At 39.1% G+C, this 276,530-nt stretch overlaps 70 protein-coding genes across 70 annotated transcripts; 40 read left to right on the top strand and 30 right to left on the bottom strand.

The window, feature by feature from the left end:
* Window positions 1-1,446: 1,446 nt before the first annotated feature.
* GCK72_008738 (uncharacterized protein) lies at window positions 1,447-1,752 on the top strand (the record flags this gene model as incomplete). The annotated part of the gene is made up of 1 exon (XM_003107621.2): window positions 1,447-1,752. The coding sequence occupies one exon, from the start codon at window positions 1,447-1,449 to the stop codon at window positions 1,750-1,752; it is 306 nt and encodes a 101-aa protein (XP_003107669.2).
* A 1,784-nt stretch (window positions 1,753-3,536) lies between these two features.
* Window positions 3,537-3,866, bottom strand: GCK72_008737 (uncharacterized protein; the record flags this gene model as incomplete). The annotated part of the gene is made up of 1 exon (XM_053727008.1): window positions 3,537-3,866. One exon carries the CDS (start codon window positions 3,864-3,866, stop codon window positions 3,537-3,539), a length of 330 nt encoding a protein of 109 aa, XP_053586585.1.
* GCK72_008736 (uncharacterized protein) lies at window positions 3,693-3,998 on the top strand (the record flags this gene model as incomplete). The annotated part of the gene is made up of 1 exon (XM_003107561.2): window positions 3,693-3,998. One exon carries the CDS (start codon window positions 3,693-3,695, stop codon window positions 3,996-3,998), a length of 306 nt encoding a protein of 101 aa, XP_003107609.2.
* A 2,629-nt stretch (window positions 3,999-6,627) lies between these two features.
* Window positions 6,628-9,603, top strand: GCK72_008735 (uncharacterized protein; the record flags this gene model as incomplete). Its single annotated transcript, XM_003107492.2, has 7 exons — window positions 6,628-6,692; window positions 7,033-7,154; window positions 7,199-7,385; window positions 7,433-7,587; window positions 8,116-8,212; window positions 8,260-8,595; window positions 9,222-9,603. 7 exons carry the CDS (start codon window positions 6,628-6,630, stop codon window positions 9,601-9,603), a joined length of 1,344 nt encoding a protein of 447 aa, XP_003107540.2.
* A 108-nt stretch (window positions 9,604-9,711) lies between these two features.
* On the top strand, window positions 9,712-9,972 carry GCK72_008734 (uncharacterized protein; the record flags this gene model as incomplete). Its single annotated transcript, XM_053727007.1, has 1 exon — window positions 9,712-9,972. The coding sequence occupies one exon, from the start codon at window positions 9,712-9,714 to the stop codon at window positions 9,970-9,972; it is 261 nt and encodes an 86-aa protein (XP_053586584.1).
* A 399-nt stretch (window positions 9,973-10,371) lies between these two features.
* Window positions 10,372-11,182, top strand: GCK72_008733 (uncharacterized protein; the record flags this gene model as incomplete). The annotated part of the gene is made up of 2 exons (XM_053727006.1): window positions 10,372-10,393; window positions 10,452-11,182. 2 exons carry the CDS (start codon window positions 10,372-10,374, stop codon window positions 11,180-11,182), a joined length of 753 nt encoding a protein of 250 aa, XP_053586583.1.
* A 5,655-nt stretch (window positions 11,183-16,837) lies between these two features.
* GCK72_008732 (uncharacterized protein) lies at window positions 16,838-17,230 on the bottom strand (the record flags this gene model as incomplete). The annotated part of the gene is made up of 1 exon (XM_003107607.2): window positions 16,838-17,230. The coding sequence occupies one exon, from the start codon at window positions 17,228-17,230 to the stop codon at window positions 16,838-16,840; it is 393 nt and encodes a 130-aa protein (XP_003107655.2).
* A 3,106-nt stretch (window positions 17,231-20,336) lies between these two features.
* Window positions 20,337-20,546, bottom strand: GCK72_008731 (uncharacterized protein; the record flags this gene model as incomplete). Its single annotated transcript, XM_003107589.2, has 1 exon — window positions 20,337-20,546. One exon carries the CDS (start codon window positions 20,544-20,546, stop codon window positions 20,337-20,339), a length of 210 nt encoding a protein of 69 aa, XP_003107637.2.
* Window positions 20,547-21,635: 1,089 nt separating this feature from the next.
* On the top strand, window positions 21,636-22,632 carry GCK72_008730 (uncharacterized protein; the record flags this gene model as incomplete). The annotated part of the gene is made up of 3 exons (XM_053727005.1): window positions 21,636-21,975; window positions 22,037-22,446; window positions 22,546-22,632. 3 exons carry the CDS (start codon window positions 21,636-21,638, stop codon window positions 22,630-22,632), a joined length of 837 nt encoding a protein of 278 aa, XP_053586582.1.
* GCK72_008729 (uncharacterized protein) lies at window positions 21,639-24,184 on the bottom strand (the record flags this gene model as incomplete). The annotated part of the gene is made up of 3 exons (XM_053727004.1): window positions 21,639-22,061; window positions 22,108-22,493; window positions 24,106-24,184. The coding sequence occupies 3 exons, from the start codon at window positions 24,182-24,184 to the stop codon at window positions 21,639-21,641; spliced, it is 888 nt and encodes a 295-aa protein (XP_053586581.1).
* Window positions 24,185-25,244: 1,060 nt separating this feature from the next.
* On the top strand, window positions 25,245-26,450 carry GCK72_008728 (uncharacterized protein; the record flags this gene model as incomplete). Its single annotated transcript, XM_053727003.1, has 2 exons — window positions 25,245-25,324; window positions 25,961-26,450. The coding sequence occupies 2 exons, from the start codon at window positions 25,245-25,247 to the stop codon at window positions 26,448-26,450; spliced, it is 570 nt and encodes a 189-aa protein (XP_053586580.1).
* A 1,844-nt stretch (window positions 26,451-28,294) lies between these two features.
* Window positions 28,295-28,614, top strand: GCK72_008727 (uncharacterized protein; the record flags this gene model as incomplete). The annotated part of the gene is made up of 2 exons (XM_053727002.1): window positions 28,295-28,350; window positions 28,404-28,614. 2 exons carry the CDS (start codon window positions 28,295-28,297, stop codon window positions 28,612-28,614), a joined length of 267 nt encoding a protein of 88 aa, XP_053586579.1.
* Window positions 28,615-40,308: 11,694 nt separating this feature from the next.
* GCK72_008726 (uncharacterized protein) lies at window positions 40,309-40,551 on the top strand (the record flags this gene model as incomplete). The annotated part of the gene is made up of 1 exon (XM_003107645.2): window positions 40,309-40,551. One exon carries the CDS (start codon window positions 40,309-40,311, stop codon window positions 40,549-40,551), a length of 243 nt encoding a protein of 80 aa, XP_003107693.2.
* Window positions 40,552-41,205: 654 nt separating this feature from the next.
* GCK72_008725 (uncharacterized protein) lies at window positions 41,206-42,075 on the bottom strand (the record flags this gene model as incomplete). Its single annotated transcript, XM_003107509.2, has 4 exons — window positions 41,206-41,262; window positions 41,317-41,431; window positions 41,640-41,951; window positions 41,996-42,075. The coding sequence occupies 4 exons, from the start codon at window positions 42,073-42,075 to the stop codon at window positions 41,206-41,208; spliced, it is 564 nt and encodes a 187-aa protein (XP_003107557.2).
* Window positions 42,076-44,396: 2,321 nt separating this feature from the next.
* GCK72_008724 (uncharacterized protein) lies at window positions 44,397-45,587 on the top strand (the record flags this gene model as incomplete). The annotated part of the gene is made up of 2 exons (XM_053727001.1): window positions 44,397-44,522; window positions 45,267-45,587. The coding sequence occupies 2 exons, from the start codon at window positions 44,397-44,399 to the stop codon at window positions 45,585-45,587; spliced, it is 447 nt and encodes a 148-aa protein (XP_053586578.1).
* Window positions 45,588-47,242: 1,655 nt separating this feature from the next.
* Window positions 47,243-48,883, top strand: GCK72_008723 (uncharacterized protein; the record flags this gene model as incomplete). The annotated part of the gene is made up of 2 exons (XM_053727000.1): window positions 47,243-47,660; window positions 48,240-48,883. The coding sequence occupies 2 exons, from the start codon at window positions 47,243-47,245 to the stop codon at window positions 48,881-48,883; spliced, it is 1,062 nt and encodes a 353-aa protein (XP_053586577.1).
* Window positions 48,884-52,945: 4,062 nt separating this feature from the next.
* On the top strand, window positions 52,946-53,451 carry GCK72_008722 (uncharacterized protein; the record flags this gene model as incomplete). The annotated part of the gene is made up of 2 exons (XM_053726999.1): window positions 52,946-53,091; window positions 53,283-53,451. The coding sequence occupies 2 exons, from the start codon at window positions 52,946-52,948 to the stop codon at window positions 53,449-53,451; spliced, it is 315 nt and encodes a 104-aa protein (XP_053586576.1).
* Window positions 53,452-55,186: 1,735 nt separating this feature from the next.
* GCK72_008721 (uncharacterized protein) lies at window positions 55,187-60,755 on the bottom strand (the record flags this gene model as incomplete). Its single annotated transcript, XM_053726998.1, has 11 exons — window positions 55,187-55,349; window positions 55,398-55,529; window positions 55,574-55,663; window positions 55,936-56,068; window positions 57,030-57,762; window positions 59,050-59,224; window positions 59,278-59,331; window positions 59,408-59,458; window positions 59,504-59,595; window positions 60,093-60,231; window positions 60,289-60,755. 11 exons carry the CDS (start codon window positions 60,753-60,755, stop codon window positions 55,187-55,189), a joined length of 2,229 nt encoding a protein of 742 aa, XP_053586575.1.
* A 522-nt stretch (window positions 60,756-61,277) lies between these two features.
* GCK72_008720 (uncharacterized protein) lies at window positions 61,278-62,584 on the bottom strand (the record flags this gene model as incomplete). Its single annotated transcript, XM_003107491.2, has 6 exons — window positions 61,278-61,454; window positions 61,502-61,803; window positions 61,852-61,977; window positions 62,028-62,087; window positions 62,363-62,470; window positions 62,515-62,584. 6 exons carry the CDS (start codon window positions 62,582-62,584, stop codon window positions 61,278-61,280), a joined length of 843 nt encoding a protein of 280 aa, XP_003107539.2.
* A 513-nt stretch (window positions 62,585-63,097) lies between these two features.
* Window positions 63,098-70,646, bottom strand: GCK72_008719 (uncharacterized protein; the record flags this gene model as incomplete). Its single annotated transcript, XM_053726997.1, has 5 exons — window positions 63,098-63,292; window positions 63,344-63,520; window positions 66,973-67,245; window positions 68,872-68,966; window positions 70,592-70,646. The coding sequence occupies 5 exons, from the start codon at window positions 70,644-70,646 to the stop codon at window positions 63,098-63,100; spliced, it is 795 nt and encodes a 264-aa protein (XP_053586574.1).
* Window positions 70,647-71,032: 386 nt separating this feature from the next.
* On the top strand, window positions 71,033-71,793 carry GCK72_008718 (uncharacterized protein; the record flags this gene model as incomplete). Its single annotated transcript, XM_053726996.1, has 3 exons — window positions 71,033-71,171; window positions 71,294-71,617; window positions 71,672-71,793. The coding sequence occupies 3 exons, from the start codon at window positions 71,033-71,035 to the stop codon at window positions 71,791-71,793; spliced, it is 585 nt and encodes a 194-aa protein (XP_053586573.1).
* GCK72_008717 (uncharacterized protein) lies at window positions 71,191-72,011 on the bottom strand (the record flags this gene model as incomplete). Its single annotated transcript, XM_053726995.1, has 2 exons — window positions 71,191-71,836; window positions 71,995-72,011. The coding sequence occupies 2 exons, from the start codon at window positions 72,009-72,011 to the stop codon at window positions 71,191-71,193; spliced, it is 663 nt and encodes a 220-aa protein (XP_053586572.1).
* Window positions 72,012-79,079: 7,068 nt separating this feature from the next.
* GCK72_008716 (uncharacterized protein) lies at window positions 79,080-81,012 on the bottom strand (the record flags this gene model as incomplete). Its single annotated transcript, XM_003107519.2, has 5 exons — window positions 79,080-79,226; window positions 79,275-79,391; window positions 79,478-79,645; window positions 80,543-80,707; window positions 80,896-81,012. 5 exons carry the CDS (start codon window positions 81,010-81,012, stop codon window positions 79,080-79,082), a joined length of 714 nt encoding a protein of 237 aa, XP_003107567.2.
* Window positions 81,013-87,309: 6,297 nt separating this feature from the next.
* On the top strand, window positions 87,310-93,652 carry GCK72_008715 (uncharacterized protein; the record flags this gene model as incomplete). The annotated part of the gene is made up of 8 exons (XM_003107594.2): window positions 87,310-87,425; window positions 87,472-87,567; window positions 90,535-90,663; window positions 90,982-91,276; window positions 91,828-91,904; window positions 91,954-92,064; window positions 92,601-92,874; window positions 93,359-93,652. 8 exons carry the CDS (start codon window positions 87,310-87,312, stop codon window positions 93,650-93,652), a joined length of 1,392 nt encoding a protein of 463 aa, XP_003107642.2.
* A 1,493-nt stretch (window positions 93,653-95,145) lies between these two features.
* On the top strand, window positions 95,146-97,241 carry GCK72_008714 (uncharacterized protein; the record flags this gene model as incomplete). The annotated part of the gene is made up of 3 exons (XM_003107527.2): window positions 95,146-95,331; window positions 95,882-96,031; window positions 96,972-97,241. 3 exons carry the CDS (start codon window positions 95,146-95,148, stop codon window positions 97,239-97,241), a joined length of 606 nt encoding a protein of 201 aa, XP_003107575.1.
* A 5,966-nt stretch (window positions 97,242-103,207) lies between these two features.
* On the bottom strand, window positions 103,208-105,555 carry GCK72_008713 (uncharacterized protein; the record flags this gene model as incomplete). The annotated part of the gene is made up of 7 exons (XM_053726994.1): window positions 103,208-103,365; window positions 104,391-104,565; window positions 104,610-104,713; window positions 104,762-104,951; window positions 104,995-105,131; window positions 105,187-105,361; window positions 105,430-105,555. 7 exons carry the CDS (start codon window positions 105,553-105,555, stop codon window positions 103,208-103,210), a joined length of 1,065 nt encoding a protein of 354 aa, XP_053586571.1.
* Window positions 105,556-120,997: 15,442 nt separating this feature from the next.
* GCK72_008712 (uncharacterized protein) lies at window positions 120,998-125,933 on the top strand (the record flags this gene model as incomplete). The annotated part of the gene is made up of 5 exons (XM_053726993.1): window positions 120,998-121,054; window positions 121,188-121,274; window positions 122,349-122,425; window positions 125,199-125,252; window positions 125,663-125,933. The coding sequence occupies 5 exons, from the start codon at window positions 120,998-121,000 to the stop codon at window positions 125,931-125,933; spliced, it is 546 nt and encodes a 181-aa protein (XP_053586570.1).
* GCK72_008711 (uncharacterized protein) lies at window positions 125,689-125,982 on the bottom strand (the record flags this gene model as incomplete). Its single annotated transcript, XM_053726992.1, has 1 exon — window positions 125,689-125,982. The coding sequence occupies one exon, from the start codon at window positions 125,980-125,982 to the stop codon at window positions 125,689-125,691; it is 294 nt and encodes a 97-aa protein (XP_053586569.1).
* A 2,754-nt stretch (window positions 125,983-128,736) lies between these two features.
* On the top strand, window positions 128,737-131,364 carry GCK72_008710 (uncharacterized protein; the record flags this gene model as incomplete). Its single annotated transcript, XM_003107593.2, has 4 exons — window positions 128,737-128,919; window positions 129,763-129,884; window positions 129,947-130,104; window positions 131,117-131,364. 4 exons carry the CDS (start codon window positions 128,737-128,739, stop codon window positions 131,362-131,364), a joined length of 711 nt encoding a protein of 236 aa, XP_003107641.2.
* A 1,754-nt stretch (window positions 131,365-133,118) lies between these two features.
* GCK72_008709 (uncharacterized protein) lies at window positions 133,119-136,100 on the top strand (the record flags this gene model as incomplete). The annotated part of the gene is made up of 3 exons (XM_003107628.2): window positions 133,119-133,198; window positions 133,444-134,331; window positions 135,944-136,100. 3 exons carry the CDS (start codon window positions 133,119-133,121, stop codon window positions 136,098-136,100), a joined length of 1,125 nt encoding a protein of 374 aa, XP_003107676.2.
* Window positions 136,101-136,342: 242 nt separating this feature from the next.
* GCK72_008708 (uncharacterized protein) lies at window positions 136,343-137,710 on the bottom strand (the record flags this gene model as incomplete). Its single annotated transcript, XM_053726991.1, has 2 exons — window positions 136,343-136,504; window positions 137,645-137,710. 2 exons carry the CDS (start codon window positions 137,708-137,710, stop codon window positions 136,343-136,345), a joined length of 228 nt encoding a protein of 75 aa, XP_053586568.1.
* On the top strand, window positions 136,993-138,067 carry GCK72_008707 (uncharacterized protein; the record flags this gene model as incomplete). The annotated part of the gene is made up of 2 exons (XM_003107638.2): window positions 136,993-137,072; window positions 137,173-138,067. 2 exons carry the CDS (start codon window positions 136,993-136,995, stop codon window positions 138,065-138,067), a joined length of 975 nt encoding a protein of 324 aa, XP_003107686.2.
* A 4,537-nt stretch (window positions 138,068-142,604) lies between these two features.
* On the bottom strand, window positions 142,605-145,959 carry GCK72_008706 (uncharacterized protein; the record flags this gene model as incomplete). Its single annotated transcript, XM_053726990.1, has 6 exons — window positions 142,605-142,718; window positions 143,333-143,723; window positions 144,086-144,188; window positions 144,959-145,541; window positions 145,806-145,866; window positions 145,916-145,959. The coding sequence occupies 6 exons, from the start codon at window positions 145,957-145,959 to the stop codon at window positions 142,605-142,607; spliced, it is 1,296 nt and encodes a 431-aa protein (XP_053586567.1).
* An 878-nt stretch (window positions 145,960-146,837) lies between these two features.
* Window positions 146,838-148,632, top strand: GCK72_008705 (uncharacterized protein; the record flags this gene model as incomplete). The annotated part of the gene is made up of 10 exons (XM_053726989.1): window positions 146,838-146,861; window positions 146,939-147,005; window positions 147,053-147,147; window positions 147,304-147,379; window positions 147,426-147,553; window positions 147,647-147,754; window positions 147,968-148,162; window positions 148,213-148,408; window positions 148,452-148,545; window positions 148,590-148,632. 10 exons carry the CDS (start codon window positions 146,838-146,840, stop codon window positions 148,630-148,632), a joined length of 1,026 nt encoding a protein of 341 aa, XP_053586566.1.
* A 285-nt stretch (window positions 148,633-148,917) lies between these two features.
* On the top strand, window positions 148,918-149,451 carry GCK72_008704 (uncharacterized protein; the record flags this gene model as incomplete). The annotated part of the gene is made up of 3 exons (XM_003107525.2): window positions 148,918-148,984; window positions 149,031-149,227; window positions 149,275-149,451. 3 exons carry the CDS (start codon window positions 148,918-148,920, stop codon window positions 149,449-149,451), a joined length of 441 nt encoding a protein of 146 aa, XP_003107573.2.
* A 310-nt stretch (window positions 149,452-149,761) lies between these two features.
* GCK72_008703 (uncharacterized protein) lies at window positions 149,762-155,375 on the top strand (the record flags this gene model as incomplete). Its single annotated transcript, XM_003107495.2, has 8 exons — window positions 149,762-149,785; window positions 150,007-150,236; window positions 150,288-150,402; window positions 150,667-151,097; window positions 152,242-152,928; window positions 153,884-154,158; window positions 155,100-155,180; window positions 155,245-155,375. 8 exons carry the CDS (start codon window positions 149,762-149,764, stop codon window positions 155,373-155,375), a joined length of 1,974 nt encoding a protein of 657 aa, XP_003107543.2.
* A 262-nt stretch (window positions 155,376-155,637) lies between these two features.
* Window positions 155,638-157,920, top strand: GCK72_008702 (uncharacterized protein; the record flags this gene model as incomplete). The annotated part of the gene is made up of 6 exons (XM_003107529.2): window positions 155,638-155,740; window positions 156,176-156,285; window positions 156,336-156,484; window positions 156,537-156,621; window positions 156,671-156,803; window positions 157,796-157,920. The coding sequence occupies 6 exons, from the start codon at window positions 155,638-155,640 to the stop codon at window positions 157,918-157,920; spliced, it is 705 nt and encodes a 234-aa protein (XP_003107577.1).
* Window positions 157,921-158,373: 453 nt separating this feature from the next.
* On the top strand, window positions 158,374-162,373 carry GCK72_008701 (uncharacterized protein; the record flags this gene model as incomplete). Its single annotated transcript, XM_003107513.2, has 4 exons — window positions 158,374-158,471; window positions 160,644-160,946; window positions 160,992-161,079; window positions 162,176-162,373. The coding sequence occupies 4 exons, from the start codon at window positions 158,374-158,376 to the stop codon at window positions 162,371-162,373; spliced, it is 687 nt and encodes a 228-aa protein (XP_003107561.2).
* A 123-nt stretch (window positions 162,374-162,496) lies between these two features.
* Window positions 162,497-166,368, bottom strand: GCK72_008700 (uncharacterized protein; the record flags this gene model as incomplete). Its single annotated transcript, XM_053726988.1, has 7 exons — window positions 162,497-162,535; window positions 162,578-162,937; window positions 163,984-164,084; window positions 164,135-164,227; window positions 164,319-164,418; window positions 166,076-166,276; window positions 166,333-166,368. 7 exons carry the CDS (start codon window positions 166,366-166,368, stop codon window positions 162,497-162,499), a joined length of 930 nt encoding a protein of 309 aa, XP_053586565.1.
* Window positions 166,369-166,487: 119 nt separating this feature from the next.
* On the bottom strand, window positions 166,488-174,746 carry GCK72_008699 (uncharacterized protein; the record flags this gene model as incomplete). Its single annotated transcript, XM_053726987.1, has 14 exons — window positions 166,488-166,592; window positions 167,914-168,182; window positions 168,235-168,437; window positions 168,575-168,702; window positions 168,747-168,965; window positions 171,955-172,309; window positions 172,368-172,455; window positions 172,512-172,650; window positions 173,265-173,401; window positions 173,489-173,600; window positions 173,672-173,906; window positions 174,005-174,074; window positions 174,585-174,655; window positions 174,712-174,746. 14 exons carry the CDS (start codon window positions 174,744-174,746, stop codon window positions 166,488-166,490), a joined length of 2,166 nt encoding a protein of 721 aa, XP_053586564.1.
* Window positions 174,747-175,626: 880 nt separating this feature from the next.
* Window positions 175,627-177,309, bottom strand: GCK72_008698 (uncharacterized protein; the record flags this gene model as incomplete). Its single annotated transcript, XM_003092249.2, has 7 exons — window positions 175,627-175,749; window positions 175,996-176,130; window positions 176,267-176,380; window positions 176,455-176,669; window positions 176,751-176,981; window positions 177,071-177,202; window positions 177,258-177,309. The coding sequence occupies 7 exons, from the start codon at window positions 177,307-177,309 to the stop codon at window positions 175,627-175,629; spliced, it is 1,002 nt and encodes a 333-aa protein (XP_003092297.1).
* Window positions 177,310-180,810: 3,501 nt separating this feature from the next.
* GCK72_008697 (uncharacterized protein) lies at window positions 180,811-186,527 on the top strand (the record flags this gene model as incomplete). Its single annotated transcript, XM_053726986.1, has 8 exons — window positions 180,811-180,819; window positions 181,657-181,824; window positions 182,691-183,152; window positions 183,212-183,622; window positions 184,030-184,125; window positions 184,176-185,511; window positions 186,012-186,142; window positions 186,189-186,527. The coding sequence occupies 8 exons, from the start codon at window positions 180,811-180,813 to the stop codon at window positions 186,525-186,527; spliced, it is 2,952 nt and encodes a 983-aa protein (XP_053586563.1).
* Window positions 186,528-187,193: 666 nt separating this feature from the next.
* Window positions 187,194-189,265, top strand: GCK72_008696 (uncharacterized protein; the record flags this gene model as incomplete). The annotated part of the gene is made up of 3 exons (XM_003092257.2): window positions 187,194-187,309; window positions 188,596-189,031; window positions 189,077-189,265. 3 exons carry the CDS (start codon window positions 187,194-187,196, stop codon window positions 189,263-189,265), a joined length of 741 nt encoding a protein of 246 aa, XP_003092305.2.
* A 340-nt stretch (window positions 189,266-189,605) lies between these two features.
* Window positions 189,606-191,754, bottom strand: GCK72_008694 (uncharacterized protein; the record flags this gene model as incomplete). Its single annotated transcript, XM_053726984.1, has 2 exons — window positions 189,606-189,869; window positions 191,716-191,754. The coding sequence occupies 2 exons, from the start codon at window positions 191,752-191,754 to the stop codon at window positions 189,606-189,608; spliced, it is 303 nt and encodes a 100-aa protein (XP_053586561.1).
* On the top strand, window positions 190,466-191,623 carry GCK72_008695 (uncharacterized protein; the record flags this gene model as incomplete). The annotated part of the gene is made up of 5 exons (XM_053726985.1): window positions 190,466-190,513; window positions 190,558-190,631; window positions 190,681-190,852; window positions 190,899-190,992; window positions 191,454-191,623. 5 exons carry the CDS (start codon window positions 190,466-190,468, stop codon window positions 191,621-191,623), a joined length of 558 nt encoding a protein of 185 aa, XP_053586562.1.
* Window positions 191,755-192,539: 785 nt separating the features above from the next.
* Window positions 192,540-193,432, top strand: GCK72_008693 (uncharacterized protein; the record flags this gene model as incomplete). Its single annotated transcript, XM_053726983.1, has 5 exons — window positions 192,540-192,587; window positions 192,632-192,705; window positions 192,755-192,932; window positions 192,979-193,072; window positions 193,263-193,432. 5 exons carry the CDS (start codon window positions 192,540-192,542, stop codon window positions 193,430-193,432), a joined length of 564 nt encoding a protein of 187 aa, XP_053586560.1.
* A 294-nt stretch (window positions 193,433-193,726) lies between these two features.
* Window positions 193,727-195,564, bottom strand: GCK72_008692 (uncharacterized protein; the record flags this gene model as incomplete). The annotated part of the gene is made up of 6 exons (XM_053726982.1): window positions 193,727-193,756; window positions 193,801-194,056; window positions 194,271-194,383; window positions 195,120-195,232; window positions 195,280-195,366; window positions 195,417-195,564. 6 exons carry the CDS (start codon window positions 195,562-195,564, stop codon window positions 193,727-193,729), a joined length of 747 nt encoding a protein of 248 aa, XP_053586559.1.
* Window positions 195,565-196,060: 496 nt separating this feature from the next.
* On the top strand, window positions 196,061-199,362 carry GCK72_008691 (uncharacterized protein; the record flags this gene model as incomplete). Its single annotated transcript, XM_003092246.2, has 7 exons — window positions 196,061-196,140; window positions 196,196-196,404; window positions 196,450-196,616; window positions 197,488-197,735; window positions 197,783-197,959; window positions 198,027-198,647; window positions 199,197-199,362. 7 exons carry the CDS (start codon window positions 196,061-196,063, stop codon window positions 199,360-199,362), a joined length of 1,668 nt encoding a protein of 555 aa, XP_003092294.2.
* Window positions 199,363-199,608: 246 nt separating this feature from the next.
* GCK72_008690 (uncharacterized protein) lies at window positions 199,609-200,069 on the bottom strand (the record flags this gene model as incomplete). Its single annotated transcript, XM_053726981.1, has 3 exons — window positions 199,609-199,817; window positions 199,865-199,985; window positions 200,028-200,069. The coding sequence occupies 3 exons, from the start codon at window positions 200,067-200,069 to the stop codon at window positions 199,609-199,611; spliced, it is 372 nt and encodes a 123-aa protein (XP_053586558.1).
* Window positions 200,070-202,807: 2,738 nt separating this feature from the next.
* GCK72_008689 (uncharacterized protein) lies at window positions 202,808-203,403 on the top strand (the record flags this gene model as incomplete). The annotated part of the gene is made up of 4 exons (XM_053726980.1): window positions 202,808-202,981; window positions 203,026-203,109; window positions 203,162-203,275; window positions 203,329-203,403. 4 exons carry the CDS (start codon window positions 202,808-202,810, stop codon window positions 203,401-203,403), a joined length of 447 nt encoding a protein of 148 aa, XP_053586557.1.
* A 320-nt stretch (window positions 203,404-203,723) lies between these two features.
* GCK72_008688 (uncharacterized protein) lies at window positions 203,724-205,542 on the top strand (the record flags this gene model as incomplete). The annotated part of the gene is made up of 6 exons (XM_053726979.1): window positions 203,724-203,751; window positions 204,579-204,711; window positions 204,763-205,126; window positions 205,171-205,254; window positions 205,303-205,416; window positions 205,468-205,542. 6 exons carry the CDS (start codon window positions 203,724-203,726, stop codon window positions 205,540-205,542), a joined length of 798 nt encoding a protein of 265 aa, XP_053586556.1.
* Window positions 205,543-206,316: 774 nt separating this feature from the next.
* On the bottom strand, window positions 206,317-210,148 carry GCK72_008687 (uncharacterized protein; the record flags this gene model as incomplete). The annotated part of the gene is made up of 11 exons (XM_053726978.1): window positions 206,317-206,717; window positions 206,765-206,916; window positions 207,123-207,854; window positions 208,391-208,506; window positions 208,553-208,610; window positions 208,660-208,767; window positions 208,815-208,887; window positions 208,933-209,044; window positions 209,091-209,343; window positions 209,658-210,037; window positions 210,089-210,148. The coding sequence occupies 11 exons, from the start codon at window positions 210,146-210,148 to the stop codon at window positions 206,317-206,319; spliced, it is 2,445 nt and encodes an 814-aa protein (XP_053586555.1).
* An 863-nt stretch (window positions 210,149-211,011) lies between these two features.
* GCK72_008686 (uncharacterized protein) lies at window positions 211,012-214,671 on the bottom strand (the record flags this gene model as incomplete). Its single annotated transcript, XM_053726977.1, has 11 exons — window positions 211,012-211,215; window positions 211,261-211,569; window positions 211,616-211,773; window positions 211,823-211,982; window positions 212,034-212,295; window positions 212,338-212,492; window positions 212,540-212,770; window positions 212,818-212,936; window positions 212,983-213,147; window positions 213,198-213,266; window positions 213,876-214,671. The coding sequence occupies 11 exons, from the start codon at window positions 214,669-214,671 to the stop codon at window positions 211,012-211,014; spliced, it is 2,628 nt and encodes an 875-aa protein (XP_053586554.1).
* A 71-nt stretch (window positions 214,672-214,742) lies between these two features.
* GCK72_008685 (uncharacterized protein) lies at window positions 214,743-216,015 on the bottom strand (the record flags this gene model as incomplete). Its single annotated transcript, XM_053726976.1, has 4 exons — window positions 214,743-214,885; window positions 215,104-215,169; window positions 215,217-215,297; window positions 215,961-216,015. The coding sequence occupies 4 exons, from the start codon at window positions 216,013-216,015 to the stop codon at window positions 214,743-214,745; spliced, it is 345 nt and encodes a 114-aa protein (XP_053586553.1).
* Window positions 216,016-220,739: 4,724 nt separating this feature from the next.
* GCK72_008684 (uncharacterized protein) lies at window positions 220,740-221,142 on the bottom strand (the record flags this gene model as incomplete). The annotated part of the gene is made up of 3 exons (XM_003093736.2): window positions 220,740-220,920; window positions 220,966-221,054; window positions 221,101-221,142. The coding sequence occupies 3 exons, from the start codon at window positions 221,140-221,142 to the stop codon at window positions 220,740-220,742; spliced, it is 312 nt and encodes a 103-aa protein (XP_003093784.2).
* An 859-nt stretch (window positions 221,143-222,001) lies between these two features.
* On the bottom strand, window positions 222,002-223,323 carry GCK72_008683 (uncharacterized protein; the record flags this gene model as incomplete). The annotated part of the gene is made up of 6 exons (XM_003092248.2): window positions 222,002-222,100; window positions 222,150-222,230; window positions 222,277-222,391; window positions 222,440-222,531; window positions 222,580-222,889; window positions 223,049-223,323. 6 exons carry the CDS (start codon window positions 223,321-223,323, stop codon window positions 222,002-222,004), a joined length of 972 nt encoding a protein of 323 aa, XP_003092296.2.
* A 2,636-nt stretch (window positions 223,324-225,959) lies between these two features.
* GCK72_008682 (uncharacterized protein) lies at window positions 225,960-226,349 on the bottom strand (the record flags this gene model as incomplete). The annotated part of the gene is made up of 3 exons (XM_003092251.2): window positions 225,960-225,977; window positions 226,022-226,222; window positions 226,272-226,349. The coding sequence occupies 3 exons, from the start codon at window positions 226,347-226,349 to the stop codon at window positions 225,960-225,962; spliced, it is 297 nt and encodes a 98-aa protein (XP_003092299.2).
* Window positions 226,350-229,294: 2,945 nt separating this feature from the next.
* Window positions 229,295-231,059, bottom strand: GCK72_008681 (uncharacterized protein; the record flags this gene model as incomplete). The annotated part of the gene is made up of 3 exons (XM_053726975.1): window positions 229,295-229,600; window positions 229,891-230,548; window positions 231,004-231,059. The coding sequence occupies 3 exons, from the start codon at window positions 231,057-231,059 to the stop codon at window positions 229,295-229,297; spliced, it is 1,020 nt and encodes a 339-aa protein (XP_053586552.1).
* Window positions 231,060-232,292: 1,233 nt separating this feature from the next.
* On the top strand, window positions 232,293-235,445 carry GCK72_008680 (uncharacterized protein; the record flags this gene model as incomplete). The annotated part of the gene is made up of 4 exons (XM_053726974.1): window positions 232,293-232,372; window positions 232,424-233,317; window positions 234,290-234,442; window positions 234,494-235,445. The coding sequence occupies 4 exons, from the start codon at window positions 232,293-232,295 to the stop codon at window positions 235,443-235,445; spliced, it is 2,079 nt and encodes a 692-aa protein (XP_053586551.1).
* Window positions 235,446-237,093: 1,648 nt separating this feature from the next.
* Window positions 237,094-237,711, top strand: GCK72_008679 (uncharacterized protein; the record flags this gene model as incomplete). Its single annotated transcript, XM_003093748.2, has 1 exon — window positions 237,094-237,711. One exon carries the CDS (start codon window positions 237,094-237,096, stop codon window positions 237,709-237,711), a length of 618 nt encoding a protein of 205 aa, XP_003093796.2.
* Window positions 237,712-238,092: 381 nt separating this feature from the next.
* Window positions 238,093-238,739, bottom strand: GCK72_008678 (uncharacterized protein; the record flags this gene model as incomplete). Its single annotated transcript, XM_053726973.1, has 2 exons — window positions 238,093-238,233; window positions 238,668-238,739. The coding sequence occupies 2 exons, from the start codon at window positions 238,737-238,739 to the stop codon at window positions 238,093-238,095; spliced, it is 213 nt and encodes a 70-aa protein (XP_053586550.1).
* A 2,600-nt stretch (window positions 238,740-241,339) lies between these two features.
* GCK72_008677 (uncharacterized protein) lies at window positions 241,340-242,407 on the top strand (the record flags this gene model as incomplete). The annotated part of the gene is made up of 3 exons (XM_053726972.1): window positions 241,340-241,419; window positions 241,471-241,552; window positions 241,784-242,407. 3 exons carry the CDS (start codon window positions 241,340-241,342, stop codon window positions 242,405-242,407), a joined length of 786 nt encoding a protein of 261 aa, XP_053586549.1.
* Window positions 242,408-250,807: 8,400 nt separating this feature from the next.
* GCK72_008676 (uncharacterized protein) lies at window positions 250,808-251,900 on the top strand (the record flags this gene model as incomplete). Its single annotated transcript, XM_053726971.1, has 2 exons — window positions 250,808-250,887; window positions 250,937-251,900. The coding sequence occupies 2 exons, from the start codon at window positions 250,808-250,810 to the stop codon at window positions 251,898-251,900; spliced, it is 1,044 nt and encodes a 347-aa protein (XP_053586548.1).
* A 1,395-nt stretch (window positions 251,901-253,295) lies between these two features.
* Window positions 253,296-255,710, top strand: GCK72_008675 (uncharacterized protein; the record flags this gene model as incomplete). Its single annotated transcript, XM_053726970.1, has 5 exons — window positions 253,296-253,301; window positions 253,351-253,425; window positions 254,310-254,436; window positions 254,485-254,742; window positions 255,550-255,710. The coding sequence occupies 5 exons, from the start codon at window positions 253,296-253,298 to the stop codon at window positions 255,708-255,710; spliced, it is 627 nt and encodes a 208-aa protein (XP_053586547.1).
* Window positions 255,711-256,233: 523 nt separating this feature from the next.
* GCK72_008674 (uncharacterized protein) lies at window positions 256,234-257,108 on the top strand (the record flags this gene model as incomplete). Its single annotated transcript, XM_053726969.1, has 2 exons — window positions 256,234-256,308; window positions 256,845-257,108. The coding sequence occupies 2 exons, from the start codon at window positions 256,234-256,236 to the stop codon at window positions 257,106-257,108; spliced, it is 339 nt and encodes a 112-aa protein (XP_053586546.1).
* Window positions 257,109-257,812: 704 nt separating this feature from the next.
* On the top strand, window positions 257,813-258,098 carry GCK72_008673 (uncharacterized protein; the record flags this gene model as incomplete). Its single annotated transcript, XM_053726968.1, has 2 exons — window positions 257,813-257,942; window positions 257,989-258,098. The coding sequence occupies 2 exons, from the start codon at window positions 257,813-257,815 to the stop codon at window positions 258,096-258,098; spliced, it is 240 nt and encodes a 79-aa protein (XP_053586545.1).
* Window positions 258,099-258,798: 700 nt separating this feature from the next.
* On the bottom strand, window positions 258,799-259,601 carry GCK72_008672 (uncharacterized protein; the record flags this gene model as incomplete). The annotated part of the gene is made up of 2 exons (XM_053726967.1): window positions 258,799-259,056; window positions 259,332-259,601. 2 exons carry the CDS (start codon window positions 259,599-259,601, stop codon window positions 258,799-258,801), a joined length of 528 nt encoding a protein of 175 aa, XP_053586544.1.
* A 5,063-nt stretch (window positions 259,602-264,664) lies between these two features.
* GCK72_008671 (uncharacterized protein) lies at window positions 264,665-267,307 on the top strand (the record flags this gene model as incomplete). The annotated part of the gene is made up of 2 exons (XM_053726966.1): window positions 264,665-264,938; window positions 265,221-267,307. 2 exons carry the CDS (start codon window positions 264,665-264,667, stop codon window positions 267,305-267,307), a joined length of 2,361 nt encoding a protein of 786 aa, XP_053586543.1.
* Window positions 267,308-269,029: 1,722 nt separating this feature from the next.
* On the top strand, window positions 269,030-269,715 carry GCK72_008670 (uncharacterized protein; the record flags this gene model as incomplete). Its single annotated transcript, XM_053726965.1, has 3 exons — window positions 269,030-269,225; window positions 269,272-269,562; window positions 269,621-269,715. The coding sequence occupies 3 exons, from the start codon at window positions 269,030-269,032 to the stop codon at window positions 269,713-269,715; spliced, it is 582 nt and encodes a 193-aa protein (XP_053586542.1).
* Window positions 269,716-271,578: 1,863 nt separating this feature from the next.
* On the bottom strand, window positions 271,579-272,389 carry GCK72_008669 (uncharacterized protein; the record flags this gene model as incomplete). Its single annotated transcript, XM_053726964.1, has 4 exons — window positions 271,579-271,737; window positions 271,782-272,066; window positions 272,113-272,307; window positions 272,351-272,389. 4 exons carry the CDS (start codon window positions 272,387-272,389, stop codon window positions 271,579-271,581), a joined length of 678 nt encoding a protein of 225 aa, XP_053586541.1.
* Window positions 272,390-276,530: the final 4,141 nt, after the last annotated feature.

Below are 276,530 nucleotides of genomic sequence, written 5' to 3'. Positions count from 1 at the left end.
AAAACTACAAAGGTTTAGACGTTGTCTGGTGTTACTCATTGCTTCAAATTGTCATTCGTTTTTGGAACATGCAGTTCGAAGTAGAAGTTCATTTTCGTAGTTTTCTACAAGCATTCAAAACAGAACTACTGCCAACCAAACGTATTGGGAATTAAGAAAGTTTGCTGATCTGCAAGTCTTTACTAAGTGACCGCACCAGATCTGAAATCCATAAAAATGATTATTTCATGAGTTAAATGTCACACCGTGCCATTGTTTCAAAACGCTGTCATTTTCAACAGGAGATACCGTAAAAACTGTATTTGAGGTGCATGCAACTCTATTGTTCAAAGGGTCCATCGGAGTGCAACTCAATTAGAGGGGCAATTCAAATAGAGGGTGCACTTCTATTTTTCGTCGACGAATTCGCCCGACCTCGATACCCAACTATTTTTTGAATTTGTTCGATTTCATTTGTTTTTTATGCCGAATTCATCGAAATTCTACGTAAAAAACGGAAAAAATCCTGATTTTTTATAGCAAACTACGTTTTTAACAACAAAATCGCTGAAATAATGTAGTGAGAAAACAGTTCGGAGTCAGATAATGATAATATTAGACAAAAGTGAAAATCGCTGGAGGGCAACTGTATTAGAGGGGCACCTCAATTAAAGGGTGCACCTCTATTGTTCAAAGGGTCTGTCGGTGGGCACCACTATTAGAGGGGCACTTCAAATTGAGGGGCAACTCAAATACAGTTTTTACGGTATTAAAACGGGAAGCTGAAAACACACTGATTCCAAATGTATATTTAATTTTTGTCTGCAAAACCATTCACAGAATACGAGGTGAATGTTTGAGCTAAGAACTTGTTTGTCAAATTGTTAGTTCTTCAAGGCTAAAATTGTAAATGCACAGTTTTAATATCAATTAATCGCCGTTTTTTTTATGCTTGCCATGTTCCAGATGCTGTTGCATGTGCACAGTTTCCTGTCTGTTCTTCGAAGCATATTAAATTCCAAAAAAATGTGAGAATGAGCTGAAATTGAGGTGGTCATAGTTGGACCATGCGATTTTGAACCTGATCTTATGCAAATGACAACACACGCTATTCAGGCTTCTGCGTGGAAAACGGTGGTGGTTTCAGTGAAAGAGTAGATCCAATAGGACCAACTCCCACTCATATTTCTACAAATTCTTTGTCATCAACACAATAGATGGAGCACCCACACAACTTTTTGAATATTGTCCAATTTTGATAGTGTTTCAATAAACCAGAGGATGATTCAGAAACATTTTGAACCCGATGTTTTAACAATAGTATCCAATATGAAAGTATCCCGCAGAGCATTTGGATCCGTATAAAACGGAGCCCATGGATGGAATCCTCATCAGTTCCCACTGACCATATTCATCATGGTAAGTTCCCACTGACTCTCTGCTTTCAGATATTCCAATCATTTCCAGATGTTCCGTCTCTTCATCTCCCTCGCCCTCTTCTCCACTGTCTCTGCAGTTACCTTGGCCATCTGTCAGAACTACTGTTCCTCTGTCAACGGTGCAGCATCTTATGACAACTGCTCTCCATGGATCAGTTTCGCCACTCAAACCAACCAGACCTGCTACAATCTCTGTGTCCATAACTGTGCTGCTGTCTATGATGGAGCCTGTATGACTGGAAATGGATACCGTTGCTGTCTTAAAACCTCTCCAGCAAAGACCCAAGAATTCAAGGTCAGTGGATGCAACAAGCTCTACAATAACCTTGTCTAATCCGTTGTTTATGATTCAATAAAGATATTTTCATTCCAAAAGTTTCTTCTGAAAAGCTGAACGTTTAAAAAAAAATTATTGAAAGAAACTTTCAGATGAACAGATTATTGTTATAATAACAATGACAGGAAGATAAAGAATGACAAGTTAATGAAACATCATCGGAAAAGAGAAAAACTCCAAATTTTTATTTAGGATTATGAGCACCCCTAGCCTTATTTAGATAAAGAAGATTCTGAAGCATCATCTGATTCTGTAGATACTGGAACTGCAGCTGGAAATCGGTGGGGTCCGCAGGTATCATTGGAAATTGTGTAGTGAGCAAAGGGAAATTAAACAAAGGGGGAGGAGTTCCAGTTGGAAGAGCAACATCCGGGACTCCGGGAGTTGAAGCTGGTTGGGTGAGTGGTGGAGAAGGTGCCAATGTAGGCAGTCCTGGTGATGGGGTAGTACGAGAGAGAAATATGTTTCTGAGACCTCTGGTTTATTGAAACACTATCAAAATTGTATAATATTCAAAAAGTTGTGTGGGTGTACCATCTATTGTGTTGATGACAAAGGATTTGTGGAAATTTGAGTGGGAGTTGGTCCCATTGGATCTACTCTTTCACTGAAACCACCCCAGTTTTCCAAGCAAAAGCCTGAATGTTGAATCATAAAATATCAGGTTGAAAATATTTCTGAATCCTTGGTCCAACTGTTTCAGCTCATCATACAGTTCCTTGGATTATGAAGGACTGGTGTTTTGTAAAAAGCTGCATGAATGTTTCACTGGAGCCACCGATGTTTTTTCATAGAGTTCTGATGCAGATGTCTACAATATAGAAATAAAAGGATCATTGGAAATTTGATGAAGACGGACTAACAACACCCATAAAAATGAAGAAAGTTGAGGCTTAAGAAAAACTACAAGCGTTTAGACGGTGCCTCCTGGTGCACATTGCTCCAATTTTCCATTTGTTTTTGGAAATTAAGAAATTTTGACGAAGGAAATCAGTTTAATGATCTGCAACTCTTTACTAAGCGGCCGTACAAGAAAGATGTCAACTACAAAATTAAAGTTCTAGTTTTGTTCTACAATCCTTGAAAATTGTTATTTAATGAAATACAATGTCACACGGTGCCATCATCTCAAATCCGTGTCATTTTCAACAGAATATTTCAGGTAACAAAATCTCTCCCTAGGGAGGGTCATTGATTCACAGTGGACATATAAGACGTGTTGAACTTCACTGGAAAGATGTGAACACACTGATTCCAAATATATATTCAGTTTTTACCCGCAAATTCTGGTATTCTGGTAAAACGAGGTCAAATTTTTCTCTTCAAGACCAAAATTATTAATGCTCACTATCAGTTGTAATTTTCATTAATTGCCGTTTTTCATTTAAAAAAAAGCTTCTTCCCATTTTTTGATCATGTCTTCTATGTATATTCCAGATGTTGTTGCATGCGCACAGTTTCTTGTCTGTTTTCCGAAATATATTATATTCCAAGAAAATATGATACAAGCTGAAATTGACATGGTCATAGGTGGACCACGGATACAGATATTGAAATTTACAAATAACAATACGCGTTATTCAGGCTTCTGCGTGGAAAACGGGGGTGGCGTCAGTGAAAAAGTAGATCCAATAGGACCAACTCCCACTCATATTTCTACAAATTCTTTGTCATCATCACAATAGATGTTACACCCACACACATTTTTTAAAATATTGTCCTATTTTGATAGTGTTTCAATAAACCAGAGGATGATTCAGAAACATTTTGAACCTGATGTTTTAACAATAGAATCCAATATGAAAGTATCTCGTAGAGCATTTGGATCCGCATAAAACGGAGCCCATGGATGGAATCCTCATCAGTTCCCACTGACCATATTCATCATGGTAAGTTCCCACTGACTCTCTGCGTTCAGACATTTCAATCATTTCCAGATGTTCCGTCTCTTCATCTCCCTCGCCCTCTTCTCCACTGTCTCTGCAGTTACCTTGGCCATCTGTCAGAACTACTGTTCCTCTGTCAACGGTGCAGCATCTTATGACAACTGCTCTCCATGGATCAGTTTCGCCACTCAAACCAACCAGACCTGCTACAATCTCTGTGTCCATAACTGTGCTGCTGTCTATGATGGAGCCTGTATGACTGGAAATGGATACCGTTGCTGTCTTAAAACCAGTCCAGCAAAGACCCAAGAATTCAAGGTCAGTGGATGCAACAAGCTCTACAATAACCTTGTCTAATCCGTTGTTTATGATTCAATAAACACATTTTCATTCAAAATAAGTCTTGTGAAAAGTTGAGTGTAGAAAAGCTCGAAGAAATTAGCCGATTGTTCTTGTCTTAACTCCAACAGTTTATTTCTGAAGTCGGTTTGTGTTAATTTATTTAAAAAATGGAGATCTGGAAATAAACTGATCAAATCACAAAAATGAAAATTGCTACCGCGCCGCCCAACTATGGAATCATTGTGTTCAACAGAGTGAAATGGATATTTTGTGATTTGTGTTGATCAATTGATAAGTTATTTAGGTAAGAAGAAATTCAGGGAAAAAGAAATGTATGTGTTCGAATTGTGACAAGAAGAGAAAGTGTTCAAACATCGCGAAGCCTTGGTTAAACCTGTTTTTTGATACAAATGATGCATCTTTAAAAATCTTCATCAAAAATAAAGAAAAAAGAAGATAAGAGTTCGAATGGTCGGGATATGAAGAGGTGGACAAACATCGCAAAATCAAAGTTGAACTTGTGGGTTATTAACTCGTCTAATGTGTTTTGAACTCACAAAAATCTGTAATGGTGCAATTCAATAATTTCTTGGTCAATCCCTGACAAAACAGCAAGGCTGTCAAAAAGTCGGTGGGGCAATTTTATATCTCAGTTCTCAGCCATGGAAAATTTTCGCTTCTTCAGGCGGCCTTGTAGAGGACCAAAAGAATATGCAAAAATTCAGCCCATTTGGTTAATCCGCGACCTCGGCGGCCCTGAAAGCCGCGGGCCGCGGCCGGCCGTACGACAGCCTTGCAAAACAGGAATCAAATTTATAATCACATGCCGCTGTGCAGTCGGAAAAATGCCATAATCCGGATCGGGCGAGGTCAACATCATGAATAGGTCTTTTTGGCTGAAACTTTCAGGATGGGTAGAGAATGATCTGAAAACGAGTCTTTGAAAATTTTGAGTTTCATTGTATATATATATATTTATTGGGACTAAAGGAAAAAGAAATAGATACAAAAGACTGGAAACGGTCCCTCACGAGACAGTTTCGAGTAATAAATAGAGGGGGACAAACAATGTAGAATCGAGGGAAAGAAGAAAAAAAAAAGTGGAAGGTTGAAAATACAGACATAATGGCACGGGGGAAGATAAAAACGTAACAAAGGCTAAATAAAGGAAAAAGAAAGAAATATATTTAACGAAAAGACCAGGAAAAGTAAAAAAATTAAAACCGGGTGATGGCAGTGTCAAGGAAAGATTCAAACTGGGTGGGTGAGAGGAAACTATTAACATTGGCAACAATGGCATTCCAAATGGGGAGAATAAAAGAGAAAAAGTTATCGGATAAGGGGGAGAGATTAATGAGGGTCATGGGTCTTCGAGGAGAACTGACATTTTCAAATATCTGAACTAAATCTTTGTCTTTCTCTCAAAATTTCAGAAACGTCTTTTCAGAAAATCCTTAATCAACCATCAAAGTTTCAGTCATATAATCACGACACGCTTCTTACAACCGCGCTCTACCGAAACCAAAGAAAATTGCGTGAGAATTTAGAGAATCAGAGGAAATGAGAAATTTCTCAAGAGGTTTTCGAGGTTGTAAGACGCGTGTCATGGTAATAGAATCAAGTGAAGAATTCAAAAAAATTTTCAAATGCCTCGGTTGAGATCAAGTTTTTCATGTCTTTAAAAAAAAGATAGTTTTCTGGAACTACGACCATGCAAGTCAGGCCTGTATATCCGCTTGATAGAGACGAAATTGAAGTATTCGAGAAAAGAATGTTACCATCACGAATCATATCAGATAACCGACGAATACATCGGAAATACGTCACTAGAACAAAACTGGAGGCTACAAGTGACCGTCCATCTCAATGTTCGTTTCGTTGATTTATGTTTTGATAAGTTATGATGTCAAGATGATGACCATCAAAGAACGTTACGCCCATCGTTTTTTATCTCTCCTCCTTCTTTTATCACCGTTTCCTTTTTACCGTATAAGTACCGTTTTCACTTACAAAGTTCCATCATTTTTTCCTAAACAATTTCGATCGTGTCCCTGAATGGCTTTCATCTTCCTGTCCTTCATACTTGCGATTTCCCTATTGTTACTTATCCACACAATATATAATCGAAGACAAAAATGGAAACTTCGCGCCCAAATTGGGTTGGACGGGCCGGAACCTCATTGGTTTTTAGGGAATTTGAAGGATATTATTGAGTGAGTTTTGTGGTTATGCGTTGCTGTTGTGGCGAGCGCTACCGTAACCTTGCAGATAACATGTTTCAATAGAGCGCACTTACCCTTTGATATTGTGCCCCCTTCGCAATTTGCCGCACACTCTTTCGGACCACCGTTAAATTCCATTTTTAATCAACTTTTATGCAAATTAAAGACAAAGTTCTGTTTTTTTATAAATTGTTGCCGAAATGAGAGGAGCCTATTAAGCCCCTCCCACAGGTGAAATTATATTGAAAACATAATACTTTTTTGCTCAATTTTTAGGCTCCGCTCCCAAAACAGGAGCCAGGGCACATTTTTCACACAAGTCTGCTAAAACTGCTTTAAAAGTGTGGGCCGATCCCTTCGGTTATGTTTTGGGAGCGGAGCCTAAATTTCAACAATACAACGTTTTGAGCTTGACAACTCGTATGGGATACAACAATGCTCAGGAATGGCATTTGCAGATGAGGAAGAAGTATGGAGACAGATATGCGTGAGTCAGACACCTTCACCCTATCGTAACAAGGGAACCCCAAGCACTTGCAAGTCTGGAATTTGATGAAACTTTGGTGGGAGGTCAAGGACCCCTCCAATAGAGCCCCCACAAAATATTGGAATCCGCCCGACACTCTGGTCCGAGTTATGGGCTCTCAAAGTTTGGCTCAGATTCAACACAGTAAACCTCATTTCATCGCTTCTCAACTGTTCCCAAAATCTCACTTCACTGTGAAGACTCTATTGGAGGGGTCCTTGACCTCCCACCAAAGTTTCATCAAATTTCAAACTTGCAAGTGCTTGGGGTTCCCTTGTAACTATATCTGGAATATTTTCAGAATATTCTTTGGTCAACAGTTGTCCATTTTCTTGTGTAACGAAGAAGATATCAAAGAAGTGTTCATCAGGAATTTCTCCAATTTTTCCGATCGTGGAGTTGTCGATATTTTCAGAGAGACAAGTGAGGAGGCTTCATCCAAGTATGCCGAAATGAATCAGTTTCAGAACTGAACGCATCCCTCCTGCAAAACACGTATGCAGACGGCTGGAAACATGTTCGATCTGCAATTGCTCCGATATTTTCAACTGGAAAAATGAAGGCGATGCATGAGACGATGAATACGAAGATTGGCACGTTATTGGAGATTCTGGAAGAGAAATCAGAGAGTGGAGAGAAGTGGGATATTTATGAGTTAGTTCATTTCCAGTTGCATCAAATCTCAATACTTATGTTTCCAGCGATTTCCAAGGTCTCACTCTTGACGTCATCGGGAAATGTGCGTTTGCAATTGACAGTAACTGTCAAAGGGATCGAAATGATGTATTCTATGTGGAGGCGAGGAATTTCATTACTAATATTGACTTGAGACAGAATCCATTGATCGGTACAAGTAGTAAGTTTTTCAGGAACGACGGAACTTTGACACCTCTCAAAAGGTTTTCAACTGTGAGTGTTTTTAGTGGAAAATTACCCACTTTGAAAGGGTATTTCGGTGTCACCTAATTGTCCGACAATTTTCATTTTGTATAGATTGGACAGAGCAAAAATGACATGTCATTTTTGTAGTTGATTATTTTATGTAGGGACACTACCATGAAAGTTGCATGTTGTCAAAGTGAAAAGCTCAAAAATGTCGCTAATATGCAATGAAATTAGGCGGTTTCAGGGAGAAATGGCTTTTTTATCACCTGTAACTTTCATGGTAGTGTCCCTACAACAAAATGGTCAACTACAAAAATAAAGTGCTTTTATTGCTCTCTTTAACCCATTTAAAATAAAATTTGCCAGACAACCAGGTGACACCGAAATACACTGTCAAAGTTTGCCATTTTCCACTGAAACAACCAAAGTTGATAACGTTTTGAGCGGTACTGTAGATTCAGTTTCTTCGGGAACACGGCACCACTTTTATCCGTTTTAGTAATAATTCCGGAACTAATGTGGCTGTGGAAACTTCTGTACAGGTTCACTGGATTGGCTTCTGCAGAGTTACCAATGGTTGGTGGATTGCATAATGTGTGAGTTCTTCAAATCATTTGGCAAAATTCCAACAACCTGATTTCAGCTACAAAAGAAGACGTGGCGGTGAAGGATCTGACAGTGTTGACCTCTTGAAACTTCTATTGGATCGAGAAGATGATAAAACAAATGGAATGACAAAGAAAGAAGTAATTGAGAATTGTTTCGCATTTCTTCTAGCTGGATATGAGACAACAAGCACTGCATTGACATATTGTGCATATTTATTATCCAGATATCCAGAAGTTCAACAGAGACTATACGAAGAGATAGAAGAGACGAAGAGAACAAAACATGGATTGGATTATGATTCAATTCATCAAATGAAATACTTGGATGCCGTGTATAAGGAGTCACTAAGATACTACCCACCTGTTATTCAGTGAGTAAGAAGAAACTGGTAGATCAAGTGGGCGTGGTCTGTTGTCTAGTGGACATTTGTTAGTTAAAATCATTGTTTTGTCAGTTAGCTAATACTAACCGATGGGAGTTTAAGGCTCCTACAATTTTTTTCATTTTTTGGCCCACGAAAACCCAATTTTCACCTTTTTCCCTCCGATTTTCTCTATTTTTTGTTTAAAAACCTTTTTCAACTACAAGACGATTCAGCTTTATCCCAGTTTAGACGACCTTTCAAGCTCTTATTAGAACGTCCTTTCAAATTTTAAACCTTTAGACGTCCTTAAAAACGTTTAAACGTCCCAAAATTTAGACATCCCTTGAATACTGGAAAAAAACCTAGAGTTTGCTAAAATATTTTTTGGGACGTCCAAATTTACTTTGTGACGTTTAAACATTTTTGAGCATTTTTGGGACCCCAAAGGAAATATAAATGTTTTGAGGGACGTCTAAGTGTTTTAAGAGGCATCTAAGTGTTTTTTTGAGACGTTCGAGATTTCAAATGACATCTAAACTGGAATAGAGCCGCCCATTCCAAACAAAGTAGATTTTTTAAAATCATATATATATATATATATATATATATATATACTTTTTATATACTTTCAGTTTCATAAGCCGTACTTGCCTCTCCGACATCACCATCAATGATCAATTCTACCCCAAAGGATGTCTTGTTACAGTACAAGCCAACACAGTTCACCGTAACAAAGCCAATTGGGAGAATCCAGATAAATTCGACCCGGATCGTTTCTTAGAATCCGCTGAATCCAATCAATTGAAATGGATCCCATTTGGAATTGGACCAAGATATTGTGTCGGAATGAGATTCGCTGAAATGGAATTCAAGACTACAATTGTTAAACTAATTGAGAAATTTGAGTTGAGTAGAATTGAGGGAGAACCGGATTTGATTCCAGATTGCAATGGTGTTATCATGAGACCAAAAGATCCGGTCCGGTTGAGTTTGAAGTTGAGGAAGGTGGTGTAATTCGTATAATAGAGTAATTGTTTTAATACGTCAATAAAAAGTTTCGAAGCTAAAAGGAGTTTCAAGAAGAATAATGCTTTTGGAACGAATGATATGAAACACACAATTATGAATAGAATATCAAACAATAAACAATTGAGATTATTTTTTAAGAATCGTAAGCTTAGCTTACAGCAAAACAAATCAACCAAGATCGATTTCAACGTGGCGCCTGCTTCCAAGTTGATTCCAACTAATAAGGATTTGGCGAAGACTGAAATCTCTGTTGTCACTGCTAACGTCACCGATTACAAAGTTCGCGAGCAGCATAACTTCGTCGAATCTCAATTGGTGCTTCCACCAAAGCAGGCCGTTCTCCTCAAGCTGTAAAATTGTTATTTTATCTGAAACTCATGTTGGTCCATTTGATCCCACTACTTCTGTTTTCTTTTTTAATAATTTCCACTTTTTAACGCTCACTTTTAAAATTTCCTTTCATATTTCCCCCATCTTCTGAAAAAAGTAATAAAAACAAAGAGTTTCCGAGACATGCATTCATTCTTTTTACAGATTTTTAAGCCTTGAGAAAGGCGGGGGCATGATAATTACAGACTAGTACATGCAATGAGTGAGTATGTGGGCTGTAGAGGGTGAGAGATATCAATTTACAATCATATTGGAGAGATCAAATGTACATGAATGGTTTGAGTGGTTGAGTAGTTGTGAATGTTCAGTCGAGCAGCACACTTTTTACAATCATTGCCGTAACCAGGTAAGGATCGCAGTTGGATGATGGGCGACGGTCTTCGAGGTATCCCTGCAAAACACAAAGAATTAGTTTGTTTATAAAATCTGCAGTGGACTTTCAGCTCGAATATATCGACACCAAGCTCCACTCTTTCTCGCTAAACCGTACCTTGGCCTCGTCAGCGACTTGACGTGGGATCCGAATCGAGCAAGCCCGATTGGCGACTCCCCACGAGAACTTGTCAGCTTGGCTGGTCTCGTGACGCCCTGTCAATCGACGCAAGTTGTCTTGTCCACCGTTTGGATCGTACACCTTCATTGCCTCCAAATGCGTCTTCTCCAACCCTTTCATCGCTTCGAAGATTGCGGTGAGACCATTCGGTTTGCGCATTTCCGACGTGGAGAAGTTTGTGTGACATCCGGCGCCATTCCAATCACCCATTGTGACTTTTGGCTTGGGATCGAGCGAGATACAAACTCCGAACATCTCAGCGACACGGTGGAGAATGTATCTGGAGATCCAGAGCTGATCTCCCATATCGATTCCTTCGCAGGTTCCAATCTGGTATTCCCATTGTCCTGGAGTTACTTCCGCGTTTGCACCGAAGATGTTAATACCGGCATGAAGGCATGCGCGGTAGTGAGTCTCGACGACTTCGCGTCCGAAAGCACGGTCGGCGCCAACACCGCAGTAATACTTTCCTTGTGGTGCTGGGTAACCATGCTTCGGCCATCCGAGTGGATGCTCATCTCTGTCGACAATCAGGTATTCTTGCTCCATTCCGAACCATGGATGTTGATCGGCAACTTGTTTCATGATGGCGGCACATGCTTGACGATGATTGGTGACTGAAATTAAACTAATTAAAATGGAAAATAGCAGAATGGGCGGAGTCAAGGAGTGTGCGAATGCGAGAGACGCAGAGAAATAATTTCCATACTTGCAAACCCGGCTGACACGATCCGGCGCGTAACTCACTTAAAACACAATATTATGAGCTGAAAAGTATATCAAAATGTAGATCTCAGCGATTTCTATGTCTGTGACCTAGCAACTCAGGCAACTCAATATCAGTCTAATCCTACAACCGCATCAATCTAATCTCAATCTCATTAGATTAGTGGATTTTGCTTGCGCACACTTCGTTCGCGCCAAGGATCCAAGAATAAGTCAGTACAAAACGCGCAAAATTTCTTTCAATTTTTATTTTAATGTTTTTTTTTCTAAGTTTTAATTCTCTATTTTTGTCTCGAAAGTCTGAAATCGTTGCGAACTAATTTCGTTTGCGGTTTTATCGACTTTTTCACGATTTTCAATTATTAAAAATTGTATTTTTCGGTTTCTATGGCTCATCAAGTCTTCAACTGCAGTCTTCACTCTTCCAACTTCAATTTGGTTTGGAAGAAAAGGCAACATTGCGATGAAATCATGAATAAATTCTTTGGTAATCAAATTGTTTCGCTTTCAATTAGCCGTGCATAATAGTTCATTACTCAGGTATAATCGTCCACTTCTTCAACATCAGCGCTCTCTACACAAGCTTCGAAAAAGAGTCTTTTGTGAGTTCCGAAATCAAACAGTTTTTGGTAATTTCGTTCATTTTACAGCAAAATTCGCTGAGTGGACGTCCGGACGACAATGGACAGCAGCGGGGCAGAGAACAACTATGACTTTTTCCACTTCCATTGCAATGGATTTTTGACTAGTTTCTAATTTCTATTTTCTGTATTATTTTCTATATTTTTTGTACATTTCGATTGTAAAAACTCTTGTTTTTAATTTGAATAAATTTACTATTTCTTTTTTACCTAAAGAATTTTCAAATGTTATTACAAGTTACACAAGATTTCACATCAATCTAATGAGACGGCGCATTAATCTTACAAGATTGCTCATCAATCTAATTAGACGCGGCATTAATCTAATCATGCCAACATTCAAGCTAATCTAACTGATGCCGCGTCTAATTAGATTGATATTGAGTTGCCTGAGAAGGGCCGGATGGCTAGTCGTTAATGTACCGCCGGCCGAGCAAAAGTGTTTAAAAAACGCTAGAATAACCAAAAACCAGACTTGCAAAATTCCGGGCCGGGCCGAGAAAGCTCCGGCCCGGCCCGGCCCGGATTTGAATTTTTGAACTTTTTTCACTACAATTTTTTGTCCAAAAGTTTATTTTCTGAAAATTTTTCATATTTTTCCTCAAGTATATTTTTCAAAAGCCTTCGAAACCTACAAAAAATTGTTTTTAAGAAATATTTTTCAATAAAAATCGGGAAATTTTCGAAAAAAAATTTTGAATTTTTTTCAGTACTGAACTTCCGGGCCCACCGGGCCGGGCCGGACCCTAGAAATTTTCATTCCGGCCCGGCCCGGCCCGTATCAAGTCTGCCAAAAACCATTCTAGCCCAGCCCGCGGCACATTAACGATTAGCCATCCGGTCCGTAGTATGTCACGGACATAAAACTCGCCGAGATCTACATTTTGGTATATTTTTCAGTTGTCGGCCCGGTTTGCAAGTATGGGAAAAATCAGAATGAGCGGAGTCATCAGATGAAAGGAGTGTGGGAGTGCGAGAGACGCAGAGAAGTAATTTCTTAGTGACGCACTGGGTAACAGCGATGAACCTCTGATTCAAACGCGCAAAGCGTTTCGGGCCCGAACGCGTTGCGTGTGCGTCGCGGCTTTTCTCTGGGAAGGCGCGAAACGCGTTGTTTTTTTTGAAATGACTCGGTTTTTTTCATAAAAATAGTGGTTTCTTACTGATTTTCCGTTTTATTTTTATCGTTTTTTATTATTTTGCTTTGAAAAATAAAAAATTAAATTATTTATTGAATAAAAAAATGAAAAATTTCAGGAATCGATAGCGACAGAGAGAAATGTGGCGTTGGGACAGCGAATGAGAGAAAATGAGGTCACATTTGCTTTTTATTGCTCTCCTATTTTCTGAAATTCCCGTGGGTAGTTCAATTTTCAGAAAAACTTCATTGGAAAGAAGTGCAACGGTGGAATCGACAAAAACGGGAAGCGAGGAAAAGAAGAAATAAGAGGAAAACAATGGAAAGCCTAATTTGAAGGTGAGGGGGAGGAATCAGAAATGTAATTATGGTGTATCAAGCTTGTATAAACTTGACGCATCTGATTCTGCTTGTTTCGTGTCGTGCGGAACTTCACTTTAGCCCTATTGACCACTGCGTGAAGGGCTTCGATTCCTTGGTCGGAAGTTTTAGCCAAAGATCCGTGCATTTCGGCAAAGGGAATCACATGTTCGAGAAGGTTATGCAGCTTTGGCGAAATAGTGTCATTCGGGTTTACCTTCTGAAGCGCGGCGAACATTTCATCCTGAAAACAACAAATTTCTCTTATCTCGAGGACGTTTTCTCATTACAATAAGATTATCCATCTCCGAAATTTCATCTGCGCTCATCTCCCTTGGTACGCATAATTTCGCGATTTTTCCAAGCGAACAAAGAAACTGTTTGAGATGTGTCAAATCGTTATCGGAGAAAATTGATGTGTACTTCTCAATTGCCTCTGGTTCGAGTAGCTTCATCGCGTGGTTGCCGCAAAAGTCCTTTTTATAAGCATTCATATCCGCCCCCAATCTTGCCCATGTTTCCTTCAATTCTGTCATTTTACTTCCCTGCCCTTTTTTAGCGACTCTGATGACATCAAATTGCTTCTGACATTCTCTAAAAAATTTAAATTGGATTTTTTTAGTATTTTAAATCTTTTCCAGTATACCCAAGATCTTCTTTCATTCCCTCATATTTGAATTTCAGGTTTCTCAACTGCCGCTCAGCATCTGAGATGACAACTGTACCCTTCCGACCACAACAGTTTAGACAGCTCCAGTCTGGCTCCAAATCTCGAGTGAGTTCGAGGTCTTCTGGGGTCCACATTCCCGCGCAAGCAGCATGACTTGTTTCCTCGCAAATGATGCACTGAACGAGGCATGTGGGAAACGCGATTGCTTTTTGCATATCCTTGTCTCGAAATATACAAAACGAAGCTGAGCAACATGAAAAATCTATACCAGCGTCGTCAACTCTGTTTTCCACAAATTTCTTAAGAATCCCGACAACTATTTCTAAAGAAAAAATGTGTTTTTCCAGACTTGCACACTCCTCGGACATTGCTTCGAATTCTTCTCGTGCCTTCTCGATGGCGTTGGCTTTCTCAACAGAGCCGCTGTTTTTCGCGTCAATCTTGGTTGCAAGATTCAAGAGGTACTTAAAACCATAACGCTGTGCAATTCCCGTAATAGTATGAAGAGGAGGCGGTGTGATGTGGGATGGAAGAACTCTGGAGAAGACAGGAGAAGAACCCGGATAGATGCTGTGCGTGCCATGTATACTATCATCGAGATAGTCTTGGTATGAACGGTGTTTGCACGGTGTTCCTCTTCTATATGAGCCCATTTTCTTCTTCCCAGTATCGAAGCAGTTCATGCAACTTTCTTTGGATGTAGCTCCTTTATGGCCCATCATGTGGTACTGAAACTTCATGTCACCGCCGAGAAAATGAACCACAGGGATAAGCTCCCTCACTCCATCTAGTGTCAGTACCAGCCCTTGGATGTTGTTTACTTGGGCAATAACATCCGCTAGATAGGTTGTGATGGTGGTTAAATTCTCTCCGTCGGTGAACATGCCGATTGGTACCAGGTGATAGGCGCTGTTAGGAACGGCTACATTTCCAATACAAACACACAATTTGAACTCATCTCCGCCTTTGTCCCCTGCAATATGAATTGTAACTCCCTAAAACCGTTGTCACTCCATACCCATAATACACATCCAGATCCTCCTTCCAAATACCTTGTCAAACAAAAGCTTTCCTCTTTCATACAAAGTTTCCAACTTCTTTACTAAATATTCTTCTACGTTCAGGAGCTGCGCAACAACAATCTCAGCACCATCAGCATTATTCACGACTTTCACTTCGAACAAGTCCTTGTGGACCGTCAGCCGCTCTTCTTGGATGATGTTGATCAACGATGGAACGGGGCAAATAATGTTGCAGTCGGCGAAGTGAGATCGAAGCTTCAGGAATCCTTTTCGTGATAATTCTAGTTTATGATACAGGACGTATGCCTCTTCCGATGTCAATGTTACTTTCACCTTTCCACTTCTTCCTAGATTGATCACTAAGTCTTTCATGTATGATGTAGCGTTGATGCCCCCTGAAACTCTATTATGTTACCCCCCATCGTGTTGATTCTCTGAACCTGAAATTGTCTCCAGCGCATTCACCCCAGCCTCTACGCGTTTCTTTCTGGCTCGTGAACTGCTGAGATCGTCGTATGCTTTGCAGTTGTCATACTTGTGAGCTTCCTTATTTTCTTTTTTCAACTCATCGATACTTCTTCTCCCCTCTATACAGAGCCTCTTCATCTTCGCATTGTCATGGTCCAATGCCTTCTCCCTTCCTCTTTTCTTCTCTCCCAACCGTTTCAACTCTTTTTCCATTCCCTTCTTCTCCCTTTCCCATACTTTTCTCTCCTCTAACAATTCTTGCTTTTCGCTGTAGAGGGCCTATAATTGTTCATTTAACCTTAAATCCAACTAGCTGGACCGCCACCTGCGTCTTCTCTTGCCATCGCGACATTTCTTGCATAGCATATTGGGCTCTCCTCTTGTATGCATCATTCTCTTGTTCCAATATTTGGATTCTCCTCTTCTGCTTCTCTTCCTCTATCGTTCTCTCTCCTTTTTCTCTTTTTCCCTCTCTCTCCAACTCCTCAATTCTTGCCAACAATAGGTTTCTAGTTGCATTATCCATACCCGTTCAGACTATATCTTCAAATTACGACAGTAATATCTCCACTTTCTCTGAAGTCAACGATAGATTTCTCTAGGATCATTTGGCCCTTTCTCATCCCATTCATAGTTCAACATTATCAATATATTTATTTCAGAGCACAAGCGGCAGAAGTCGGACAAGTTCAACAACAAGGAGGCAAAGGATAAATATTTTTTTCAGGTCATTTTTTCCACTTATTATTTCCGTTGAGCAAGCACTCCCGTAGTTCCATGAACACTATTTCCAGGTATCTTCGTCTACACATCTGCTTCTCAACGTCACCCTCCGCTGTATTTCAAACTGCTCCATATCTCCTGATAAATTGTTTATTTTAAATCCCTCTTCTTTTAATAAAATTGGTTTCTTCTTGAAGTTGTTAATCGATCGATAAATCTCATCAGCCGTGCCTCTTTTTTCCTTTTGTTTTTTTGCCTATTGCTTTCCTAAACTTGAAAACAGCCAGAACCAACAGGTTTTTTCGTTTCCATTAAATCAAAATTTAATTAATTAGAACAATAGACAAAAAATTTAAACGATTTTGAAATTTTTTATTCGAAAAAATCAGAAAAATTAAACACTTTTCGAGTTTCGGCTTTCTCCATTTTTTTTTGGCTTTTCGCCCAGTGCCGTCCGCCGCGTCGCGGTCCGTTCGAGGCGTCGCGGCTCCGCATCAACGGAGCGCGTTTTCGCGAGGTTCATCGCTGTTACCCAGTGGTGACGCAAACTCTCACAGAGAAGAAGAGACCCCTGTACACACCTGTTGGCTTCATCTCGTTATCCAAAGTGTCGCACATTACCAATACATTGTGTCCTCCCGAAAACGGATCAGGAAACACGGCGACTGGTCTCAAGTAGCGATCCGAGTTGTCACCCTCGGCTTGTCCTGTCGACGATCCATCGTAATTCCAGACCGGGTACTCGGAAACGTACTTTGGCTTCACGTCGAATGTACGGGTCTTGGCACGAAGTTGTTCTCCGGTTCCATCGATCCAAACGTATGTCGCCTGACACTTGGATGGATGGGCTGGAAGACCCATGAAGTGATCGATGGTGGCTTGTCCAAGTGGGAGACGGGTCTCGTAGTTGAGATGCGACATGGTTTTCTTTGGGTGAGAGAAGAGACGGGCGGCCCGCGGAGAAGGTGGCTGAAAAATGATTGAAATTAGGAGAAAATAGGAAGCAATTCAGGAAATCAGAGGAAAGTGAGTAATATAACAAGAAAAACTGTGTTTTGAGGAGCGATTCAATAAAGAAATGCGCCGAAACACAAGAAATGAAAGCAAAATTGATTTCCACAACCGAAAATGACAAAACAAACAGCACAGACTGAACGAGAACACATCTGATTTGATAAATAACCCGAATGACACGGAAAAACCAAGAAAATCACTGAAACAACCAGTAAAAATGGCGCGCGCGCCGCATTTTTAGGTCAAAAACTTGAAAACGAGTGCCTTTGGCGGCGTCGCGGCTCGAACGCTTCGCGACGAAAAGCAAAAAATTCCAGCGGACTTTCGAGTTTCAGCCGTTTTGTAACATTAATTTCAGATAAAAATATATGTTTTTTTAGCTTTTCGAGTGGATTTTTTAAATAAAAAATGTATAAAAATAAAGAAAAAATGTTAAACATTAGATTGTTGCTTTGGTTTTCACAAGAAGCTTGCTGTTTTTCAAAAACGAATATTGTTTCAATCGAGAGAAAACTTTCTCGGAGAAACTGAGAGGTGAGTTCTGAAGCTTAAAAATGTGAAATTCGTTTAGAAAATAGAAAACTCGAGGAACATCTTCAAAGTTTAGTTTCTGTATTAAATTACTCATTTTCGATCATTAAAGTACTGATAATTTGTGTTCCAAGCAATTTTCCGCCTTCGCAATCTGTTTTTAATGTCAAAAGTTAAGATAATAGCTCCAACCAATACCCAGTTTTCCGACTTTTTTCAAAACATTTCCAGCCGGAACATTCGGAATTTTCGTTTTCTTCTATTGATATTTCAAGCTTAGTTTATATTTTTTGAGAGTCGTTAACAATATGGATAGTGTGGGTTATTTGTTTATTTTGAAAAGTCCTTCAAACTCGTCCTTCCCGCTGATTTGGCAAATTGCTACAAGCCATTGTAGCAAGCCATTCGGCTTTTTGTGTCGGAAAAGTCACATTTTTCGTTTGAATTTGAATTCCAGAAACAAAGTTTTTTATAATTTCCAAAAGTTATACGGCAATTTTATTGAATTCACATTGAAAATTTCCTTCAAAATTGCAATTTTAAGACTCAAATTTATGCGCTTACAACAATTTCAACGAATTGTTTGGATTTACGCCCCGTAATCTCGTTTCTTGATTATCCAGCTTCTCTTTATTGAAATCACCTAACTATTCTTATTTTAAGATGGCCACAAAGGACGCCCTCATAGCCGAAGAAGGCAACAATTTCGGGGGATCCGGTAGCGGGGATATCGCTACTTTTGATAAGGTAAACTCTCCTTTCAAATCCCAACAAAAATAATTTTTCCTCCAGAACGCCGAAGTCGTCAATTTTGAGCTCGAGCCAAAACCAATCGGTTTGACAAAAGAACAACTCGAAAAGTATCGAAATGATCCGTTCTGGAAGCCAGTCAAAACTCTTCGCTTTGTTCTGGCTCGCATGGGTTTTGATGTTCGCCGGTGCCATCGCGATCGTCGTTTTGTCACCAAAGTGTGCCGAGAAGCAGAAGCCTGATTGGTGGCAAACTAAAGTTTCGTATCAGGTAAGAATTGAATGAAAAATGACGAAATTGTGTAATAAAGTTGAAAATCTCTGTTAAATTGGGAAAACTCTAAAAATTTGCATTTTTCAGAAGATTTCGCGTTGAAAATTGAGATTTTCAGCTAATTTTAAATTAAAAGGTTTGAATCTTGATTCCCAAAGCCTCTACGAAGCAAGTAGTCTCATAATACCTCTCCAGTTTCGTATTAGAAAATGGAAGCCAGATAATGGAAACCATTAGTCGACTCGAATTGTAGGAAAACTTGAAAATCTCAGCCAAATCGTAGAATTTTCAAGAATTTCTCCGAAAACGGGTTTGAAATCCTCCAAAAATCTGCATTTTTCAGCAAATTTCATTTGGGAAATTGAGATTTTCAGCTAATTTTAGACCAAATTTAATGAAAAGCGTCGAAATTTTGTAATAAACTTGAAAATCTCTGTTTAAATGGGAAAACACTGAAAATCTGCATTTTTCAGCAGATTTTGCGTTGAAAATTGAGATTTTCAGCTAATTTTAGATGAAAAGATTCCCATAATACCTCTCCAGATCCCACAAAGGTTACACATTATTACCAACCACCATCTCACAACAACAACTCATCTTAATCCTCCTCCTCTTCTCCTCTCCCCGACTACTCAAATACTCCCGAGATACACACTAATTTTGACGGATTAGTCTCTTCTGGTGTGTGTTGATGACCTCGTTCACTCGCCTGTCAACTATTTTATCTCGGCAATTAATCATTTCTATTCTCTTTCAAATATCTCCCGCGCTTTCTCTTTTACGCGGAGGGTTCATTAGTATTCGGAAATCTTTTGAAGAATAAGAAGAATAATAAAGATGGGAATCTCAAGCCTAAGCCAAACCTTTTAACCTTTTCAGCTCCTCACCGCCACATTCTTCGATTCGGATGGCGATGGCGTCGGTGATTTCGCTGGAATCTCCCAGAAGATCGATTTCCTTCGAAAGATCGGAGTGACGACTGTCTACCCAACACCAGTTATAAAAATCCAAAAGGATGAGTATTTCAACTCGTACGACGTCGTCGATCACTTGTCAGTTGATGATCGTTTCGGAACTGAGGAGCAATTCAAGGAGCTCATTGACACAATTCACAACAGAGCAATGTATCTTGTCATGGATCTACCTGTGTCTACAGTGGATCTCTCTCATCCGTGGTTCGAGAAGCGAGACGAGTCGAAGTTTGTCATTGCAAAACCAACGGATCCTGGATTCAATGAGACCAATTTCTATCCATTCCACGGTGCCAACAATCTCAAATATCTCGGATATCCATCGAGTCAGAATCCAGTTTTGAATTGGAAGGATTCCGAAGTCAAAGCGATCTAGTCATTTTGGAGTTTTGTTTTGAAAAAAATAAGCGAAAGTGCCACCGCTTTGTATATAAATATCAATTTTCGAATTTCAGAAGAGACTATAGAGGAAAGTGTGAAAATAAAACTAACCGAAGATTGTGTTTTCTGGATTTCTATAGGCTTGATTCTCGGCGGCATCTCCAATAAGAAGTGCGGAGTCGGTGAACGCGACGCACGACGGAGTTGTTCTGTTTCCTTGGTCGTTGGCAATGATCTCGACCTTTCCGTGCTGGAAGACTCCAACGCAGGAGTAGGTGGTTCCGAGATCGATTCCAACTGCGTTGTGTTTGCTCATTTTACTGAAAGAAAATGAGATTGAATTCGAGAAATTCGAAGAGAAAGAGGATAAATCGACGAAGAGGGCAAGGGTCAATAAAACTAACTGAAAATGTCTACTTTTATATTTGAATCAAGTTTACAACAAGAAAAATTTGTTAAAAATCCATCTAAAACCAACAACAAAGAAGAATGACGTTAATCTCAATAACTAGACTGGATTTTCCTGAAATTTCAAGGAAACACGCAGTTCAACTTTGGAAACCAGTACCTCACAGTCAAAATTAATGTCGAACTCTTCTACCGTCCCAAAAATCCGTTTTCGTGCTAAGAAGCCAATAAAAATATACATTTTCATAGTTTTCTAAAAAACTGGACTGGATTTTTTTCTGAAAACGTCCAAAAATAGTTTCCCCGGTCGGGTGAACGTTTTTGACAGAAACCCATGGTTTTCAAAACTTCAGAAAGTGGAAAATTATCGTGTTTTTGGAGAAACCTTGAAAAAATCTCGAATTTTGCAAGATTTTCGCATATAAATACTCATTTAATTTTCAGAATAATGTTTTTCCTTCAAAAGCTTGTTAAAGTAACCTTTTTTAATCTTAAAAATGCCTTTTTGGATAGCTACTTTTCAAAAATTAATTTTTCCTCAAAATTTTAAACACGGCTGTACTGGTCTCGCCGCGATTGGGTTACTGTCGCACACGTTTCCTGTGTGTCGGCGAGAGAGTGGGGAAATGAGGGAAACGCAAATCCAAGGATGTAGTTTGAATTGTAGTAGCCATTTGAATTGTAGTAGCGTGCCATTCGGGTTATTTATAAATTCAGATGAATTATTCTTTTGTCTATCCTGTAAGTTTCGTCATTTTCGCTTCCTTTTCACTCATTTTCGAATGGAAAATCGTTGCAAATCAGTTTCTTTGTCAATTCTTGTTTGCCATTGTGTTTTTTCTGCTGAATTTCTTTTGAAACACTATTTTTTTACTATATTGTTTACAATAAGTCTCTTCTGATTTGCTACTTTTCTTGATATTGGTTCCTTATCTCAATCAATTTTCAGCCACCTTCTCCGGGGGCCGCCCGTCTCGTCTCTCACCCAAAGAAAACCATGTCACACCTCAACTACGAGACCCGTCTCCCACTTGGACAAGCCACCATCGATCACTTCATGGGTCTTCCAGCCCATCCATCCAAGTGTCAGGCGACATACGTTTGGATCGATGGAACCGGAGAACAACTTCGTGCCAAGACCCGTACGTTCGACGTGAAGCCAAAGTACGTTTCCGAGTACCCGGTCTGGAATTACGATGGATCGTCGACAGGACAAGCCGAGGGTGACAACTCGGATCGCTACTTGAGACCAGTCGCCGTGTTTCCTGATCCGTTTTCGGGAGGACACAATGTATTGGTAATGTGCGACACTTTGGATAACGAGATGAAGCCAACAGGTGTGTACAGGGGTCTCTTCTTCTCTGTGAGAGTTTGCGTCAAACGCTGAAGTAACTCCAGGACAATGGGAATACCAGATTGGAACCTGCGAAGGAATCGATATGGGAGATCAGCTCTGGATCTCCAGATACATTCTCCACCGTGTCGCTGAGATGTTCGGAGTTTGTATCTCGCTCGATCCCAAGCCAAAAGTCACAATGGGTGATTGGAATGGCGCCGGATGTCACACAAACTTCTCCACGTCGGAAATGCGCAAACCTAATGGTCTCACAGCAATCTTCGAAGCGATGAAAGGGTTGGAGAAGACGCATTTGGACGCAATGAAGGTGTACGATCCAAACGGTGGACAAGACAACTTGCGTCGATTGACAGGGCGTCACGAGACCAGCCAAGCTGACAAGTTCACGTGGGGAGTCGCCAATCGGGCTTGCTCGATTCGGATCCCACGTCAAGTCGCCGACGAGGCCAAGGTACGTTTTAGCGAGAAAGAGCGGAGCTTGGTGTCGATATATTCGAGCTGAAAGTCCACTGCAGGTTTTATAATCAAACTAATTCTTTGTGTTTTGCAGGGATACCTCGAAGACCGTCGCCCATCATCCAACTGCGATCCTTACCTGGTTACGGCAATGATTGTAAAAAGTGTGCTGCTCGACTGAACATTCACAACTACTCAACCACTCAAACCATTCATGTATATTTGATCTCTTCAATATGATTGTAAATTGATATCTCTCACCCTCTACAGCCCACATACTCACTCATTGCATGTACTAGTCTGTAATTATCATGTAAAAGAATAAATGCATTTCTCGGAAACTCTTTGTGGTTTTTTTACTTCTTTCAGAAAGTGGAAGAAATATGTTAAGAACTTTCAAAATATCCACTTCCGCCATACTTTGCTCTGCCTACTATTGCATATATTAGAAAACTCTTTCTCGAAACTAGACTTAGGACTCTCAAAGGGATACGAAGTGTAGTTTAAAACTAACCAAGTCCTTCCGAACCGTCTGCCGGAATCGTGAGACTCCGTTCAGAATTTGTTGAGGTCCCGGCAGATCAACTCGAAACGTTCTGTCGACTGTTTGCAATCTCGTAGAACTTAATTCCAGAAGCATCTTCGGCAACATAATAAAAATGATATTTATTTAGAAGTCATACTGAATCCAATTACCTTTTGCGACATATCGCTGTTCAAATACTTCCAAAGATTGGAAGCAACTCGATTCCATGCACCTGGGAGGCTCATTCTGGAATTCCTTTTTTCGATTTAAAGAAAGGAAAGTTAGGAAAAGAAATAAAAAGGAAAGCAACAAACTCTGAGTATCCGGATAGTTAGTTGTCTTCAAGGTGTTGAGCTGGAATTTTCTTCTGAACACAAAAAATGCTTAAAATAATGTCTACAATAAGTTCCAGTTGAGATTTCATTCCTAACTCCTTCAGGAAAAATGTTCGAAAAATATGGATTTTTCGATTTTCCTAGGTACCCAGGTGACGGACCCGGCCAAAAAGTACCCCAATTTACTGAGGACACTTTATACTCTTTTTGGTCGAAAGGATTGGCAAATCGGAGATGGTCAACTTTTTTCGGGTGAACATGGGTGATCGAACGAGTGAGAGAGTGCGTCTTAACAGTTTGAAAAAATTGTGAAAACAAAGAGAATGATGAATTGTTTAAAAAGTTGAGCACACTCTTTGTGTTATAACTCGTTTATATTAAGACCGGAATCTATGATTTTTGGCTCAAATGGAAGCTCTGATTAATCGCAGAAATTCTATGAGATTCGATCTGTGAATAAGAAAAAATCTGGTTGATAAACTGAGTGTATTTGAAAAATAAGTGTTTTCAGTTCATTTTTTGAAAGGATGTAACTCTAGAAATATCCAACCGAAAAATCTGCAAAAACTCACATGTTCAAAAATCTTCTCATGCGTGAATTTTTGATTTATTTTTCATTATCGTGACATTCCAATTTTGATGACGTAATCTGGCCCTAGAATCGTTCTAGGAGATCGTGCAAAATAAAGTTCTCCACACACGCAGGTGATATGGTATGTATATGTGAACGGGTAGGCCCCGCTTTAGGCGCGGCTCCCCGTTTTCTTATGCCTTCTCCTCTAGGCGCTCTTACCACCAAGAGGAGAGACGGAGGAGACGAGTCCCGCCCCTTGCTCCTCCGGAGCTGGAACAGGACCCTTCTCGTCAGTCATGCTTTAGGATCTAGACTCTGGAGGTTGCCAATCCAGAGGTGGAGACCCAGCCCTACGAGAACATGTTCTCGTGAACTGGATCCCCTAGATCCCTCATTACTCATATTTATTCACCATTATTAATCTTTATTTTAATCCATAATAAACCCTATTACCCCGAGTACAAGAGATCGGATAAAGGTTGAGATAATCTGAAGGGCCCAGGAGCGACCCCTTCACATATATAACTCCACGTCTCACGATCCTTAACCAATCTGCGAACAGACTCTACACTGTCGACGAACACATCGTTTGTCTTTTAACCAGAGTGTTTTTGAGTGAGACACCTTTCAGTTTAATGACTCTTGCTTCCAGGCCCACTTTTTTAAGGGAGCTGCGGACCAGGTTTGTGATTTATTTTATTTTATTTTTTTTATTACTAATATTTGGAATTTTGAACTTCAAACATCTGTAAAACTTGTATTTTTGTGGAAAACATTATCCAATTATGGCAAAGCCTTTGAGAAAAATGTGGAAAATATTTATGTAACACTCTTATCTCGATGGACACCGTAAATCACAGTACCGGTCAAAAGGTTGGCCGTTTTCAGTTGAAATTGTCTAGCTTGAGAGTGTGTCATGGTAATATCATGTATCTCGACGTCGACAGCTAATAAACCTATTGTACCTGAACCAGGGTTGGGAAATCCCGGCCCGGACCGCCAGCCCGGACCGCCAGCCCGGGTTAGGCCGGGCTGAGGAAAATTTTTCAGTCGGCCCGGCCCGGAATTTCCCAACCCTGACCTGAACCCTAGTCTTATCCCTTATTAATTGTTTCATTTTTCAACCAATAGAGTAAGTTCATCCCCTCCCTCAGAGACACCCCGAACGGCATGTAGTAGCCGTCCGATCAATGTTCTTCTATTTCAACAGACTCATCGCCGGTAGACGCGATTTGGTCCACACACGCCTCCCAACGTCTTCTATTCATCCAATAAAAACAACTGTCATATCTGATCACCGTCTCCTTTTCCTCCTCATCTGCCTTACCTCTTCTCTCCTCTCATCGCCACAAAAATCAATGTCTTCGGAATTCCCTTTATTCCGACTCCCATTGATAGTACTAAATCATGGGCTTAAATTGATGACTCCATTCGAAATGTAAGTGTTCTTTTAATATAAAAACACTTTAACTGTCAATTTCAGATTATCTCTGTCACTATGCAGCACGTTGAGTCCCAGGCTACCTATGCGAACACGCTCTAACGAGAAACTACGTGGAAATGAAAATATTTTCACGTATCCTAAAATTTTCTGTAGGAAAATAGATTCTAATGTTCACCGCCACGTATTGCGGACCATGTCTTTTTCAGAGCGCGTTTGCATAGGTAGCATGGGACTCAACGTGTGCAGTAAACGGTGTAAAACAGTGTGTCAGTCACTTCGAAACCAACTGAAATGTAAAGAGAAAGCAGTGAAATTCCAATTGAAATGTTCAAAAAAGAGAGAAATACAATTGGAATTCAATTATTATCCAAATACTCGATGGATTTTTGAATCGGAAAAGTTTATGGCTACAAAAGTGAATCGAGAAACAATTATTGATAAATTATACTCGATTTTTCAAAACAAAAGTTCAGACAACCATAAATTCTCGGAAACAACATACGGGGTTCATATACCAAATTGGATTCCAATTGAACATTCTCTGGAGGCTATTAGGTCAGTTATCATCAGTTCACCTGCAATTGAAATCACGGACGTTCTCATTTTCTAAAATTGTGAATTTCTTTTCAGAGATCACATCGCTGGGGAGGAGAAACTTATGAGATTTTACGTACCCATGGAAGATGGATGTTTCGGATTCCGCCCATTCATCAATCATCTATCCTTCATTTTCAATATAACACTGACCGATCTGGAACTCCACTTCCAAGACTTTACACAACATGAAAACGAGATAATAATTGATTTATATTGTGGGAATACTACAAGAAACACTAATTATGCGAAAAACTTGACTCTGGTTGGAGAATCAGTGAGCACGCCAGGAGATGATGAATTAGTTAATCACATTCTGAATCGACAAGAGGCGGAATGTGAACTGACACTCGACATGCAGTCTTTTACATTCAATATCAGAAGAAGTCAATTCCGATACATTCCAAACCAATTAGTCATTCGGAATTCTAGCTGGGTCTCTAGCATTGACATTGAATATTTCAATTCATTCTCTGTACTCATTTTTTCTGCACACTCAATTATGTGGTGGTGGCATCTTTACTAATAATATTCAGCAGATCCGTTTGTCTGTCCGTCTGTCGCCGACTCTATCGCCCTCTGTACTGAACCGTTTTTAATGAAACTTACACAGATCGTTTGGAAATTTTCCCCGGATGATGCCCGTCTATTTTTTTTAGTTCAAATAGTTCGAAAATAGGTCACTACGTGAAAAAACATGGTTTTCAAGCCTTTCAGTGGCTTTCATTTCCGAAATAGGGAAATAGGAGTTCACGGGAAAAATAGTTATAGAACTTTTCCATTCTTCAAATGAATTCATTTCTTCACATTTTCGTATGGTTTTGGAAAGTTGTTCTACGAATCTTGGGTCAGATCTATTCTGCAAACTGTTTTTGCTATGAACAACCAGATGTGCACGAGACGAGTCAGATGTTGAAATGTAGGTTAGATTATATTCAACTGATTTGTTAGCAAGGAATCTAACTTGCCGAAGGTGATTTTCATCCTTTCGAAATTCCGAGAAAATTCTAGAAACTTCTTGACACAGATGAAGTCTGTGAGGATCAGAAGTAAATAATTTCTGATTGGTTAGTAATATTAGAAGATGATAGTGGGATATGATTGGTTCTTGCATCTTGAACAGAGTTGACCGGAATTCCGACTTCCGCTTTCCGCCACTTTCTTCATTCCGTTCAACTCTGATCATGAAGGACGAAATTCTAATTGATCTGTCTTTCCGAGTTGAGCGGAATGCGGTTTTTGAAATGGCGGAAGGCAGAAGGCGGAAAGCGGAGTAAACATTTTTTGGGCGGAAAACGGCAAACAGAAGGCGGAATTTAAAAAAAATCGGCGGAAAGCGGAAAGCGAAATACGGAAGAAACTATTTTGGCGGAAGGCGGAAAGCGAAGTAAACATTTTTTGGGCGGAAAGCGGCAAGCGGAAGGCGGAATTTTAAAAAATTGGCGGAAAGCGGAAAGCGGAAGGCGGAAGAAACATTTTTGGCGGAAGGCGGAAAAAACATTTTTGCCGGAAGGCGAAAGGCGAAAGCGGAATGAAATTTTTTTGGGCGGAAAGCGGCAAGCGGAAGGCGGAATTTAATAAAAATCGGCGGAAAGCCAAAGACGGAAGCAACAAATTTCTTGGCGGAAAGCGGAATGAAAAAAATGCAAAAAGGCGGAAGGCGGAATACAATGTCGTTTTTAAGAAGACGATTTGGCCTTATTTTGTTGCAAAAAGCCCTTAAAATGGTTAAAGTTGGGTAAAATTTTGTTTTTTTTTTCGGCAAAAACTGATAGCTTTGCTGCAAAAAAAACCTCAAAAATAGCAGCAAATTGGAGTCTGCGAATAAATTTTTCAAGCTGATATCCTCTAGGCGCAAGGCGGAAAAGCTCTTGAAATAGCGGAAGACGGAAGGCGGAAGGCGGAAGGCGGAAGGCGGAAAGCGGAATAAAAACATTTCGACGGAAAGCGGAAAGCGGAATGAAAAAAGTGGCGGAAGGCGGAATTCCGCTCAACTCTGCTGTCTATGTTTCCTTAAGAATATTTGTGAAGAAAAAAATCGCTTCATATTCCACAGGAAAGATAAGTCATTGAGAAAGTTTGTCGAAATCTTATCAGTAAAGCAGAGGTGCTTTAATTGGTTTCTATCATAACGGGCTGCTTAGCCTACAAAAACTAATAACAAGTGAAAAATTTATACGATCCAGGAGTAGGAAAAATTATGAAACCTCGATAGTCGGAACCATTTGAGAAGCGCCGCAGGCGCTGAAACACCCAGAAGGGTGGAGAAGAAAAGGAGGTTTAGCAGCCGTTAGGCTGCGTTAACCGACTGGTATAGAATATTTTATTGAAAGATGGTGTTTCGGACGGACGCCAAAATGGACAGTAATGATGATCGAGTTTCGATTCATAAATATAGACGATATCATAAATAAAATTAGAGAAGGGTAAACAGAGATTGAAATTTCTTTCAAAAACATGAAAGTTTATATTTTTTCAGGATTCCGGATGGAGTACTCACAATCAGATCTGAAGAAACCATTGAGGGTCCAGATGGTCTATCACACAGAATCAAATATTATATTTCTCGTGAAGATGGAACAATTGCAGAGTTTCTCGTGGAAAACAATAAATATTTATATATCAAAATGAGAGATAACACAGATATTGCACTCTCCACATTCATCACGAAAACCAAAACAATGATCTGAGCAATAATATTTGAACTGAAAATCAAGGCTTCATTCTCTCATAATTTATTCTCTAATTCCAACACTCTGTTCTATTGCATCCATTTGTCCTGACTCCTGCAACTAAAACTTGACAATAAAGTCTGTAATTTCCTTTCTAATGCATTCATATTCATCCATCTTCAACAAACACATCACCATATTTGTCCAGGTTCGAGAAATGTCAAGGCTCAATGAGCACACACACAATATCAGTATCTCTTTTCTTATCAATCCCGTAATCCGAAACGACGTAATTTCTCATTTCATTCGCATCCAACCCATCACAACCCCCAAAACACAAAAAACGGGCGGTCAGTTGGCTAGCCGCCCGTAAGAAGAAAGGTGTCCAAAACTGTATTCTTTTTGCTCTGTGCTCCTCTTTGTTGACCATCTCTCTCCCTTTTCGAATAAAGAAATTCTATCCTCGACCCCTCTTTTTATCACCTTCTCCCTTTGTTTCTATACGATTTCTCTCTCTTTTTGGAGACCATTCATGGAAAAACAATCTTTGACCGTATTTTCCCAGTCTTGGCAAGATTCTCTTTTATTGTGTATCACTAGCTATATTTTTACATAGAAATTGATAAATATACCATGCTACGTGGCTTTGAATTACAATTTTTCAATAGATCTAACCTGGAACTCTAATTTCCTAGTTGACAACTTTTTCAAAGCTCATCTAGTTTTTGAGATACGCGCCTTCAAATATCGTAGACCTTCTCCTGTGCATCAACTTTGGCTGTTTTCAGTGGAAAATGAAGTTGGCCAGTGTATTTCGGCATCACTTCAATATTCGAGAAACTCAATTCTGTATGAACCGAACAGAGCAAAAATAGCAAATAATTTTTGTAGTTGACCACTTTTTTCTAGGAACATTACCTTGAAAGTTATAGATTGTTAAAGTGAAAACCTCCAAGGAGAAAAGTCGATTTCAGAGAGAAACGTCTTTGATTACCTGTAACTTTCATGGTGGTATCCCTACAAAAAAATTGTCAACTACAAAAATGATGTTCTATTTTTGCTCTGTTCAACACATACAAAATTGAGTTTATGGGACAATCAGGTGACACCAAAATACACTGTCAAAGTTGATCATTTTACACTAAAACAACTAAAGTTGATTACTTTTTGAGCGGTACCATACATCTTTCTGTGTGTCCGTTTGTCTGCAATTTGATGGATTACTATAAAACTAGCCACATGGCAAGTATTCCTAGTCCCTCTGTTTTTTGTTGCTCTCTCTCAAGAAGTGGTTTCTCTCCACCTAAATCTGATGTTCACGAATCGAAACCACTTCTATTTCGCACCTCTTTCCCATATTTTTCTCTTTGTCTCTCTACGCCCTTTGTTTCCGAAATATCATGCTTCAACTACCGTAATTCTTTTCGCTACAGTAATCCTGACCACAAATACAAGAAGTCAAGAAGGGGGAAATGCAACAATTTTCCCTCTCCTATCACTCGATTTACACGAGAAATTGGCAAGTGGTCGGGGCGATTTGGGTGTTGTGTGGATTGTGTACAAGTGAGTTGTAGTAGGGAGACAGGAAGATATAGATATAAGACAGACCGAATTTGAAAACTTCATCTTTGGTACAAGAACTCCCGTTTCTTATAACCATACGAAGAGAAAATCAGTAAAAAAAAGTAGTTGCACTCGTAGAAAGTAGTATAATTGTGATTGTGATAGTTTTGATAGGTGTTACAGTATGTCATGAAGAAGACTCCGCCCACAAACAGATGTGGGCGGAGTTATTGTCCACAGAAACTCATCCAATATCTTCCAGGTCGACAAATACAGTCCGCACTGGCAATTCTCCAACTCTGAATCCTCCCGCCTTGCATCTCGCTTCGAAACTCCAACCGCCCATCTCCTCTCCTTCCTCCAACTTACTCTTCCTGGTGCCGTTTCAGTCTACTATTGTGAAGGGGGATCGCTCCAGAACCCCTTCTGAATGCTCAACCTTCACCTGATCCCTCGGGCTTACAGAGAGTGGAGTAGTGTTGATTATATGTGTATGGGTATATGGATTTATGTATGGAGATTATATAAGAGAATATGATAAGTGAGTAATAATAGGTAATGAATAATGGGAGTAATATATATAGGGCCTAAGGATCCTTGTGAGGCCCAGTCCTATTGAGATACAGTAGGAAAGGGACTCACCCCATGCTAGGTGACATGCATGGGCTAGGATCCAGCTAGACTAACTGAAGAGAGGCGACGCCCTTCTCTTGGTGAAAAGGGGCGGAGCCAGTCTTCTCCGACTCTTCCTCTTTGTGTTGAGACGCCTAGAGAAGAGAGGTTTAGAGAAAAGGAAGAAGGCAGACATAGTCTGAGTTCTACCCTTTCACATCCCCCCCGGTTTAAAATGTGGCCGTCCCGGACACTAAGAGGAGAAGACGTAATTTCTTAAAAATTATTTACCTTAGGCCTTAAAAGTTAGTTATTTGGGGAAGATATCTGAAAGTACAATAGTAGAAGGGTACGGGTCCTGGGAGGGAAAAATAAACAGAGCGTACAATACATGAATTAATAATATTAATAACGATATTGCTGCATCGGTGGGGTAGGGTGTGGGAAATATTGGGGCATGGTTGGATGAGGTATATATTGCATCGGGTGGGGAGGGGAAATAAACGATGGGTTTAGGCTAGGGTAAGGGATGGGACTAATTACCATTATCGGCGCATAGCCTGGCTGTGGAGTCCCTGCTCGTTGATTTCGGCTCTCCAGCTTCCCGATTCCTGCTGCATTCCTCGGCCACCTCCTTGACGTTGTCCATTGTTGTTGCTATTCCTCTTCCACTGCCTCCTGTCCTTCTTCTTCCCGTTCGCCTTCCAGCGGTTGACTTCGCGTTTCGGTAGTCGTCTGTTCCGGATTGGACTGTGTTGGCGCTTCGGACCCTTCCTCCTCGGGCTGAACTTCCGTTTTGACTTCTTCTGCTTTTCCTTCTCCGGGAACGATATCCTTGACCGGTCCATTCTGCAGAGAAAACAATTACGATTTTTCTTTCTAACAATTTCTCCTAGGTCTTCTTTCTCTCTTCTTTCTGGTATAATTGTTCAGTTCTCGAAGTCTTGTTAATCTCGACGATTGATTAGACTCTCTTTTCCGGTCTTTCAGACGCGTTTCGCTGACTCTCTACTCTCTACTCTCTACTCTCAAAAAAAAAATTTATGGAAGATCTTTCGAATTATTGATGTTGGATGTTTAGCATCTTTTCCACTTTCAACTGTCACTCGTATTTCTTATTTTTTCCCTGAACTAACACTGGTCTTTTAACGCGTATTTTTAAATTACGGTTTATTAGGTACTTCGGTGTTTTTACCATAGGGAAAGTAAAATTCAAATCTAAGAGTATAGTTTAGCATATCAGAAGATTAATTTAAGTTTAAAAATTTCTCTGCATGACGAAAGTTTAGGTTTCCTCTCTCGAATTTTATCATAACTATTTAAATAGTTTCCCACTAAATTTCATGATCCACTCATGGAAGTAGCTGTTCAATATCCCTATAAGACTCTCGAACTTCCATAGTTCGAAACGGTTCGGTGAATTTGGCCTTAATTCATCCAATTTTCTTTCTTTTGTCTGGGATTTCTTGCTGCTGTTCATTTCAAAATTATTCATAGTGGGTTTCTGGTCGAGTTCTCTATATCTCTCATTGGTATTTTTCCATAGTACCTCTGTTACTCTCTCATGGGTTTTAGTATTTTTGATCCTTTCTGATTTCCAAACCATTACAACAGGATCCGCCAATGGAGATGGTGGTGGGCATGTTACTCCTTGGGATTCGATTACCCTAATTTGTTTTCCTAATTCATCTCTTCTCTCAAGTGGAACTCTATAATTTCTAGACGCTGGCATTTTCGCATCTTTGACAAAATCTATCCGATGTCGTATCGTTTCATTGTAACATCCTAAAACGCCATCCGGACCTACGAATGCCTTCGGGTGTCTATCAATTATATCTCTAAGTCTACTTTTCTGCTCTTCGGTAAAGATTGAATCTTTAAGATCAATTTCGTTTGATGGTTCGTAGTCAGGAGGTGTCGGTTTTGGCATGATAGGGAGTTTAGCTGTCCAGTCTGCTTCTGGTGGCGTATAGCTGTCTTCCCAAATCTGTTCGTAGATCGTTGCCGTGGCTAGAGCCTGCCCCGCAAATAATTTTATTGGGGTTGCGGATGGGTTAACTAATTGTAAAAACGTTTTCCCTTCCTGATCTGTTAAAACAACTGATCTGGCAATAGCGTAGATTTGCTCTGATTCCTTTTTGTTGTCCGAAATCATGAATTCAGTACCGAACTCCTTCCTATAGTTCACTAATTTGACTGGAATAATTGCCTCCGAAGTTTGATTAACCGTGCAATTATGACTAACCGCTACTTTAATCTCTTCCCTTTCAGGAGCTAATTCAACATTGCAGACTAGAGAAATTTCCGTTCCAATTTGAACTTCCTTCTTTAACATGTCGAATGACACTGGATGTCCTAATTTGTTAATGTTCCGAATGAAATCTACTCCTAGAAGAATTTCTGAAGGACAGTCCTCCTCATGGGATACCAAAAGAGTTTGGTCTACCTCAATTTCTCCTATCTTTATGCTCTGCGATGTTGTTCCTAGGAATCTGATAACTGAACCATTAGCCGCTCGGGCTTGTTGTTCTTTTCCTACATCCAAGTCTTCTGACCTAATCTGGGAAACAGGAAGATAGCTGATACCTGCTCCCGTATCCAGTAATGCATGAACTATTTTTCCATTCATCTCTATCTTTATCACTGGCAAGTGTCCTCTATTTCTACGATGAAGAACGGAGTAAACTCCTGGGATGGGGTATTCATCATTGATATCCGCTGATATGTAGACACGCTGACCCCCCTCGTAATCTACGTGGTTAATTCCTCTTAATTGTCTAGTTGCCATTTCGATTAATCGATTTGCAGTCGCAGATGTTGCTCTTCTAGACCAGCGGAATTTGCAATAAACATAGAGGATTATCACTAAGATGACTACAAATAACACTGGGCCAATGATTACCAGAATAAACATCCAAACATTGAAAATCACATGTTTGATTGCTGAAAACACCTTCTTTCCCGTGCTATTCCACAATTCGTCTAAGGTGTTTGCTACCGTATCCTTATGGATTTTGACTTTTGTGGTTATATAGTCTTTCGCCTTAACAATGTTCTCTTCCAACAGACGGAAAGTAATATTATTTTCCCTCCTACGATAGATTTTATTTAATTCTTCATTGGCCGCTGAAGATGTTCCTGGGCCAAGAAGATCATTTCCTATCACTGCCGGAGCTTGGAACAAAAATTGGCTGGCGGTCTTTTGGATTGGTCTATTGAGCGTTTGTACCCACATTTCGGTACCTTGCTCATTTTTCCAAGTTTCGCCTTCTACGTGAATCTTTCCAGTGATCATAGGACGCTTGCACTCTACTGAGCCTGAATCGGCTACTAAATCATCAGTACCCTCTAATAAGAACCAAATTTTCCCTTCGACCATCATTGGAACTAGGTCAAAACAGGTGTCATTAATCCTTCTATTCCAGTAAACTTCTTCTGGTTCAACAGGTCTACATTGTGAAATTAGTAAAGCCTGGCCGGCTTTCCTAGCAGCGATGTCAGTTCTTTTGAATAACTGTCTAATAGCCGCTGTCGGATCGATAATTAACAAAGTGAGAAACAGAATGGTTGATTCCTGTTGACTTGCGCAAGTTTGCATAAAAATATCTTTGGCTGGACTATGGAATGGATTACTATGAGGTTTCTCGAAATAAACGTTTCGGTTTTCTGGTGGTACTATGCCCTCATAATAGGGAATTGGTTTCTCAATTGCCGTGATGGTAGGTGGAATGACAACTGTTCTTCTAGTGGTGGTGGGTGCTTGAGTCGTGGTGGTAGTAGGTGTGGCTTTTGTCGTTGCCGCTGGTGGTACCGTCCTTGGTTTCATCGTTGTTGTCGTCGTTGTCGTCGTTGTCGTGGTCGTTGTAGTTGTGGTGGTTGATGTGGGTGGAGGTGGTGGTTGGTATGGAGCCTCGACGTATGGTTCGATGTATTCCATACTCTGTACCTTGTTTTCGTCAAACCGTGGTTCTTGATAACCCGCAGGAAGACTTCCTGGTTTTCGTTCACTTTTCCCAAGATCCAAATCCAGAAGTGAATCGAATACATCTACCAACTCCTCCCCCATCGCGATCAGCAGTTCTGCATCCTTCTCCGTTCTTTCCCCAAATAGCTTTTGAATTCTCGTGAATTCTCGATGCCAATATTGACGAATCCGAATGCATTTTAATACTATCAATTGTGAACCTAGTGAGTTTCTACGTTCTTGATCGTATTTCTTTGCTCTATCCCTGAGTAACTCATTTGTTACCCCGAACGCTTTGATATCAGCTAGAATAGCCGGATTCGTAATGGGATCCGTGTCGAACTGGGGTATCTTTTCTAGGGCATCTACTTTAAAATACTTGTAGATTAACGGAGTCGCGAACTTTTCTCCGATGTTAATGGAGATGGTTGTGTTGTTTGGACCTTCCAATTTGAGGTAGGCTACCCGTTTCTGTCGGTGGTGATCTTGCTTCATCCTGACATAGTCTGGTATCCAGAGATCCGAGGGTAATTCTGGGAAAGATAACATCTTCCCGTCATCCGTAAAATATACATTACCCGCTAAACAACCTTTTGACTCTGACTGCGTAAATCGCATATCCTGAGAGATAGTGGAGAACATCTTAAGTTCGGGAACTGCTATATGTTTATTAGTAATAAACGCATCAACTGAGATCATTTTCTGGTATTTGCAGGCTCTGTATGGGGAACTCTCCGTCCATACTATGGTGGATTCAGCCGTTTTGCAATTTCCAGACGAGTACGAGCATTTTGAGGTATCTCCTAACGTTGAAATGGTAGCATCGCCGTCAAATGATGCAACCTCTCCGACAACTATTGTGAATTCGTCGTGCTCGACCTCTTTTCCTCCAAACCATGCCGTATAATTTTCGGCATTTTCACCAAGACTAGCTGAGCGGTATACTCCTTTCGGACCTTCCGTCATGTCCTTACCAGCGTACTGTTTAGATCTAACTGCTTCACGACATTCTTGAGTTCGAACCTGTTGGAACGTATTCGAACCTCGATCAGTCATTTTAGCGGTGGAATAGATTCTAAAGATTGAAAAAGTGGACACTTTAAACCCTTGTCTATAGCAGGCGTGCGCAATTTGTCGCATTGGGTCCGTGCGGAGTTCAAATAAGTCCGCCCGGGTGGAAACAATGGACGTACGCGGGGATTCGCAAGGAAGAATAGAGGGTGGAACGAACGTGTTTCCTCCCTGTTGGAATCCACATATTTGTGGTTTGCCTGCCCATGCTGGTACAGCTAACATCATGGCTATTGTCAAATAAGCGAGAAGACGCTGGACTGCGCTTCTCTCTCCTCGAGGACTACGATATGATTCTTCTCGAGGCTCTTTTTGACAATTATGTTGTCTCTGCGGCCAATCCCACTCTTCTTCCCGTGATGGAGGTGGTGATGGAGAATAAGAGGAACGGGAGTCTAGTTCATCTGGTCTATCTTCCCTAGTACGCATCAGTTGCGTCATAGCTGCAATTAGCTCCTCTTCCTTTTCATCCTCGTCTAGGTCATGAAGCCTTTGGAATCTTTCCGCTCTGCGGATAACTTCCTCTAACGTTTTTGGTGTATTTTCCATCCTAAGGAGCTTTCTGCGGATGTGGCTGGCTGCGTGATGCATAAAATGATTCACGAGCAACCCATCCCGCACAGTATCCGGTATGCCTTCGTAAGCATACTCACCTAACGTTTTCAGCTTTTGCGCGTATTCCGCAATTGACAGCTGACCTTGTTTAAAAGTCGTTATCTCTTGCTGGACGAGTTCGCGGTCTCCTGGGACTTCAAAAGCAGCGATGAGATTCTCAACTAGTTTATCCCAGGTGTTAGTTTGGTTTTGACTTAGCTGGATGAATCTACTCTTTGCTAGCCCCTCGAGAAAGAATGGCATGATCTTAGCGCCCGCCTCCTGTTTGATGTTAAGGCTATGCAAGGCACCTCGATATTCGACTAGCCATCTGCGCAGGGTCGATGTATTGCCTTCGCTAAATTTCGGGATGTGACCTGATACCGCTCTGAGCGCTTTCTGAGTGTCCGTTTCTGCCGGTATGGCTTGATTCGTCCACTTCAGATCCTCCGCTAACTCTTTCTTAGCCATTTCTGGTTCCGATTCTCTAGGTTCTTCCTTAATCACTATCTCGGAGTTTTGAGAACTCTGTGGTACCACTCCTGTTGATTGACTACTTGTAACCGGTTGGTTCTCAAAAAAAATTTAGGTTTAAGGCTCTTTGAAAGTTGATTACTCTTAAGGAAGTAACTTCTACACAGGATTTGTAGGAGATAACGGAGAAAAAAAATCAATGGCCCGGGAAGTGTCTACTAGCGGGTTGGATGAAGATCTTATGATTGACGAGCCGCTAGAGATGTTTCTACTGTCGATGCCGATGTAGTTACGCTCGTTAGCAGTGGTTGGTTACTACTTCTTGAACGGAGGGAACTATTTTGGCGCGATAGATGGTCTTATGCAGAGTGGATAGAGCGAGAAAGACAAATAAGTTTAACAACTTTTGAATGAAACGTATGATTATGAAGATGAATTTGCGTGTGATGAGCGAGAGACTTAATGTTTTTCCGACGTTGATAGACCAACTAGGTGATGAAGATGAGTGAGAGAGAGAGAGAAACGTTGAGAGAGAGAGAGAGATTGAGAGAGTTGAGCAAGGTGCTCACAAGATTTGAGAGATTTTGATTTGATATTGATTTGATATTGATTTGATTTGATTGATTTGATTTGGATTGATTTGATTTGGATTGAGAAGTTTTCCTAAACTAATTCTAATTGTGACTAGCCCCAATAACCAATGGAAAAGAAACTAACTTCAACTTCTGTTGGACGATTCTCTTGGGTCGGTGAGATGGCTGGGCAGTTGTTGAGCGTTGAGCTGTATGAGCTGTGTGAGCTGGGTGCACGTGGGCGTTGATGGCAAGTCAGTGCCAAAAGCTTTAAATTCCAAGTTTTCTGGAAATTTATGGATTTGGGTGGTAAGGGTTTGATAAAGGAGAGGGATAAATGACCTTTCCCATAGACTGGTCACCCTTTTCTACTCCTTCCCTTCTACCGTAGTCCGTGGGCGTGGCTTACTCTCCTATGGTAAATTTGAAAGTTTTGCCCCCCAGTGTCTCATTGCTCCTCAATTTCATAGCGGCTGTCTGCCTTAATGCCAGATGTCGACGGTTGTCGCGTATACAATTGTGTACAATTTTCGTATAGCGCCTGACAACTATAAATAAATTATAATCTACGCCTCTCCGACCCGCCTGTTATTTCTTTCCGCTTCCCCCCTTTTCCCGTCATCTGCTATTCACAGTTGTTGCACACTCCGGGGAATTACACTCGAATTCCTCCTAATTTCGTTTCGCATCCTTTCGACGTCCTACTGTAGGTTTTGTTCGTGACGATGTATTATTTATGCCCCACGGGCTGCACTTTTGATCTTTCTACCGTAGTCCTTCTTCTTCTTCTAGTCAGCAACATGTCTCCGGATTCGCAACACTATTTCGTGCGTGTATAACCTAGTAGTTTCTGACTCTCACAGAACCTACTCCTATCTAGAATCTATAATCAAACTGTTTTTAACATAATATAGCTCTGTAGCTGTCGCGTTTGTGGCGAAAATAAGGGCAGATGAGGTCTGCTAATCATATAGTCTGCCTAGGATTCATGGATTTCCTTTCTTGGTCAGACCCTTCAAAGAACATGGAGAAATTAACTATTTTATTTTATTCTTCATTTTTAAACATCCATGTTACGTTAGTGAGCCTGACGGCCGTGACAGGTTATCACTTCATGGTATGCGGCGCCTTCTAACACTCTAGCGAAATGCTTTTCCTGCGAGTCTGAGTCAAGCCAGGTAGTAATTTCCTTCCAGGTTTTACAAATTAATGTTTCCGTCATCCCTGTCTAGAGGTCTCCGGGTGCTATCAAGGAGAGTATTATGGTACTTCAGTGAGCAATAGCTTTATAAATGTCGATTACTTCGAGGACGGAAATGCATCTCTAACTTTCCCATAACAATTTACTTTATTTCTTTTTTTTTTATATAGCATGATAGCACTGTTCTTCGGTCTAACAATTCTAAGATTCTAAATTTCTATGACCCTTTTTGTCACGGTCTGGAATTGGTTAAGGATATATTGACCTCACTTTCAGCCTGAGATATATGTCATTTTTCCATTCTTAATGACTGCACTCAGTAGATTACAGTAACTCCGAGACTTGGTTAGTTCATTTTTTTTTTTTTTTGAAGCCTAACCGACAACGTCTGATTCTTATCTTCTTACTATATCTAGACGTGTCTCGTGGTGTGAATTTAACGTTAAAGATTGCTATGTTCGATCGTCTCTGAACCGATGGAACTAAGCCCTCCAACAATACACTCCTGTACTGTAATGTTATGGTCTCAATGTTGTTTTCTGACTGGACTTTTCTTGGTAGATTTTTGGAATTTCGGGTGGGAAGTTGGGTTGTTTTAGTCACTAGTTAGAAACTTCTCAATCTTGATAAAATATTTATTTTATCTATTTCCTAATACTCTTAAATTACCTAATGACCAGTTAACTATGTTAGTATAAGAAACGAGATTTTATGACAGATTTTTGATAGAGAGGTTTAATAGAGAGATTTTAACGAGAGATTTTTAACGAGAGATTTTAAAGAATGTACTTCAATATACTTCTTTCCCAATATAGTATGATTTTCCAATAAATACACACATAATAACTATATTTCCTGATCTTAAACTGGAGCTACAGAATGTACTCCTAAGCCACTGTTTCAGGATTAAAAGGGAGTTGTGACGATTGATATCGTCCTCATCTAATTCGCATACCTGTGCCTCACCATAGCTGATGGACCTTTCTTGGAATATGTTTCGAACCATACTCCTAGAAAGTCGATGAGACCTACTTGAACATCGATTTGAACTCCGATAGCGACACGAGTTTCCGGTTGGTGTAGTAAAATATTAGTTCACAGTAGTATAGTATGAATATTAGTATCTCTTTCAAATAGGAAGAGTTAAGAAAAGATTGGTGGGACCTCCATGTGAAGGGGGATCGCTCCAGAACCCCTTCTGAATGCTCAACCTTCACCTGATCCCTCGGGCTTACAGAGAGTGGAGTAGTGTTGATTATATGTGTATGGGTATATGGATTTATGTATGGAGATTATATAAGAGAATATGATAAGTGAGTAATAATAGGTAATGAATAATGGGAGTAATATATATAGGGCCTAAGGATCCTTGTGAGGCCCAGTCCTATTGAGATACAGTAGGAAAGGGACTCACCCCATGCTAGGTGACATGCATGGGCTAGGATCCAGCTAGACTAACTGAAGAGAGGCGACGCCCTTCTCTTGGTGAAAAGGGGCGGAGCCAGTCTTCTCCGACTCTTCCTCTTTGTGTTGAGACGCCTAGAGAAGAGAGGTTTAGAGAAAAGGAAGAAGGCAGACATAGTCTGAGTTCTACCCTTTCACACTATGGACAAGAATACGGTCTGAAGAATGCGATGAGTAAAGACGGAGAATTGAAACAAATGGGAGTGATGCAGTGGTATCCAACAGGAAAAGATCATCATGGATTCAGTACAGAAAGCGATGCGCCAATCTTCTTCCCAGAAACTGATGATAAACTCGAAATGGATAACTATAACTCTCAATTCGATATCTCGGACTCTCCACTCAAAATCTACCGGAAACTCGCGAAACTCCGTCAACGTGATGAGGCTCTCATCGTTGGCATAAAAATGACATCTAACAAAAAGAGCGCCACGTCATGAAACTTAAAAGGATAAGCAAGTACCCACTCCGAGAACTCCTATTCTAGTACTTCATACCTTATTTTCAAATTTTTAGGACGGCGAAATGAAAAATCAGTCAAAAACTGTTTAAAAATCCAGTGAATAAGACACGCGTTTTGTTCTTATGGAGATAATTATATTTATATTTATTGATAGAAAAGAATTTACAAAAGGAATACATTAAAAAGGGGGAGACTAGATACATCCCTCACAAGATGGACTAGTAAAAAATATGAAGGAAATTGCGAGGGAATTGGAATATTGGGCAAAATAACCGGTAGAAGAAAAATAATGGATTTAGCAAGTTAGAGGAAGAGAAAGAAAACCGGGGGAAAACATGGTAATTAACAAAAAATACTAAAAACGAGTAATAGAGGAGTTTAGGAGAGTTTCGAATTTGGATGGAGGAATGAATTAAGGGACATTAGAAGTAATGGCGTTCCATAGTGGAATGGTTGGTGCAAAAAAATCGGGGATGGAAGGATGGCAGCTTATTGAAGAGATAGGACGTCGAAGGGATTAAGAGATTTTGACATGATAATTAAGGTGGGGGAAATATGTGGCACCACTAATAAAGCTATAAAGAAGAAAGAGTTCGGCTTTGAGACGGCGATGACGGAGGGAGAATTGAACTCAAAACTTCAACGACTTCACTTCCCAATCCTTATCCATGACACGGTATTCTTTTATCTGAATTTATATTTTGTCATTGTTGAGTCAGAAGTATTGTAATCTGTTACTCACCTTTTTCTTTCCAAATGGTGCACAAAAAGGGACGGGTGGTGCAACACGGAAGTGGGGTGACGGGAACTTGCGTGGTGGTTTTTGTGGTGGCGTGGGTGTATCTTCGGGAAGGAGCCTGAAAATCTAATCGATACTGGGAAGGTGAAAAAATAGGTTTTTTGTTCTAGTTGACAACTGCATCTGTCTCTTTAGATCGTACCTACAAAAACCTAAACTGAAAAAAAAACTTCAAGATTTGCTTTTTTACACGAATCGGATAAGCATTACTGCAGAAAACCTTACTGAAGATAGTTATAATAATGAGATTTTTGAAAATCACTCACAATTCCTTCTGAAGCAATTTCCTCCTCGGAACCTGATAGCCTGATTCATCCGTTGTTTCCATACTCAAAGGAATTGACTTCTGAGTCAAAGAAGACGAGCGGATGGGGACAGGTGGGTGAAACCAGTTGAGAGGAAGCGTCACGCCATCTGAAGACTCGACCAACTCATACTTCAGGGAAGACGATCGAATGGGGACTGGTGGGGGAAACCAAACGATGGGTGGCACAGGAGTTGAGTCATCTGGGGAGTCAACCAACTCGTATCCACGACACTCCAGGAATCCTCCGGGGGATGGCATCATGACTGCGGCTCTGTAAACTTCTAAGATGTTAGCTGACTCGTTATGTAATTGTACCTTCCAAGACTCGAAGAAGAGGTGGAGTCAGTTGAGTCTGATTCCCGATCACTCAGACAACTGGTAGTCCATCCACTCATTGTTCTAGTTAGAAGAGATTGAAAAGAGTCTGAAATTTCAGAATAAGAACTATGTAGTAAAAATAAAATAAACTGTCGACTGAACATGAGGACTGACAAACCAATGGAATGAATCCACAGAATTTTCTCGACCGTTTTTTTTTCTGTTTTTTTTTTCTGAACAAAACACCAACATTTGTTTATACGAAACGAGGGGCGGAGTTATGCGAATGAGTCATTTCTGAATGGTATCAGCTTCTGTTATGAAATGGAATTTTCGAGAGAGGGACAAACCTTTTCTGCTGGGACATGATAAACAGACATCTGGAGCAGACAGACGAAGGTTCAAATCGAGACATGTGTGAGATGATTCATTGGAATTTATTTATTTGAATTTATTTATTTGAGATGAAGGGCTAAAAGCCACTAACACAATCACAATAGAGGGAAAAAAAAAGAGAAATTGGATACTAAAATTAGTAGTTAGACATGTTAAGCGTAAGAAACAGAGTTAAATCGAGAACTTTGACATTATTTTTAAAACAGTGGGAGGATGGTTTAACCGGGAAAACATTAACAGGAACGGAGTTCCAACAGGATAATAAACGGTTGGGTAAGTATTGAGCACCGAATTTAGAGTTGTTAGACAAGAGAGATCTAATATGGAAAGGGTGTCGTCTTAAGGACTTAAGGTTAGGAAACAAGGTGAAAAGCAGATTTGGGCAGTAAAATTCCTTAGAAACAACTATTTTATACAAGTAAACTAGATCGTTGATTAGTCGTCTATATTCCAAAGATTCCAATTCATAGGTTTCCAAAGTTTTGAAATAGAATATGTATTCAAAGTTAAACTTCTTGGAGCAGCGATAAATAAACGATTTTTGGACTGATTCCAATTTTTTGATGAGACATTTGAGCGTGGGGGAATATATCGTAGAACCATATTCAATAATAGGTCGGATAAAAACCTTATAGCATTTCAGCATCACTTCGAATACAGAATTCCTAAGAACATTAAAAAGCATTTTGATTCGACAGTGAGCTCTTCGTATAACAGAATTAATATGAGAATCGAAAGATAAATCAGAGGAGAAAATAACTCCAAGATCACGAATAGTTTCACATTTTGGTAAGCGTAAACCACCAAGGGATATGTTGAGCATAGGGTTCGATTTCACACTTTTTCTTCTAGACTTGACGAATGTGATCAGTTCACATTTCTTTGGTGCTACGTTCATCTGCCAGGACTGGCACCATTCGGATAACATTTTCAGGTCATTCTAAATTGTGACTGCGCAATTACTCATTCTGAATTGTGACATGATTGAAGAAAAAGGTTAAAATCTTCAGCTAGAAAAGTCTAAAAAGTAGAAAAAGATTCTGCTTGGCACCTGAAAGTAAATCACCGAAAATTAAAGTTTTAGCACTCTTTTCAATGGAACATCTAACGTGAAATTTCAAAGAAAATGGTCCTTCTATGAAAATGACGTAAAACTACCGTAAAAACTGTAATAGAAGCGCATGCGCCTCTATTTTTCAACCCCCGTTCGCAGATGCGCCTCTATTACAGGGGCGCTTCTAATAGAGGGTGCGCCTCTATTTTTCAACCTGTTCGTTCGATTATTTTTTCAACTTTTAAGCGATTAATTTTCAACCAAACTAACACTTTCTCGGACAAAATTACACGAAAATCCCCAAATTTGCAGTACTTTGAACGAAAAAGTTGGGTTTTAGTTGTGTTATTTCACGAACTTTGAAAAAGAATGACTGAAAACCAGAAAAAATATTCGAAACGTATTAAGGGGGCGCCTCTATTAGAGGGTGCGCCACTATTGTTCAAACCGCTTTTTAAGGTGTGCCTCTATTAGAGGGGCGCCTCAAATAAAGGGGTGCTTCTATTACAGTTTTTACGGTAGATTTTTTAAATTTTGGGGGGTGAACCTATATTTATGTGTAGGACTTTATATTCAATGGAATAACAAACAAACAACAAATTATCATAGAAATTTATGAGATCCTTGTTTTGATATGCTTTTTTTTCTTCAGTCTTTCTTTCTTCAATCATTCATGGCTCTGAAACGCAAATTGAAAAAAAACTAGTTGAAAACAATAATATAATTGGCATTCCTTCTAAAAAAGCTTCATTTTTGCTCTTTCTCTGTTTTTTTGTAAATACCATATTGTCGCATGATTGATGACATCTTTTCTCCATAAATGTGATAGAACAAGTTCCATCCGATTGTTATCAGTGAGAAAAAGATAGAGGCCGTTGGGATAACGAGAACAAGTTGGCTACTGACTTATCTTCAGTTACTTTCTCATTTTCTTCCTCTGGACAGAAAATGATAAAGTTGTTAATTTTCGTTCTTGTGTCTTATATTTCAACTCAACAAGCACCAAACTTACCGAATGTCATTCTTTCCGGAGAGCCGAGAGTTATATCGAGGAGAATACTTCATGTCGATTTGGTAAGTATGTTTTCTTATGCTACGTCCAAAGTAGATTTTGCCAGCAAAATTTACGTCAGTTAGGTGTTCAGTTGAAATTGTCCACCTTTGAGAGTGTGTCATAGTAATTCAGATTGTCACACCTTGTTGGTTTTTGATAAATTATACAGATTAAAATTAGAGGTTCATTTTTGTAGTTGATAACTTTTTTGTACTGGCACTCCTTAGCAAGTTACATATCGACAAAGTACCTTCTCCCTCAAATCAGCCAGTTTCAGTGCAAAATAGAGTGGTTTTTGAGTTGTTGTCTTGAAATTATCATTACTCTCTAGCGAGTGTCCGTACAAAAAAGTCGTCAGCTACAAAAATGACGCGCTACTTCTAATCTGCAAGATTCAACAAAATCCTACTGGGTGTTACAATCAGAATTACCAGGGCACACTATTAAAGTTGGACATTTTTAACTGAAAACGGCCGAATTGTAAATTAAATCTATTTGTGTATATCCTGTGCATACTGCTGGACTGGACAATATGTGTTATTAGTGTGGCCCCAGAGCAAACCCAGCTTGTCTCTATATGGCCGAAATCAAAAATATTCTCGGCCCGTCCCGTCCGGCCTGTTTTGAAACATGTTTGTTTTTGACTAAAATTTTAAGTTCAATCAAAAGCTAAGCACTTTTGCTCTAAATTTTCGAATATGTTCAGCAAGTTTTGTTAAAAAATGAGTACCCATTTTTGACAAGTCTGAATTGTTTTGTTTCAGAGAACAGCTGAACAACTGTCGCATCCAGATCATCCCGAATACACGAGACAACGAGTGAATGTGAGACAAGAACCGTCTCCAACATCTGGAGACTCTCCTTGTAATATGCAAACAAAATTGAGACCCGTCACGGTCTACAAAAGAATATTAAGACCAGCGAGGGTTGTTGGAGGCGGAATTGATCCAAGTAGCTTGCAACCGACTGGAGAAGCGATTGAAGTGGAAACATGGACTAGTATCCGACAAGGACCACAGAATCAGCAAGAATTCCGGAATCAAGAAGGTTCACAAAATCAACAACAAGGAACATCTTGTAAATAATTTTTGTAATTTTTGTATTGTAATATTAATTTTTGTGAAAAATAATTTGTAAAATTTGTACTTTGAAAATAACACGGCTGCATAAGAAGGAATTTCGAAATTAAAACAAAACGCGTTTAACCAATTTCAGCTGCAAGAGTGGTTCCCATATGTCGTCAGTCAGTATGCGATCACAGGGTCATATTTAGTGCACTAACGCTTTGGAACTGTTACGTTTTGGAACTGCTTTATCATTGGAGCGCGCTTGCATTTTTACTCAATTTAATATAATATACCAAATTTTAAACTTTTTTCCTTTTTCAATCAAAAATCGCAAAATTGCAGTTCTTTTGCATTAAAAAGAGAAAAAATGATTTGAAATATGGTTTAAAGTTTTAAATTGAGTAAAAAATGCAAGCGTGCTCTAATGCTAAAGCTGTTCCTAGTGAAGCGCGTTTGCATACCACTTTTGGGAGGCTGTCAATCGAGTCGCCGTTCAGCGAAATCGCGTGTTTATATCGTGGATGAACAATAGGAAGCAAAATTTTTTGAATGAAGTTCACATTTCTTCCATTTCTGTTTTCTGGCCGTTTTCAGTTGAAAATGTAAAACTTTGAGAGGGTGTCATGGTTACACGGAGTCTTTCACCAAGTAAATTTTTTAGGTATCGTATAGATCAAAAGTAGAGCTCCTTTTTTGTAGTTGACAACTTTTTTGTGCGGGCACTCCCTAAAGGCTACGTATCGAAAAAGTAATTTCTCTCTCAAATCGACCGATTTCAGTCCAAAATAGTGCGATTTTTGAGTTGTTGTCTTGAAATTATCATAACTCTCTAGGGAGTGTCCGTACAAAAAAATTGTCAACTACAAAAATGACGCGCTACTTTTGATCTGTACGATCCAAAAAAATGTTACTTGGCGGAACAATCAGTGAAACCATGACACCCTCTCAAAGTTGGTCATTTTCAACAGAAAACGGCTAAAGTTGTTAGAATTATGACCATTATTGTGCAGTACCACTTAAAAGGTTATCACATTTAGCTGTTTTCAGTGGAAAATAACCAACTTTGAAGTAGAGCTTTATTTTCGTAATTGACGACTTTTTTGTACGGGCACTCCCTAGCACGTTACATATCGACAAAGTAATTTCTCCCTCAAATCGTCCCAAAATACCGCAATTTTTTAGCTGTCGTCTTAAAATGACTATAAGGGCATTTTCAACTAAAAACGGCCAAAGTTGTTACTGTATGTTTCATTACTGTATGTATCTGTTTCTAAAACCTCGAGTTTTAGTTAAAACTCCCACCTTTTTTCTTACAAAATCACCCATTCTTCCCAAATACTTCACAATCCCATAGATTCCTGATTCTTCTCCCCAACATATTCGTATCTTCCTCTTATTAATATAATAATAATATTAAAAACAGGTCTTCCCGAATAAAGAGTCTCCGTGTCCTTCGAAATCTGGGTCATCGGAGATAAGCGATAACAAAGAATAGATATACATTTGCATATCTGATAATAATCAGGAGGAGTCCGGTGACCAAAGGGGGCGGGGCTTATCGGAGGTGTATAAAAGGGGGACGGGGAAGAGAGACGGAAGAAGTATTTCTGTTCTTTTATTTTATATTTGTTTCTTATAGTTAGTAATTTCTAAAATTATCGATTAATTTTCAGATGTCGACGTTCGCCGGTATCGCGGCGTGCACCCTTGGTGCCACGACAATGCTTCTCTGCATCTGTTTCGTCCCACAAATCTACCAACAAGTCTCTCTTCTCCGTGACGAGTTGACCACTGAAATGGAGGCGTGGCGTCTCGAGACCGACCAACTCTACATGGACATGCAGAAGTTGGGCCGTGTGCGCAGACAAGCCGGCGGATACGGAGGATACGGTGGATACGGTAGCGGACCAAGTGGACCATCTGGACCATCTGGACCACACGGTGGATTCCCGGGAGGACCAAACTCTGGATTCCCAGGTGGCAACACCGGATCGTCGAACCCACCAACTCTTCCAGGAGTCGTTGGAGTCCCACCATCTGTCACCGGACATCCAGGAGCCTCGCCAATCAATCCAGATGGATCTCCATCCGGTAAGTGGGGGTTATTTACGGGCAGATGTGTGGTTTTACGGGAGAATTTTAGTCAAAACCGCTTTTAACGTTTAGTCAAAATTTTGAATTGTTGTGAAAACTCTAAAATAGGAAATTTTGAAAACTTAGTTTACCACTTCCATTCAAGTTCATTCCAATTCGCTGAGCATCGACTCCCAGTTCTGATACGGAGTAGAATTCGAAAAAAACGCGAAATTCTAAGGTTGCTAGGCTGTGAGTTCTGCGAAATAGAAACCGCGCTCCGCTAGACTCATTGAATTTAATTTACTGCGTCGGCATAGACTTTCGATACGCAGGTTAATCACGCTGTTCCAGAACTTTCGGTCATCTCTTGAGTACTTTTGGGCGCTCTTGCAAAAAAAGTGGCGCGAAAACAAAGTTTTACTAAAAATGCTGGAAAAACGACTGAAAAATCAGCCATTAAGCTCCGTATCGAACGTCCAGAGGGGCGCAGCAAAATGAGTTTCATGAAATCTTGAGTCTAATAGAGCACGGTAGAACCCTTGTGTAGATTTACGAGCTCCTATGTCGATTTACGAATAACCATTTCATTTCCAGCCGGACCAGGAGACAAGTGCAACTGCAACACCGAGAACTCTTGCCCAGCTGGACCAGCCGGACCAAAGGGAACTCCAGGACACGACGGACCAGACGGAATTCCAGGAATTCCAGGAGTCGACGGAGAGGATGCCGATGACGCAAAGGCCCAAACCCAACAATACGAGGGATGCTTCACTTGCCCAGCCGGACCACAAGGACCACCAGGATCCCAAGGAAAGCCAGGAGCCCGTGGAATGCGTGGAGCCCGTGGACAAGCCGCCATGCCAGGAAGAGACGGATCCCCAGGAATGCCAGGATCTCTCGGACCAGTCGGACCACCAGGAGCCGCCGGAGAGGAGGGACCAACCGGAGAGCCAGGAGCCGATGTCGAGCATCAAATCGGACTTCCAGGAGCCAAGGGAACTCCAGGAGCACCAGGAGAGTCGGGAGATCAAGGAGAGCAAGGAGACCGTGGAGCCACCGGAATCGCCGGACCACCAGGAGAGCGTGGACCACAAGGAGAGAAGGGAGACGATGGACCAAATGGAGCCGCTGGAAGTCCAGGAGAGGAAGGAGAGCCAGGACAAGATGCTCAATACTGTCCATGCCCACAGAGAAACGCCAACGCCGCCGTCGGTGGAAATCAAGGATACAGAAACTAGATTTCTGCTCTGTTTTGGAGTTATCTGTGTTGATTGCAATAAATGTTATTTATTCGAAAATCTGTGTTTGTTCTTTTGTTTTCAGGTAGAGAAATGATTCAGGAAATAATTGAAACGTGGCAAAAACTTTTTTGGAGCACTATTTTTCAGCAGAGCTTCTTCTGACAAAATTCAATAATTTCGATTCTTATAATTAGCACTTCGTGGTTCTTAAAAATGTGCTCAACTCACAAAAAACTTTGATTTTCCGCCGATTTTCAGATTAAAAATAGTATTATTTTCGGGTAACACTTTTAATATTGATGTAGACTCCGAGAACCAACGTTTGCAATCTCGTTCATAACAATATTCAGGTAGACAGGAAATCTATTTTCAGACACTACTAGTTGACCTCTTCAAGCTTTTCCTTTTCATCCACCGCACACCTTTCTCAATGTGAACCTTCGACTATGGTATACCTGAGATGTCTATGTATCCGGATGTCCTCTCATACGAGTGCAGTTCCTTCTGGAATTTTATTTTCTATAAACGTATTCCATTGAAACATAAATATACCATTTCCCCTGAAATTTGACGTTAGATTTTCCGTTGGAAAGACTGTTAAAAAGTTAAATATGAAAGAGACAAAACACACTTTCTCGTAATAACTCTTTTGTTACGAGCACAAAATCAATAAAAGAACAAATAAAACGGTCCAAAACGACCCACGGCTAGAGGAAACAACAATAAAAACTAACGGCACGCTTAAGGCGTGCACGTTCAGAGCCCAGAAAAAGAAAAAAACTCTACACAAAAAGAGTCTAAAAACCAAAGACAGAGGTGAAAACTAACTAACGAGATAACGGATCACCTAACGTGACTCCGCCGGCGCCCAAGAGTGCCGACATTCTCCATTTTGAAACGAAATTGGCAATACAGCAACGAGAAGTGCGCGCGCGCCCGTAGGTCAAAGGCGGCAACCAGAGTTGCGCGGAATTCCGACTTCCGACTTCCGACTTCCGACTTCCGACTTCCGTTTTCAAAATTTTACTTCCGACTTCCGTTTTCAAAATTTTACTTCCGACTTCCGACTTCCGTTTTCGGATGTTTACTTCCGACTTCCGTCATTCCATAATTGTGGGATTTCGGAAAAGTACATCTCGCATAAATAGAAGGAAAAATGGTCTAAAAAGACAGAAAATGAGCTTTTCTTCAGCCAAAAACTAATTTTCCACTGATTTTCGCGAATTTTATGAACTTTTTCTAGGAGTTTTTGAATCTTTGCGAAAAAATCTACTTCCGACTTCCGACTTCCGACTTCCGAGTTCCGACTTCCGGGCGTTTTTTCACTTCCGACTTCCGGCTTCCGACTTCCGTTTTCAGAATTTTGCTTCCGACTTCCGACTTCCGACTTCCGGATTAGAAATTTTACTTCCGACTTCCGACTTCCGTTTTAGAAAAAATCACTTCCGCGCAACTCTGGCGGCAACACAGTGACATACGGAGTGAGTCTAGAAACTCAAGCGACTTTAAAGAAGTGTTTCGAAAAGCACACGGTGCCAACCGTACACTACAAATGGGCACTTCGCCCTGCCCCACCACTCTTCTTTTCTCAAATCTCCGACCTAACCGTCGCCCAACTCTTGCCCACTGGTCACTTCGCCTAAAACGCCGGCAATTCGCCGATACAGTAGGCAATTCGCCTACAGTACAGAAAAAAAGACCTACAAAAAGAACCACCTGATGCCCAAACCCACCTGATGCCCAACCCATGCCGAAAATTCCCTGAGATTGATAGGATCATCAGTATTACCATGAAATATTCTCAAAATTGACCAATTTCAACTGAAAAAGGCCAAAGTTTGTATTTGTAGTTTCACTGTATTTCCTCGTGAGAATGAAGAGTCATTCTTGTCTTGCGAGATTCTCGCAATATCCAGCATTAAATTATGCGGGAATTAAAAATAAATGAATTGTGCTGGAATATGCTGTAATTATCTCGGCAAGTGTTGCCAAGTCTAGCACGAGTCTGTCATAAGTCTAGGCGCACATCTCCCACAAGTGTTACGTAAAAGCAGGCCAAGACTTGTGGGAGGCTTGGTGAAAACGCGGTTCAGGCTCTGGCATCGCTTCTTTTTTATTTTCTCCTGTTTTGCTTAAATCTAATTCATTAGAACTCATAAATTTATTAGATAAAAAAACAAAAACGAAGGACAATCATGTTTAAAAAACAGAAAAACTACATATTTCGAAGGTATCAGTTATTATTCCTTCAGATCTGATGTAGTTGAAGGTGATGGGGGTTGATATCATAGGTGATGTAGACCAGAGATGTTGGGAAGTAAAAATTTTCTTATCCGGAAGTCGGAAGTCGGAAGTGGGAAGTGATTTTTCTTATCAGGAAGTCGGAAGTCGGAAGTCGGAAGTAATATTTCTTATCCGGAAGTCGGAAGTCGGAAGTTGGAAGTGAAAAAAACCCGGAAGTCGGAAGTCGGAAGTCGGAAGTGAAATTTCTTATCCGGAAGTCGGAAGTTGGAAGTGAAAAAAACCCGGAAGTCGGAAGTCGGAAGTCGGAATTCCCAACAACACTGATGTAGACGTTGTCCAGAAAGCCGATTGACTATGAGCTCTAAAATTCAAGAATACAATTTCGTACTTTCAAGAAAAATTCTCACATTTATTAGCTCTCCATTGGCGGTGTTTTGAAAATTTCTCTTCGTTGTTTCCGTATGATTCCTTGAGCAGAGTTGACAGCTTTCTCAGTTCTGTAGAAATACAATTATAAGTTTTTGGAACTAAAAATTGTTATTAGCTCACCGAGGAATACTGCTACTTTTGCGAATCCAATTTTTCGTTTTTTTGGGAACAATTCGTCCTCTTCACTGAAAGCCATGTTCCGGTGTGAACTCATTGAGTTTCTCTGAAGGTTCAAAACTTAAAAATCAGAATACTTTCGAAACAAAGTTTGGAATGATAAACGTGACAAGGGAAATACTGAAAACTCGTAAAAATGGGTTAAAACAGAAAAATAAAATAAATTTAAATGAGTGACAGCCAAAGAGAAAACCAATATCCAACATTGGGCCAATACTTGGTGACCCTCTATCATTGGCTCTGATCACCCAAAATTTGGGCCAAGACTGGTGGAAGGTTGCGCCTAGACTTGTACAGCCGCAGAGTTTGGCCTAGACTTGGCGACATTTGCCGAGATGCTATGCTGAACGAGAATATGATGAACTCTATACTGAACAAAACCAGACTTGTCACGGGCCGTTTTGAAACATTTTTTCAAAACATTTTGTGTTTTTGAACATTTTTTTGGAAATTTTTGGAAACTTTTTGAACTTTTTTGAGAAAAGTATAGTTTTCGAATAAACGTTTAAAATTGAATCAAAATGTGAATATGTATGATAATTTAAGCATTTTTACTCTTTTTTTCAAAAAATTTCAAAAAAATATTGTAAAAATGGGTACCTTTTTTGAATCCGGGCCGGGCAAAGAGAAATTTCGGCCCGGCCCGGCCCGGTCAAGAAAAATCTCGGCACGACCCGATTTTTGACAAGTCTGAACAAAACGAGACGCGAGATGAGCTGGAATCGTTTCGCGATACGACACTCTAGTACATACGGATACCCAGTTGTCAGGAGAACGTCTTCAGTCAAGCATAACCTTTTTTCACTTTTCAGACTCTCCTAGCTGACGATTTTAAGCTCTTTCTTCATTCATCTCACGCCTGACTGGATATGAATCTTCGTCTGTCCCAGATGTGTATCCGGATGTCCCAACAGAAAAGGTTTGTCTATCTCTCGAAAATTCCATCACAAATCAAAAGCTGATACAATTCAGAAATGACTCATTCGCATAACTCCGCCCTCTATTTTGTATAAACAAATGTTGGTGTTTTGTTCTTCGAAACAGAAAAAGAAAATCAGAAAAAAAGAACGGTCGAGAAATTTCTGAGGATTCATTTCATTGGTTTGTCAGTCCTTCAGTCGACAGTTTATTTTGTGTTTCATTCATTTCTTTTATTTTCAGTGCATAGTTTTTAAGCATTTTGAACTTTCAGAGTCTCATCAACAAGACATGAGTTCGGACAGCTCCAGCGCCTATGTAAACGTGGCAGCACCAGGTGCCACAGCATCGTTCCCAGATGAGTCAACTCTGACGGAAAAGGATATTGGACAACCGATCCAGAAGATTTCGAAGAAGAAGATAGTGGAGAACAAATCGTAAGTACAGTAGTATAGATGACTGAATTTGGGGTACTGACAACTTATCAGAGTTGAAAAATTCTAAGTGAATTTTGATTGTAACCCCCCGTCTAGTTTGAGCAGACCTCTCTCTCTCTCTCTCTCTCTCAAAGTATGAAAAATCCAAATCGCGTCGAAGGTGCACCAGCTAATAACGAATATAATTGCAGAGGACCAATCTCGCCGTCATCCCCTGCGACGCCCCTCGAGTGCTGTTTGTGTGGGTATCCGGGGTGTAAAGGACGGGAGGCCTACGAGAACTTGGTGAACAAGCCTCTGGATGTTCCAGCGATTTCGCTGCCTGTGGACTCGGAAAGGTGGGTCCCAGATTATAATTGACAGTGTTTAGCAAACCTAGATCTTCATTTTTTCAGTTGACAACTTTTATCCAGGTTTGACAGATTGAGTGTAGGGCTTCCATCCGGGGGGCAATTTACCCGCCATTACACGCCCGGGCGGCGGCCCCCCGTTGACATTTACGCGTGAAAAACTAAGCATTTCGAAAACGATAATTTCAACATTTCTTCAAACATTTTTCTGAAAAAAACAGAAGTTTGCCAGAAAAATAAACGTGGAAATCGTCATAATGAATTCTCTCATTCGCGAAACTTTTTGTTCTCCCATGACCCCGGTCAAGCATAAACGTGAACCGGGGGCGGGGGGCGCCCCCGGGCGGGTAGAGGGTCCCCGAATTTTACCCTGCCCGGATGGAAGCCCTAATCGAGTGATACCATACTTGTCAACGGGCCGGCGCGTAACTCGCGTCAAAATGAATATTATGAGCTGAAAAATATACCAAAATGTAGATCTCGACGAGTTCTATGCCCGTGACCTACTATTGGCAGGATGGCTATTCGTTAATGTGTCGCGGGCCGAGAAAAAGTGCCAAAAAAATCGAAAATGGCCAAAAAAGCCATTCTAGCCCGGCCCGCGGCATATTAACGAATAGCCATCCGGCCCGTAGTAGGCCACTGCCATAGAACTCGTCGAGATCTACATTTTGGTATATTTTTCACCTCATAATATTCATTTTGACGCGAGTTACGAGCCGGCCCGTGTCGGCCCGTTTCGGCCCGTTTCGGCCCGTTGACAAGTATGAGTGATACAGTTGATTGAAGTGAGGTACTCAATCAGGTAGATGACTAGATGGACCTTAAAATTGAGATATTTTTCAAATTTCATACAAAAGCTACTTTCTTTGTTATTTCAGCGTTCAGAACGACTACATCAATCTCACAGGGGTGCGATGCGTAAGGTCCGCAACGAAAAGTTTTGAATTTACCGCGCCAGTCGCGTTGCGTGTGCGTCGCGTTTTTCATTGAAAGATACGACAAACACACGCTAAACTTGAACTTGGCACTAAGCCAAGTCAGTTTTTGGCACCGTGCCAACCGCTGAGCGACGGAGCGTGTTTAAGCGACCTTGCGTCGCATACCCCTGTGGGCGTCTTTTCAATATCACTTCTTCTAAAATATGATAAAAAATATGAAATAAAAAATTATTTCGAGCTAAAATTTTCGCTGATTTTAGTACTCACTCCCAGGCCTCACGTCAAACTATTAATACGGCACGGTTTTAACAACCACGCTCTACAGGACTCCGGTAGAGCGCAGCTGTTAAAGCGTATCGTATCTTTAAGCTGCGTATCAAAAGTCCACGAGAGCGCAGTGAATTCAATCCGAAAAAAAATGCTTTGCCGCAAGCTCTAGCGGGGCGCGGTTGCTACCACAAGTTTGAATTTTCAAATTCCCACTTTTTTCCAAATTTAGAATTATTTGAAAATTTTCTTTCCAGGCGAGCTCATCAAATCTCCTCTACCCCTCCACCTCCATCTCCACAGTTTCCGGGTCCTCGTAGATGCTGCAGCATCATGTGAATGTTTAATTTTAAAATTTTTTAATTACTCAACATATTATGTTCTTCAAAAATTATTTCGAAAATAAATAAACTTTATAAAATCGGAAATTTTTTACTTTTTTTCCGTAAAACGTGATCTCTCTCTCTCTCTCTCTCACAAAAAGCACTAAAAATAAAAATAAATGAATAAACACTTTAAAAAAAACCAATAATTTAATTAATTCGGTGGCGGCGGCGGTGGATGACTCGTCGACGGCGTATCGAATGTCGCGTGATATTCTGCGCCTCCTTCTCCAGTTGCTCCGCCTCCTGCTTCAGCTGTTCCATAGTATTCATTATAATACTGACTACCATCCTCTTGATAATACGTAGCGTCTTGGCTGAAAATAATTTATATTTTTAAAAGAGGAAAACTGGAAGTCCAGTACCCTTCATGTCCCTGATAATATGCTTCAGCTGCGTGTTGATCATATGCATATCCCTCTCCTTCTCCACCCTGATGCTCATATCCACCTTCTCCGTATTGATGTTGACCGTCGTAGTTTTCGTAGCCGTCTTGTCTGAAAATTGAATTTTTTTTTCAAATTTTTAATTTAGTTCCTACCTTCCATAATAATCATCATAACCTCTTCTATCATCATATCCTCCATAACCAACAGCTTGATACGGTCGCGGATATCCTCGGTCGGTGCCACTGTAACTAATATTGATATCATTCATTCTGCAGATTCTTACAAATGCGCTCTACCGAAATACTCTTCAAAAACATATTATTTCCGTGTTTTCTCAATTTTTTCTTTAGAATTGAGACTCATTAGCTCTGTAAAGCTTTTACAACTGCGCTCCACCGAAATGCTCTTGAAAAATGTCTATTTCTCTCTGAGTACCTCATTTTTCAACACGATTTCCTTAGGTTTCGGTAGAGCGCGGTTGTAAGACGCATGTCTTGCTAATAGAGAAACTTACTAATCATCATATCTCGCCTGTTTCGGTGCTCCACCACCGTATCCCCTCTCATCCCATCTATCGTATCCGCCACGACCTCCTCGTCCACGTTCTCCGCCACGACCTCGTGGTCCTCCACGGAATGCTTCTTCTCCTGGAGTAATGATGTTTTTAGACGTCAGATGAATAAAACATTTTTTAGATAGTTAGCTGATTTTCACGATATCCTAAGCTTGAAATTTTGAAAACAGGAATCTAAAGATCCTAAATGTTTCAGAAAGGAGACTCTACATCCTCAATCCGAAGAAAGGATTCTAAGATCAGGATTCTGAAACTCAGCAAAACTATCAATTTACAGATTTTTTTCCAGTTTTTCTGAAAACTTCCCGGCCTGGCCCGAGGGGAAATTTTGAAGGTCTGGCTTCAAAAAAATACCGATTAATTGAAACATTTTTTCAATTTTTTATAAAACTGTGTTTGTTATGATTTCTGAGATCATCTTTAAATTCTGAACCGAAGTCGAAAATTTGACCTTTTCGAGAAAAAATACAAGAAATTCGAATTTTGAATTTTGAAACACATTCATCAAAATTATATTAAACTTGATTAAAAGGATCTGGGACGATTGGAAACCTTGTCATTTCAACACCATGACATTTCGAAACTAAACATGAAAAAATAACTGAAAATTAGGCATTTTCTGTTCATTATTTGAGTGATTTTAAAAAAAACTTTTAGTCTCGAAATTCCTGGTGTCGAAATGACAAGGTTGCCAAATGTCTCAGTATCAGTTTCCAAACTTCTCGTTTCGAAACGTCCCGGACCCGATAAAAATGTCTTAGTTCGTCAAATTTCTTACAACTGCGCTCCACCGAAATTCTCTTGAGAAATGTCTCTTTTTCCCTGAGTTTCTCAATTTCGCACACAATTTTCTTCGGTTCTGGTAGAGCGCGGTTGTAAGAAGCGTGCCGTGCTAATAGGAAAAACGTTGAAATCGGCCGTTTTCGTCGCAATTTATCAATAAAACCATACATATCCTTATAAATTTTGAAGACAGAATATTATGATTTTTAGAAAACTACTATCAAAATTTTCAATTTCACACCAAAACTCACTTCTCCTCTTCTTTTCCCTCTCCTTAACCCCTCCTCTTCTTCTTTCTCTTCGACCTCCTCTATCTCCCTCCCCGTCATACGGTTCTCCTTGATATCGATGTCCACCAGGAGGTCTATCCACACCAGGAATCGGTTCTCTTCCTCCTCCTCCAATCGGAGGTCTATCCACTCCGGGTATCGGTTCTCTATCAACTCTTGCTCCAATCGGTGGTCTATCAACACCTGGAACTGGATCTCGTTTTGCACCGATCGGCGGTTTAGTGACTCCTGGAATGGCTTCTCTCGGACTTCCACTACTACTAGGCTCACTGAGCTCTCGTTCTTTACGTGGCGGTGGCAATCCCCCACCCGGTGGTCTATCAACTCCCGGAATTCCTTTCGAATGATCAACCGGAACATAATTATATCGTTGATTCCACTTCTCATCGCCTCGTTTCTTTATCAATTCCATCGCCTTCTCATCGTGTTCCCTTGCTTCCGGCGTGTCTTCTCCTCCGAATTCATTACATTGCTCCTCGATTTCAGCCATCGCTTCTTCCAACGTCATTCCAGTTTCTTTCGCCAAATGACGTGCATGATATCTCTTCACAGCTAACGGAGAGTTCTTGTTGAGTCCAGCGGGTAGTGCATTCATTCCGGATACTACGGGAATGCGGGATGGTTTCGAGAATCCACCACGACCACGATGTGATTCTGGTGGGGCAAATGGGCGGTTGGCGCCGCGGAACGACTGCTGAAAATTGACAATTTCTAAAAACGAACGCGTTTTGTTTGAAATTTTATATAAAATTTGCTAAAAATACAACGGAAAAATTCCAGATTTAGAAATTTCCGTTTCTCCATCAGGACTGTGTGAAAATTTTTGGGATAGTCTTCGAAAAAACCCTTCCAAAAATTTTGGAAATTTCTATCAGAGTTGCAACGGGCCGGGCCGGGCCGGGCCGGGCCGGGCCGGGCCGGGCCGAAACCAGAATTTCTCCGGCCCGGCCCGAGCCCGGCCCGGTTCGGCCCGGATTTTCAGTACTAAAAAAATTCAATGTTTTTTTTCGAAAATTTTTCTAATTTTTTGGCAAAAAATTTTAAAGGGGGACACAACTAGTTCTAAATTGAGGGTTTTTGATATGAATCGATTCAGAAAGCCAGGAAAAAGATACATTTCTTTTGGTTTCATGTCTGAAAATGCGTCTAATGCGAGTTATGAGACCTCAAAATGTCAAAAATCGATGCTAGTCGTGCACTTTTTCAGTACATTTCAATAGAAATTCTCCTCGTCCTACACGTGAAAGCAATATTTTCAAAAATTTTCAAAAAAAAATTCGAAAAATGAACATTTATGAATGCATTTCACGTTCAGACGAGGAGAATTTCTATTGAAATGTACTGAAAAAATGACGACGGGGAGCGATTTTTGGAATTTTGAGGTCTCATAACTCGCTTAAAACTGATTTTTTATATTCTTGAGAAAAAATTTGGAAAATTTTCAGACAAAAAAATTATTGAAAAAAAAATTCTAGTGAAAAAAAATTCGAAAATTCAAATCCGGGCCGACCGGGCCGGGCCGGGCCGGCCCGGCGGGCCAGCCCGGAATTTTGCAAGTATGATTTCTATTGAAATTTTCAAAAATTAAGTAAAAAAAGTTGTGATTTTTCGATTTTTCCTGAAAATTTTTATAATTTTGTTCTCAAAAACATGTTTCCGGAGTCTTTTCTAGAAATGCTCACAGTTTTCATACAAATTCAAGATTTTTTCCTCCGAAAAACTCATTTTTTCAGATAAATTGATTTTTTTTTCGAATTTTTCAGTTCTTTCGGTCAAAAAATTTCGAAAAATTGTTTTTTTGTGCTATTAAAGTTTTCGAAAAAAAAGGTTTTTGGCACAGGCTTGTTCTAGATTTCCCGCTCTATTTCTCTTTATTTCGATGGAGCGCAATGGTAAGAATCGCCTGCCGCTTGTGAAATAAAAATTGGAATTTTAAAAATAATTTCTGAAATGTTTCCCTTTTCGATTTTGCTTTATTCACCTCTTCAGCTCCCTTATTCTTTTTCCTCTTTTTCCCCGTTTTCTCCTCCTCTTCAGCCTCTGCAGCCTCCAACCGTTCACTCCGTTTTCCACATCTCGCACCGGCCAAAAACAGCGTTTTTCGCATTGGAGGACGGACGAAAACAAGGGGAAGTGACTCGAATACTCGTTGTTCTCTGAAATGGATATTACTGTGAATTTTTAGAGGAAAAATAGTTGAAAATCTTACGGTGGAAGCAGCTCATTCGGAATCGCTGGGACTTTTCTCTCGGCTCGACCACCTCTGCAAAAATTGAGTTTTTAAAAGGGATTTCTGGTTTAGGGACGTTTCGAAACGTCTCGAAACTTTCAAAACTCACTGGACGACTCGCAACTCATCCGGAATCGGCGCAATCATATCGGGCTTCGCTCTGAAAATTTTAGATTACAAAATTGCAAGATTTTCAGTGACCAACTTTCTCAATTCGGCTGGAATTTCATTGGGATGTGGCGTGCCGAATCCACATTTTCCATGACCGACTGAAGTGATTGTAGACGTGCTCAGAGACTGAAAATAGAGCGGTTTTTGAGATATTATTAGCACGGAACGCTTCTTACAACCGCGCTCTACCGAAACCGAAGAAAAGAGTGTGCGATATTGAGAGACTCAGAGAAAAAGAGACATTTTTCAAGAGCATTTCGGTGGAGCGCAGTTGTAAAAGCTTTACAGAGCTAATTGGTCTCAATTCTAAAGAAAAAATTGAGAAAACACGGAAATAATATGTTTTTGAACTTAAAATCGGGAATTTTATGATTCATATTGATTGAACCGAGATTCGGAAGGTTTTTTGATCAGTTTTCCACTTGAAATTTTTAAAAAACTGGGTTTTTGACATAGATTTCAAAGACTTCCAGTGAAAACATTCAAGAATAATTTAAAAAAGTGATTTAACGAATTTCAGTGAGAAAAAACTAGTTTAGATGCAGTCTTTTTGTTGGATTTTCACCGATTTTTCATATTATTTTCGTCTTTTCCGGCAATTTCGCTTCCTTTAAATTGCTTACAAGTGTTGGTGGGGGTGCTACGAACGCTGGTTGTACTGGTTGTACAACTGGCATAACAGGCGGTGCCGTAACTACAGGCGGTTGTTGAACACCCGGTATTTTTTGAAGTATTCCAGCCACATCGATTCCGGTTGCAGATCTAAAAAAAATTTCCAAATTTTTTCGATTTTTCCAACAAATTTTTCGTGTATTTTACCGAATAAGATCAGCCAACACAACGGGTTGCTGCTTTTCCGCCTGTTCTCTCCTCGACGCTTTCTCCGCCTTTTTCCTCGCCTTTTCCTCCTGTATTTTCAGTTCGACTATCTGTTGAACCTCTCTTCGATCCCAATCGATAACGTCCGGATGCTCCATGAAAACTCGTAAATCTGGAAGAACGTCCTTGATCGTTGGAGCGATTTTGAACATTTCCATGAACGATTCCTTCTGAATTCTTGACTTTTCTATCGCTTCCGCTGAGTCTGAAGATTCGACGGGCGGTGCTTCTGAAGGTTCCATCGATGGCTCTTCTGAAGACTCTTCTGTCCGCTCTTCTGATATTTCCTCTGAATCGATTTCCATATCTTGCTGAGACGACTCTTCTTCCAATCCTATTTGCAGGCTATTTTCTCCGTGGACGGATTGATTTTCCGGCTGAAAACTGGAGTTTTCTTCATCTTCCATCTGAAAAATCAATTTTTCTGTTTGGATTCACAATTAACAACGAAAAACAAGAATAAACTCCATCTGGATCAATAACTACACAAAATAAGGTAAAAGCGAAGCAAACGCGCTCCACGAAACACCACCAATGCGCGCGCCGTTCAAATAAGAATATTCCGGCAAGCTGACCCCTATTTCCTGAAAATTTGCCTAAAAACGAGCTGCAATATATACTTTATTAATGAGTAAATATTGAACGGGGTCCGGGATAGAGAAGAGAATATCAAATCGAATGTTGGTAATTGTTAGCAGGCGATCAAATTATAAGAAACATCGGGGGATGCTATACATTGTTGGGTTCATGAATGCACGCGGGGAGGATGATGAAAAGTAAAACGACAGAACAGTAAGGCAAAGGATAGTCTCAATAGATGAAAGTAGAGAATAAATCGATATAGAAGCGCGAGAGTAATGAATGACATAATTATATGATACGTGACAGTTGTATCCTCTCTTCTCTTGTAGCACATTCTGATAACTGAATCAGAATTCGAAATCGTCGTTGAGATCCACGAAAATCAATTCATCTCCATCCAAATGTACAATCGTGGCTGTTTCACGTTCGTCCACTTGATTTCCGTGCTCATCGTAGTATGTTCGCTTTCTGAAGACGTACATTTGGTTCTCCGGAACTCTTGGAATCGTTTTTGGAATCTGCTTCTGAAATAGAAACATGAATTTTAAATTTAGTCAAGTCGATATCTCACGGCCATTGGTACTTCTTGATACATATTTTCGTCTCCGTATGAAAACGGGCGGAGTTCATTGTTCAGACTTATCATCATTTCGGCCTTTGGGAGCCGAGTAATTGGTTGTTTCGGTAGATGATAAGACTGGGCCGGCCGACTTCTCACCGGTCTCTCATCACGACGTGTCGAATTCGGTGCCTGCGATCTTCTCTCGCTCGGCTCGACATTTTTCGATGGCGATGAGCGACTTTGGTGAGACGAGGTGACGTTTCTCATCAACGGCTTTTGAATCGTTTGCGAGGACTGCGGTGGGGCGAACCCTGTAAATTCAAAGGTTTTGCATCATAATTTAGGCATTTTTCACTTACTTTGCGGCGCCGATCGAAACGCTGGCCCTCTTCCTCGTCGGCGCCGATCGAAACGCGGGTCCTCTTCCATCACCGACCCATTCCGATTCTTCATGTGAGCACTGTTATTATTGTCGCTTCCGAAAGCTGAAAAAGGAGAAAAATATCAGATTTTAGGCCAATAATTCGATTCTTACTCTTCGCTTCCTTCCAAGTCGTTGATCTATTGTTGCTGATGGTTGTCGATGACATTTCTTCTGGAAAAACTGAGTTTTTCAATCATTCTCGCAGAAAAAGCGGGAAAATTCTCTTGAAAAATCGGTGGAAATTGCGAGAAAAAATGACGTAAACAACCGGAAAAATCTCGAAAAGTTCGCAAATACGGTAAGCGTGGCGAGACCCGACATGAAGAAAAAAGTGATGCGCCTTTAAATTATTTGAATTTTGAAGCTATTTCTGAGCTATTTTCAAGAGTTTTCCGGCGAACTCAATGGAAAATCCGGGAAATTATTCGAAAAAATTGATAAAATACCCTTTCTGTCGTTTCCAGCCTTCATCTGCACCGGTTTCGGCACGTCGATAGCCATCAGTGGCTCCGGGCACCACATTGACATGTGCAGTTTGTGGCATCGTGTGCATCCTGAATTTAAAAATTATTTATTTGAAAAAATAATGAGAACTGACCGGGCACGAACATCGGCATCTCCTCCCTTTTTCCCCTTCTGCCTCGTTTTTTAGAATTAGTAGATGACATTACCTGTAACAAATTTGAATAGAAATCAGAGGGATAATGACAGTTTTCATAGAAAAAAGTGAAGAATCCGACGAAAATTTCGAAAAACTTGAAGTAAAACCGGTATCAGCTAGATATCCGCACTCTTAAAATAAGCCACGCCCCTTCCAGCTGTCTCGGCACTAGTGGGTTGCTGAGACAGCTGAAAAGGGGCGTGGTTTACTGTCAGAGGCGGGAACTTTAGTACGACATGTCAAGAAAATTCAAAAGCAGCAAAAAAGGACCAACCGATGCCAAAAAACCGTCCGAAATGAGACAGTAATCATACGAACCCCCATAATTGATCTCATGTAGCCGCCAATTTTTTGAACGAAAAATCTCGATTTCTGGATATGATCTACAGTAGACCAAATGTGACCACACTATGGAGGTCTAGGATTCATTTTACAGAGTTTATTCAGAATAACTTTAACATTGAAATCAAGAAAAAGGTGAAATAATAGAGAAATAAGATGACAACAAAGGGGTTTCAAATCATCGTTTTGATGACGATGAGGACGAGGATCCAGCTGATGACGTGGCTTCTGAATTCTTGAGTCGTTTCGTCCAATCATACGGTTCCCATAGTTGTTTGAACGTTTCGGCTCGTGACTTCTGTTTCGACATCTCATCCGTCTCTCGTTTTCTCCACTTTTTCGGTGGCAGATCCAGCATTCCGGCGATGATTTCCTATAAAAATTCAGAATATGTTTAAGAATTTTAATTTCAATTCCGTCTAACCGTAGCAAATGTTGCCGGGAAGTGGTCATGACTCTCGATAACATGAGCATATCCATTCGAAAGACCGAAATCAACAGCGAAATAGCTGAATCCTTTGGGAATCTGGCGACGGAGGTCTTTCGTCTCGATCAACTTTTTGTTATCCATATACTCGCCTTCACATTCATTGATGGCTTTCTGGAAAAAGTAAGGAAATTAGTGTTTGGATAATCTTTTTGAGATTCAGAATATCGTTAGGTCAAATTTTTAAAGATGAGGATTCAGAATCTTCTGGAATTCAATTAGAGACTGAAAATAACTTTAATTTTGAAGTTTTGAAGTACAAAAAGCCTAATTTTTGTTGAAAATGGGAAGAACCTTATTCCTAGAGAATTTCATATATGTAATCAGATTCATCTGAATCCTGCTGAAGACCGAGTTATAGCTTAGTGAAGTTCTCTATCTCATAATTCTTGAAATAATGTCCGAAAAAACGAGTCATAACTAGATCCCTAGTAGAGTTAAGCAGATTTTGATTGCGAATAAGAGATCCTCGTGATGGGAACAACGTTTTGTCAGATTTATAGCAAAAACTAAATACAACGATACTTCATGTTTTATTGTATGTTTCAAATTTATGACGAAGCAACCAAGTTCTGATTTGAACGTGTTGATTTTAGCACTGTGTTTTGAAACTGAGATTCTGACTTTCAGACTGAACCATAGTGCCAGATACCGGTCGTATTTCGGAATGTATGGCCTGAGGTTACTCGGACAATTAGTCCAAGTTCATAGAAATTTTCAGATTTTCAGATTTGCCACTTTCTCAGAATCCAAGTTTGAAGGTTATTCTGAATCTCCATATTACACACTTCTGATTCAAAAAGACCGACTTTCAGGTATGAATAAAGATGTCAGATCTAGCCACTTTTTCTACAAACTCGCCAGAAGTCAATTTCAGCCATGACGATTCCATTCTCCCGATCAAAATCAGCTTACTCCTGTCCGAGTTATAACTACGTAGAATGTACTTTTCAGACCGTTCTTCTGAATAGAGATCAGCCGTAACTTCATCAATTGCAGGACTCAGTTGATTCCTATTATAGATCTGGAGTCCACAAGACCGACCATCTACGATCCAATAATCCCTTGATAGTTTCTACCCCTCTCAGATATGGTATAAGGCGCCGACGTGTCTGGTTTGACATAACAGAATAAACCTTTCTTCCTTTTCTCACTTGTATATCGTCGTGATGAAAAACAAACCGCAATGCGACAAAAAAAGAAATGAGTAATCAATCACTTTGGAGAAAGAAGATGGGTTCAGAAACCTTCGTGTCTCCTTGCTGTCTCTTTCTAATGAATTCTTTCCATCGTGTGATAAATCTGATAATCCGTCCGAACACACACACTCGCACATGAAACGAAGACTTCTAGTGTGCTGTGGCGCCGCGCGGCGTGGAGGCCACACGAAGGAATGTGAACTTTCGAGATGGAAGGGGGAGGAAACCGAACCGATATTGCATCTACACGAGTGAGATAAGAATCGTAATGCCACCTCAAATTAATGTGCACAACGTTTACATGTCTCAGGCATCAGAAATCTGAGAAGACGTAGTGAATTGTCTTGTTGGAGTACTTTTGACGTGCTGCAGAAAGTCAGCGTCATAGATTTTGACATCTAACTGTGTCTTTTGAAAAAGTCAGATTTTGAAACTAAAACCTTTTTGACAGGCTTTTTGACAGGTTGAATTTCAAATCCCAGGTCTTAAATTCAGGATTTCAGATTCTTAATTTAGGAATCCGAGTTCCTGGAGATTCAAAAACTCAGATTTAAGATTACGAATTTAAGAATCTGAGTTCCAAATTCTAAAGTCTTTTATCAAGATTCCAGATTTTCCAAATCTCGAACCTCGAGGAACCGAAATATGGAATCCTACTTCCAGATTCCAGACTTGGAATTCAAGGTTCCGAATCCAAGAATCAGAATCCAAGATTTCAGATTTCAAATCTCAAATGCAAGTTAAAGAATCGGAGTTCCTGGCTCTACATTCTAAAGTCGGAATTTAGGATTCCAGATTTCAAACCCAAAATTTCGAGTTCCAGATACCAAATTCTGAGTTCAGGGATTCGAATTCCGGGATCTGATTACAGAGTTCTGAACTCCCGGATCATGACATCCTGATTCTGGATTCCGTATGTCAGTTTTGGCCTCCAGACCTACAGCGAGCAAGAATCTCCAGACTCCTTGCACGTACGACATGTCACATCACATCAATGACAATTTTCAGAGATCGTAAACCTTCCCCTCCAAAAAAATGTTTGATATGACAGGTTTCTTCCTCTTATCCTCTACTAAAGTACAATTAGTGAAAGTAGCTGGAGAGACAGATAATTAGTCTCAAAGGTTTAACATATCCACTCAATTCTTAAACTCGATCCCCTATCAGAAGACGTTCATCTCTCTCTCTCCGAATACATTCCATTTCGGGTGATGATCAGATGACTGCGCGATCGCCTCGACCAGAAAAAAAAACTGACAAAAATTGATAACGACAACATCTTTTTCGGTGGAGAAGTGATAAAAAGAAAAATGATATGTGATCCGTCCTGGAGGCGCGTGATTTCATGGCTTTTTGGGTTTTTCGGGGTGTCATGAGTGTTAGGAGAAGCAGCGGTGGACGGAATGGGGGAGACGACGAACTTTTTGCAATCCGATAGTTTGATGATACTTCCTTCCTTGTTGCGCTGGATTCTTGTGATATTCTATATTGGGGATAGGAGGGAGTCGGTTACGGTATTACTGTAGTTGTGAAGTTCCACTAGCCTACCGTAATTCTACAGTACTAGGCTACGGTGCTCTCAACCTGACAGTACCGTAATCTTACAGTAATCCAATCTGCAGGAGTCCTACAAGACCGGATAAACGTCAAAATTCAAAATTCTTTTTTTTACAAATTTTTTGATTTTTTTCAATTTTTTTGAAAAAAAGTCAAATTTTCGACTATGAATTAGAATTACAAGAAATTCTGACAAAAATATTCACATTTTCGATGAAAAATTAAAAAAATGTCAAAAGCCGGGCTTTGACAAATATGAATTCTACAGTACCAGTGCTCTCAACCTGACAGTACCGTAATCCTACAGTAATCCTATCTACAGTAATCTTGAGTTTTTATCGATGTTTAAAAACAAAGTCGAAAATTCGACTTTTTCCCAAAAATTCAAATTTTTGCACTGAAATCCGGCCCGTTGCAAGTCGTTTTTCACCTTCGGAGCCAAGGATCTCTAAACTGACAGTACCGTAATCCCTACAGTAATCCTATCACATATCATCAATCAACTCGTCTCTCTCGGAATACTCTGACGTCTACATTCCATTCATTTTAGTCGCCGCCATGTCTCTCTTCTTCCTCTTCTTCTTAACTGACCAAATTGTTTGTTTGGGAGGGTTTTTCCGTGTTAATTACGAGCAATTAATCCAATTCACACGTCTTCCCAACATACCAAACATACCATTCGTGGTTGTTTGTTCTTGGTTCAGGGAAACAGATTATCGGTGTGATTGCAAATGCGCTCTACCGAACTCCTTTTGAAATTTTTTTTTTGAGTTTCGGTAGAGCGCAGTAGCAAAGATGTCTGAAACAAACCTTAAAATAAATCGGTGACATTTCTCCAATCTCCTGCTCCAACGGCACACACTCAATGTAGACGTGTGGGTTGGAATCCACGTGTCTTGACATTTCGAAGAAAATGCAGTCTCGATTCTGCTCTTTCCACAGTGCGACGAGTCCTTTTCGCCATAATCTCATCTCGTCCCACACGTTTTCGTCGAGTTGGATCGAGCTGGAGCAGTGTTGCGTCGGCACGATTATCAGATGCTCATCGTCGAGTCCATCCCATTCGACAACGGCGAGATACGTCTGGAATTATATGTTTGTCCCGATTTTCAGATGGCCTAGAAATAACTAGGTCACACAGTTGACAGTCCAATAAAGCGCATTTGCACACCACTTGGCAGATTGCCAATTTGAGTCGCTACGCAGCCAAATTCGCATTTTGTAACGTGGATGAGCGATACAGAGGTTTTTCATTGAAACTTTCCAGTTTATACAACCGCGCTCTACCGAAGCGGAATAAAATTGGTTGACAGTTTTAAAGTGGGATTCGGTAGAGCGCAGTTGCTTTATATGAACAAGTTTTTAGTAGAAAAAGTCGATTTTTCTTTAAAATTTTTCGCAATAAAGTCGATTCCAACCCTTTTTAAAAGTTGAAAACATCAGAAAAATGCAAAATTCTCAAGGCCCGGAAACTTGGCGCCAAAGTTCAAATTTCAAAGTTTTTCGAATTTTTTCAATTTTTTTCGAAAAAAAGTCAAATTTTCCACTATCATTCAGGATTAGAAGAAATTCTGAAAAATCTTGATCCAGAAACAACGATTAATTTTGCATGGAGACAATTACTGATTCCCTTTCATCACCCTCACTGTGACCCCTCCTATTTTCTATTTCCTAGAAAACAACGGTCATTATTACCTTGTTTATAACACCCATCAAGTTAAAAGGTCATTGTTCAGTGGAATTCTAGGCCATGGCCTAGAACTCCCATCCACTGACTTCCGAACCCATAAATTTCGCCCCAACCATCACCACGGCCACCACATTACCAGGAAGGACACATAACACGTCGATTTGTAGTGACGATAACGTGGAATTTCCTCGTCTCGAAGATTCGAATCTCTCTTCTGAATTCGCCCCGTGAAAGATCCTAATCAGTTTTTGAAAATGGCCAGCCGGGGTCTCGTGTACTCTTTTCTTGCTGTTTCGAAACCATCTCAATTCAATCAAAAATGATCAAAAATCGGAAGTAAGACGACGTGACTATTCAGAATAGAGCCGTTTCCTCTGAATAGGTTGTGGTGTTTGGTTTGTTATAGAGAGGGAGAACAGTTGAGGGGTTCTTGAACGAGTAGACGGGGAGACCGTCTTATGTGAATGAATCGGAGGGAGAGAATAGTTTAGAATGGCAATTAATAGCCACAAATTTACATATATGGGGGTTTTTTTTGGCTGGTCGAACCGATTTATTCAAGGTCTTTTTGAGTGAGGGACTAGGGGGTTTCTAGGCCATCAACAATAACCAACTGGTTTTAACTGTTATGAACAAGGTAACAATGACCGTTGTTTTCCAGGAAATTGGGAATAGGAGGGGTCACAATGAGGGCGATGACAAGAAGGAGAAAATTATGGGAGAATGTTAAAATGTTGCAAACGCATAGGGTCATAAACTGTCCAGGAAGTACGCTCTAGTGAATTTTTTCATCTGAAACAACAAAAGACACAAACATTTGGCTCCGTATCGTTATACAGTGTTAAAAATGCGATTTGGCTGCGTAGCGACTTAAATGACCAAGTGGTGTGCAAAATACTGAACACGCAAATTCGCTCGAAATATTACTCTGTGCAAACGCGCTCTAATGAACAAAGAGCTCTGGCAGTTTTTGAAATTTTCAGTATTGCAATAACGCTCTACCAGACAATAAAACTCACATTGATTCCCACAGCGATGATATTGTGTTTTGCGAGACGTGAACTATCGATACATCTGGAGCAATCGTCGAATGAGCGTTCGATGCGCTTGTGCTCTGAAAATAGACAAATTATGGGTGTGGCCTAAAATTAAGATTGGGGGTTTCAGACCACCTGCCTTGCCCTAAGAGACTAGGCGGCAATTCAAATTAGATCGAATTCAATTCGCTGTCTCTCCGCCGGTATTCGATACGCAGCTAATTTTTCAGCGGTTTTAAGTCACTATTCCTGAACTTTCAGTGAATCTTTTTTGAGATTCGATACGGAGTCTATTTACACATGGCCTAGAATCCGATAAGGCCATCATCACCTTGCTTCTCTCTCACTAATCAGGATGGAAGAGACCAACGGTCATTCACCCACTTCTTCTTCTTCTTCCTCCACAGATCAAGTGGATTCTTTTCTCGGGGCTAAATGATCCATCTATGCTTTCCACGTGACACACGTCCTCAGGTACTTCAGAATCATTGAGAGTATATCGAGTACTCTGTTCTTCTAGTACATAGTAGTACTACTTGTGAATAGTAAAGAAACTGGAAAACAAGACTTCAGAATCTCTTTTTTTTTGCTTCTGACGCTGACGCAACTTCTTCTTTTCCGGAAGAGTGGAAAAAGCAACACCACTTCTTCCACTTGAGAAGTTGCAGAAGGAAACGGTGTTGCGAACGCTTCCGCTTTCAAAGTATTCATAATTCAGAAATTCTTCGGACGCGTTCAGGCATGAAACATCAGTAACTCCCTTCTATCTAATCAGAAGGTGTGTGTGTGCAGAAGACGTCACTGTGTCTGTTGATTTGACGAGGGGAGATTTGTGATTTCTTGTTAACTTTGTCTCATTGAACCAGCAAAGAGGTTATAAACAAGAAAACAACTCGAGACCACCGTAGCTGTGTGATTCATCGCTCTGTTATTGTAGTCCTTCTCTGGGAAATGTCATGTGAACTATCAGCAGAAGATAAGACAGAAGAAGAAAAAAAACAGAAGTTGGAGAAGATATGATGGATGATCGTCGGTCAGTTCGAGGAGAGATGTGTAAAAGGAATCACGAGGGATGCGCTTGGAACACTCTCTAGTTAACAGATGAATAGATCACAAATCAGAACTATTTTTGGACTTTTCCCATTGGCTTTTTGCCAAAAATGTGGGTCTCAACGTGTTCTGAGATTCCAGGTTTTCAGATTCCAGTCTCGGTAAATCTGAGCTAGAAGTCTTCTGACCAGGAGAATTTCCAGAAGGAAGCAAAATTCATCCGATTTTCAGGGGTTCCCTCCAGATCATCGATGAACCACTCTGATCTGAATTTTCAGCAGGTTCTCATTTTGAAGATTGCTGGGTTTCTGTCTTCGGTATCCTATCCTGGAATCCGGATTCTCACGGTTTAGACGCAGAAGATTCTGATTCTGTTACCCAAGCCATCATAGCTTGTAATTCAAGATTTTCAGATATCAGTCTGACAAAATCTAAACTAGAAGCCTTCCAGACTGAAACACTCGAGAGGAGATCTAGGAAGATCCAGAAGATTCTGATTCAGTATACAAATTCATGTCTAAGAGATTCTGGAAGTCTTCTGGCCTGAAAATAGATTAAGATTCCAGATTTCTAGGTTGATCCGAGTTTCAGAAATTCCAGATCTCGGAACATGCCGCACCCAGTGCAACTTGATCTCTAGACCTTTTCTGACCATTCATCCATGAAGAGAATTCCTTGAATTCTATCAACACAACAAATCGTCCCATCTTTGATTTCTAGTGCTAATTAGTGTTTGTTTTTCACAGAAATTCCCCTCTCTCTCCTTTCTCCCCTCCCCACTTCTCTGCCCGTAAACGATTGGGGCGGGTATAGGAGAAGGAGAGTAGAGAAAAGGGGCGGGGCGATTCGCATTCCTTTCGTGCTGCGTCTCCACACAAAGTGCCCATCCATCGGTCGACTTCTCAATCGACACTGTCGCTTTTAACACCCCGAGAAGACAAAAAAAGGAGACGTATTCTTTTCGTCTCATTCTCTCCGTCTTCGTACTCTTCGTCCGCGCCTTTTTGGGGAGATTCCTCTTTCCAATTTTCATTCCGTATTGGTCGACACCGCATCGTGTGGTGACACATTACTTCCCAAAGGTCTCTAAATCATGTTCGTTCTATCATTGGCTCTTTTGTCGTGTCTGACAACAATGTGCACATCGACCACCGAATGGTGGGGCGATCTTCGTGCACATCTGAATCCCGCACGTCAAGCGCCGTTTTATGATGTGACTTATGATGAGAAAGGTTCGTTTTTTTATTTATTTCATGTTAGTTTGGCAGTTTGAGTTATCTTTTTGAGCACAAATATGTCTGGAGCCAAAAAATTTTTTTTGCTCCAAAAATCCTCATTTCCCCCATTATTCCAGTCAACGTCTGCCCACAAGGTCTCCACGCCGACGCCATCCCAGAATACGTCTACTTCGGTACTATGCTTGCCACAATGACTGTCGACGAGCACGATCAATGTCTCCAGAAGTGCGCAGAGAAGCCACGTTGCAAAGCGGTCAACTTCTTCCATCCATTCGCCTATCAAGAGAAAGGATTCTGCGAGTTGCTCACCGAAGGACAACTCGACAATCCATCCCTGATGCGTCCATTCCGCAAGGCCACCTACTACGAGAAGATTCGTTGTAGAGAGCTCGACGATGTGGAGGACGTTGACGAGGCGGAGAAGTCCGAGATCACTGAGAGTGAGTTTTCTATTTTCATTCTCTATATAACATCTTCTATCCACTTTTTTCCAGAAGTTCCCGAGGACATGATCCGCGAGAAGAAGCTTGACATGAGCAAACTCATGAAGAAGCTCTCCGCCAAAGTCAAAGAATTCAACGGTGCCTCCGGTGGCTTCCGTGCAGCTCGTCGTTAAGCCTTCAATGGTATTTCTTCTTCCTTCTCCCCACTTTTCTTGTCTGTACCATATTCTTTTTTCTTTGCATTCATCTTGTTACATGTCGCTCATTTTCTCTCCTCCTCCAGCTCAATCGATCTCGTCTTAATTCTCATTGTTTATACATTCGGGTCCCCACATTCCAATTCCAGTTCATTTTCTCTCCGTGTGTCCTCTCACTGTCCAAAAAATCCCATCTTCTTCTAGATTGTTCCTAGTCATCGTAGATCCTTCTCTCTCTCTCTCATTCTTCTCCACCTTACGTGTATACCCTTTTTGCAGGCCGCATTTCATACAGAGAGAAATAAACCGTTTCCCCTACTACCCCTCAGGTCCTTCTTCTTATCTAATCTCGGTGACAGTTTTTCCCGTCAACGTCTTCCGACACGTCTTCCCCCTAGCCATCAACATTCCTGTCCGATTTTGTTTGGGAGGCGAACTTTTTTTTGTGGAAAAGTGGAATTGCAACAGACGGAAAAAAAGAAAGATTTTTGTTTTTCAGTCGTCTTTCCGGTCCTTCCGGTAAACATACTAATTATCTCCTTGTTCCTCGTGCTTTGGTATATTGATCGAATCGGATCACGTAGATCAGGACCAAACACACGGGCGGATCGGACTGTTTCATACAGAATTTCTTATCAATTCAGATGAAAACACACGTACTGATTCGATGGTTTCTGCTGCTGCCGAGTTTAACGTCATCGCAATAAATCACGTTGAACTGGATCAAACTTCGAAAAAGGAAAGGTGGTTTTTGAGTCTTCAGAATCGGATTCAAGCAGAGAAATTCAAAAATTCGTAGAGTTCGGTCTATATAGTCTCTAGTATGCTAGAACACAAGATCGGACTTTTGGCAAAATGCCAAGTGCATGTTGTGGCCGGTAGATCCAAGAATGTTATTCTGAAGGTTTCAGGCTGAAGAATTTTGGGCAGAATCCCAGAATTCTCTATCGTCGTCTAGGTCCAGGTCCTGACGATCTGTGTCATGTCTCAATCTCATCAACTAGACCATCTGATACCAAATTTCACGCTGATTTCGAATCTGGAGTTAATTTTTCCAGATTGAACTTGTGAACAAAGTTATTCAGGTTTTCTTGCTCTGGAATCTCATTGAACTATCCGAGAGCCGTTCTTAAGTGCTCTGGGCACTGTGGGACCATGACAATCTTCAGGTATACTGTAACTGTCCTACAGTAATCTATCACTCTAGAATTATCCAAATTCATAAATTTCCAGATTTGTTTCCAAAGTACATATATCCATCTGCATCCTCTTTCTGTCGTCTTGTCCTTCACCTGGTGTCATTATCTTCGTCTTAACACTACGCCCCAACCAAAGATTCTTCTTCTCTCATTCCACCCATTCTTTGACCTGGACTGTTGTAATAAGAGAAAGAATAACAACTTTTCTTATTTTTCACTCATTTTTTTCAGCAGAGATTCAACTGTTTACTCCGTTCCTAAAAATGTCTGTCTCGAGACATGAATCAAGGAAGACGGAGAGAGTGCAGAGACGCAGGAAGATTGAATTGGTGTGTGATCAGTAAGTATCTCGGGCGGTACTCTTCTGAAACCGAAACACATCGTCACATACAACATATATACGTTGGAATGAATTCCTATCCAAATGGATGGGGAGAGAGAGAAAAAAAGTGATTAATTGGGGTAGGAGACAGAGAGAGAATTTCTTCTTCTTCAGAATCCTCTCAGAGATATGGATGGACAAGGAAATCTTCAGTGTCGACACCCGTCCTCTACCATAGAATGTGTTCTTTTCACTGATTCATTATCCGCCTTTGAAGCATTGCCGACGCGATAGTGTGTGTGTGTGTGTGTGTGGTCGCAGATCATCATTTAATGTCTCTTTTTTTTGTTGCGTATTCCAAAAATAGGATCTATTAGAGACGATATGTTTCTTGTTTCTAATTGACCTATCATATCATGATTATCGTTTGCAAAGTGAGTACTTTTTGTTTGCATAGTTTCCCTTTGATCGATATATCAAATTGTCAAGTTGCGAAAATGTTCATGTAGAGCTCACCGAGGTATACGGTTTTAGAGATTCATCGTCTCCGAATTCTTATTTTGAAGGGAGTTCTAACCATACTTGTAAACCGGGCCAAAAGCGGCCGACACGGGCCGGCGAGTAACTCGCTTAGAACTCAAAATTATGAACTGAAACATATACCAAAGTGTAGATCTTGGCGAGTTCTAGTGATTTGCTACGGTCCAGATGGCTATTTGTTTATGTGCCGCGGGTCGGACTAGAATGTCTTTGTTGAACCGTTTTTGCGGTTTTTGGCATTTGTTCCCGACCCGCGGTTTTTTAACGGAAAACAATCCGGCCCCTAGTGAATCACGTATATAGAAGTCGCCGAGATCTACATTTTGGTATACTTTTCAGCTCATTAAATTGCGTTTTTAGCGAGTTACGGCCCGGTTCGCATGTATGGTTATTACAACACATACTTGTGGTCCAGAATTCAACAGATTTTATGCGATAAAGTTCCATGTGGTGTCTGACCAGGATACCAGTTTGTCCGGATCCTAGCACACAGAAGAATTTTGAATCCAAGATTGAGGTGTTCGTGTTGGCCAAACTTTTCAGTTTGAGATTTGTGTGTTTCACAAGGCTGTCGCACGGCCGGCCACGGCCCTCGGCTTTTAGGGCCGCGGAGGCCGCGGATTAACCAAATGGGCTGAATTTTTGTACATCGACTAATCTTCTTGTCCTCTACAAGGCCGCCTGAAGAAGCGAAAGTTTTCCATGGCTGGGAACTGAGATATAGAATCGGCCCACGGCCTTTTTGACAGCCTTGGTTTCATTCTGGTTTTCTCAGGAATTCGACATGAAAACATCCGACCACTGGCCTAGAAACCCGAACAGAAAAGCTCGGTCAGCACTGGCAACTTGGAAACTTCGAGCATTTTCTAGTAAATCTCATCTTGATCTTGATAGTAATCAAGAATCTTCAGTTCCTTCGATTAACTATCAAATCAGATTCTTGATCAACACACACGTATCAGATTGTCTTTTGATCTTCCTTTTTCTAGAGAAGGAAGAAGATAATTCACGTGGAACGAAAAGATTGAAAAGTCAAACCAGAATACACGAGCTATCAAATTCGAGAAAAAAGATCAAAAAGGCAATGCGAACCAGTCGATCAAGAATCCAAATCTCTTCTGGTTCAAGTGTAAAATTTACTGCGTCGAAAGAATTTTCGAATCCGTATCATTAAATGCGATAAGATAACGATGGATAGTTTTTAAACTGATTCTTTCCACTTTTTTGATGAATTAATCAGAGAAATAACTTTATTATCTTAGGGAGAGTGTAGTAACACAGTGATTGGCGAATTACTGCAGTGTAATGCCTCATAAATTTGGATATGTGTAAAAAATCACGGAAATTCGAATGGTGATTTCCTAAAACCATTTCAAATTTCCGATAACCGAGTTGTGTTTAGTAGAGCGTGATTGCTGACACGTGGCATCTGCAGTCAGGAATTTACTGTATCTACAGTATACCGACTAGCTCTGACCACTCTATTGGCTATGATAGTTCAAAATGTGTAGAAAATCATAGAAACACCGAAAAACGCGAGTTTTAGCTCGAAAAATGCTCAAAATCCCAGTTGGTCGAGCTTTTCAATTTGGGTTTCTAGGCCACGAGCTATAAATTCTTCGCCGTTAGCTTCATGTTCCAGTTGGAGTGAAACTGACGAGGGAAGAGTTTCGACTCGCGGCCTAGAAACCCAAAGAGAAAAGTTCGGTCAACGCTGACTGCATTTTTCGAGCTAAAAATCGCGGTTTTGGGCATTATCATGAGAATTTCTATTATTTTCTACACATTTTGAAATATCATAGCCAATAACAGCTTGTCAGGTATACTGTAGGTATAGTAAATTCCTGATTGCAGATTTGATTGCCACGTGTCAGCAATCACGCTCTACTGAACAAAACATGGCATCAACACTCCTTGATGTACTTGGCACCGTGCCAGTTCTTCTTCTGTTCGTATGACTTTTGTCCGTTTGGTCATATCACATAATATGTTTCTGTTCGTCGAGAAGAAACCAAGTAAACAGTTCGAGTGCAATAGAGCGACATTGATCGATGAACCGTGACCGAAACTCGGAGAGAAGAACCCATTCAGTATGGAGGACTCATCAAAAGAACACACACCAAGTGTTATTTTTTTTAAAGGAAAGAAGAGGCAAAATGTCAAAAGAGACACGTGAAACAGAGGAAGGACAGAGAAGACGTCGAGGAGTGGAGGGAGAAAACGAATCGAAATGACCATGAAATGTGTTTGTGACACGGTGGACAACCACACATAAATTGACAAGTTTCCTCCATCTCTATACAATATTTTTCTCAATCTTTTGTATAGAAGTAGAGGGGAGAAGGTGAAAAGAATCATAGTTGAAACTAGAGACAGGAAATTGAAAACTGAAAAGTAGGGATGGATGGAAGAGCTGAGAAACCTATTGGGATTCAGGGAGTCTGCTGACCTGACTGTTGGCCACCAATTCTAGGTTTTGCCACGTTGCATTTAAAAACTTGGCTGAAAATCATAGGGGACTCATTTATAGTAAATGAATTCAAACTATTTATTAGCTATTTATTATCAAACTATTTATCATTTATTAATAATTGAAAACAAAGACACCTCGGCACCAGTCAAAGTTGCATTACTTTAACTGTTTTCATATACAGTACTGGCCATGACAGTTTGACAGTTTTCAAATGAAAATGAGAAAACCTAAATATTCAATTTAAAAATTGATATAATTTTCGTACGGACTGTTCATAAATATCGTGAACATTAGCACTATGAACACCTCGAAAACCTTACTATTTTCCATTGCTCATTTGCTCAATTCAGTGCAAAATAGTGAGACTTTGGAGGTGTTTACATGCTAACTGTATAACTCGCAAAGTAAAGTCCGTACAAACAAATAATCAACTACAAAAATGAAATCCTAGACTTGATCTACAAATGTGACGCACAATTGAGCTCATGTGACAACCAGTAACAATGGGTCACAGACTCCGAATTGCTCATTTTCAAGTAAACAGTGCAAAGGACTCTATGTTTATGGTCAATACTGTACCTGGAGATTCAGATAGTATATCAGTTTTAACACAGTGTCCTGGTCTTGGAATATTCTACCAGGACTGGTATTGGAAAACGGTACTTCGTCTCAATCACATTAGCAAACCGGGCCGGCGCGTAACTCGCTTAAAACGGAATTTTATGAGCTGAAAAATATACCAAAATGTAGATCTCAGCGAGTTCTATATCTGTGACCTACTACGGGCCGAATAGCTATTCGTTATTGAACCACGGACCGGGAAAAGTGGTAAAACGGGAAAATGGTCATAAAACCATTTTACCCTGGCCGGATAACGAATAACAATCCGGCCCGTAGCATATCAAAGACATAGATTTCGATGAGGTCTACATTTGGGTATATTTTCAGCTCATAATATTGAGTTTGAAGCTAGTTACTCGCCGGCCCGGTTTGCAAGTATGGTCTCAATAAACCGAATCAGTAGAAATCACCGACGTCCATTTGCTCAAAACAGAAGCAAAGCTCATTTATGGAATCCGGCGAACAACAACAAAATATAATCATGAAAAGAGAAACAACGCGGAACAGTTTACAACATCAAACCAACAGATGCAGTGCACTATTAAGGAAGTAACGAATCTCTAGTGTACACACACTTAGACCATTTATCACAAATAGCCACAAGCCGTGTTTGATATGATTGATCTAACCACAGAAATCAAACGAATTCTTTTTGAGACGAGTTTCTTTGGCGAACGGATAGAAGATATGGAAGGATAAGTGTCATGACTGACACCTTCCCATACGAGAAACAAGGAAGAACATTCTTGAGAAATGAATCATTTGGGGGACTAGTTTTCCACGTTTTGGAGTATTAGGCCCCAACCGATTGGTTCATGATTTCTGATCGTTCTATCTTCTTTCTTTCTACAAGTTCACAATTTGTGGTAAAAGTAAGAGAAGAAGAAGAAGAAATATTTGGATATATTATCACTCCCGGAAATATCAATCGAAATACGAAGAGACAAGTGTGACGAGAATGAATTAAGGAACAAGAAGAGATCGGGTTGAAGTATAGTACTGTTGGTGTAGATAAGGAAGACGATTCGGTATTTTTATCGGTACGATTCAAAAATTACTGCGATTAGTGCTATTTTTGGGGTTGAAGACGTGGAAATCGGAGCTAACAATCGACCCGACAGTGTTAGAACAAACCTTAAAAACTACTCACGATAGGCATTCTGAATTCTTGATTTGTATTCAGGCTAAACCGTTGAGTACAGTAGAGCGGATCTGCACACGAGACACCCCAAGCCCCGCCTCTTTCTCCCACAGTATCCCATAGAGGATGGCGTAACCCGTGAGATGTCTGTCGCATGAGAAGGTGTGCCCTTATAAACGAGACGGGGGTTACTGTAATAGTCATATCCCTCAGTGAGTAGTACTTTACGACTAGTACGTCCTGAGGGATTGGATAGATCTCCCTGAGGACGATTGGTGTTTCTCAGGGATCCGTTCAGCTATCGGATCGGCATCTCCTCGGGGATCATTCGATTCGATGTCTGAATGGATAAACGATCTCTGTCTCAGGAGGTGGTCCTGAGGAATCGAGCAGGAGGAGGATCGATCGACAACGATTAGAAGTGTAATTACAAATATCTGTATGCCATTAATTGTATCTAATTAAGAACGAATAAACACATTTTTTGATATTTTCAAAATTGATAGTGTTAATAGGCCCTAATGCCGATTTCCAGGATATCAAAAAGACGGTTTGGCCTTATTTCGGTGTAAAAAGTCCCTAAAAACGTACAAACTTGTGCTAAATTTCGTTGATTTGGTAAAAACTGATAGCTTTCCTGCCGAAAAATCTTTTAAAATCTCAGTAAATTCGAGTAGACGAGCAAATTTTTCAAGCTGATATCGTCTAGGCGGAAGGCGGAAAAAATCCTAAAATAACGGAAGGCGGACCTAAATTTCTCGAACAGTGAAGGTCCGTAGCAAAAACGAAAAACATATAATTAAATAACGTGTTTTCAGCTTTTCACTTGCTATAACATCATACCCCACTCACAACATTCCCTAGTCAGCGATATTTCTACCAATCATAAATGAAAACATCCAGAAAATGTACGAAACTTTTACAACCGTTTCGAACTATTAATGGCAAGAGAGCCATCACAACCCTCTAAAATAGTATCCTATCAAAAATACCTTTAATCGCCTCTTTCTCCTTCCGTTTCTTATCCTTCTCATCTGTTTTCTTCCGTCCTTTCTGCATTTCAGCTATATCATCCACACTTTCATCGTCGTGACGCCGGATTTTTGAGCTTTTCTGCAAATTGAGGAATTGTATAAAAGTGGGCGTGGCCTAAAAACTCACAATCAATTGCTTCTCAAAAAGACGTAATTGGTCACCAGCTGTTCCAGTTTTCTCCTCGCGAACCATTGAATCAAGATCCTGTGATTTCTCATATTCACGTCGCATTCTGGAGGAACCCTGGGAAAAAATTTATATTTATTTGGCGAAAATCTCAGAGAAAAAATGGTGTTTTAACTCAAATTCGTAGTTTTTGCAATTTTTACCTCTGCATGTCTATCAGAATCTGATCGTCGACTACTACTACTGGCCGGTAGGATGTTTCCCTCTCGATCCCTTCTCATCATTGTCACATCCTTCGAACGCGATTTCGGTGGCTCGTCTTCTCCGGATACACCTGATTCCAGTTTTCGTTTCAACTTTTTCACGAGATCCTGGAATCAAAAACGTTGATGATGTTGTGATTTATTAGCACGGCACGCTTCTTACAACCGCGCTCTACCGAAACCGAATAAAATAGTGTGCAAAATTGAGAGACTCAGAGAAAAAGAGACATTTTTCAACGACGATTCGGTGGAGCGCAGTTGTAAGAACTGTGCCGAGCTAATATTAGTCTGAAATTATGAGACGACTATTCATGGTTTCATTAATTCAATTGTATTTTGATACATTTTTTCGAATTTTCCACACAAAAATTAAACAAATTAAAAACTGAATTGTGGCTTTTATTGAGTAAAAACAATTGATTTTCTCAAAATTTTAAAAACAGTTTCCATCCGTTTAGACCGTTTTGTACGAAATTTTGTCTCAGAATTTCATAGTTGTCAAGGGCCGGCCCGAAGACCCGGGCAAATTGGCGCAAAAGTCAAATCATTCAAATTTTTTCCAATTTTTTTCAAAATTTTGAATTTTTTCGCGAAAAAAGTCAAATTTTCGACTATCATTCAGAATTAGAAGAAATTCTGAGAAATAGTCAAAAATGGTCGCATTTTCGATGAAAAATTGAAAAAATTTCGAAAAAACATTGGAAAAAAGGGTCATTTTCTGAAGCCGGGCCTTGAAAATTTTCTACGACACGCTTCTTACAACCGCGCCCTGCCGAAATCAAATAAAATTGCGGGAGAAATTGAGAGACTCAGAGAAAAAGAGTCATTTCTAAAGGGGATTTCGGTGGAGCGCGGTTGTAAGAACTGTGCTGAGCTAATATTTGCAGAACTTTTTATGATCAGAAACGTATTTTCCGGTTTTAGATCTTTGTGTAGAAAAATTTTAGTTTTTAAAATAACATTTTCAAATTTTAGGCTTTCAAAAAACTTCCATATCATTCTTACCGTATCCCCCTTCATTTCCGCCTTCAGAATCTTCGCCGACAACTTATTTTTCTCATCTTCAGTCAATGGAGTTGACCCCGAACCTGATGATCCCATCACATCGTTTCGTACTTGTTGACTGCCGTAGAAATCTTTTTGTGACTTGTCACTTCCAGTCACAAATGTCTGGAAATTAGAATTTTAATTCGATTTGAGCAATTAAAATGTGTAAAACACTTTAAACATATAATTTTCAAGAACAATTTTCGAATGAAAACTCGGTTTTTCGGTTTTTTTTTCAAATTTTGAAAAAAAAAGGGCGAATCTAAGGAGTTTTTAAAGTTTTCAACGGAAATTCCTGAAATAAAACTCACTTTTCCGGTTGCGAACTCGGATCCCAACTTTTTCGCGTATTTCTCAGCGATCGGCTTCGGTTTCACCACCTTTCGCCCACTGTAATCGTCGTCATCATCATCTGGACGACGGAACATTGCTGAAAAATAAGGATTTTAGAAGGATTTTGCAAGTTTTTGCAAGTTTAAACGAAAATGAGGCGAATTTTGCATTTTAAGGTGAGTTTTCGATCGGGAAACTATTCTTTATAAGCTTAAAAATACAATTTTTGCTTTTTTTCCTCTTTTTCACGTGAAAAAGTGAGGAAAATGTGTATTTTCAGCTCGAAAAATAAGAAAATCTTAAAATTCGCCGGTAACTACAGTAATTTTCTGCATTTTTACGTGGTGGTGTGCTGAAAAACTTGTGTATTTTTCCGTAAAATTTGATGTGTTTTTGAATTTTAAAGTTAATTTTTTATTCAATTTTCGCCAATTTTTACAATTTTTTACTAAAAAACAGATAGAATTTTTTTCGTGATTTTATATCATTTTATAACTCTAATTAATTAATTCCACTGCTGCTATCCGTCTCAATTCGATTTATTTTCTATTTAGTTCAAAAACAATTTTGTGACATCATAGAAAAATATTTACAAATATTTTTCCTGTTTAAACGATCAATTCATAAGTTCAGTAGTGTTATTTCTGACTTTTAGGGTAGGAAATTCCATATAAAATCATAAATTTTCGTTTTACAAACGAAAAATAGCACAAAAATTTTTAAATTTCAAACATTTATTGTTATAAGCTCGGCACAGTTGTTACAACCGCGCTCCACCGAGATACCCTTGAAAACTGTCTCTTTTTCTCTGAGTCTCTCGATTTCGCACACTCTTTTCATCGGTTTCGGTAGAGCGCGGTTGTAAGCAGCGTGCCGTGCTGATAGCACAAAAATCGCAATTTTTATTGAATCTTACAACTGTACTCTGCTGAAACTGAAGAAAATTGTGCGAGAAAGAGAGAGAGACTCAGGGAAAATTAGCAGTGGAGCGCGATTGCAAGAACTGAGCTTCGTTAGTACAAAAATAGTTGTTTTTTGTAAGTTTTTACACAAAAAAAAGCAAAATACTTTGCGAAAATTGATAATAAAACTAGTTAATTATCGATATGTTTTTCACAAAATTAAATAATTCCAAACAAAAATGTTAGAAAAAAAAGAGAAAAAACCTGTTCCTATAATTCGAATCTCCTTCAGATGGCCGAACTCTCTAGTGATCCTAGTCCCCCTGATATTTCTCTTCCATCCTTCTACCTCCACATGTTCCTTCCTCCCCCCTTTTCCTCCTTTCCCTTTCTTCTTTTCTCCCTCTCCACGTTGCAAATTCACTCTCTCTCCCTCTCATTTTCTTGCCAAAAATGAGATAGATATCCGTTTCGGAATCTAAATATACACACACACTGCCAACCAACCCCGACTGACTGAATATACATAATTTCAGTTTTTCTTCATCTCATTTCGACTCTGTTTTTCATATGCTAATGCCTGCTTAATTAGTCTTGTTTTCATGAGAAAAGAAGAGAAATACTTATTTTTGAAAATGTAGATATTTCGTAATTTTTTTCTTCTAGTTTCTGTTTTTTTCTCACAAAGGCGACGAAAAAAAAACAGAGATGACAGAAAATCGATTGGAAAGTTGGACTTTAAACGAGAATTTTTTGTAGTAAACATTAATGTTTTTCGTTCTTTTTTCTCTGAATTTTCGTCGAAAAGTGTCAACATTTGGCATTTTTCCAGCGAAAACCGTGATTTAAACCAAGTTTAGTTAGAAATTTTGAGAAAATCAGTCAATTTTGGTCAAGAAACCTACAAAATCTATTAATTTTCGCCTTTTTTTCGGAAAACGCGTCAAATGTGCGCCAGATCAAATGTTTTCAAAGCGAAATCAAAATCAAAAATTTTCTCGGCCCGTTTTGAAACATGCCATCAAAATTTTGAAATTTTGAATTTATTTTTGAAATTTTTTGGAATGTTTTTGAAAACTTTCAATCAAAATATGAATATGTATGATAAGTTAAGCACTTTTACTCTAAATTCTCGAAATTTTTCAAAAATGCCAAAAACTTTTCGACCTAGAATTAAAAAAAAAACAAAAAAAATCCGAGCAGAAAATTTCTGAAATTCCAGACTTAAAATCACCTATATAAATCTGACCTAGGTTAGTTAGATCTATAGAAATTTCCGAGAGCTACATTTCGCTCTATTTTTCCCTTCCCAACTTTTATTCTGAAATTAGTTCCGATGATTCAGAGTCCCCCAGCTTCGAAATGTGCTCGTGTTCTTCGATTCTTGATGCCTGACCTTATTATTTCACTAATTTCATTATTGTCTACAGGAAAAATGACGAATATGAATTTTTTTCGAAAATAACCTAGCTAAACGACTAACGTCACTCACTATGTGAGAATATGACTAATTATTTCCCTTCCTACAATAATTTCAGATGAAATTTCTAGTCATCTTCGTATTCAAAACGCCTCCGTCATCCTCCCTCCTCCTTTGTTTACTATTTCCACTAATCTGTGGTCACTTCCGTTTCTCGTCACGCATTCGACTTTTCTCACCCCCCGCGAATAACCTTTTTTGCACAAAATAACCGATGTTTTCCTAGTTTTCTAGTCTAAGATTCGCAATTAGAGATTCAAAACTCAAAAAATACGACTGACGTGCAGTGAGTTTTCTAGGCCATGTGACAAAAAACCTCGCCCACCGACGTTTTGGGAACGGTCGTCGCTTATTTTAACGATTTTAGGTGAAATTTTGAGAAATTTGAAGTTTTTCTTGACAAAAATCGGAAAAAGTGCTCAAAAACTTCAAATTTGGAGTGTGGCCGAGTTTTTTTTTTCAAATTTTGGTTTTCTAGGCCACCAGGTGGAAAACTCGGCCACCGGTGATTTTGAGCGATTTTCGCGACTTTTGAGCATTTTACGGACGGTTTTTTGAGCTCGGGGACTAGTTTTTGCAAAATTTGGTTTTCTAGGCCACGAGTCAGAAAAATTGGCCACCGGTGATTTTGAGTGCTTTCCGCGACTTTTGGGAATTTTCGGACGTTTTTTGAGCTCGGGGACTAGTTTTTTTTCCCTGGCCGAGTTTTTCTGTTTTGGGTTTCTAGGCCACAGGAAACTTCTACCGCTGGCCTAGAATCCCAAACTAGAAAGTTCGGCCAGTACTGATGCATTTTTCGAGGTAAAAATCGTATTTTTTTGAGTTTTAGTTTCCAGACTCCGCCCCCACTACGTTTTGCTATAAAACGAACACAAACAATTTTCATTAATTGAAAAAAAAACAGATATTTGTCTACTCTTTTCCATCCTAAAAGCTATAGAGATAAAATTAGATCAAACGTCATCTAATCAAGCATGTATCATCCTCTCTCCTGACACTCCTTCTCGTTTTTTTTTTGCAAATGAAGAATTTTATATTTTCCTACGCAGAGAAAGGGATAAATATGTCATTTTGAGTTGAGTACGAGTTGACGAAACTAATTACGAAATGATTAGAGAAATTGATTTTTTTTTCCCACTCCTTCGAAATCTTTTCTATGAAAATAGAGTGTGTATAATCACAGAATATCATGATTTCGGTATTCGTATAATAAGTCCTCTGGGAGAGTAGCGGAATACCTGCCAATTAGTGGAGACGGACGGCAGGTCTGTTTTTGAAAACAAAAAAAAATGGAGGAAGAGCTGATTTTATCAGGGGAGAGAAGCTAGTCGTTGTTGGTTTCCTTCCCTCAATTTTGAAGTATTTATCATACTTGTCAAATGACGGGCCGGGCCGGAAAAGCTTCGGCCCGGGCCCGGCCCGTCTTGTCAGGGATATGGGATTTTTGAGAAAAATTTTCAAAATTTTTTTCATTTTTCAATTTTTCATGCGGAAAAGTTTTCTAATTTACTCGTTTTTTCATACTTTATTCATGATCAGAGTTCATCTTAGTACACCTTTAATCAAAGTTGGGAAAAAATTTGAAAAAAATTTGGAAAAAAATTCCCTCTAAAAAGACGGGCCTGACGGGCCGGGCCGGAAGTTTTGAAAAAAAAGCCCGGCCCTTGACAAGTATGGTATTTATTGAATTTTGTTTAAAAATGTATAAATAGAGATTTATATACAATTTGTTCAAAATCCCTTCAAAATTCAGAAACTGTAAATTTTCAACTTGAAAACTGCTCAAAATTTCAAAATGATGGCCGAACAGTACTGACCGAACTTTTCAGTTTGGATTTCTAAACCGACGGTCTCGAGAAAACTCTTTCCTCGTCGCTATAAACGCTACAATTCCCGTTATCCTGACTCAAAATGAGCCTAGGTGGAAGAGTTTTTCGTGTAGTCCTCTCGGACAAAATTTTTGCTCTGTTCCTCGTTTCCTCCTTTTTTCCAACAAACGTTCGTGGTTTTTCACAATTATATCACAAAAAAAACTATGAAGTTTGTGAGAAAATGTGAGAAAATAAGGAATTGAACAGATACTTTTCCGAGAGGACTACACGGCTGCGTGAAAAAACTCTTCCACCTAGGCTTCTTTTGAGTCAGGAGAACGGGAATTTATGGTGTTTGGAGCGATTTTTAGCATATGCTTCAATGATGAACGTTTTTTAGAATTGTCTGACATATCGGAATCTGGAATTAAAATAAAAAATACTTCTGTTGAAAAACCCAATCTCGGTTTTGATCGTTTTTAACAAAGTCTCTCGTACTTCCGGCTCATTACTTATAGTCAGTATTTATAAATATTCCCATTACTATATATATAGCTATATACTCCAGCTCCTCCTCCTCCTGCCCCGTTTCTCCATCTCCTTTCCCCTAAAAACAACAAAAAACAGATGAAATTCTCAATTGATTTGTCTAATTAACTGTCCCTCTCTCCCACTCTCTATCTCTCTCTCTATCTCTCTCTCTCTCTTTTCCCTTCTGCTTCTTCTCTCCTTATTCTCCCCCAACTAGCACACACACACACAGACGCATACAACGTCTTCTTTTCTTCTTCTATTTTCTATTTCCCGCCCTTCCAACAAACATTCACGAACATTTTCGCCTTTTTCCAGTTGTCCTCTTCTCCCCCACCCCCGGCTCTATTTATTTTTTTCTCCATCTCTCTAAACCAACCCGGATTGGATGAATGACGCACATTGGCTCTCTCTCTCTTACTCCATTCCCATACACACACAATTTATTCTCATTTCATTTTTATTAACATTAAAAATGATTTTGATATGGTCTCTGAGCGTTTGGAAAAAATATGAGACTTGGAAATTTGATATTAAGGAGTTCGGGCGTTATTTGGTTTTTTTTTTGCAGTTTTGCGGCATGATTTTCATAGAAACCGTGCATCAATCCGACGTTTTCGTCTTCAATGGGTTTCTAACTTTATTAACCTCGACACAGTTCTTACAACTGCGCTCCGCCGAAATCCCCGTGAGAATTGTCTCTTTTTCTCTGAGTCTCTCAATCTCGCACACTATTTTCATCGGTTTCGGTAGAACGCGGCTCTAATTCCAGTTGTTTTTTTTACTAATTAAGAACCGCGCCGCTTGCAATTTAAGCTCCGCCCACAACTTGAAAATCCTTGGCTAAACTTTTTTTTTCTCACAGTAAAGTTTTTTGTAAAAAATGAGAAGAAAGTTAACGTGGGGCTGTCGATGGAAAAGTTTTCAGCTTTCGACCACTGACCTAGTCACTTTGAAACTTTTCACAATTTTCCGAATATCACAAAATGCTCATATTAGTTCTAAACATTCTGAAGCATATTCCCGAAATTCCCCTCTAAATGGGTTTCCTTGTATTTTTAGTTCTTAATATGCTGAAATATTGTTATTTTTGGAATTTTAATACAAGATTGAGCTGACCGAGGTCGAATTCCGCCTACCGCTCTCCGCCACTTTTTTCTCCATACTTGCAAACCGGGCCGACACGGGCCGGTGCGTAACTTGCGTTAAACTCAATGTTATGGGCTGAAAAATATACCAAAATGTAGACCTCGACGAGTTCTATGTCCGTGACGTACTACGGGCCGGATGGCTATTCGTTAATGGGCCGCGGGCCGGGCTAGAATGCCTTTTTGGCCATTTTTGCGTGTTTTGGCACTTTTTCCCGGCCCGCGGCACATTAACGAGTAACAATCCGACCCGTAGTAGATCAGAGATATAGAGCTTGCCGAGATCTACATTTTGGTATATTTTTCAGCTCATAATACTCAGTTTGACGCGAGTTACGAGCCGGCCCAGTTTGCAAGTATGCTTTTTTCCTTCTACCTTTCGCCGAAATTTTTTTATTCCGCCTTCAGCCTAGAGTACATTGTTGTTTCTACCTCCTCCAGATATATTTCTATCGGTTTCACATTCCCATCGATTCCCAATTAGTAAAATTACTCCTTGCAGCGTCCTCCCACAAATGAAATGTCGGAGACGGAGCCATCTGTACTATGTAATCTCATCACAACGATTCTCTATCTGATCCCTCTTACCGTCGCTCTTCTCGTCATCCCATTCAAATTGATATCAGATACACGGAGGTTTGAAACATTGTGAAATTTCAATTTATAATAAAATGAATTTTAGAAAATCAAAGACAATCGGATTCTTCCATCCGTACTGTAATGCAGGCGGAGGTGGTGAACGAGTGTTGTGGGCGGCGATACGGACGATGCAGAAAAAGTAAGGAATTGGGGGGTTTTTATCAAAAATGTGCACTTTTCAAAAACATATTTTTAAAGTTTGGTACAATTATTTGGTCGAGCACAATTACGCCCCATCGCAAACGCGAGAGTCTCAGGCAACTCGATGTTAGTCTAATTAGACAACCGAAGTCTAATTAGACATAATAGCAATCTAAATACAATCTAGTTAGATTAGCTCGTTTTTAAAGTCTAAATAGACAGTTTTAAAGTCTAAATAGACAGTTTTAAAGTCTAAATAGACAGTTTTAAAGTCTAAATTGACAGTTTTAAAGTCTAATTAGACAGGCAAGTCTAATTAGATTGTATGTTATTTGGATTAGACAAAATTGTAGTCTAATTAGACAAAATGTTAGTCTAATTAGACTGTGGGTCAATCTAACTGGGTCGCGTTAGTCTCTAAATTTACTTGAATTAGATTAATACCGAGTTGTCTGAGGTATCGGCGAGAGACGCAGAGTTTTTTCTCGCGGCGACTCAGATTTTTACAGTTTTTGAACTGTATTCGCAGTTTTCATAACACATTTTTTCATACAAAAAACTTTCGAAATATAAGGAGAATAAATTGCGGTGGGGCGTAGTTGTTATAAAAAAGCTCGACTAATATAAACCGAACTTTAAAATTTAAAAAAAAATTTAACTGTAAAACCTTTATAAGTAGGGCTTGCTCTTCTATTGTTCAAACCAGAGTTGAGCGGAATTCCGCCTTCCGCCTAGAGGATATCATCTTGAAAACTTTGTTCGCCTACTCCAATTTACTGAATTTTTGAGATTTTTTGCAGCAAAACTATCAGTTTTTAACGAAAAAAGCAACATTTAGGACAAATTTAACCATTTTAAGGGCTTTTTACAACAAAATAAGAATAAAATATTTTTTTTTTAAATTACTTGTTATTCCGCCTTCCGCTTTTTGGCACTTTTTTCATTCCGCTTTCCGCCACTCCAAAAACCGAATTCCGCTCAACTCTTGTTCAAAGACTCCGAAATTTCGCGAAGGCACGGTCTCCTACACGTGAAAATTTTTATTAATTTGCACGTCGTCTGCGTCTCTCACAGTGATTTTTATCTCTCGTTTTCTCTTTTATAACGTAATTTTAAACGATCTGGTGACCTGGAAGAAGCAGGATTTTGATTGATTTTTATAAAAAATAGATGGAGGAAGACATTTCCAGCATTTTCATATATTAAACATATATTTTTGCTGTCTATGGAGCTCAATATATCTTGTGTAATCGAATGGATTGTTATGACCCGTTTTCGGAGATGTAGTCTACTTTTCGTTCAGGATTGGATGGAAGGCTGTTAATGAAGCCTACCGTAACAATTCTCTGAACCGAAATCGTTCAGAAGATCATCAGAAGGAGGAAAAAATCAGGAATTATGTAGATAATATGATGATTTTACACTGTCAATGACCTAATTACGATGTATTTCAAAAATCGCCTGCCATGAGTTTTTAGAGAATCTGAAATTAATCAGTTTGCACCTTGAAATTTTGATTTTAGGCAAAAACTGAAAAAGTTGATTCAAAAATTCAATTTCAGTACAAAAATACGATTTTTTCGCACCTTTTGGCAAATATCTTGAAAACAAAATGAAAAATCAAAAAACTGGCCCCATGCGAAGTTTCTAAGTTTTATTCTGATTCGAATGAGCCATAAATCAAGAATTTTCGTTGAAAAATAAAAAAGTAGATGCATATATAAGAATTACTACTCAGTCGATGGAACATCTTAAAACTAGATCAACTTTTTTATTTTCCAACGAAATTTCTCGATTTATGGCTCATTCGAATCAGAATAAAATTTAGAATCTTTGCAAGGCGCCACATTTTTGAACTTTGACCTAATTCTTGAGAAAAAACGGAAAATGTGCAGAAAATTTGCCATTTTGAACTGTCATCGAAAATTGGGATCTGCTTTTTTGGTTTTGCTCTAGGAAGATTCATTCCACTTGAATAATGATCAAATCAAGAATCTCTACAACCCCATGGAAACAGTTTTTAATCAAATATAGTAATTAGGTACACAGTATCTCAGCTGACTGAATATTGGTTGAGAACGGAGTGTATAGGAACATAAAAAGATTTCCGGACGGTTTTTCAGAACTAAGCGATCACTAAAAACATGTTCAACAAAATTATAGCGCATGAATAACAAATAGTCGATTACATCTCTCAAATTCGGTCAAGTTTCTCAGTTTTTCTGTTTCTCGTTCACTGGTTTCCAAAGGCTAAGTTCATATTACTATTGCATATCAAAATGTAGGGTTTTTTTTCCTCTATTCGTTTTGAAAACTTCCAGTCAAGTTGATACTTTTCCGTGAAGCTAGAGCGTTTCAAACAATTGCCCTACTTTCTTTCTCAAAGATAGCCAAGGACAAAACTCAGCGTGAAAGGTCAGATGATGTGGAAAATTATTTAGAATTTTTTACGCGTAGGAGACCGTGCGAAGGTTCATTTTTCATTCGAAATTTCCTGAAAAAAATATGTTCGTTTTGAATGGAATTTAATATTAAAAGCACAGCAAGAAGAACGAGTTTTGGCATTTTTTAAATAGCTTTCAGACATAACTTGCAGATAATTATATTTTTCTCAAAAAGTGTAAATATTAACAAAAAGACGATCTTTCTTCTCAAATCCTGTTCTAAACAGTGAAAATCCTATTTGAAACCGAGAAAAATCTTCTTTTTTTGGGATTTTGAGCGATTTTTCAGAAAGAAGGTTTTTTTTGTTGGAATTTTTCAATGTTCCGTGATAGTTTTTGAACAAAATCAGTTTCCAATTCTCTGAATATATTGCTAGTTCTGTCTTTGTTCTTATTAGTACTGTTTTCTAGTACCGGCCACTATATAATCCCTTGAGAACTCATTTTCTCAATATCACTATTATTATTTCCCAAAACAGAACAAAAACTGACGGCAAACAACATGCCCACTCTTATTTCAGATACCCGACTCACAAATATTATGTCTATTCTGGAGATACCGACGCCACGAAGGAACAGATTCTTCTGAAGGCTCGACAGAGATTTGGTATCGAGTTGGACCCGACGAATATCGAATTTATTTATCTGAAGTGAGTTTGTTCAAAACGAAAAGGGGCGTGGCCTTCTTGAAATGGCTATAAATCCGTCGGTACTTGCTTTTAGAACTGTTACGATATGTGCCTCCAGTGCAGTGGAGCGCGTTTGCTTTCATTCACTATTGAATTTTTGCGCTTTTTCCAGATTTCACCCAAAAAAATCTTTCATAAATCATCCTTCTTCTGGGTGAAATCTGGAAAATAGAGTAAAAATTCAATAGTGAATGAAAGCAAACGCGCTGCACTGCACTGGAGTTCCATATTGTAACAGTTCTTAGATCAAGTACTACCATAAATCCCCTAATTTTCCAGCTGGCGTTCACTGGTCGAAGCTCATCACTACAAACATTTCACAATGCTCTTCCAAGCACTCGCTGGACTCGCTTTGGCACTTGAAGCATGGTGTCACCTGGTTCCAGAAGTATTCATCGATTCGATGGGTTATCCACTATCACTCCCTGCATTCCGTATGGCTGGAAGTAAAGTTGTCGCCTATGTTCACTATCCGACGATTTCATGTGATATGTTGGATGTTGTCGAGTCGAGACAAGAGACTTTTAATAATTCAAGCACTATTGCGCAGAGTAACTTTTTGTCGTGGGCTAAGGTGGGTGTTGTTAATCCCGGTTTAAAAAAAAAAAAGAAGAAAATAGTTATGAAAAATTTTATTAAAAAGGACATTCAAAAAGACAGACAGACTCATTTAACTTGAAAAAAGCGCCAAAGACGCGCCAGACACACGATTTTCAAGAGATTTTGGTCATTTTTGATAGATTTTTTGAAATTCTGAACATCCGGACAGACAGACATATAAGCGGACATCTGGACAGACAGACAGACAGATTTCAGCTAAATTTTGATCGTTTTTGACCGATTTTTCTGAAATGTTTGTCTTTTTTTCCGAAATTTCTTATTTTCTGATTTTTCCAGCAATACGTGTTGAATCTAGACTTTTTTTTCGCAGAATTCATTACAAATTTTTTTAATTTTTTAAAGAGGAAAAATGATTCTTTTCCTGTAAAATTAAGCTCGAAGTAATCTGAAAAGTGGTCGCGACAAAATCATGCCACATTATTGCCGAAGTGGGAGGAGTCAATTAGGCCCCGCCCACAAATGAGATTTTACTGAAAATATCATTCAGAATTTTCCAATTTTCAGCTCGCCTACTACCGTCTCTTTGCACTTCTCTATTGGTTAGCTGGAAAGGCGGCGCACGTTGTGATGGTCAATGGAAGGTAATTGAAATTCTATAAATATATAAATATAAATTCCTGAAAATGACAGTTGGACACAACGACATATCACTTCAATTTGGTCTCGACGCGATGTAAGCATCGTCTATCCGCCGTGTGATGTTGAAGCATTCTTGAATATCGAATCGGTCGCCGAGACTTTGTGAGTTCCCTTTTCATGAGTTTTTTTTTCTGTAATTTTTTGGTCAAAAATTTATCGAATTTTGTGGAAAATAGAATAATTGTCATGAAATTTCATTGAAAATTATTTTAAAAAGTAAGAAATATTGCACTTTTATTAGCTCGGCACCAGAGTTGCGCGGAATTCCGACTTCCGACTTCCGACTTCCGGGCTGTTTTTCACTTCCGACTTCCGTTTTTAAAATTTTACTTCCGACTTCCGACTTCCGTTTTAGAAAAAACCACTTCCGCGCAACTCTGCTCGGCACTGTTCTTACAACTGCGCTCCACTGAAATGCCTTTGAGAAATGTCTCTTTATCTCTGTGTCTCTCAATTTCACACACAATTTTCTTTGATTTCGGTAGAGCACGGTTGTAAGAAGCGTTTCATGCTAATATAAGCATTTCGAGCATATTTTCAATCAAAAATGTGTTTTCCTATGCCTTTCAGACAAGTTTCTTTACTTTTCTTGATAAATATTTCACATTTTTCATAGAAATTCTCCATTTAATTTCCAGACTAGAAGAGACAAAAACGGTCCGCCTCCTATCCGTCGGTCAAATTCGTCCGGAAAAGAATCATAAACTACAGTTGGAAGTGTTGGCAGATGTGAAGGAACCATTGAAAAAGAAAGGATACAAAGTGGAATTATGTATTGCTGGTGGATGTAGAAATGAAGAAGATCAGGAGAGAGTGAAATCATTGAAAAAAGAAGCGAAGGAAATGGGAATTGATGAGCAATTAGTATGGCAATTGAATGTTCCCTATGAGGATTTGGTCGCCGAGTTGTCGGTGAGTTTTATGAGAAAAATTTGTGATTTTTTGAATTAAAACACGAAAAAATAGCGCTGAAAAGCTATGGACCGGGTCAGGCTGATTTGAGAATTTTCACCGGAAATTTGAAAATTTTAAGTTTTTGTCGAGTTTGCTGTGCTGAAAAGTGATTTTTCGAGATTCTAACTATAAATATATACAATTTCTGTTTAAATATTCAATTTTAAGCCCAGATTCAATGATTTCGGCTAATTGTTTATAAAACTTCAAATTGTCCGCCAAAAATATACGAATTTCTCGAGGTCATTTTCTGATCGACTTTTATTTTTAAAAAATTGGCTCAGAATTCAAAATTTGGCTCAAAATTCAAAAAAATTGGCTCAAAACTCTAAATTTGGATCAAAATTCAAAAAAAAAATTTGCTCAAAATTCAAAAATTGGACCCAGATTCAGTTTTTAGGCCTTGTGTCTGGCGCACCTTTGACGCGTTCTCAATTTTCAGAAAGCCTTAATCTCAATCCACACAATGCACAACGAGCACTTTGGAATCTCGGTTGTCGAAGCGATGGCCGCGTCTACAGTAATCCTTTCGAACGATTCGGGCGGTCCGAAAATGGATATTGTCAAGGATTTCGAGGGACACTGTGTCGGATATCTGTCGATAACACGAGAAGAATATGCGGAGACAATTCTGAAAATAGTTGAAGAGGGAAAACGGAAAAGAGATGATATTCGGAAGTGGGCGAGGAAGTCGTTGACACGATTTGGAGAGAATGCTTTTGAGGTTCGAAAATGAGCATTTGCGCCCCGTTGGACCGAATTTTTTGGCGCCAAATTCTAAATTTTCGGTAGAAATGATCCTAAAACACATGAGACAGTAGAAACTTGACCTAGCATGACTTTAGCAAACGCGCTCTACGGAAATCCTCTTGATGGTTTGAAAATAAGAAATTGTGCTCCGTTGGACCGAATATTTAGGCGCCAAATTCTAAATTTTCGGTAGAAATGACCCTAAAATCAGATGATTTAGTAGAAAATTGACTTACCATGACTTCAGCAAATGCGCTCTACGGAAATCCTCTTGGTGGTTTGAAAATGAGCAATTGCGCTCCGTTGGACCGAATATTTAGGCGCCAAATTCAAAATTTTCAGTAGAAATGACCCTAAAAACTCATGAGACAGTAGAAAATTGTCCTAGCATGACTTCAACAAATGCGCTCTAATGAAGCCTTCTTCTTTGCGTTCTTCAATTTCGGTAGAGCGCGATTGCTGAAACGCTGCGTATCGACTGCCCACAATGGCGCAGTTAATTGCATTTTCCCTCTGGAAGCTTGGCTCCGCCCCTTTTTTCCTACAAATAATTTCTCAATTTTCAGACCCACTGGAACAATCAAATCGAGAAAGTTCTCTAAATTTTTTCCCTATTTTTCCTCGTTTTCAACCGAATTCCTCGGGTTTTCTCTCTCCTCATACCGATATAATTCTCATATTTACTGTTTCTTTTTTACTGTTTTTCTTTTCTTATGGGTTACCGCTTTATAGTCAAAAAAATACATCAAATGCTTTTAAAAATGAACGTTTTTCACTCTTTAGGGATGATAATATCTGTCTTTTTGTATTCTTTTTTGTGACTTTCATGGGTTAACGACCGATTTTTGATATTTTGAAATTGCTTTTTCAGATTCGATGTCCATCTTGCTCTCCCGTTTCCTCAGTCATTTTCTTTTGATTTTTTCAGAAAATTTTCTAATTTTAACAAAAAATTGTATTTGAAGACTTTCCTGTTTTCTAGAGGTTTTTTCTTTCAAAATTTCATGAAATCGAAATATTTTTCCTCTAAATACCATCCAAATCACTCATTTCTCATTCGTTTGAATTGCATCTTTTTTCGTAAAAATATATAGTTTTTTCAGGCAAAAAACTATATATTTTTACCAATTTTCTCGATTTTATTGAATTTTTCCCGTTTGTCCTCCGTTTTCAACTGAATTATTCTTGCGAAATTTCTTGAAATCGTCATTTTTCTCCAACTCGATCTTTTTTTTAGTTCTTAATCAATTTTTCTCTATTTAAATCGGTTTCTGACTTTGAAAACAGAAATTTCTTATTGAAAACTGGCAAAAATTGATTTTATCGGTTTTCTCTCACAACTTTATCTTTATTTCCATCACATTTTGTTGGTTTCTCTGTATATTTTCTACATTTTCTCATAATTTATCGTCTTTTTCGCTCCACATTTTCCTTTTTCTCCCCAAAATTAGATCCATTTTTCCAGGTTCAACAACCAAAATGAAATTGTATTCAGTGCACGTTCTGCACAAAGACGTTGGCACCGAGGCCGTTCGTATCTTCAAATCAGAATCCGATCTGTCGTCGTTCAGCTTTTTTCAACGTGGATCTGTTCAAGAATTCATGACATTCACGTCGAAATTGCTCGTTGAGAGAAGTGGTCCCGGAACGAGAAGTTCTGTTAAGGTTTGTGAGGAAAAACTGAGTTTTTTGATGAGGAAAATCGCGAAAATCACAATTTTTGACACTAGAAAGTGATTTTTTGTGGAAAATTGTCTGAAAAAGACGTTTTTCATTAAAAAAAACTTTCGAATATTTCATCTTCTGACCTAACTTCAGGACACACAAATTTACAGATAGATTTCCAACATTTCAGCTGAAAAATCACAAAATTGTGCTCGGAAACCTCATTTTCTCGAGTCTGGCGTGCCTTTGACGCCTTTTTAGTAGTTTTTAAGTCTATCTGTTTATACGTTTGTCCGGATGTCCATTTTCAGAAAACTGAGCATCAAGACATTCGGAAAAACAGACAGACATCGAACCTTGATCGTAACTCGAAATTTGAAAAAAAATTATTTTAAAAATCGCAATCACGCCCTATTTTTTTTAGCGAAAAACTGTCATTTTTGGCTAATTTTCATCTGAAAACACCAAAATTGCGGTTTTTTGACAAATCCAGCTGAAATCAACACATTTCAATGCCAAATTCACTCGATTACTTTCATATTTTTTCCAGGAAAACGAGTATCTCGTCCACTGTTACGTTCGAAACGACGGACTCTCAGCTGTGTGTGTCGCCGATTCGGAATATCAACAACGTGTCGCAATGAGTTTTCTCGGAAGAGTTCTCGATGATTTCACATCGAAAGTTCCAGCTGTTCAATGGGTTAGTTGGGAAAAGGGGCGTGTCCCGACTCCTCCCACTTTTGCAATTTGTCGCACAGCGCTGTTAATGCAGAAATAATAAGAAAATAGCATATTTTCAAATGAAAGAAGACCAAAGCACATCATTTTTATTACAACTTAGCCCCACCGCAACCGAGAGAGTATCGCCGAGAGACGCAAAGATTTTTTCTCGCGCCGAAGGCGCACCAGCCATCGAAAAACTGGATTGTTAGATATCCAGAGTCCTGGACAAACAGACAGTTTATGAAAACTGGCCTTCTCTTTGAAAAACGCGTCGAAGGTGCGCCAGACAAGCGTAAAGTTGCATGTTTTTTTTTTCATATTTTTGGAAATCCGGACACCTGAACACACAGAAAGACGAAACCGTTTGTACAGCGAAGACAGTAATATAGAAAATGCGCTCTATTGAGAACAGTAATAGTTAGATATGAGAGATGCAGATACGTGAGGGTATTGAAATTTTTTTAGTCTTTGTGGGAGTGTCCTAAAATTCTGATCAAAATTTCGAGTAGCGCTGCACATTTTCTACAATTGCGCTCTAACGAAATTCCCTGAAGAAACGTTCCTTTTCTCTGCGTCTCTCAATTCTCAGCCTCGGTTTCAGTAGAGCGCATTCACAAAATCTCAACGGAGAAATCGTAAGAAAATAAAATGTTTTCGAAACAAAAAAAAATAAAAAACAGCATTTTTATTACAACTGCGCCCCACCGAGAGAGTATCGGCGAAAGACGCAGAGTTTTTTCTCGCGCCGTCCCAGATTTTTATATATTTTTGCTGTTTTTCAAACAAATTTTGTAAAAAATTCTGAAAAATTGCGAGAATAAACCAAATCCGTGCCGCACTGTTGCAAAAGTGGGTGGAGCAATTTAAGCTCCTCCCACAGATGAGATTCTATTGAAGACATACTTATATATTTTCAGCCCGGAATCAAGACCGAAAAGGACTGTTCCTATTCTGGACTGAAAGAACTCCTTGACAGATGGCAGAATCCACGTGAAGCCGACCCGATGACACGTGTCCAGGAGGAGGTCGAAGAGACGAAAATGGTGATGCATAATACGATTCAATCGGTTTTGGATCGAGGAGAGAAGCTCGATGATCTCGTCAAAAAGTCCGAGAATTTGTCGGATCAGTCGAAGATGTTCTACACGTCGGCGAGAAAAATGAACAAGTGCTGCAATTATGTCTAATTTTTTCCTCTTTTTTCGGTGATTTTATTCGTATTTTTGCTGAAAATTGATTGAGTTTGGGTGGAAATGGCGCTGAAAATCATAGCAAAACGTTGGAATGAAAAAGGGGCGTGGCCTAAAAGTGGGCGGAGCCTAATAAATCGATTTTCACCCAATTTTATTCAATTTTCCCTCTCATCAAATTTCCATTTCGATTAGTTGTTTTTTTCCTCTCTGCTAGATTTATTTTCTTTTTCCTCCGATTATTTGATTAAATATAGCAATCGCGCCCTACTAGACTAGATTAAATTTTTGAATTTCGCGCCAAAACTTCCACCGTTCGACGGGGCGCGATTGCTCAAAAGTACTCAATCTGAGAACTCCCTGTCCTTCCTGTCTGTCTTTGTTTGTAAATTCCAGCCAATTTTTTTTTCTTTTTCCTAAAATTGTTCTATCAAAATCCATTCCTCCAGAATTCCATACGCACAATCTCCTGTGCCAATTTCTTTTTCTCTCTTTTTTCTCCTGAAAAATATATCAGAATGAGCCCTTTCCTTTCTCTCTTTCCCCGCCGAAAATTTCTATTCTTCATGTAATTTTTCCTCATTTTTTCGAGATTTCGAGTTAAAATCGTAGGCCACGCCCCTTTTTTGGAGGCGGAGCTTCCGAGGTTTACTCTGAAACTTCCTTAAGAAACTTAAATAAATGTTAGTATGTAAGCCCCGCCCCTTTTCTTTGTTTTTAGATGTTATAGGATAGCGTCCTTTTTTCAATGCTTGCTGTGACTAAATTCGGAATTTTTTTTTCAAAAAAAAAATTCTAAAATTTCAGCCATTGCATGGCCCCTCCCCCGCCCCTCGCCACTTTTCTTCTGATTCTCCTCTTTATTGGTGAAATCAGATGCGTGGCCGTTTCGAAAGAAGTGGGCATTCTCGCTGATACTGACACTCTAGAATACGTGCATACAGTATGGAGACACGGAGATCGGACACCGGCGGAGTACCTTTTTCCAGAAGATTCTCGGAAATGGCCAGAGGGAATTGGAGAGTTGACTGAGGAGGGAGCAGGTGAGAGATGGGCACATCCCTGGAGTCTAAAACGCGCCGAAGGCGCACCAGACACTGGAAAATTGATTGTCGGATATCCGGACTCCTGGACACAGACAGTTAATGAGAACTCGCATTTTCTTGAAAACGCGCCAAAGGTGCGCCAGATCAGTGGAAAATTGGAAAATTAGGACAGATTTTTGAGAATGTGGACATATGGACAGGACACACAGACAGATGAAATAAGAATTTATAGAAAACACGCCAAAGGTGCGCCAGACAAGCTTATAGGCTCCGCCCACTTTCAGACTTTCAGGGCTTCTAGATAGACACACAGACAGTTAGAGAGACATCTTTTCGAAAAAAAAACAGAAATTTGGTTAAGCTCCGCCCACTTTCAGACGTGACCAAATACTGAAAATCTAACTCATCGGGATCAGAGCTCTGCGATAAAAAAAACTTTCTGAACTAATTTTTTGAAAAACTTTTAAACTTTTTTGTCTAAAATTCGGCGATTTTTGAGGAAAACGGCAATACAACCGCGCTCTACCGAAACTGAGAAAAATAGCGTGTTGAATCGAGAGACGCGGAGAAAAAGAGACCATTTTTAGAGAGAATTTCGATAGAGCGCACTTGCAAGAACAAAGTAAGCTCCGCCCACTTTTGGAGACATCCGGATATCTGGACAAACAGACATTTCCTGAAGTTTTTGAACACTAAAAACCACGAAATTGAGAATTTTTCAGCTAAAAATTTGATTTTTCAAAATATTGCTCAAAATGTTTTGAATTTTTTCGCGAAAAAGTCAAATTTTCGACTATAATTCAGAATTTCAAGAATTTCTGAAAAATCATCGAACATTTTCGATGGAAAATTAACAAATGTCAAAAAAACTTTTGGAAAAAAAACTTTTTGGAAGCCAGCCGGGCCTTCGAAATTTTACCTCGGCCTGGATCAGGCCTTCCCGAGCTTATCCGGGCCTTGAAAAGTATGAATATTACAAAAAGAGACATCTGGACAAACAGACACCCACTTGGACAATTCAATATTTCCCCTCTTCCAGCTCAACAATACCGTCTCGGCCAATGGCTTCGCAAACGGTATGGCTCGTGGCTTGGGGAGAAATTCAATCGGAATACGGTAAGACTCCGCCCACTCATCTCCATCTACCTGGAGCATTTCCAGATCTATATTCGAAGTTCGGATTATAATCGAACACTGATGTCAGCTCAGGCGAATATGGCCGGTCTGTTTCCACCGAAACACGCGATTTCAGAGGGATTGATGTGGCAACCGATTCCAGTGCATACACGACCGAAACCAATGGATAAGGTAGAGAGCAGAGCTGTGCGGAATTCCTTCTTCCTTCTTCCTTCTTCCGGGCATTTTTTCACTTCCTTCTTCCTTTTTTGAAATTTTATTCCTTCTTCCTTCTTCCTTCTTCCGTTGAAATTGTTCGCCACTTCCGACTTCCGTATTAAAAGTTCACAAAAATTTTGTAATTTTCGACGGAATTTCAGCGGAGTTTTGTTGATTTTTAATGGAGTTTTGTATGCAAAACAACGCCAAAATTCGTTTTCAGAGATGGCTAGAAAAATTGTTCCTCAAATTTTTCATTTTCAAAATTAACTTCCGACTTCCGGGTTCGGACCCAACTTCCTTCTTCCTTCTTCCTTCTTCCTTTTTTGAAAATTTTACTTCCGCACAGCTCTGGTAGAGAGATAGACTAGAAATCTCAGGGGAGGGAAAGTTAGGCCATGCGAAAATTTGATGAAAATCGGACAGAAACGGAAGAAAATGAGTGTGACCTAGAAAATTCAATATGGAAAAGTTAGGCCATTGAAAATTCTGATGAGATTGGTGGACTAGAAATCTCTTACTCAGAATAGTTAGGCCACGCTAAAACTTTATGAAAATCAGACGGAAATGGAAGAAAATGGGTGTGGCCTAGAAACTTCGGTTTGGACAAGTTAGGCCATTGAAAATTCTGATGAGATTGGTGGACTAGAAAGAGTGGCCTAGAAATCCAAGTTAGGCCATGCGAAAACTCCCTTATTAATGATGGCCTAGAAACCTCTCATTCCTAAAAACTAGGCCACTACCAATTCTCTTGGGATTGGTGGCCTAGAAATCCCTTACTCAGAAAAGTTAGGCCACCACCAACCATTTTTGAATTCCAGGAACTCTATGAAGAAGTGAGTTGTCCGACGGCTGAAATCGAGATGAACAAACAATGGAAATCGGAAAAAGCAGATGGAATACGCCGAAAATTTGCCGCGGAGCTCAAATTCTTCTCCGAGAAATTGAATTTGCCCGATATGGAGTTGAAAGCCACGTGGAAGATTTATGATAACTTGTTTTGTGAGGTAATTGGACATATGGATTGACAGATCGACAGACAGAGATATAAGGTTGGAAAGAAAAGCGCTGAAGGTGCGCCAGATGAGCATATAATCTGGAAATAGACAGTCAGAAAATTGCAACTTTCAAAAACGCGTCGAAGGCGCGCCAGACACCGGAAAATTTTGTTGTCGGATATCCGGACTCCTGGACACACAGACAGTTTATGAAAACTGGGCATTTTCTTTGAAAAACGCGCCGAAAGCGCTCCAGATTACCACCTGAAAATATTGACAGATTTACGGAAATCCGGATATGTGGACGTACAGACCGATTCTTAAAATTAAAATTTCGGGTAGAAAAACGCGCCAAAGATGCGCCAGATCAGCGTAAAATTGCAAAACTAGGACAGATTTTTGAAAATCCGGACACCTGAACACACAGGCCGGTTCTGAAAATAAGAATTCATATAAAACACGCCGAAGGCGCGCCAGATAAAACATGCGCTCTATTGATAGCAGTAATAGTAAGATATGAGAGACGCAGTGGGCGTGACCTGAAATTCTAATCAAAATTTTCAAGTATCGCTGCAAAGATTTTACAACTGCGCTCTAACGAAATCTCCTTGACTTTTCCCTGCGTCTCTCAATTCCCCAAGCACTTTTCCTCGGTTTCAATAGAGCGCGTTTGCAGAGCCAGCACAACATCTCGTGGCCGTCGTGGATGAATTCCAGTATATTCTCTCGTGTGAATGACTTGTATAACGAGGTGTCTCAGCTGGAATTCCACACTGATACCCTTCGACGACTACGTGGAGGAACACTTCTAGAAGAGATATTCCATCGATTCAGTGATAAATCAAACGGAAAATTGGGGAATGAGGCGAAGTTTTATGCGTACTCGGCGGTAAGTGGGAAAGCGTCTAAGACGCGCCAGACGTTTTATTTTCAGCACGACTCAACAATCGCGGCACTCCTTGCCACCCTCGGAATATTCTACGAAATCTATCCGAAATACGCGACGTGTCTACTCATTGAAATGCACAAAATGGCGAACGAAACACGAGTGATTCGAGTGTTCCATAAGAATGATACAGATATCGATCGATTGATTGAGTACAGTATCCCGGGGTGTGATGCACCGTGTACACTCGAAAGTCTTGGCAAGGATTTGAGCAAATACTTCCCGGATGATTGGGAGAAGGAGTGTGGATTGGTGCAGGGGGGCGAACTTGTGTATTTAGGTTGGTATAGAAACGTCTGGATGAACAGGGAGATCTGGATAGATAGCGTTTTTGATAGTCTAAAAACTGTACATTACTAGCAGAGTTGTCCGGAATGCCGGGTTTTTTGACATTCCGGTTCCGTTTCCGGATTCCGGAAAGTGAAAATTTTAATTCCGGTTGCGGATTCCGGTTTTTTGAGTTTCCTTTTTTCCGGAATCCAGAAGTTGAAATTTTAAATTTTTTTGAGTATAAAAAGCAAGTATAGCCCTTTTTTTTTGGTTTTGATCTTCAAAAGTAGTTTAAAATTTTATTTATCATTAAAAACACTCGAAAAATGACTCTTGCAAATTTATCGAATCATTCGGAATTCCGGAATTCCGAGTTATTTCGTCATTCCGGTTCCGGATTCCGGAAATCGAAAAATGTCATTCCGTACAACTCTGATTACTAGCCATAAAAATGGGATACTTGCAGTTTTTAGTTGGAAATTGTCAAATTTCTGACTGTGACACGACCTCCCTGGTGGTATCACAATATCAATTGTTTACGGAGTGTATAGATCAACAGTAGAACTTCATTTTTGTAGTTGACAACTTTTCTATACGGACACTCCCTAGCGAGTTACATATCGACAAAGTAATTTCTCCCTGAAATCGTGTCATTTCAGTGAAAAATAGAGTGATTTTAGAGCTGTCCCCTTAAAATAACTGTAACTCTCTAGGGAGTGCCCGTACAAAAAAGTCGTCAACTACAAAAATGAAGCTCGGCCTTTGTTCTTTATGGTTAGTACATAATTTACTTTGTGGGGCAATCAGTATTACCGTAACACCTTCTCAAAATTGTATTTCTTACTGCACGGTACCGTAGGTCAGACACTGTAGGGAGTTCTCCATAGACCGTCGAAATCCGCTTTTTTTCAGTAGCACTCGTACTGTTCTTCTCCACAACCTGCTTGTGTACAATGTTATTCATGGAGAAATGCAAGAAGCGCATTCTGAGATTCTCCTCAGCACGAAGTGGTCACGATGCTGAGTCGCTTCTTGAACACTATCATGAACACGATCATGATCACGATCACGATCATGGTCACGACCACGATCATGGCCACGATATTGATTACGATTAGTTTCATATATGCACCCTTCTACCTTGTAATTACTCACTTTTGTCTATTCTAAGTCACTTTTTGTTTAAATTCACAGCATATCTCATCTTCAAAACATTCCAAAGACAACTATTCACTAAAGGCATTTTTCTGTGATCCGATGATTTTATTTCTCTACCGATGCTTTGTTCTTTTCATGTGCAATGAATCTTATTTCTGTTGTTTTATTGGTTCCGGTTTTGAATACTCGTCATCAGAAAATTTCTTCTTTTCATAGAACTTCAGTATGAATGTCTGCCACCACTCCATATTGAGGGTCCAGTGCACCGTCTTCTAGAAATTTCTTCGTGTAAGAGCAAACACCCTCATTCACGTGGTATCCAATAACAATGCAATTCTGAAAATTGCTTAATTGAAGATTCCATTGCACTGGAAGTCTGGAGTTACATTAATTTTAAGTGGGAGAATTTCGAATATGCAGAATCCATTGGGTATCATCCTTCGATACGTTCAGGGACTACAATGACTCCAACCATTGTCGGCTTATCGGCACCACGGTAATTCAATCGTAACCTATGCAAACGCGCTTTGTTGAGACCACATTTTGGTAATATTATTTGACGCCTAAATTGCATTTTTTTGATACGTTTTGTTTTTTCAAAAAATTGGCCTTTCTCGATTATATTTCTCCTTAAAACTATTTCTTGACAAAGTTTTTCAGTTTAAACAAAAAAATTTAGGTAAGCTATTTTTCTCAAAAGAGCGCGTTTGCATAGGTTAACTTTGAATTATCGTGCGGCACCACCTGAAAATAACAACCAAAAAATTTTTGACAATTTCGGCAATGCCACGTATCTAATTTTTTACCGAAACAAACATTCTACTTAATTGGGCAATTAGCTAGAATTAGTATTAGCAAACCATTTTTGTCACAACTGCGCTCCACCGCAAATGAGAGAGTATCTTAAGAGACGCAGAGTTTTCTCTCGTGCCGACAAATAGTTTCACCGTTTTCGATCTTTTTTTTTTTAAATTTCGTTGGTTTTTCTCGTAAATATGATGAAAAATAGCGAAAATAGATTTCAAAAAAAGTAGAAATAATTGTCGGCGCGAGAGAAAACTCTGTGTCTCTCGCCGATACTCTCTCGTTTGCGGTGGGGCGCAGTTGCAAGAGGCGGTGGGCTGCTAATAGAAAAGTTGTTTTAGCAAACGCGCTCTGTTCTAAAACGACACAGCTGCAATTCGCAACAGTTGTTAACTACAAAAAGGATGATCTACTTTTGATCTATATGATCCTTACAAAATGTATTCTTTTTTGTGAGACTATCAGTGATACCATTACAGAATTTTACGTTTCCAAAAGAAAAAGCAAAATATGATATCTTTCTGTAGGTTTTAGAACTGCATGTTTCATAATGATTTCCAAACGTAGGTAGATCAATATTTGAACTCACCTTTCCAAAGTCTTGCGAAAATCCCCATAACCGAACCAATAATTCCGTATGCAATTCCAAAGAAATAACCATGTTGAAGGGTTTTGCTTGCGAAATCCGTCGAGACATAAGTGGAGAACAGGGATGCGGTTGAGGATAGCAAGACCATAGCATTAAAGACTAAGTTCCAATCAATCTGAATAATAAACGGAATTCATTGAGTACTTATCGGATTCCTACCTTCCAACGGAACAGTCGAACCACGAGTTTCTGAGCATTAACTTGACGCAAAAGAACAGTCTCGATTACACGCGATATTATCAATTTCTCGCCTTTCATATATCCTGAAATTAAGCTCATTCAATCAGTATTCTGTAACATTCATGACTTACCGTTCTTGAAAGAATTCGATGAACAGCATGATTGGACTGGGTTCACGTTTTGCAAGACTTCGAGCCCTTTCAATCCATCTGAATCTTCAAGTTTTTGCGCAAATAGTCCCTGTTCGGTGTAGATATCTGTGACGCCCTCGACGAATTTTTGGCACTTTTCTACACTACGGAAGTAAAGAATCAGGGCCACCTAAAGAAATATCGCGTTCTACTATGATTACAGGTGCACAAACCATGTCTTGGTTTCTTGAATCACTGAGCTCTGTATTACAGAATAAACTGTACTTTAAGGCCCGTTTCACGATGTTTCGTTTAACCTCATTGTTCAGAATTGTCGTAACCAACACACGACGACATCCAAATTCACTTTCTGAAAAAAAAAACACGTTCACCTATGTTGTTAAATCAATTTCAAAAAAACGCACTTGTACCCATTTTTACAATAATAACACATCCAATAATCACCGTGATTCCCGAAAGAATGATACAGAAAACGTCCAAAAGGTGGGACCATTCGTAATTTCCACTGTTGATAATATTCGATGCTCCGAATAACGCAATCGGGAGTACACCACTTGATTGTAGTACCGGGACATATACCTGGAAAATAAAGCTAGTCGAAGAAAAATGTATCCTTAGAGCTTGCAATTCGTTATCTGAAAACCAACTTTAAAAAAGAAATTAAAATCTTGTGGTTTCATGAATGACATAAAGCCAAGAAGTGAGGCAAATAACAAGTAGGAGAGCCGCTTTCCATTCTCGTAATCTAATTTTCTTTTCGAATTTCGATTCATATTTTGATGATTTGGAGTTTTTCCAAGGAATGAATTATTACTGTTTCCATTACTCTAATATGAGCTTTCACGTTGAAAAAATAGAGCATAAAAAGCTTTTTTCAACCTTTGAGAAATAACCCACGCGTCGAGACCTTCTTTTATAAATCGCCCATTTCAGTGCAAAATAGAGAGATTTTCCATACTTGTCATTTGACAGGCCGGGCCGAGGAAAAATTTTGCTGGCCCGGCCCGGGTGGAAAATTTTTCAAATTTTTGACACCCCAATAATAATTTTCAAGTATTTTTTATCACTAAATTCACTGTAGAACTTATAAAAATCATCAATTCAGTCGAAGTTTTGCAGAAAATGCCCAAAAAACCACGTTTTCAGAAATTACTGCTGAGTAGATTTTTAATGAACTATACAGAACGAAGGTAGATCTTCATTTTTGTAGTTGACAACTTTTTTGTACGGGCACTCTCTAGCAAGTTACGTATCGACAAAGTAATTTCTCCCTCAAATGGACCCATTTCAGTGCAAAAATAGTGCGATTTTTGAAATGTCGTCTTAAAATGACCATAACTCTCTAGGGAGTGTCCGTACAAAAAAATTGTCAACTACAGAAATGAAGATCTACCTTTGTTCTGTATAATTCATTAAAAATCTACTTTGTGGAACAATCAGTATTACCATGACACACTCTCAAAGTTGGGCATTTTCAACTGAAAACAGCCAAAGTTGATAACCTTTTGGGCGGTACTGTATGAATTTTCTCGATAATCGATTTTTCTTTATCTTGATTTTAAAATTCGAAAGAACACTTTTTCTCTCTTTAAGCTTCTGTATTCTGCCAAATCTTGGGAAAACATTAGAATGAGCAAAACAAATATGTTGAACCAACATTCTCCACCCCCGGCCATTGTACAGTAGCTCCAGAAGTCAAAAATGGTACAGTGGTGAGCAGTAGTGAGTATCCCTCCATACTTTTATGTCTATCTTTGCTGAAACTAGTCCGTTTGCATAGAGTTCTTTTTAGCAGATAGCTGATATCCTCAGTAAAACGAGTATAACATTTTTTGTATTAATTGGTCGGTTTTTTCGCAATATGGTTTTTTCTGACGATTTGAAAATTCAAAAATAACCTTTTGTTTTCTCTAGAACTTTTTGAGTATTTTGTGTCAAAATGATGTAATGCTTTCAATTTAAGAAAGCATGACGGGAAATCAACTTGTCGCACTACAGGCATCGTTATAGAGCTACAGAAGTCCACTGTTCGGTAATTGAACAACTGAAAATGACGTGTAATCGCAATTTCTAAATTTTTAGGCAATGTAATTACTCGAAAAATAAATTCTAATTGAGAGTTTCCTGGTTCTTGTGATCATTGTGTGTGAAAATGAGAATCAAACTCCGCGATTAAACTGTTTTCGGCTTCTTGATGGTGTGATGGTAGGACTACTCTTTCAACTTTCAACAATAATTTTATTAGACAATATAACATTAATAACAATAAGATGAGGGAACGGACGAGGATAATCAACCGTTTGGGGTTAGAGGTGAAGTATAAAGAATGGGGTTTCTTACCATTTTGGGAAGGTTGGGGCGGAGCTAGAAAAATTAAGAATTAAAGAAGGCACTTTGGTATTACTACAGTCCTCCACATAAATATAGGTTCACCCCCCAAAATGACCCGAAGTTGAAAAAATTAAGTTTTTCAACTTCGGGTCATTTTGGGGGGTGAACCTATATTTATGTGGAGGACTGTATTAAATTAACAGAAAAGATCGAAACGGGCAAAAGAAAAAAGTTCACAAATAGAAAAGGAAAGGTGGCGTATAGAAAGAGAACTGATGTTTGAATTATAAAATAAAAAAATGGAATGATATAAAAGGTTTTAAGTAAATACAAAAACAACAAATAACAATCAAATGATTTGATTAGTACTCAATGGAGTACAATATTTCCACATTTGGCTGTTCTTGGTTTTCCAAAACATTATCCAACTATTGATAGCCATTCCTAAAGCTATCAAAGCAAAAAAAGATACATAATGAAGAGTAGACGATATAAAGTTCAAGATCGCGAATAGGTAGAGAAAACTTTACTCTGACTAGGGAATGACTCACACAAAGTATGGAGATACACAACATGATATATATCGCTGGAAAGCTGACGTTTCCCTGATTCCGAATCTATATTCAGTTTTTGCAGTGGCCCTCCCAGTTTTGAGAAATCCGGCTCCAAAGTTTGGGTAAAATTTAGTGTTAAAACTCAAGTTGCCAACCCGCGTGTTGCCCCAACACGTAAATCCATTCGAGGAATAGTTAAATCAGCGGTTGAATGGCCTCACAGGTAAAGCGCGATGGATCCATTGTGGGTCCATATGCGTCCATATCGAATATGGATCCACATAGGATCCCTAATGGGTCCACATTTAAAACGCGGATCGCGCGCGGATGGAATATGGATGGGGAGGATGTCGGTCGTCCTCGAATTTCCGTGGATCGCGCGTGGATCCATGTAGGATCCATATTCCATCCACGCCTGATCTGACTTTCCAACGATAATCCGATATTCCGCTGTGCGTGTTGTTTATAATAAATCGAGGCGAATTATTTTTTAGGAGTTTGCCGAAATTTTCTCCGTTTTCCAGAGTTTTCACCAATTTTTTGACAGTTTTTGTTGAAAATAAATTATGGTTCACTGAATAAAAAATAATTAAGCTATTGCCGAAACAAATTTCTGTAATTTTTCACCAAAACTAGGTAATGTCATTGAGAAATTTTTTTAGAAATTTATGATTATTTTCATGAGAAAAATTAAAGGTTTTCACTATTTTTCTTTTCGGAACGACATGATAAAATGCATTTGCAGGTGGAATGAAAGGTAATTTGGTAAGTCTCAGTCGTTCCGAAAAGAAAAAAAAGGGACTTTTACTCTGTAGAAGTGTTCTTCATTCCGGGTATTACTTGAACTCATTTTGTGTAAACTTGATTTAAAAAACCTACGGACTATTTTGGAAATTGAAAAACAAAAATAGAATAGTATACTGAAATTACATAAAAGTGAAACCATAATTTGTTTTTGATGAAAAGTGAGTGGAAACGGAGAAAAGCTTGTAGACGAACAGAGTTGGACGAGAACGGAAAAGGGAACATGAAAAAAACAATAGATAGAACACAATACACACCTTAAGAAACTTATAGTAGCAAAAGAATAAATCTCTAGTATCCGAAACAGCCACAATATGTGGTGGTATGAACCCAATCGAATCAAAGAAACCACGGATCGCGCGTGGGTGCTAAATGGATGCCGGCCCGCGCGTGGATCCATATGGATCCATAATGGATCCATCTGACATACCCACAGAATCCGCGCGCGCTCCGCGTTTCATCCACAATGGATCCATCGCGCTTTACCTGTGCTAGGGGGTTACAGGTGTGGTAGTATGTGGACACTCTATGGTTCGACTCCTTGCTTTTTCTTTCTTTTTTTACTCTTTTTTAATCCTCGTTTTTGGGTCACTTGGTCATCACAATGTGTCAGAAATAGGTTTTTGAAGCTTTTCCAGTCCATATTGATTTCCTACGACGTTTTGAGAAAAAAAAAATTATCAAGAAAATTTACTTTTCTGTGACCAAGTCCATGGTGAGAATGTAGTCGGATTTTGTTTGAAAAAACTTTCTTGAAAATTTAAAAAAAAAATAAATTTTCTTGATAATTTTTTTTTTCTCAAAACGTCGTAGGAAATCAATATGGACTGGAAAAGCTTCAAAAACCTATTTCTGACACATTGTGATGACCAAGTGACCCAAAAACGAGGATTAAAAAAAAGTAAAAAAAGAAAGAAAAAGCAAGGAGTCGAACCATAGAGTGTCCACATACTACCACACCTGTAACCCCCTAGGCCATTCAACCGCTGATTTAACTATTCCTCGAATGGATTTACGTGTTGGGGCAACACGCGGGTTGGCAACTTGAGTTTTAACACTAAATTTTACCCAAACTTTGGAGCCGGATTTCTCAAAACTGGGAGGGCCACTGCAAAAACTGAATATAGATTCGGAATCAGGGAAACGTCAGCTTTCCAGCGATATATATCATGTTGTGTATCTCCATACTTTGTGTGAGTCATTCCCTAGTGAGATAGAGGATTCCGATAGTGGCTATAATGAGTCCGCAAAAAATGCCCCACTCTTGCCAGTAGAGCGCGGCTGCATTGGTAGCCCTGGCCTTATCGCGAATGTGGCCTACAGAGCTGTGCGGAGGTACTTTTTCGGAAAAGGAAGTCGGAAGTCGGAATTCTGAAAAAGGAAAGTCGGAAGTCGGAAGTCGGAAGTAAATTTCGAAAAATCTATTTGAGGAACATTTTTTCCAGTCATCTCTGAAAACGAATTTTGGTGTTGTTTTCATACAAGATATCATCAAAAACCACCGGATTCAGTCGAAAAATAGAAGTGAAAATTCAGTTGAAAAAAATTGAACACTTTACACGGAAGCCGGAAGTGACAAAAAGTTTGCTAACGGAAGGCGGAAGTAGGAAGTGAAAAACAGCCTGGATGTCGGAAGTCGAAGGAAGGAATTCCCTACAGCAACGGTGGGATGTTATCAGGCAAAATTGGAGTTGAAAATCTTGAAACAGAACATTGAAAACAAAGTATGTATAGTCCAGCTGGACAAATAAGTCACAATACGACGTCTGAGTGTCTAGATATCCTATCAGTGATAGGCTATCACCCAGAATGACTTCCTTCACGTTTCCGTGTCTGTCTGTTTGTCTGTGAGTCCAAGTTCCCTATCTCGTGGAATTTCGATTCACTTTTCCCCGTTTTCTAAATAAGGAGTATGGATGATGACTCATTCCTTGAAGAGAGGAGGAATGACTCACTCCCGCCTCTTATTCTCAATTTTTTCAATATTACACATGCTCGTTTTGAATGGGAAAATGTAGTGTTGACCTCTCTCCAACTTGTAAAGAGTGGGAAATTGGAGAGAGGGATGAGTCAGGTTTTTTTTCTTTTTTATTCAAGTTTTAGTAATTTTCTGATTACTTGGGTACGAGGTCATAGATAATGCTGCCGCGCTCCAATTGGCTCCGTCGTCGTGGATTTTTGATAAACAGTTATTTAAATAATTTTTGAATAATTTTGGGTCAATGCTCTCGCATTTTTTGTGACACTTTTTCGACAGTCTAACGAGTTTTTGCTATCATTTCTATTTTGAATCTCATGCGGATGTTACTTCAAAGCACTCGATCTAAAAACTAGTGCTTTTAGGCTCCACCCACTTTTGTAATAACACCGCAAGGCTTATATTAAGTGTGTGTTCGTGTGAACTTGGTGTCTGTAATTACAGTTCAGCGGCTCTATCGTCTGTCTGTCTGTGTTGTTGTCCGGATGTCTATCCAGATGTTTAGACCGTTCTAAAAAAATATCAGACCCGTTGACTCACAGAGCAAATATTGTTTCTCGAAGCAATTTTCAAAAGTTGTCCGTTTTCGGAACATTGACACCTCTGATATGAAATTGCACATATCAGTTACATTTTTTGTGAATCATACCTATCAAATATGGCTTTGACCATTACAAAATACCTTTGTCGGCCTATCAGTGTGCTCCAACGGTTTTGATTTACTTTTTTTTAAATCGTTTGCAAGAGAGCGCACTTCCTAGATAATAGTTTAACAAAAAGCAACAATCAGGTACAATGAGTTTCTGTCTGTGCAAAGGTTTTTCCCAGATATCTATAGTCCATTCCAGTGTTGGGAAATCCTGGGCCGGGCTGCCAGAAATTTTTTGCCCGGATTCAAAAAATGTGCACACTTTTTCACATATTTTTTCGAAATTTTCATTAAAAAATAATCAAAATGCTCTAAAATTCTCGTATACTTCAGTTTTTATCGATATTCCTAAACAGAGTCGAAAATTCTACTTTTTTGCAAAAAAAGAATTCAAACTTTTTTCTGAAAATTTTAAATTTCTTCAGTAGCCGGGCCCTTTGGGCCGATCAGGCCGGGCCGGGCCGGTTGAGGAAAATTTTTCAGTCGGCCAGGCCCGGCCCGGCCCGGAATTTACCAACCCTGGTCCATTCCAACATCTTACTTGACTCATAGGCAAATATTGTTTTCCGATGCAACTTTCAAAAGTTGTCGGTTTTTGGAAACCTCTGATATGAATTTGCACATATCACTTACTCTTCTTGTGAATCATCCTCATATGTATGACTTTGACCGTTTATTTCCTATGAAGGAACAGATGTTTGGTGGTGGTTTTTAGTTTCGTTGAGGTTCATTTGTGTTCTAGATGTTCTAGCCTACTAAAAAAGAACTAACATTTATCAATTTTCCCACCTTACTGAATCAAAGTCAAGTCTCTGTCTCTCATCACGATTTTTTTGGAGTTTCGGTGGAGCGAGGTTACACCTGATTGACAGACATTAGTTTTTCTTTCTCTAAAGGATTTGTGTATATCTCCTGTCTGTCTATCGATCTGTGTGTCCTGACTTCGTCACCTGACAAATCTAACATTTTCCAAATTGACCTCACTTCCATAAATAGTTTCGAAACTTTCCAAAAATGAAAGAAAAAATCAACAAAACTTTGTTCCCTTATCTCGGAAAAAAGTGTTTCGCGGAGTGGTGTGTTTGTCATGAATAGAGATAGAGAGAAGAGAAGATGAAAACTGTCTTTCTGCGGAAAAATTGAAGAAAAATATGTTGGTGAAGAAGAGAAAAAGCATGTGAGTTATCATGCGGTTTAGCTTTTTATTTTATTTTCTCTTATTTTGGTGGTTGTGCGGACATCGGGACAAACAGAAACACCGACAAACTCGAGGAATCATGGTAAAGTATCGGCTATTGCCACATCAGAGTGTTTGCACCTGCGCTCTACTGCAACTATGAAAAAAACACGTTTAAGAGAGCGAGAGACTCTGAGAAAACAGAGAAAATTCGGTAGAGCGCAGTTATAAACACTATACTTCGCTAATAATGATTTTATGCTTTGGGATCTACAGTATTTTTTTTCGCTACCGTAACCCGAATCTTTGCGGTTATCAGTAGAGCGCACTAGCTTAGCTTGCTTATCTTGTATTTAAATGTTGCCTTTGAAGGAATCCAAGATCCCGAGAAGTCCTGAATCCTGACAGAGGAAATTGACAAAATTCTACAATAGATATTTGCATTTTTTGTACAATTTACACTTTTGACCTCCTTGAACCTCCTCTCTCTGAAATTTCAGTAATCTATTGTCTCCCCATACTTATCAGGTAGCCGCCCCATCATCCTATTAATTTTAAACATTAACTCCAAAAATAGAAGCAATTTCGTACGAGCAGCTACCTTCTAAATCGGGTATTAATTTGATAATAAAAGCGTCCCGATTATTTTGGTCATTTGCTGCTGACTTCTCTGAAAAAGTATTTAAGACCCCTATGGTGGTTGACATAAATAGAAATGTCTTATTTTAATCGAGAAGAGTTTTATCAGTGGAGACGACAACTGATTGCGCCTTTTTTGACGGTTTGGTCGCGTTATTTTTACTCGGAAACTTCAAAATCAAAGTTTTCCAGAACTTTTTAGTCAGTTCTATTTAGTACCTAAAAATTGATCAAAACGCTACGATTCCCGTTCTCCTGACTCGAAATGAGCATTGGTGGAAGAGTTTTTTCCGCGCGGTCGTGTACTCCTCTCGGACAAGATTTTTGCTCATTTCTTCGCTTTCTCACTTTTTTCCAACAAGTTTTCTCAGTTTTTTTTCTATTTTTTGCGATATAAATTGAAAAACACATGAAAGTACATTTGAAAAGGTGAGGAAACGAGGAATTCAGCAAAAAAACGTTGTCCGAGAGGACTACACGGTCGCGCGGAAAACTTCTTCCACCTAGGCTTCTTCCGAGTCAAGAGAACGGGAATTGTGGTGTTTAGAGCAAAGTTTTAACTCCAACAATAAAAGTTTCTTACTTTTCTTATATATATATTCAGGTTTTGCCCTAGAGGACTGGTATTCGAGAAAAACAAGGTCAAAATTGGAAAAAAAAGACAAATTATTGTCTTTTTAACACGCGAAAATCGCAAAAAAATTTCCAAACATTTTTCGCGTGTCAGAAAGGCAATAATTTGTTACTTTTCGAACTTTGACTTCGTTTTTGCTCTAACACCAGGCTTCGAGGGCAAAAACTGAATATATATTTGGAATCAGCGTTTTCTCAGGTTTCCAATGATATAGGTCACGACCCAAAACTCCAGACCGAGTCTATGACCTTCCCTAGTTAGAATTGTCTGAATTATCGGAATCTGAAACAAAAATAAACAAAATATGACTTCAGTCCTCCTTTAATTTTCTTGTATCACTTTTTACTTTAGACTCTTCGTTAGATTTGAAAGTTAGCCGTTCTCAGAAAGCTTGAAAAACAGCACAGTTCCTTAATTTTTGGGATTCTAGATTATCTCCTACTGTACCGTTTTCTCTGTATTTACCTGACAACACTCGTTGGCATTTGATATTTACACACACATACATATTTTCCATATATTTCACTCGCTTCAATGCAGTTAACATGACACTTTTTATCACTGCCTCCTCCCAGCTACTGTGGTCGGTGTCGTAAATCTATAGAGAATAGATAGAGGAGGAGAGGGGGAAATGCATACATTTATTGATGATGACAGGACGCAACCATTTCGTTTTGAATGAAATATGTTTTATTTCGTTTTTCAGATTTTTCCGATTTTCCCTTTCTTCAAGAAAATTTGTACCATGCTTGGAAGCTTAAAATGTCATTTATAGAGGGGCACTCGGCCTTGGCATACGTTAAATTTTTCCTTGGATTTTAGGCCCGCCCTCAAAACGGAAAGCATAGAAATGAATAAACGAAGTAGAAGTACCTGTACAAGCAGTTTAATGGGTTTACCGTAATTCAACTCTTTTTTTGGGGCGGAGCCTAAAATGTTTTTATTCATGTTTTACTTTTTCGCGCAAGACCTTTCCCTCAAACTTCTTTTACAGGCCTATTAGCACGGAACGCTTCTTACAACCGCGCTCTACCGAAACCCGAAGAAAATTTTGTGCGAAATTGAAAGACTCAGAGAAAAAGAGACATTTTTCAAGAGCATTTCGGTGGAGCGCAGTTGTAAAGAACTCTGCTGAGGTAATATGTACCTGAACCTCGCAAAAAGTGAGTGCCGGTCATTTCTGATATGTTTAGGGGGCGGGGCCCAGAATTTGAAATTAAAATTTGAAATCTGCAAACACCGAAAAGCTATTTTCGACAGTACGCAGCTTGTAAATTATAAACTTACCACACTAAAAGCCTCGTTACTCGGTTCATTTGAATTTTAGCTCAACTTTGAAGACAGGTTCTGAATTCCCTTGACTCCAGATTTCCAGCCGTATAACTTTGATGGATTAACTCCTAAGGGGGCGGGGCTACGCTGATTCCGTTCATTTTTAGTGTTAAGAGTGGTGTGCAATTTCGCTCTACTGGAGCCTGACTTACTGTAGCTGGAAATGTTTTTCCAATCTGTAGCTACTACGCTCTATTGCTAACCCTTGTTAAATAGGTGAGACTCTCCCAGAGACCAGGCGCAGCGATTGCGTCGCGTACGCCACTAATGATGACTACCGTAACCAGCGAGGTTATTAATAGAGCGCATTAGCTCCGCTGCAAATGCGCTCCATTGCCAAAATTTGGTTGGGAGTATTTGAAACGCGCTCCAATCAGAATTTAAAAAATCTTTTACTTCCTATCTCTCTTATGCACACCCACATACACCTGGTCCTTGACTCATCCGTTATTTTTTATTCTGATTCATTCCAAGCTCCGCCTTTTTTCTCCCCCCAACCTCCCGCTCTTGTATGCAATCATCAATCGTCTCACTGCTCTCGCTTATTTGCGAATTATCAAACTATCATCACACCCTTTTCAGACTGTTTTTATGTGTGTATACAACATTCTGGTGACGTATTTACGCTGGTGGCCTAGGTTTGGGGTTCTAGGCCAGGTAGTTCTTTGAATTGTCTTCTGTTCAAGTCACCGGATGTTTGAATATTCAAAATTTGCATAATTTCCGATCGAAAATAGCAGAAAAAAGAAAAACAGCAACAGAAAATATTCAACAATGTGTACTTCTCGATGTTTGTTTATTTGTCTTCTTCGCTTTTTCCTATTTTTCTTTTTTTTTTCATCTCCAAAATCTAGTTTTCTTCTTCCTATTCTTTTCTAAATATTTGTACATTTCTACCTTCTCTCCATGTGACCTCCCTACCTTGATTACTTTTGGTATGTAGGGTATGTAAACGCGCTCTGTTGAACAATGATCAGTAGCGGTTTATTTATGGAATTGCGCTCTACTGAGAACTCATTAGTAATTATGATTAAATTATGATCATACAATTAAATTGTAGAATTTGGATCTCTTAGAATGCTTATGTCAGCTTCCACAACGGCTTTTTGGATTCGGAGTTTTATGCAACCGCGCTCTGTTGAACTCAAACTATATTTTGGCGCGAGGGTTGAAAGTTCTAGTAGAAATGACACGCGGTAGTCAAATTGTGTCATATTAATCTGTGTAGCGAAAGTATTCAACGGCGCAGCGAGTTAAATTTGAAAAAGTTCAAATTTGCCGCCAAGTCTAGCGGGGCGCGGATGCAACTTGCAACGGAACTACTATAATTCAAAACTTAGTAAATATTCCACCTCCCAAACTGGTTGGTGCTGGCTGAACTTTTCACTTTAGGTTTCTAGACCGCCAGCTGAAAAAAAAACACTTCCAATTCTGCTTGCCACTTGGTCCTTCCCTTAATTTCAATGTTATCTGCTTATCAATAGCAACAGAAAGTTTTCAGCTAGAGACCATCGGTGGCCTAGAAACCAAACTGAAAATTTTCGGCCAGCACTCACTGACAACTAGAAGTTTTAAGCATTTACGGAGGTCCAGCACGGACATATGCGATCGCGCTCTAGTGAGAATCAGTCTTTACACTTTCTTTCAGTGAGTACTCAGTTGCAACCGCGCCCTTCTAGACAATTTTCAGAAAAATTTCCTTCTTGACCCCCTCCCCCCCCCCATTCACAAAAACTTGTGTAAGTGCCAATAGTAAATCTGTTATCAAACAAAAAGTGAAATTCCAGAAAGCATACAATTCTTTCTTATGTATTTACATGAAAGCTACGTGTGTTTTAAACAGAAATGAGTATATATTTGTGCTCACTAGAGATAGAGAGGGAACAGAACGAGTATTCTCTCTGTTTGTTTTGTGTTCGGAGAGAAGGAAAACCCGTTAAAACGGTCTCCGCCCGCCTTCCTGCCCTCTTGCATTATTATATTATTACTTGTTGCGCAAAATTTATTTACCTTTTCGAAATGCATTTTATTGATTAGTCTGGGAAACTTGGAAGAAAAGAGATTGATAGTTTCAACTTTGAACTTCTGTAGAGATATATTTCAGTACTTAAGAATGGGGCCAGATTACTCAAACCATGTGTTAGAAAAGCATGCCATTCAATTAAAAACGAATTTCAAATAAAGTTTTCACGATTTGTCTCCAACCGGTACTCGATCGCAGATTCCACTAGTGTTTCTGAAGTTTGAGCATGCTTGAAAATTTTCGAAAACTGTTCTTGACTAACTAGGGAAGGCCCTCGACTCGGTCTGGAGATAAGGGACGTGGCCTATATCATTGGAAAGCTGAAATCATGCTGATTCCAAATATATATTCAGTTTTTGCCCTCGAGGCCTGGTATTCGAGAAAACAAGGTCAAAGTTAGAAAAAATGACAAATTATTGCCTTTTTAACACGCGAAAATCGCAAAAAAATTTCAAAAAATTTTTTTTGCAATAATTTGTCATTATTTCTAACTTTGACCTTGTTTTTCTCGAATACCAGGCCTCGAAAACAAAAACTGAATATATATTTGGAATCAGCGTGATTTCAGCTTTCCAATGATACATGTAGGTCACGCCCCTTATCTCCAGACAGAATCGAGGACCTTCCCTAGTAAAATCATTTCACTAGTTAAGCAATCGTGCTCCACTGATAATCAGGAAAACACAGTTTCTTAGAAGAATACAAAAATCAAGAAACACGGTCTGTGATAGTGCTGAAATGTTTTCCAAATTTAGTAGAGCCTATTCGGAGATGAAAGCTGGTTTATGTTTGATTGGTTTGTTAGCATCTAGTGTGTGTTTTTAAATTAGGTGACTGTAGTAATCTAGGCATAGTGTCCTCTTTTCGCGTCTTCATAATAATACCCAAAAACAGTAGAATTAGAAATCCTCAACAACGTTTCTACTCTCAGAGCTTGTTAGTGTTCAGCAATAAACAGAGAGACAGTACGTGCTCATTGAAACACTGTGCTCAAATCCGTTTCCCTGATTCTTATTTCTACTCAAAATTGCTCCGGTCGGTTTTTGATTCCCTTTAGACAGATTTTAATCAAAAATGACCAAAATTGGCACATTCCAAAATACTCATCTACTGAAACGTTTTGATGACTCACAATCAGGTTTAAATTTGAAAATTTCTGTTCCCATAAATAAAAACATCTAAACTTTTCGAACTCAAATTTTTTGTTTCCTCTATTATATATGTTCCCTGTTCTTCACTAATTACCAACAAGCCACCCGTCTCATTTCCTTCTCCTCTTATCACTCCACAATGTTATTGTTATTCAACTCCTCTCAGTCCATTCCAACAAATTTTCAAACTTTCTTGTTATTCTATCAATAAAAGCACCTCAAAAACCAAGGTGTTGTAACCGAATGCCAACGGAAAAAACACATGACTTTGTGTATTGTGTAGACTAACAAATATATACCACCCATGTGAGTTTCCCCCTTTATATTTTTTCGCCGAAGTAAACATTTTTCGTTCAATCGATTCCTTTACGGAGAGAGAGAGAGAACACATCTCTCCTTTTAAAATACTTGAAGCATAAGCGGACCGGAAATTTTCGAGGAGCATTGGTGGGCTCGATGGGAATTACGGGAACGGGCTTGACATGGTGTTTCAATGAACATGGACCGTACCTGACGGTGTTAAACTCTGAAAATTGGCGGCCAGACGTTAATCTACTAGTAAACTCTGAAGTAATCTTCTCAGTCATATTTCCTTTCTGTCGGTCCGTCGGTTTGTCTGGTTGCCCACCGGATTGTGTGAACAAGTCCTAGTGGGGAGATTTTACTTCAGAATTTTGTAAATATCTTGAAACACTTTCTGAAAAATATTGTTAGAAGTCTAGAAATACAGAAATTTTCGAGAAACTACCTAAATCTAATCTAGTACCAGGTAGAACTGGTTTGTTTCAAAACCAACTGGTCCATGTTTCATGGTTTCAGTAGAGAGATTAATGAATGCTTTGTAGGTTCTCATTTAGTTTAAAACAATTAGTTCTCCTATGATGACGAAATTTTTTAGTACAACTACCACTAGATTAAGAACTTTTTAGTAAACATTTTCAATATGTTGAAGCCAGGTAATTCAAATACCAAATCCCAGACTCAAAATTTTCAGAAACCCAAAAAATAAATCATTTCACATAAGATTCATTGGGATTTTTGACAAGTATTACGTAAAAACTGTAGTATAACTGCATGCCGTTATATTTTCAACTGTCTCAGAGACATTTTGTAGTTTCAGAAACTCGTTAAAATAAAACGGAAATTTTTTGGCGTTCTATTCGCTGATGTAAAAGTTACTATTCACGCCGGTGCTTTATTTTTTGTTTTTGAGATTGAGTATTTGATCTCTTGATAGTACTTTATTATTATCGCAGCGTTTTTCTAGTGCTTATTTGTTGTTTCATACCGTAGAGATCCCCCGCTTGGACATCCAGACATCCAGACCCACAGACACCTTTCTCCATTCCATCTGTTACAAAAGATATAGTTGCACCTGATGTGTTGTTCTTATTCACTCATGAGTCTTCTTCTTCTTCTTCCCGCATGTTTTGTTCACTCCCACCTCCCCTGTCTTTCTAAACTTTTCCAATGTTGACTCAGTCAATCCTCTCTTCTTCTTCTTCTTTCCCTTCTTTTTCTCTATTTCTCATCATACCATTTTCCATCTTTTTGCCTTCTTCTCTTTTTCCGCTCCCGCACCGCGCTTGACGGAGTTTTAATTATTATCATTTTGAAGAGAGAGAGAAGACGACAACGACCATTTCGACTGACTCATTTTGCTCTATTCGTCATCAACAACCATGTCGTACAATCACAATCAGTATAACTATCAGGTATGATTTTCGATTAGATATAAGGAGGATCGAGATGTTTTAAGCTTCAGGAAAACCAGTCATTAAAAAATTTCGTTATGAAAAACAACTTATCTTAAATTGATCTGTGAGCATCGAAATGATTAGAAAACTCTGAAACTATAAGAGAGCAAACCTTACAATCTTCTATCCCATTTTTACTTTAGACCGGGATAACGAGGACATTCAGACAAACCGACACACAGACAGACAGTCCATGTTCATTGAAACACCTTGCCAAGTCCGTTCTCCTTACTCCCATCAAGCCCACCCATACTTTTCTAAATGGGCTTATTCTTCAAATACTTTGACATAAGCAAGGTGTTAACAAGATTTTGTACAATAATCTGAAAATTGTCTAAAGTAGCAAATCCTTTTTTGAATTTTTAGTTTGATAGTTTCCTCTAGTTCCAACTGTAGCTGTCTTTATATAAATTTGTTCAAGTATCATATTTTATGATGTAAAACTCTACTTGTTCATTTCCAATAAATCAAATTCAATTAACCTAATTTTAACTTATTATAATTATCGAATGCATAAAATGCAATTTTTGCAACACAAATGCAATTTTTGCAAACACAATTAAGAACTTTTCTGAAACCTCGTCACGAAAGACGATTTAGCTGATGTCGTTGGAAACCCAGTGAATTTTTAAAAAAATATTTGACCACATTATGCAGCTTGAAAAAGTACCTAAGTTTTGAAATCTCGGATTTCTAAATAGGAAGACTCCGCCCACAAACTTAAAAGATCAAGCAAATCTGACACGGTCAGAACTTTGAACTAAATACCTAGCAAACACAATAAGTGAAACTAACAAGTAGGTCAAATTCAAACTATAATCAATACATCACGACTATATCATAAGCATTTCATGTAAGACCCCAATGAACTTTGACTTTTGGCCTCTTCTAAGTATTTTTATCATTCTCTCTCTATCAGTGATGTTTCCCAGAAGTTTTCTGCCTGTCAACTACCTAGACGAGCGGGAAAAGAGGTCACAAGTTAGGGGTAGACATCCGTTTTTCGAGCAATTTATAATAATAGCTTACCTTGTTCGGACTTGAGCATATTCTCACGTCCCCCCCCCCATGACTGGGGGTAACCCTATCCGAAATTCTTGGGGGGACTCTTACTCAAGGTGTCCAAATATTGGAACCCTCCCTCACTCCCTCCTGGACTTTCATCATGAGTCTTTCATATTACCTAATGACTTATCGCCCGGCATACACATTTGATGAGCCATTCGCTGGAAATGGACCACAGGTTACGGTTTTTAGAGGGAAGGGGCGGAGCTTATTACTGGGAACTTTCTCGATGGTCTAAAAACTCTAGAATGTTCTAAATTGTTTTTCAAGCTGAAAACTTCCTTATAATCTCTAAAATCATATAATTTCAGATCGCTGTGGTCTTCGCCATTGTAATTGGAGGTGTCGTTCTGTTGGCTGCAGTTGTCGTTGCGATTTATATGGTTGTCGTTAAAGGAGTGAGTTAAAAAAAAAATTATTAAAATAAGATTTTGTGGTTGTACACGGGCTCATTTGGTGTAAAACAATGTTTTTGAAGAGCTGCGTATCATCGTAGACTTAGCGGGAGTCGCTGCTCAGCGAATTTGAAAAATAAGCATGGAGAAAAAGGGCTCATAAGAGTTGGTTGAATTTATGGGTTCTCTGAGATATTAGATGTTTTCCAGGTGACTGGGGTGCCTTTGGCGCGTTTTTCGGGAGTTCAAATTACCCAATCAAATACATTCCATAAGACCCTCAGAAATCGGAATTTCAGAAAAACGTCATTTATATCATTTAAACAAAAAAAGAGTCTTGAATTCGAAAGTCTGAAAATTTCGTTCCCATCATCTCCGATATGTTTTTGGCCCAATTTTCAATCAGCGGTATCTTTGAAGATCTAAGGGATACAGAAGCTGCACAGTTTTCACAACCGCGCCCTACCGAAATCCCGTTTTCCCTGCGGATCTCAATCTCCTACACTATTTTCTCTGAGTTTCGGTAGAACAAGGTTGTAGCAAAGTCTTGAGGCCCTGTCGGAAAACTGAAAATCTGTAATTTCTGAGATAATACTTTGTTTCATTCATGCCCAGAAACTATACGATTTTTGTCTTCTTCTTCTTATTTTTCTTTCCCTTTCCTCAGTCAGTCTGTTTGTGTATTCTCTAAGTCTCCTTCCTTTCCGTGCGGTAGAAAAAGATGGGCGGCTCGCAAAGAATTTCATATGTGCTTTTGGGTTGCGACTACGGGGAAAAGAAGAAGAAGAAGGAATCATCCATATTGTACATGTAATGTTTGTATTTGCATGTGAACGGAACAGAAATTGGAGAGAGTAAGGGATAGTGAGAGACGCAGAGAGCGAGAGAAAGAAACAGAAGCATTTGACAAATAAGCCAGACTTTAGAGAGGGGGGAGAAGGTCAAGCTCATGTGGACATTCAATCGGAGGTGCAGAACTTTTGGGAAATGGAAACTTGGTGGGGAGGGAGGGATGGATGGCCTTCTAAAGATCGAAAGATTCCATAGACTTGGGTAATAAGAAAATTGAAATTCCAGATGAGAGGAGATGACAAACAGCGGCTACACTCTGGAAGGAATTCTGCGCAATGGGCACAACCACAACAGCAATACAGGTAAGATTTTGGGGATCAGTGAGACTTTTTATTTTGGAAATAGGGTCATACAGATGTCTTCGTGTACTGTATGTTATCAGATTGTATACACTGCTCGACATAAGTATACAGCCACTTCATTTTTCAAATTTTTTTCATAAATGAGAAAGTCTTCCATGGAATCTCAAATGCGGAAAAATACTGCTCTGGAGGCATAAAATTATGCGATAGAACAAATTAGATCCCTCTCTATACTTTTCGAAAAAAATTGATTTTTTGTGAAAAACAGCTTTTTTCGACGCGACATAAGTATACAGCCAGTACCTGAAAAATGGCGTAGAAGTTCAAAGCTGTTTCAAATTACCAATAATCATATTTACAGTCCAATAGTGACTGTTTTGATGCACTTTTTGACACTTCAAGTTAAGAAATTAAAAAAATTTTGAGCACAACATGGAGAAAAATGCAAAAAAGCTTGTAACGCATTTATGAATCTATTATCACAATGATATTTTTTGTTAGCAATAAGAAAGCTACAGGATTTATCTGGAATTATGTTTTGAGCCTGTTATAAGAACTTCTATCACTCAATGAAATAGGGATTTGTGTCCTTTTATTGCTAATTCTTTGTTTTTCATGTATGTTTTCTCACTTTCGTTAAAAAATAACAATCGGAGGTGAGATCCCGGTTGGTCCAGTATAATTTTACAATTTTAGGGTTCTTCATGAACATTTATTACACATCTTATCGGGATAAAACTTGCTTACTTGATGTCTGGAGAAGCGTCAGTGAAAGAAACTAGCTGCCAACAAATACAGATAAACGACAAGATAAGTATGAGCAAAAAAAGAGTCTTGAAAGGTTAAAACATTACTGTAATTCAAGAAAGCTATGGCGTAGTAGGTGCTTTAAACCTAAAGACCCATAAAAATTTTGTTATTCGGTTGTTTAACCCAGTGACTCCGTTTTCAAATTTACATCCCAACTTTCTTAACAAAAATGTCATCCCTGGTCTCAAGTAAGCAAGTTTTATCCCGATAAGATGTGTAATAAATGTTCATGAAGAACCCTAAAATTGTAAAATTATACTGGACCAACCGGGATCTCACCTCCGATTGTTATTTTTTAACGAAAGTGAGAAAACATACATGAAAAACAAAGAATTAGCAATAAAAGGACACAAATCCCTATTTCATTGAGTGATAGAAGTTCTTATAACAGGCTCAAAACATAATTCCAGATAAATCCTGTAGCTTTCTTATTGCTAACAAAAAATATCATTGTGATAATAGATTCATAAATGCGTTACAAGCTTTTTTGCATTTTTCTCCATGTTGTGCTCAAAATTTTTTTAATTTCTTAACTTGAAGTGTCAAAAAGTGCATCAAAACAGTCACTATTGGACTGTAAATATGATTATTGGTAATTTGAAACAGCTTTGAACTTCTACGCCATTTTTCAGGTACTGGCTGTATACTTATGTCGCGTCGAAAAAAGCTGTTTTTCACAAAAAATCAATTTTTTTCGAAAAGTATAGAGAGGGATCTAATTTGTTCTATCGCATAATTTTATGCCTCCAGAGCAGTATTTTTCCGCATTTGAGATTCCATGGAAGACTTTCTCATTTATGAAAAAAATTTGAAAAACGAAGTGGCTGTATACTTATGTCGAGCAGTGTAGTATCTCCAAAAGAGAGACAATCTTTTGTAGACTAGTAATAAAATCATACTTGCAAACCGGGCCGGCGCGTAACTCGCTTCAAGCTCAATATTATGAGCTGAAAAATATACCAAAATGTAGAAATCGACGAGTTCTATGTCACTGACCTACTACGGACAGGATGGCATTTTGTTAATACGTCGCAGGCCGGGAAAAAGTGCTAAAAACTCGAAAATGGCCAAAAAAGCCTTACTGAAAAATATACGAAAATGTAGATCTCAGCGAGTTCTATAACAGTAACCCAGTGGGGGCCGGATGGCTAGTCGTGAATGTACCTCAAGCCAGGGTAAAGTGCTAAAAACGCGAAAATGGCCCAAAAAGCCTTACTAGCCCGACCCGCGGCACATTAACAAATAGCCATCCGTCCCGTAGTAGGCCACCGACAAAGAACTTGCCGAATGCTAAATTTTGGTATAACTTTCTGCTCATAATATTGAGTTTGAAGCGAGTTACGAGCCGGCCCGTGTCGGCCCGTTTCGGCCCGGTTAGCAAGCCTGAATAAAATGAACGCATGTACAGTACCGCTCAAAAGGTTTTCAACTTTTCAACTGTCAACTTTGACATTGTATTTCGGTGTCATCTGATTGACCGATAAACATATGGGCTAAACAGAGCGAAAATAACATTATTTTTTTGTAATTGACTATTTCTCAAAGAGACACTATATTGAAAGTTACAGGTTGCCAAAGTAAAATGCTCCCAAATTGAGCTGGTATGCACTGAAACAGTCGATTTCAGGAATAAATTACTTTGAACCTACAAAAAAGTTAGTTTCAAGATGGTGTCCATACAAAGAAATGGTCAATCACAAAAATGATATGCTGTTTTTGTTCTGTCCAACCTATAAAAATATGAGCTTGTCGGACAATCAGGTGACACCGAAATACACTGTCAAAGTTGGTCATTTTCCACTGAAAACAGGCAAAGTTGATCACCTTTTGAGCGGTCATGTATGCAGAAAATGTTCGATAGAAATTCATTTTTGAGAACCATATTTTGTAAAAAAAAACCTCTACGCAATCCTCATTTCCTGAATTTCCCCTATAAACCGAATCCCAATTATCCATTTTTCAGAGAGCAACCAGCTTCTGACTTCGCCTACAATCCAGCACCAACTCAGAACTTTGAGTAAGTTTTGTATTTCGAAAATTTCTTAAATATCGATACTTGCTGTTCTTCAAAAAAAAATGGACAAAACTGGCCGACATGGCCCGACGCCTAACTCGCTCCAAATAGAGTTTTATGAGCTGAAAAATATACCAAAATGTAGATCTCCGGGAGTTCTATGTCTGTGACCTAGTAGGGACCGGATGGCTAGTCGTTAATGTACGTCGAGCCAGGACAAACGCAAAAATGATCGAAAAAATCATTCTGGCCCGGCCCGAGGCTCATTAACAAATATTCATCCCTCCCGTATAAGGTCACAGTTATAGGACTCGCCGAAATCTACATTTCGGTCTATTTTTCAGCTCATCCCGTTGAGTTTTAAGCGAGTGATGTGTACACATTCTCCTACAAAACAACTTTTCTCCTTTCAGCTACAACGCCCAAATCCGTACCCCAGTCAACGCGACCTCCTACACGCCAGTTCCCTCGGTGACTCCATACAACGTCGCTCCCCAACAATACTCGAACGTCCCACTGGCCACGCCCACCACCCAACAATACGTTCAGAGCCAGGCGATTCCACAGTACGCTCCAGACGTGATCTACACTCAGGGACCAACTGGATACGTTCAACAACAACCAGTGGAGTACAGTATTCAGCGTCAGTCTCCTGGAGCGAACTTTGTTCAGTCTTCTGTTTAAGTTTACTAGTTTGTTCGAATGACGCAAGTGCGCTCCATTGCAATTGCATTCGAGCACACTTGCATCATAACACTATTAGGTCATTTTCAAATGTTTCTCTTCTTTCACTCTCAAAGAGTCTCCTTATCATTAAGCCATCAAATTCACACCTTTTCCTCTTTCTCGACTCCTTTTTTATTATCTTTTTACTATTTGTTTATGCATCGACACTATCTTTTCGAAAACCTCTTTCATGTGAAACAAACACTTTTTTCTCTGTTTCAAAATGAAATATTTGGGGGGTCAACACCCCAAAAATTTCTATTTTGAAACTTGAAAAAGGGCTCCCAACTGAACAACAAAAAATTCTACGCATAATTTATTTCATTCTTCTTCTTCTTTTTTTGTGATATACTGTGCTCACTTTGCAATTATCAATTCACTCATTTATCCCTGATACAAATCTCATGTACTTATATACAAACAACTGTTTTCTTTAATAAAGATTCATATATATTGGTAGAATTATGTCAATGAAATCTAGTGCGCTCTATTGAAAAAAGAGAATAGATAGGGTTACTGTAAAAGGACGGCACCGTGTGACAAAAAAATCAGAGACGCACGCGACGCAACCGCAGCGCCTCTTTCAGATCCCGAGTCTGTGCGCTCTACTGAGAAATGCAACCTGAAGGGTTACTGTAGCAGGTTGGCACAGGGTCAGGTAGCACGCGACGCGTCTCTGCTCAATCCAGTAAGATCTTAACTTAGCATTCCCGTGTCCTGAAAGACACTCGACTTCACCTATGACACGTGTATCACCCCGTAGCGTGAGTATATCAAGTGCGCTCTATTGATAACTCTTATTCGAGCGCATTTTCTCAGCAGAAACCGTTACCATCACCACGGATTGGTGGAACGTGATGCAATACACACATCTCATGAAACATCTCGAATTCATCGCTGGATATGGTATGTATGTACGCTCTAATGACAAGCATGGTTACGGTAGACGTAATGCACACAACGGTACGCTTATGAGTAAAGTCCCTTGAAAGCTTCCGCCAATCCTTTGAAATCCTTTGTAGATCAAATTTTATTGAAAGTGATCAACAGAAAACTAATTACACTTGTGTTAGCTACGAAAGTCCTTGAAAACAAAAGTCTTTCTCTTTTCTCCCAATCTAAGTTATGATGATCTGTGAATGCCAGATGTCGGTCACGAGATGACCTTGACCAATCTAGACACAAGAATTAAGTCACGAGGAGTGAGTGCTGAGTAGCAATCGAAGCTTCCAACTCAAGAAAAAATCTTGAAAGCAAAATAACACGAACTGGAAGTGAACTAGTGATTATGTTATTTAACACAGAAAAATAGGTACTCATCTGGAAAATATAAACCGTTCATCGCATCGAACTACATCCATTACATCAATTTGGTATACTGTAAACGGAATTTCAGACTTGAAGGAACCAGAGAGTTTCCACTTGGTAAGGGTGTTAGGTTTTGGAAATTTTGGTTGTCTAAAAAGAATTTCCAAATAATGATTTTTCACTTCTCTGCAAACTCTTCTTTTTCAATTTTTCGAATGATTCTGTGTTTGTGTTATTGAATTCTATAAAACTTTGAATGTCGTTCATACAGTTGTCGAATTTTTATTCAGTATTTTTTGGAGATACCGTAAAACCATTCATAGAGCAGCACCTAGAGGTGTCTGTTCGCAGCGGTATATCTTGGTTCACAGAGTAAATATCTAAAAGCTGTTAACTGACAAAATATCATTCTTATATATAAAAGACAATTGGGCGTTGTCTGTCTGTCTGAGGCGCTGTCCGCAACGATTTTGGAAAGAGAAGAGAAACTAAGCCAGCGGGCAAAACCGAACTAGCGTGCTTTGGACACGACCGCCGCTTTAGACCACTCGGCCATGCGGACACATTTGAAAAAGGGTTGCCACGTAAATGAGAAGAGGCCAGCCGACTGAACCGCCGAAGGCGGGGCAGACAGGCTGGTAGCTTAATATTCATAGAGTATTTTTTCAGTTAAAAATTTTTTAAATCTTTAAAGACAGCCGAGATAGGATGATCCAAACTATTGCAAGTGGGTGCGCCTCAATTACAGGTTATACGGCACACCCCATATCATGAACAGCCCCAAGATAACTTACTAAATTTGGAAGAACTGAACCAGTTTGGAATACAGTTAGGCGGAACATTTTTTTGTCATAATTTAAAGTTTGATTCTTTTCAGTAAGGAATGCACCTAAAAATACTTGACAAACTACAGATCTTCCAGAAAATGGGACCATTCCATGATTTTGAAGATTTGGGTGAATAACTATAATTATTCCTCAATAAAAACAATCAAATTTTAAGTTATGCAAAAATTGACGAAAAACCCCAACAAACCTCTGCGTCTCTCACCGCAACTCTCTCATTTGCGGTGGGGCGCTGTTTTTATATAGACGTCGAACTAATACAGATTTCAAACAAATATTTTCCCAGATTACCGTAAACCTCATTCAGAACATTGACACTCATCCTTCTCTGAAGACCTCAACATCAGATTCTCTTCTTCTTTGTTCACTCAAAAACTTGCCCTATCATCAACAGAGCATACATGCATCATGACCATCTTGTGCCCAATAAAGTGAACTAATAAATGCCAACGTAGCTTTTTTACTGCCGACCGTCGTCGAATTGCATGTCTTATCACTCGCTGCCGCACCTCTTTTCTCCCTTTCCACGTCACCCGTTTCCCCTTTTTCAGACAAAATTTGTTAAAGTTTTTGTTAGTTTGAAAAATAAGGATAATTCCAGCAAAACGATGCTTCTAAAAACCGTGATTGGACTATCGTCCGTTGCTCTGGTCGCTGGATTATTCAACCCGTTATTGCCGTCTCTCGGAGATTATTTGTTGAATGAGAAGCAAGTGAAGACCTTCTTCTCAACTGGATCCAAAGATTTGGCACTGGGAACTTGTAATAGTGTCCCATTTGCTTCTGCTCAGGTACGTCTTTTATTTATAGGGAATTAGAAGGCTCCGCCCACTAAGTGGGATTATATGGGGGTTTAAAATTGTAAGCTGGAGATTTGATCGACGCTACAAGAATTATGTTGTTATCAGTAGAGCGCACTTGCAACATCGAGGATAATAGGTGGATAGAGGGACCTTAAAGGTGCATATGATTCTGAAGCGATTTTAAGCACCGCCCACTTTTAGCAAACATGTCGCATAGGCACTGAAGCCGAGGCAAACCCGCTTCATTGATAATATTGGGAATTCAAAATGACAGAGCTCCGCCCATTTATTGCAATTCTGTCGCACAGTTACAATGACTAATGAAAACGCGCTCCATTGACATCTAACAATTCCACACTTCATTTAAAAAAGGAATGTCCAACAGAGCGCGTTTAAAACGGTACTAAATTAACATGCGGGGAACTTTGCAAAAAGTGGGCGGAGCCTAAATCACGGTTAGTTCTCTCTAGAGCAATCGCGCCCTGCTGGACTCAAAGTTGCCGCCAAGTCTAGTAGGGCGCGGTTGCACACTATAAAATTAGTCACTGTTCGGTGGAGCGTAATTGCAATGGGAAGTTTTTTGGCGCAGTAGGAATAAGGCATGAGCAAATGTGCTCTATTGACAAAATTTGTTTTTGCCTGTGTATACCATTAGAGCGAGATTACAGATACGGTTCTTACGGTGCTTCCAACCGCGCTCTACCAAAACTTAGAAAAAATAGTGTGGAAATGTGAGAGACGCAGAGAAAACTGAATCCAGAGAAGTTCGGTGGAGCGTCCTTGCATAATCCACAAACATTTTTCATACAAAATCCTAATTTATATTTCCAGGCTGGTTTCGCATCTGCAGTTGGTCTGCCAGTAACCACCACTTGGCGTGATGCCAATATTCTCACCAATGCAACAATCACAATGATTGATCAAGGAATCGATCAACTTGCTGCTGTTTGCGGGTAAGCCTATCTTTTATCAGTGGAGCGCGTTTTCTTCCATTATCAATAGAGCGCATTTGCAGAGCCCGTCAACTCTTCGTCCAAACGCTTGGCTTCACCTATGACACGTGTATCGATCGATTTTATTTGATCTCTCTTGGAAACACGGATTGGTGGAATGTAATGCAATACACTCATCTCATGAAACATCTCGAATTCATCTGCAGTACTGGATTCGATGGTAAGTGCGCTCTACTGAGAAATCGAGCGAAAAGGGTTACTGTAGGAGTTAGTCCCTTGAAATCCCACCGTAGATCAAACTTTTTGAAAGTAGTGATCTACCAATTACACTTGTGTTAGCCACGGAGAAGTCCTTGAAAACAAAAGTTCCTCTCTTTTCTCCTAATCTAAGTTATGATCTACAACCGCCAGATGTCGGTTTCGGAACGGCCTCTACCAAGCTAGACACACGAATTCAAAGATGTAATTTCTAAGTAGCAACAGCGCTCTACTAGACTCGTCGCCGTGAACTTTCGATACGGATTCTAATCATATAGCCGTTTTAAGTTAGTTTTCGAACTTCGCGCCAAAACTCTCACTGAGTTCAATGGAGCGCACTTTCTTGAAAGTATTCCACTTGTTATTTAGACTCCGCCCATTTTTGCAACGGCGTCGCACGTTTTATTTTAAGTATGTTGGCTTACTAACGATGCAAATGCGCTTTATAAAAATTTGCTATAGAAACTGCGCGCCTTTAGAAACCGCACATAAATGTTAAAACTTTCGGATTTCTGAAAAATTTGACCCAGATTATCAATGGGGCGTGTTTTCACTAGACAGTGGCGTTGTGCGTCAAAACTGCAGAAAGTGGGCGGAGCTTAGTAATTTTGGCTTCGCCCATTTTGGTGAATGCGCTCCGTTGAAATTGTCATTTTTCCTTAAAATGTTTGAAAATTTTGGTTTTTTTTGATAAAAACTGCGCCCCAAAAATGCAAATAGTGGGCGGAGCTTAATAACTCGAATTTTCAAAATTATCAATAGAGCGCGTTTGTACGAAACTGCAAGGCGGAACCTTGGTGCAGCAAATCCGCTCCATTGAAAAAATGATTTCGCTTCAAATTCAAATCTTTTGAAAAAAAAATTGAAGATTTTGAAAAATGGGCGGAGCTTAAAGGAAAAGTAACAAAACTGTACAATCGAACTCTCATCCCACAAATTCTCAATAGAGCGCATTTTCTTCATATTTTTTCCAGTTTACCAAAACAACATCGACTGTATCCGTAAAGGAGAAACCACTGATGGAAACCAATACCGCGCGTGTTTCTACAAATTCAACGCGACCGTCAACGCGAATCCAAACAATTTCTGCGGAGCCACCGAGTCATTCATCGGATGCATAAAGGACTTCTTCACTACCGAATGTAATGGATACGTCGGATGGATGCAATGCGAGTTGGAGAGAATCGGATTCGCCTATGATTGCTATGGACTTTCGTGTTAAAATCAGATACATAAAATTCCATTTTTTGGGAAAAATTCTTTGAAATAATGAATGATTATCTATGTGTTGGTGTCATTATGAGGGTGGAAGATAGATGAGCAAATGAGATTCTGGGGGCAGAAAAATAGAAAAAAAGGGAAATCTGAGAAATTTTCAGCCGAAAAAATGAGAATCGATGAGTTGAGAGGGGAGCAATAAAATCGGGGAAACTTGAAAATAAAAGAGTATTAAAAATGAGAATCAAACAGCTTTGTGCTCGTCTTGTGGATGATGCTCGAATTCGTAGTCACAGTGGACGAAGGCTCGTTCGATTTCCGGAAGTGATTCGATGCCGGTTTGGAGACTTTCAGCAATGTCATGAGTCACTTTCAGCGACATGTTCTGATCCAACACTATGTGAACCTGCAAGAAAATTACTGTATTATTTGATTGAATTTGGGCGGGAAAATCGCAATAAAATCTAAAATCTGGGGCGCCTTCGGCGCGTCTGTAAAATGCTGTTTTCCAACGGATTTTGATGATTTTCAATGGAAACACTTATAGAGGAAAAGTGGGCGGATTTTTTGTTTTGTTTTCCAACTAGACCACCTAGCTGGCCAAATTTAAAGTAGGATTCCCCTATTTTTGTTGTATTTACCGGAAGAAACAGTTTTTCGCCGTTTTCCGGAAAATGAATCGAAGGAAAATGTAAAGGGGTCGCTCCTAGAGCCCTTCCTTGACTCAACCTTTATCCTATTCCGAGGACCTATAGTTATACTAGATAAGGTATGAAGAGATTATATATATATATATATATATATGTATATATAGGGTTTATTATAGGACATGGATTATATAGTAGAATAGATATAATAGATAATAGAGTGATGGAGAGTATATAAGAGTATAGGGGAGAGTCGGTCCTGGAGGCTAGAGACCCTCCTGCAACGGCTCCCCGTCCAGACTAAAGGTGCCGAGCCTTCTAGTAAGAGAAGGGGCGGGGCCTGTCTCCTCCGTCTCTCTCTCTCTCTCGGTGGTGCGGCGCCGAGAGGAGAGGACATGAAGAAGAGGGAGAGCCAGACATACCGTAAAAACTGTAATAGAAGCACCCCTTTTTTTGAGGCGCCCTCTAATAGAGGCACACCTTAAAAAGCGGTTTGAATAATAGTGGCGCACCCTCTAATAGAGGCGCCCCCTTAATACGTTTCGAATATTTTTTCTGGTTTTCAGTCATTCTTTTTCAAAGTTCGTGAAAAAGCATAACTAAAACCCAATTTTTTCGTTAAAAGTACTGCAAATTTGGGGATTTTCGTGTAATTATGTCTGAGAAAGTGTTAGTTTGGTTGAAAATTGATCACTTTAAAGTTGAAAAAATAATCGGACGAACAGGTTGAAAAATAGAGGCGCACCTTCTATTAGAAGCGCCCCTGTAATAGAGGCGCATCTGCGAAAGGGGTTTGAAAAATAGAGGCCCATGCGCTTCTATTACAGTTTTTACGGTAGTCTGGCACCCTCCCGTTCACAAAAACGGCTTTTTCTGGACGTGAATAGCCCCATTAGAGTTTTACAAGTTGAAACAAATTATTTAAACAGAGGAATGCAATGTCTCATCTATCCATCTGTTATGTCCACATTCACTTCACACTATGTCTGGTGAATCCTCTGGGAAACCAAACAATACGACATTTTCCATTCATTGCCTCCTAGCCTACACCGTCGACTATTCTCCCTAACCCTCTGCCCATTTGACCACAAGAATCGATAATTCGTTTCGAATGGAACCTACTTTTCCGCTATTTCGACTACCCGAGAATGTCATCTTAGAGGTGATCAAGAATTTATGTGCAAGTCGATTGTGAGTTTACTACATATTTTTGGGAGATAGAATATTAGTGCGACACGCGTCTTACAACCGCGCTCTACCGAAATGCCTTGAGAAATTTCTCATTTCCTCTGAATCTCTCAATTTCTCACGCAACTTTCTTTGATTTCGGTAGAGAGCGGTTGTAAGACGCGTGTCGCGCTAATATTTCTCAAGATAAATATTTCTCAAGTTAATAATAAATTGTTAGTTTTCTGTGAAAACTGCTTTATTTTCAGGCTCGAATTCTCCCTAATCTCAACAAAAACTAAGAATATCGTGGCATCATTAGGAATCGAAGCAGATTATGTTCGTATTCACATTTCTCTTGATGTTGACATAACTGTGTATTGTAGATACTTCAATACGAGGCTCACTTTTTATAACGATTCGGTTGATCAAGATGCATTGATTCATTTAGACTCAAATCAACCTATTTCTGCTTATTCTGTATATGAAAGGAGAACAGTTCAATCATCGACTCAATTCAGTTTCAACAACTGGTTGGATCACATTAAGACTGTATTCTGTTATAATAAACCACCAAATGTGGTTTTCTCGGCGGGAAGTAGGCAATTTGAGATGGAATCGTTGAAAAATGCGATTAAAAGCCTCAATCAGCTTGTCTTAGCTGGAGGCAATACTGAATTTCGGAGCAGGGAAATTTTGGAACATTTCAAAAATGCCAACGAACTAATTCTAGGAAGGAATCCATTTGAAGAAGCTTGTGAAGTTCAAAAATACTTCATTCAAAACTTCGATAATCTCGTATTTCGTGATTTTGTCTCACTTGATGATATGTTATTGGTTAACAGTGAGAAAGTCGAATTCTCCCGTTTAATGTCTCAAAAACAGTTCAATCAATTTCTCAAACATTGGATTCGTGGATCTAATCCAAGACTTCAGTACATGAAATTATTCATCGATACAACTGATTTAGTCAGCAGAGAAATGTACTTGAAAGGAATCGAATGCATGGAAATGAGTGAAGAGTCGAAGAAAGAAATCCGTCAAAAACACGGAATTTCTGATATCAAAATGGTTAAGATCAGACGGAAAGAAGGGACAACTGCAGTGATTGCGACGAAGGACTATGGAACTTTTCTTTTCATTCGTTTTTATGTTTTGTACTAAAAACAAATAGCCTTTGTTCCGCAATTGGGATATTTGTTAAGCTATGTTTATTTTGTTGTTCTGTACATTCAAATTATAGATAGAGTTTTTTTTCAAGCTTTTTCTCTATCTAATTCTTTTTTTCTATGTTTCATGTATTTTTACTGTTTCGATACACGATGTATAAACTGGACAGCAAAACATCCTTCAGAAAACCAAATCGTTCTAAAGCTGAAATAAATCGAAGGCGTTTTTTCTACCTCGACCACTAGCTGGCCAAACTTTAGCTTTTTTCACAGCAGCGAGCATAATGGACCTATTCTGGGGTAGCGAAAAATAGTTTTTTGCTTATTTTTTGCTATTCAGAAAGTAGCAAAAAAAGCAAAAAACTCCTGGTTTGGAGGCATTTTTTGCTTGACCTTTTCTAGGCCAGCCCGCGGTTTCCTAGGCCATGTGTAGATTTACGGGAGAATATTTTGCGATTTTTTCAGCATCCATGTACTTTATCGCTACTTTTGAACTGAATTCGTAATTTTATTGATTTATTCCATACTTTGTAATCGTTTAATCATTTTTTTCCGAACTTTGCTGAAAAAATCCCAAAAAAATCTCCCGTAAATCTACACCAAACACATGTCTTGCAGCGAATGGCCTAGAAAACCGCCGGCTGGCCTAGAAAAGGTCAAGCAAAAAATACCTCCAAACCAGGAGTTTTTTGCTTTTTTTGCTACTTTCTGAATAGCAAAAAATAAGCAAAAAACTATTTTTCGCTACCCCAGAATAGGTCCATAAGTGAGGGTAGATTCACACTCTCATGCGTAACTCTGCTGAATCGTGTTCGTTTTGCATAAACTTTTTTTTGGCAAATAGCTGAAACATTCAGCTGTAAGAAAATAAGTTTTTTGTAAAAATTGTCATTTTTAATTTTATCGATAATCGATTTTTCCTGACCTTGATTTGAAAATTCGAAAAAAAAACTTTTTATTTTCCTCTTGGAGTTATTCAGTTTTTGATGTCAAAATGATGAGAAAAGCAGACTTGTCAAAAATCGGGCCGGGCCGAAATTTCTCTTGGCCCGGCCCGGTCGGCCCGGATTCAAAAATGGGTACCCATTTTTACCAATTTTTTTGTTGAAATTTTTCGAAAAAAAGAGTAAAAATGCTTAAATTATCATACATATTCACATTTTGATTCAATTTTAAATGTTTATTCGAAAACTATACATTTTTCAAAAAAGTTCAAAAAATTTCAAAAAATTTCCAAAAATTTCCAAAAAAAGTTCAAAAACACAAAATGTTTCAAAACGGGCCGAGCGGGCCGGACCGGGCCGAGATTTTTGCTGATTTTGGCCCGGACCGGCCCGTGACAAGTCTGGAGAAAAGCTTACATAAACAGAAAATAATGTTGAAGTGGTTTCTTGAACCATAAGCATCGTGCTAGAGCTCCAGAAGTCAAAAGTGGCGTCCTCAGGAAAATCATTATAACTCATCAAAAAATGCTCCAAATTAGTCGAAACATGTACCAAAAGACGTATTTTTAATTCTTCTTCAAAAAATTAAAATTTTAGAAAAAAATAATTCTTCAAATTTTTTTCACTCAAACATTCTTAATTCCAAATTTTTCTAGATTTCCAATATTTTCTTGCTATTGCGGAGCCGCCGAGTCATTCATCGGATGCATCAAGGACTTCTTCACCACCGAATGCAATGGATACGTCGGATGGATGCAATGCGAGTTGGAGAGAATCGGATTCGCCTATGATTGCTATGGACTTTCGTGTTAAAATCAGATACATAAAATTACATTTTTTTGGAAAAATTCTTTGAAATAATGAATGATTATCTATGTGTTGGTGTCATTATGAGGGTGGAAGATGATAGATGAGCAAATGAGATTCTGGGGGCAGAAAAATAGAAAAAAAGGGAAATCTGAGAAATTTTCAGCGGAAAAATGAGAATCGATGAGTTGAGAGGGGAGCAATAAAATCGGGGAAACTTAAAAATAAAAGAGTATTTAAAATGAGAATCAAACAGCTTTGTGCTCGTCTTGTGGATGATGCTCGAATTCATAGTCACAGTGGACGAAGGCTCGTTCGATTTCCGGAAGTGATTCGATGCCGGTTTGGAGACTTTCAGCAATGTCATGAGTCACTTTCAGCGACATGTTCTGATCCAACACTATGTGAACCTGCAAGAAACTGTATTATTGAATGAATTTTGGCGGGAATTTCGCAATAAAATCTAAAATCTGGAGATCCTTAGGCGCTTCTGTAAAATGTTGTTTTCTATCAAATTTTAATGGCTTTCAATGAAAATATTATGAAGGAAAAGTGGGCGGAGCTTGTTTTTAGTGATAATGAGACTGGGACACTTTTGTCGCGTTTTTCAGACTGGTTTTTCAGAAGAAACAGTTTTTCAAGTGAATGAATAGAAGGAAAACCGGTTCTTCTAGGCGTACATTGCCCCATTAGAGTTTTACAAGTTAAGAAAACTGTTTAAATATAGGAACACAATGTCCACATTCACTCCACATTTTGTCTGCAGAGGTCTACAGAATCCTCTGGGAAACCAAACAATACGACATCTTCCATTCATTGCCCTCCCAGTCTACACCGTCGACTGTTCTCCCTAACCCTCTGCCCACAACCAACCACAAGAATCGATAATTCGTTTCGAATGGAACCTACTTTTCCGCTATTTCGACTACCCGAGAATGTCATCATCGAAGTGATCAAGAATTTGTGGATGAATAAATTGTGAGTTTACAACATTTTTAGGAGATGGATTATTTCTTAATATCAATTTTCCTCAAATTATATAATTGTTGGTTTTCTGTGAATTACTTAATTTTTTCAGGTTCGAGTTCTCCCTAATCTCAACGAAAACTAAGAATCTCGTGGCATCATTAGGAATAGAAGCAAATTATGTTCGTATCGGGATTTCTCGTGTTGTTGACGTAACTGTGTACTATGCACCCTATATTATGAGTTTCCTGTTTTATAACAATTCGGTTGATCAAGCTGCATTGATTCATTTGGACTCAAATCAACCTATTTCTGCTTATTTGCTCTATGAAAGGAGAATAGTTCGATCATCGACTCCATTCAGTTTCAAAAACTGGTTGGATCAGATTAAGACTGTTTTCTGTTATAGTAAACCACCAAAAGTGGATTTTATGCCGGGAAATGTGCAATTTGAAATGAAATCGTTGAAAAATACGATCAAAAGTGTCAATCAGCTTTATGTATCTGGAAACAATACTCAATCTCGGAACAGGGAACTTCTGGAACATTTCAAAAATGTCAACGAACTAAGTCTAACAACGAACCCATTTGAAGAAGCTTGTGAAGTTCAAAAATACTTCATTCAAAACTTCAAAAGTATCGTATTTCATGATGATGTCTCACTTGATGATATGTTATTGATAAACAGTGAGCACGTCCAATTCACCCGTTCAATATCTCAAAAACAGTTCAATCAATTTCTCAAACATTGGATCCGTGGATCTAATCCTAGACTACAACGCATGTTTCTACCAATCGATATAGCGGATTTAGTCAACGGAAAAGTGTATTTAAAAGGAATCAACTGCATGGAAATGAGTGAAGAAGCAAAAAGAGATATCTGTCGAAACCGCAGCGTGCCAAATAATGTTGAAATGGTTCAGATCAGACGGAACGACGGGACAACTGCAGTGATTGCGACAGAGGACTTTGGGACTCCTCTTTATCTCCGTTTTTATGCCTGGTAATAATGGCGATACTCTGAATCTAAATTTTTCTGTGCAAGGAACGCTCGCCTTGCCCCCTTGTTAACATTTCTTGCGGCAGTGTTCAAAAATTGAACGCAGCTTCGAAATGGGAGTTGCACAGAAAAATTGAATCCATAATATTTGTAAAGTTCTGTTTATCATGTTGTTCTGTACTTTCACAGCATCGCGAGGTGCGTCGACTTAACGCCTCGCGATGCTGTGTACTTTCGAATTATATCTGTTTTAAGTCTTGTCTCTATCTAATTGTCTTTTTTCCATGTTATTTGTTTTGTTTTACTGTTTGATAACCTTTAAGTAGAGGTTGGCTAATAAATAAAGATGAAACTATACGGTAGAACATTTTCCAGAACATCTGATTACAGAATGCATTTTTTTCTAATTACGGTTTTTACGTTCATTTGTCGTATCGTTTGAAAAAAAAGTTTTAACTCGGTGTACTTCAGACTTTACACCTCGCGATATTGTGCAAAAATGGGGATTCCGGACGTGAATAGCCCCATTAGCGTTTACAAGTTGAAACAAATTATTTAAACAGAGGAATGCAATGTCTCATCTATCTATCTACTACAGTGCGCGTCATAAAGATAGCCCCCCTTGCGATTATGTCAGATCTGGCTCAGCCGTAAGTTTTCATGAAAAATGGGTAACAGCATTCGATTCCTCGTGCGAAATAACCCCTGGGCGCAAAGTTTCATGAATCTCCTACAAAAACTACGGGTACACCATCGAAAACTTGAAAAATAGGCCGCGTCATAAAGATACCCCCCCTTGAGAATTTTCAATTTCTCCATGATTTTTTTCCGTTTTTTCACTAAAAAACGTTTTCAATCAATAAAACTCGCATTTTTATCAGCGTTATCTTATTTTTCTCCATACTTTTACAGCAAAAATTCTACTTTGAAGAGCCAGTTTATGCTAAAAAGTCCAAAAATCGGGATTTTTGAGGAAAACGATCGTAATTCGCATTTCAAATAGAGGGAGCAATATTTTTGTACGGTATTTTACTTTTTTCGGTACTTGTCTGATAATTTTATCTTACTTTTGGCTGAAAAAAGCGGCTCTGAATGCTCAGAGGTCACCCCATTGTGAAGGAAATTCACTTAGGAAGATGGTTTTGAGCTTCTTCAAGATGAAAAACGTTTGAGAATCTGTTTTTATGGTATAGTTTTTGAAAGAAATAGTAGAATCAAGTCTCATGTTATTGCCAAGACATAGCTGAACTACTTCGACCAATTAGTAACAAGTACTAGTCTGTCAAATCATGATCCAGTGTCCCAAATCTTTGTTCACTAGTAAAACACTGGATATCGTGAGTTTAACGATGAGTAGACAACTTTTTGAAAAGAAACTACAAACATTGTATTTGTTTGAAAATTTTTCACTCATTTCGAATAATTTTAAATCTCTTAAACTTACTATTGATTCGAGAACACAATATTCCTTTGTGAAAATAACTTGACCAAGATTTCTACTGCTAGTACTTATCTGTAACCTGGTAAGGTCTCTTAGAAATGTCTTAGTGACATAACAAAAGTTTATTTAAACCATTCTCAAAAAGATTCCACTTCAAAAACAGATTCTCAGACGTTCTTCATCTTGAAGAAGCTCAAAACCATCTTCCTAAGTGAATTTCCTTCACATTGGGATGGCCTCTGAGCATTCAGAGCCGCTTTTTTCAGCCAAAAGTAAGATAAAATTATCAGACAAGTACCGAAAAAAGTAAAATACCGTACAAAAATATTGCTCCCTCTATTTGAAATGCGAATTACGATAGTTTTCCTCAAAAATTTCGATTTTTGGACTTTTTAGCATAAACTGGCTCTTCAAAGTAGAATTTTTGCTGTAAAAGAGTGGAAAAAAATAAGATAACGCTGATAAAATGCGAATTTTATTGATTGAAAACGTTTTTAAGTGAAAAACGGAAAAAAAATCATGGAAAAATTGAAAAGTCTCAAGGGGGGGGTATCTTTATGACGCGGCCTATTTTTCAAGTTTTCGATGGTGTACCCGTAGTTTTTGTAGGAGATTCATGAAACTTTGCGCACAGGGGTTATTTCGCACGAGGAATCGAATGCTGTTACCCATTTTTCATGAAAACTTACGGCTGAGCCAGATCTGACATAATCGCAAGGGGGGCTATCATTATGACGCGCACTGTATGTCCACATTTACTTCACACTATGTCTGCAGAGGTCTGCAGGATCCTCTGAGAAACCAAACAGTACGACGTCGTCCATTCATTGCCCCCTAGCCTACACCGTCGACTATTCTCCCTGACCCTCTGCCCACAACCAACCACAAAAATCGATAATTCGTTTCGAATGGAGCCTACTTTTCCCCTGCTTCGACTACCCGAGAACGTCGTATTAGAAGTTCTCGAAAACCTGGATTTGGGACAACTGTGAGTTTACTGAAGTTTTGGGAGATGCGTTATTTCCTAATATCAATTTTCCAAAAATTATTTAACTTTTTGGTTTTCTGTAAAAATCTTATTTGTTTTCAGGTTCGAATTCTCCCTAATCTCAACGAAAACTAAGAATATCGTGGCATCATTAGGAATCGAAGCAAGTGATGTTCGCATCATCATTTCTCATGATGTTCGAGTGACTATTTACTATGGAATTGGCTTTATGAGTCTCACTTTCTATAAATATCCTGTAGAAGATTCATTGATTCATTTGGACTCAAATCAAATTATTTCTGCCTATTCTATCTCTGGAAGTAGAACAGTTCGATCATCCACTCCATTATTCAGTTTCAAAAACTGGTTGGATCACATTAAGACTATATTCTGTTATAGTAAACCACAAGATATGATTTTCTTGCCGGGAAATGAGCGATTTGAGATGGAATCGATGAAAAATGCGATTAAAAGTGTCGATCAGCTTGTTTTAACCGAAGAAAATACTAAACTTCGGATGAGGGAACTTTTGGAAAATTTCAAAACTCCCAACCACCTGAGTCTTAGGAACCCATTTGAAGAGCGTTGTCAGATTCAAGAGATCTTCATTCAAAACTTCGAAAGCATCATCTTTCTAGACGATGTCTCACTTGATGATATGTTATCGGTTAACATTAAACAAGTCCAATTCACCCGTCCAATATCTCAGAAACAGTTCAATCAATTTCTCAAGCATTGGATTCGTGGATCTAATCCAAGACTACAACGCATGTCTCTACAAATCGATAAAATTGATTCTGTGAACGGAGAAATCTATTTGAAAGGAATCAACTGCATTGAAATGAGTGAAGATGCAAAAAGAGACATCTGTCGAAACCGCATTGTGCCAAATAATGTTGAAATAATGAAGATCAGACGGGAGGATAGTACAACTGCAGTGATTGGTACCCACAAATCAGTGAATACCCTCTATGTCCGTTTCCGGGTGCTGCACTAAAACCTAATCGAATTTAAAACAGCTTTTAATCTTTTTCTATTTCTCTTTATTTTGTTACTTGCACTTTATCTTTTCTACTGTAACCTCCGGAAATTTTTGTAAGCGTTCTATATATTTACACATAAACGAATGATACAAATTACCCTTCTATTCATTTGGTCTATTAACATTCCCAAGACGGATGATTCTTGAGAACCGTCTGGCAAATCAAATAGAGAGACACCCCTATTATTTCTCCCTAACATACCTTCCTCCTGGCCTACACCGTTGACTATTCTCTCCAACACACTCCCCTGTCAGCCACAAGAATCGATAATTCGTTTCAAATGGAGCCTACTTTTCCGCTATTTCGACTACCCGAGAATGTTATCTTACAGGTGATCAAGAATTTGTGGATAAATAGATTGTGAGTTTACAACATTTTTGGGTGAAAGATTATTTCTGAAATAACTTCTCCTTAAATAACTAATTTAGGTTTCGGTGATTAACTTCTTTATTTTCAGGTTCGAATTCTCCCTAATCTCAACGAAAACTAGGAAAATCGTGACATCATTAGGAATCGAAGCAAATCATGTTCGTATCAGGATTTCTAGTATTGTTGAAGTAACTGTGTCCTGGAGAAACTCTTTTATGAGTCTCACTTTTTATGAAGGTCTTCAAGATCCATTGATTCATTTGGACTCAAATCGACCTGTTTCTGCTTATTTTCTCTATGAAAGGAGAACAGTTCCATCATCAATTCCATTCAGTTTTAACAACTGGTTAGATCACATTATGACAGTCTTCTGTTATAGTAAACCACCAAATGTGGTTTTCTCGCAGGGAAATGAGCGATTTGAGATGGAATCGTTGAAAAATGTGATCAAAAGTGTCAATGAACTTGATGTAAATGGAGAAAATTCTGAATTTCGGAACAGGGAAATTTTTGAACATTTCAAAAATGCCAACGAACTAACTCTAGGAAGGAATCCATTTGAAGAGCGTTGTCAGATTCAAGAGATCTTCATTCAAAACTTCAAAAGTATCGAATTTGCTTATGGTGTCTCACTAGATGATATGTTATTGATTAACAGTGAGAGAGTCCAATTCACCCGTCCAATACCTCAAAAACAGTTCAATCAATTTCTCAAACATTGGATTCGTGGCTCTAATCCAAGACTACAATGCATGTTTCTATCATTCGATGAAACTGATATTTTAGTCAACGGAGAAGTGTTTCTGGGAGGAATTAACTGCAAGGAAATGAGTGAATGGTCGAAAAATGTATTCTATCCATTTCACCAATTTAACAGTGCTTATAAAGTTGAGATCAGAAGGAACGACGGAACAACTGCAGTGATTACGACTAAGTACGGGGTGGCTTCTAATCATATTCGTTTTAATGTTTTGTAATAAAAACATTGGCTTTGTGTTCCGAAATTGGGATATTTGTTAAGCGATCTTTATTTTGTTGTTCTGTACATTTGAATTTCAAGCTTTTCTCTGTCTAATTCTCTCCCTTTTTTATGCTCTTATGTTATTTCAACTGTTCGATAAATTATGAATAAACTGAGCGGCCAAACATCTCCAGGAAAATCTTAGAACAGCGGCACATATATTTCCAGGGATAAGAATGATTTCGATCATTTTTTTAATTTTAAAACGGCACAACATTTGAATAAAAGTTACTTAAAATAGGAATTTGAGCTTGTTTTATTACGAAACTCCCCAAAACTTGGAAAGAAACCTCGAAAAAGTGGGCGGAGCCTGAGCGATTTCAGTATTGCCAGTCTTTTTTCTTGAAAAATTGGTATTTCTCGCGTTTTCCTAGCAGCTCACCAAAAAAAAACCACCCAAACCTTATTACCTCAACAAGGAACTTGGTACCATAATGATACACATAAACCGTATCGATATGGGTGATTCTCGGATCGTGCTCTATGCATTGATGAATGATTCGATTGATGAGTTCCGGTCGTGCGGACTTTCCACTGAGCATCACGAAATGGGCGTAACCGGTTCGGATCCACGTGTAGAGGATGTAGAATGAGACGATGATGGCGCCGGTTGGATCGAGATAGTATAGGTCACATCCGGTGGATGGGCACAGTCCGAGGAGTGAGACGCCCGTGTTGGATTCACCCGGTTTGGCACCGTAGTAGTAGGCGAGCCAGGCACACGCCAACGCCATTGTGATGGAGATACAGTCGTTGCGGTGGTCCAAAGAGAGCACTTTGATGGATGAGTTGGATTTGTATCTGGAAGTATCCATTAGTATTGGAGAGTAGAAAGTATGCTCTATTGATGGAATGTGAGTGGATGCACTATCGCTTTGGAACTGCTTCAGCATTAGAGCGCGCTTGCATTTTTACAGAGTTTAATTTTTTAAACCATTTTTTAATGGTTTAAAATCTTAAATTGAGTTAAAAAAAATGCAAGCATAGCAGTTCCAAGCCGTAGCATTTCCAAAGTGTTAGTGCACCTGTGAGTGTAGTCCTAGCGGACAATACGAGGCTGTCGCGCATTTAACGCGTCATTTCTTAATTTAAATTTTAAAATTCGGATAATGTGAATTGTCCACGAGAACTTCACAGAGACATTGCGATTAGAGCGAACATACTTCTGACAGACGAAGAAGAGAGTGAGTTTCACGGCGATCGTCGATCCCATAATTCCAATCGTTGGCCAGCTCACGTTGATCTCGTCTTTTTGGCCATCGGCGGCTGGAAAAATTAAGATTTTCAGGTGATTGGATGTGAGTTTCTATGAGTTTGCAATATCTGAGTTTTTTTTCAGGAAATTCTGAATATTTTAAAGAAATTTTGATAGAAAAAAACGAAAAAAAAGGTGAAAAATTAGAGCTTTCAACAAAAATAGGCTGAAAAACGGGATTTTCGAAAGCATATCTCTAATTTTGTCAAGCTAAAGTATAAGCACGCTTCTCACAACCGCGCTCTACCGAAAACAAAAAAAATTGTGTGCGAAATTGAGAGACTGAGTGAAAAAGAGTGATTTCTTAAGGGGATTTCGGTAGAGCGCAGTTGTAAGAACCGTGCCATGATAATAGCTAGCGTGAAAATGAAGTTTGTAACTCAAAAAAACCGAAAATGAGGGAAAAACCACATGAAAATAGTGTTTTAGTTCTAGAAAACTAAATTTTCGCCTAACATTTGATAGATTTTCGATTTTTCCTATCACAAATTCTCTGATTTCCATGTATGTCTGTCTGTCTATCCGGATGTCCAAGACGCCGCAAAATGAGTTTTCGTGCAAAAATATACTGGCTGAAAATCGCGATTTTCAAAAGTAAATCTCTAATTTCGTATAGAAATTTTTTCGATTAAAAAAACCGAAAATGAGGGAAAAACCACATGAAAATAGTGTTTTAGTTCTAGAAAACTAAATTTTCGCCTAACATTTGATAGATTTTCGGTTTTTTCACAAATTCTCTACTCTCCTTATGTCTGTCTATCCGGATGTCCACGACACCTACCAGCATCATGAATCCGTGTAACCGAGGAGATGATCAATTGAACACTAGCCATTCCCATAATAACACTGATCAGAATCAAAGAAAGTGGCTCAACACGAGTCCTTCCACGAGGATATTGATACGGATCACGTTTCCGAATCATTCTGGAACTAATCGATAACACGGCTCCAGATGTCAAATCAACGACGGAATCCACCATAGAAGAGATGATTGACATGGATCCGGAGAGATAAGAGGCCACAATCTTGGCAATCATCAGAACTAAATTCACGAAAAGAGTGATATTCGCGAGACGGGCGGCCGCTTTCGCCAATTTCAACTCCTCGTTCTGAGCGTCTTCGTGACGAAGAAGCAGAGAATCTTTCGATGATTTCATGGAGATTGTGGAGGCTCTCCGTAATGCTTCTTGCTGATTCTCGACGTCAGATTCTGCTGATGAATCACCGGAAACGGCAGTGGAACTACGAAGACGTATACGTGTCCGCCGTGTCGCTTCTATCTGTTCGCTGTCTTGTTTGTAGTGATCCAGTATTTCGTTTTGTTTTTTGTAGTACGCTTCCAACTCCTTTTTCGCACATTGAGCCTGAAAATTGAAAATTTTTTGTCCAAAATTTTTGGATGCAAAAATAATTAAAATTTTGGGCATTTTTGGACAAAAATAGGTAAATATACAGAAATCGTGAGCTTTTAACCAGTTCAGCCGTGTTTTTCGATAAATTTGACTTATTTTAGTCGGTTTTCGGTATGTTTTTTTGAAAAAACCAAAATTTCGGAGATAAATTTACAGAATAGAATCATTTTGGCCGAAATATTCATTATTCTCATGAAAAAAAATAAAATTTCTAACATTTTTCACGAGTCTCTCCTCTTCCGAAGTCGTAGTGGTAGTTGTGTTCGAGCTGCTTGCACTGAAATCATTTTAAATTCAATCCATAGTAAAAATTCAAATTCTCTCACCTTGCATCAGGATTCGGATCCTCTAACCGGCCGGAATCCGACATTCTCGGAATCCGATAGACGCCTGAATGAAGAAATATTGAGGAGAAGCGAGAGAACATCTCGAATGAAATGGGAGGGATTTGAATGAGAGCGAGACGAGAAAGGGGGCGGAGCTTAAAGGTTACCAGACAGAAGTTGGTTAGACCCCGCCGACTTTGATTGATTTTTTGATGGAAAGTCTATTTTTAGGTTTTAAAAGGGAAAAATGGCAAGAAACATTGTATATTTGCAATTGGACAGACAAAGTTGAGTTTTTGAGAAGCAGTACGGAAAAATCGACAAAGATGAAGATTCTGGTCAGATTTCGTCTAAAAATTTGGAAGAATTGAAGTTTTTACACCTGAAAACCTTAAAATATACTCGAAACAAAGTGTGAAACACACAAGAGTTGTTTGTGACATGCGCGAGCCCTCCCCGGTGATTTATAGCGGTTTTCGCACATTACTTTTACAACCCTTTGTCGGTTTGATGTATCGGATTACTTTTATTGAAGAAAAAATGAGAAAATTGGTGTAAAAACACAGAAAATTTGAAGCAGAAGAAATAAAACAATTATTGGAATTTAAAGGCGCATGCAACTTAAAGGAACATGCTACACGGTAGACCCTGGGTCTCAACACGACTTGACAAAAAGTACTGTACTAAGCGGGAAAATTTCTAATTTAAAAGAAAAATTCATCTTTCGAGAGCTCATTTCAGCTCGCGTTATACGTTAATTTTTCAGTAATTTTTTCAATAATTTCAGAAAAAAACGACGACTTCTGAGGCCCATCGTCACCTCCGAAGGAATATAAAAATGACAAACGTATGCTAAAAATAGTTTTTTCTAGACAAAAACTGAAAATCATTACTTCAGGAAAATCCAGGACGAAGCAATCACATGAAAGGTTCAATGACGGATGAGGTAGTTGGATAAATCTGAAAAATCTAGAAATTTGCTTCAAAATTCCCAAAAAAACTACGAAATTTCTCATTTTTCAGGATTATTTGCAATTCAACAGTGAAGCGTTTCTCCGAGAGTTGGCCGCCGATTTAGCCGATAGCGGTAGTGAGTGAGAAACCGCCCGTTTCGTCCGAAAATTCTAGAATTTTCAGATCAAAGTGATCGATTCAGCTCTCAACGACGACGCCATGAAGATAGGATTCCCGTCTATACTCGGAGTGCTTGTGGAAACCCGAATTCCGATCAGGTGAGTAGAAAATCGATTTTCGCGGCTGAAATTAGTTTTTGACACATTTTTCACTGCGCTAAAACCCTGGCCTTGCTTGGGTGAATCCTATCAATGGGACGTACTCAATTGCAGTGCCACAACCGCCCGCGACTCTCAAACACGTTCAGTTTGAAGGGACTCGTCGAGCGCTCCCAACACTACAATCAGACGATAGATCGAAGAGTGATGACTGATGCGAGAATCGCTTTTGGTGAGATTGGAAAGAATTTTTGGAGTAAAATGAACATTTTCTGCAGAAGAAGAACAGTTGAAGTGCGGAAGAACAGAGGAATCGGATGATCTCGCAACTTCTTGCCAGAATATACCGAAACGAGGACGTGGAGATTACTTTGGAAAAATGCGCAGTGCTGGAGTCAGTGAAGCTGTGAGTTGCGGTGGTTTTGCTAGAAAACCGCGGAAATTTGCGTTTGGAGCTTCGATTTCAATGAAGGATTTTGTAGAAATTTGGATATTTCAGGATTCTGGAGAGAATACCTCGTCAGCAACACTAACGCCATCATCGACAGACTTTTCGAACAACAACAACAACACTGCCAACTTCTACAACAATACCTTCAAGAAAACGGTTAATAATTTTTTAAATGTCGATTTCCTTCTAGTTTGTACACATTTTTATATTTCCGTTCATTTTTGTTCGAAAATTGCATCATTTTTATTCGAGAACCTCCGCCCATTATAAAGGTTGCGGGCGGAGTTCTCAGAATCTTACTGATGATCAGGTCCAGCGCGTAATTCGCTTCAAAAACAAGGTTGAGAGTTGAAACATCCGATTTTTCAGCCGAACTGCTTGAAATTCCGCCAATGGAGACAGCCAAACCACTGGAACGACGACTCTCGTAACGAAACAATCGACGTTGAAAGAAGTTTCAGCTACCAACCCCCGCGCCGTTTTACCTCTCCATTCGCTGAAACTGACGATCAGTCATCACAGCCTAGACATCACTTCAATCCGGATACTGCATACAAGGGAAAAGTAATGAGTTCTCGGAAATTTCCTAGTTTAAAAAAAAAGTTTTATTCCAGATAACACCAGATTTCCGCTTCAATTACAATCCTCAAGCTACGGCAGCTATCCCATTCCCACACGTGGTCGCACCAGTGAACGTCGTCTATCCTGGAGTCGTTCCACTCGTGAAGCCACTGGTTGTCACTTCTGCTGCCAGTGTGACACCGATTCGTCTTGGACAACGATATCCGAAGAGACCTGATAATAATCCTCGTTAGTTTTAGGTTTTGTGTGAATTTTATATCGATTTTTCCAGCGCAACCATCTGTACCAAGACATCTCAATCATAACTACTACCAGATCGAACTATATGGAGCCACACAAGAAGAGAGAATTGCACAGAGAATTGAGTGAGTTTATAGATTTTTTCTTTTTTCAACTGTCTTCTTTTCAGAAAAACGGTTCGACAAACAGAGGCACCAATACGACGATTCTGATCAAAACAGCTCACCCGCATCCCCATCTCATGCTTCCTTCGTAGTTTACTAACTAGAGATTTCTGTTGTAAACTACGTTTTGTTTTTATTTGTTTTGAGTGTTTTATTAACTCGCTATAGATATTCAGTGCTCATTGATGTTTTCTCAATTAAGATTTTTATTCGAAATCCGTTTGTTTTTGAACGTCAAACTACACAGTAACCTTCCTTCCACGTAACTTGTTTTCGCCACTTCGGCGGAGCTCTAGTGTAGTTTTGAGTACAGAAATCGCCACTTTTTGTGAAATGGTTGTTTCACTAGATGAAAAATTCAAATCTGCTGCTTGGATTATCCAGGCACTGCCAAAAGATGGTGAGTTTCTGAAATTCAAACTTCAGAAAAAACCACTTTATTGAAGGCCCCATAAAAACAACTGTAACCGATCAACTTTTGATGTACAGTCTGTACAAACAGGCGACAATCGGTCAATGCAATACGGAGCAACCGTATTTCTTCAGAATCGAAGAACGACTGAAGTGGAATGCGTGGAACGAGTTGGGAAATATGGAGAAAGACGAGGCGAAAGCTAAATATGTGGAGAAAATGCTCGAGTTGGTTGGTGTGAAAACTAAAATTTTCAAGAAAATTTGAACTGTTTTCAGTGCGACGAGGCCGAAAAAGAGCACGACCTGTTGAATTTTCTGAACGACCCTACTGTCGCCGAGCTGCTTCCGAAACAAAATGAGCTCCGTGAGCATTTTGGGAATCTGGGAAGAACTACTGTGAAGGGATTTGAAGGAGAAACTGTCACTGTTAATGGGGTCTCTATCTCTTTTTGATTTTCTTGGTTTTTTTCTTTGGTTTTTTATGAATGAAACTTGATTTTTATGAGAAAACGACATTCTTCCTTAATTTTTAATCAGTTTCATAGAATTTTATAGTTTTTTACCTCAATTTTCTTCAGAATATCCGAAACTTAGTTCATCAAATTCACCAAAAAAAGCCACGTCGAAAAGTGTGCATTCTGACGTGACGGTGTTTGCAGAATTGTCGTCAAGTCTGGCGCATTGCCAACTTTAAAATTCACTGGAATTTCGGCTGGAATTCTCTATTGTTTCGTCATAGTTTGCTGAATTTTTCCAGCGAAAGATGTCGGTCGTGATTCAGGAAAAGGTATATTTTGAAGATTTAGGCTGAAAATTGAGAATTATTGTGGTGAAATGAGAGAAATAAGTGAAAATCTGAGTTTACTGATGGAAAAGAAAAATGCCGGAAGATCAAGAGTTTTGGTAATTTTTGTTTAATTTTCAGTTATATTTCAGTAAAAAATGGGCATTAAAGTGTCAAAATATCGATTTTCATCAATAAAATGATGTTAAAAATCCAATTTTCAGGCAATACCAGTCATCGGAGTTCCTCCACCGCCGCACCCACCTCCAGTGCCAAAACTTTCGGATATACCACCTCTTATTCCTAATAAGCCGAAAACTCTTCAGAATCCGACAAAAAGAATTCCGAAAAAAGCACCGCAACCTCAAAATCAAAATCCGCCAAAAAATCCAGGTGTCAAAAAGACAAGAAGATCAAACCGAAAAATGATCGGACCGAAAAATGAATCGGGACTGTAAGTTTTTATATGTTTTTTTGTAGACATTCAAGTGTTTTTGAATTTCAGTATCACGGAAACCGGATTGCCGAAGAGTGAGAATGGAGCATTTGTGAAGACGAATGAGCAGAAATTGACAGCGATGGAACAGAAGGCGTACAGTCTTTACTTGGATGCGCATATGGTAAGAATTGGGAGAAATAAGTAAATTAATGGAAGATAACAACATTTTTGCTTGAAAAAACCGAAAAAATTCATGAAAAATTGAATTTTTCACTTAAATATTACCATTGGAATCAGGGTAAACGCCCAATTCTCTGATATATGTTTCAACGAATCAAAGTGAAATTTTAAATATTTGTTGCAATTTTCAAGCGAAAATTATGTTAATAGCATCTTTTACCATACTTTTGTAATTTTTCAAAAACTTTAATTTCACCATTTTCAGAGCAAAGCGGCCGACAATATGACTAAAAAAGCAAAGCGTCGACATCGGTTCCAACTACAGCTGAAATGGCTTCTCAATAAAGCTGTAATGATGAATTACGTGAATAAGGGAGAACTTGCAAAGGAAATGGCTAAAGAAGCGGCTGAAAAGGCTGAAAATGCCCTCCCCAAAGAAGACGTTCAGAAGGCTCCAGCGCCACCGAAAGAGAAGATTCCAAAGACTCTGAAAGTTCCGCAACAACAAAAGCTTCCATCTATGAGACAACCGAAACAAAGTAAATATAAATTGGATAATCGACAGAAAGTGACGTCATTGATGGATGTACAGCTTCCACAATCGGACGATATGTATTACCACAATCAGTCAGCGACAACAGATTATCAGAGTTCGAGTGATTCTTCAAGGGGTTATCAGTATTTGGAGGAGAATTGGTGAGTTTTTATAGGTCATTTTCTATCATTTTGACCACTAAGTGAGTGTTCTGAGATAGTTAATCCGATAATTGCGAAAGGAGGATTAAATAGGTCTACCGGGTTTGAAAAAAAGGTTTTGAAGCAAAAATCATTCCAAAAACTAAGGCTGAGGTGTCTTGAGCGCATTTTTAGTATTAGGTTAATGCTTTCTTTCTGAGAATAACCGGAAAACATGGAATTTCCACTCGAAAGTTTTCAAAATCCTCTGAAACTGAGCTCCTAAGATGTGAGTTTTGCTTTATTCATTCCAGAGAAAAGGGCGCATTTTTCGATGTGTTTCCCATTGATCTGACATCTGGAATTCAAAAATTATTTCATTTTTCTGAAAATCTTCAAAACACAAATATTTTTAAAACAATTTGAACGAACACAAAACACATGCATAATTCAACTACAAAGCGCTTAATTACTAGATGTCTGGCGTGCCTAGAGCGCGTTACTCTGCGATGAGGAAAGGCAGAAATCAGCGTTTGGAAATTCCGGACTGGCCCGGCCAGGATTCGAAAAATGTGCACAATTTTTCACAAATCTTTTCGAAATTTTCATTAAAATTAGTAAAAACTCTTTCGTACGCTTCAGTTTTTATCGATATTCCAAAACATAGTCGAAATTTTAACATTTTTTCCAAAAACTTCACAGAAATCGCGCAATTTTAATGAAATTTTTCAAAAAATTTCAAATTTATACAGTAGCCGGGCCCGGAATTTCCCAACCCTGGCCAAGATCTGGACTCCACCTGGTGCGCGATAGGCGAACCAAACATTGTTCCCATTGTATAGTCAAAATAGTATTCAACTCACTTTCTAGAAATCTATTCTTTTCCCTGACCAATAAGTTTCCATTTGTAAAAAGATCCGGAACAATGTCCTCCTCCCCCTTGTATTCCCTCTGATCTTTGTTTCGGTGGCCTGGAAACTGTAGACACTCCTAATCCTTCCTCCCTACAATTTTCGTCTTAACTCCGTCGGAACGCCATGTTCATTAAGTTTAGTCTGGGTCACTCTCATTTTGACCACTTGTTAGTCTACCTGTTCAATGATTCTGTAAGTTTTTTTTTCCAAATTGGAACTTTCAATTCAAATGTTTTAAAATAATTTTCCAGGATCAACGCTGACAAGCCGTGGAGATCCTTCCAAACGTCCTCGTCTTCATATCCCACATCATCTGACTATTCTCAATATCCGAATCACTCGACTTCAATGAATGAACCAATGCAGTCCTACCCATTGTCTACTTCATCCACTATCGATTACTCGGCCTACCCTCAAATGACTTCTAGCTATGCAGCTCCGCTCAACTTCGCCACCCACCAACCACCACCATCATACTCATCTTTCCCATCTCAACTTGCCTCGAATCCAATGCCACCGTCGTTCAGTCAACCGCCACCTGATTTTACTCAAGCACCGCCAAACTTCATCCCGTCTATATCTGAATTCAACATTCCACAAGGATACGTCAGTGAATATCGTCAACAATTTCCAGAACAACCTCAATCGATTCAGAACTCTTTTCCACCAACTCAATCATATTTACCATTCTCAACCGCTGGATTGCCACTTGAAACTGCTCTGGAAGTTTCTGAGGAAGAGTTGGCGCGTCAGAAGCGTCTTCTAGAAATTGAGGAGGAACTTCGTGAGATCAACGCGAAAAAGCTTCGAATGCAGATGGAGGATGAGATGAGACAGAGAGAGTATGAGCTTGCTCTTCAAGAACAGCAAATACAAGAGAGGGAGAGACAGATTCGTGATAGAGAGATGTTTATGCAGGAGGGCAGAGGCAGAGATCGGTAGGTAGACTTATTGGGAAATTTAATTTTTTGTTTTATAATTTATTTAAAAGTTATGAATCAGAAGCAGACCTAAGCAGATTTGCTGCTGAGAGTTTCTCAAGCTGGTTCACCTGCATATTTGGGGATGTGAATGGGTCCTAGACCATACTCATGGCTCAATCTGAACTATCTCGAATCGCTGAATATTGTGTCCCAGAAAGGACAGAGTGGTTTGGTTTCATTAACTTGAAAGCATGACTACTGTAACTATTCGGCTGCAGAGGGATCTCCCTTGCATCCAGAATAGTCACAAAACGGTCAGAAATACACCGCCGATTTCCAAGAAACGTTGAATATCGTGACCTCATATGCGATTTCAAGTTCTGTGAAAATCGATTACACAGTGCTTTCCGGAAGCAGACAGAGTCATAGCAGCTTGTTGCAAGTGTAGTCTTACTACCATGCACAGTTCACTTTGAAAAACTTTTAAACAAAAGTGTTTTCCTGAATTCTCATGCTAAACTCGGGAAAAAAACGTTGCTAGGCACCGGCCTGACGGCTTTGCGATCTCAAAAATCGTATTAGTTTCACTGGAGAGTTGTTCCTACGGACGTCTCCAGCAAAAACTTTTCCTGAGCTAATAAGCTTTTTCAAGGGACATTATTTCTGGGAATGTGATCAACTGACCGTGAGACGTCATTTTGACAGTTTTAAGACTACAAAACAAACGTGTTTTCCAATGTCTTATCACTGCTCAATTGACAATTTTGATTAGGAGATGGATGTTTTTTGAAACTTTATCTTCTTGTCAACACTATCTCTGGATTCCAAAAGGTTGCGGTTTTCCGTTTGATAGCCTTTCCGGATACTACTGGTTAAAATCGTGTCGATCTGCCAGATAGTCTCAATTTGAGACTCTCCAACCACCCACTACTATTTACTCCTTCCCCTTTTTAACCCCCGACATTTCCAGCCGTCACCGTTACGACGATCGTGGATCCTACTATCAAGACGAACGTGACGATGGCTACTATCGTTCGTCCGAACCTCGTCATTCATCGTCTTCTTCGAAGTCTAATTCTCATTCAAATCCTCGCCAGATAAAGATCGAACGCGATCCTGAAGACGCCGCCGCCGCGCGCCGTCATGGACAACCTTCTCAACAGCAGCAGCAGCAGCAACAAAAACGAAATGAGAAGAAGTCGTTGCCAAGAAAGATGATGAAACGAAATGGAGGAGGAGAAGAAGGTATAGAGAAAAGAGATGGACACGTTTTCTATTCTTCCTTTCTTTTCCCTCCGATTTTCGTCTACTCTATTCTCTTTTATTCTTTTGATTCTTCCGCTTTTTTGGGGAGATCTTTTTTTGAATTTATATATTTAGAAAGCAAATTTTCAAATATCCGAAGATCCGTGTGTTTTTGGAATGCAGAAAATTCTATATTCTCTTGCTTTTCCACTGTCGGACTAGAAGAAGTGGAACTAAAGAGAACTCACAGAGGGCACGGTGAAATCTTGGTTATTAAATGGAGAGAAGACTATGATGACTGATGATTCCAATTATGCAATCGAAAATATTCTGATTGCAGACGTGGAATCCTTGTGGTCGAAATAGTATTCTTCAAATTTATACCAAAAGTTACCTCCGTTACCTCAAAGAGCTTCCTTTCGAGTGCTCGTGACTTGGAATTTCGAATTGAAGGCTATGCTCCGCCCTTGGTTTAAGAGGTGACTCTTTCATATCATTTATAGGCGGAGCTGAATATTCAAATTCAAATTACAAGAATACCGAGCGCCAAGTTTCTAATTCTTGATTGGCAGTAAAATGGGCGGAGCTCCGGTGTTTAGAAATTTTGTTTACTACCGCGCTTCATCGAAACTAGAGAAAATAGTGAGAGAAATTGAGAGACGCTGAGAAAGAAAACATTTTTCGGAGAGGATTTCGATGATGCGAAGTTTTAAAGGTTTTACAACTGCGCTCCACCGAAATCCTCTGCTTCTTTTCTCTGCGTCTCTCATTGTCCATGTTGTTTCTCCGTTTTACGATAGAGCGCGATTGTAAAGCCTCTTATATAAATTTTCCTTTATTCGATCAAATCTTCCTCATTCGCCCAATTTTCGGATTTCTCGTTTTTAGGAAAAAAGTTTATAACTTAAGTTTTGAAAAAATCATAAATTTTCCTCTTTCAGGAAATACCTCATTGAAGCGTTCGGCTGAATCGGGTAGTCACGATGACATAGGAAACAACATAGCTGGACGAATTCAACCAGGTACATACAAGAAATGGGCGTGGCCTAAATAATTATATTTTATAAAATCATTGTGATTTTTCAGCCAAGAAGCAACGAGTTCGACACCCAAAGGTCCCTCACGCAAAGCTCGATATGCAGGCGATAAGTGACGACGAGGCTGGAACACACAATTTCGATTACAGACCAATTAGTGATGATGAGGCTGATATCTAGACTCCGCCCACTTCGTCCACTCCCGCCGAAACTTAAAACGCCTTGTTAGTTATTGTGCTTCTATTCATATGTTTTTTATGCATTTCTTTCCTAGTAACGCGCTCCAGGAGCGCCAAACACAGTTTTGATTAAAAATAAAGCACGTTCTCGTCAATTTTTTCGTCTTTTTTGTCGATTGAAATCGTTCAAAAATTCGATTTTTATACTTTTTGTTTCAAGATTTTCAGATCAGAAAAATCTAGACTGTCTTCTAGAATTCCAGATGTCAGAAACATGGGAAGCACTCCGAAAAAAGGCGCGAAGCACAGAGAATTCGATTGATGTGAAATTGGTTTCACTCAATAAACTCACTGCAAGCTCACATGGTTCGTTTAATAGCTGAAATTAGGCTCCGCCTACTTTTTGGATGATTCTTGGAAAATTTGACGTTTTTATTTCAATTTTTTTCGTTCAAAATGAGAAATTTCGGTGAAAAATTTTCAAAGAATAACCGATTTTATGAAAAAATGAACTTTCTCAAAAGAAAACTCGAAAAAATATAGACAAATTACAGTATATTCAAATAAAAGTGGGCGGCACATAAAATTTAGCAGTTTTTCGTATTTATTGCCTAAATACGAGATTTTCCACACTTTTTGCCCGAAAATTTCACTTTTTCATCGTAAACGCTCGAAAATTTCAGTTAAATTCTGTAATAGTGGACGTTGCCTGGATTTTTTCTGATTTTTTGCGAATTTCGTGCTGAAAATTGTGTTTTCGGCTAGATTTTGTGTAATTTTTTCCATTTTAAATGCTTCCAGGTGGATTCGATATTGACGAGAAGACAGTATCCTCAAGACAGACCAGCTTCCGAACCGTTACCACTGAAATCGAGGGACTCATCGAGCAATTGACTAATATTAATGATGATGTGAGTGGGCGTGGCCTATTCTGAAACTCATTATGAAAAAAAAGTTCCAGATGAATGACGTGGCGGGTGCTCAATCCTCTGCCTCATGGGCGAACAACCCGGCAATCCAGCACACTCTCCGTCGTCACCGAGAAATTCTTCGGGATTACGGTAGTGAGTACCGTCGTGCCAGAGATAATGTCGATCAGGTTTTGCAGAGGTTTGTGAAATGAATAGTGTTTGGCTGAAATTTCAGAAATGAGTTATTTCAGAGAGCTCCTATTGAGCAGTTCGAATGAATCCTCGAGAAATCCGGCGGTGAATAATAGAGCAAGAGGATATGATATGTATTTGAAGGTAAGGGAAAGTGGGCGGAGCTTTAAATAAATTATAAGAGAGTTTTCAGGAAAATGACCACATAAACGCTTGCGATCGATTACTTGATGAACAAATCGAAATGGCGATGTCGACGAAAGAGAACGTGGCGAGACAGGGAATCAATTTGCGTGGAATCTCGAATCGTCTTCATTATATTGCAAGTAAGGAAGGAAAAATTACGGTTTTTTTCTTTTTCTGTTCTGAAAATCTTGTAGTTTTCAGATTTTCAGCCCTCATAGTAGATAGAAATGTGTATGATATACTAAACTTCACGATCTTACGAGCTGAAAAACATGATTTTCAGTCAAAAACCAGTTTTTTGAAATATGGAAAATATTTTTTTGAAAAAATGAGAAATTTTCAGAATTTTTCTATTAGCACGACACGCTTCTCACAATCGCGCTCTACCGAACCTTTAAGAAAATTGTGTGTGAAATTGAGAGACTCAGAGAAAAAGAGACATTTCTCAAGGGGATTTCGGTGGAACGCAGTTGTAAAAACTGTGCGGACCTAATACCAAAAAATGAGATTTTCTAAAAAAAAAAAGAAAGTTTTCTTGAATCAAAAAATCCAGTTTTAGATCGAAAATTATGTGTTTTAGCTTGTACGATCAAGCGTTTTATCATCTTCATTCAATCAATCGCGATAGAAATACGAAAGTTCATAATGTGTAGAAAATTATAGAAATTCCTATAATAATAGTTTTAAAAATCCTGAAAAGTACCAAAGACGCGAGTTTTCAGCCGGAAAAATGCTCCAAATGGTCAGTGCTGGCCGAAGTTCTCATTTTGAGTTTCTAGGTCATTTTTCCTTGTCTGTTCCGCGATTCTTACCGTAAAACGATGAGAAATTAAAGGCGAATTACTTTCCGTGGCCTAGAATTTCAACGGAAAAGTTCGGCCAGTCAGCACTGGTCTCTTTTTCATAATTTAGACTGAAATTTGGGTATTTTTAATGTATTTTTTCACTTCTGCCTATTAGCTCGGCACAGTTCTTACAACTGCGCTCCACCGAAATGCTCTTAAAAAATCTCTCTTTTTCTCTGAGTCTCTCAATTTCGCCCACTATTTTCTTCGGTTTCGGTAGAGCGCGGTTGTAAGAAGCGTGTCGTGCTAATAATTATTCTTTCTACACTAACTTTCTCCTTTTCCAGAAAAATACCCGGCAATCAACAATTTGATGCAAAAAATCAAGACGAAAAAGCAGAAGAATACGATGATTTTGGCCGGTGTCATCTCTGCATGCCTCATTTTTACAATCTTTTGGATTATTAACTGATTTCTTTCCCGTTTTTTTTTTTCGATTTTGAATAATAGTGATCCTTGTCTGAAAATTTCAGAGAAATCACTTGTTATCACGACAAGGTCACTCCATTCCCGCCACCAGCCACTGATAAAGATTGATAACAAAAGAATTATCGATTTTTGTCCATTTTCATTTGTATCCATCCCCTATTGCCTTCTCTGTGATATTCACTTGTCGTTTTTCTTTTCTTTTTTTGTCGAAAAATGTAAATATTATTGTAATTCTCTGATGATAGTGTAACGATGTCTCTATTTTCTCAATGTGAAACAATTGGGTATACTCATTTTATTTTTGTATGAAAAAAGTATTATTTCTGTCGGGAAATTTAGAAAAAGGTTGAAATATGCCATAACTATTTCTGATTTTTCAGAATCGTGGCCTAGAAATCCATATTTAGGCCACCAAAACCAGAATTCTCATTTCCAGATGCCACTCCGCGCCTACGTGTGCCCATCGATTCTCAACGCCGATCTGGCGTCGTTGGCTTCTGAATGCAAGAAGTTGCTGGCTGCCGGAGCGGATTGGTAAGGGAATGCAAATGCGCTCTGTTAGACTTTTTCGGTGGAGCGCACTTACTGAAATGCAAGTGCGCTCTAATGAACAACAGTTCAGACCGGTGGAGCGGATTTGAATCAAGTTCACCAGTCAGACATAAAACGATGTTCAATGGAGCGCACTTGAAATTTGGAAGAACTTTCTGTGCAGTAGAGCGCACATATTGTCAAAACAAACTTTCTTGACATTCGGTGTTTGCGGACCTAAGTTCCCGAGCTTAGGTCCGCAAACACCGAATGTCAAGAAAGTTTGTTTTGACAATACTCATTCATTGGCAAATAACAACGTACAGTAGAGCGCACTTGCTTTAAGAGGCATTATCTGTAAGAGTGAGAATGTTTGTGTTGGGCCTTGGCACAGTTGCAAAAAGTTGTTTCAATCCGAACTCTTTTTACAGCATATGTACCCCTATGGTAGTGATTTACAAAAAATATGTCACCAGTCCCCTATGACGTCATCCTAGGAAAATATGCCCAATAATCGACTTTTCACCCAAAAATTCATAAAAATTCCAATCTTCCAGATAACATCAGGAAACTTTCGCAACATGTTAGGAGTGTTTTTGACTACCCCTACACAAATTTCCAGCTCCACAGACACCCCAGAAACCGTTCAATTAAATTTCATTTTCATGTTTTTTCAACTTTTCTCGAAAATTCCCTCTAGAAATCCTCAAAGTTCAAATCGTATTTGTATTCCCCGCTAAAAGTTCTATTAGGACCAATTAAAAACATCAAAAAGTAGGGGGACCATTTTGAGATATTTCGATTTTTTCAAAAATCACATAAGGGTACCCCCTTATGAAAATTTCATTTTTGAAAAAAATTTCAAAAAAAAATTTACTCCGAAAATAATTGGAATGTTGATAAAACCCTTGAAATAAGTCACTCACAAAATATAAGATCTCAGAAATGTGTTTGAACGGATTGCGTTTTTTTTGTTCATCCAATTTTTTCAAGTTTTTTCCCGTTTTTAACAATAATTTGTACAGAAGTCCTCAAATTTTATAAGATATTCTAATTCCTTGCAAAATTTAACATATATTTCAATTAACATCATTGAAAAACAGGGGGACCATTTTGAGATTTTTCCATTTATTTCGAAATTCAGATAAGGGTCCCCCCTTATGATAGAAAATTTTTATCAAAAAAATAATTCAACTTTTTTTTGATGCAAAAAACGTTCAAACTATAAAAAAATGTTTTCGATATTTCATCGATGTTCTCAACGTTTTTGCATCAAAAAAAAGTTGAATTATTTTTTTGATAAAAATTTTCTTTCATAAGGGGGGACCCTTATCTGAATTTCGAAATAAATGGAAAAATCTCAAAATGGTCCCCCTGTTTTTTAATGATGTCAATTGAAATATATGTTAAATTTTGCAAGAAATTAGAATATCTTATAAAATTTGAGGACTTCTGGACAAATTATTGTTAAAAACGGGAAAAAACTTGAAAAAATTGGATGAACAAAAAAAACGCAATCCGTTCAAACACATTTCTGAGATCTTATATTTTGTGAGTGACTTATTTCAAGGGTTTTATCAACATTCCAATTATTTTCGGAGTAAATTTTTTTTTGAAATTTTTTTCAAAAATGAAATTTTCATAAGGGGGTACCCTTATGTGATTTTTGAAAAAATCGAAATATCTCAAAATGGTCCCCCTACTTTTTGATGTTTTTAATTGGTCCTAATAGAACTTTTAGCGGGGAATACAAATACGATTTGAACTTTGAGGATTTCTAGAGGGAATTTTCGAGAAAAGTTGAAAAAACATGAAAATGAAATTTAATTGAACAGTTTCTGGGGTGTCTGTGGAGCTGGAAATTTGTGTAGGGGTAGTCAAAAACATTCCTAACATGTTGCAAAAGTTTCCCGATGTTATCTAAAAAATTGAAATTTTTATGAATTTTTGGGTGAAAAGTCGATTATTGGGCATACTTTCCTACGATGACGTCATAGGGGACTGGTGACATATTTTTTGTAAATTGCTACCATAGGGGTACATATGCTGTGAAAAGAGTTTGAATTGAAACAACTTTTTGCAACTGTGCCAAGAGGAATCCTCATCTTACAGACAACGCCTCTTAATTAGAAAGTGATTGCGTTCTCATCAAAGTCCAATAAAGCGCATTTGCAGGCTCCATTTGGACGTGATGGACGGTCACTTCGTTCCCAACTTGACATTCGGTCATCCAGTCGTCGAATCCCTCCGTAAATCTCTCGGCTCCGAACCGTTTTTCGATGTTCATTTGATGGTTTCCAACCCGGGACAATGGGTGGAGCCTATGGCAAAAGCCGGCGCCAGTCAATTCACATTTCACTACGAAGCCATCGACGGAGGTGACGTGGCAGTCGGAGAGTTGATTGAGAAGATCAGAAAAAGCGGAATGAAAGTGGGATTGTCGGTGAAACCGGGTACTTCGGTGGAGCATATTTTGAAGTTGGTGTTGGATTAGAGCGCATTTGCTTCATTGTGGAATTTCAGACACGCCGAACACCTCGACAATGCGTTGATTATGACGGTTGAGCCGGGATTTGGAGGACAGAAATTCATGGAGAATATGATGGAAAAGGTAGGTGGAGAGAGGACATCGGGATGTACAGACACACAGACAGACAGATATTACACGGTCTCCCACACAGCGAAAAAGAACTGCAAGAAACGTGAAGCTGATTTTCACGTTTTAATTCAATTCTTTTACAATTTTTGAACTGAAAATGCAGTATTTTCCAGGTTTACAGACGTCGCAATGGATGAAAAAAGTGGCCCATACATCAGAATTGTGTAAAATTAAATTCTCTATCGAGACAAAAAACGGGAATTTCGGTAAGAAATTGATTTTTTTGATACAGACAGAAAAACCGATTTTCAGCAATTTCAGCCAATATACTTTTTCAATGAAAACTTCAGTTTTCTGCCAAAAAAGTTATACAGATTTTTCTGAAAATCGGGTTTTCTGTAGCAAAAAAGTCAATTTCTGACCGAAATTCCCGCTTTTTGTCTCATTCGATAGAAAATTTAATTTTACACAATTCTGATGGATGGTCCACTTTTTTCATCCATTGCGACGTCTGAAAATCTGGAAAATACTGCATTTTCAGTTCAAAAAATAAAAGAATTGAATTAAAACGTGAAAAAATCGGATTCACGTTTTTTGCAGTTCTTTTTCGCTGTCTGTGTGAAAATAAGTTCAACTAGAATTAACTGAAGTTCGGTCAAGAAACTTTGTTTAATAAGCGTTTTCTTACTGTCCGTCTGTTTGTCTGTGTATCCCGATCAGGGCTGTGAGAAAAACTTTTTTTTCGTAATTTTCGTATCGAAAAATCGAAAAACTACATTTTTTTCGAAAATTTTTACCGAAAAAAACCGAAAAATTCGAAGAAAAGTTTCAGGATAACTGTCTGAAAATATGAGTTTTTCGAAGACAAAAATCTTGAAATTCTATGAAAACTGTAAATATTTCTAGGAAAGAATCCGAAAACATGTTTTTGAGAACAAAATTTCAGGAAAAAAACGAAAAATCACTAGTTTTGTTACTTGATTTTTGAAAATTTCAATTGAAATTTTCAACATTTTTTCGAACAGTTTTTTCGAAAATTATCCGAAAATTTTTCCGCACAGCCCTGATCCAGATGTTAAAATAAAAATCGAGAATTCCAATCCTTCAGGTCCGCACAATTCGCTCCGCCCATCCCGAGTTGACGATTCAAGTGGACGGTGGAGTGACACCAGAAAACATTGATATCTCTGCAAAAGCCGGTGCAAATGCAATCGTCAGTGGCACTGGAATCATCAAGGCTCCCGATCAATCAGTCGCCATTTCGACAATCAAAAATGCAGTTGAAGCCGTTATTGGAAAACATTGAAATTTTTGTCGAATTAATTTTTCCATTTTCTTTTTTCCCTCACTTTTTTCAGAGGTTGTGAAATAGAATTGTTCAGAAAAACATGGAGAATTTTTTTTATATGGGAAAACTGTGAATAGTAGATCAAATCGGCTCCGCTGTTCCCATTTTTGGAGGATTTGCCTGCAAAAATTCAGATTTCGGAGTCCAACAGAGCGCACTTACCTTCTTACTATTCGTCTCTTTGCTCGGCGTTCTTCTCTCCACACTTCCCGACGTCTGCTCTCTACTCGGTGTCCCATTTGGTCTTCTGATGACGTCATCTCCAGGAGGTCCAATCATTTCTCGACTTCTTCCTCTTCTCGCCCCTCCCGATCCATTATTAGTCGGTGTCAACTGTTCTCGACTCGGCGTTCCTTTCGTCGCCGATGGTCCAATCGTCTCCATACTTGGCGTCTTTCGTGTTCCCTCATTCGCAGTTTTCAGCGATTGTTTCGGTGTGAGTAGGATCTCTCGAGAGGGTAGTCTCGCGTGGTTTGGTGGTGTACGTGGAGCCGGAACAGTGGGGGTTACGGTAGGCTTTTTCTGGAAAAAGAGATTGGAGGAGGAGGAAACGCGCCCCGACGCACTCAACGAAAATTTAGGCGCGAAAGTTGAAATTTGTCATTTAAAAAAGTTTAATTTGCCGCCTAGTCTATTAGCTCGGGACAGTTCTTACACCTCCACCGAAATGCCCTTGCGCAATGACTCTTTTTCTCTGAGTCTCTCAATTTTCTTCGGCTTCGGTAGAGCGCGGTTGTAAGAAACGTGCCTTGCTAATAGTTGCATGAAAACAATTGTTTCGCACTGGAACAAGGATTGAGCTCAGTCTGTACATCTGAATGTCCGGATGTCCGATTTGAAAAAAACGGATAATTCTAAATTAGAATCTGGCACGATTTCAAAAGATGGCAGGCGCGCCTTGGACGTGTTCATGTCTCGTTTAACAGGTCTGCCTGTCTATCGATTTATCTGAATGTCCGATTTTCATATCTGTCTGTCTGTACGTCTGTCCGGATGTCCGATTTGAAAAAAGGCCATCTCCTAATAAGTCTGTCTTGATTTCCAAAGTTGTCTGGCGCACCTTGGACGCACTCATCTCATTTCCCGTTGAACATGTCTATCTGTCAAACTGTTTGTCCGGATGTCCATCTGTCTGTCGGTGTATCTGTATGTCCGGATGTCCACGTATATTGTCATCTCAAAGTCTAAACTTGTGGTCGGTTTTTTCAATCGTTGTCCGAATGTCTGTCAGTCCCGTCCAGATGTCCGAATGTCCAACTTCCACTGTCTGTCTGTGTGTCTAGATGTCCGGATGTCTACATGCTTTGTAAGAGACAAAAAACTTCGTCTGTTTTAATCTGGATGTCCGGATTTCTGTCTGTATGTCTGTGTGTCCGGTTGTCCGATTCAAAATCTCTACGTTTGTCTGTCTATATACCCGGGTTTCCAGATGTCTGGCGCACCTTTAGCTCGTTTTTGAGATTCTTGGAGGCGGTATCTGTCTGTCTGTTTGTCCAGATGTCCACTTTTTTTGAATGTCTGTCCGTGTGTCTGTCTGTCCATCTGTCCATCCAGATGTCCACCCTCACCTTCTCATTTTCGTTTTCCTTCACCGGCGGCGCCTTCTCCTCAATACTTCCCTCTTCAAGTGATACTAGTGTCAGTGTCTTCGATTTCCGGGCGTCCTCATCTGGAATTCAGATTTTCAGAAGACGTGACGTCTTCTAAAGTCCCTCCTACCTCCCATAATATCATAAACTTTCTCGATATCCGACGGTGGAAACGTCACGTCTTCCGGATATCGATTGTCCTTGGTTCCCGGTTTGACGTCTTCTGAAATATATTGATCGGTTTATGAAAAACAAGAAAGTTGGTGACCTAGAAAAAGCTAGAAAAAGCTAGGCCACCCATCTCGAATACTCACGTTTCTGTCCCTTCTGTGCGTAGTTCGCATTGACGGTTCCGATATGGTGGGGATGGCAGATTTGTTTGCAAATTCCGATGGGTAGAAGGATTTGGCACGCCTGGAAGAGAGAAAATGGACATCCGGATGTACAGACGTACAGATGGACACTTGAATTTTAAAGTTTCAGAAATTCAAGAGTGTTACGTTTTGAAGACGAGCAATTCCCAAAAGTCAGTCGTATCTCAAAAAGGGGCGGAGCTAGAAAAAAGTTGTCAACTAGAAAATAGTCTATATAACATTTTACACGTTTCACTAGATAATTCACTTTTTCTAGCTCTGCCCCTTTTTGAGATATAAGTGTATAAAGTTTGGAGAAGAGGCAAGCAGAGAGGCAAGAATATCTCTTTTTCACCTTCTAACCGTCATCACTCAAAAAGGGGCGGAGCTAGAAATTAGATGTCAATTGATAAAATGTGTAAAACTTTATGTAGATCATTTTGGTAGTTGACAACTCTTTTCTAGCTCCACCTCTTTTTGAGATATAACGGCTAGAAGTTGAATTAAGAGACTCGTTTCTTTTTTCTAAACTTTTCGCTTTTATATCTCGGGAAGGGGCGGAGCTAGAAACATGTTGTCAATTAGTAAGTTGTGTAAAATTTTATGTAGATCATTTTTGCAATTGACACCATTTTCATAGCTCCGCCCCTTTTTGAGAAATGAGCGTTTCTCTATCTTGGTCTCTTTGCAATCAAGTCTAACTGTTATATCTCAAAAAGGGGTGGAGCTAGAGAAAAGATGTCAATTAGTAAATTGTTCAAAATTTTTAGTAGATCATTTTTGTTGTTGACCACCTTTTGATAGCTCCGCCTCTTTTTGAGATATAAACAAACGAAGCAAAAAAAGGAGACGCAGAAAGTCTGTGCTCTAATTTCAAACCGCTATATCTTGAAAAGGGGCGGAGCTAAAAGAAAGTTTTTAATTAGTAAGTTATGTAAAATTTTGAGCAGATCATTTTTGCAGTTGACACCATTTTCATAGCTCCGCCCCTTGTTGAGATATAAGCGTTTCTCTTTCTGCGTCTTTCTGATGAATTGTGACTGTTATATCTCAAAAAGGGGCGGAGCTAGTAGAAAGTTGTCAACTACTTAAATTTGCCAAATTTGATTAATATCATTTTTGCAGTTGACAACTTTTTGCTAACTCCGCCCCTTTTTGAGATATGAACGAAAGAAGTTAAAAGAGGTGACACATGAAGACAAGAGAGTCTGTGCTCTAATTTCAAACCGCTATATCTCAAAAAGGGGCGGAGCTAACAAAAAGTTGTCAATTAGTAAATTGTACAAAATTTTAAGTAGATCATTTTTGTTGTTGACCACTTTTTGATAGCTTCACCCCTTTTTGAGATATGAACGAACAAAGTAAAAAGCGGTGATACATGAAGCCGAGAGAGTCTGTGCTCTAATTTCAAACTGTTATATCTCAAAAAGGGGCGGAGCTAAAAAAACGTTTTCAATTTGTAAATTTTTTAAAGTTTTAAGTAGATCATTTTTGTAGTTGGCAACTTTTTCCTAGCTCCGCCCCTTTTCGAGATATAAGCGTTTCTCTATTTGCGTCTCTCCAATCAATTCTAACTGTTATATCTCAAAAAGGGGCGGAGCTAAAGAAAAGTTGTCAATTAGTAAATTGTTCAAAATTTTATGTAGATCATTTTTGTAGTTGACCACTTTTTTCTAGCTCCGCCCTTTCTAGAGATATAGCCAGTAAACCTAGCTCACCTCATCAATTAAATCAATAATCGCATTTTCCAAATCTTGAATAGTACTCCATAGTTGATAGGCATTGAATACGGTATAAATAGTCGAGATCAACGCCAGAAAGCAGCACGTCGAGGCGGTGATCCACAGAATCAGAGCCAATCGATTATATTGAAAATGTTCGCATTCGTGTTGTCTGTATAGATTCTGTACAGTTGTTGTCTGCAAAATTTTGACTGAAAATTTGAATTCCCGCCTGTGCGCTAGAGCGCACTTACCGAAAAGATGATTGTAGATGAAAGAGTTGGATTCATCTCGAGAGAAACTGAGCGGAATTGAAATTCAATTTTTATTTTTGGTTTTTTTTTCTAATTTCAAAAATTGAAAAAAAGTTCACGTTTTTAATTAAATTTATTAACAAAAAAAGATAAAATTAAAACAATTTCTCATTGATATCAAAGTCATTATCGAACGTGTCAAAGTTGAAATCCGCTCCAAAATCCTCGTCGTCGTATGGGGCGAATTCATGGTCGTCACGCTGGAAACACACATTTTGTTATGGGGACAATGGGGTGAAATGCTTGAGATAATCTCTCGGAGCCTAATTCTACTCCGTTTGTCTCAAAATTATATTCATCTGGTAGATTTAGACATGATCTACATTTTTGTAGTTGACAACTTTTTGATGGCTCCGCCCACTTTTGAGATATGCGCCTTTAAAGATAGCGCACGATGAGCTTTCCCCCACTTGCTTCCTAGGCGCATATCTCAAAAGTGGGCGGAGCTATCAAAAAGTTGTCAACTACAAAAATGTAGCCCGTGTTTTGTTCTACCTTTTAAATGAAAATTGGAATATCTGGGACACAACGTGACACCAAGGGGACATGTCTAAGTTGAGCCATATTTGGAAATTTTTTGAAAACCTAATTTTAATGCTAGCTACGTTGGCAGTTTTTGGTTAAAGTTTGAAACCCCCTCAAAACGATTACCCATAGTACTCGCTGTGCCATCAGAGAGACCACGGGGCCTATTATGGTACCGGTACCATATGATCAATGTTTAGTACTAGACATTATGGGGACGGACTATGAACAGCATAATGGTACCGGCACCACACAGATGCCGTGGTAAAATGGGGACAATGGGGACTATGGGTACCATATGGTCACTGTGTCATGAATGGTCATAAAAGGAACTAGCGAACCCATAATGGTACCGGTGCCAAGTGGTTGCTGTACCGAGAACTATGAGGCGCTATAAGTACCGGGGGATGTTGGGTACCATACATATAATGGATACTTTGGGAATTATGGGGACCATGGGGACTACAGAAATTCGTACGGTACTACATTGTCATAGTACCATGTCAATTATGGGGACTATGGGGTACCTTTATGGTACCGGTTCCATAGTATAAATGTTCGGTAATAGATATTATGTGGACTATGGGTACCATATGGCCCCTGTGTCATAGGTAGGCATACAAAGAGCTAGCGGCACCATTATGGGGATAATGGGTACCATAATGAACACTCTAGAAATCATGGGGACTATGGGACCTACCAGTACCATATGCTTGCTCTAAGACAATGGAAACTATGAAGAACATTGGTACCATTATGGTATCATTATGGTGAAACTATGGATACTACAGAAATGTGCGCGGTACCATATAGTACCATGTAAATTATGAGCCATTATGGTACTAATATGGTTACTGGAAACTTTGAAAAGTATGGGTTCCATTATGATCTGAACAGACACTATGGGGATTACGACCATGGTATCAGTACCATATGAGCAATAATGGAAATTATGGGGACTATGAATACCATTATGGTAATGGTACCATTACTCACCTCAACCATCTCCAACCACTGCGCATTGTGCCATTTGAACCTCTCTCCAGCAATCCTCTTCGCCCAATCCTCCGAGTGCTCTCCCATTATCAATAGAGCGTTGTCGCATACCTCACGGACTGCCGCATTCGCATCATGCATCAAATCAATCATATGGGCTCCGAGAGCCGAATCTTGAGTCATCAGACGAGCCGAGAGCTCCTTGTGCTTCAGAAGTTGCAGAAACACGTAGAGTAGCTGAACAACAAACTCGTCGTCGATTTGGGAGGCTGGAAGTTTTTTTTTAAAGAATTTAATTTATTGTCAGTAGAGCGCACTTACACTGCAACAACTGCACAAAAGTGTCTATAAGAGGGACTAGGAGCCTCGCTGCATCCAATTGTCTAGCCATTGTCCCACAGACTATCACAATTTGAAGTTGAAGTGGTTTGATGTCTCGGAGTACTGTAACTTCTTCAGATTCATCGATTCCTTCGTGTAGCTGGGTTGTCATCCAAGGGACCAAGGCTTGCGATTGGATTATTCTGGAAACAGTGCAATAGAGCGAGCTTGCTACTATCTCTTGAGTGAATTGGTCGAATCGAATTGGTAATGTTTTCGCAGTGATTTGAATTTGCCGCCAAGTCTAGCGGAGCGCGGTTGCTACTGTTATACACCTTACCTCGCCCATGGAGCAACTTTGATTTCCGCCACAGCTCCCATACATTCCAATCCAAATGAGGATCTTGATTCGGAACTGCTATCGATTCCCTCCTTCTTCGCAATTTCCAGAAGACGTTCGATCCATTTCTACAATAATACTGTTATTCCCATATCTATAGTATCCAACTCACCAAAAACATATTCTGAGTCGGTCCGTCATGACTAGAAATCGCTCGAATCACTTTAATCAACATCAAATCTCTGGATTCCAGTGACATTTCCATTAGGAGATCCAGTCCCTGTCCACCGGGTCCACATACTAATTGAGCATTCCTTTTTTCTAGACAGATATTCAGAAGGACTGCTTTTGTCACTTCACTTCCTTTCCCACTGAGGACATCTCGCATTAGCTGGAATATTCAATTTATACCGGAAAATCTGCACGCCCCGCCCACTTCGCACACAAAACATAGCGGCGCGCGGAACCCGGGAGATGTCGGCTGCACCTTTTAGTGGTAAAGCCTCGGATTTTCAATCCATTTGGTTTCACTCAAGGTCGGAAGGTGGGCTTATAGGTGTGAAACCTCCCTGGTTGACGATGCAGTTTCGGTCTGGGGATCGACCCAGCCGGAATTGCCCACCCCGTCTCGAATAAATTTTGGAAAAAGGGTCTCGAAAGAGGCCCGACAATCTTTTCTTTACTATTAACAAACACCAGATTCTGTATGTTTGTCTGTCTGTCGCCGATCCTACCGCCCTTCCTACTAAACCGAGTTTCTTCAAAGTTGGATCAAATTATCAGAAATTTTCACCGTTCGATGCCCGTTTTTTTTCTTTTCTCAAAACGACGTCTTCTGAGACAGAAAAACTGATAGAGCATAGGAGAATCGCCAGCGGAAAAAGGGGGGAGAGACGGTCTGCAAAGCGTCGGCTCTTCTTTCCTCGCCTCGGCCGGCGTTCCCCTAGCTCCATTGGATCAAATGGTCGGTGTGTCGCCGCAGGCAACATTGATTACAGTTAGTTGGTTCGAACCCACGTAGTTTTTTTTTTCAAATTTTTAAAAAGTGACGATGTAAAAGATTTTTTGATATGATCAGATTCAGAAAAAAATATAGGATTCCGAACGTGTCGTCCGTTTTCGAATTGATTCACGTCATTAAGTTTTCTAAAAAGTGACGACGTGAAAGATTTTTTCATATTATCGGATTCAGAAAAAAGAGAGGATTCCTTTCAGGGTCAATCACGATCCACTATAACACCTAGAAGGGTGGTGTTGAGAAAGAGGTTTAGTCGCCGTCAGGCGACGTGAACCGACTGGTGTCTATAAAACAAGCAAAAAATGATTTGGAGAGGATGGAAATCGAACTCGGGTCGTTTCATTACCAGTCAGTCTCTTTACCCACTGCGCTACGCATGCGATCTCGTGGAAATTGAAACCCCGCCCACTTCCCACACAAAACATAGCGACGCGCGGAACCCGGGAGATGTCGGCTGCAACTTTTAGAGTTAACGCCTCAGATTTTCATTTCAATTGGTTTCACTCGGAGACGGATGGTGTGACTAACGGTTTGAAACCAAACTGGTCTACTGAGCATCCCACTCCCGCCGGAAATTCCAAGTGACAATTCCCGCCGTTTTGCAGCCCGCTACTGTCCGCTCGGCACCCCGTCTCGAATAATTTTTGGAAAAGGGTCTCGAAAGAGACCCGAAAATCAGTTACCGTAAAAACTGTATTGGAGCGACATGTCGCTCTATTTTTCAACCGCCTCTCAGTAAAATTTTGTGGTTTCAGAAACTCATTAAGGTTAAACGGAAAAAAAACCTTTTTTGAAGGTTCTATTTGTTGATCTAGAGGTTACTATTCACGCTGCTTCTAATCAGAACCAAGAAAATACACTGGGATAATCATATTCATGAATCCTGAGTATAGATGGGTGTCGTTCTATTAAAGGTGTCGCTCTAATACAGTTTTTACGGTATTTGACCAATTCAAGATAACAAAAAAGACATGAGGGTACATGGAATCGAACCACCGTCGTTAGTTTTCTAGCCGAGCACACTACCGACTGCGCTATGCACGCAAACCCGCTCAGACACGGTACGCCCTTGATAATGCCGGCGCCAAGCACACCGGAACCCTTGGCTCCGCCCACTTCGCACACAAAACATAGCGGCACGCGGAACCCGGGAGATGTCGGCTGCAACTTTAAAGTTTAAAGCCAAAGGTTTTCTTTCGGTTAGATTTCATTCAGAGACGGACGGTGGTTTTGAAATGAAATCTCTCTGAATCTCTTATGACCAAAGCAAACCTCGTAGAGTGCCCTCGTCATTTTAAGAGACAGTAACCGCGGCCACCCCGTCTCGAATAAATTTTGGAAAAAGGGTCTCGAAGGAGGCCCGACAGTAACTATACAACGAGCAAAAAAGATTTGGTATAGTAGGACATAGTTGTCAAGGCCAGGGTTGGAAAATTCCGGGCCGGGCCGGCCCGACTGAGAAATTTTCCTCGGCCCGGCCCGGCTCCTGTAGAAATTTGAAATTTTTTGAAAAAATCTTGAATTTTTTTTGATTTTTTTTCTGCAAAAAAGTGGATTTTTCGACTGTGTTTTAGAATATCGGTAAAAACATTAGCGTATGAGAAATTTTGAGAATTTTGACTTTTTTTAAATGAAAATTTTGCAGAAATATGTGAAAAAATGGTGTACATTTTTTGAATCCGGGCCGACCGGGCCGGGCCGGGCCGGGCCAGCCCGGAATTTCCCAACCCTGGTCAAGGCCCGGGCCGGTAGAAAATTTTCAAAGCCCGGCTTCAAAAAATGACCTTTTTTTTCGAAATTTTTCCAATTTTTCATCGAAAATGTGACCATTTTTGACTATTTTTCCAGAATTTCTTCTAATTCTGACTGATAGTCGAAAATTTGACTTTTTCGCGAAAAAATTCAAAAAATTTGAAAAAATTTGACTTTCGCGCCAATTTGCCCGGGCCTTCGGACCGGGCCTTGACAACTATGGAGTAGGAGAATCTAACCCGTGTCGTTTTACTACCACTCAGCCGCTTTACCGACTGCGCTACGCATGCGATCTCGTGGAAATTGAAACCCCGCCCACTCCACACAAAACATAGCGGCGCGCGGAACCCGGTAGATGTCGGCTGCAACTTTTAGTGATAACGCCTCAGATTTTCTTTCCTTAGGATCCTATGAGACGGATGGCATTTCTGCGGTACAGGCTGGCGGTACCGGCCTCTACCGCGGTGCAGCGCCTGTTCAGGCGTGAAGTCGCGCCCCACTGCCCCGTTTCGTCTAAATTTTGGAAAAAGGGTCTCGACAGGGACCCGAAAATACATAATAAAATTAGTTCTACCAATCTCTCCTATTACCGACTTATCCATGCACTCACCAACTGTATCGCATCCGTATAAGCGAGCATAGCCTTTGCGTCATCATTACAACTCAGTAAATACATCAAATTCAATGCCTTATTGTCACTCTCAATCAGTGAAGCCATATGTGGGACCAGTCCTCCATTCACCATTTTCGGCATATTTTTCGGGTCAAACGAGAAATTGAAAAGGAGCATTATGACGGCTTTTCGGAGTTCTGGATCTTGAATTGGGAACAGTTTCAGGAGTTTTTCAACGGTCCCATTTTGTTCCATCACTTGTCGATTCTCATCGAAAATGCTCAATTTCAGAAGGAATCTGACGGTGGCAGTGGTCAGAGCATTCGGCGATTCAGATGACATTTGGAGGCATCTGAACAAAAATTTTAATTGATGGCCTAGAAATTATTTTGGTGGCCTAGAAAACTCACTTCACTAGATACGATACCAGATTCCTGCGAACCATTTTCAGCTCAACACTGATATCGGTGGCGAGATTTGTTAGAAGAGTGATGCAAGCTGAAATTTTGAATATTGAATTTTGAGTGGCCTAGAAAAATCTAGGCCACACCAACCTGCCAGCAACATTGACTGCTTTCGAATAGCGATTTTCAGTTTCTTTTGAGTCTCCGAATCGGCTTTTTTCATGTCAGCAATCCACAAATCATAGCGTTTCGTTTCGTGCTCTATCGCACTTACGCAAAGGGAACCGATCTGGAAAAATTGGAATTTTTTGATGAAGAAAATGCGCTCCAATGCTAATTTTAAGACTGGCCAGTGTTTGTGTAGATTTACGGGATCATGGTGTCGATTTACGGAAGCGCAGATAATAATAACGTGAAGCAGTGTAGGTTTACGCAGTTCGGGTCGTTTTACGAGAAACTCATATTGTATCTACGGTGGCTCGTGTCGATTTACGAGGAATTTGTCTCGATTTACAAATTTCCGTGTCGATTTACAGTAATTTTGTATCGATTTACGAAAACTTTGTGTCGATTTAGGAGAGCTCAAAGTAGATTTACGGGAATTATGTGTCGATTTACGAGAGTTATGTGTCGATTTACGAGAATTATGTGTCGATTTACGAGGAATTTGTGTTGATTTACGAGATAGATTTTTGGGTCGAATTACGAGAATTTCGTGTTGATTTACGAGAGTTTTGTGTCGATTTATGTGAATTATGTGTCGGTTTACGAGAATTTTGTGTCGATTTACGAGATTTTTGTGTCGAATTACGAGAACTTTATGTCGATTTACGAGATTTCTGTGTCGATTTACGAGAGCTTTATGTCGATTTACGAGATTTCTTATCAATAGAGCGCACTTACCTTGTGATGAAGTAGAATTCCGTGAAACATTGAAAATTTCGACATATTCACAAAGAGATTCATAATATTCGTGCCCACTTCGAAGTGTTTCTTCCAGTCCTCCCGGAATACACGTGCCAGAGCCATCATTAGGGTTTCTGAGAAATTCAAGGGGGACATAGTTGTGACAAATGCGCTCTACCGAAACTATTTTTGGAAGATTTCAGTGGAGCGCAATTACTCACCATTATTCACAAGAGGCGTCAGATTCTGCGGGTTTTTCGACAACTCGTGTAGTGCCAGTGCTCCTTTATTCTTCTCCGCCGATGTCTCCCCGTAGAAACATTCTATGTATTCCTGCAAGTTTAATGGCTTTACAACCGCGCTCTGCCGCACTGAAAGATTTCGGTAGAGCGCATTCCACTTACATCAACTTTTTCCAGGTCGACATTCAACGGTGTTGGTAGGGGACGTCGGTCGAAAGAGACTGCTGACGAGCTTCTGGATCTTGCACTATTCCTGGGGGTGCCCCGTTTTTGAAGGAAATATAAAACCTGCTCCAGCTGACTTCTCGACGTGGCAGGAATGAATAGACACTTTTGAAGGACAACGTTCGATAGAGCGTGAATGTCAACTTCCGCACTCATTTCTTTCAAGTGAATTCTGAACGGAATTGTCAGTAGAGCGCATTTGGAAAGCGGTGGAAATGAGTAAATCGCACGCAAAACCCATTGAAATATCAATAGAGCGCACTTTCTTACATTTTCTGATGACCCAAAGATTCCACATTTGCTGAAGAAGCCCGTTTCTTGAGAGTATTTGATGGGGAACCTGAAATTCGGATTTTTCGGTTTTTTCTGTTTTCAGATGCGCTCCATCGATAAACTCTTAAAAACTGTATTTTTCTCTGCGTCTCTCCATTTCTAGCGCTATTTTCAAAGTTTCGATAGAGCGTGGTTGTAAAAAACGTGGCATAAAATAAGATGGGTCTCGCCACGAAAAATACAATGATTACAGTAGTTTTGTGTGCAGTCCTGTTTTTGTTGATTTTTAAATATCAAACTTTGAAATTTTTTTGAAATTTTAATTATTTCTCTCTTCTTCACTTCTAAACATTCATTTTTCTTGAAAATTCTCCATTTGTTCGTTTTTATTTTCAGCTTTAAACTTAAAAATTACAGTACTTTCGTTTAAAGGCGCATGCGCCACATATACAGTAACAGTAAGATCGTGGCGAGACCGTTTTTCAGAAAACACAATGCGCCTTTAAAAATTATTTTCTGCCGAATTTTTTTTGCCGAAACACCAAATTTCTAAATTTTTATCGTTAGAAAATCTCACCAAATTGATCAAATCTCACAATAATCGCCTGCTCCGTCGGATGAGCATCAATGGAAACATGATGCATTGCACTGGAAAAGGAAAAAACAGAAAAATAGAAAAAAATCGACTTTTTTCTCGGATTTACCTATTATAACTAACTGATGAGCCGGGGCGGAGCATTTGAGGTAAAGGGGAAAAGAGAGGAGAAATTTTCTCCCGGGACGAAAATCGATACAACTCGGTGAAGGAGCTGTGGCTGGTTGGGAGGGGGGAAGGGGGGGCCCTCTGTTCGTCTAATGTCTGCGCGCTCCTTGGAAACTAGAGAAAGGGGACAATTATCAAAAATTTTTGGGGGAGGGAGAAATCGAGTAGACACTTCACCAGTGTTCTATTTTATTTTTGTTCGAACATTCGACAATACGACTTTACAATATAAAATTGGAGTTTAGAATGAATGGGGTTGGGGGGAGATGACATCATATCATAATCATAAAAAATTTGTAGTTTTTTTGAATAATTAGACGATTTAGAGAATTAGAGAAATGGAATAATGAAAGTGTGGGGATTTGGATAAAAACAAAACAAAACACATTCTTTTCTGCTTAAATAAAATTAAAAGGAGAGAGGATTTTTGATGAAAATTTGATTGATTGAGCCAGCAAGGGAGAGAGAGAATGGACGGGGAGTTTATGGAGTACTTAATTAGCTCTAGGAAGGGGAGACAAAACAAATGGTCCACAGAGATAAAATGGAGGGAGTGGGTGGGAAGGTGACAACGAAAGCTTGAATTTGAGAGTCAGGAGGGTGTGTGTGGCTGGAGGACCACATCATCTTCTCGTGTCAGCCTTTTAGATCATTTTGAAAATTTCTCTCGTTAGAATCAAAAAATTAAAAAATGTTTACACACACAACTTTTTAGTTCTAGAAGCCGAAGAATGAGTTGATGACCGAGGACCTCATGGTGTGCACAACAAATGAAACGGTTAGAGAAATAGGTATTTACAGATGGATAGAGCAAAAAAGAGAGGAATATGACAAACGAAGAATTTATATATTTTTATCACTTCTTGGCGCCCTTCTTTGGTTGCGCGGCCGGCGCGTTCCGTGGTGGTGTGACGGGGCGGTTTGAGCCAACTCCTCCAGCTCCGTACGGGTACTTCTTCTTGTCAGCTGGTTTCAGAATCTGGAAATTAGTTTATGTTTAAGTTTTAGTGAATTTTTTTTTAATTCAATCATCTATTTGTCTAAATCCTAGAATCACCTCAGACAAATGCCTCAATATCACCCCGTTTTAGGCGGCAATTTCTTCGAAGAACTCGAATAGATCGCCAATAGACTCGTCTGACTTAACCATTGCATCATAGGTGAACCATATCAGGTTTAGTTACAAAAGACAAGATTTTTTTGTTTCGTTCGAGCCATTATTTACCTGGAATGAGCACATCAATGTTTCGTCGACTGTCATCATCGATCCAGCGTTATCGAACTCTCCGCAATAGTTTGGAGCGCTGAACAGTGTGACCAATTGCCGTTTTGCGAAGAATTCGTAGCCATCTTCCACGACCTGCAAAATTTGAGTATTTATGAGTTTTTCTCAATGCAGATTTAGAAAATATCCTAAAAACTGCATTTTTTGTCTTGGAAATCTTATTTTTGGGGAGTTCTGCTTTTAGTTTAATTTTTTTTCTGAAATGCCTTACCTGGTGAGCTCTGCAAATCAAATCCAAATCGTGTTTGTGCAGGAACTTGGCAACAACTTCTGGTCCGAACGTGAACGAAACTCCTCGATCGTTCTCTCCCCATCCAGTGACATCCTAAAAAAGCAAATATTGGTTTTTGATTTTGCAAAAAAAAGAGCAAGTTCACAAGTTTTTCCCGACAAACAAACCTTATCTGGATCCGACCACAAAAGATCACACAGCAATCCTTGATCAGGCACATCTGTCGGTCTCATAATACGACGAATCTGTTCCATGGATTGAAGATCTGGCGAAAGACCTCCGTGACAGCAGAAGATCTTCTCATCGATTATGGCAGCAACTGGGAGACAGTTGAAGCAGTCTGTGAATGTCTTCCACAGCTTGATGTTGTATCTCCGTTTGCCTGAAAATAAGGAGTGGATTTGTAAGGGAAAATCTGTATGGATTAGTCGTCAATATCCGAAATGAGAAAAAAAGCGCGTACATTCGTCATAGAAGCCATAAATTCTGTTGATCGACGCGCACTCGTGATTTCCTCTCAAAAGGAAAAAGTTCTCTGGATACTTGATTTTATAGGCAAGTAGAAGACAGATGGTTTCCAATGATTGCTTTCCTCTGTCCACGTAATCTCCGAGGAAGAGATAGTTGGACTCTGGCGGGAATCCTCCATACTCAAACAATCTCAACAGATCGTAGTATTGGCCGTGCACGTCACCTGAAAATAAAAAATTCAAAATATTTTTTTTCCAATTTCCTGTGTAAGGAAGTGGTTTTTCTCTTCCTGACACGGGACGGATGACTCACCGCATATCTTCAATGGAGCTTCCAACTCGAGCAAAATCGGCTGGCTCAGAAAAATTTCCCGCGATTTCTGACACAATCCTTTAATTTCGCTCTCCGTGAGTTGCACATTTTTCCCCGGTTTGGATCCTCTGACTGAAGCGGAAAAATATTTTATTAGAACCAATAATTAATTTTAAATTTGACATACCTTCCAATAATCTGGAGATGATGTTGTCCAGATTCAGCTTTTCTCCTTCCATTTGTTGCGAGAAATCGCTCGAACAACCCAATAAGATCTGAAAATTAATTTTTACAAGTTTTTGGACCAAAAATCAATAATTAAGAGATTAAAATTTGAAAATTAGACCGGAAAATAAGAAAATTTCATCATTTTATCACGTGATTACTTGAAAATTTTGATAAAAACAGCAGCAAACATATCAAAAATCGAAAGATATTTGGAGGCAACAGGGTCGAAACGAATGCAGTGAGTGGCGGGTCTCGCAACGAAAATGCGGTCGAGGGGTGGGGTACGGTGGCACGTGGAGCGCATTTGCCTTATCTTCGGGAGCCACAATTTTATTTTTTCGCGGTAAATCCAAATTTTGAGCATAAAAAAGCTGGTTTTGGGGTGAATATTCACATGAATAATGGGAATTTTGAAAGAAAAAGTGAGGGAAAATCATGGAAAATCGGAAATTCGCGCGATTTTGACAGAAAAAATAAGAAAAATGAAGGCAAACTTGGGAGAACAATTTTCGCTCAAATTTTCAGCGGGAAACGTTGAATTTTTGCTGGTTAGAATGTTTATGGGAGGTTTTTGATGACAAAAACTTCGATTTTTCGGAGAAAAACCTTTTTTCGATTTCTTATCTTTCGGTCGCGATAGCACGAACTTTGGAGTCAATTTTGCTGCGAAAATTATAGTTTTTCTCTGAAACCGACAATTTCTGCCAAAATTCAAATAAATTTTCGGAAAAAAAATGAGCATTTCAGTCATTTCTCAGCTTGAAAACGGCAGAAAAAGGTTTTTTTCGAAATTTTTTCAGTTTCCGGCCTTTTTCAGTCGTTCTTGCCCGGAAAACAGACGATTTCAATCGAAACTTTCAGAAATTTCGAGAAATGTTTTTAAAAAAGTGAGCTCTTTTCGGAAAAATCCGACTATGGTGCCTATTTTCGCCTAATTTTTTGTTCAAAAAACACTTTTTTGAAACAAGATCAGTATCGAGAACCTATCAATCCAACTTTTTTGCCCGTTTTCAAGGTCGAACAACCGAAAATTAGAAGTAAGATGTAACAATTTCCATTCTAGTTGCGAAATAAAAAATTTCTCGATTTTTCGCGCGAGAATCGTTCGCATCTAGCCGAAGCCGCCAAAAAACGGGGAAGACAAAGATGATCAAATCATGCGACGATTTGTCTTTTTGTTTTTGCCAAAGATGGAGACAGAAAATAGTGGTGAATCTCTGTTGGGGGAAAAGGATGCGAAAATGTGTAAACAACACTTTGAGGCGAACAGAACTGTCAATACATATATGAAATCGTATTGGGAAGAAGGCACTGATGGGGGGTCCGAATCGATTGGTGTTTAGTCAAGGGACTACTGATGAGAGAGTTGAAGAGAGAGAAAAAGTGTGGAGCAGCGAAAAGCAAGAAGAAGCATGGATGTCTTCCTTTCCTCCATGAGAGGGTCCTTGTTCTCTCCAACTCTGGCGTCTCTTCAACTCTCTTGTCCCTCGTGACCAAGCCGCCCCAACGAACAAGCAAGAGAGTGTATATGAACACAGAGAGCGCAGTATTCTTCGTCTCTCATGTGTCTAGGCACACGTGAGAAGTGAGATTCTGTCTGTGTTTCTCCTCGGCGCCCTTCCAACCTTCTGGTAACAATGCACTCGTTTGTCAGGCAGCATAGAGATCGATGATCTTCTAATGATGTACTGATAAAACAATTGAAGGCATTTTGGAAAATATCTACGTGGGGTTTTCGGTGTTTTTCGCTTTTTCTTCTTGGGAATTACTTGGTTTTTGAGTATTTTGAATCCATATTTGACGCTTATTACTCTTTCGTTCCTCAAAAGTCGCAATATTTGCTTATCATGCCAGTTTGGATATACTAGATGTGTCATATTCCATTAGAAAGCTGAGAACACACTGATTTCTGTATTCACTTTTTGTAAAACTTTGAATCCACTTTTCTAGAATCTCAGAGTTCCAAGACAAAAAGTTTTCATATATTTGAAATCAGCGAGTTTTCAGCTTTCTGGTGATATATGATACATATCGTATCTCCAAAACGTCTTCATGAATTTCCAAAACTATTAAAAAACGGGATTTCGTCATCCCCCGCAATTTGTGACTTATCTTGAATTCGATTTTTTAAAGTTATAATTATCTGAAAAATAAAAATTCTGTAAGCGTTCTTTTCGTGGATTCAGAATATTTTATTGCACACCAACTGTTCGTTTCGTTATCCTCGGGTCCCCCCGCCGCCTATCTTTCTTCTTTTTGTTTTTTATTATCGCACAAAAATTTCCGTTCTTTTTTCTCTCTATCTCTCTCTCTTCTCTACCATTTTTCTGTTATTTTTTTTGTGTTATTTCCCCTTTTCTCAAAAAATCGATAATATCCACACAGTTGGCCCACCACAACCAAGCAAACTACAACAAGAAATATGCCACCAAACGCGAATTCTGGTGGGTCTTCGAAAAAGAAGAATAAGAAGTCGTCGGCGTCGTCAACGAACGGGGGCCAACATCTTCAGTCAACGACGCCTTCGAACCAGCAACAGCAACAGCCAGAACCTCAACACCAACAACCGGTATAGTCGAACTTTCTTTTTGAAATGGAGGAAAAGAAAGAAAGAAAGTTGAAGTATAGTGATAGTGATAGTGTGGGTAGAACTTGTTTGGATCATGATTCGAGAATTGAACGAGAAAATTGATTTTTTCCCCGGAAATCAGATGAGAATCATGAGATTTGATTCCAGATTTTTGACCGCAGTGTCAATCCTGTGAAATCTGATTCTCGACATCGAGACAGCTAAAAATGAACCGTTAAAGCTCCAGGATTGTCACAAAAGTTGAACAGTTCTAGTAAATAGTTCTGGCTGAACTGAAAACCAACAGAGCCCCATCATTTTGTCGTGGTTGAACTGTTTAGTCTACTTTATTTCAACAACTGCTACTGTTTCAATTCTAGTCGTTTAAAACTGGTTTGATACGTTTTTGTCAATTTCCAGCTGGTTTTGTCTTGGAAAACTTTGACTAACCTGAAAAAACGAGATCGAATTCGAATTTTTGGTTAAAATTAGCCTAAAGTCTTGTTTTTCTCTACATTCTCCCAAGGGCGCTCCGGCATGATTCGGATTCTGCTTAATTTGGAGAGAACTCAGTTCTGACCACAAGGAATGCATTTATCCGATGAGAATCAGCTAAATCCTGCCAGGAACTGAGATGTGTCTCGGGGAACGGATAGACTGAAAAAATCTAACTTCACCGATTCATAACACGATCGCTAGCAGGATCCAGCTGATTTTAACTTTAAAAATGGGATCCTAGTCGTAGAAATTGTGTCTTTTCATTGATTAGCCACCGATGTTTCCAGTTTTTGTCAAAATTCACTTTAAAAAACAACCCCTCGATCCTATCAACGACATCATCTTCATCGTCATCATAATAATGTAAATGTGCTCTTTTGGACAACCTTCGACGAGCAGCGTTGTGACATAATTGCTCGTCGTGTCTTGTGTCTCTTTCTGTGTGATGAGGATGGTATCGTCTCACTTTTTTGAATGACGGAGGATGGTTTCGCTTTAAAAAAACTAGAAAAATCGTGTAAAATACTGAATTTCCTATATTTTCAGTGAGAAAATTGAGATTTACAGCGTTTTTCGTTTAGAAAGTCATAGAATTTTGACAAATTTTGATAATTTGGCACTCAAAAATCAAAGTTTTCGTTCAAAAAATTTAGGATTTTTCCTCAAAAACCATTAAATTTCAGTTCAAGATTGATATTAAAATCAGTCAAAACCTTCGTATTTTCGATATTTTTAGCGAGAAAATTGAGATTTTCAGCGTTTTTCATCTAGAAAACCATAGATTTTTTTAAAAACTAGTTTTGACGGTATTGCCCTCAAAAATGACATGTTTGCTCAAAAAAAATAGTCTTTTTTTCTCAAAATCGATAAATATTTCAGTTCAAGATCATGATCCAAACGAGCAGTGTAGATGTCTCTGTGTCTCTTTTCATAAAATTTCCACATTTCGTGTTCTTTTTTCGTCTATTTTCTTTCTTTTCCCTCTCTTTGATTGGCACCCTCACACACACACACACAACACACTTTCACTCATCAGGTGACCAATGACCCTTCTAACTTTCCCAACCACATCACTTATATTTTCCCTCTTTTTCTTTCTTTTTTATGGTGATTCTATCATTTATTTTCCTATTTTTTACTGAAAATAATCGTAATAATTCGGGTGAACTCTATCTAATTCTTTCACAAAACGAGATGTATTTTGTCTTTCTCTTAACGTTTGAGACACTAATTCTCACTGTTTTATTGCTGGAATTCTAGCATTCTAATCATCTGAAAATCTGGTTTCCAGGAGGAACCAAAAGAGGAAATTCGAGAAGAAATTGTAGTGGAGGAGGAGGAACCGACAGAACAAAACGTAGAGAATACGGTGGCACCGACCATCGAAAAGGACGGAAAAATTAGCGGGGATCTGCTCGATTTTAGCTCTTCCGATAAGAGTAGTTTGAGTAGTAGACCGGTGAGTTATTCGGGGGTTTTGGAGTGAAAAAGCTGAAAAATTCGTGTTTACAGCCAATTTTTGAGTCGAAATGTGCGTTTTTAACGTCAGCTTCTCGGTTTTTGGCTAACTTTTAAATTTTTCTGTAAATTTTTCTGATTCTGAAAAATAACGAAAAAAATTTCGTCTTCACCTTTTATGCATCAATTTCAGCTACATATCGATTCAAGTTTTTCTGATTTTTCGTCAATTTTGGTAGTTTTTGGACTGTAGACACTCAAAATTGTGGATTTTTAGCTTATTATTCAGCAGAAATCAGATTTTCAAATTGACTTTTTTATCAAGAAATCAGTTTGGGGTGACGAAATCAGTGTGCTAACATGCAAACAATTTCGTCATATTTTTGTTTTTTTTTGTCTGAAACTAGGTTATCATCACCATTTTCAGTATTTTTTTTTCGGTTTTTCGAGGTATTTTCGTGAAGATTTTACGTAAAATCAGCCTTTTCCTCGATTTTTGGCTAGAAATGCGATTTTACTCTCTTTTCCATATTTGAAAGCTGTAATTTCCTGAATCTTAACATTTTGAGCTGAAACATATACCGAAATAAAGATCTCTGCGAATTATATTTCTGGGACCTACTCAGGGTAGAATTACGAATCGATGTTGGAAGTAAATTGGTCGAAAAACTATTTTAACCTGTCCCGCGCCACAATAACAAACCATCATTCGGTTCGGCGCCGAGATCTACATTTTGGTATAGTTTTCAGCGGATAAGGTTGAGTTTGAAGCGAGTTACACGTTTTTTTAAAGAAAAATAGTCAAAAACCTGAAAATTGTGTTAAAAATTCTCAAATTCCCCATAACTAATCCCCAAAAAGCTTCAGGATTCGCCGGAAGACGACGAGGAAGACGTTCGTGTTGTCACTAGGACTACCGCACCTCCACCTCCAACCACATCGACACAACCAGCACCACTAGACGAGATGCTTGTCGACATGTCGCTGGACGATCCATCTCCACCACCACGTAAAACTCAACAGCGTTCGGCTCCACCACCGATTCCATCGATGAACACGATCATCTCGAAGCCACGCACCAACTCGGTCTCCTATATCAAGGGACAAGTCGTGCGGCAGTCGGCAGTGGAGCAACAGACGCTGGCGAATCAAGTCGTGGATTTGGTGGCGATGGGAATGTCGAAAGGACAGCAACAAGGGACTCAAATCACTGCGGAGAAGGCGGAATGGGTTCAGTTGACGTCGGTGGAGAAGGCTGGAGAACCGAATGAACGGTTGGAAGTGTTGATTGTCGGGCTGTGTCGGGGTTATCAGATTTGGACGATGAACGTAAGTTTTTGGAAGATTCGAAATTCAGAATCTCTAACCGAAATTAGATGGATTTACAGCATACCGGCGAGTTCGAAGAAGTGCTTTCCGAACGGCAGGGACCTGTTCGTGCGTTGAAAGTGCTTCCGAACAATTTGAAACTTCGCAATCGAACGGACCCATTCGCAGACTCCCGACCACTCATCGCCGTCGTCGACGCCTCCTCCCATCACCCAGATCGACAGTACTGTTCAGTCACTATTATCTCTCTATTGACTGGAAAAGAGGTGCACAAAATCAAGTTCGAGGAACCGGTGTGCGCGGTGAATGTGTCGGATCAATTCATGGTTGTATCCTTGTCGAATATGGCATATGCATACAATATTCTCACTTTTGACGAGGTTCGATTGATTCGAACCGCGCCGTCGTGTGAGAATAATCCGCCAGCGTTGTCGTTGTCGTGTCAACTTTTGGCGTTTGCGGATACTCATGTAAGTTTTGAAAATAGCAATTTCTGTGAAATTTTGAGCATACTCTCCTGAAAATTGCCTGGTTCGCTGGAAAAAATAACAGTATTTTTGGCAAAATGGTTCTGAAACCGGCTTGTAGCTTCAAACTCAAAGTTGTTAACTGGGAAATATACGAAAATGTAGATCTCGGCGAGTTCTATCTACTCCTGCTCCGATTACGGATCCTAATGTGCAGCGGCTCGGTTTGAAATGATCAAAAAACCGAGTAGATGTAGGTCAGAGAGATAGATATCGTCAAGATCTACATTTTGATATATTTTTCAGCTCATAACGTTGAGATTGAAGCGAGTTTATTTTCAGATACCCAATGTTCCATCTGTGTGTCTAGATGTCCAGCTCCCCTCGATCTCTAATATTCATATTTTCAGCTTGACGCGAATCTCCAATCCAGTGGAGGACTTGCCGCAGAAGTTGAGGCAACCAACAACGACAAGTACACCGATCATATTTTCAGTGCCATGAGCGTAAGCACCACCGTTTCATCCATATACTCATCAAACCACTATTCTTTCAGTACTTCAGTCGAGGTGTCAAATCGATCAGTGAATCAGTTGGCGGTGGATCTGGAAACTCTACGAAAAACAATCAACCACAAGGAGTGATCACTGTTCTCAACTTGGCTGCCACGAAAGAAGACGAATCCAACGGAGTGATGTGTCACTATGTGGCTCACGTGGATCCCATCTCTTATATCACTTTCTCACCGGATCAACGGCTGGTTCTCTCCGCTGACGCCAACGCGAACGTCTTCAATATCTTCCTTCTGATGCCCCACGCCACTATGTCTTCCCTAGCTTCCGTACAACATTTATACAAACTGAATCGTGGAAGCACACCGGCTAAAGTGGTGTCCACCGCGTTTTCAGAGGACTGTCGTTGGTTGGCAATCACTACGAATCACGCGACAACTCACGTCTTCGCGGTGTGTCCTTTCGGTGGAAAACCGAATCAGAGAACTCATGGAGACACTTTTGTGAATAAGGAGTCGAGATTCCATAGATCCGCCGGGTTAACCGACGCTGCTGATGTCACCGCATCGATTGGTCCAAGTCGTCATAAAGCCATGTCTGACTCGTGCTCCTACACAAAAGAGCATCCGATCGCCGCGAATGCTCCAACTTTGGCGAAAACCAACGGAAATTCGAGAGTCGGACCATTCCCACCTCCTCTTTTGCTTGTTGCAACCGAAAAGATCAAAGATTCACGGTATACAAAGGAGGATCTGACTGCCTGGGCTGCTGATATGACGAATTTCTCCTATTCGGGAGCTCCTGCATCGTCTTCATCCGCTGTCACTGCACGTCGACGACTAGAAGTCTCCAGAATGTCTGTGATGTTCCGGACGAGAAGCTGCAACTCGACGACGAGCACGAAAAATGCGAAAACGACGAAAATGTTAATGTCGATGTCGCTGGTGATTGCGAAGGTTGATCCGGCGCAAGGAGTGATTGTGATGCAACATGATATCAAGTCGATTCGAAAAGAGGGTGAACCGAATATGGAGGCTCCGCCCCTTATCAGCATCACTCCAGTTGGTGGATGGATTCTTCAGAGGACAAAGAACAACGCGGATATGCATGCTCCGATGCCACAGGCCTCACCACTGATGGCATTTGCGACGGTGGAAACGGATATTCCGAAGAAGACTGGTGATGAGGATGTGTGGACTCCTCACGTCGAGACACGCACTTATCTTCACCCCCATCGATGGATTTGGCAGGGACCGCAATTCGAGTTGTTCGAGTATCGAGAGGATGATCAGCCGAGTCTGATGTCTCCTGGGAATAAGGGATCGAATGCTTCGTTCAAGTCGATTCCAGTTCTTGTTGGATCAGAGGCCATGAATATTAGTGAGTTTCGATCACGAATTTTAAGCCAAAGTCATCAAAAACAGGCAAATTTGTATGGTTTTTGAAGTGGAAATCTTGAAATATGTCTGTTTTGATGAGCCACGCCCCTTTTTCAGGCTTGAACAGATATTTTAATTTTCGAAAATCGATATAAGCCACATCTCTTTAAAAGGAATACCGGTAATCTGAAAATCAAGCTGTTCTGATCTTAATCAATGCAGATTTTGCGAAAAAAAGAACATTATCTTGGAGTTCGGCTTTAAAATCGGTTTTAAAATCAATGAGTCATTAGAGTTCAAAATCTCCAAAATACCCATTTTAGGTAATTTCGGGACTCCAAAACTCGTTTCAGACAGATTTTTCAGCCCAGATTGCAGAGAATGTCCTCTGTTCGCCAAAATTCTGTATCGATTAGTATTAAAAAACCGAATTTTCGGAATACTAGTGTCCTCCTTTCCAGTTTTTTTCAACAAGACCCGCCCACTATTCACCATTTTCAGCCAAAAAAGCGATCCCAGCCGACGCGACACGAATCGAATGCGGCAGCTACACATCTGCCAACTCGTACAACACGGAAACTGGAAGTGATGCTACGATTATTGGTGGATACAGTAGCACGGCTAATGGAGATGTGAGTAGATATCGCTGAAAATAAATTTCTATTTCCGCTTTTTCAGTTCGTCGCCACCATCGCCGACGCGATCCGTGACATTGCCAGTGACGATGAGGATCGGAAGAGTCGACAGAAGCCAGATGATCTTCTCGAAGAGTTCTTCGATACGGAATCCTCTACACCTTTCGCTAGAAATGGATCTGGATCCTCTGCGACGAATGGATCTGCCAATGGAAAATCTCTGAAAAAGAAGAAGACTCCACCAGCGTCTGCTCCAATGCCGGCGACGTCTTCTATGATGACTCCTGTGAAACCGGAGAAGGAGAAGAAGAAGGCGTCGAACGGGCGTCCCAGATTGAATGATTCCGACGATTTTGGCACGTTTGATATGGATGATATTTAAGATGTTCTTTATGTAATTTTGTATATAATTCACCTTTTTTCCAATTTTCTCCTCGATTTTTACGTAAATTGATTCATTTTTTGACCACTGGTTGGTAGAATCTTCTCACTTTTGTCTTCCCTTTCTTTCAAATCCCCCCGTAAAAATTGCCTTACAAAAAAGAAAACATTCATTAATCAGGTCTTCATTTATCATTTTTCTCTTTTCTTTAACACCCCCTCCTCACCCTCAAAACATGTGAAAAACACAAAAAAAATGTTACGGTCCACTATTATTTGCAAAAGATTCAGCTTTTTTCGATGTATTTTTCTCGGCTAAATTGTATTATTTTTGTACTATTTTGGCAGCTAGATTTTCGCTTTTTGTTTGAATTTTTGAATTTCGAAAATGGAAATTTTCAGATTCAAAAACTCATTCTAGACCTTCTATGTATATCATTTTTCTAACATTGGTTGTATTATCATAAAAAAAATAAAAAAGATTGCCGTTTTTGAATATGTAATTGTAGAAAATATACAAATTGTTCTTTTTTTCTTGAAATTTGACCCCAGTGCAATATTACTCTGGTTTTGTTATTTTTTCATCACATTTTTTGACATTTCTCAAAAATTGTCGCTAAAATGTGAGTTTCAGACCAAGCTTTACAGAATTTTAGGAAAATTTCAGATGCCTGAACGCCGATTCATGATTTGTAACCTCCACATCATCAGTGGAAATCCAGATGAAAGAGCGACGGAGGAGCAGGCGGAGGAGGCGTTGATTGAGATTTTAAAGAAGATTTGGTACGGAACATTGGCGGCTTTGGAGTGCGGAAAATACAAGAGAAATGAGATTTCCAAACAAAAAAACGATTGAAAAATAGGAAAAAGCGAGATTTTTTATCCGGATTCTGCTGGAAATAGTTATTTTGAATTACTTAAAAGGTCCGTTTTTGTCGAAGTTCAAAATTTTGCATGAAAAACACAAGTTTCTACGAATTTTCGTTCTGGCGTTCCGTTGACGCCTTTTTTCTGTCCCAAAATTTCCAAAAAAGCACCGGTCAAGTTGGTATCAATGGGAGGGTTTCGACAAGATAACCCATTGACTCCGGACCGCTCTGATGAAATGACTGTGAACGGGGTGTTTATATACTAGTCACACTCCAAGCGGCCGACATTTCACTGGGAAATGTTTCATCACAGTACTTCTCTCTCTCCCGTTGAATTGTGAAATCTCCCGCGAGATGTCGGCCGCTTGGAGGGCGACTAGTATATAAACACCACCGTATGCAGTCATTCTCAATATCGGTCCGGCGTTTCTGGGTTATCATTTCTCAACCTTCCCATTGACACCAACTTGACCGTTATTTTTGGGAAATTTTGCACTGGAAATGAGGGAGGGAAAGCTGCTGTATTTGATGGATAAACAGGCAAACAGGCAGATTTTGAATGATACTCAATTCTTTATTTACTTCCAGACAATTATGAAAAATCACCTTGACTGGCGTATCTTTGACGCGTTTCCCGAAATTTCCCAAAAACAACGGTCAAGTTGGTGTCAATGGGAAGGTCGTTAAGGGATAACCCAGAGACATCGGACCGATATTGAGAATGTCTTCATCGAGGTTGTTTATATACTAGTCACCCTCCAAGCGGCCGACATCTTGCCGGCGATTTCACAATTCAACGGGAGAAAGAGACGTACTGTGATGAAACATTTCCCGGTGAAATGTCGGCCGCTTGGAGGGTGTCTGGTATATAAACACCGTCTATTCAGTCACTTCATCATAGCGGTCCGGAGTCAATGGGTTATCTGTCGAAACCCCTCCCATTGATACCACCTTGACTGGTGCTTTTTGGAAGTTTTTGGACGGAAGAAAGGCGTCAACGGAACGCCAGAACTTCGAAATTTTTAGAAAATTTGCGTTTTTCGATGCCAAATTTTGGAATATGACAAGAATAGACTTGTCAAGTATTTAAGTAAAAAATTACTATTTCCAGCAGAATCTGGACGAAAAATCTCGTTTTTTTCTATTTTTTAATCATCGTTTTTTGAATGAAAAATTTATTAGATGTGCTGAAATTTTTAGCTCTCCTCTCGAGTCATCCAACCCACTCATTTCGATCCAAGAACACGGATATATGCCTGACGAAGAGTCAGATAAAGATGAAAGATACTGGGTGACATTTATCGTCGATCCACCGACAGCCGACACGATTCACGGGAATCGACGTGGATTGATGAAGGAGATTCAGAAAATGAATGAATTGAAATGGGGAAACGAACGGAAAGAGAAGCATACGAGAATGAGAATCTATCGGGGAGTGCAGTTCGAGGCGATTCAGAAGACGTTGAGAAGTGTGAAGAGAATTCTGGAAGAGGAGACTTTTCCGGAGAGAGATGGATTCAAGATCACTTTTGGGAAGCAAGTGATTCAGATATTCTATGAAAAAGGGAATCTGGAGACGTTATCGATTGAAAATGTGATTGATGAGCATTGGGATGTTTTCAGAGAGGCGGTGAAGGTAAATCGTAGCCTCGAAAAACCTTAAAATCTGCAAAATTTTCAGAAGCTTGATGCCGCCGAACGAGAATCAATCGATAATTTCGTTGAACTCCATCATCGAAAAGCCAGAAAACGAGCACTAGTTGGCGATGACACCATCTCGAATGCAGCCTCTCCGCCTACTCCAAAAATGGTCCGATTCGCGAATCCCATTGAGAAGATGCGGATGATTTCTCCCGTTGAGAGATCCTAATATGTATTATTTATAGCTTTATATTGCATGATCTTACCTGTATTATAGTCGAATTGTATACTCGAGTACTCATTATGATCCGTTTTACCCCCAGATTTGCGCTTAAAAAAAATAATTAATGAACCATTGGTATGATTTTCACATAAAATGGAAATCACTACAGAAACCGAGTTTACAAATGAAATGAGTAATGAGGGGAATAAAAGGAATTACATAATAACCGTTGCAATTTTAAGAGAACCCGGGAAAATAATTAAATAGATCAGGAGAATGAGGTGATTAGCGACATGAATTTCGGATAGACAGGGTAAAAACGAGAAAAAAAGGTAAAATGGGTGAATTAATAGACTAGAATCTCTCCATCATATCGATGTTCTGGTAGATATCTGGTTTCCATATATTTCGCGGCGACCTTCGCTCCGTCATCCGTCGGATCCGAGAAGGCGACTCGAAGACGTCTCGAACGGAATTCCATCTGACGATCTTGTGTCGTTGCGGCGTCCAGAAGACACGTGGCAACGTTCTTTCGACGACAATACGGATCAACCCATAGACGATCGACACCAACTATCCAGTCGTTGACGTCTTCGGTGGCCGTGATTTCCTGGAAATGTTTTTGTAATTAAAAAAAAAAGTTTCCTCCTAAATTGACTCTAATAGACCGACATGGTGGTACATTTCTCAGCTCATTTGCTTGACATTTCACTTTTTATCAGCCAAAAAGTCGATTTTCAAAGGAAAATCGTGAAAAAAAGTCAACATTCTAACACAGTTTCATTGAATTTCAGCCGATTTTTGCAAAGATTTGAGAGTTTATTATCGAATTTGAAGTTCCTAGAAGACCCTAATAAGAACTGTATCTGAATCAGAACCGCTTGTATTAGAACTGATACGAACCAGAATAGAAATTATAGATCTAACGGGGGTTCTTTAACGTTTAACCATTTTTAGCCGGTTGTGAATAGTATCAGTTATGATTGGGCGCTGTTCTGATTCGTATATTTTCTAATTCGAGAAGTTATGGTTAGATGCAGCATCAAATTATGTGTGGACATTGAAAAAAATATATTCTGAAAATTGCAATTTTAAGAAAAAAAAACATTTTTAACGTAGCCTTTTCACTTATTCTCATTACGTAGTTTTTTCCTATTCCACGTGAATCTCAGATTATTTCTATAATTTCCAGTTCGAAACTTCAAAATGTCTTATCAAGCTCTTCAAAAAAGAACATTTGGATTCGAAAACGAAGTAAGCTAGTCACTACTTGGACAGAAGTATGTTCATGTTTTCAGGAATGGTTGGAATACTTCATTGTTCTTAGCTTCATTGTTTTAGTTGGGCAAGGGCTATCGTTTTTAATTGAATGGTGAGAATTCATGTTATTTGCTCATCTAATGAAGAAGTTTTGATTTCAGGTTTTTGGTGTTCCTAAAATTAATACCGTATTTCACAAGCAAAAACGCTTTCGTGACTTATGTCACTTTCGGCCACTTTTTGGGATTCTTTCTGTCGCAATTTGTCATGGGAATTTTTTTAATTGTGAATCATGCGGAATGGAAATCTCACAAATCGGCATTCAGAAAAATGGTAATCTAGTTTGATTCTCAAATAAGTCATTTCATATTGAACTCAGGTGTCATTCACTGTTTTCACAGTCATATATTTGTACAATCCTTGGATTGTTGCATATCAAGTTGAAGCTGTTGGATTCTATAATGATTTTAAATGTAAGTCAGTGTAGAGAGAATCGGTTTATACTAAATCGAGGTCGGGGGATTCGATAAGACTACTTTCAGAAGCCTCCAGCAAGTTCTTGATCCTGATTCTGATCATCGGCTGATCATCACAGAGACTTTGAGAGGCTCAAAGTTTATAGTGACAAAATAATTTATTCTGACAATTTCCGTTTTCACTTGTTGTCTTTTTATAATTTCTAATCAATAATATGTTTGCCATGAAGTAGTAAACGAAAAAACAATGGGAAAACGACGAAAATTTTTTTTTTCAATATTTTGACGGGCCGGGCCGGAAGATTTTTTAGCGGGTCCGGCCCGGCCCGGCCCGTGACAAGTATGTGTATAGGTTATTGACTTTAACTCGTTTCAGTGGAAAATGGCCAACTTCTAGAGCGTTTCATGGTTTCACTAATTGCCATACAATGCCAATTAGTTGCATTAATATTTTTCAGGTACTGCCCTCGTCTTCACTTTGTCAGCGCCAATAATACTGGTTGCATGGTCATTTTATACATTCTTTATGTGGAGAATGAGCAGAATCGAGGCGGATTACGAGCCATGTGAAGTGATTTATGGAGCAGAAGATAGTGAAACGAAGAAATTGATGGAATACTACGAATAAAATAGTTTTTTGATTCAAAAATTTTGAATACTAATGCTGAAGGGAGGAAGAAAGCGCGAAAATCGTGAAATTCCCAAGCTAGTTGCACTCACTTTTGCCAGCTGTAGATGTTCCAAACCTCCCCAGGCCATACATATTCTTCTAAGAAAGAACGGGTAGAACTATGAGAAAATATTCCAAACGGAAAAAGAGGTGCATGTCTATCACAGTAAAAAGAGAAATCAATTTTTCGGATTTAAAACTGAGTAACCAGCCAAAAGCCGGTGGAAAACGGCGAAAACTAGACGAAAAAATATCAAAAGCGCTTCAGCAGGGTGCACAGTTTGGTAGTTCTGATCCGTACCAGTTCTATTACGTGGAGTTGTCAATAGGGAAAGAATTTAGGCAAATACTCTTTTACTACCCCTTGCTCATTTACTACCTTACTAATTTACTACCATTACTCTTTTACTACCATTTACTACCGTTTGCTCTTTTACTACTTTTTACTCATTTACTACTTTAGAGCGATATGCTAGGATTCACTAGGCTTCTTAGAAATTCGGAAAAAATTGACGAAAACGGTTATTCATCGTATTTGTCAATTATTTTCCGAATTTCTAAGAAGCCTAAGCCTAAGAGAATGGTGAAAAGTGAAGTAGTAAATAAGCAGTACGGTAGTAAAAGAGTAAAAGTAGTAAATGAGCAAACGGTAGTAAAAGAGTAAAAGTAGTAAATGAGTAAGGTACTAAATGGGCAAGTGGTAGCAAATGAGTAGGTAGTAAAAGAGTATTTGCCAAGAATTTATGCGTAGTAATGAAAAAACTGAAATCCTGACAATTTCACGTGGCCCTTCATTTATTCTCAAAAAGTTGTTTTTTTTCTTTTCTACGCAATTTTCTAATTATTTCTATCTACTTCAATTCTAAACTTCGAAATGTCTCACCAAGCTCTTCTAAAAACAACGTTTGGAATCGTAAACGATGTATGCTAGTCACTACTAGGACAGAAGTATGTTCATGTTTTCAGGAATGGTTGGGAATCAGCTTTGCTGTTAGCTTCACTATTTTAATTGCGCAAGGACTCTCGTTGTTAATCGAGTTGTAAGAATTCGTGCTGTTAAAAAGGCTGGTAAAAAAGTTTTGATTTCAGTATTTTGCTGATCTTTAAATTAATACCGTCTTCCACTTCCACAAAAACCGACGTTTTTTTAACTTGTATCACTACCTTCCATTTCGCGGGATTCTTGGTGACGCTGATCATCGCCATCCTCTCTTTCCACGCAAATGGGATGGAATGGAAATCTCACAAATCGGCATTCAGAAATATGGTGATCTAATTTGATTATCGAATTTGTCATTTCATATTGAACTCAGGCGTCATTCACTGCTTTCACAGTCATATATTTGTACAATCCATGGATTGTTCAATACCAAGTTGAAGCTGTTGGATTGTATGACGTTTACAAATGTAAGTGTGTAAGAGAGAATCGCCCATCTCAGATATTGTATAACAGATAGACTATGCTATCTGTTATACAGTACCGGTCAAAAGATTATTGGCTTTCACTCTTTTCAGTGGACAATGACCAACTTCTAGAGCATGCCATGGTTTCACTGATTGCCATAAAATGCCAGTTAACTACATTCATATTCTTCAGATACTACCTTCGTCTACACTTGCTCTGCACTAATATTCTCGGTTACATGCTTATTTTCTACATTCATTCTCTGGAAAATGAGCAAAATTGAGGCGGACTACGAGCCATGTGAAGTGATTTATGGAGCAGAAGATAGTGAAACGAAAAAATTGATGGGACACTACGAATAAAATAGTTTTTGATTATTAATTATCAGTGCTAGAATCTAGAGTGTTCCGATCAGGAGAAATGACTGAAGTTGGATTGTTTGGTAATTTTACTAGAAATTTCGGGAAAAGTTACCCGGTATGTCACAGATTCAAAACTTTCATCATGGGTCGAAAAACCAGTCAAAACTCGTCAAAAGTGCACCAAACTGTTTTTAGATTCAATTTAAACGCTGATTATTCAGACTCGCTGTAAAATATTTCACTTTTCAGATTTTTAAATAAATTTGGTCTGCTCAAGAATTTGCTGCTTCTCTACTAATTTCCATTAAAGCGCTGCCCCATCTTCTGAATATCCGGTCTATTAGAGTTAAGTTTTCCAATGTATTTACCTTTCTAGTAACATTAGTATACGCTTTCGTAACTTTCTCAATAATCAGAATCCCTCCAATCATCATTCGCTCCTCTCGTAACAAGAGAATCATGAAAATGCGTTTATCCGTTGACCAAACGTCGTCTGTTCCAGTATATCCGAGATACGTATTGATGACTCCGATGTGTTTTGACATCAATTTCTTGAACGCCTCCTCGCCAGACGTATGCAGATAGTACACTTTGTAGTCATTCATGTCTCGATTGTAGAATTTTCTAGAAAATGGAATTAGTTCGCCGTTTTTATGAGCTATAAAACCCCCATAATGGGGTCGTTCGAATAGTGGAAAAAAAATGGTTAAAAACCATTTTCCCAGATGATGAATAACCCCCATTACGTGGCAATAGAGACGCCAGACAATAACGATAGTCTAGCGAGATAAGCCACGCCCCCCCGTATGGCGGTTTCTGGTCTCTATGGAAAACTTACAACATTTGCATCACAAAAGTTTTGGGAATCTCGAAACGAAACTTCCATTCTCTATGAAACTTCTCGTGTGCTTTCACATCCGCCGCATCGTCCACACAGTATACCATTTCGCACTGAAAGAAGCGAAAAATTGTTGATTTTGGGGTTTTTAGCGGGTGGAGGTGGTTTTAGATAGATCTGTGTGTCTCTATAACAGCTTTTTTGAGAGAAATTGTCAAAAATGTTGAAATTTTGTTGAAATTTTTCGCATTTTCATCACCAGTTGCCAGTTTTCCGCTAAAATTAACTCTCTGACTGTCCAGAAAAACTGCGAACTATAGAAAATTCTCAATTTTCGGTCTTATTTTCATTTGTTTTCGTTCCAGATGTTCAGGTTTCCGAATCGGCGTACTTTTCTTTTGAAAATTTGAATTTTTCGCGAAAAAATGTCAAACACGCTGAAAAACTATGTTTTTCGCCAATTGTCGACTCAAACCTAACAAAAACAGTCTCAGAAACTGGTTATTTTAGTAGAGAAACCTCATTTCTCTCTGAAAAAGTGAAAATATAAAATTTTTGAGAAAATCGGTTGTCAGAGTTTTCTGTGAGTGCGATGATGTCGGGATTTCCGAACTGATGCCCTTTTTGACTGAAAAAATAAAAAATCTCGAGAAAAACTGGCAAAAAGAAAGAAAAATTGTGTATTTTCTACCATTTTGCAGCTTCAAATTCATCAAAACAGTTTTAAGAACTGTAAATTCGAGCGGAAACTCCAAATTTTTCGGCAGAAAGTAAAATTGTTATCTTTTTGAATGAATCTACATTCCACGCAGATCTATCTGAAAACTCCTTATTCCCAATCATCCGTACATCTTTACACGTAGTACTTCCGATCAACTTCTGACCACAATCCAATATTCTCTGTCCTTTCTCCAGTTTCTTCATCGCGCCGCCACTTTTCCGATTCCGAACCGCCTGTTTTTCTGTAAACAAAAACGGTGTTTAATATCTCTATTATTTTCTCTCAAACTTTTCGCAATATCATCTGTGTCGTCCGTCTCGAATACCAGTTTTCTCTTCGGGCATTTCAGGTCTTGCAAGGCCACTTCTTTCTGTTCTGAAAAATGAAAAAATCGATGATTTCTCGTTGAAAATCGAGAAACTTACGATTATTCTCCCCTTCTTCTTCTTCTTCTTTCTTTTTTTCAGCAATTTCTCGTTCCACTGAATCCGATTTCGCTGCTTTTATAAAGTACTCATCAATTCTTATACTTCTTCTTTCAGGCTCTTTCTTTTTCTTCTCATCGTCTGCCATTGCTGAAAATCATTAAAAAATCAGCGTATTTTCCGAGTTTTGAGCTTTAAAAAGTCATAAAATTGCTGAAAAAACAAGAGAAAGCTGACATTTTCTTTTTCAAAACTTCCGCGCTCCGCCTGTAAAACCCTGCCGCAGTTTGCGAAAACCTCGTGCGCCGAGTTGCGAAATGAGGACTCCGCCCACTTTTTTAATGCACGTTTTATTGGATTTGGAGAGTTTCAGCTTTTTCACTGATTTTTCGCTGAATTTTTCTGACAATTGTTGAGCGAATCGATAGAGAATTTTTTTCTGAACAAAATGAATACGAAACAATATCTATTTACTTAAAGAAATTTCATCATAATTTGAGTTTTGAGAATTGTTGGCTTGTGACACGTTGAGTAATCCGATTTCAACATTTTAAAAGGGAGAATCATCTTGAATTTGCGTCATTTTAGCTAGAATTTTTCACAAATTAAAAAATATAGTTTTCAGGTGACAAACCGAATAAAGAATGGTAGCAAACCGGCGGAAGCTGATAGATTTTCTGCAGACATGCAATTTATCGGATGAAAATTCCCGGAAAATTGAGAAGTAAGAGTTTTTATTCTAGAAAAATATTTTAAATTAGTTAACAATTTTCGTTCAGTTTCATCAGCGAAAATTACACTGAAATTCTGGAAAAACCGAAACGAAAACCGTTATTCTCTGTGGGTGAAGACGACGAATCAGAAGAATACACGTCGCCAATCGTAGAGACGTGTGAGACGGGAATTCAGTGTAAACGAGAAACAGAACTGCTGGAAATCGACGCGGGAACTCGCAGTTTGGATGAAATTAACAGGGATTGGAAAGAATGTATGGGCGGGGCATCTGAAATGTTCAAAATTTAGAGATTTTCAGGTAAAACAGTGTCTCCTGGGGAGGCTGTTCGTTTATTACGACGGGGAACTGCAAAGTCGAGAGAGCTCGAGTCAAGGTTCCCGGCGGATCAAGCAATTCCGATTCGTAGAACTTTTATCAACAAGAAATTCGATAATTTGCCGTATCTTGGCTATGATTACACATTGGTACGTGTTGAAAAGCGTGGAAAATTAAATTTTCGAGCGAAAATGACATAAATTAGTTGTTTTTGAGAGACAAATTGGGTAATTTTCCACAAAAGCTCTTCAGGCTCTGGATTTTGAGTCAAAAAATAGATTTTCCAAAAAATAAAATTTTTCTAAGCAGCAGGAAAATCATTTCGGTGGAAAAACATGGAAACTTATATTTTTGCACCAGGTTTCGGAGAATTTCTGCATTTTTTCCCGAAAAAGTGAAATTTTCGCGTAGATTTTAATCAAAAACTCAAAATAAAAACATTTTGAACTGAATTTTTTAAAATAGGTTATTTTTATATTTTTCAGACGAGTTTCAAGATTTTCTCGGAATATTTTCACTGTTTAGCTTGTAGAAGGTTGAAAATTTGCAATAATTCGATGATTTTTTTTGCAAATTACCAGAAATGGGCGTGGCTATCTCTCTAAGACTCCGCCCACTGTTCTCTACATATTTTTAAACCGAGCGAGCTCCAAAACTAAATTTTTCAGCAAAAATATATCAAAATATAGATTCCAGCGAGTTCTACAAGCTAGGTACGTTTATTATAACCGCGCTCCACCGAAACCAAAGAAAATAGTGTGCGAAATTGAGAGACTCAGAGAAAAAGAGACGTTTCTCAAAGGCATTTCGGTGGAGCGCAGTTGTAAGAACTGTGCCGAGCTAATATGTCTGTGATCTATTTCGGGCCGAAATTAAGCTAAACCGAGGTCTAATAATGTTCCTAAATCCGTCTTAAAATCAATGGGATATGCGCAATAGCCAGAAATCGCAATAGCCAGGTATTTTTCATTCAAAAACTTTGATTTTGAAGCGATTTTTAGACTATTTTTGTTCTTCCAGGCTTCCGAATGCTGTTGTGAGAATGTGATCGGCTACACCCCGGTGCCTGTCGGTGTCGCCGGACCCCTCACTTTAAATGGAACATCTGACATTTATGTGCCGATGGCGACGACAGAAGGTGCTCTAATCGCATCGACGAATCGAGGAATGAATGTGATTCGATCTGCTGGCGGTGTTCAAACTTCCATTTTCAATTCAGGAATGACGAGAGCTCCCGTTGTGAAATTTCCGACCGCTAGAGAGGCTGTGTGAGTTTGAAAAAGCTACTGGAAAAAACTAACTAAAATGATTTCAGATCAATGAAACGATGGCTCGAAGATCCGGTGAATCAGAAGCTCGCTCGTCAAGAATTCCAGTCATGCAGTCGATTTGCTAAGCTGAAATCGATAGATGTCACAATTGATGGAAACTTGGCGTATCTTCGTTTCGATGCACACACTGGAGATGCGATGGGAATGAATATGATATCGAAGTGAGTGTGGCAACTGCGCTCTACCGAAACGAAATTTCATATAAATTTAAAATTTTGAAATTTCCAGAAGCTGTGACATCACAATGAGATTCCTTCTGGAAAAGTTCCCCGATATGCGAGTCCTTGCACTCAGTGGAAATCTCTGTGTCGATAAAAAAGCGGCCGCGAAGAATTTCACCGAGGGGCGTGGCCGTTCGGTAGTCGCTGAATGTGTTATCAAACGAGACATCGTTCTGAAGACACTCCGCACGACGCCAGAAGCTTTGGCCTATTTGACGACTACAAAGTTGCATATAGGCTCTGCGAGAGCTGGAACCATCGGTGGTTCGAATGCACACGCTGCGAATATTGTGGCCGCAATATTCATAGCCACCGGACAAGACGCCGCGCAAGTTGTCTCGTCGTCAATGTGCTCGACACGAATGGAAGTTACAGAAGAGCTGGATTTATATGTGTCCTGTACGCTCCCGTGTGTTGAAGTGGGTACAGTAGGCGGAGGAACTATTCTCGCACCGCAGAGAGCATGTCTCGAATCACTCGAGTGTGCTGGACCGAATCAAGAGAATCCGGGACAGAATGCCGAGAGACTGGCTGAGATTATTGCGGCGACGGTGTTGGCTGGAGAGTTGTCTCTGATGGCTGCACTGACCACGAATGATTTGGTGTCGAGTCATATGAAGTTGAATAGGTGAGCAGAAGGAGAATCTGGAATCGCAAAACGCGTCCAAGGGGCGCCAGACAACAGTTTTGGCTTTTTTTGAGTGAAAATAACTCAAAACGCGTGGTTTTTCCAATTTGTCAACGCCTGGCGCGCCTCTGACGCGCTTTTCCCAAATATTCATGTCAAAATTCACCGGTTTTCCTTGATTTTGATATTGTCTGGTCAGAATCTGGCGTGCCTTTGGCGCATTTTTCACCCTTTTTGTCGAAAATCCCCGAAAACACGCGTCAAAGGTACGCCAGATCCGGTCAGATATTATTAGCTTTTGGCTTCAATTTTTCCGAAATTTCCACTTCTTTTTGAACTTTATTTGTGGCAAAGCGTTGTGGACATACGATACACAGTTTTTCTTTAATCCGATAAAATTCAGTTTCCCTCGTGTTTTTAAGATAATTTTTACTGAAAAAAAGTTTGAAAATTAAAATTTTTGAATTTCGTGCCAAAATTTTTCTGGCTTAAACTAGAGATACTTATCCAGACTGCTCGACACACAGACATACCCAATCTTTTTTTCAGATCAAAACTTCATTTGTACACCAACGAGTCGGGAAAACCAACGAATTTCCAAAAAGAAGTCGAGAAGGCGGGATCACTTCTGTCAGGAAAAGGGGGCGGAGTCGCCGGAGCGATCAAATTGAAAAAATTGCCACAGGATATAGTTCAATGCTCTAATATACTGTAGTCTCATTCCCATCTTATCATTATTATTATGTGTATTGATTCTTTTTTTCTTCTTGTTCTTCACTGCTTGCTTCTCTGAAATTGTATTTTCAGAGAGCTCTTGCTATGTCATAATGACATCATTCTCACTTATTTGTACTTCATCAATCCCGATTTCCCCTTAGACTTCTCCCCCTTTGTTAGTGGTTCAAAATGTAGGCAAAAATTATTTAATAATAGATAAATCAAATAGATTTTCAAAAATAATTTAGAGTTTCAGCACGGAGCTATAATTTTTCAAGTACATTTCAACGGGATACATTGATGGGAGCACTTGAACCGTCTTCTTCGGATGGATTTGACGGAGATGTGGATTGACTTCGAGATAACGAGTCACCAGGAGATGGACACCGTTGTCGGCACAGTACTCGACACGTTGATTGAATTGAAATGTGGTGACTCGGTGGATTGGAAGAGCTGGAAATCGGCGACATCTGGACTCGGACACACAGACAGACACTCACGTCTTCTACCATCGGCTACACACTCCAGAATGCTCCATTGCTCTTTTGTCAACTCATTGATCGGGAAGAGCATTTGGATGTTTCGCAATGTTTCAAGAGCATCGGTGGTTTCGTGGAAATTCTGAAAATGGGATTCTGAAGGTGTTGGGATTCAGAAGCATACCTCATATCTGGAGAGTTGAGTGTATTCTGGATATGAGGACATTGGGGAAAGGCGAAAAAAGGATAGAAAGCTGGATTTTTTGTTATCGTCGGAGAGAAAAATGACACGTGGAATTCCACGAAAAAACGTGGAGAGGTCACGGAGAAAAATTTTGGAGAAGGAGAAAATGATTATGGGACGTTCCGCAACTTGGACATCTCGAAACGGCTCCGCGACAATTCACAACTGCGACATTTCGCAACTAGTCATTTCGCAACTGCGAAGTTTCGCAACCACGACGTTTCGCAACCACTGGGCATTTGCATATTGCTAGTTGAATGGTTTCGAAACGTCGCAGTTGCGAAACGTCGTAGTTGCGAAATGACTAGTTGCGGAATGTCGCAGATGCGAAGTGTCGTAGTTGTGAATTGTCGCGGAGCCCTCGAAACCATGAAAATGCCGCATTTTCAGTTTCCGAAATTTTCATGACAGCTACGACATTTCGCAACTACGTGATTCGGCAGCTATTCGTTTTTCACGGTTTTTGCAATCGCGCTCTAACGAAACTGGCAATGAGAGACGCAAAGAAAAAGAGCGAATCGTCAGGAGGGTTAAATACGGTGGAGCGCAATTCAATAGAGCGCAAATGCTTTATTACAAACTACAAAATACATTTAAAAAATCAGTTTATTCAATCAATCAAAAATATCTCGTCATAACACACAATGTCACAAGCAACACAGCCAATATTACAAGTTCGGCGCCAAATAGACCATAAATCGTTTGAAAAACGAGATCACTGAAAAAACATTTAATAAGTATAATACAAGACGGATTTCACAACCGCGCTCTACCGAAACGCATAGAAAAATAGAAACTTCTGTAGAGCGCAGTTGTGAAAAAGAAAACGTACGAATCATAAACTGCAGGAGTCATATTGATAACTTGAATGATATTGGAAGAAAATGGAAATGAAATTATGAAATTTTGATTTTGGTCATGTTTGCCGTGACATTCTATACAGCAAATAAAAAGAAATAAAGAGATGATTTCAGATATTTTGGAAGTTTAGTTTGATAAGTTATTCGCAAGGATAACAAGTAAGTTTTCAGCACGATAAGCCTCCGCAGGCGCACTCTATTGATAACGGGGGTTACAACTTGTCGTTACGGTGAACATTAGAATTTTTGCGTACAGTGGCAGGGCCAAATCATGAAAACTATCATTTTGTAATGAAACATTTCAGAAAAATGCAATTTCTCATTAGAGCGCAGGTGCGCAGTGGTAAATGAAGAACTTTGAGAGCGTGACCCCACTGTCCCTGGTCGTCATATAACATTAATAATTTGCGAGCTGTGTAGATCAAAAATAGGGCTCCAATTTCGTAGTTGACAACTTTTTTGTATGGGCACTCCCTAGCAAGTTACATAAATTTGCAAAAAGGTGCGATTTTTAAGCTGTCATCTTTAAATGACCATAACTCTCTAGGGAGTGCCCGTACAAAAATGTTGTCAACTACAAAAATGGAGCTCTACTTTTGATCTGCTTGATAATATAAAAAGTTATTTTGTGGGACAGTTCGTTTCACTAAGACACACTCTCAAAGTTGAACATTTTCAACTAAAAATATCAAACTTTTATATCTTATTGACGGAGTTTGAGAGCGTCCCCTCACAGTCAAGGATTGTCCTATAACATAAATAATTTTTGAAGTTTGTAGATGAAAACCAGGGCTCCAATTTCGTAGTTGACAACTTTTTTGTATGGGCACTCTCTATCAAGTTACATAAATCTCAAATGACCAATTTCAGTGCAAAAAGATGCGATTTTAGAGCTGTCATATCATAATAATTATAACTCTCTAGGGAGTGTCCGTACAAAAAAGTTGTCAACTACAAAAATGGAGCTCTACTTTTGATCTCTATGATCTATTAAAATTTTTCTTGGTGGGGCAATCAATAACCCCGTAACACCCTCTCAAAGTTGGAAAATGTCAACTGACAACGGCCAAAGTTGTTAGAATTATGACCCTTACTGAATAACTGGCTCCGTAGAAAAAAGTTGTCAACTATAAAAATAAAGCTCTAATTTTGATCTACAAACCCTTGCTATCAGGAATTGCGGCTTTCTAGAGTTTCAAGGGAAAACATGACTTGATATTCGTTTGACTTTTTAGTACCAGTCTGACCACCAGGGTTCGACCCCCCCTGGTGCCAAATCTTTTTTGGGTCGACCGCGACTATTTGACATTTTCAAGAAAACGGGCTGGCCGTACGACAGCCTTGCCCTTGTAGTATTCTGGGTTATAGCGCATTCCGTGATACTTTGACACGTCCTCAAATTTGATCATTTTCCACTGAAAAGTGCAATTATCGGAATCTTCACACTGTAACTTACCTCTAACAGTAATTTTCAGTGAAAACTGTTCTATATCCACTCATCATTCTCTCAATTATCGATTGCTTGAAATGTGAGAATTCATCGACGGTAAACGAGACATATACTATTTTGTACACTAGTCAGGATGTGAGGTTTGTAATTGTCTCTTTGGGAATCGGGACACTTCGCAACGGTTTCAAAATGTCCCACTTTTGTAACTTTTCAGCACTTCAAATCACTATCTCATTCTCTTCTCGTATCTCCGTTTCGCCATATGGATTCTCATCGCTCTCTCGGTTTACGTCATTACAGTAATCTGTTTTTCAAGTAAATGGGAACGAGAGCTGGAAGCGAAAGAGAATGAGTTGATGAACTTGAGACGTGAGATTGAAGTGTTACGGGGGAAGTTGAATCGGTATGAGATGAATACGGAAAAGACGGATGAGACTCAGAAGACGGTGGAGGAGTTGAAAGTACTGGGAGGAAGGAAACAGAAAGAAGAGGAGAAGGATGATTCATCACAACTAAAAATTCCGACTTTTGAAGAATCATCGAAGAAAAAAAAGGAGGCTCCGAAAGTCATGGAGAAGAAAAAGGTAGGTGGACATCTGGACAGATAGACCTGGAAAGATAATTTCAGAAAGTTCCTAAAAAGGAGGAAGAATTCAAGTTCACTAATCGAGGACCCATCATATTCACGACACAAACTGTTGCTAGTTGGGATGTAATAAAGATTTCGGATTGAATTTTTAAATTTCCTAAATTCCAATTTCCAGATAATCAATACTTTGGATGAGAAGGAAGAGAAGAAGATATCGATTAAAAAAGTGAAATGGGATGAGAATCCGATTGGATATCATGAAACTGGAGTGGGTGTGGATCAAGTTGAGGTACATATTTTTCAGATTTATTTCTCTGAGAAAAGAAGAGAGATTTCATTCAGATACCAACACCGAGTTCAAGAGGTGGCTCTTCCTCGATTATGACTGCTTCTATTCGACAAGTTAAGAAGCTTTAATTCATCTTTTTTGGTGTTTTTTTTTGCGTTTTTGTTCAATGAAGCTTTTTTGGAGCTACCATTTTTACAGTGCTTGAACAAACCTTAAAAATTACTCACAATATGCATTCTGAATTCTTGATTTTTATTCAGCCACAACCGTCTGAATATCCCGAGATCATATAAATCTGAGTTCCTATCTTTTCTTGAGGCGACGAATTTTGAGGAAAGTAAGGTAATTGAAATCAGAAACAAATATTTATGCATAGTATCTTGTAATACGGGGAACTATAATTTCGTCCTTTTTCTTTTCCAAATAGCACATCCAAATAGCTAATCCAATGAAAATAAGCACTTCGACACATAAAAGTGAGACTAATGCAAACAATGGCATTTCGCTGAAATTTAAATATATTAGTTGAGAGAAAAACTATTTTTTACCATCACCCGTCGATAATAATATAAGAAACCATTAGGAGGAGGGGAATCAGAGAAATGAAATAATTGGTGGGTTGCAAATAAGTCTTGTATTGATTTATTTTGATTTCCGTGACATTTTATCTCTCAGAAAAACATAAGAGGGACGTGTTCAATGAGTTTTAACTTATTTCGATTTGGATTTGCAAAGTGATTTTCTTAACATTCGGAGTGAGTTCTTTTTGTGGATATTCGGGTTTCGAATCACAGGGAGAGTGAAGTTTCTTCTCGAAAGTTTGAAATCTTAAGATTTTTGAAATGACAAGCGCGATTACCGGAATTCATGGCCTCCGCAACATATCAAAATTGCAACGTTTCGCAACCATACAACTAGCAATAGTTCAACCTAGTTTTGTCAAAAAACGGGTCAGATAACTTTTTCTTCTATTTAATTGTTTTCAAATATGTTCCCACTCAACATTTTCAACTGACCCATATATGCAAATGCGGTGTGGTTGCGAAACGTCACAGTTGCGAAATGTCGCGGAGCCTTCTTTTTGACCCCTAGGTGGGGTGAAGGTCAAATAAAATAATTTCGTTAATTATAGTCCTCTGTGTCGTGCTTCCCTTAATTAGAACTGCTTTAAAGCCAACTGAGCTATGGCTAATAGGCAAAGTTGGTTCAAGATCAGGTGGTTCAAACTCGTACCAGTTTTAATACGGGCGGTTCTGATTAGGGACGCCATATGACACGAAATTTTAAATTCTTCTTTTTTCAGTGAAAACTGTTCTATATCAATTCTTCATTCTCCTAATTATCAATTGTTTGAAATGTGACGATTCTGCAACGAATAACGCCACGGAACCACCCCAAAAACCTTGGGTTTTGGAATACTCGGAAAAGGAGGAGAAGTTTGTTTCATACGAAAAGAAACCAACTGCTTAATATTATCTATTTTCCAGAAAATTCGTCATTTCTTATTCAACTTTGCTTTCGAGTTGCGTTGTAGTCTTCATTGGCATCATAATTCTGGCATGCTGTATTCGAGATTCGTTGACCAAATTGCAGATGTATGAAGAGTATAGGAAAGATGTGATGAAAATAAGGGAAGAAATGGAGGACCATTATAATATGGAAATGAAGAATCAGATTTGGGATTATGAGAGAGATAAAGAAAAGAAGAAGGATATGGACGAGATGAGAAGGAGAGAGGCAGATGAGGAGGAGAAGAAAAAGAATCCTCCGTCGACAAAACAGAAATCAGTGGCATTAAAAGAACCATCGAAGAAGAAAAAGGAGGTTCCGAAAGTGCCTGAGAAGAAAAAGGTAGGTGGACATCTGGACAGACAGACCTGGAAAGATAATTTCAGAAAATTCCTAAAAAGGAGGAAGAATTCAAATTCACTAATCGAGGACCCATCATATTCACGACACAAACTGTTGCTAGTTGGGATGTAATAATGAGATTCTGATTCTGAATATTCCTAAATTCCTATTTCCAGATAATCAATACTTTAGAAGAGAAGGAAGAGAAGAAGATATCGATTAAAAAAGTGAAATGGGATGAGAATCCGATTGGATATCATGAAACTGGAGTGGGTGTGGATCAAGTTGAGGTACATATTTCCCAGATTCATTTCTCTGAAAAAGGAAGAGATTTCATTCAGATACCAACACCGAGTTCAAGAGGTGGCTCTTCCTCTATTATGACTGCTTCTATTCGACAAGTGAAAAAGCTCTGATTTAACTTTTTTTTTGTTTTTTTTTCCATGAAACATTTTTGTCTTGTTTATCATGATTATGGACCTATGAGAGGGAAATTCGATTAAAAATTCCAGTACGGCACGCGTCTTACAACCGCGTTCTACCGAAACCGAAAAAAAATTGTGTGCGAAATTGAGAGACGCAGAGAAAGAGAGACATTTTTCAAGGCATTACGGTGGAGTGCAGATTTCCGATTTTCTTTAAAAAATGACGGACTTTAAAAGTGTATACCGGAGCCACAGATTGTCATACCGTATTAACCGTAATTCTAACACCTCATACCGGTTTAAGTTAAAAATGCCCAACTTTGAGAGTGTGTTACGGTATCCCTGATTGTCCCAACAAGTAAAATTTTTATGGGTCATACAGATCAAGGGTAGAGCTCCATTTTTGTAGTTGACAACTTTTTTGCACGGACACTCCCTACCAAGTTACATATTGGCAAAGTAATTTCTCTCTCGGATCAACCAATTTCAGTGCAAAGTAGTACAATTTTTGAGTTGTCCCCATAAAATGACCATAACTCTTTAAGGAGTTTTCGTACAGAAAAGTTGTCAACTACAAAAATCAGAATTACCATGACACCCTCTCGGAAGTTGGACATTTTCAACTGAAACCGATCAAAGTTGTTAGAATTATGGCCATAACCGTTTAACGAACTGGCTCTCCATAAAGAGTTGAATATCGATCAAACAAAGGAAAAGCAGGCTAAGAAACCAATACATTTATTCAATATTTAATATCCAAGTAGATCAGTTCACAATTTCTGCAACTCCAACCATTGTATCATCCTCGTCTTGGTCCTCCATATACTCTTCTACCAGTGGTGGTCGTTGTGGCCGCGCATTCCCTCCTTGTTGCTGCTGGTTCACAACCGGCTGTTGATTCCCTTGTTGTTGTTGATTCACAACCGGTTGTTGGTCCACGACAGGCGCTTGTTGCCCAGCTAGTTGCACGTTCGCTGCTGCTTGATCAGCTCCTTGTTGTTGTCCTCGGGCTCTTCGTACTCTTTGACCATTATCAGCGGGGTCTCTAGGTTGACCTGCAGCTGGTTGAACTGCAACCACTTGGTTTTGAGCTACTGGACGTTGATTATTTGCTCCTTGTCCCCGATTTACTGGTTTCTTAACATCTGGTTTGGGTGGGATCGGATCTGCAAAAGTGAATGGATAACTATTTGTTAGAGAACGATCGTCTTACCCGGTTTTGGAGGTTTCTTGTTGTTGCCCTGTGGAGTCTTTTGTTTCCCCTTGCCACAACGAGATCTGATGCATTTGAAGTATGCTTCACAAACACCGCCAATAATAATTGCAGCCAAGGCGACACCCACAATAACAAATAACATGGTGTAGCTGAAAATTTTCAATGTTATTTACAATTTCTCATTTTCTATTCTGATTTATTAACACTGCACTTCCAACAACAGCGCTCTATCGAAATCGAAGAAAATTGTGTGCGAAATTGAGAGATTCAGAGAAAAAAAAGGCATTTTTGAAGGGAATTTCGGTGGAGCGCAGTTGTAAGAACTGTGTCGAGCTAATATGATACAAGAACTCACTCTGTTTCGGTGTCACCTCCAGTTTTTCCAGTAGCTATCGTTGTGTTCTTCACCGCACTGGTTCCACCAGATGTTTGAAGTCCAGCAACAGTAGAAGACATCGTTGAGAGAGAAGAATCGAACTTTGAGAAATGAAGGTTGAGAGATTCTAATGGAGTTATCATCGTCTTGAATTTCACAACTTTATCGGTTTGACCAGTGAACGACGTCAGTTTCAAAAATGCTATAAGAGAATCCAAAGCAATGAATTTCCGATCCATCGCCAGTTCAACATCTCCCAATCCAACTAACTTCTCGAGAGCTGACCCATATGACTCAAGTTCTTCAGACTTCACCAAACCATCAATCCATTTTTGAATCTTACCCAGCTGTTTTAAGATTTGTGAACCCAACTCATCGAATCCAGCCCAATCTTTCCTGACTTCAAACTGTTGTGAAGGCACTGGCAGTTGTTCAACAGCTTCCTCAACCACATTCCCCTTTTCAACAAAATCCAACAATTCCTTCTTCCGTTCCAACACCTTCTGGATCCTCGACAAAACTTCGGAAGAATCTCCAATTGGCTTCGAGTACTTAGCGAACTCCTTAAACTCGATGAGCTTCTTTCCGGTTTCCGAACTTTTGATCTGATCTATCTTTGATCGTATCGTTGCAATCAAAGCAGTGGAACCAGCAATAGCAGATGCAGCTGTCGCAATGTCAGTTTCAAAACTAGTTACAGTTTGAAGGTTACTAAAATCAATGACCAATTGAGCAGCTGCAGAAATACCACGTGAATCTTCTTTGATGTCCTTCAGATAGTTGAAAAATGTCAGATAACTCGGCTACTTTCCGCTACAGTTGCGCAGCACTAACGCAGCAGTTATTCGTAGAGTTTACTCCTGCTGCGTCAGAGGCGCGCAAGTGTTGCATAAAAGCGGTGTAGCTGTCATATGTGTGCAGCAGAACTGTTGCGCAACTGTTCCAGTTTTCCCCTTTTCCACCCCTCCCCCTCCCCCTCCAGCTGATTACTGTAATTGCAGCCTAATTAACAAAAATATTTTATCAGTTTTATTAAATAATGAATTCAACTAGCAGAAAGAAACAGGAAAATGAAAATGATTGACAATTGATGAAGTAGATTCCAAAGGGAGTGAAGTTGAAATGTTGGAATTTCACAAAGAAGAATTTGCATGGAGGCGTTTTCGATTGTCACGTCGTGGTGTTGTTGGCATATTTTCAGAGCTGAAAGAACAATAAAAGTGAGGTCAAAAGCAAGAGAAACTTACAATTGGTAGACATCTTCTGGTGTGTAACTATCGACTGGCATATCTTGTGAGCGGGATTTCTCACGGAAAGCCTTCAAATGCTCCCATCTCAAATGTGTGGCGCAATCACTTCGTACCTGTAAGCAGGAAAACATTGAAGATAAAGAAAACATAGAAACTCACGGAACACGAGACGAGAGTTTCCGTGACCTTGTTGAAGTGATAATTCCGAATTGTTCGCCTGAGAAAAAGAAAGTTTTTTAAAAATGTTTCATGTTTTCATTACGAACATTGCTTGCCAGATGCTGTTGTTTGTCATTTTTAAGACAGTTTGTCGGATAGATCTTCTTCGAAGCACTTCTTGTTCTGGAGCAATGAGAGGAAGTTTTTCCATAAAACTGAAAAGTAATTAGTAAGTTAGTTGAATATCTTCGAAATCAGTCACCTGATTGTAGAATCGATGTTTCCAGTCAGAAGCTCGTCAGGAAGGTAAGCTTCGCAGATGTCGAAGCAGAATTCTGAATTGATTGGTTTATGTTCCCTGCTTTAATACTGTAACTTACCTTGTAAGGATCGAAGAACAGGCTCAGGAATGGGCAAGAAATTCCAATCCACGGCTTTACAACTTCTTGGATGGAATGAGTATTTCCAGATATTGAATGACGGGTGTGTAATCTGGAACATTATTGTTCGGAAGGCCTTCGAAAGAAAGGTATGATACCTTTCGGAATAGCTGCACTAGCATATTAGTCAATTGATAAATGACACTCTCTCCGACGAATACATAGTTGGCGTAAAATTTATTCAAATCCTGATCGAAGAAGCATTCGATCGAAGAGATTCTGTGTGATTTATCCAGTTTCCCTGTGTTCCAGAACTTCCAATGGGTTCGATTCTTTAATCGTGTGTGACAGTGAATTGACTGAGCACTCCAGACGTTTAAGAGGTTTCTCAAAGTTCGGAGGCAAAGTGAGCTGTAAAATATTCAAGTTTGTAATCATGACAGCTGCAACCAATCAAAACTAACAAGAAAGAGAGAGGCAGCGTTAAAGGATTTTATGTCTTCCAAATCGCTTCTTTCATTAGCCATAAGCATTGACATCAGTGGGATATTAGGACGTTCGAGTGAGCAAGCCAATTCTTTAAGTTGTACTTCGCTCAGAGAGTTTTGTTGTAGAGCACGTCGCAGTAATTGACCGACCTTCAACAGATTTCCTTCTTTCATAGCATTCGAAAGAGACACTGTAAAACGAACATTTATAACTAGGAGAAGGAAATCTGGAAATACTTGCCTGAAAAAGGAACAGGTATATTACTCGTTTCTTGGAGACTTCTGGTAACACTGAATGACGAATTCAATGAGTTTGAGTGACCTGGAAGTGAGTTGTTCAAAGGATCTTCTTCTTCGATGTTCTCGTTGTAATTTTCAACCGTCTCATTGTACGAAACCGGTTTTAGATCAGTAAACGTCTTTCCCATATCCTCGTATTTGTCACTTTCGTCTTCGAATCTTGGATGCTCAATTGGAGGATAGAAGCCATCATTTCGCAAATTCGACGAAAAATTATTATCTGGATACCCTCTCAACGGTTTTCTTTTAGGAGTCTGAGCATTATTAGTCGTTTGCTGTTCACTTTTTACACTTTTCAATTCGTGTCTTGAATTCTCCTGTAAACCTCGTTTTGGAAACAATACGAAAATGGTGTTTGTGAAGCTTACCTTCGGAAAAACCTCCTTAACACTTTTGTATCCTTGTTTCTGCTTGGCACGAGTGTTCATAGTGATTGAATCAATTGGAGGAATCTATCTTCAAATAAATTCAATCGGCAATGTTACAATTATTGGAAAAATAGAAGGAAAATAGGCAAAAAGAGGGAGGCTACTGGAAAAAATTAAGAAAACAATTGGTGTGTCATTAGAGCGAACTTACAAGTGTTGCACAAGTGTTGCACAAGTGTTGCATAACTGCTGGAGTACTGCTTCCGACATGTGGTAGCGTATTTGAATGTAAAATAATATTGAAGAGACGAATTGGATTAAGAATAATAATCAAGCAAAATTAGAAAACATCTTCATTTAACACCTTGATACAAATGACCTGGACTTAAACTCGAGGATGACACAGAAGCCTATGAATTGGTCAACGTCCACTAATTCATAAGCGAATCCTACAATTTCTCGAAAGTAGTCATTAAATGGCTCACAATTTCGATACAAGCTGTTTAATTCACAGGAAGTATTCGTGAACTTTGTAAGATGTGAAAACGCGGATGTTGTTTTGAACTTTTGAATAAGAGACATTTCTTTTCCATGGACAGTTATCAAACGTTCAATTGATCCGAAACATGTATTTCGTCCTTCATCTTTGTAGTATACAAAACAGCTTTGTTGAAAAGATTTTTCGCAGTACCTTCGGGTTGAGTATATATGAGATTTCCGGCTAACAGTCAATCTGGAAAGAACGATCTTTCTTTTAAAGCTCTTAAAATGTTTTCACCTACAGAAAAGTCTCATTTATCAAATTATTGTCCTCCAAAAACACTCGCTCATCTCGTCCAAACTGTTCATTGTCTATTTTAGCAGAATGTGGTGAGTCATCATCATCAACAGCTTTCATCGATCTCGGAAATTGAATAGGACAATCAATTTTTTTTTATTGCCAAACAACATTGCGATACAGCTCTTTGTAAAGCAATGAATCTGTTTGCCATGTTGACGACTGTTCTTGTGGTATAAACCGACGATCCCCGTCCAAGTACTTGATTTATTCTTTCGAATGAAGCAGCGCTTGAGAGAAGAGGACTTCCGTCTTTTTCCAAACTTTCCACCATGTGGTCCAATACAAACTGAAAAGAAACCATCATGATAGAGAGACGGATACGTTGTCTTACATGTTGTTTCATAGTCCCAAATTGTGGATAATGAGAAGACATCATTTTTTTCACTACGGGAGCTACTTCTTTGATGATTCGACATTGAGAAGCTGATAATCGGGGATCCACAATCAAACGAGTTATCAACCATTGAAGATAAAGAAAGAATAACCACTGTTCTCCTTCATCGTGCAACACGATGAGTGCTGGAACAGAAACATTGAACAGGTTCTGCACTTCGACTCCAGTCCTTGTTGAAAGTTGAATTGGATCCATGAGCATGGTACTGCTCATTCCTTTCGGACTTTTCGCACTGTTCAGTGATTTCTGAACTAGGTCCATTCATCTTGGAAGACCGGAAATCAAAACTTACCGCCCATTCCGCATTGACTGTACTATGAATTTTCACATTATATTTGCTTCCGCCTGCTAGAAGGTTTCTCATTACATCTCTCGACGTGCCTTCGTTAATGAGGTGTAGGCAATCATATCCTTCTGTCCATGGAGCAGGAAGACAAGATTGCTTTAATTCTGAACCAAAACGTGTATTATTTTAAAGTTTTGGATAAAAACTACTAACTTTTTGGAAAATAAGAATTATCGTACTCCTTGGTGTTCTGTTCTAACAACCAGGCAACTTTAGATCCTTTCTTTGTTTTAATCCGTGTACCGACAGCGTCCCATCTCGAGCAGGAACCATACGATTGCCAGACCGGAACTCCATGAATCTTTTTCGATGCCTACAAAAAAGAATGAATGGATGGAGAATAAACGTTAATTTCATTTCTTACATCCATGTCTAAAACGGTCTGATAGATTTCCAAACGAATCTTATACTGAATCCCTTTGATAACTACATCAAATGGATACTTTTGTGTTTCTTCCACTTCTAGCCTGAGACGCTCGAATGCAGAGCAGAAGTCATCACTTTCAATTGTTTTCCCACTGTGAATCATAGAAGAGAGCATCACGACTTCCGGCCTGTATTCCGCATATCCCCACTCGCTTCTGTTCAAATCGTTGGCAGCTACATAAAGAGGCCAATATTCACCACTGAAGTTCCATTTAATTATTTTTTTTGGTAGTGCAACTCACCGGGCCAATCCTCGTTTACGAAAACCATCCATATTAATTGTTAGAAACATGGTGGTAACATTGGGATGATTATCCTGGGCTTGACGAAGCCTTGACAAATACTTCGGGGTTGTAGAAAGCTTTTTCCATAGTGAAGATGAATGAAACTCTCGGTTCTGAAAGTAATATGCCGCCATGCAATACCATGAATTTCTATAATAACCTCAAATCCAAAATCACCAGACTCCAAGATCTCTTTCAATTGGTTCTTGAGTGAAAATGTCAAAATTCTTGTTCCTCCCGCTAAATTCGTCTGTGACTTCCCAACACGAAGACACTCTTCGTTTCTACAATTGTTCTGTTGTGAGAGCAAATGACCACATGAACTGCACTTAGTGTAACTTCTATTCTCATGCTCCGACCATTTATCCACTTTTTTCATCACATCTGTTAACTGAAAACTATTTCAATTGAAATAACCCTTTCCGGCAGATAACTAACCGTAATCGATGGAAACTCTTTCAGCAATCTGGAAACGCTGAAAATATCATGACCGAGCGGGACAAAGATGTTGTTGTACACGAAAACGGAAGACACAATGTTCAGCGCATCTTCCCGGTCTAAAAAATTGTCTTCGATCTTCATAATTATGATATTCTGACAAACCAAATTTCTCCTTAATTGAAACATCTTGTTGTTCCATGAAGTAATCGTAGATTGGCTCGTCGTCAACCTCTGTACCGAGGTCTTCTTCATTTTCTCTTGCATCAATATCATCGTTATCATCTTGAACAGTCGCAACTCTCTTTCTTTTGATTCTCCAGTTTTGATCTGCAATAGGTAACTCTACATTATCTCATTGAAACAGATTGATAACTCACGAATTGTTCTTTTGGATACATAGCCATGCTCACGAAAAATTCTTCTCTTCCAACATTCTTTGTCCATTTCTGAAATTTCATAAATAGACTTTACGACAAATAACTTCTGAAATTTGGAAACTTTGTAATAAAAGAAAACAGAATAAAATCAAAGTTTCGACCAATTAAAACGCAGTTAAAAAGACTATCTCGCTAGGAACCATGTGCAGTTGATGCCGGCCTGCTGCAGAACTGTTGCACAACAGTTGCATTCGGGACTGCAGAACTGTTGCACAACAGTTGCATTCGGGATTCACTAGAAAAGTTTTTGTGAAAGCTGTGTAACTGTTGCATATGTTCTGATTTTTCCTAATTGCTGTGGAACTGTTGCAATCTTGTCGCGTAACTGTTGCAAAAGCTGTGAATGCTGCGTAACTGTTGCGGGAAGTAGCCGAGAAGTCTGACTTAGTTTATTGGTAGGCTGACTTAACTTTTCATAAAAATCTGATTTGCCCATAAGTTCACCCGTTATCTTTCCAACTTTTTCTCCTCCGTTCAAGATTTGCAGGTGTGTTTTCAAGTGACCGAGAACTTTTTGTGCGTCATCAGAACTCGCTTGTGTCAACCGAGAGATTGAATGGATCGTTTCAAGTTTTTTCTCTAACCTTTTCATGTTTTTGCTCAAATTTACAACATTACTTGTGTATCCATCGTTAACTGCCCCAAATGGGCATCCTTGGAATGTGGTGATCAATGTGTCGATAGAGTCCTTGTCATAATTGAGTGTTTGCAAGTTGGTTTCTAACTTCTTGCCATATTGTAAAGATCTTTTAGTGTTTTCCTGTTTTGCTACCTTCCATTTCTCATGCAGTAAGTTCATCGTTTCTGCCAATCCATTGAACACCGACAATCCTCCTTTTCCATTGAACTGTTTCATAGCTTTCTGTAGCCAGGCCTCTTCAGAATCTTTTATAATTTCCTTAAGATCAAGGTATCCATTGACGAGACCAGCTGTGTGTTGCCGATTGATATCGTTGCTACCCGAACGAGAAGACACGATTTCACTCAATGTAGAGATGACAGACCCTGTTCCACCAACCAAACTTTGAAGCTCCAGCAAGTCTTGTTTCAAAAGAGCAGTGATTGAAACATCTGTGTTTTGGATTGCATTAACTTTTGCATTGTCGTAATACTCCATCAACTGAGCAAACTTATGAAACGGCGACATCTCTTTCAAAATGTTAAGAACATTGTCTTTGTTCATTTTTTCCACAGAATTCTTGGATGCTGTTTTGAGTGACTCCAACGAACTTGACGCGTCCTTTCCCTCCTTGAAATCTTCCAAGACACTCAAATCCAGACTTGTCAAAGAGTTCAAACTTTTGAATTTGAGTACATCTGGAATCTTTGTCAAATCACCAGCATCATTCCACATATTTTTCATCGTGTGAAAATCAACAAGATTTTTTTCAGTCACAGCTGATTCCGATGCCATTTTCGAGCTAGTTTCCTTCAACTTCTTTGCAAAATCATCGACTTTCTTCTTGTCAAACGTCTCCAAATCTTTCAGACTAATCCGAGATTCATGAGTTCAGTGATGGCTTGATCAGAAGAAATAGAATTATCGACGAGTCCGTTATACAGAGAGATTCCAGTCACAACACGAGCGAGAGCGGAGATATGTGATTGGAGAGTGGAGAAGGCAGTATCTGGAAAAAGAGATATTGGAAGGGAGGTTTTGATAGGAAGAATTCGTTTTAGTGTTTGCTCGGCACGGTTCTTACAACTGCGCCCTATCGAAACCCTCTTGAAAAATCTCTCTTTCTCTCTGAGTCTCCTAATTTCGCACACAAACTACTTCAATTCCGGTAGAGCACGGTTGTTACAAGCGCGCCGTGCTAATAACTAGAACTTATTGAATACTCACCATTGGATGATCTCTTTCTTCGGGACGAGATATTTCCAAAGTCGGCTGGATCAAAGGAGTTGGTGTCTGCAAGAATACAATCCTTTAGAAGTTCGGAGAGATTATAAACTTACCTCCAGAAGATCTTTTGAATCTGGACTTGTGATTGTCAGAAATCAGAAGTGGTGGATGGCTGGGTACTTGATCATGAGTACCTGAAAATGATGAAAAAATTGTCGATTGAAAATGTGTTCCATTTAAAGGCGTATTGTGGTCTGTTGTGATGTTTTCATCGAATATTGATAGAAAAACACCAAAAACTATCGAAAGTAACGCCAGAAATAGCAGAATGCTGAAAAAACTACTTTAACGAAGTGAAATTTCTAGAAAATTCTTGCTGACCAAACTTTCCGTTGGTTTTTTCAGTATTCTGCTATTTCTGCTGTTATTTTCGATAGTTTTTGGTGTTTTTCTATCAATATTTGACGTATTCTATCGAATTTATTGAAGAAATACAGCAAAAATAAACAAAAATACCGTCAACATTGAAAAAATCAACTTTTTCGAAGTCGAATTTCTAGGCCACGGCCACCAATTTTCTTCGGCCTTCTCAATGACCAAACTTTCCGGCGCTCGTTCTCAGCGGGAGTGGACCGAATTTAAAAATTCTTGAACTATGAAAATGAACTCGCGGAAACTCATACATTATGATATGAAAACGTCACAACAGACCACAATACGCCTTTAATAACTCACTCGAAGAATTTCTCTTGAACTCTTTGTACTGGTCGATGACGGCCGTTGAGACAGCAGGTGGTCCAGGTTTTAAAATTGATCCTTCATTAAAAGCTAGTCATTTACTTTTTTCTAAAACATACCTATACTAGCCGTGGTTACTCCGACCATCAACAGGATCACTTCTTTTATACGCATCAGAGTCTTTTTTACATCTACTTGTATCTACACACGAGGGGGCATCGAATTTTTAGACTGATTTTCCGTGGATGTTATTTTTCACGCGGCGAACCTCACGTCTTTTTGGCTAATGTCATTTTTCTTTTGTTGAATTATGAACAAATATGACATTTTTCATTTCTTTATTTCTTTAGTACTTTTTCGAAAGGGAAATCACCGAATTGATAGCTCTTGAGTAGCTCTTTAGAAGACGAATAAATTTATTAGCTTGTTTGAAGAGGAGAATAAACAGTTACTCTTTACTGCTCGACACTGTATGTTGTAGCCCTCATCAATTTTATAAGCATCCAAAATTGATACGGTTCATCATATCCGCATAAATGTATCATGAATAAACTTGTTTAATTTCTTGAAGCCTTGAATGTTCCTAATGGACTTACTCGCTAAGAAAATTTTTCTATTCACGATTGCAATTGTATCAAGCTTCTCGTGAATAGAATTAAATCGCAAAAAATGTATTAAACAGTACATGCTTTCTTTGTTAGTAGGTCCATAAGGATACCCACCTGAAAGCAAAAAATAACCTTGGAAGAACTCTTCGCAATTCTTAGGCTTAGGCTCTTTCTCAATTCTAAGGCTTAGCCTCTTTGGGTACAGAGAGCCCCCGCCCCTATGCTCAGCGCCCTGGAAGTAGTGATTACCTTAAAACAGGACACCCAGGAGCTTGCTCTCGCCCCGCCCCTATGCTCAGCGCCCTGGAAGTAGTGATTACCTTAAAACAGGACACCCAGGAGCTTGCTCTCGCCCCGCCCCTATGCTCAGCGCCCTGGAAGTAGTGATTACCTTAAAACAGGACACCCAGGAGCTTGCTCTCGCCCCGCCCCTATGCTCAGCGCCCTGGAAGTAGTGATTACCTTAAAACAGGACACCCAGGAGCTTGCTCTCGCCCCGCCCATAAGCTCAGCGCCCTGGAAGCAGTGATTACCTTAAAACAGGACACCCAGGAGCTTGCTCTCGCCCCGCCCTTATGCTCAGCGCCCTGGAAGTAGTGATTACCTTAAAACAGGACACCCAGGAGCTTGCTCTCGCCCCGCCCCTATGCTCAGCGCCCTGGAAGTAGTGATTACCTTAAAACAGGACACCCAGGAGCTTGCTCTCGCCCCGCCCCTATGCTCAGCGCCCTGGAAGTAGTGATTACCTTAAAACAGGACACCCAGGAGCTTGCTCTCGCCCCGCCCATAAGCTCAGCGCCCTGGAAGCAGTGATTACCTTAAAACAGGACACCCAGGAGCTTGCTCTCGCCCCGCCCTTATGCTCAGCGCCCTGGAAGTAGTGATTAACTTGATATTCCGAGTTCGCAACAGGCAAGTGTCTATTTCTTAATTCGACAATAGAAAAAGCAAAACAAGAGCAACTCTCGTTTTCATCGCGTGAAATACACAAAAATGCGCTATTCAAGTTTGAGTGTTAAAAACAAAATTGACGTGAAGTTATGTTGAGCAAAAATATTCTTTCTAAATGTGGCCGCTTGGAGAAGTGGTTAGCGTGGATGGATTTGAATCGAAAGGTTCTTGGATCGATTCCCACCGAGTGCAAATGTGTTTTGTATTCAAGGTGGGAGTCTTCCAGTCCACCGCAATGTCCCCTAAAATGCCCCTTCAAAAAAAATGCCCCCTCGTGTGTAGATACATGCGCGTCTTTTTTACTGCTTCTTTAACGGTAAACGTCAGTGATGTTTCAACGAGTTTTCGCAGAACAAAAATAATGAATATTCAAGTGAAATGTGAAGCTTATAGATTCTTTTGAAAGGTTAATAAGAGGCCGACCTTTGTTACAAAAGGTAGTGAAACTTGTTTTGAAAGTCAAAGGTCAAATACGTAAAAATAATTATTATGGACGTTTGACAGAAACAATTTTCTTTCAAATGTTGAAATTTTTAACCAAACCGTAACTGTGATTTATTTTTGAAGTCTTTATTCTTATGATTAGGGGCTCCCGGTATAAAATATTAAATGGCTGTTACTTTTTTTCTATAGATACTTGGCTTCCATCAAAGTTTTTTTTTTCATGACATAACAAAAAACATTTTTACTTTCAAAACATTTATTAGGCAAGAAATACTATCACATAATCAAACTTCCATTCATTTTTGATGGCTGTTCTCTGAGAGTCTTCCACAAATCTGGAAATTTTGAGGGGAAACAAAAACTTTGTATTAGAATAAAATAAGCTTACATTTTCGAACCCATCTCCATCTTGGAATCCTTATAAACATATTCGAAACTTTCTTCACCCATACTTGTCACTCCATATTCAGCAACTTTGTCGTTGAGTTTCAACAGAATGACTTCTGTAATTTCAGTAACGATTAGAAAAGTCCCCCATGGAATTCAACTCACTTTTTATCATTATTTCACTTTCCAGAGATTAGGATTCACAAAAAATCAATAGAAGAGGGGGATCGCCATTCCGGTAGGCAATCTGAAAATAGAAATATTGAGACTTGCAAAATATCGGCCCGGTCGGCCCTAAAAATGTGCATGATTTTTACACAACATTTTTCGCATACTTGCAACGGGCCGGGCCGGGCCGATTTGAGAATTTTCACCGGCCCGGCCCGGTCGGCCCGGGTCACAGTACAAAAATTTGAAAATTTGAATTTTTTAGAAACTTTTTAGATTTTTTCGCAAAAAAGTCGATTTTTCAATGTTTTTACATATCGATAAAACTCAAGTGTACATAGGATTTTTGACTATTTTTGATGAAAATTTCAAAAAATTTCGAAAAAATTTTTGAAAAAATTGTGCTCATTTTTTGACTCCGGCCGACCGGGCCGATATTTTGCAAGTATGATTTTTCGCAATTTTTTAAAATTTCAATCATAAACAGTCAAAAATCGTTGTATGTAAACTTGTATTTTATCGAAATGTAAAAACCTAGTCAAAAAATCGAAAAAGTTTTCAAAAAATTCAAATTTTTGTACTCTGACCCGGGCCGGTGAAAATTCTCAAATCGGCCCGGCCCGTTGCAAGTCTGGAAATATTTGCAATTTAGGCTGTCGCGCCTCTGGCATCTTTTCTTGAAGCTACGGTACTCGAGTTAAAGTGGAGACTGTATTCAGAAATAAATCAAAAATGCGGATATTGTAACGACACAGATACATGGATCGGGAAGATTTCGAATCACAAAGTGACAAGAAAGCGCGCCGAAGGTGCGACAGCTGGTTCTAAGTTTGTAGGTTTAACTACGTATTGATGGTTTTGAAAACTCTGAAAAAAATTAGGTTTACCTTGTCAAAACTCGGCTCGAAACATTAGAATTCATTAAAAAATCAAATAAAACGAGTGGGTAGAACAGCAACCGGCCGCTCAAGGTGGACTAAACATTGGGAATAGTGTTGTCGTGGGCTCCGTCGAGCAGAAAAAGAGAGGGAACGAGTGTGCAAGGGACTGCCGGCGAGCCATTAAAAACAAGTGTCCGGGAAGAGATTTCAATGGGATTTCGTGAGGAAGCCGGCTGTCGGATAATGAAGGGAGCACACTTAAGAACATGTGTTTTCTCACGAAATTTCTTCTCCTTCAGTGAGTTTGACAGTGTAAAACCCAGTGACCCCGACTTAAAGATTCCTGCGTTTTCCAGAAAAACATACCTCTGTTCCTGTTGGAATGTTTGGATGGCGCATCGATTGTTGCACGGAAACTTATAGAAGAAGGGAGGGCGGTTGGAACAAAATGTCTGTTGCAAACTTGTAAACACAGAACAATGGAAGATTTTATGGCCATGTTCAGGGATTCAATAATGTAAGTTTGAGGTGTAGATTTACGGGATTCTGTGTAGATTTACGAATCAACTTTTACGAACCCCCACACAATCGTGATTCGTATCAGTATTCCTTCGAGAGACGACGCAATGATGATTCTGCGACTCTCTGGATTCGATGGAACGGACGAATACTTGGTACTGGTCATTGTGCCAATGAGGACTACTGTATTTATGGAAGAATGAAGTTCTGAAAATTTATAAAAGTTTTTGATAGTATGAGAGCCAGCAGCTCTTAATGTCACCTCGACAACATGGTCTGTCACAATTTACAAGTTTTGACAGACATTCACGTGTCTAACATAAGGTTGAGACAGTTTTTTTTGGTGTGTTTTGTGAAATATGTTCTTGATTGAAAATTTTGGTGATATTTTATAGTTTATTATCCAAATATTTTACAAAAAATCATAAGTTAGACAAAAATCATACAAAACTCATATGCTTCTTGCTCCGCAGTAAGTGTTGGTGCCCGGACCACGCCTTTTTGGTGCTCTTCTTGCTCGTGGTTTCTCAGGATCAGCCGGTTCTTCTTTTTTCTGCCCAATCCATCCGGAGCAGTTGGTCTCTCCACATCGCACTTGAGAAACTTCTCTGAAATTTGAAAATGTCATACGAAAACTTTTGAAGATGTTCTTACAGCTTCTCGCCATAGTGAACAGTTAGCTCATCTCCTTCACGAATGAGACGTTTCGCAATGAAGACGATTGTCCTTTGAATCTTCTATCGATTTGCCATCTTTCTGCCACCATGTTAGGAGAGCATGAGTGATTGGCAAATCTTGTCAGATTGCCGCTCTCCGTTGGGTCAACGAACAAGTCTTCAACTTTATACGCATAGAAATCAGTAATGTTTTTCTTCTTATACTTCAGAACTCTTTTCTCGTGTCCTTTTTTTGGGATGATTGGCCCGGCATAAATGCAAACTTAATCGCCTTCATAGATATTTTCCTTTGCGAATAGTCCGGGTTTCACTTCAATATTCGCGCACACCTTCTGACGAATTCTTTGTTTTTCACAAAACTCGCTGCAGCTTGCGTTGCATTCGATTTTGGCAGCGAAATTTTCGCAAGTGTCGTCGTTGCAGCGACATTCTAATTTTTCGCATCTAAAACTCAAAATTTAAATCATGAATAGCTTTTTATTAACTTACAAAGGAACTCTTTCAATTTTCCATCCTGTGAAATCGCAGGAACGATGAAAGTAGCACTTGAAATGGGAGTGGAACTTCCCGAAAGTTTCCTGAATTGTGAGAGACTTGTAAATTAGTAATTGTTATGCTACTTACCTTTGGTGCAGTTTTGAGGATAACTTTGGAGACCTTAGCCATTTTGCTCATAATAAGAAGTAGGGACAAGGAAAGGGGGGGGGGGGGTGGGGGGTTAGGATTCACAAAAAATCAGGAGAAGAAGAGTGACCGTCATACCAGTAGACAGTCTGGGGGATAATGAAACTAGATGACTCTGACGAAACAGGCGGATAATCTGCGACCCCGCGTTTTCGTTGCGAGACCAGACCGCACAAGAAATTGAATGCGCCTTTAAGATCGATGTGAGAGGAGTAGTATGCCTGTTGCACAAGATGCCCGTGGGAAAATAAGATCAACAGTAGAGGCCTTCATAACCGACGTCATTTGTGTGTTGGATGCACTAGCACCACTTGTGGATCTTACTATTAGATAAGATCTCATTTTGTGAGTCCGAGTCCGGGACGTAGGTTGGCCCTCTTCATTTTCAACGACTATCGCCCGTCTTCTGAACAGTCCGTAGACCTTCTGTTTCATTCTCGTCTGACAATAAAGTCGTCCTCCTTCCCTCTCCTCAACCTCCCTCCGGAAGTTATTCTTCATGTCATCCAATGAACATTGGCGCAAGGCCACTCAGCTAAATTTCTTGTCTTTCCAATCTTTACAGGATAAGAATTGAATGCGGGGAAGAGAGGGGGTAAAGGAGAAAGAAAAACATCAAAACGATTACAAAGTTTTTCTTTTCGAGTCAAACAAGTACCTTTTTTAAAGCCCAAAATTGAATAAAATGTCCATGAATTCTTCTAAAATGCTCGAGTTCTCTAAAAAATCTGGAATATTAGAAACAAAAAAACAATGTCTGAAAGTCTTTAACTAATTTATTCCAAAACACTCTTTATTTTCATATTTATAATCATTTCCAGCACCATCATTCAGCTTTGGTTTATTCATCACTTTGTGGGCATTTCACCTTCTCGAGGTTTCTCATTTGGATGATCGAAACTCCCCCATCAGCTGATATGTAGCAGATTGTTCCGAAATTCTGTAATTTAAATCGATTTCTACATTGAAACAATTTGAAAAGCACAAACCTCTGTGTCGTCGGCATAGTTCGAAGCGGAGAATATGGTAACAAGCTGGGTTGAGTACCACTCGAACCCCTGATGCTTCGACTGAAGAATTTCTAGATTGGACAACAATTCATAACTGTGTACTTACTTGATGTCCTGTGATGATCAACTCAATATCCAAATTCTCACAGATCGATCCCACCGCTCTCTTGTTGAACTCTATCCCAAGCCCTCGCACTGCATTCTTGATGAAACGGGGGTACCTGAAAGAAATTGATGATACATTTAGAGAGAGGCTTCTATCAACTCACTTTGAGTTGTAACCCTTACGACCAACCGGCATAGGATCACTCCAAAGTAAGTCTAAAACAATATTAGAGATATCGGTAATTGGTCGTTTGACCTATAAATCAAAAATTAATGTGGAATTTGTGGAAATATCAAAACTCACGTTTTCGATATCCTTAAGAGTTCTCAAATGCGGCAAGATTCCGCCATGCATGCACAAAATACGTTCGCTGATAACCGCAGCAATTGGCATATAAGAAAACACCTCATTGTACAGATTCCAAAGTTCGGGTCCCTTCTCGAATTTATCAATCAGTTCATCTCGAAATCCATAATTCGCATTCACACTTGGAGTTTCATGATTCACTCTAATCATAGTGACATTATTGTAGTAGAGTTTGAGCGAAAAGAGGAGAACCATGATTTGAATCGAATTCACTCCTCTGCCAACGTAGTCTCCGAGGAATAGATATCTGGAAGAAAAGCAAAATTATGGGAAGAATTCCACACAAAAATCTATTAGTTTCTGATAATTTAATTTAATTTCAGCAGTTTTTCGAGATTTTTGGCATTTCATTGCTCGAAATTCAACTATAATCACAGAAACGAATTATCTGAAATCAAGAACATACTTATTTGTTGCGAACGGCGTGCAGTCAAAACTAGCGGGGAAATTCTCTGGATCAACATGCAAGTTTCGGACCAAGTCGATGAATTGACCGTGTGTATCCGCCACAACAACAACCGTTGCCTTTACAACAGCTAAAGTTGGTTCAGATTTCAGTCTCTCTATCATATCTAATGCCAGATCTTTCAGTTCTTGTGCTTGGTAAGGGATCTGGAATTTTGTTTTATTATTGATCTCAAATTCTAGTTTTTTCCACATACCGGTGATTCGCATATACATTCGCCCGAAGATGACGTTTAAGTAGCGATCGAACGTCAGATTTATAGTCTGGAAAAAAGTTAACATAAAAAGTAATTTCTGTATGTTGAAAGTGCTGAAAATCAGGATTTAAAAAAAAAGATTTAAAGGCTGAATAGTACTTTTAGCCACCCTCTGAAAAAGAACTCGTTTCAAAAAGATTTAAGTGAATTGTAGGGAATTGCGAGAACTGTAGCTCTTAAGAGACAATCTCTGACTGGCTCGAGCATAGGCCTACAGGCCATGTTACACATGCACCAAGTTGATCCGTTTCGGCTAATTTTTTTTATATGTTGGTACCCTAGGAATTCTAAGAATTTTATACCATACCCTATTAAGCTCCGCCCCCTTTGACCTACCAAAACGATCAATTAAAGTTGAAAAATGAAAATTTTTCTTTCGAAAGATAGGATCAAAATTCTTTCAGAAATGAATTGCCAGCCTCATTTTGTGCATTTTATAAGATAAACTATTTTTTCTAGCTACCCTGCATCATATAGAAAAAATCACTTTTTTGAAAAATTTGTCAATTTTTTCATGTTTTTTGGATTTTTCGGTTGGTCGAAGTACTGCGGTCCGAAATAAATTTATGATTTTAAGATACACATTTGTGTTGGCTATCTGAAAATATAGAGAATTTTTCCAGATTTGGGTGTCTAGCCGAGTTATGATCAAAAAAGTGACAAAATTTGAGACATTTTAACGTACCCCCCTCCATGGTAAAAAATGACTGGGTGACAAAAATCAAAAATGTTTCGGATTTGAGTTATTTAAAGTTGAAATAATACTCACAAAAATTTGCAGACACTTCTGACAACATTTCAGTGAGTTACAGACACCTCCTCCATTTTTTCAACTCAAAAAGTTTGAGCTCTCGTAACTTTCCAGATTATGACTCAAAATTTTAGAAACTTCAGGAAAATAGTGAAATATACTTTAAAAACACAAAAAAATAACTAAAAGTCAGTTTCTATCATTTTGTTCAACTTTGTTCTCATTTCATATCTGAGAACTTCATGGGTCTACGAGAGCAAGATATTCTGGCGCATGAAAAACCAGAATTTTTGTTTATAATCTACTTTCAACAATTTATTTGTGTTTTTGAAGTATGTTCTACTATTCTCTCAAAGTTTCAAAAACTTTGAGTCATAATCTGGAAAGTTACGAGAGCTCAAACTTTTTGAGTTGAAAAAATGGAGGAGGTGTCTGTAACTCACTGAAATGTTGTCAGAAGTGTCTGCAAATTTTTGTGAGTATTATTTCAACTTTAAATAACTCAAATCCGAAACATTTTTGATTTTTGTCACCCAGTCATTTTTTACCATGGAGGGGGGTACGTTAAAATGTCTCAAATTTTGTCACTTTTTTGATCATAACTCGGCTAGACACCCAAATCTGGAAAAATTCTCTATATTTTCAGATAGCCAACACAAATGTGTATCTTAAAATCATAAATTTATTTCGGACCGCAGTACTTCGACCAACCGAAAAATCCAAAAAAGTGATTTTTTCTATATGATGCAGGGTAGCTAGAAAAAATAGTTTATCTTATAAAATGCACAAAATGAGGCTGGCAATTTATTTCTGAAGCGATTTTGATCCTATCTTTCGAAAGAAAAATTTTCATTTTTCAACTTTAATTGATCGTTTTGGTAGGTCAAAGGGGGCGGAGCTTAAAAGGGTATGGTATAAAATTTTTAGAATTCCTAGGGTACCAACATATAAAAAAATTAGCCGAAACGGATCAACTTGGTGCATGTGTAACATGGCCTGGTGGCTTGAGCGAGACATTGTCTCTTAATCAGAATACATACCTGTCATTTTTCCGTTTTGCGATTCGTTTTCTTTTGGTAACCACAAAACTCGTCAGAAATTTCAAGAATATGTAAAAACAGAAGCTCCTCATGCTCTTGGTAAAACTGAATTTTCACCGAATGCCACGTATTGAGAAGCCACGAGAAACACGTCACCGGAGCATACGGTAAGGAAAATAAGTTTACGTGAAATATGCTTTTCTGTTTTTCATTAAATTAACAGCTGTGAAGTTTGTTTGTCTGTAGTTCTTTCGCTTTTTCTTCACTGAATTTCATTGAATAAACTCGTTTTCATCTTCTTTAATGTATAAAGCTCTTCCTCGAAATTGTAAACTCGAGTTTGAAAAAGGAGCGAGAGAGCAGAGATTTGTGTGCTAAAACAAGAGAGACGCAGAGAAAGGCGCGCATTGGTGGGGAATCGTCATTTATCGCAATATTTAAATTATTTCTCTAAAAAAATTCCCGCAATAAAATCCTGACTTTTATCTGTGATCTCCGGTGCTGAATGTTTGAAGCATGATTTTCGCTAGATATTCTGTTTATTTTTCCTGATTTTTGGACTTTTTTTCATTGCTCCTCGCAGTCTCAGCTGCAAATTCCCATGATTTGCCACGAATTTTCGTTATGAAATTGAGATTTTCATAAATATTTCAATTTTAACGATGTTTCATCAAATTTATTCACAACATAGACGTGTTCTATCTTCTTCCTTTGTTTATTTTGGGCATCTCATGGTTGCCTCTTAGGTGCTCAACACCCAGAGTAGAACCATGTACTCGAGCGAATACTTTCCGATCCACATAATCACCAAGGAAGATGTATCTGAATCATAAGAAATTGTAAAGGTGATGGAATGTTAAACTAACTTTCTTCCAGTGAAGTCTGGAGCCTTCTTCCTTTTTTGTCTTTTCGTGGATCATCAAAATTCGCATCAGATCCTCATATTGTCCATGAAGATCTCCGACAACAGTAACTGGTGCTTCGATTTCAATAAGAGATGGCCCTCGTCGCAACATTTCAGTGGCATCGTCCGTAAGAGTTTTCAATTCTGCCACGGTGTATTCGATCTGAAAATTTTTATTTTTGTAGTTATATGAGTGTGGCAATCAACCTTACGCTTCGCCCGTTTTTCCAATTCGAAGAATTGAAATGTCTCTCGAGCATTTTGACACGTGGAACTCTATTGTCTGTCATTTTTGGTGAATAGACTGAAAATGAAGATATCTAGGAGAGTTGAAGCAAACAAAAGCTCATAGTGACTTCTGTCATTATTTTTGGGCCGGATAGCGGGTTCCCGACTTCCCCTCTGTCCGGATGGAAGCCCTAATCAAAAAATTAAGGGAATACAAGATTTTTGTGCTCGCCACTGTTATTCAAACTCACTTTATTTATGAAAAGGCAGCGAAAATATTAGTAGTAGAGGAAGGCTATTATTTGTTAGTTGAAGCTGTTCGAATTTCGAGACTGAATTTTTTCTAAACTTTTATTCCCACATCGACACGAACACGTAACTAGGGTAGATCTTATCACAAGAAAGGGCGAGTTCCATTCACGTAATTATTAATTTTTCAGTGCTTTTCTCTCCTCAATCTTCCTCCTGACAAGGGAAGTCTTTGGAGACGCCACTTTCAAACGAGCTATAAATTTGGTCATAGGTATTTTCGACCACGGGGATTCCATTTCTGGAGTCAAAACCTGCTAAATGTCTCTGTGAGCCGAGTTATGAGCTTTTGAACTTTTTGTATAGATAAGCTTTTTCACATGAAATTCTAAATCGACAAGTAGTATACGCTAGATTTTCTCTTTTTTGCAACTTACAAACACAGGTAAACCGCTGGGGAACACAAATTCAACTGAGCAGTGGCGTATATACGTCCGATTTGGAATTCCATGTGAAAAAGCTTGCCCATTTGAAAAGTTTAAGAGCTCATAACTCGGCTCACAGAGACATTTAGCAGGTTTTGACTGCAGAAATGGACTCCTCGTGGTCGAAAATACCTATAACCTAATTTATAGGTCGTTTGAAAGTGGCGTCTCCAAAGACTTCCCTTGTGAGGCTATTCTTCATGTCATCCAATCGATGGATTATAGAGATTTGTAAGTTAAAAAAGTCTCATTTAAGCACCGGTACATTAACTTGTAATTTCAGCATTACCCTCTCTTTTCTCTCGAAAAGAGCAAAATGCTCCGCGGAGTCCATGAACTTGAAACACAGAACTCAAGCTGTCACGATAGGTAATCCGGTTAATATCACTATGCTCGTTGGTAACAAACAAATGGTTTGGAAGTTTTCACTGAAAAACATCCCTGTGGAGCAAACAAATATTTCGTTGTCATTACTGGACAAAGTCGATTTGGTAACATATACTTCACGAATAACAGAATGGAGTATGGAAGGGCTTTGCATCAAAAACTGGTATACTCATTTCAAGACAATCTTTGGGTTTTCAAGATATACAATTCTTCATTTTCAAGAAAACCCATCAATGTATGAGATTGGAGAAATTCGATCCACATTTGAACCTTTTGACAAACTTATTTTTTCAAGAAATCCCGGTTTGGACAGCTATTTGAAGTCTATACTGAGAAATTTACAACCAAAAAATATATTTTTTACAATGGATCTATTGAACACTCAAACCAGCCTCAACAGATATTGATTCAAAACTATGATGACTTGGAAATCTATTCCGATACGGTTATACCGATTGCGGAAAATTCCCTGAGAACTCAAATTTTGATTTTAAATTTTGACGCTCCCGATAAAATTACAAAAATTCGTGGTGAAGGCCGATTATTCTGGTTCTGATTGTGAGCCATGTTTTTCCCACCAGCGATGATGGTTTTTGGCGCAAAACACAAATCCTGATTGTTTTTTCTAAAAACCAGACAAAAACACAAAGTAGCCAAATAAAAATGTTTGCAATTCATTCGTGTGACTTTTGCATAATTGAATTTGATCGAAATTCGCCAGAACGTTTTTCGATACATGGCTACTGACGGAGCATAAAAATAAACAATGAAAATACGGCAATTTTATTTATTTCATGTTTATTTTCTTGAGAAAACGAGAATACAAAATAATTGACATTTCTCAAGCAGCAATTATATGTCCAGTGCTGATAGTTGACTTTGTCAGTGTACTTTTCCGGTAGACACTAACTTTTTTATCTCTCTGAAATCATACATTGTTATTAAGGCGGCACACTTTTTTACAAGCGCGCTCTACCGAAACTGAGAAAAGTCGCGTGAGAAATGGAGAGACGCAGTGAAAAAAAGACATTTCTCAAGAGGGTTTCGGTAGAGCGCAGATGTGATACCCGTGTTGCGCTAGTATGTGTTCACAGGGGTGAGAAGCGTAAGGTCCGCAAAGAAAATATTTTATTTTTTTGAGTCGCGTTGCGTGCGCGTCGCGGTTTATATTGAAAAATGCGGCAAATAAATGTATTAGCACGACACGCGTTTTACAACCACGCTCTACCGAAACTGAAGAAAATTGCGTGAGAAATTGAGAGATTCGGAAAAAAACGAGAAATTTCTCAAAGGGTTTTCGGTAGAGCGAGGTTGTAAGACGCGTGTCGTGCTAATATAATCAGTCAAGGACAACCAATGCAGACGCGCTCTATTGGCAAGCATGGTATATTATTTCAGACTTGCAAAATTCCGGGCCGGCCCGGTCGGCCCGGATTTGAATTTTTGAACTTTTTTCACTACAATTTTTTGTCTCCAAAAATTTATTTTCTGAAAATTTTTCATATTTTTCCTCAAGTATATTTTTCAAAAACCTTCGAAACCTACAAAAATTGTTTTTAAGAAATAGTTTTCAAAAAAAAAATCGGGAAATTTTCGAAAAAAAAAAAGATTTTTTTTCAGTACTGAACTTCCGGGCCGACCGGGCCGGGCCGGGCCGGGCCCTAGAAATTTTCATTCCGGCCCGGCCCGGCCCGGCCCGTTGCAAGTCTGCATTATTTGCGTCACGGTGAACTTTCGACGTAAATAATGTACCATGCTTGCCAATAGAGCGCGTCTGCAGAGGTTGTCCTGGATTCAACGTGATAATTTGAATTTGGCACCATGTCAACAGTTGTGCGATGGAGCGCGTTTCCGCGACCTGATACCTCGCACTGTTGTGTGTTGTTCTAAAGAACGCGTTGAGCTACATTCTTATAATTGACACCTTTTTTCAGAGCTCTCAAAGTTTTGGAGATACTTTTGGACTCCACATAACATACCCTTATCCCAAGTTTCCTCAAAACTCCACTCCTGATCGTCTTATTAAACTTTAAGTATATAACAACCGGGGCAGCATGCCCAAGTTGCCAGCTCAACTGCCCAATAATGATAAGCCAAGGGGGGACCTCAATATAGTTCATGGTGACGTAGATGATAGAAACATTGAGATTGACAGCACAAATCATGACGGATTGCAAAAATACATTAATGCTCTGTAAAACAAATATTAGCATACTTATCAACACGTGCCGACTAGCTTCGAACGGTGATTTTGTGAGCTGAAAAATATATCAAAATGTAGATCTCGTCGAGATCTGTGTCGGTGTCCTATTTAATGTGCCGCGGACCGGGAAAAAACGCCAAAAACGGGCACAATAACGAATGGCTATTCGACCCGTGGTATGTAACAGACATAGAACTTGCCGAGATCTACATTTTGGTATATTTTTCAGCTCCAGCCCGTGTCGGACACTTTGAAGCCAGCTACAGTATCCCAGCTTACCGCTTTCCTTGACTCTGACCCAGCTGTATTCTTCAGCTTTGATCTCAGTACAATGCAGAAGAGAATATAAAGAGAGCAGGTGAGGAAGACTACCAAAAAGTTGTTAATAAAAATAGGAAAATTCTCGTATTCCATAGCTTTTCCCTCGAAAATCATTGGATCGAAGAACCAAGTATGAAATTTAGAAGTGAAAGCGGTAGGTGTATTGCAGAAGAAAAAGTATAAACCATAGATGATAGCTACCAGAATAAAGAGGTATGTACGGTTGCCCTCAAAAAAGAAGGCTATGGCTCTTGGACTGGTTAGATCGAGTAATCGATTGGTTATCAACGTCACTGCAAGCACATTTGAAACACACCAAAGCGATTCTCCAGTCATTCCGGAAAACTGGATCACTTCTGGATGGGTACAAAAAACGGCACCTTCGTAAGTAAGCCATCCTGTTATCATACAGTTCACAATTATGGATAAGAAGTCAACCACCGCCAAGGCTGTCATGATTTTGTAGCAAGACATTTTGAAGTTTTCTTTTTCGATCATTACAAAGAACACTGGGATATAGGCAATGTCCACGAGGAGTCCAGCCACTCCTTCGGTGATTCCGAAGATTGGACGAGAGACACCGTCTCTTTTGGACCATTCTTCTGGGGTATGGGCGCTGGAACGATATGGAGAGTGCAAAGAAGCGAGACGCACTAGCTTCTCTGCGCTCTCTTCGTCAATAAAGGCGCGTATATGAAAAGCTTCACAACCTGTGATGAAATCTACTACTACAAAAATGTAGACCTAGTTTTGATCTACACATCCATATAACATTCAAAGTCATACTTGTCAATACCCGGTCCAGTCCGACAAGGCCCGGGAAGACCCGAAGGCTTGACCGGGCTGTGGAAAATTTTTGGATGCCCGGTTTCAAAAAATGAACCAATTTTTTTCAACTTTTTTTTGAAACTTTTTCAGTTTTTCAAAGTGAACATTTCTGATTCTTTTTTGAATTTCTTCTAATTCTGAATGGTAGTCGAACATATGAAACATTCGAAATTTTAACTTTGGCGCCAAAATATTCGGGACGGGCCTTGAAAAGTATGTTCAAAGTGGTCTAATCCAACCTACCTGCAGTTATAAAGGGGATTCGCTTGAACTGAGCCGTACTTGATAACATTGTTCATTGTTACAGAAGCTGAAATAAAATAACACCTTTGTTCGATTTTTATACCAAATGGTTATGGAGTAAACAGGAAGGAAAGAATGCAAAAATACTTCCAAGCGACAAAAAGGTAGCCGTGTACAACTTAGGTCTGACGAATTCACATTTTCCGAAAAACAAACGAAAACAAAAATGCGACGGCGGAGAGAAAAAAGAATTTTAATTAATTTGCTGAAATTGGAATTTGTCTGTGAGATTTTTTGAATTACACCACATATTCTTGTGGAGTTGTTAAACAGTAGCTTACCATAACGACTCAGGCTTTTGTTTGATCTACAGAATAACTTATGAGAATTCATAAAAATTCGATTAACTTAATAATAATGGCTCAAGTTTGACAGGAATCCGTTATAAAACCCATTTCTTCAATTTCTTCTTGTTTTCCAAGTCAAAAAATTTAGATTTTGATAACTTTAATAATTTCTCTAAGATTTTTTTGGGCCAGGCGAGCTACTATGCCATTATGATACATTTCCGACCGGTGAAGCCTGACCAGGAGAACATTTTCAGAAAACTCAAAATTCTAAAGTGACAAGAGACCAATGCACCACTATGCATCACTCAACACTAAAAACAATAAACGGGTCAGTGAAAATTTGTGTACTGTTTTGCCGTCTGCACAGCTCATTTGATTATTCTGCTGAAACGAGTCTCTAGGGCGCATACAGGGGTCTTCCTGAGTTATGACTTTGACCTGGTCCTCGACTGGACCCTAAGACCATTGCCAACAGAAAGATTGGTCGAGTCTGCATTTTTCTGCCCCACACCGTCCATCACCCTTCTTTTCATTATTTCATTCTCGTCCTTTCTTAAGTGATGACGACCTCATTTCCTTGCGCACCGTTGGTGCAATTCATCCCAGCCGAGAGTGTTCTATATCCCACGACCTGATGAATTGTTTATTCGTTTAGCCAATCTCGAGGACCTCACGTCTTCTAAATAAAGCTGTATGTTTTCTCCGACAGTAACCTCCTCCAGTTTACCACTTCTCATTTGTTTACCCTATCTGTCAGTCGAAGAGCAATCCGTCGTCCTCTCACTCATTCATATTTCCTTTAGCTTGTTTCCCAGAATCATATGTCATTATTGTTTAACTACACCCTTCAATTTATTGATTTCAGAGAACGCACGCATTCTATTTTACACCGTCCGTCCCTCATCTTCTCGTTTATTCGTCCTTATCCTTTCTACAGTGATGACGGCATCTTTTCCTCTCCTCAACCTACCTACCAAAGCTATATCCGATGTCCTCAAATCAATGAACATTAATGAATTGTAAGCTGTTTTCTAAATATCTTAATCTTAAAAATGATTCATCAATTTCAGCATAACTCTATCATTTCTCTCCAAGAGAGCTAAGCTATCAGTAGAGGCTATGGAATTGAAGAGTCCGAATGTCATTGTCCAAATAGACGAGTTTGTTAATATCTTTATGCCTCTCGGGGAAAATATCTGGAGATGGAGTTTTCATGGTGACGAAACAGAAAACGGAACAATGAATCGCGCATTGCCAAATAAATTAACAGAGTTATGCATTCATCATGGACCGATAGAATGGAGCATGGAAGATCTCAGCGTCAAGAAATGGATCAGCCACTTTCAGACTATCTTTCATTTTTCTAAATTCAATTCTCTTCAGCTCTCAACTGCTTCTTTTCTGTACGACATTGAAGAAATTAAAGCAACAATCGGAAACTTTGAGACGCTTAACCTCTCAATAACTGGAACTAATAACGAAGGTTATGACCTTCTAGTGAAGTATTTTGTATCGAGATGCCTTATATTGGACAGTGGTGTCTTCGAATGTTTGGAGCGCCCAAAAGAAGTTTTGATTCAAAACTATGATGAGTTAGAGATCACTTCGGTCAGTGGTGTATACATAATATTGGATGATCTACTTATGATGAATAGCAAAACTGTAATGCTTGGGTATATCAACTGGACTGGGAAAGAAATCAATCGATTCATAAAGCATTGGATGAAAGGATCTAACCCTCGATTGGAAACATTGGAGATCTTTTTGGCGTCAAGAGTGTTTAATAGAACTGATGCTCTAAACGGTATTAGATACATGGAAATACCAACCGATCATGTTAGAAACTTCAAAACATTTGACCTAGTGAACTTGGACATTGAGGGTGGCTACGACTTTCAAAGAAGCGATGGAACCACAGCAACAATCACATTCTATTACGATGAGGAGAGCGTTTTATTGCAAATGTATGTATGGCACCCACACTGTGTAGGAGATTCTTAATTCTACATCTTTTTGTTTTGTCTGTTTTTGTTTCTGTATGCTTTTTTTCAGTTAATGTAATAAACATAACACCAACATCGTTCCTAGGAGATAGTATGTGGGACAGTCTCTAATGGACTTGTATGTATCTAGCTACCTTGCAGAAATACCGTTGAGAGATAGTGTGTTATTCCTAGAGACGGAAAAGACAATATTTGAGCTTTTCCTATAAGACGCATCCCCCTGGGAAGATGACGTTACTAGACCGAAGGAAAGGAGAGGAAGCTGTCAAAATAAATCATGTGTTGAAGCAGTTTTTGTATATTCTGATAGATCAAGCATGCATTTTAGCTTCTGTGGCTGTGCTTTAGTTTCGATAACATGTCCTTTTTGAGATATAAACCATGAAAATGGCATAGAGCTGTAAGAACAAAGAAAACTGTCATCATTCTAGACGGTTACTCTCCACTACAACACGCACCTTTTCCAAAAACTTGTCGCGCACTGTTATTGAATTTCTTTGCCTGTCTTACTTCAGACGTTTCCCTGGACTATTTTCCCACAGGTCTAAGCTAATAAGGTTTGTTGAGTCTGCCTGTTAATTGTTCCACACCACATCGTCCACCCCCTTCTTCTCATTCATTCATCCTCATCTCTTCTACAGTGATGAAGACCTCCTTTCGTTGCGCACCGTTGGTGCAATTCATCCCCGCCGAGACAAGTTTATATCTCACTACCTGATGCATTTTTTATTTGTTTAGCCCATCTCGGGGACCTCACGTCTACTTTATAAAGATGTGTGTCTTCTCAGACAGTAACTTCCTCCAGTACTTCCCATTTATTTACTCCATCTGTCGGTCGAAGAGCAGTCTGTCGTCATTCATATTTCTATAGCTTGTTTCCCAGAGTCATATGTCATTTTTTGTTTAACTAGATCCTTCATCTATTGATTTCAGAGACCATGCTCATTCTACCTCACACCGTCCATCCCCCTCTTCTTGTTTATTAGTTCTCATCCCTTCTACAGTGTTGACGACATCTTTTCCTCTCCTCAATCTACCTACCAAAGCTATATCCCATGTCCTCAAATCAATGAACATTAATGAATTGTAAGTTAATTTGTAAATACCTTAATCTCAAAAATGATTCATCAATTTCAGCATAACTATATCATTTCTTTCAAAACGAGCGAAGCTATCAGTAGAAGCTATGGAATTGAAGAGTCGGGGTGTCCTTGTCCAAATAGGCGATTTGGTTAATATCGTTGTGCCTGTCGGGGAAAGTTATTGGAGATGGAGTTTTCACGGTGACGAAACAGAAAACGGAACATTGAATCGCGCATTACCAGATAAATTCACCGAGTTAAGCATTCATCATGGACCGATAGAATGGAGCATGGAAGATCTCAGCGTCAAGAAATGGATCAGCCATTTTAAGACTATCTTTCATTTTTCTAAATTCTATTCTCTTCAGTTCTATACTGATTCTCTTATGTACGACATTGAAGAAATTAAAGCTACATTCGGAAACTTTGATAAGCTCTTGATCTCTATAGATAATAGCACAAGCGAAGCGTATGACCTTCTAGTAAAGCATTTTCCATCGAGATCCCTTTTATTCGACGGTGGTGTCTTCGAATGTTTAGAGCATCCAAAAAAAGTTTTGATTCAAAACTATGATGAGTTAGAAATAACTTTAGACATAGATTCAGACGAAGGCGTTTTAATATTGGATGATATACTTATGGTGAATAGCAAAACTGTAGTGCTTGGGGATGTCAACTGGACTGGGAAAGAAGTTAATCGATTCATAAAACATTGGATAAAAGGGTCTAACCCTCGATTGGAAACTTTGGAGATTTTTTCTACGTCAAGAGGAGAAGCGTCTGATAGAACAGTTGCTCTAAAAGGTATTAGATATAAGGAAATACCAGCCAATCTTGTTAGGAAGTTTAAAACATTGCACCAGGAGAGCTTGGACGTTGAAGGTGGCTACGATATCATAAGACATGATGGAACCACCGCAACAGTCACATTCGATTATGATGAGGAGTTTGATACTGATTCATTTTTCATGTTTGTATGGCATCCACATTGTGTAGGAGATTCTTAATTCTACATCTTTTTGTTTTGTTTTCTTCTGTTTCTGTATTCTTTTTTTCAGTTAATGTTACGAATGAAGCAATTTTGAAACATTGATTAGAATTTTCGATAAGACCCAAGGGTAGTAGGCTTATTTACAGGATTCGGCAAAATCATTAAAACCAGTTTTAGACACAGTGTGGCGGGTTCCTATGGCGTTTTTGCAACATACAATTTTTATCACAGTTTTCCCGATTCATTTCTCATGTTCTCCCGAAATTTGAGACCAAATGCTCACTATCAGCTTGCAAATAAGTCACGACCAGTTTTCTAAAGTCATTCTTTAAAATGTACTGAAATTCCAATTTCGAGGGTTAGGAAACTGCTCCCATAGAACAAATCGTTGTGAACCCAGATCAAACTGTTGAGCGTCAAAAACATCTGTTTTCAGCCGACACGCGATTATTTGATGAATTTGGGAATGATTTTTCCAGCCAATTTTAGAATATTCTGGTTATTCAAGCAAACATTAGTGCTTCTGTTATTTTGTTTTAGTTTCGATAACCTTTTGAGATATAAACTATGAAAACGGCACTGGGCTGTAAGAACTAGGAAAACTGTCATCATTCTAGACGGTTAGTCTTCATTACAACACGCACTTCTTCCAAAAAAATGTCGCGCGCTGTTATTGTATTTTTTGCCTGTCCTGCTCTGTTTTGCTGGACTACTTTCCCACAGGCCTATTTCATTCATGTTTGTTGAGTCTGCCCGTCGATTGCTCCACATCACACCCTTTATCACCTTTCTTCTCATTCATTCATCCTCAATCTCTTCTACAATAATGAAGACTTCCTTTCTTTGCGCACCGTTGGTGCAATTCATCCCTGACGAGACAAGTCTATATTTCACGACCTGATGAATTTTCTATTTGTTTAGCCCATCTCGGGGGCCTTACGTCTTCTTCATATAGCTGTATGTCTTCTCATACAGTAACATCCTCCAGTTTTCCACTTCCCATTTATTTAGTCAATCTGTCAGTCGAAGAGCAATCCGTCGTCCCCCCAATCATATTTCCCTTACCTTGTTTCCCAGAGTCATTGTATGTCATCATTGTTTAACTAGACCCTTCATCTATTGATTTCAGAGACTGCACGAATTCTACGTTACACCGTCCATCACCCTTCTTCTCGTTTATTCATCCTCATCTCTTCTACAGTAATGACGACATCTTTTCCTCTCCTCAACCTACCTCCCAAAGCTATTCTCCATGTGCTAAAATCAATGGGTTATGGAGAAATGTAGGTTATTACACTTTTTTTTCAATCCAAAACTAAACTCACAATTTCAGCATAACCTTATCATTTCTTTCAAAAAGAGCAAAGCAATCAGTGGAGGCTATGGAATTGACGAGTCCGAATGTCCTTGTTCAAATAGGCAATTTCGTTGATATAGTTGTGCGTGTCGAGAAACGTTTTTGGAGCTGGAGGTTTTACGGTGACGAAACAGACAACGGAACAATGAATCGCGCATTGCCAGATAAATTCACAAAGTTAAGCATTCATGATGGGCAGATAGAATGGAGCATGAAAGATCTCAGCGTCAAGAAATGGATCAGCCATTTTAAGACTATCTTTCATTTTTCTAAATTCTATTCTCTTCAGTTCTATACTGATTCTCTTATGTACGACATTGAAGAAATTAAAGCTACATTCGGAAACTTTGATAAGCTCTTGATCTCTATAGATAATAGCACAAGCGAAGCGTATGACCTTCTAGTAAAGCATTTTCCATCGAGATCCCTTTTATTCGACGGTGGTGTTTTCGAATGTTTAGAGCATCCAAAAGAAATTTTGATTCAAAACTATGATGAGTTAGAGATCACTTTAGACGAAGATGTAGGCGCAGGCTTATCCATAATGTTGGATGATCTACTTATGATGAATAGCAAAACTGTATTGTTTGGGGATGTCAACTGGACTGGGAAAGAAGTTAATCAATTCATAAAGCATTGGATGAAAGGGTCTAACCCTCGATTGGAAACTTTGGAGATTTTTTCAAGAGGAGAAGCGTTTAATAGAACAATTGCTCTAAAAGGTATTAGATACATGGAAATGCCAGCCAATCATGTTAGGAAGTTCAAAACATTGGACCATGAGAAATTTGATGTTGAAGGCGGCTACGATATCATAAGACATGATGGAACCACCGCAACAGTCAAATTCGATTATGATGATGAGTTTGATACTGATTCATTTTTCATGTTTGTATGGCATCCACATTGTGTAGAAGATTCTTAATTGTTCATTTTGTTGTTCTGTTTTATTCTGTTTTTCTATTCTTTTTTCAGTTAATGTTACGAATGAAGCAATTTTGAAACATTGATTAGAATTTTCGGCTCTGTTTTGGAATCGGGTGCCGGCCATCAAAAATCGGGTGCCCAAAAAAAATCGGGTGCCCAAAAAATCGGGTGCCCAAAAATCGGGTGCCCGAAACATAGGGTGCCCAAAAATCGGGTGCCCAAAAAATCGGGTGCCCAGAAATCGGGTGCCCGACTTTTTTATCAAAGATTTTCTATTTTTTTGTTTTTTTTTTTGGTTTTTGTTCTCTGAGATGAAGTTATATTAATATACGTGTTTATTGAGAAAAATCAGAATAACAAGTCAACATCAAACGGATTTTTACTGTTCTTCTTCTTCTGTGGGCGGCTCGGAAACGACGACGTCATTGACAGTGATGTCACCAGAGATAACAAGATATTCTGCGAGCAGATAAGGAATATGATGCTCAAACAGCTTGGTGTAATAGTCATTAATTGTAATCTAAAATACAAAATTGGAACGGGAAAAAAAGCAGATGTTACCTCGTAGAAGTTCTCGCGAATGGTAATAGACATTTTGAAAGCAACATTCTTCTCCAGAAATAAGTATCTTCGTTCTTCATAGTCGAACGAGCCGGAAGGAAGATAAGAGTTAACCAATTTTATTTACAACACTATTGTCGAAATAAAAAAGTGATACCCGGTGTTTGCGGACTTAGTGGAAAAATTATTAAAATTAGCACTAAGTCCGCAAACACCGGGTATCACTTTTTTTATTTCGACAATAAATTCACAAGAGAAAATTGACAGTTCATTTTTTGCCGAAATCATCCACAGTTCCCCTCAAATGGCTAATTCTTGATTTAGCTTCATCCAGCACTCCAGAACGTTTCTAAATCCAAAAATTGGTTTATCTTCTAGCCGGAATAAACTCACGCTCATCTCCCATTCTAAATTTCTTATCAGTTCGAAAAGCTCTCCTCTGGTTTGGGTTCCATCGTCAATCATGTTGAACAATTGCAACAGTGCTAACCGAATATGAAGATGGCTCCAGTGCTTTCGTGATTCCTTTTATGCTCACATCTTTTCCTCGTCAGTGATACCGAATTGTTTACTGAAAAAATCTACCTTGAAGCTTTCTGTCGGCTTCTGGGCATAACAAAGTCTTTCTCGAGAATGCAATCTTATCAACGCATTGATGAATAATTACAATGATAATTTCCAATATAAAAACATTAACGATGGAAAACATACAAAAAAACAAAAAAAAATAGAAAATCTTTGATTAAAAAGTCGGGCACCCGATTTTTTGGGCACCCGATTTTTTTGACCGGCACCCGATTTTTTTTGGGCACCCGATTTTTGATGGCCGGCACCCGATTCCAAAACAGAGCCGAATTTTCGATAAGACCAAAGGGTAGTAGGCTTATTTACAGGATTCGGCAAAATGCATAGTTGTCAAGGCCCGGCCCGGCCCGGGCCGGCTATGATTCAGAATTAGAAGAAAATCTGAAAAATAGTAAAAAATGGTCACATTTTGGATAAAAAAGTGAAAAAATTTCGAAAAAAAATTAGAAAAAAAGGGTCATATTTTGAAGCCGGGCCTTCGGGCCGGCCCGGGCCGGCCCGGGCCTTGACAACTATGGCAAAATGGTTAAAAACCAGTTTTAGACACAGTGTGGCGGGTTCCTATGGCGTTTTTTCAACATACAATTTTTATCACAGTTTTCCCGATTCATTTCTCATGTTCTCCCGAAATTTGAGACCAAATGCTCACTATCAGCTTGCAAATAAGTTACGACCTGTTTCCTGAAGTCATTTTTTTAAATGTACTGAAAATCCTATTTCGAGGGTTAGGAAACTGCTCCCATAGAACACAAATCGTTGTGAAACCAGATCAGGCTGTTGAGCGTCCAAAACCGCTGTTTTCAGCCGACACTCAACTAGTTGATGAATTTGGGTATGAATTTCCCAGTCAATTTTAGAATATTCTGGTGAATCAATCATGCATTAGTGCTTCTGTTATTTTGTTTTAGTTTCGATAACCTTTTGAGATATAAACTATGAAAATGGCATAGGGTTGTAAGAACAAGCCTCAAGGCTCAGTCTCTGGCCCTCTCCTCTTCCTCATATTTATAAACGATTTACTTCTTGATCTCGCTCACATCCCTTCCCTACAGGTCTCCGCCTTTGCCGATGACATAAAAATTTATTCCTCCAACCCTGCTGCGGTTCAAAAAGGCATCGACCATATTGAAACCTGGGCATCCACTAACTCTCTTCCTCTTGCCCATACCAAAACATCTCTCCTTCGACTCGGATCAAAAACATATATTTCCCCTACTGCATTGCTGGTCAACCTATCGAAACTTCCAAATCTGTCCAGGATCTCGGTCTCATCACAGACCCCTATTCCGATCGTCTAGCCCAACTTCTCCTTCTTTATAAATTTCTAAGCGGTACCTCATACTTCCCTCGCTTAGATTCGTACATCCGGTTTTCCTCCTCCACCCGTCGCCCTATGAATCTTATTTGTATTAAACCCAAGTGCTCTGACTTTTTTTTCTCACACTATCCCCATCTGGAATGCCATTACCTCCCAAACTTCATATTTTCTCTCTCCTTCCGAGCTCTATACCCTAATCTGATCCAGTATTACACGCTATTAGAGCTTATTCTTTACTCCCAAACCACCTTTCCCCGCACTACCATCTTTCTATTTATACCCCTCATACCGGTCATTCTTTTATTTGTTGCCCCACATCTCTCACTTTAACCCACCCTTTGAATGGTCTCGTGAGGGACTCATTCTCAGCCTCTCGCCCCATTTACTGATGATTTTCGATAGAATAAATACAAATACAACAAGGAAAACTGTTAAAACCTGACAACGAGACCCAAGCGAGCGGTCAGCCACCGGCGAATAGGTAATACAATCTGTGGAAAACGGCATGAACAGTAAGATCAAGGTTGACACCCTTTCTTACTAGTCTGCATTACAACACCCACCTGTTCCAAAAACCTGTCGCGCACTGTTATTCATACTTGCAAAATATCGGCCCGGCCCGGCTCTGTCGGCCCGGAGCCAAAAAATGTGCACGATTTTTACACAAAATTTTTCGAAATTTTTAAAAATTTTCATCAAAAATAGTCAAAAATCCTATGTAAACTTGTGTTTTATCGAAATGTAAAAACATAGTCGAAAAGTCGACTTTTTTGCAAAAAAATCGAAAACATTTTCAAAAAAATTCAAATTTTCAAATATTTGTACTGTGACCCGAGCCGGGCCGGTGAATATTCTCAAAACGGCTCAGCCCGGCCCGGCCCGGCCCGTTGCAAGTATGCTGTTATTGAATTTTTTTGCCTGTCCTGCTTCAGATGTTTCCCTGGACTAGTTTTCCAGAGAACTATTTCATTCATGTTTGTTGAGTCTGTCCGTCGATCGTTCTACATCACACCCGTCATCACCCTTCTTGTAGCTTGCTTCCCACAGTCATATGTCATTTTTGTTTGACCTTCATCTATCGATTTCAGAGACCGCGCTAATTCTGCCTCACACCGTCCATCACCCCTCTTCTCATTCATTCATCCTCATCTCTTCTACAGTGATGACAACTTGTTTTCCTCTCCTCAACCTACCTCCCGAGACTATTTCGCATGTGCTCAAGTCAATGAACATCAATGAATTGTAAGTTGCTTTCTAAATATCTTAATCTCAAAAATGATTAATCAATTTCAGCATAACTCTCTCATTTCTTTCAAAAAGAGCGAAGCTATTAGTGGAGGCTATGGAATTAAAGATTCCGAATGTCATTGTCCAAGTAGGCGATTTGGTTGATATCATTACGCCTGTCGGAGAAAATTATTGGAGATGGAGTTTTCACGGTGACGAAACAGAAAACGGAACAATGAATCGCGCATTGCCAAATAAATCAATAGAGTTATGCATTCATGATGAGCAAATAGAATGGAGCATGAAAGATCTCAGCGTCAAAAGATGGATCAGCCATTTTAAGACTATCTTTCATTTTCATGAAATCTGTGTTCTTCAGCTCTTTACTGATTTTCTTCTGTACGACATTGATGAAATTAAAGCAACAGTCGGAAATTTTGATATGCTCTTGCTCTCAAGAAATGGAATCAAAAACAAAGGCTATGACCTTCTAGTGAAGCATTTTGTATCGAGATGCCTTGTATTGGGCGGTGGTGTCTTCGAATGTTTGGAGCATCCAAAAGAAGTTTTGATTCAAAACTATGATGAGTTAAGGATAATTTCAGAAGGTGACATGTCCATAATATTGGATGATCTACTCATGATTAACAGCAAGATTGCAATGCTCGAGGATGTCAACTGGACTGGGAAAGAAGTTAATCAATTCATAAAGCATTGGATAAAAGGGTCTAACCCTCGATTGGAAACTTTGGATATCTTTTCAAGAGGAGAAGCGTTTAATAGAACAATTGCTCTAAAAGGTATTAGATATAAGGAAATACCAGCCAATCATGTTAGAAAGTTCAAAACATTGCACCAGGAGAGCTTGGACGTTGAAGGTGGCTACGATATCATAAGACATGATGGAACCACCGCAACAGTCACATTCGATTATGATGAGGGATTTGATACTGATTCATTGAAAATGCATGTATGGCATCCACATTGTGTAGGAGATTCTTAATTGAACATCGTTTCGTTTTGTCTTTTTTTTTGTTTCTGTATGCTTTTTTCAGTTAATGTAATAAACATTCTGTTTTTGATTGGAATTTTTTATTCGTGATAAGATAAATGCGGAATAGCTCCATGGGTTTTCCCTGTGAATAGGTTTTATCTGAATCTTATGAAATCAAATTAGCATCTTCGGTGATCATGTCAGTCAATAGTTCCTTTGGTAAATTGTTTTCAGAATAATTAGCCGGTTTATTACACATTCGCCGGTGGCTGACCGCTCGCTCCAAATTCGACCCGGGGACGAGATTTGGGTCTCGTTGCGACTACTGTACTTTCAAAACTTCTTATGGGTAAAGTAGAGTAGAAAGCCGCCGTAAATCGAAATTTTGCAACGAGACCCACTCCTCGTCCCGATCGAATTTTGAGTGAGCGGTCAGCCACCAGTGAATGGGTTATACAAGCTGTGGAAAACGGCATGAACCGTAAACGAGGAGAGATGGCACCATTCCTTAATCTTCCTTACAACATGCACCTGTTCCGAAAGACCTGCTCCAGATGTTTCCCTGGACTAGTTTCCCACAGACCAATATCATTAATGTTTGTTGAGTCTGTCTGTTCTACACCACACCATCCATCACCCTACTTCTAATTCATTTATCCTCACCCCTTCTCCAGCGATGACGACTTCTTTCCTCTAGGGAAGGATCCCGGGTCGAGTTGGAGGAACAGCTCGAGACATATATCACTAGAACGGAAATTTTGCGGTGATTTCCAATTTGTATTCTGTTTTTGCAAAACGATTCATGTCTCGATTTGTAACTCCAACTTAACCCGTGATCCTTCCCTAGTCAGACAGTTTTACCTCCTTCAGCTTCCCACCTCTCATTTGCTTAGTCCATCTGTCAGCCGAAGAGCAGTCCGTCGTTCTCCCACTCATTCATATTCCCATTAGCTTGTTTCCCACAGTCATATCTTCATTTATCGATTTCAGAGACCGCGCTCATTCTACCTCACACCGTTAGTCACTTATTTTCTTACAATTAGTTACCCTCCTACTAGTCTCCACACAGGACTAACCCAATAAGGTTTGTTGAGTCTGCTTGATATTTGTTCCACAGCATACAGTCCATCACCCATCTTCTCGTTTATTAGTCCTTATCCTTTCTACAGTGATGACGACATCTTTTCCTCTCCTCAACCTACCTCCCAAGGCAATAACCCATGTCCTCAAGTCAATGAAGATTACCGAATTGTAAGTTGCTTTGTAAATACCATAATCTCAAAAATGATTTTTTGATTTCAGCATAACTCTATCATTTCTCTCCAAGAGAGCTAAGCAATCGGTGGAGTCGATGAACCTGAAAATTCAGTTTTTCTCTGTCAGTATATCTGATTCTGTTCATATCATAACATCTATTGGCGATAATCACATGCGATGGAATTTCTCAATAGACAATCTTAGTGAGGAGCAACCAAATGATCCGTTGCCACTACCTGATAAAGTTGATTTAGAATTGTTCGAATACGGACCTTACAGAAAAATATGGAGTATGAGAGGACTCAGTGTTAAAGAATGGATCAATCATTTCACGAATATATTCCATTTACCAACAGTTTGTAGCATAACGTTCGAGAAAAACGCAAATACATTTGATACCGAAGAGATCCGGGACACATTCAAAAGTGTCGACACACTCAGTTTTGGAAATTCTGATGGCACTGATGTTGAGTCCATACTTAAGCATTTCCCAACAAGGGGACTATATTTCGACCAGGGTGCCTCTAATACCCTGAAGCATCCTCAGAAAGTATTGATTCAAAATTTTGATGAACTTTGCCTAACTTATAAGCATGTCGGAATTGCGTTGACTTTAGATGGCCTTTTGATGACGAATAGTAAACGTGTAAGCCTTATTGGACTTGAGTGGACTGGGAAGCAAGTCAATAGATTCATCAAACATTGGATGAGAGGTTCGAACCCTCGAATGGAAGATATATTTATAGGATTTATGCCATTCTTTACCGTGAACCAACTTGATATTCTCAAAGGTATCAAATATATGGAACTGCCGGAAACACAACTCAGATGGTTTAAAAGGGAAGGACGAAAAACTCAACAAGTCGAAGGAGGTATTGATATATACAGAAGAGATGGTACTAGAGCGACAATCAAAATCAGACAAAATGAACCGCTCACTTCCTTCCATTTACTCGTTTGGCATCCGCACTGTATCGGAGATCCTGATTACTAGCGCAGCACAGTTCTTACAACTGCGCCCTACGGAAATCCCTACCTCCATACTTGCAATCCGGGCCGATCCGGGCCGACGGTTTTTATTGAATAACTTTCTTCAAAAAACTCATATCGGGTTGGTTAATAGCTCAAAAGATAGGTATTTTGACCTGCCATCAGACAAAATCAAACCAAATTTCGCAGAACACCCACAGAGGCCCCGGGCCGGCTAAAACTGTTGTCGTGTCGGCACGGCCCGGCCCGGGACCTCTGTGGATCTTCGTGGAAGTTTGTTTTGCTTTTGTCTGATGACAAGTCGAAATTCTCATCTTTTGAGCTATTGACCAACCCGATACGCTTTTTTAAAAGAAAGTTATTCAATAGAAACCGTCGACCCGGATCGGCCCGGATTGCAAGTATGCCTACCTCTATTTCTCTACGTCTCTCAATTTCCCAACTTATTCACTGTGGTGCTAATAATTTTTGGGTTTTTTTCTGTTGTAAGTTGAATTTAAGAACACAGTTCAGTTTGTTTTGTATATGATCTGTATAATAAATAATTTTCTTTCGAGTAGTTTTTTTGTCCTGATTTTTCAGAAGGTTATCAGATTTATTATTGTTTTGTTTGGAGAGTCATTGTCATTACACCACCACTTAAAGAAACAAGGCACTACGATAGAAAAATCTCCCGGTGCATCCCGGAGCTCCGGAACCTGACCTACCGCTGAACTAATCATTGGATATCATTTACCTTCCGATCATAGTTGTCCGGAATCCTGATTCCGGAATTCCAGGTTTTTTTGACATTCCGGTTCCAATTCCGGATTCCGGAAAATGAAAAATTTCATTCCGGTTCCGGATTCCGTGTTCCGGTTTTTTGAATTTTCTTTTTCCGGAATCCTGAAAATGAAAATTTTCATTCCGGATTCTGGTTTTTTGAATTTATTTCCGGAACCCTGAAGTTTAAATTTCAAAAAATTTTTTGAGTTTTAAAGACAACTGCAGTAGTTCTTTTTTGGTTTTGATCCGAAAAAAGTAGTTTTAACCTTTATATATCATTAAAAACACTCGAAAAAATAGTTGTCCTTGCAAATTTATTGAATTATTCCGAATTCCGGATTCCGAAATTCCGGAATTCCTGGTTTTTTTCGTCATTCCGGTTCCGAACTCCGGATTCCGGATTTCGAACATTTGATTCCGGTTCCGGATTCCGTATTCCAAAATCTCATTCCGTACAACTATGCTTCCGATCCTCAGATTCATCATCACTGTCAGGTGAGAAATGGCCTCCATAACCTCGTTTTGGTACTTTTGCTTGACCAATACGCATTTTTACAGATTTTTTGGTTCTTTCCTAGTTTTGAGGACCTAAAGGGAACTAATATGATCTGAAGAGAACTTAGAAAATTAAGTAAACGTTAGAATAAAGAATCAGGTAGACATCGGAAAACCCAAAAAAGATTTTACGGCCGGCATAGGACCAATCGCGTCTCAATGTTGAAAATTACTTTAATTATTTGAAAAATGGTACTTTTACATCTCTACATCGTTGAGAGCATAAAATCTCTGACTCATTTTTCCCGATGTTCGTTTTTGAAATACACTCAAACTCTAGATTAATTGCCAAATACTCCAATTCTGGACTGGTCTTCTAATACCTTTTTTATTTCATTGCGTCTCTCAACTTCCCTCCTTATTTCACCCAGTTTCAGTAGAACGCAGTTGTATTTTAAGAACACTGTGTCCGTAACCACAGCATACAACTGATCCATCCGAGACAGGTCTGTATCCTATGACTTGATGCATTTTTATTTGTTTAGGTCATCTCACTAAGTTCGATAATTCACCGTGACACAAAAATGTACAACTGTTGTCAATAGAGCGCGTCTGCATAGGTTGTCCTGGACTCTATGTGAAAATACTATAATTCCAGATGTCTGTGCTATCTGCCTCGACAATGTGTGCAATCCGGTTGACATTGCTCAAGATTTCGTGCTCAAAGCGGAGCTGAGAACCGACGAGGCGACATTCCGTGAATCGATCGTCATCGTGCCGTGTAACCATCGTTTCCATTATTTCTGTTTGACTCTCTGGCTCGAAAAGGAGCAAACGTGTCCAACGTCCAACCCATATCTCCAGACCGAGTCGGTGACCTTCCCTAGTCAGAGGCCGCTCTTCTGTATCCCGTTCGATAGTCTGACAGCAATCTTCCCCAGTTTCCTACTTCTCATTTGTTTACCCTATCTGTCAGTCGAAGAGCAGTCTGCCGTCTTCCAACGCAGTCATATTTCCCTTACCTTGTTTCCCACAGTCATATATTCATTTATCGATTTCAGAGACCGCGCGCATTCCACATCACACCATCCATCCTCCCTTCTTCTCATCCATTCACTCTCATCCCATCTACAATAATGACATCCTCTTTCCCTCTCCTAAACCTCCCCCTTGATGGTATCCTCCATGTGCTCAAATCAATGAATTATGGAGAATTGTGAGTTTTCGTTTTGTTCATTCTCCTAAAACGTTATTTAATTTCAGCATCAGTCTCTCATTACTTTCCGAAAGAGCAACGCAAGCAGTGAAATTAATGAATTTAAACCATAAAACTTCATCTGTTGTCATAACCAATCACATTAGTTTATATATGTTAACTGACAAATCCATCTTGGAATGGAGGTTCACAATGGATGACACCCCGGAAGAACGAACGAATGGTTCTTTGCCGGATAACATGGAATTGAGAATTTTTGCGCCAGTATTAAAGTTAGAATGGAGTATGAAAGGACTCTGCATCAAAAAATGGATCTCTCATCTCAAAGAAGTTTTCCATTTTTCCTCATTTCTCTGTCTTCGATTCATGAAAAATGCTAATCTGTTTGATATCGAAGAGCTGCGAATCATGTTCAATACCTACGAAAACCTCTCTATTTCAAGTAATAGTGAATCGAATGTGAAATCAATTTTGAAAAATTTTCCGACAAGACGCCTGGAGATCATGAATGATATTTTTGATCTCCTGGAGGATCCTTATCCAGTGTTAATTCAAAATTATGACCAACTTGTGACTCGTCCGGGAATTTACTTAGCAAGTGCATTGAAGCTGGATGATCTATTGATCACAAATAGTAAAATAATAGATATCAATAATTTAGACTGGACCGAGAAAGAACTTAACAGATTTCTCAAACTTTGGATGAGAGGGTCTAATCCCCGAATGGAAATGCTCTGCATATATTTTTTCACACCAGAAACTCTCAACAAATCCAATATTTTAAAAGGAATCAAGTGCATGGAAATGCCTGTCGAACATACAAGAAGGTTCAAGACAAGCGTCGGCAAAGTTAGATTAATAGAAGGAGGTTTTGATTTTTATCGAAAAGATGGGATCAAAGCAACAATCAATTTTTCGGATGACGAATTTCATAGTTACATGCTTGAAATGTATGTCTGGTATCCACATTGTGTGGGATAGGCCAAAAAATGAGAAGACTTGTTGTTGTTACCTTTTATGAATTGATTGGTTCCCATGAGTTTTATACATACTTTTACCTCGTGGGGTACATTACAAATCATTCTCGTTAAATAAATATATTGCTTGCTTCGTTTGTCACGGATACCCTCCGTTATAAGTTATTACTGACTAGGGAATGGTCAGGACTGACTTTGGAGTTCAGCAGCGAGACCTAGTAGAATTGATAGAGAATCGAATTCTGATAGGAAATCAGTTTTCAAAAACTGCTGACGACCCTCCAGAATCCAGATATCCTTGTCTGAAAATTCAAATTTAATACATGTGATTTACTCGATTTTCCACCTAAATGTAGCTGTGTTTCGCCCCGAATATCACAGCACCCGAAGATATCCTTCGGCCAGCGATCGGTGGTCGAGGGGTGAGCGCGTCTGTCTGTGAAGCACGCTATGCTGGTTCGACCCCCGCTTTTTCAAACTTTTTTTTAGTTTTTTTTATTTCGCCTTTTTGTACTTTTTGAGCCGTTTTTCAATTAAATCTAATCAAGACTGCGAATCGGACATATTTTATAGCCGCCATCCTATAGGCAATATTCCGAAAGTTGATCTCACCAGCCGTCACTTCTAGTTAGCATAACTTTCAAAGTAATTTGTTTCATTCAGAATGGATCGCAGTCTTGATTAGATTTAATTGAAAAACTGCTCAAAAAGTACAAAAAGGCGAAATAAAAAAAACTAAAAAAAAGTTTGAAAAAGCGGGGGTCGAACCAGCATAGCGTGCTTCACAGACAGACGCGCTCACCCCTCGACCACCGATCGCTGGCCGAAGGATATCTTCGGGTGCTGTGATATTCGGGGCGAAACACAGCTACATTTAGGTGGAAAATCGAGTAAATCACATGTATTAAATTTGAATTTTCAGACAAGGATATCTGGATTCTGGAGGGTCGTCAGCAGTTTTTGAAAACTGATTTCCCATCAGAATTCGATTCTCTATCAATTCTACTAGGTCTCGCTGCTGAACTCCAAAGTCAGTCCTGACCATTCCCTAGTGAGCGGCGACTCAATTGGCAACCGTATGCAAACGCGCTTCAATAAACTTCCGGTTTCTCGGGAAAATAGTTTGAAATCATATGAAGAAAAATGACCCTGTGCCATACTTGCAACGGACCGATTTGAGAGTTTTCATCAGTCCGGCCCAGCCCGCCCGGTCGGCCCGGGTCACTGTGCAAAAATTTGAAATTTTGAATTTTTTTGAAAATTTTTTTACATTTCGATAAAACTCAAGTGTACATAGGATTTTTGACTATTTTTGACGAAAATTTCAAAAAATTTCGAAAAATTTTGTGAAAAAATTGTGCTCATTTTTAGACTCCGGGCCGACCGGGCCGGGCCGGAACGATATTTCGCAAGTATGCCCTGTGCGTTTGCCCTTCATCAGAATAATTTCAAGTGCAACCCGGGTAGGCTTTGGATAGAAGTTGGAAGTTGGTGTGCACCTGTTCATCTGCTCCGTGCGCATCGTTCGTACATTTCATTGTGTCCTCTCACACAGTATCCTCGCTTACTAGGGAAGGCCTCCAGGTGACCGTAGAGTTATGGAACGTGGCTTATATCATTGGAAAGCTGAGAAAACGCTGATTCCAAATATACATTCAGTTTTTGCCCTCGAGGTCTGGTATTCGAGAAAATCAAGGTCAAAGTTTGGAAAAATGACAAAATATCGCCTTTTTAACACGCAAAAATTGCAAAAAAATGCAGAACAATTTTTCGCATGTCAGAAAGGCAATAATTCACTGTTTTTCCGGACTTTAACCATGATTTTCTCGAATACCATGCCTCGAGGGCAAAAACTGAATATATTTGGAATCAGCGTTATCTCCGCTTTCCAATGATATAGGTCACGTCCTATAACTCCACGGTCACTCGGAGGTCTTCCCTAGTTAGTTTCCCACAGGCTCATGCAAATATAGTTTGGTAAGTCCATCTCTCAGTCGATAAGTCAGTTTGGCTTTAGCACGTTATCCTATCCACGGTCCAGATCATCTTCTGTAGATATCTCATTTTGGTTATCCCGACACTGCTGCTCGTCCACCGCCTATGTTGTCCACTGCACGGTCCCCCAGTCTTAAAAAAGAACTGCAAGGAAACTTTTCGAGAGAATTACAGGTCTACAACTTATTTACGAATTCGAAATGAAGATTTGCCAATTCGACCTGAATTAAATCTGAAACCAGGATCGGAATTGTTTTAAAACTGGAATTTCCTTATTCCCAACCCAGATTTTTACGCTAAAAATTAAAGTAATATAGTTGTAGACCTGCAATTCTCTCAAAGTTTTTGGTTTTTGAGGGTAAGCCACGAATTTCCTTGCAGTTATTTTTTGGAGCCTATTTAATTACGGTTTGCTTAGTCTGCTCATTGTATCGATCTCCAGTTCGCCGTTCTCCTCCTTCTCCTTTATTTGTCCTCATCTCTTCTACAGTGATGACGATCTCTTATCCTCTCCTTAGCACACCTCCCAAGGCTGTTCTCCATGTTCATCGCCCCCCTACTCAGTCATATTTCTCCTACCTTGTTTCCCAGAATCATATGTCATTATTGTTTGGCTAGACCCTTCAGCTATTGATTTCAGAGACCGCGCGCATTCTACCTCACACCGTCCATCACCCTTTTTCTCATTCATTCGTCTTCATCTCTTCTGCCCTGATGACGACATCTTTTCCTCTCCTCAACCTCCCTTCCGAAGCGATTCTCCATGTGATCAAGTCAATGGATTTTGGAGAGTTGTGAGTTTTCTCTTCACTTTAGACTATAAAACGCATCAAATTATTTCAGCATCAGTTTCTCTCTTCTTTCCAAAAGAGCAAAGAAATCCGTGGGATCGATGAATTGGAAGTATATATGTTCTATAGTTTACATAAGCAGCGAGATTCGTTTATATATTGCACTTGATACAACACGCATGGATTGGACGTTCAAACTTCGTAAAGGACGAGCAGGTGGTCTCTCGCTATTGCCGAAAAAAGTGGAATTGAGACTTTTAACTGATCCGCCAGGAAATGTAAAAAGGAGAATGAAAGGAGGACTCAACATCAAGGAATGGATTTCTCATCTCAAACAAATTTTCCATTTTTCCAAATTTCACTTTCTTAAGTTCGATGAGAATACATCCCGTTTTGATATCAAAGAGCTGCGGACCTTGTTCTGCAGCTACGACAAAGTCGATATCTTAAGTGATAATAGATCGGATGTGAAATCAATTTTGAAACATTTCCCGTCAAGACATATGTTGTTTGAGGATGATGTTTTTAAGAACCTGGAGAATCCGCATCAAGTGTTAATTCAAAATTATGATGATCTTGAGATCCGTCAGGTTACTCGGCAGAGTACATTGACGTTGGATGATTTACTAGTCATAAATAGTAGAACTATAAATATCAGTAACATCGGCTGGACGGAGAAAGAGCTCAACAGATTTCTCAAACTTTGGATAAAAGGGTCTAATCCCCGCATGGAAAGGCTTCGAATTCATTTTTTCTCACGAGAACCTCTCAAGAAATCCGATATTTTCAAAGGAATCAAATGCACCGAATTCCCTCCTGAACATACGAGATGGTTTAAATCAGACATAGAAAAAGAATGTACCGTGAAAGGAGGATATGACTTCAATAGATGTGATGGGACAAAGGCTTCGATTGAATTCAAGATTTTTGATAATCGTAAATATTTGGATATGAATGTACATTATTTGGGAGAGGTGGATGAGATGGAGAAAATGATACTTTTAATGTGTTTGTAATTATCTCCCTTCGTTTGTTATCTTATGCACTCATGATTCTATTTATCTATCTTCCTCATTCTTTCTTTATATTTTTAACCAGCTTAGGCTGACGCGCCTTTGGCGCGTTTTCTAGCGTTAACGCCACTCGAGTTCACGTGCAAACTTTTGTGATGATGATTTGTATTTTTGGAAATGAAAATGAAATGCGAACATCCTGAAAAACAGACAGAGAAATTCATCTCGCTATGGCAAGCGATACCAATGCGAACACGCATTAATGAGAAATAGTGGAAATTTAATATTTTCACGTGTCCCAAAAATTCCTGTAGGGAAATTGTTCAAATTTTCACTGCCACGTATCGCGGACCACGCGTTTTTTAGCTAAAATTTTAGAGCGCGTTTGCATAGGCTCCGTTTGCAATATTGTGAATCCACAGACATGGTCCACACGCGTTTTATATATAAAATGATATACATTTTGAATTGAGAATTTGAGTGCCTTGATTGTTGATAAACTGCAATGATACCCAACTCACGTTGAGTCCCAGGCTACCTATGCGAACACGCTCTAACGAGAAACTACGTGGAAAATGAAATATTTTCACTTATCCTAAAATTTTCTGTAGGAAAATAGATTCTAATGTTCACCGCCACGTATTGCGGACCATGTCTTTTTCAGAGCGCGTTTGCATAGGTAGCCTGGGCCTCAACGTGCCAACTGATATCAATTTTACAGCGTTTGTTTTGTTCACCGGGACTGATATGTTAAATTTTTTTTGTTTTCTCCTAATAACATACAACAAACACTCTTTCCCTTGAAATTATCAATTTACCCTATCAAATGTTAAAAATCCTAGTTTCGTGTCTCTTGAAGTGTCTCTTTTGTAATATAGTGTTTTTTCGGACTTTAGTGTGAGCGGTATCATCTTTATTCAAATTCAGTGAGACATCATTATGTCTATGAAACATATACAAGAGAACCGACCAAGATGGTCAGTGGCAAGGGTTACATAGAAAGTCTTATCAGTTAGCATCGGGAACTGGTCTCAAAGAACGTTTCGGGGACATGACACTTTCAATGAAATAATACGAAAACATTTTACCACGAGTCACACGCTATCTTCTTTTCACATCACAAAACTCCTCTCAATTATTAGGTCATTTATCAAAAAAGTGCTGCCTCTCCACCTACTTCCATTTTATTTTCTCTTCTTCATTTTTTTGTTCGCTAGTTCCCTTCCATTACACCAAGAGGACTCCTTCGATTGTTTTCGCTCTTTCATTTTTTTTTGTTTCAAGGGCTCACCGGCTGGACGGGCAGCCCGGATCCTCTCTAACCTCTCTTAACCATTAGTTCCTCTTTAATTTCTTTTCAGTTTCTAGACAACGACACCAGAGAGAAAAAGGCAGAACATGACGGTAACTTATATATTTTTTAACTATCTATGAATAAATATAAGTATTTCAGAAAATCGAAGTTGGAAAAGGAAAAGATGCCCTCATCCCCATGGAGAATGCCAATTTGGCCAATTCAGGACTTGAGGTTAGTTGGGTGGTGCATGTCTAATAGAGTGTCTTATCGCGAGACGATTCCAGCTGATTCCAGCATATTCTCCCAATCGTCTCGTTTTGTTGAAGGGTCATTTTTGTCTCGCGAGATTCTCGCAATGTCCAGCATTTAATTATGCGGGAGTGGGAATTAATTAACACGTGCTGGAATATGCTGTAACTGAACTCTGTTGAACTGAACTTTTGCTGAACTATGCTGAACGAGAATATGCTGAACTTTATGCTGGACAAAACGAGACAAAACGAGACGAGAATATGCTGGATTCAGCTGGAATTTTCGCAAAGTGCTGTAACTGATTCTCGCGAGACGACACTCTATATAGTCTATATAGTTCGAACATTTCGCTCTAGTGATGATATTTTAGTGTACTCCATCTAGATAAGCCATGTCTCGCCAATAAGTAGGAAATGTAGTATTGACCGAAGCGCGGTGTGACTTGCCAGGGGTTCAAGCTTTTAACTTTCAAGACCAATTTAGTACTGTAGAGCTCTTTGAGCTTGAACATCTCGGTTCGGGCCACTGACACCACTGACACTTTAGCATGCCAAGAAGATATTTTTTGTTTCAGCTGGCACTATAGTACCCAATGCAATTAGAACAGCTGTTAGGTTCACTCCGCTCTTTTTGAGTTTCACGGGATAATTGTCACACATCGTCCATCACTGCTGAGCAGGCCAGGGATAAATCAGAGTACACTTTTCTAACTGATACGTTTTGAAACTAGGATTTTTTGGGAGACGATGAACTTAATTACAAGAAGTATTTAAAAAATGAGAGAAGCAATTCCCAAATGACTATGTTTCTGAACTCATATTGAAACTTTTTGGAGGCACATAGAAAACAAAATTTTATTTCAGAAAAAAGCTGATCAAGTCGGCAATAATGAAAGGAATTTGACTAGCCATGCCTCCAGATGGTTGATCTTCAACACTCTCGCAGTTCTCACTTCCATAATTGTCTGGTTCATCTCTGTGGAAGATACCAGTTAGTCGCATGACCAACCAACCAGCATTTCTAAACAAACAATTTCAGATCCTCTTCGGACAATGGTTCTCAGTTTCCTCATTGGATCTCTCTTCATTGAATCCAAGCTCTACGCTTCGAAGCAACCCAACAACATCCTGGAGTACCTCATGTTGTTCGGAATAATGGCTCTTATTGATGGCTACGAATTATTCCGGATGGAGGCAATGGAGATCGGACAATTGATGTTCTTTTCTGGGAGAGCAGTCATCATTTTCTTGTCAATGGCAGGAGCCATTGCTGCCAACTTCAAGAAAACAGCAGAAAGTGAGTTTGAGTGAAAAATTCATAAAAGTAGGGTGGAAAGAATTGTTCTCACAATATGTGAAACAATTAAAACCATGCCTAGTGACCTGAAATCGGGAAAAGGTTCAAAAATTCTGTACTGAAGACGCCTTTATTATCGGTTTGCAAACACTCACCGGGTGGTGTTAAAGCCGCATGGAATTGGTTCGGATGGGTCTCGCAGCTAGAATAAGTTTTGCTGTAGTTTTCAGTTGAATTTCCCAACTGCAAAGCGGAAAATACAGTGAAACGTGTTCTCCGCTGCAAGACCCATCAACAAATTCAATGCGCCTTGAACTGCACCCGGTGAGTGTTTGCAAACTGATAATAACATTTTCAAAGGAAGATATATTTTGATTAAAATAGTCCTAAATTATTTCTATAAAATAACTTTTCCTTCAAAAATTAAAAAAAAATTTTAACGAAAGCTATACTTACTAGGGAAGGCCTCCAGATGACCGTGGAGTTACGGGACATGACCTATATCATTGGAAAGCTGAAATCACGCTGAGTCAGCTCAATTTATTAACACGGCAGGTTACAACCGCGTTCTACCGAAACCACAGAAAATAGTGTGCGAAATCGAGAGATTCAGAGAAAAAGAGACATTTTTCAGGGACATTTCGGTAGAGCGCAGTTGTTAAAGCTCTGCCTAGTTAATAGACATCTGTAAGGTTTTTTAATGAGAATGTAGTTTTGGATCGTGAGATTTTCCCAAGCCTTGGATAGCACTTCAATCACAAAAATTCATAACTTAATTTTATGATTTCATGATTCCCCTTGTTTCAGGATGGCATTCAACGGTCGGTGCTGTCCTAGGATCCCTCATCGGAATGGTTGTCTTCGGGATGGTAAACCGAGCTGTGTTGGCTATCCGAATGAAGAATTACCCTCAATCGCCTTTCTATCCAATCGAATCAATTCCTGCAATCCCAACAAGCATGCTATAACCGACTTGAGTCCTTCTCAATGATGACATCGTTTTCAATGTTTAAGCTTCTATGAAAATAGTAGATATTATACCCATTCTGTTCTCAAAGAACTTTATTTTTATTAACATGTTCAAATATTTTTGGTGGTTTCTAAAACACTATAAATATTTTTCAATGTTTCAAAGTTCTCATTGGATTTCACCAACAAAAAAGAGTGATTTTAGTTTACGACAGCTGGTCACCCCCAGGAGGCAACAAATGTTTGGAAAACAGATGCCTTCTCTTTCGAAGATTTATTTCTCTTGCTATCTGCGTCTCTTTCAATTTTTGAATTCTAGTAAGGAGACGTGGCTTTAGTTGTTTTCGGTTTTCTTCAACTTTTGTTCAATTTCCTGAAACCATAGATTTATGCCACGGGTATTAATTTCCGGAAAGTAACTGATCGGATTTCTAGCTTATTTTCATGTACATATCTGCTATCCTGTTTTTTGAAAAATTTGTACATTGCTCCAATTTTTCAGTTTGATTGTCACTGCTAAAAATGCCGAGAGGAATGAAAAACAGTGAAGCTGAAGGACAGAACAAACATCCGAGAGCACAGAGATTCAGACCAAATGTTTGTTTTTTTTTTCATACTTATCAACCCCTCGGGCCGGGCTTAGGGAAACTTTTTGAAGGTCCGAAGGCTTCAAAAAAGAGCCAATTTTTTTTGAAAACTTTTTTGAACGAAATTTTGAAATTTTTTTTCCAAAAATGACGAATTTTAGACCGTACTTCAGAATTCAACTAAAAGCATCAAGAAATCGGATTTTTAAAATTTAAAATCTTTTAAAAATTCAAAAAATTCGGTCAAAAATATATACCTTTTCTTGATGCAAAGCCGAAATTTGCCACGTTTGCTGCGGTAGAGTTGAGGGAAGGCTGCTAATATTGTGCTCAATATTTGAAACTCGAAACGGTAACAACGAGTGATTATGATTTTCTTGGATAAAAATAAATAAAACTAGCCATTACAGTCTTCGGACCTTTCGAGCTGAATCCGTTTTGGTCCTCAAAGCGAATCTTCGAATTTACGAAAATTATGAGCACTTCTTATTTTTAGCAGACTAACAGCTGCCAGCTAGCAGCAAAATTCAGCACAAGTATTTCCAGGCTCGACGACGTCAACGGATTCCAAAACAACAAATTACCAAGCAAATACAAACAGATGAAGTCAATTCGTCACCTACAAAAAACAAGAGCCCAATGTGTGAAGCAACGAAAACCAATGAAAGACGAGACCCATATGAAATATCGAAAGAAGAAATTGATAAGTATAAGGAGACGAAGAAGAGAGCATTTTATGTATTCCTTGTTATTGTCAGGCTTTATATATGGAGAACCAAATTTGTCGAGCTTGGTAATAATACACGTTGAGTCCCATGCTACCTATGAAAACGCGCTCTGAAAAAGACATGGTCCGCATTACGTGGCGGTGAATATTAGAATCTATTTTCCTACAGAAAATTTTAAGAAAATTTTACGTGAAAATATCAGACTTGTCAAAAATCGGGCCGGGCCGAAATTTCTCTCGGCCCAGATTCAAAAATGGGTACCCATTTTTTACCAATTTTTTTTGAATATTTTTGGAAAAAATAGAGTAAAAATGCTTAAATTATCATACAAATTCACATTTTGATTCAATTTTGAATTTTATTCGAAATCTATACTTTTTTCAAAAAATTTCAAAAAAATTCAAAAAAAAAATTCAAAAACTCGAAATGTTTTCAAAAGATGTTTCAAAACGGGCCGAGATTTTTCCTGATTTGGGCCCGGCCCGGCCCGGCCCGGCCCGTGACAAGTCTGGAAAATATTTCATTTCCACGTAGTTTCTCGTTAGAGCGTGTTCGCATCGGTAGCCTGGGCCTCAACGTGAATAATTTAAAATCGTACATTCTTTGCATAAAATCTTTTTTCCAGAATTTTTCAACAGTGGGATTTTTGGGTTGCTATCTGCAGTTCGGCAAGCAGAGGAGAGAGTTTACGAAGAAGAAGATAAAAAACGTTGGATCAAATGTTGGTGGTATTCTTACTTTTATCGAAATTTATATATCTTCTGCTCCATGATATATTTTTTTCACATGGCCGAATTACAAGATATGGATGAAATTACCGGTGGAACACTGGCGACTGGTCTACTCCTCAAAATGATATTCACATTGTTTGGATCATCTCTTGGAGCGTACACTGGACAGTTTGAAACGATATTAAGTGAGTTGGAATCGAACTATGTTCTACTGTTATTTAAGCTTTTCAGGAGACGAACATGTTGGTGGAGCCACCGGTGGACTATTAGGATTCGTGATTGCAGAAGTTTGGCTGAAACATTTCCCTCCTGTTTCTCGATTTGGAAAGAAAGGATATTGAGGTCTAGCAGAACGTTTATTTTTTCTTGTAATGCATTACAAGAAACTATGCTTATTTTGATGTAAAATAATAGTTTTTCATGAAGTTTTGGTACCAAACGTCACAGCAATGTTAAAAATTATTTTACTGTATACGGTTGATCGTTGTCTTCTAAATTCTTTTTATTACTAGGTGTGGTTTTAAGAAATGTAAATAGTTTTAATAGATAGATTTCCGGAATCCGAAGTTTCCAGTTCCACACATCTCTGTTCACATTGTCAAAAACATCGCTTCTAAATTAAAAATATTCCTTCGGTGTCCTTGGGATTATCTTATGCGTCGGTGGTGGTAGAATGCTTTTGTAGTGGTAGAACCTTAAACTTGGGTAATTAAACCTTTATTGAAAGATAAAAGATAAGCTCTCGCCTCTGCTTTTATACTGGGCAGAGGCGGAGCCAGACAGGAAATGTGTGGGTGAAAGAATTCAATTAAAACAGATAGAAAGAATGATTCAAGACTAAAAGCCTATGAATCATATCCGATGGGAGCGGGGAAAAGAAAGTGGGAGATGCACAAAGTACATCGAGTACAGCTTCCATGTATGTACACCTTCATCAATAATACATTTTTCAAAATCGGATTGATTTATTTATTGGAAGGACTTAAGCCATTCATATAAATAAAAAGAAGAAAAATAGTTACAATTCAAAAGTTGGAGTGTTTAAACTGCATAAAGAGTTTGATGTTCGTCCTTCCAACGACTTCTTCGAATATTGTCGACTTCAACTCTGTATGTTTTCTTGACTTGCTGCCCGAATGGATTATCTTTTTTGTCCTTTTCTTGGTCCAATTTTTTGGTTGATTCCACGTAGTTTTTGTCTTGATCGACTTCTTCCTTGATTGAAGAAGGTTGTGCTTGGACTGAGCTGAATCGCTGCTCAGTGGTGGACGTGCTCGTCTTCTTTATAGTCAGGACAACCTCAAACTTGGGTAATTAAACCTTTATTAAAAGATAAATGATAAGCTTTCGCCGGTGCTTTTATACTGGGCAGAGGCGGAGCCAGACAGAAAATGTGTGGGTGAAAGAATTCAATTAAAACAGATAGAAAGAATGATTCAAGACTAAAAGCCTATGAATCATATCCGATGGGAGCGGGTAAAAGAAAGTGGGAGATGTACAAAGTACAATCGAGCAAACTTGGACTGAGCTGACTATCCGTTTCTTGGCAGATTTGTCCTCAGGTTTTTTTTTACAAATGCAATAATTTGGTTGCCCAGATGTCCCAGTGCCGCGAAAGCAATAAGTATCCATCGAACTCCGAAAATCTCAACTGGCTCATTTGCAGAAAAGCTTCCGAGCTTTGCTAACGTGTCCGACATGGGCAAATTGAGGATGAAGTGTCGTCCTACAGGTTTGATTGTGCGCATGTGGAGACAGACGTTCACAGCTTTACATTGTATACACGGTTGCACATCTGACTTACTGTTTGCGATTATTCCATCCATGCTCATTCCAACAGTCATGAATCCCACAAAGTATGAATCTTTGTATTTTTGTGAGGTCTACACATGTACTGTTGGTAGCAATGCATGTCGCTGTATGTTTGACCTTCAATTGATAGTCTTGATTGACTTCGCTTACTAGTTAGTGCGTACGATGCACCATGAAAATGGTTGGTTCGGGAAATACTCTGAAAGACAAAATATAAGCTCTCGATTCTGTTTTTTACTAGTTGTTGAAGAAAAGTTCCCCCCTACTAGTCTCGGCAAGAAGAAACTCCCATAATTAAACTTTTTCTGTACAGGGAGTGTCACGAAATATCTCTGGCTACCAAAATTTTCAGAAAAAATGGCTCACCTTGATAAAACTCCGGATAATATTCGATCGAAATGCAATGATTCAATAAAAATCAAGAATTTCCAGAAGGGAAAATACAAAAAATGGAGGGTAGAACAGCAATCGGCCGCTCAGTGAAGAGAATGAATGAAAAATAGTTTTACTAAAGTAACATAGGCAGAAAGTTATGTTTGTTTTCTGTGCGTACCCTAGCTTCTGATAGAAAAAGTGACTCATGCTATCTCGAGAGTACGACGGGGGTCACTTTGAGAGAAAAACGATAGAGAGATGTGAGTGTTATTTTTTTTATTGAAAGTTTGGATCCTTTGTCTGAAAATTATGTCCATTCAGTGCATGTTTAGAGTGATTATATGGTTTGGGGGATTTTAAGCTTTCAAACGAGTATAAACATGATAAGGGAGAATGGTGTTCGGTCTTGTCTGAAAATCAGTGTTACAGTAGGTCAAGAAGTATATTCCAGAATTGCAAAATTCAGGCTGACTAGGGAAGGCTCTCGACTCGGTCTGGAGTTATGGGGCGTGACCTTTATCATTGAAAAGCAGAGAAAACGCTGATTCCCAATATACATTCAGTTTTTGTTCTCGAGGCATGGTATTCGAGAAAAACAAGGTCAAAATTAGAAAAAATGACAAATTATTGCTTTTTTAACACGCGAAAATGGCAAAAAGTTTCAAAAAGTTTTTCACGTGTTAGAAAGGCAATCATTTGTCATTTTTTCTAACTTTGACCTTGTTTTTCTCGAATACCAGGCCTCGGGGGCAAAATCTGGATATATATTTGGAATTAGCGTTTTCTCAGCTTTCCAATGATATAGGTCACGACTCATAACTCCAGACCGAGTCCATGACCTTCCCCAGTGAGCCCGCTCAGCGTCTAATTTTTTTAACTTCTTCCACTACAATTTCTTTGCAAATATTTGTTTTCTGAAAATTTTCAATATGTTTTCTCAAGTATTTGTATCCCTCAACAACCTTTTAAAAAAAGTACTGTAGAGTTAATCTACATCTTTGTAAGTGTGATATTAGAGGCGTACACTACTGAGTTCCTTTACTATCTAGCATGTTCAAGTATTACTGCGTTTAGATGTGAAAATTTACAACCTTTGTTCGAATTTCTCATTAAAAACAGGAATGTTTGTTTTATACGCCCATCAAGTGTCAGATTAATTTTACATCTGTTCAAATCTCCCTTCTTATGGAGGTTGTACAGATCAAAAAATGGTTGAAAAACACTGTTTGTGTCCAATTTCTCTGAACAACACTTCTTTTTTGTACAACCAGTTTAATAAAACGTTCCATAGTTTCTTTTTAAACTTTTGTCTCAATAGTTACTTTTTTTTTCATTTGTTCTTTTAAAACTTTTTTGAACCAGATTAAAATATTCAATAACCTATTACAGTATTAACTCTAGTCTTTCTGACACTTGCAGGTTTCAGTTGGAGTTTTTTTTTCAAAAATTGAAAAATCTATAGTCATGGATTAATGTTAACTGTTTGCAAAGTTTGTAGATAGAAGTTAAAATATCCTATTGTTGTGAAAACTGGTAACTGAAAGTGTCATAATATGCATGGTACAGTACTGGCCATAAGGATGCGAAACTTGCAGTTTTTAGTTGAAAATTGTCAACTTCGGGACTGTGACACGGCCTCCCTGATAGTGTCACAATATCGGTTGTTTAAGGAGTGTATAGATCAAAGTAGAGCTCCATTTTTGTAGTTGACAACTTTTTTGTACGGGCACATCCTAAGAAGTTATCAATCGTCAAATAAATTACTCGCAATTATTGCCCTGCTAAAAGGAGAAATTTATGAGTTTTTTACATAGACGGCTTATAATGTTGTGGAAACTATCGTTTCCACAAGTTGAACTAGCACTCTTGATGAGAACAAAGATTATAATACACTCTGGGATAATCTAACGTGTCAAAGGACATTTAAATTACAATGAGATGTTTATATTGTGAAGATAATCAGTCATAAGAATTTAATTCCCCCTTTCAGATTAATTCCCTTTCAGATTCACTCGTTTGGTCCTCCCTTCGCTTCGCCGTCTCATCTTGGTCTCGCTCTCCGTAAATCTACACGCTACTGCCTGCGTCTCTCCAGTGGCGGGCGGTTCTCTTCATCGGTCGCTGCGAGACCCGCTGCGTTGGCGACGAGCGAGGAGATTGCGCACTTTTGATATATTCGCTTTTTCCTATGGGTTTGATCTAATCTTCCTTGCTAAAAACTGGCTATAATTTAGTCCCCTATTAGTATAACTTATTAGAATGACCGCTTCAGCCGAATGTCATCTAAATTTCCCTTTTTACATTGTCAATCAGCGTCTTGTCACCGGCAGCGACTCGGTAACCATTTTAGGCCCCTATTATCTCTTGGTTCAGGAGTTAATCTTCTCCTGTCTCCCGTACGATAATAAAATCTTTATCGTATAACTGTTCTTTCTTTCTCATTCAGATTCTTCTCACTACTCTTTCAGGTGCACATTCTCTCTTTATAACTTTAACAGATTATGATATGAATCTCGAGTCCTTGTCCACGATGTCCGTCTGAATCTTCGTCAATCATCTGACATTGTGTTCTCGCTCAACGGATCTGCATAAACTTCTTGTTCTCTCCTCCATCCACTCGCTAGTTCGTCGTGTATACTCTACTCAATTGTATCCACTTGCTTGTTCTGCGTGGATATTCTACTCAAATCAAGCTTATCAATCTTCTTATTTCTTGTCTTTCCCTTCGTGATTGACAAAATGGTGCATCGACCAAATGATACCACTGAACCCAAAGTCGATGTTCCGGGTGACCGAGATTCAGCTGAACACTCGATCTTCGCGGAGAATTATCGCGAAAAATCGATAATTCAGAAATGACCAGCAGGTCAAATAAGATTGTGAATACCAAAATGCAGTAACGAAGTGAGCTCGCTTCAATCAAAATCGAACTTGTTATAAAGAAACTAAAATCGATCAGTAGTAGCCAGGTCATAACGAGAAAAAGTATATAGTGATAAATAAGTATCGTTCGCGCATAGACTCAAATACGCGTGTTAGAAAAGAATATCGCCAAAACTAAAGAAAATCTGGTCAAAATAAATAAATAATAGACCAACAGATCGTAATAAGAGAAATTATCTATATAGATAAACCAGGAATCGCTCGCATATACTTAAGATCAGTTCGCTATAAAAATTATATTTGAAATCGTTTTAAATAAATAATTTCAAGACTAAAAACTCTCATTTTTCAGCTCGCTTCAATGTAAACCTAACCTGTTATAAAGAAATTTTGCTTGAAATCAATTAATTAAAGACCAGCTGGTCAGATGAAGAAAAAGTATATAGAGATAAGTAATAATCGGTCTCGTATAAGCTTGAATTCAGTTCGCTACAAAAGATTAACATAAAAATCATTCCAAATCAATAGTTTCAAGACAAAATAAACCTCATTTCATCGTAATTGTCTCATCTTTAAGCAAACTCAGTGTTTAAATAGTAATAACAGAAGTAATAAAACAGAATACCTCAACAAGTACAGATTGCTTAATGGTTTCAAAACAGTCTACAAAATACAGAAGACGGACAGATTACAGTGACGCTTCCCTGGAAAAAATTATTGAAAAATCGGAACTTATTGAGACACTTTAATCATTAAAGAGGAACAAGCAGGAATCATTTAGAGATTAGTTCTCTCGTCTACATGTCAAAATCAAAAAAAATTTGTACGAAAAAATCTGGTAAAAGAGCTTTGTCTGGAAAGAAATGTGCGGTATATCTGGTATATAGACACCCAGATAGATCAGTGGAATCCAATCTGATTGGAGTAAAATCAATAGTTTACCAAACAGCCGATCGGGTTTGACGATTCCAAGACTGGAATTATCAAAAAAGGAAATGGAATCAGACACTCAGAAAGCCTAATCAAAGAACTACCAAAAACAAGATACGTCGTTATCATTAAATATATTTTGTGATTCATTGAAAATCTTTGTAAAACTGAAAATAAAACAATAAAAAAGCCACATCAATGACTAATCTAGTAAGGTTAGAAACCAGTGTAAATGATACAGTAAGTAAGTCAATGAAAGAGAAAAATTCACCAGAAAGATACAACTAGTTCGTACCATTCGAGTGCGCTAATTCATTGTAATCATTGACAAGGATCACAAATGTAATACTGAAATTCATATGCTCAACAACAAAAACAGAGTATTAGAAAGCAGCTCACTCAAAGCATACAAAATTGCAGTAAAATTGAAAAAAGTGCAGTAAATCATGGAGATAGAAACAAAGCAACGTAAACTAGCGCGTCTTATGGTATTCATAGAGCACTACAAAGAATAGGAGAGTCAAAACTGGAAAATTCATAGCGATTATAGACTAGCAATGATGCTCATGGATGAGATCCATAAAGAATAATAAATACACCTATCCCCAAACTATAAATTAAATTGTTCACACGTAAGTGTCACTTTCTTAACTCATTGCTTACATTTCTCCTCTTAGGTATCCACTTCATTCTAGTAACTCCTCTCTATCCAGTCCTCTTAAAGGACAACCATTCTTCCTTAATTTTTTTCTTCTCTTCTTTCTTTGTTATCTCATTGTTAACTTAAGTTCGCTACAGAAAAAGCTGTAAAGAACTAAATACAATCCACAGTTGTTGAACAATTCGTCAACGGGTCTTGAAAGCAATACAAAGAACATAAAAGAATAAAAAAAGATAATCATGTAGCATGAATAGAAATTCTCCTTTCCAAAGTCACGGTGGAGTTATGACACGGACAGAGACCATAAAGGTTCACTGTAGAAGGAAGGAGAGTCCATTGGGGTCGACACCAATGGGATCTCTGACAAACTTCCTTACTATTAGCCTAGCGATCGATAGGGCAAACCTTTCCCGAGTCCAAACGTACTTCGCGAGTACGGTCGTAACGAAACCTGTTGGCTTATTTGTTATAGATGTGGTTAAACAAGACAATAATAAACAAGATGGTATTAAACAAGATGGTATTAAACAAGATGGTATAAAACAAGATTGTATTAGACTAGATATGGTTATGAATTCTGCCTTCAACTCTCCTTCTTCTCATCTCTCCTCATATCTCATCCTTCCTCCTTCCTCCTTCCTCATTACACTCTTCACCGTGTATTATTCATCTCCTTTCTCTCTCTCTCTTGGTCCTTAAGACCTTCTACCCATATAATCAACTTCATTTCAGAACTCTTTCTCTTCTTTCTCTAGTCTAGCGGTCCTTTAGACCCATCTCATATCTAATCAATTTATTTCAGATTACTCTCTTCTTAATTGGTATCGTGTGTCCATGGCGCCATTCCAGACGATGGCCCAACGTGTTGGGCGCTTGAAGACCCTCATTACGAATACCCTCACGTACGCCACTAACGTCGTGAACTACGTCGAACAATGGGAGACCGATAGGGTAGCCGAGTGTCGGAAGGCTGGCGAAGAAGGTAAAACACCTGCGAGTCCAAGCCTGGAGGTAACAACTGATGCTCTCAATACTCTTATCTCTGTCGAAGTTCAATTGGATGGATTGCCTCAAGTTCTCCAATTCAGAGCAGCAAAGCTCGTTGAGGAAGCAAAGGAAGCCGAGGAAGATTGGGAAGAATTGGAGTCTCTCTGCAAAGAAGCCTTACTTGAGCGCGAACATCAACGCCAACGGCTGATAGTAGCAGTAAGTGAAAAAATTCCCATTTTTCAAGATATCCACAGGGCTAGTAAACAAACTGTCGACCCTCCACCATTGTCTCCTGAACAAGTTTTGGGCTTGGCCGAGTCATTCGAGGATCCAAATTTGGAATCCGTGGTGGCCTCGCCAATGAAATTTCCCCTGTATAATGTACTCTTGACGGCTGATAAGGCTGAAAAGAATCTTCAGAACGGGAATTCAGGCCTCTTGGCTGAGCAATCCCACCTGCCTAATGAGACTCAACAAAATCTCGATGAGGCATTGGGAGCTCAGACTAGAGTTGTGAACACGCCTATCCTTACTGTTAATAATCATAATAACCCCGAGCTCGGAGGTGCCCCAGCGTGGAACGTGACCAACCAGCGAGTTGAAGAGCGACAAATACGTCGACAAAACATTAACGAGATCAATAATAATCCAGCAGCGACTGGCATCCACCGCTTAATTTTCAATAGTCCACCAGCACACAAAAGAGGAGGACATCAACTTCTAAGAGAATACAGTAGAAGAAACAACTCGACAGAGAGATTTAATCCAAGAAACACTGCCGGATATACAAATTTCGGTTACAATGAAGAGAATCATGAGAGACAGTACCATGAAAGAAACTTCAATGGAAATGCGTACTCAGAATACTATCAGCAACAACAAAGATATAATAGAATGAGATACTCAGAATATCCGGACCACCAGAACACTTGGTTACAGTACCAAAACCAACCAAATCAAACTCATCAATCGCAAGGAAACTGGTATAATCAACAGATACCATATAAAAGATGCGAAGTGTGCAACGGAGATCATGAAATCACCTTTTGTAACCAAAACGATGAAGTGGTCGCTAGAGTATGCATAAAAATTGGAATTTGTCCGAAATGCAGAGCAGGTGGTCATCAGGTTAGTGGTTGCCCATTACTGTACCTGGAAAAGGAGCAGGCAAGAATGAATAGAGAAAAGAATCATGAAGAATCGAGAAATCGAAACCACTTCAATGACCAAGAATCGAATCGTGATAATCGAAATTTCGTTCACCAGCAAAGAGTTAATAATCAGCCAAGATACGCAGAACAAAAGAACGAGATCTCAGAGAAAAACTTGGCAAGACATGTAGCTAACATCAAACCCTTCACCGGAATCATCTCAGAATACGCATCATTCCGTAATATCATGGCTGAATACCTGGAATCAGAGACAGTTTCTCTAGTAGTCAGAAGAGATACTTTGATGCAGAAAATCAGCGGAGAAGCCGCAGTACAGAAGTCTATTCTGGACGATCCAGGAAAAGCAATCGACATTACAATGAAAAATTTAGACAGAACATATAAGAGAAAAGGATCAACTACAATCAGAAACCAATTCGAGAAAGTAATTGTAACAGATGAGAATATTGATGCGTTCATCAAGTCATTAGCCTTATCTAAAAGTCTACATGACAAGATCCTGGAAGAGGAGCCACACTGTTTTGGACATCACTCAATAAAAGCTCTACTGGGCAGAATGCCAGACGCAGTTCGCAGAATGTGCAACAGAATGTTGAGAGACGAAACATTATCCACGGAAAAAATCTATGAGAAAGCAGAAGAACATCTTGATAATCAAATCGAAGATGCAGAAATCACGGGAAAATCCACAAACCAGACACGAATTTCTCGTGACCAACAACACTAAAACCAAATCAGGTACAATTATTATAAACTCAGTAAAAATAAATTAAATACAGTTATAATCAAACAATATTCAAACGAGACAAAAAAGAATCATTCCTAATAACAAACGAAACACCAAAAAAGGTGGATCAGTCATCAGATATTCTCCTTGCCAGCTCTTCGGAGAATACCTCCGGGAAAAATCTATCAACAGAAAATCAAGAAAATAAAAGGACGAACGCGTCAGAAAACCAATAACCGGTTATTCTCCTTGTTAGTCCTTCGGAGAATATAACTTAATATAAACTCTCAGCAGAGAGACAAGAAAGTCCGTATAAAACTACTCCAGAAAATCAAGATCATGAAATATTTGATACGATCCCTCTATACGCTGATACTTCGTTGGGAGATAAAAACGTGAGAATTAACCAGATCACCCACACGAAGCTATTGCACTAGGTAGAACACCAAATACAGAAGACCAGAATTCTCGTCTAGAAAAATCAGAACCTAAATTAATCCTACAAGAGTCATGCCACAAAGAAGAGCCAAAGAAGAAATAACTTACTCTACTCCGGACTCCGACTCGGAATAACTCGATTATTCCGTCGTCGAAGCCCTCCGGGGGGGAGTGTTGTGGAAACTATCGTTTCCACAAGTTGAACTAGCACTCTTGATGAGAACAAAGATTATAATACACTCTGGGATAATCTAACGTGTCAAAGGACATTTAAATTACAATGAGATGTTTATATTGTGAAGATAATCAGTCATAAGAATTTAATTCCCCCTTTCAGATTAATTCCCTTTCAGATTCACTCGTTTGGTCCTCCCTTCGCTTCGCCGTCTCATCTTGGTCTCGCTCTCCGTAAATCTATACGCTACTGCCTGCGTCTCTCCAGTGGCGGGCGGTTCTCTTCATCGGTCGCTGCGAGACCCGCTGCGTTGGCGACGAGCGAGGAGATTGCGCACTTTTGATATATTCGCTTTTTCCTATGGGTTTGATCTAATCTTCCTTGCTAAAAACTGGCTATAATTTAGTCCCCTATTAGTATAACTTATTAGAATGACCGCTTCAGCCGAATGTCATCTAAATTTCCCTTTTTACATTGTCAATCAGCGTCTTGTCACCGGCAGCGACTCGGTAACCATTTTAGGCCCCTATTATCTCTTGGTTCAGGAGTTAATCTTCTCCTGTCTCCCGTACGATAATAAAATCTTTATCGTATAACTGTTCTTTCTTTCTCATTCAGATTCTTCTCACTACTCTTTCAGGTGCACATTCTCTCTTTATAACTTTAACAGATTATGATATGAATCTCGAGTCCTTGTCCACGATGTCCGTCTGAATCTTCGTCAATCATCTGACATTGTGTTCTCGCTCAACGGATCTGCATAAACTTCTTGTTCTCTCCTCCATCCACTCGCTAGTTCGTCGTGGATACTCTACTCAATTGTATCCACTTGCTTGTTCTGCGTGGATATTCTACTCAAATCAAGCTTATCAATCTTCTTATTTCTTGTCTTTCCCTTCGTGATTGACAAAATATAACTTCTACAGGTGCATCAGCACAAAAAAGCTGTCAACTACAAAAATGAAACTCTACTTGTGATCTAAACACTCCATAAAGAATCAATATTGTGAGACTATCAGGGAGGCCGTTCTAGACTCTGACCATTTTCAACTAAAAACTGCAAGTGACGCATTTTTAATACTGTATCTGTGGTATTGTATATTTTACAGATGCCTAGACTTTTGAAACGGACAATGGTTATATCCAACAATGCTAATTACGAAGTTTTACCAACGTTTGAAAGCAGAATAGTTGGCGCTTTGATTAGACCAATTGAAGAATACAATGAAAAGAAGTGGAGATGGATCTATAGATTTCTAACTATCGTCAAGTGTTTTATATGGTACAACAACTTTCACGAGATTGGTAACAATTCAGAACAAATTTTATCTAAAGTAATGAACTTATTCAGAATTCATCAATAGTATAATTATTGGCTTGATAGCTGGCGCGATGACAATTGAGGAAAGAAATCACAAGGGAGAAGAGGAAACGTTTTGGAACTTCATATGGTCCTCCACTAACTTTTATCGAAGACTTGTATTTATTTGTCTCCGCATAAATATGTATTATATTGAGTCATTAGTAGAAGTTGATAAAAGAACTGGCGGAACGGTTTCGAATGAGATGTTGCTGAAAATGATAACACCGTGGATTGGAGCAATGTTGGGATCATTCTGTGGACAGTATGTGACTATATTGAGTAAGTCCACAAACAACGACTATATTTCTGATAACTACTGTAAGCTCGTCTTTTTTAGGGGACGAGTCCGTTGGTGGAGTTGCTGGTGGACTGTTGGGACTAGCGACTGCAGAGTTTTGGATTAAACAATTTCCGTTTGTTTCTCGATACTGAATGAACAATTTTTAAGTTATTATGATCGTTTATTCTTACTACTGTCTTAGTTTTTATGAAAAGTAACCTTACATGGAATGTATTTTGACTGCCCCCCCTAAAGTACCGATTTTTTTAGCTCATTCGATGAGTTTTCCCGAGAGAAAATGACTTATAATGGGTTTTCCTGTGACGTGACCTCGTTTTTGAGAAATTGAGATTTTTCAAAAAATGCAATTTTTTCTAATTTTTTTTTTCATTAATTTTTTTCATTATTTTTCGGGATTGTTCAAAAAAATGGCTTTGCACATAAGTGTAGGAAATTTTATGTAGTTTTTGACAAGAATATGAAACTTATGAAAAAATAATTTTTTGGTCCTGAAAAAGGTAAAAATGTGACACCCTCCAAAAAAAAAATTTTTTTTCGAGGACGGCAAAGGTGACATATATGAGGTAAAAAAGTACAACTTATCTGAATCATTTTTTTATATAACACTATAGTCGCTTCCAGTTGAAAATTGAGGAAAAAGTTGGTTTGAAAATTTTCATTTTTCGAAAAAATGTGACATGTCGGAAATGAGTTCGAACTTCTGACATTGAATTAGTTTTAAATAAAATCTTTTCAGAATAATGATTTCCAGACTGTGTTCTATCATTTCCATTTAAAAAACTGCATTCCTGTTGACTTCTCTTGTCATAACACTCGTTAAAAAATTGCAAGTTTTCTCATGTGGTAGAAATTTAACTGCTCATAACTCCTCTAAAACTGAAGAAAACAGGCTCAAAAACACAGAACAACTTAAAAATGACTATCGCTTTTCAAAAATCATAATTGGGCTGTTTTTCGAAAAATAATTTTTTTCGATTTTTGATAAGGGGGGACCACATGAAATTTTTCCAGAAACTTGAAAAAATTTTTTTTTCGAAAACAACCAGAATTTACCGTTTTTAGCATCTATTCTTGTTTATAAACTAGTTTTGAGTTGTTTTCGAAAAAAAAATTTTTTCAAGTTTCTGGAAAAATTTCATGTGGTCCCCCCTTATCAAAAATCGAAAAAAATTATTTTTCGAAAAACAGCCCAAATATGATTTTTGAAAAGCGATAGTCATTTTTAAGTTGTTCTGTGCTTTTGAGCCTGTTTTCTTCAGTTTTAGAGGAGTTATGAGCAGTTAAATTTCTACCACATGAGAAAACTTGCAATTTTTGAGTGAGTGTTAAGACAAGAGAAGTGAACAGGGATGTACTTTCTTTTTTGAAATTAGTAAAACATAATCTGAAAATAGTTATTTTTATTAAATTTGATTAGGAGCGTGGACAATATTAGAAATTCGAACTCATTTCCAGCATGTCACATTTTTTCGAAAAATGAAAATTTTCAGAGCAATTTTTTCCTTAATTTTCAACTGGAAGCGACTATAGTGCTATATGAAAAAATAATCCACATAAGTTGTACTTTTTTACCATATGTATGTCACCTCTGCCGACCTCGAAAAAAAAATTTTTTTTTGGAGGGTGCCACATTTTTACCTTTTTCAGGACCAAAAAATTATTTTTTCAAAAGTTTCATATTTTTGTCGAAAACTACATAAAATTTGCTACAATTATATGCAAAGCCATTTTTCTGAACAATCCCGAAACATAATGAAAAAAATTAATGAAAAAAAAATTTCGAAAAAATTGCATTTTTTGAAAAATCTCAATTTCTCAAAAACGAGGTCACGTCACAGGAAAACCCATTATAAGTCATTTTCTCTCGGGAAAACTCATCGAATGAGCTAAAAAAATCGGTACTTTAGGGGGGGGGGGCAGTCAAAATACATTCCATGTTAATAAGATGTGGGTCGTCTAAACATTTATTGAAACTATATCACCCAACCAACCAATTATAAAAAAACTTCACTAAAGTTAAAATCCACATTTCTGACGGCTGGGTACATGCTGACTACGTCAACATGTTTCATAATCCATCGACTATCATCGGCCATAAGTCTGAATGCCTCCGTTCGACCACCTGAGAGGGCTTTCTCCATTTCCATGAGACCCTGAAACTGGTAAATGTGATGTGTTTAGATGCAAAACTCCTTACAATTGGTTCGTATTCCTCAAAAAGTTTGGCCATGACTGGATTTTTAGATCGCGGCTTCTCCACTTTGCACTCCCAAACGACTTTCACCTCGTGTCGTTCTCTCAGAAACTGCAATCGTTCTTCATCTAGCTTCCGGATCGCTTCTGTCGTCAATCCTCCAATTATTGACTGGTTGGTGTACCGACACTCATGTGCGTGCCAATAGCAGCCAAAAAGTTCGATGACGAGTCCTCGTGGGAACTTCGGGCATGGCTCGACAAACCCATCCATGCTGAATTTCCCGATCTGTAATACATTGATAGTTTGAGGGGTTTTCGTTCAATAATTTTACCTTTCTCTCCCCCGTCGTGCCTGAAGAAGCGATGTCCACCTTATTTGCGTTGCCGAGCCATGCAAGATACTTTTGGCTGACGATCGATGAGTTTCGGGAAGCTGAAGGACGGGCGTCGAGAACAATTGGTCGTTCCACCGCAAGGTGGTTTCTTTGGAAGACTTTCATGGCGGCTGAAGCTGCAGTGACAGTCTCCTGAAAATATAACTTACTATATTCCAAGTTTTGGAAAACTCACTTCAAACAAGCAGACAGTCTGTATCTTCGGATTCATCATTTTCTACTGGCTCATTTTCATCATCCACCATTTCCCAATACTGTTGTGGCATCTCCTCTTTGGGAATTTTCACTAACTTCTCTGAAAACTTTCAGACATTCCAGAAAGAAGGGTTAACTACAATTTCAATTTACTAATTTGAGAAACAGCAGAAGCTTATTTTCTCCGATTTCTCAGTTCAAAATTATCTAACATTATCTCTTTTCTCTTTTCTCTTTAATTTAGCTATTTTTTATTTGTTTCTACCCAAAAACAGAATTAATATAAAATTGTTACTTACCTCAGTAAAAATCCAATTAAAAAATGAATAAATAAATATTAGAACTCAATAAAAATCAAGATTTTCCAGAAGGGAGAATTCAAAAAAGGGAGTAGAACAGCAATCGGCCGCTCAAAAAAGAGAATCAATGAGAATTAGTTTTCGAAATTTTCATTCTCAGCAGGTAATGTTTGTTTTCTCTCAGTAGGCGTGTTCAGCTTCCGACAAGAAAGTGTGAGTCATATAAGAAGCCGTCTCAAGGGGACAAGAAATGAGAGAGAAATGTGTGTCAAGTTATCGATATCTTTGAAGGTTCGGTTGGGGGAACTTTTTTATATTTGAAAAATTCAGAATTTGAACCTTTTGATCACATGTTCGGAAGCCACAAGATATAACGTTTGATTAGTCTGTCTGTGCGTCTCAAAGTCAAGATATCTGTCTGTCTGTATGTCCAGATGGCCAGATGTCCAGTTAGTCTAGGTGTCTGAATGTCCGGTCTCCGGGATTTATGCTAGAAACAGTTATTTTTGCCGAACCAACCTCGGGTAACCCAAAATTGAAACCAAAACTGAAAAAGTCGTGAAATCCGAATGCCTGTCTGTCTGTTCGCCCAGACGTCCTGACTCCTTCAGATTGATATCTGCTTGTATAGCCACAAATCCAGTGATCATTTTGCGGCAATTTTAAGTCTTCAAAGTCAACCTGTCTGTATATCCAAAAGTCCAGATGTCCACATGTCTTTCTGCCTGTCTGTCTGTGTATCCAGATATCCCAATTCAACCGTTTTGAAATTTCAGGACTAATAAGTTGCTCCATGCTTATATTTTTACAATTTTCCTCTTTGTCTGTACTTTCTACTTTTTTTAATAGACTTATTTTTTTTTGACCATTATTTTTCCCCGATAACTTTTTACAGATATTGAACTTGATTTTAGCTTATTTATTTACAGAACTGAGAAAACAAGAGAGTTATGCTAATGATCTTCGTTGCATCCTCTTCAATTCAGCAAGTGCCAGTCGACACGCACTCCATTGCACCGTCTCCACGTCAACGATCCGTGATGTGGCCAGTGAACGCGCTCGACTCAAAGCGGTATAAAATATACCGCCGCTCCATCGAAGGTCATTCCTTCCGTGACGACCACCACTCCATCGAATGTCATTCCTTGGCTCTTGTGGACAGTTATTGCTTCCGACATGGCCACCGAAAACTGGTGCCAATATCGTCGGCCATCCGTGAACAACTTGCGCTCCAGGTAGACTGTTTTCTGGTTGTCCAGTCTAAAGATAAATATTTAAGAGACAATGTCTCGCTCAAGCCACCAGGCCATGTTACACATGCACCAAGTTGATCCGTTTTGGCTGATTTTTTGATATGTTAGTACCCTAGGAGTTCTAAAAATTTTATACTATACCCCATCAGGCTCCGCCCCCTTTGACCTACCGAAACGATCGATTGAAGTTGAAAAATGAAAATTTTTCTTTCGAAAGATGGGACCAAAATCGTTTCAGAAATGAATTGCCAGCCTTATTTTGTGCATTTTATAAGATAAACTATTTTTTCTAGCTCCCCTGCATCATATAGAAAAAATCACTTTTTTGAAAAAAATGTCAATTTTTTCATGTTTTTTGGATTTTTCGGTTGGTCGAAGTACTGGGGTCCGAAGTAAATTTATGCTGATTAGATACATATTTGTGTTGGCTATTTGAAAATATAAAGACTTTTCCCAGATTTGGGTGTCTAGCCGAGTTATGATCAAAAAAGTGGCAAAATTTGAGACATTTTAACGTACCCCCCTCCATGGTAAAAAATGACTGGGTGACAAAAATCAAAAATATTCTGGATTTGAGTTATTTAAAGCTGAAATTATACTCACACAAATTTGCAGACATTTCTGACCACATTTCAGTGAGTTACAGACACGTCCTTCATTTTTTCGAGTCAAAAGGTTTGAACTCTCGTAACTTTCCAGATTATGACTCAAAGTTTATGAAACTTTGAGAAAATAGTGGAATATACTTTAAAAACACAAATAAATATATTTAAATTAGTTTCTATCATTTTGTTCAACTGCGTTTTCATTTCATATCTGAGAGCTTCATAGGTCTACGAGAGTAAGATATTCTGGCGCATGAAAAACCAGAATTTTTATTTATTATCTTACTTTTACATTTTATTTGTGTTTTTAAAGTATATTCCACTATTTTCTCAAAGTTTCATAAACTTTGAGTCATAATCTGGAAAGTTACGAGAGTTCAAACCTTTTGACTCGAAAAAATGAAGGACGTGTCTGTAACTCACTGAAATGTGGTCAGAAATGTCTGCAAATTTGTGTGAGTATAATTTCAGCTTTAAATAACTCAAATCCAAAATATTTTTGATTTTTGTCACCCAGTCATTTTTTACCATGGAGGGGGGTACGTTAAAATGTCTCAAATTTTGCCACTTTTTTGATCATAACTCGGCTAGACACCCAAATCTGGGAAAAGTCTTTATATTTTCAAATAGCCAACACAAATATGTATCTAATCAGCATAAATTTACTTCGGACCGCAGTACTTCGACCAACCGAAAAATCCAAAAAACATGAAAAAATTGACATTTTTTTCAAAAAAGTGATTTTTTCTATATGATGCAGGGGAGCTAGAAAAAATAGTTTATCTTATAAAATGCACAAAATAAGGCTGGCAATTCATTTCTGAAACGATTTTGGTCCTATCTTTCGAAAGAAAAATTTTCATTTTTCAACTTCAATCGATCGTTTCGGTAGGTCAAAGGGGGCGGAGCCTGATGGGGTATAGTATAAAATTTTTAGAACTCCTAGGGTACTAACATATCAAAAAATCAGCCGAAACGGATCAACTTGGTGCATGTGTAACATGGCCTGTAGGTCTATGCTCGAGCCAGTCAGAGATTGTCTCTTAAGAGCAGGTTGTATAGGAATAACGTTACCTTTCGAGTACTAGATATTCTCGAGATCAAGCGGGCCATCACACCGTTGGCCAAGCCCTCATGTGGTAAGTTGTGCGTAACCATTACTTTCTTGCCAACCACCAATTTTAAGGAACTTCTTTCGCCTCGTAGACTGAATCCGGTTGTCGTCAGCGAGGACTCCGTGTTTGGTTCCAAAACGATTTATCGGGGTCCTCATTTTCTAGGAGCCGAACGTCACGGAATATGTCCTCTGGCTCTCCTCGGCATTTGTGATAAAGAAAGCCACTGAGCGACTCGGTATTCTCCCCAAGTTGAATCGCCGTAAGGACCCTCGCTTCTTCCCGATCCTTTGCTCTTCTAACTCCAGCATGCTGAAGAGGTCCCAAAGTCTTGATGGTGACTTTGGGGTGACAGTTGCTCGAACGGCGCGGTACTCACCAGGTACGCCTGAAAATCAGCAACGTTCGTTTTGTATATATATAATTTTCAGATGCAAACTCACAGCGGAAAACATGTTCTGGAACGCGAGAGGACGTGACCGGCGGGAGCTGCAGGAAGTCACCGAAAACCACGACCGAGACCCCACCGAACGGCTTGTCAGATCCAAAGATTTCCTGGAGTCGGTGGTCAATCTGCGCCAGGAACAACGCTGAGACCAGACTGATCTTATCAATCAACTTAATCATAAAAACGACCGGCCTTTCGCTCCATTTCCACTCATTCTGCCTGACCATCAGGGATATAATCCGGATCCAGCGTACCCACAGTGACCATAGAGCCCATTGAATTATCCTGTTCCAGCTCTTGTGTCATTTCCTCAAACTCAATTTTTTCCGACGGTGAATAACTTGGGGAAACTAAAAGAGAAATTTTGAAAATTCGCCGCGAGGTAGTGGAGAGAAAGTCTACACAAAAAATTTATATACTAGTAAAAAATCAGATATGGA

Source organism: Caenorhabditis remanei, chromosome III (assembly GCF_010183535.1).
Source record: "Caenorhabditis remanei strain PX506 chromosome III, whole genome shotgun sequence".
Classification (NCBI taxonomy): Eukaryota; Metazoa; Nematoda; class Chromadorea; order Rhabditida; family Rhabditidae; genus Caenorhabditis; species Caenorhabditis remanei.
Note: the sequence above shows the minus strand (reverse complement) of the source record. Positions and strands in the feature narration are given on the sequence as shown.